We start from the raw sequence: 263,952 nt of genomic DNA, 5'->3' as shown, positions 1-263,952 counted from the left end.
CTTCGCTGCTGTACTGTATTTAATAAAATGCTTTAAACCTAAAATAGACACTAAATGTGCACTGAGTTCAGATTAAGAGAGTCCTGGGTCGGTGTGAGCATCAGGCCCGGGATCCGTGCCTGGCTTTGGTGTAATAACTGAAATTAGAGCTTCACTCTGAGATGCAGTGACCCCCCCACCCCCGAGACAGCCATATGTTTAAAATAGACACTAAATGTGCACTGAGTTCACATTAAGAGAGTCCTGGGTCGGTGTGAGCCACTGGCCCGGGATCCGTGCCCGGCTTTGGTATAGTAACTGAAATAAGAGCTTCACTCTTAGATGCAGTGCCCCCCCCCAGAGACAGCCATATGTTTAAAATAGACACTAAATGTGCAGTGAGTTCAGACTAAGAGAGTCACGGGTCGGTGTGAGCCACAGGCCCCTGGATCCGTGCCAGGCTTCGGTATAATAACAGAAATAAGAGCTTCACTCTGAGATGCAGTGACCCCCCCCAGAGACAGCCATATGTTTAAAATAGACACTAAATGTGCAGTGAGTTCAGATTAAGAGTCATGGGTCAGTATGAACCTTAGGCCCGTGATCCGTGCCCGGCTTCGGTATAATAACTGAAATAGGAGCTTCACTCTGAGATGCAGTGACCCCCTCCCCAGAGACAGCCATATTGTAGTGATGTTAAATGAGGATCAGGTCACGTAGGTTCTTGTAGAAAGATGTATTTAATAATTAAGTATGTCATATGTCAAACAACTAGAAAGCCAACACTACACATATGTTTAAAATAGACACTAAATGTGCAGTGAGTTCAGATTAAGAGAGTCCTGGGTCGGTGTGAGCCACAGGCCCGGGATCCGTGCCCGGCTTTGGTATAATAACTGAAATAAGAGCTTCACTCTGAGATGCAGTGCCCCCCCCCCCCAGAGACAGCCATATGTTTAAAATAGACACTAAATGTGCACTGAGTTCAGATTAAGAGAGTCACGGGTCGGTGTGAGCCACAGGCCCCAGGATCCATGCCCGGCTTTGGTATAATAACTGAAATAAGAGCTTCACTCTGAGATGCAGTGACCCCCCCCCCGAGACAGCCATATGTTTAAAATAGACACTAAATGTGCACTGAATTCAGATTAAGAGAGTCACGGGTCGGTGTGAGCCACAGGCCCGGGATCCGTGCCCTGCTTTGGTATAATAACTGAAATAAGAGCTTCACTCTGAGATGCAGTGACCCCCCCCCTCCACATAGACAGCCATATGTTTAAAATAGACACTAAATGTGCAGTGAGTTCAGATTAAGAGTCACGGGTCGGTGTGAGCCACAGGCCCGGGATCCGTACCCGGCTTCGGTATAATAACTGAAATAAGAGCTTCACTCTGAGATGCAGTGACACCCCCCCCTCCACATAGACAGCCATATGTTTAAAATAGACACTAAATGTGCAGTGAGTTCAGATTAAGAGTCACGGGTCGGTGTGAGCCACAGGCCCGGGATCCGTGCCTGGCTTCGGTATATTAACTGAAATAAGAGCTTCACTCTGAGATGCAGTGAACCCCCCCCCCCCCCAGAGACAGCCATATGTTTAAAATAGGCACTAAATGTGCAGTGAGTTCAGATTAAGAGTCATGGGTCAGTATGAACCTTAGGCCCGGGATCCGTACCCGGCTTCGGTATAATAACTGAAATAGGAGCTTCACTCTGAGATGCAGTGACCCCCCCCCCGAGACAGCCATATGTTTAAAATAGACACTAAATGTGCACTGAATTCAGATTAAGAGAGTCACGGGTCGGTGTGAGCCACAGGCCCGGGATCCGTGCCCTGCTTTGGTATAATAACTGAAATAAGAGCTTCACTCTGAGATGCAGTGACCCCCCCCCTCCACATAGACAGCCATATGTTTAAAATAGACACTAAATGTGCAGTGAGTTCAGATTAAGAGTCACGGGTCGGTGTGAGCCACAGGCCCGGGATCCGTACCCGGCTTCGGTATAATAACTGAAATAAGAGCTTCACTCTGAGATGCAGTGACACCCCCCCCTCCACATAGACAGCCATATGTTTAAAATAGACACTAAATGTGCAGTGAGTTCAGATTAAGAGTCACGGGTCGGTGTGAGCCACAGGCCCGGGATCCGTGCCTGGCTTCGGTATATTAACTGAAATAAGAGCTTCACTCTGAGATGCAGTGAACCCCCCCCCCCCCCAGAGACAGCCATATGTTTAAAATAGGCACTAAATGTGCAGTGAGTTCAGATTAAGAGAGTCACGGGTCGGTGTGAGCATCAGGCCCGGGATCCGTGCCCGGCCCGGCTTTGGTGTAGTAACTGAAATTAGAGCTTCACTCTGAGATGCAGTGACCCCCCCACCCCCGAGACAGCCATATGTTTAAAATAGGCACTAAATGTGCAGTGAGTTCAGATTAAGAGAGTCCTGGGTCGGTGTGAGCATCAGGCCCGGGATCCGTGCCCGGCTTTGGTGTAATAACTGAAATTAGAGCTTCACTCTGAGATGCAGTGACCCCCTCCCCAGAGACAGCCATATTGTAGTGATGTTAAATGAGGATCAGGTCACGTAGGTTCTTGTAGAAAGATGTATTTAATAATTAAGTATGTCATATGTCAAACAACTAGAAAGCCAACACTACACATATGTTTTAAATAGACGCTAAATGTGCACTGAGTTCAGATTAAGAGAGTCCTGGGTCGGTGTGAGCCACAGGCCTGGGATCCGTGCCCGGCTTTGGTATAATAACTGAAATAAGAGCTTCACTCTGAGATGCAGTGCCCCCCCCCCCAGAGACAGCCATATGTTTAAAATAGACACTAAATGTGCAGTGAGTTCAGATTAAGAGAGTCACGGGTCGGTGTGAGCCACAGGCCCGGGATCCGTGCCCGGCTTTTGTATAATAACTGAAATAAGAGCTTCACTCTGAGATGCAGTGACCCCCCCCGAGACAGCCATATGTTTAAAATAGACACTAAATGTGCAGTGAGTTCAGATTAAGAGAGTCCTGGGTCGGTGTGAGCCACAGGCCCGGGATCCGTGCCCGGCTTTTGTATAATAACTGAAATAAGAGCTTCACTCTGAGATGCAGTGACCCCCCCCCGAGACAGCCATATGTTTAAAATAGACACTAAATGTGCAGTGAGTTCAGATTAAGAGTCATGGGTCAGTATGAACCTTAGGCCCGGGATCCGTACCCGGCTTCGGTATAATAACTGAAATAAGAGCTTCACTCTGAGATGCAGTGACCCCCCCCGAGACAGCCATATGTTTAAAATAGACACTAAATGTGCACTGAGTTCAGATTAAGAGAGTCACGGGTCGGTGTGAGCCACAGGCCCCAGGATCCATGCCCGGCTTTGGTATAATAACTGAAATAAGAGCTTCACTCTGAGATGCAGTGACCCCCTCCCCAGAGACAGCCATATGTTTAAAATAGACACTAAATGTGCAGTGAGTTCAGATTAAGAGTCATGGGTCAGTATGAACCTTAGCCCGGGATCCGTACCCGGCTTCGGTATAATAACTGAAATAAGAGCTTCACTCTGAGATGCAGTGACCCCCCCGAGACAGCCATATGTTTAAAATAGACACTAAATGTGCACTGAGTTCAGATTAAGAGAGTCACGGGTCGGTGTGAGCCACAGGCCCGGGATCCGTGCCCTGCTTTGGTATAATACCTGAAAAAAGAGCTTCACTCTGAGATGCAGTGACCCCCCCCGAGACAGCCATATGTTTAAAATAGACACTAAATGTGCAGTGAGTTCAGATTAAGAGAGTCACAGGTCAGTGTGAGCCACAGGCCCGGGATCCGTGCCCGGCTTTGGTTTAATAACTGAAATAAGAGCTTCACTCTGAGATGCAGTGACACCCCCCCCCTCCACATAGACAGCCATATGTTTAAAATAGACACTAAATGTGCAGTGAGTTCAGATTAAGAGTCATGGGTCAGTATGAACCTTAGGCCCGGGATCCGTACCCTGCTTCGGTATAATAACTGAAATAAGAGCTTCACTCTGAGATGCAGTGACCCCCCCCCCGAGACAGCCATATGTTTAAAATAGACACTAAATGTGCACTGAGTTCAGATTAAGAGAGTCACGGGTCGGTGTGAGCCACAGGCCCGGGATCCGTGCCCTGCTTTGGTATAATAACTGAAAAAAGAGCTTCACTCTGAGATGCAGTGACACCCCCCCCTCCACATAGACAGCCATATGTTTAAAATAGACACTAAATGTGCAGTGAGTTCAGATTAAGAGTCACGGGTCGGTGTGAGCCACAGGCCCGGGATCCGTACCCGGCTTCGGTATAATAACTGAAATAAGAGCTTCACTCTGAGATGCAGTGACACCCCCCCCCCTCCACATAGACAGCCATATGTTTAAAATAGACACTAAATATGCAGTGTGTTCAGATTAAGAGTCATGGGTCAGTATGAACCTCAGGCCCGGGATCCGTGCCCGGCTTCGGTATAATAACTGAAGTAAGAGCTTCACTCTGAGATGCAGTGACCCCCCCAGAGACAGCCATATGTTTAAAATAGACACTAAATGTGCAGTGAGTTCAGATTAAGAGTCACGGGTCGGTGTGAGCCACAGGCCCGGGATCCGTGCCCGGCTTTGGTATAATAACTGAAATAAGAGCTTCACTCTGAGATGCAGTGAACCCCCCCCCCCTCAGAGACAGCCATATGTTTAAAATAGGCACTAAATGTGCAGTGAGTTCAGATTAAGAGAGTCACGGGTCGGTGTGAGCATCAGGCCCGGGATCCGTGCCCGGCTTTGGTGTAGTAACTGAAATTAGAGCTTCACTCCGAGATGCAGTGACCCCCCCCTCAGAGACAGCCATATGTTTAAAATAGGCACTAAATGTGCAGTGAGTTCAGATTAAGAGAGTCCTGGGTCGGTGTGAGCATCAGGCCCGGGATCCGTGCCCGGCTTTGGTTTAATAACTGAAATTAGAGCTTCACTCTGAGATGCAGTGACCCCCCCACCCCCGAGACAGCCATATGTTTAAAATAGACACTAAATGTGCACTGAGTTCAGATTAAGAGAGTCACGAGTCGGTGTGAGCCACAGGCCCGGGATCCGTGCCTGGCTTTGGTATAATAACTGAAAGAAGAGCTTCACTCTGAGATGCAGTGACCCCCTCCCTGAGACAGCCATAGGTTTAAAATAGACACTAAATGTGCACTGAGTTCAGATTAAGAGAGTCCTGGGTCGGTGTGAGCCACAGGCCCAGGATCCGTGCCCGGCTTTGGTATAATAACTGAAATAGGAGCTACACTCCGAGATGCAGTGACCCCCCTTAGAGACAGCCATATGTTTAAAATAGACACTAAATGTGCACTGAGTTCAGATTAAGAGAGTCCCTGGGTCGGTGTGAGCATCAGGCCCGGGATCCGTGCCCGGCTTTGGTGTAATAACTGAAATTAGAGCTTCACTCTGAGATGCAGTGACCCCCCCACCCCCGAGATAGCCATATGTTTAAAATAGACACTAAATGTGCACTGAGTTCAGATTAAGAGAGTCACGGGTCGTTGTGAGCCACAGGCCCGGGATCTGTGCCCGGCTTTTGTATAATAACTGAAATAAGAGCTTCACTCTGAGATGCAGTGACCCCCCCCGCCCCAGAGACAGCCATATGTTTAAAATAGACACTAAATGTGCAGTGAGTACAGATTAAGAGAGTCACGGGTCGGTGTGAGCCACAGGCCCGGGATCAGTGCCCTGCTTTGGTATAATAACTGAAATAAGAGCTTCACTCTGAGATGCAGTGATACCCCCCCCCTCCACAGAGACAGCCATATGTTTAAAATAGACACTAAATGTGCAGTGAGTTCAGATTAAGAGTCATGGGTCAGTATGAACCTCAGGCCCGGGATCCGTGCCCGGCTTCGGTATAATAACTGAAATAAGAGCTTCACTCTGAGATGCAGTGACCCCCCCTCCCCAGAGACAGCCATAAGTTTAAAATAGACGCTAAATGTGCAGTGAGTTCAGATTAAGAGAGTCCTGGGTCGGTATGAGCCACAGGGCCGGGATCCGTGCCCGGCTTTGGTAAAATAACTGAAATAAGAGCTTCACTCTGAGATACAGTGACCCCCTCCCCAGAGACAGCCATATTGTGAGTGTTTTCACTCAATCTGAGGTTGAACATGAGAAAGTAATTGAACAGGTTTTCACCATTTTAGAACAAAGAGGAGTAACTTTACAGAAGAGCAAGTGTGTTTTCAAAACTAGAGAGGTTGGGGGGGGCGTGGCTAGCAGCCGAGCATGGCGGCAGCTTAACAGAGGAGCTCCGCGAGTGAGGCGATATCCCCCTTATATCCGCCACATTGATCCGTCCAATTTTTCACTCCGGTGGGGCTGACCGGGTCTGGGACCGGGCGGAATCCCGCAGAGGCGTCTAGAAAGCCAACGAGCACCCGAGACAGACGAAGGAAGCTCCGGTGCGGTGAGGCCTGTGCGAGACAGAAAGCAGCGGCCTGCCCTGAGACTGCAGCCCGGGTGGAAGTGAGGTGGCGGCGGGACTCGGGCGCAGGAAGTGATCGGCGACCGGGACCGTGGAGCGCCATTGCAGGAGGAGGTAGCGGCGGCGCACTAGCTATCGGCGACAGGCACGAAGGGAGTATCGGCGCCACGCCAGGAGCCTGGGGAAGCCCCGGTCTACGGCTGAGACGCCCGGGAGGCCAGAGCACCCAGAGCCGGAGGAAGGCGAGCCGGGCGACCGGCAGACAAAGCGCAGACAACGGTGAGGGGCAGCACTGGGACCCCCCCCCCCCGTGGGACACGAGGAGGAAGGAGGCAGAGAAGCGGCGCGTCCAGAGGGGCCCCCTGGTGAGAGTCGAGAACCGGGGTCGGCCGGGGGCTGGGAGAGTCTGCTCGAATCGCACATGGCCGTCCCAAACCACAGGCATACGCCCAGTCGGAACCCCCAGTAGCGGCCCGCCCAACCGACGGCCGAAAGTGCGAGGAAGTGCATGGGGGCTGCCACGAGGAACGGGGGCAGTTGGGATTACACAGTGGCCATCCCAATAGCCGGTGCGCTGGGACAGAGCGGGAACTTGCTGAGGCGACACCACACACCCCGCAGACAGGACTGAGAGCCAGTGCAGCCTAAGGTGGCGAACGGGTCACAGCGACACCCAGGAGCGGGAGAAACACCGGGATCCTGACGACCCCTCCCACCCCCCCCCCCCCCCCCCCCGTGAAGTGATCCTGGCCTAAGGTGGCTGCGAGACAACTAAGGCCGAATAGACTCCCGGAGGCTGAGGAGGGATAAATCGCCCGCACCTGGCGAGCGGATCCTGAAGGCACGGCGACCCCACGCACCAGGAGTGGGGCGGACTCGGGAAGGATCATGACAGGGAGAGGCCCCAAAAACAACCCTGTACAGGCGAGACTGGACAAATTCGCCTACGATAAAAACACACTACCACAAGGGGACTCCCGTACTTCGACGGGCGGGTCCCGGGAGGGGGAAGGCACGAAGAAGCCGACGCTGGAAGATGTGATGCGGGCCCTGGCACAGGTACAAACCACAGTGGGCTCTACTGCAACAGAAGTCACCCTGATTAGGGCCGACCTCCACAAGATGACTGAGAGAGTAAAACAAGTGGAGGTGGTAACGAAATCCCTGGTGGAAGACGTCTCTGAATTACAAATCGCAATGGAGAAAATGGCGGCTGAAAACAAATTCCTCAGAGCCAAGATGGACGATCAGGAAGGGCGCTCGAGGAGGAACAACGTCCGCATTCTGGGAGTGCCGGAATCAGAAGGGAAGGGGGCGACGGACATTTATGTAGAAGATTTGATCAAGACGCACCTGCAGCCGAAGGGCCTCTCCCTCTTCTTTTCGGTGGAGAGGGCCCACAGAGTGCCTGGTGGAACACCCAAGCCGGGGGCGGCCCCTAGGCCTATCCTGGCAAGACTCTTCAACTTCCGAGACCGGGACGCCATCTTGCAGGCGGCGAGGGTTTCCCCACCCGTCCGTATTCAGAACTCGACTGTCGCCTTCTTCCCGGACTACACAGCTGAGGTGGCTCGCAGAAGGAAGACTTTCTTAGAGGTCAAGAAGGCGTTGAGGGCGAAGGAATTGCCCTACTCTATGATCTTCCCGGCGCGTCTCCGAGTGGAAGCGGAGGGCAAGGCCTGGTTCTTTGAGATGCCGGAGGCAGCACAAGACTGGTTGGAGGGCTGGAGAACCACGAACCAATCTCATCGCACGAAGAGACAGGACCGGACACACAGAAACGATAGGCCCCCTGAATCGCAGACATTCGGAAGGGACGGAGGGAATAATACACCGATGCTGGAAAGTCAGGGCGCTGAAGGAGGGGTGGAATGCTGACTTTACGAGAGACGCCGCTTAACTGTCCGTTAAGATGATATCTGGCGGGAGGACAAGCCTGGGCACTGGGCCTGGAGGACTCACAGGAGGGCAGGGATGTCGCCTGCTCCGGAAGATTCTCCACCCCAGCGCGCAAGTACACTGTTCAAGGGATGGGTTAAGCACTCTGCTAAGTTGGGGAGGCGGGCGGTTGCAAGTCCGTTATGCAGGGATGCAGGGAGGGGGGGGGGGGGTTGGGGCTGTTTACATGTTATAGTAGTTACACGAGCAAGGTCTAACGCTTCACCGGTACGGAGGCACAACCTGGGTATGACGCTATGCGGGCGTACCCCGAGACGGGGACCCGAATACCACAATTTACTTCACAAATCACATAATGCAGGACGCACAAGCACGAGCAGCTGAGGAGGGGTCGCTGCGAGCCCGGGTAACGCCGCGCAAGCTCATGTCATGGAATGTGCGAGGGTTGGGGGACAAGATCAAGAGGGGGTTGGTGCTGAATGCGGTCAAGAGGTTGGGGCCAGCCTTGGTGCTCCTCCAGGAGACGCACCTTACAGGGTCAGTGACGAAAGCGCTTGACAGAAAGGGATACAAGATGGCGGTGCATTCAGAGTTCTCCACAGGTTCGAGGGGTACGGGCATTCTCTTGAAAAAGTCGGCACAGTTTATTACACTTAGCACCAAGGTGGATGCGCTGGGGTGTTTCGCGGCGCTCCAGGGCCAATGGGAGGGGAGACTCCTGAATGTGGTATCCGTATATATCCCCCCAGCACTACACTCGACCATACTTCCAGAGCTGGGCAAATTCCTGCTAGCACTGATAAATAAACAAGAAGAATCCTACTACCAGTGTGTAAAAAAGAAGAAAGGGGGGAACACTCAGTGTTGTGTAAAATACCCCTCACACACCAACAGGCCCCTTGGTGTCATGCTTCATCATCGGGGTCTTCGCACCCCGCTAAGGGGATGCGGCACGCTGCGACCTGCGACTACGCGGGAGCGTTGACAAGTTGAACTATGTGTGGTGTGTGTTGAGTGTAGGTGAAGGGAAATAAATGTGAGTGGGAAGTGTAGACCTGCCTGAGGGAGACACGATAATAGGGGGAGACTTCAACGCAATACTTGATCCCACTGCAGATAGGGTGCCGGCATTGACACACACGGGCGGTCCCTCTCAGCTGCAGAGGTTCATGACAGCACTAGGACTGATCGACATATGGCGATACTTACACCCTGCTGCGAAGCAGTACACTTACCATTCCGCGGTGCACAATAGTCTGACACGAATTGACTACTTCATGGCGCTGGGTGGGGGTCTACAAAATATTGACACTGCTGAGATACACCCCAGAGGGATATCTGACCACTCACCAATCACTCTCGAGCTCTCCACGCAGGAACGGAAACGTAAAAGAATATACCCAATACACGCATCATACCTCCGCATTCCTAAGGTTAGTAAGATACTTAAAACGACGACGTCCCACTACTTTAGGGAGAACACTGAGTCAGTGGAGTCAGCGGCTACCCTATGGGAAGCTTACAAGACGGTGTTGCGGGGCCAGGCCATTGCCACTATAGCGGGGCACATACGGGAGAAACATCATGAACGGTCGGAATTGGAACTGGCACTGCATGCGGCGACGGCAACACACGAGGCAGATCCCACGCCAGAGGCCGCCCAGACAGTCCTACTAAGCCAACAAAAGCTTAGGGAACATATTAGGCTACAAACGTTGTCCCAGATCGCAGACACGGCCCATAGAATATACGACATAGGGGACAAGGCAGGAAGAATGTTGGCATGGCTAGACAAGAGGGGAGGCAGTGCCAGGGGAATACAGCGAATTCGCGATAAACAGGGGCGGCTTAGCACGTGCCCTGAAGAAATAGTGGAGACATTAGCTGACTATTTCGAAGGGGTATATACGCCAGAATGTGCGGTGACAACAGCAATGGCGAGAGCAGCGCTAGAGAATATCCCCATACCCACGCTCTCACCAGAGGAAGGGGCTGAACTAGAGGCGGATATCACGATGGAGGAGATCCAAAGGGCGATCCACGCAGTCAAGCCGGGAAAAGCGACCGGGCCAAATGGTGTCCCGATAGAATGGTTCCAGTCAGCAGCGGATGGGCTCAGTGGACCCCTGCTAGCTATGTATCAAGACAGCCTGGAAAAGGCCATACTTCCGGTGGATCAGAGGGTGGCGACTATAGTTGCAATCCCCAAGCCCGGTAAAGAGCCGGAGGAGTGCGGGTCATATCGCCCCATCTCCCTGCTCAACGCCGAGCTTAAGATCTTGGCTAAACTCCTCGCCACTTGGTTGATGGCCTTCCTGCCCCACCTAATACACCCAGACCAGTCAGGCTTTATGCCTCATAGGAATACTGCCCTCAACCTACGTAGGGTACATAATGTGCTGGCTAAGGCTGACACGCTGACCGAGAAGGCGGTGATCCTGGCGTTGGACGCTAAAATGGCGTTCGATATGGTGGAGTGGGAGTACTTGTTCGAAGTCCTAGAGCGTATGGGTTTCGGCCCGAAATTCGTGGCCTGGCCCGGTTCCTGTACATCCTGGAGAATACTCCATACCCGGTCCACAATAGATTTTTCGGGAAAGTGTCCGCTGTGGTTGCTGGTCTACTGTGGAACAACCGCCCGGCAAGGATAGCTCAGGCTAAACTACATAGGGGGTGGTATGATGGAGGGATAGCGCTACCAAACCTGCAACTCTATTATTGGGCCGCCCAATTGAAATCCATAAATCAGTGGCTGCATGTGCCTCAGGACGACCCGGCATACCGGGCGGACAGACAGCAGTTGGGTACCAGCACTATCCTAGCCCCACTCTATGACCTGAGGAAGGTGCGTACACTCGTCGGGCCCACGAAGCTCGTGGTGACGCTGTGGCATAAGACACAGGCGAAACTGGGATGAAAAGGAACAATCACGAGACTTACCCCTCTATGGGACGCAAGGGCCCTGGGTAACCTGAGGAGTAGTAAGGGATTTGCTTCATGGGACAACATAGGTCTGTCCACGGTGGGAGACTTGTGGGACAGGGGCACAGTAATCCCTTTCGACCAACTGCGACAGCAATATGAGATGGGGCCCACGGAACAGTATCGATATATACAAGTGAGACATGCTTTGCTAACTGCCATTCCCGGCGGTACGACACTCCCAGAAGCGTCACCCTTGGAGGACAGGCTGCTTACAGACTACATGCAAGAGCGAGCAACCTCCCTCACATACCGTAAACTAGTAAATAACCTGGCGGACCCGACCATAGCGCTTAAAGCCAAATGGGTGGAGGAGGGTGGGGACATGGACGAATCGGAATGGAATGAGGCGTTGGCGGCACCCAAAGAAGTGGGCATATCGGCGAGATTCCGCCTTGTGCAACTCAAGATCTTGCACAGGGTGTACTATACACGTACGTTGCTCTACGCAATCCACAGAACACAAAACCCATATTGCCTGCGTGCGAGGAGGAAGGGACACTGTTCCACACCTTATGGGATTGCTCCCGCATTCAAGAGTTCTGGAGGCAGGTCATGAGGACTATTTCACAAACCTTGGAGGTGTCCCTGACTCCCGAACCTCGGAAATGCCTCCTCAACATATGGGAACCCACTGACCTCACCAGACACGGGCGGCAATGGGCCACATTGGGTATGGTAATTGCCAAGAGGGACATAGCGCAGAAGTGGGGGGCGGAGTCCACCCCGACGCTACCACAATGGTGCGCGAGCATGGACAGGGTCATGCTAGTGGAAAGAACAGTGTACACAGTCAGGGCGTGCCCGCGTAAGTGGAACAAGATATGGCTCCCGTGGAACACATTTAGGGGGGACCTATGTGACCCACTGGAAGAGGAAGACTCACTGACATCAGACGAGGAAGGCGAAGAAGACTCGCCAGAGTAAAAGGAAGGGAGTCCAGACACCTACTGCAGGAGGGAAGTTACACGCAGAGAGGGGAGGAGTGGGGAGGGCCACATGGCAGCGGTGGCATAGGGGAGGACACCGACCACGGAGGGTGGGTTCAGAATGGACCACAGACACTGGGCATGCGTCCAATGACACGCGAGAGATCACTCAGGACCACACAGGGGTGCAGTACACAATGTTAGAAACACTAGGGACCGAAAGTGGTAACTACTAGTTGGTTTAACTGTTCAAAGTTTTAATAGAAAAATTAGACCTCTAAAATTCGCGTTGAGATATAGACGCACCCGCAGGGGTGACAGTGAACTGCCGCCGCGCCCCAGGGATGGCGGCTAAAAGGCTGTGTACCAAGACGAACAACAAGTATGACAATACAATGGCGGCCGGCCCCGGGGTTGTTGGCCAGAAGCTGTGTAATGTGATTGTTTGAACAATAAAGGTCTTTGAAAAACAAAAAACAAAAAAAAAACTAGAGAGGTTGAATATCTTGGTCATATCATTTCGGAGAATGGTATAAACCTAGACCAGATTTAGTAAAGAGTATTATTGAGGCTCCTGCACCCTCCAACAAAGAACAGCTTTTATCCTTCTTAGGTCTTTGTGAGTTTTACTCGAAATTCATGAAAGACTATGCTAAGACTACTGAATGTTTCAGACTTTTATTAAAAAGGGTGCCACTTTTAGCTGGTCTGATGAGTGTGAGAAGGGTTTTCAGCTTATAAAAGAGCATATCACTAAAGCACCTGCTCTACAACCTTTTATCGGTAGTATAGAAACTGTGATCACTGTTGATACATGCGAATATGGTTTAGGGGCGGTTCTTTCACAATTGTCCAATGGCAGGGAATTTACAGTAGGATTTGCTTCCAGGACTCTCCGTCCTGTCGAAAGAAAATATTCTGTTATAGAAAAAGAGCTTCTAGCTTGTGCTTGGAGTGTTGAAAAATTCAAATCTTACTTATGGGTAGACCTTTCAGGCCAGATGTAGGTAAAATAGATTTACCGTTTCTTAATTACCGAAAATTACTGAATTTTACTGATTTGGTAATTAAGAATCGGTAAATCTGAGGGGTGGATATGTAGGTATTCCAGATGTGCTGGAATAACGATTCGGAAAAATTTGGTATTTACCGATTCGGTAAATACCGAATCGGTAATTCTCATTCATTCCTATGGGCTTTGAAGCCCATAGGAATGAATGGGCATTACCGATTCGGTATTTACCGAATCGGTAAATACCGAATTTCACAAGGGTGCAGGGGGTGTCACTTTGACACCCTCTGGCACCCCCAAAACAGGCTTGGGTGCCATGTGGCAGGCATACATGCCCTAAGGGCAGGTCTGCCTGTCACATGGCATAGGTGTGCATGCACACATGTGCATGCACACCGGAATCGGTATTTTACCATCAAATTGGATTGGATGGTAAAATACCGATTCGGTAAGGCCTCTGGGACTCAGAAGAGTCCCACCTACATCTGGGTGCCTCAGATGCGGTAAATTTACCGAATCCGTATTTTACCGATTCGGTAAAATGACCGAATCGGTAATTTGACCGAATCGGTAAAAAAATGCCCCCTACATACCAGTCACCCATTTACCGATCGGTAACGGCCAAAATCGGCCGTTACCGGTCGGTAAATGGCCTGAAACGGCCACCTACATCTGGCCCTTGATCCTTCAAACTGACCATCGACCATTAGTCGATATTTTTTCAGGCAAAAATATTAAACGTACGACCGCCCGTTTGGCTAGGCTTTCTACTAAATTACTGGAATATAACTTCAAGGTCATTTACATCCCTGGAGGTAAAAATAAACGGGCATATTGTTTGTCCAGACTTCCCATACAAGATTCTGATGAACAAGAGTGGGAAACTGAAATTGAAGAGTGTTTTGTGGCCAATATTAGTCAGTACTTTATTTCATTCGCCGAAAACGATTGGATTAAAGCAGTTGAAAATGATGACATCCTTAAAGAAGTAATTTCTTTTATACAAAAAGGGTGGCCAAAGGAAAAATCTCTTTCTTCTGAACTTCAGATCTATTGGAAAATTAATTCTGAACTTTCTTTGGAAAATGGCAAAATTGTTAGGAGTGACAAATTCATTCCTCCCTCTGTTTATAGAGAAAGATTAGTTTCGGATGCTCATTCTGGACATCTTGGAGCTACTATTACCAAGAGGAATGTTAGAGCGAATTTTTGGTGGCCAAAAATGGATAATCAAATTGTAGAGGCAGTTAAGCATTGTACACGTTGTAACACTAGTGACAAAGTTCTTGTCTGAGAAGGTGTTACTGATTCCATTGTTTCTCCTCCAGTCAGGGCTTGGCAGAAAATTGGTTTGGATTTTCTTGGTCCATTTCATGTTCTTCCTAATACTTCTAAATACTTTCTTGTTCTTGTTGATCATCTCTCCAGATGGGTGAAGGTCGAACCCATCAATGTTCCCAACTCTAAAAGTGTCATTGATTGCTTAAGTAAAATTTTCATGAGGGAAAGTTGTCCGGAAGAAATTCTCACTGACAACGGGGTACAGTTTGTTTCTAAGGACATGAGTGTTTTTTTGAATAACTGTTGTATTAAACATACTAGAACCCCTTTATATCATCCCCAGAGCAATGGTAAAACCGAGAGGTTCAATAGGGTTGTTGTTGAATGTGTGCAAGCAGCTTTTAGGTCTAAAAGTTGTATTTTTCAAGCGGTTAAAGACCTAGTATGGTCTTATCGTATTTCTCCTCATGTTGCTACAGGTTTGACTCCCTTCGAACTTATGAGAGGAAGAAAAGCTTGTTCTCAACCTTATCCTTTTTGGATGGTCAAAAGTTTCCACCGAGGGTGTGATTTGGAGGAGGTATGGGAATGTGCAAATAAGAAATCTTCTGAATTACTGTCTAGTAATGTTGAACTAGGAAAGAGGGCTCCACTTAGTATTTGTGTGGGTGATTGGGTTAGAGTTAAAAATCCTGTCACAGTTAAGAAGGGTTTTTCTAAATTTCTTGAATCTCAGCAAGTTGTGGATGTTCGCAAAAATGCTGTTAAATTGTCAAATGGAAACTGGTGGAGCACATCTCGTGTTGCAAAAGATCCTTCTTTTCGTTCAACTGTACTTTCTCCTAAAATTGTTAAAGCTGAGAATGGTTTCAGGAGAAGCACCAGAGTGATTGTTAGCCTAACAGATTTCGTGATTATATTTAATTTGTTAATTCAAGTTGTTAAACTCTATGTTTTTCGTGTTTTTTTTTAATGTTCTTTTTTTCTTTTCATTGTTTTTTTTGTTTATTAAAAAGGGGGGAGGTGTGTGGTGATCTGTAATCTGTATTTATTGCTGCTTGATGTCATGCCATCTTGGAATACTGTGATGTCACCTGTGGGTCTTTGCTGGGGGTTCCACTAGAGTGTTCCTTGTGTGGCAGTTGCAGCTGCTGTGTCTTATCTACTGGCTGGACGGCTCTCTTCTCTTCAATAAATCTACAACATCCTTTCCTGCGTCCGCCTCATCTTTACAGAACCCCCCTGGCAAAGGCAGAGTATAATGTGGAGAAGAATTGGCCTCTCCATTTCTTACACATCTTGAGGACTTCGGAAATAGTGAGGTGGGATTCTTGAATAAAGCCTGTGTGACCTGCGTCTGTTTAGCTGTGCATATATTCTATGGCGTTTGTGTATTGACCCCAATCCCCGTACATTCCAGGTTATTATTGTGTAGGCGTCTGTCATTTGACTGTGTATCTTAGTGTATTATGTTTAAAACCCAACCAACACATGCACTAAGAATGAGAGCGCCAATCCAAACCCCGCAAACAAGGGAGCCGGGATCCGCGCTACCGGCAGGACCCCAGTCAAAATCTTAACGTATGCTACATAGGGTCTGAAAAGAACATACAATCACGTTTACTTCACTGCAGTCTCACAGCTACATGCCTCAATTGCCAGCCATCGGTGGGTCCGTTCCTCGGGCATCTAGCCACTGCCATGCTGCACCATTCTGTAGTGCTCAAATGTTATATATTGTGTGGGAAGCATGCACTTACCACCCAGGAGTCAGACAGTTCTCAACCAGCGTAGCATACTCAGGTTAATCATGTCAAGGACAGTTATCATGCACCCCCCCGGAGCGCCACCAATCTCAGTAGAGGGGTCTCCGTCGGTCGGTTCATCAATCGGAATCCTGCTGTTGATCGGCATGTTTCTGTTCCTTGCGCTTGCCAGCAATTTTTTTGAGGAAGTCCTGGGCCACCTTAGGAGTGGGAAGTATGGTGGTTTTACCTTCCCAGGTTACCTTCAGATGCGCAGGGTATAACATAGCGTATTCCACCTGCATGTTTCTCAGCTTCATCTTAACAGTGGCGAACTCCCTGCGGGCCTTTTGCACAGCTATAGTGTAATCCAGGTAGAATTCTAGTTGGTTACCTTGATAGTTCACTTGCCTTTTCTCCCGCGCCATCCGTAGTATGTTGTTGCGGTCCCGATAATTTAAAATTTGAGCCACTATAGGTCTAGGGGGAACGCCTGGTTGAGGACGGGACGCCAGCGATCTGTGTGCTCGCTCAACAATGAAGAGCGGAGATAGCTGTTCCACTCCGAAAATCGCTCGACACAGCTCCTCAACATATGTCTCCATGCGGCCCGTATTGGTTGTTTCAGGGACCCCCGCTATCTGGACGTTATTGCGGCACAATCTGGCCTCCAAATCTTCCGCCTTGGCCTTGATCACCTCCAACACCTTTTCCATTCCTCCACATTTGCTAGCAGTGGTATGTGCCTCATCCTCGACCGCCAATATACGGGTTACAGCCACATCTAGGCACTCCCCCTGTATGTCTAATTTGGCCGCCATGTTATCCACCCAGCTGGTAAGATGGTCGAGCTTCCCGTTAATGTCCTTGCAAGTTGGATTGTATTGCCTATTGCTTTCCGTGGCGTTGTCCACATCTGTTTCTGTATCAGAGTGCGCTGCAGGTCCACGCACCACCCTGCGTGATTCAAAGTTAAGCTTTGATTGCTGCTTGTCTGGTTTCCCCATCCTGATGGACGAGCCGGGACCTTAGAACACCTGTCTGCGAGCAGCAGACTGTAGGAAAGAAGGTGCCCTGCGGCACAGTTCTATGTCTGCGCTGTTGATCGCAGAAGGGCAACTTATGATCGTTGCTGTGTTGTCCAAGACCAAGCACCCACTGTAGCGTCACCTGCTAGATCCAAGGGCGAACACAGGGTGGAGACGCTGAGATATTCAGGTGAAAAAGGCAGCTATGGAGTTGGAAACAAACCGTGGCTGCATGAAACTGCTCGTGTCAGAAGGTGAGGCCAAGGCAGTGCTATCAGGTAAGGCTGTGCAACGTGAGCTCCCACCATCGTCTGCCAGATAACTACAGCCCGGGAAGGTCGTCGCAAGAAATCCACATGTATAATGCAATTAGTGGCTGCTAAGGCCCCGGCCTTCAGCTATCTGTGTGGCGCAGTAAGGGTCAAGAAAGGTTTTTGTCCTAGGACTGGGGTGCACTGCCCTACGCTAACGCTAAGACTCGAGAAGAGTGGCTAATCAGTGGAGTATGAGGTGCAAGAGGGCGAGGGGAAAAAACCTGTAACCCCCCCAGTGGAGTGTCAACCTAGACTGACACTGTATCAAGACAAAACAGAAACCCATGCACACTCTAGAGTAAGTAAGTTGAAAAGTCAAAATAGAATCAGATACAGTTATGGAGACAAAGGCATGGAAAACACAATAGCAATAGTAATATTCAAAACAAGAGCAAAATGTTTCGTCGCATGTGGCACAATATGCCTGCGACTATTCAGGGCTGTACAAAAATGAATAGAAGCCGAAGGTCGCTCAATCAGTGATAATTCCAACCCGACCGGGCTCAGGACCAGATAAAAGCATATGTTTCAAGTAGTTTTTCCCGCACGAATAATCCTTATTGGGTGAAGGAAAAGAATAGGATTGCGGAGTACATCTGACCATGGCGTTAGACAATGTTCGAGAGCATGTATTGAAGTGCTGTTCATAGAAAACCCATCGGTATTGGGTGAAGTAAGGATATAGGGCGAGGATACGTGCTAATGGACAGATGCGCCCGGCAGGCGTGTCATCTCGTGTGTCGGCTAGCGGGTATTATCATGATCCACAAAATGGCCGGCTCCCGGAATCTTCCAAACCATTCTCGCCAATCAAAATGGAAAGCGGCCCGCGCTCCAGTCACTCAGCTCACCGGGCAAGCTTATGGTCATAGTTCTGCCTGTGGCACCCCCGCTTCGCCATGTCAGGTGGATAGCAGTCACGCTGTTGGCAATGCAGGTCCAATGTGGCTACGGCAAGAGTGAAACACTGCACAGTGTATAGGGCGCGGGGTAGGCAGTGGCAAAAATCGGCAGTGTAATGTGAGCAATATCGGCCACTGCTCCAGATGATGCAGGCTTACCCGCCATCCGAGAGCCGTCACTTTCTCACGGTCCCCACTCTACTGCCGCTTGCAGCACACATTCGAGCGGCTCCGGCAGGTCCCCGCACCTGATGTCATCCATGGTGTGAGCGGAGTATGAGGAGAAGGGGCGGCAAAAGGTGGCAATGGGGAGCTCTCCTACCTGACCTGGAGGCTTTCCCCGCGTTGCTCCCTGGAGGCTGCCATTTTAGGTTGATGGTGGTGTTGCAGACAGAAGCGCCCAGATCAGTTCACAACAGGAGCAGTGAGCTTTAAACTACCGCATCTCAGGGTACAAACTCGGGCCGCCGCGGCCGTGATCACTGGGCTCCAGGCGCCCCGCTCCTCGTTGTAGCAGCGCTCAGTTCACCGCTCAGCTCTCCAGTCGGCCAACGGGCGCCATCTTGTAGGGTGGCAGCCGCCATGCACTGGAGATGGAAAGGCTCTCTATATCCTCATTCCGGGCGCCGAGTGCCGTCAAAATCGCTCTGCAGCTTCTAGACGCGTTCCGCTGCTGACCGCTTCCAGTGGCATATCGTCTGTTTTAAGGGCGAAAACACTCAGGGCCGAGGTCTGTCCGGCGGAGCTGTCACTTCAGGCAGCCATCCCGCAGTGTGCCCTCTAGCGCCCCCCCTTTGTGGGATTATTATGGCGTGATTTCAGAGAAGCCGTCATTTTCCGATTTCGGAGTTTACTTTGCGTGGAGGACCCTGATGCTGTCGAGGGGGACATAATCTCCAACCATTCATCTGCATCTTCCGGGGTGTCGAAGAAGTTTGCTTTTTGGTCATATATGACTTTCAGGCAAGCAGGGAAGAGTAGGGCATACTTCAGATTAAGAGTTCAAAGCTTCTTTTTTGTCGCCTGATATGAGGACCTTTCCACTGTACTTGCCTCGTGTAATCAGGGTTTTTATAAGATCCTCTGATTTTCATATTGTATTCGGGATCCCTCTCTGTCCTTTTAAAGCAGCGTGTCTCGATCCCTGAAGTTCAGGATCCAAGCAATTATGGGACAGGGCATTGGTCTGCCTGCTGTTGGTCTGCCTGACGGTATTCTGTGTGCCCTTTCCACACAGAAGAAGTCTCAGAGGCCCTCCGAGGCCACATGCTCCCTGAGCCATTGCTCCATAAACTTGGTAGCGTTGGTAGCGTTGGGCCCTTCACATCCTTCCGACAGACCTTTAACGTGAACATTATTCCTCTGAGCTCTTCCCTACGCATCATCAATCCGTTCCTGTTGTCCCAACACTTGGAGCTGTAGCTGTGTCCTTTGCATTGCTTGCTCTTTATGCTGTGGCACCAGTGAGTATATTATCTTTAACGCTGGTGGCAAGTTTAGCATGGTCTGCTTTCAGAAGTGTGAATCCTGTTGATAGGGAGCCGATTTGTTGCTCTATGCCTTTTCTGGAGTCCCGAACTTCCTGTAGGATTATTTGTTGCTCTATGCCTTTTCTGGAGTCCCGAACTTCCTGTAGGATTAAGTTTAGTTTGTCGGGTTCTGAAGTCATGTTTGTTGGTGGGACACAGCTCAAGGAAGGCTGATGAGAGGCGGTGGTCCGTATTCCCCATTTGTTGTTTGCCTGTAGGTGTGGTCGTCTCCGGGACTTTACTTTTGGGGCCTCCCATTTTTATTTGTTTCCCTGCACAGCACCCGGAGGCCACACAGCGTGCCTATGGATAGAAGTGTCTATTTGGGTGCAATGTCTCTGTTATTGCACGGGGTGATGCACTGACTTCAGCAGGCAGCTCAGTGTGGTCTGTCGTATGTATGGTTCTAGCCTGAACCAGTGGGCCCCAGTAGGCGATTCTGTGTAGTGTCTTCGGTAGTTTCCTCCAACTCACAGCCCCCCACCCCACTGTGTTGTTGCACAGGTAGCTGATAAATTATGTTACCCAAGTGAACACTTTGCTTTTAAGTTGGTGAATTCTCTTTCAAGCAGTTAGCTCGGTTCCATTCTCGAGTTGCCCCTTGTTGTATGCGGTGTCCACTCTGTCCCAAGCCTGAACTACCTCCTGGAGCTCCTTCGTTCACCCTCCAGTGTCTGCGTGCTGCAATGGGGAAGGAGCACGGTGACTTATGTTGGTAGGTGCAGCAGAGTGTCTTGCTTCCCTCAGTAGGCCATATGATGCGTAACACTTCACACAGTGGGGATTCCTCTGCCCATCATCAGGGAAGGCCCATGTTTATGGGCAGTATCCTGGGGCCTACTCAACCTCTTTGTGTATATAAAGTAGAAGGAGGGTGGATGGGGGAGCACCGAGAGTCTCTACTCACCATTTTTCTTTCGTGGTCGAGCACAGCCACTGCATGTGTGTTCGTCCCAGGCCAGTCACAATGTAGGACAGTGCCCAGGTGTTGCCCCGAAGTGCTGCCGGGCCACCGTTAGTCCTGTGCAGAAGGGGTGTTTGGGCATTTCACATACCCAGGGGGAGCTTGCAGGTCTTCGCTCACCCACTGGAGATCGCAGCCAAGTCTGGTGTTGCGCAGGGGCGAGGTTGTGAGCTGTACCGTGCACTGCACCAGTTTGCTGGCCTCTGTTGCCGGCCATCCATCCCCCGGGGCCCCACTTAGGCCTGCCTCCACTCTCCAGCCCCCTGCTCGTCGTCTGTCCAGTGGTCCCAGTAGTTCAGTACAATGCAGGTTTGGGGGGAGGGTGGACACAGCCTTCCGCCACCAAAGCTGGAGAGGCGCGGGTTCGCTCAGTGTGTCATGCCGGGGACGGGTCCGGAGGCGTCAGTGATGCAGCTCTCAGGGTCCTTGCCCGCATCCAGGGTTCTCTCTATAGCCCCGGAATGCAGGGGTCCCCAACTGGTTGGATTATCGTACCTCTCTGTGCCGTCCTCGTCCCTGTGATCTCTCAAACCGGTGTTGTTTAACCCGTATCGGGATCAGGTGAATTGGTTTGGCCTCAAATGGATTCAGCACAGTCGCTGTGTTTGGCTGCCCAGAGGTCCCATCAACTGTTTTGGAGTGGGTATATCATCCGCCTTCCGCTGTGCAGTCACACTTCTCTCGTCTGGGTGTAGGATGCATCCTAGCAAAACAGGATTTGGCAGCATTAGTTGGTCCGGGCGTGGAGCTGTCTCAGAGTGTGTCCACTATGCACAGAGGTTGGTCACGCTCTGTGGTTGTGAGTGACTGTATTGGAGAGGGAATGTCTGTGTGAGTGGCTGTAAGGATGTGTGAATGGTAGTATGGATGTGTGAATGGTTATGTTAGTGGTTATGTGGGTGTGTGAGTGATTGTATGGGGAGTGAGAGGCTGTCAGTGACTGTATGGGTCAGTGAGAGACTGTGTCAGTGGCTGTATGGGTAAGTGAGTGGGTGTTTGGGTGGCTGAATGGGTAAATACGTGGGTGTATGAGTAAGTGGCACTGTGAGTAGCTTTATAAGGGAGTATGTGGGTGTAGGAGTACCTGTATGGGTGAGCGGAAAAAAGCAAAGGTTACAGGGACGTTATAGGTAGGAAAAGGCTCTTTATTAATTTTTAGTAAAAAACATGAACAGCCGACACGTGTTTCGCCCCCTGTGGCGATTCGCGCCAGGGCTTTTTCAAGGCTGTAAAAGATCAAAGTTACATAAATGTGTTTAAAAAGTTATCTGAAAACTGGCCTTTGACCCCAATACCAGTTTGTGAAGTGTGAGAGGAAGAAATGAAAAGTTATTAGAGTGAATCAACAAGATTCCAGATTCATTAGTCTATTGCTTCCATGAAAAAAGTTATGTGTAAAGAGAGAGAGAAGAAAAGGGAAGTGCTGTTTTAGAGATTTGTGATAATGATTCTGAGTTGAGGTTTCTGATAGTTGATCTGTATCGGAAAGTGCTGAAGTGACGAGCTTAGAATATGAGAGAAGAAGTAAATACCAAACAGGAGGAAGCGTTCACCTTTGTGGTTTTTGGATATTACAGTGTTTTAAAGGCTGTTTATAAGGCGATAAGTGTAGTTGAATTGACTATTAGCCAAAAGAGAATCAGAGAATCAGATCAAGTCAGATAGAGCAGTCCATTATAATTCCCAGTGAACAGATAGGCATGCCAGGGGAAGGGAGAGCAAGACAGCTCACAGTTAATACTACATACCTATTTACATTTCAATTTGCTCATTGCAATTCTTCATCATTATTAGTATTGGTTTCCAACAAAAATCCGTTTTTTCAAAATATCAATCTGTTAATACAACATTCACATTTAAAAAGAGTTCTGTCCCCTATGTTCATAGGTTTGTGTTCAAACATTTTTTTCTTTTCTTTAACAAACAGTAATTCACTTTATACAATATGAGCTATTGCTGAGCGTATTAATGCCTTATCTCTGCGAAAATGATTGTAAAGAACATTGTCTACATTGTGGCATGCTTGGTATTGTTGAGACAAGCCTAATTGCGGAGCAGTGCACAACGATATTTGTAATTTAATCAGAGGAATTAGATTTCGATAGTTTATGTCATCTTAGTTTTTACAATTGGAAGTATGGCACTTCAAAGAAGAGCAGGCTCTGTTTTTATAGGACTGATTAAATTGAAACAGGTCAGTCGGTGAAATTATTCTTAGTAGCCTGGCATGTGGGTTCCGGTATATAGTCTCGGAGGAGTATCCCACCAGCAGGGTTGTTAACTATCGGCGTATTCCATAAGTGCGGAAAGCAAGAGAGTCCGGTGTTTAGGCAAAGGTGAGGTCACACGGACACAGAGTAAATATTACCAAACGGGAGCCTGTCCATAAACGCGGTGTGCGCACTTACTTGTAAGGGGAGTCCCTAGATTTTGTAGTCAGGAGCCTGCCGTACACTCCTTCCGCTTTCGCGTGTGTGTTCGTATATGGTTACGCGCTGCCTCTTTTGAACCGGAAGGGCAGGAAATAACCCGGAAGGCAAAGCCTGTCGGTTTTACGCGGAGGGGAAATATTTGCTTAAGTTCTGATATTTCAAATGAGCCGTGTGGAATATACGTACTGGGTTGGGAGGATCTATGGTGTCTGCTAACTAGTCGTATTGTTCTATAGATTGTTCATTGATGTATTCCGCCGGTTAATCCGGAGGATTTCACCAGTGTGACGTATTTAATAAAGGTCGACAAGGGACTTATTAAGAGCATCAGGTCGTATTTTTAGCCTCCGCCATTTAAGAATGGTGTTATTTAAGTTAGTTCAATAGTATTACAAATGCGCCGTGTGGAATATGTGTTCTGGATTGGGAGGCTCTATAATGTCTACTAACTAGTCGTATTATTCAATAGGTTGTACATTAGTGTATTCCGCCGGCTAATCTGGAGGATTTCAACAGTGTGACGTAAAAAAATCGACAAGGAATTTATTCAGAGCATCGGGTCGTATTTATAACCTCCGCCATTTATGAGTGGTGTTTTTTTGGGTTAGTTCAATGGTTGAGGGTTACACTGGACAGCACGGGTGTCCGTGGAGCACCGTTTTTTGACAGAGGTGAAAAAAGGATAGTCAACATTACTTCAGCGTCATTATTTTTCTTTTTCTTTTTCCGGGGGGATGCGCAAGATTTCACTAAGTGGATTAGAGCAAATACTAAGTGGGGCAAAGAAAACCCATACTCAAGTTTACATATGGGAACACCAGCATCAGTGTGTATCAGACTTTTGGAATGGGCAATTATATCACTTACTATTTTGTTAACCCTAGGGTCAGCATTTAGCAGGGACATTCACAGATTGTTTAGCTAACATATAGAGGAGAAATAATGTGATCAATTCAATGAGTCCAGTACTTCCAGTATCTTTCAGTAATTGTAAAGGGCATTTTACTCGTGATGCTCTAGTCCACTATGTGAAATCTTGCGCATCCCCCCGGAAAAAGAAAAAGAAAAATAATGACGCTGAAGTAATGTTGACTATCCTTTTTTTCACCTCTGTCAAAAAACGGTGCTCCACGGACACCCGTGCTGTCCAGTGTAACCCTCAACAATAAATACGACCCGATGCTCTGAATAAATTCCTTGTCGATTTTTTTACGTCACACTGTTGAAATCCTCCAGATTAGCCGGCGGAATACACTAATGTACAACCTATAGAATAATACGACTAGTTAGTAGACATTATAGAGCCTCCCAATCCAGAACGCATATTCCACACGGCGCATTTGTAATACTATTGAACTAACTTAAATAACACCATTCTTAAATGGCGGAGGCTAAAAATACGACCTGATGCTCTTAATAAGTCCCTTGTCGACCTTTATTAAATACGTCACACTGGTGAAATCCTCCGGATTAACCGGCGGAATACATCAATGAACAATCTATAGAACAATACGACTAGTTAGCAGACACCATAGAGCCTCCCAACCCAGTACGTATATTCCACACGGCTCATTTGAAATATCAGAACTTAAGCAAATATTTCCCCTCCGCGTAAAACCGACAGGCTTTGCCTTCCGGGTTATTTCCTGCCCTTCCGGTTCAAAAGAGGCAGCGCGTAACCATATACGAACACACACGCGAAAGCGGAAGGAGTGTACGGCAGGCTCCTGACTACAAAATCTAGGGACTCCCCTTACAAGTAAGTGCGCACACCGCGTTTATGGACAGGCTCCCGTTTGGTAATATTTCCTCTGTGTCCGTGTGACCTCACCTTTGCCTAAACACCGGACTCTCTTGCTTTCCGCACTTATGGAATACGCCGATAGTTAACAACCCTGCTGGTGGGATACTCCTCCGAGACTATATACCGGAACCCACATGCCAGGCTACTAAGAATAATTTCACCGACTGACCTGTTTCAATTTAATCAGTCCTATAAAAACAGTGCCTGCTCTTCTTTGAAGTGCCATACTTCCAATTGTAAAAACTAAGATGACATAAACTATCGAAATCTAATTCCTCTGATTAAATTACAAATATCGTTGTGCACTGCTCCGCAATTAGGCTTGTCTCAACAATACCAAGCATGCCACAATGTAGACAATGCAGAGATAAGGCATTAATACGCTCAGCAATAGCTCATATTGTATAAAGTGAATTACTGTTTGTTAAAGAAAAGAAAAAAATGTTTGAACACAAACCTATGAACATAGGGGACAGAACTCTTTTTAAATGTGAATGTTGTATTAACAGATTGATATTTTGAAAAACCGGATTTTTGTTGGAAACCAATACTAATAATGATGAAGAATTTCAATGAGCAAATTGAAATGTAAATAGGTATGTAGTATTAACTGTGAGCTGTCTTGCTCTCCCTTCCCCTGGCATGCCTATCTGTTCACTGGGAATTATAATGGACTGCTCTATCTGACTTGATCTGATTCTCTGATTCTCTTTTGGCTAATAGTCAATTCAACTACACTTATCGCCTTATAAACAGCCTTTAAAACACTGTAATATCCAAAAACCACAAAGGTGAACGCTTCCTCCTGTTTGGTATTTACTTCTTCTCTCATATTCTAAGCTCGTCACTTCAGCACTTTCCGATACAGATCAACTATCAGAAACCTCAACTCAGAATCATTATCACAAATCTCTAAAACAGCACTTCCCTTTTCTTCTCTCTCTCTTTACACATAACTTTTTTCATGGAAGCAATGGACTAATGAATCTGGAATCTTGTTGCTTCACTCTAATCACTTTTCCTTTCTTCCTCTCACACTTCACAAACTGGTATTGGGGTCAAAGGCCAGTTTTCAGATAACTTTTTAAACACATATATGTAACTTTGATCTTTTACAGTCTTGAAAAAGCCCTGGCGCGAATCGCCACAGGGGGCGAAACACATGTCGGCTGTTCATGTTTTTTACTAAAATTAATAAAGAGCCTTTTTCTACACAACAATGAATTTCTGACTCAACTTATATGAACAAGGATTCAGCCTAAAGATATAAAGAATCGTTGTTAACACACTCACTATCCCCTTAAAGACTTTATTGTTCAAAACTCAAGAGGTCCAGAGTTTTTTTGAGTGTGTTTCTCCTACAAAAACCACGTGAAATCTGATATAGCCTTGGATTCTCCTTTGGACCACCCCCTTTTTCCAGAAACGTTATAGGTAGAAAATAGCATCAAAAACTTTAGAAATTCACAGAAAAAAGGGTACAGGGACATTTACTTAGGATCAGATTTTACACACACAAAACCATATCAACTCAGCAGTTATCGTTACATGGGCTAACTATAACTTACGCCACCAACAATGCACTGCTTATGAAGCGGGCAGAGAAACACATGAAGAAATTGCTCCTGCCCGTAGAGCGTAGGATTTTAAGCTGCTTCCTACGGGTAGGAACAATGCTGGCTCCCTCTGGCATCACGGAGGCTTAGGGACCCCCTCTGACCCCCAACAATAATGATGTGGGTGCCCTGGGTGGGCTCAAGGGCACCCACCCTTTACTGGCAGGGCCATTTTTGTAAATCTTTCTTTATGCGTGGTCATAGCATATGCATGGTAAAGACTTGTGTGGTAAAGGTGTTACGTGGTCAAGGCATATGCATGGTAAAGACTTGTGTGGTAAAGGTGGTACGTGGTAAAGACTTGCGTGGGAAAGGTGTTACGTGGTCAAGGCATATGCATGGTAAAGACTTGCGTGGTAAAGGTGGTACGTGGTAAAGGTATTGCGTGGTAAAGGCATTTGTTGGAATGTATGACATTATAATTAGTCTAATCCTGCACAATCTCTTGACTTGAAACTAAACCCTGGGCCTTGATAAACTGGACACAGACAGCCCCAAAAAAGTGCAAAAGAACATGTAGTGGGAATGTCATGTCACATTGTCATCATATGCCATTTTCCCAGTGCATTGTACCATTTCCCCAGTATTGCCCGGATAAATGGTGCTATGAACCGTATAGCACTACTCGCCACCACGTTTAGGGGGTGATCCATTTCTTTTCCTACCCTGGAAGGAGAGTTACTCCTGCATTTTGTTGAAGTGAAACTCTGTTTCCAGTGTCAGAGTCAGATTGGGGTCTGTGAATTCTCACTTACTAACTCACAAGTTAGCGTTCATTCACAAACTGACAAGGCAAAGCTTGCGTGCGCTGCATTTACTAGTGTGTGATTCTACACACGCAAAACATGTACACCTGGCAGCGATCATCTGACTAGTTTAGTTTTCAAACATTGTTGAAAGAGCTGCTTAGTCCTAAAAACTCCAACTCTTTGAGCATAAATAGGATAAGCTGTAAACAACTATTCTGGGGACACAGACAAGCCCACTGACACTTAGGGCCAGATGTATCAAAGGGTTTTACCCATTCTGTGTCTATGGGGAAATGTGTTGATACATATGGCCCTAAGAGAGAAACAGTAATAACACTTATTCACAGGCCCTGGAAAGCCCCCTAGTCCTGCTCTTCATACAGACCCATCTCCCTCCTAAACATTCTTGCTAAACTATTCACAGGCATTCTGGCACACAACTTAGTCCGTTCATAATGGCCTTATGACTGCAAGTCACAGCAGTAGTGAGATAATACTGTGCCGTTAATAAAATGGATGCTTTCCAACACCGAGAGGACACTGGACACAATGTCTGCCAAGGGCCCGATTTATATTTAGGCAAATGGTTTATTTTGTCATAAATGTGGCAGGTGTCCCGTCCACCCTATTAAAAGTGTATTATATCCTGTGTCAGTTGTAATAAAGCGGACGGGATCTGTCATGTTTGAAGCAATAACCTGTCCGATAAACTCTAAATCAGGCCCTATGTCTGCAGCAAGTGTTGTAGAAGGAGCAGAGCCAGCATTATTGGAAGAGGGCCTAGAGGTAGATATAGTCCCAGAGGCACTGAAGCACCTACCTCTTCACTTCCTCTGTTTTAACCTCATTTGCACCTACCTGTGCGCCTGCTCTGTTTGTACCTCATAGGTACCTATATGTGCACCTCATCTGTTTATACCTCACAAGCACCCACCTGTGCACTCTCTCTGTTTATAGCTAATAGGCCCCTTCCTGTGCACCTCCTCCTTTAGTACCTCCCAGGTGAGCTTCTGAAATGAAGCTTGTGAGCTCTGTACTGCCAACCATGGCCTCTTGACTGTCAGGCCATTATCTGCATCTGCTGTGTGCATGCTTCAAGTGTGTCTCCCTGCCTCACCCAACAATGAACCCTGTAGAGTGAGTACACAGACCGAGGGGAGTAGGGCGCTGAAGGACATGGAATGAGGTAAACCTGGATAAAAGAAATATGGGATGGGAGAAATGACACTTCACCTGTGGACAACAGACACCTCCTCCCGCTCTACCAAAGCCCTGTTGAGTCACAAAGTAGCATCGTGGCCTTCAAACAGACAACAATAAGTCAAATATCTTGTAAATGTTGAAAAACAATTATTTATATGCACACATCTGTTGGATTGGGAGATATTTCAGTTAAATTATTGGTTGTGATGGATTCTCTATAAGGAATAAATGACTGATATCATTGAATAATAAATTACATGATTTAATGTTTGTTTGCCATATCTGTGTGCACAATATAAAGACAGGCCATTGGAAATAACCCCTCATTCTGTTTCACAAAAAACCCTGGAAGGAGCTGCTGATTGAAATACAACAGGATCTTAGCTTTACCTACTTTAGGAAGAACTAAAGACTCACTTTTAAAGTTGTCTTTCAGGGCAGAATCAGTCAATAGTTTAAGGGAGATGAATATATATTCCGCTGATAGAAAATCCACCTCAACTCAGGATAATGCTCCAGTCTTCTAGGTTAGAAGGATCCAGAAATGCTTGAAATAGGAGGGCTGTAAAATATGTTGAAGGTGACTTAGGGCCTTATTACAAGTGTGGCGGTCTTCCAATGGGACTACCACAGCGGAGGTACCAAGCAGACTGGCAAGCCCATTGAGAGCCCGCCGCCGGATTATGGCCTAAATCCAGGGTGGGTGGGCGGTGCAGCAGCGGTCTTGCAGCGGCTGTTGTAGGCTCATTTGAGAGTATAAACAGCATATCACCACCTTAAGAGTACCTGCAGCACGTTCCTGCTCCATGTCATGCATGCCACACTATGCAGGAACAAGGGTGCAATTCCATGAGGTTGCACAACATGTGCCCCCCGCATGCAACCCCAGGAGCAGAATCGGCCGGGGAACTGTTAGGGCCCCCTTACCTGCATGTCCTTTATCCTTTTCATGGTGGGTCCCCGCCATGAAAAGGGCGGTGGATATGCAGACGTAAAATGCTCGGCGACATCGGCACTGCCAACATATTCAGGGTTTTTGCAGACCGCCTCCACAGCGGGATCCTTCATCCTGGCGGGGTGGCGGTCTCGTGGCGGTCCTCCCACCACACTCATAATACGGCGGTCAGACCGCTAGGATGGTGGCAGTTGGACCACCACCGTGCGTACGATGTGGAGAAGTGTGGCTCACTGGTTAGAGGAGGCAGACCCTGAAGCAGAGGTCAGACCCGGGACCAGGGTTCGATTCCCGACGCGGCAGGGTCTTGAGCTCAAATGTCCACAGACTCGATAATTCTCGCTTCGGTGCCTACTCAAATCAGGGGTTCACACTCTGCAACTCTGGGCAATAGCTTGCTCAATCTCCACTACGGCCCCCCGCGGCGGGATGCCTGGCTTTCACCTTGGGGGTACCCAGTAGGGGACATCTCACAGGGAAAAACCAGGACGGGTTCCCAAAGCAAGCGCCTTGAGACCCTCTAGTGGTGATAAGTGTGCTATATAAGAAGCCATATTACATTATTTATTACATTATTATCATGAGGGCCGTCGCACTCGTAGTAAGGCCCTTAATGAGCTGCAAGGTAAAGGCGGGAGTTGGCATTTGAGCTGATCCAGTGTGAACATGAAAGCATTGTGGAAGAAGGTGTCTGGAGTTACCGTTGTCATATATACTTCCTAAAGAGTTACCTTTGTCATGTATACTTCCTGAAGAGTTACCTTTGTTATACTCTTCCTAAAGAGTTACCTTTGTTATACACTTCCTGAAGAGTTACCTTGGTTAAATACTTCCTGAAGCGTTACCTTTGTTATACACTTCCTGAAGAGCTACCTTTGGTAGATACTTTCTGAAACTGAATTAACGGCAGCGCTTCCTGATTCCTCTCTTTTTCAACAATCTGTTCTGTTTAAATGAAATCTTGTCCATGTATATCTACCTAAAACTGTCTATGTAGCATGAGTGCTCTGTGACTGCCCTTTCTTTAGTAAGTTACTCAGTGAATAATGGTAAATCACTGCCTTTTCAGAAGTAAATAAGATGTGACATGTTCAACCACAGTTTTAATGAAATATCCATGTATGGTGAAATGTTCCTTACTAAATTTCAAATATGGTAGCGAAGAGATGTCTTGTACAGCTGATTAAATATTGTGTATTCACATTATATTACATTTGCATTTAGTAATATTGCATTTCTTTACATCCAACAGAAAATAAGCCTTAAATGCACGGATTGATTATGAATAATGAAGAAAACACATCAAACCTGCAACAATTATCAAAAATAAGGAGCTCCAAAAACTTCAGTGCAATCAGAGGCAGAGGACAGATCCAGGAAGAAGCAGTCAAAGGCAATTCAGTGAGTGAACGAGTCTGAGCTCTGTACCTCGACACCCCAAGGCGAAGAAATGACCTCAACAAAATTAAGACCACCAAGACAACAAAACTGACAACCCACCTGCATAAACAAGCATCCAACACCAGCTTTGATCATGAGGCTGGCATGAGAGTTGGAGGAAGGTTTCGTGTCTATTTGGGATCCATAGCTTGGAACAAACTCCCTCTTCAGCTTTGAGCTGTTAGCAACATGATGTTTTAAAAAGGTTGAAAACTTTTTTTTTTGTCCATGTTTGAAACAACCGGATTTACTTTCTTTTCTGACCTCTGCTTGGCCCCAGGACACTCTTTGGAGTAGCTGTACACATTACAAGTCGCATCATCATGATATGGCTAGAGCAGTGCGTCGCTATCTAAACTGGCAACAGACCACCATTCAGTGCTCTAGGTGTATTGCAAACTCTTTCTAGCCAAACCACAGGCACCAGGGAAAAGCACAATGAACTGGAGCCTAACAACTGAAGGGAAAAGGAACGAGTGGTTCTGCTGCCTAAAGCACAGAGTATTGTCCCAATTTGCACCTACCGGAAGGAAGATTAAGCTTTACCCGAAGCATGCGTAGCCATTGTCCATTCTAAAAATGCAATCACCCACAAGGAAGCCTTACTTATGTTATGAATGTGGCAGGTATTTTGTGAGTCTTGTATTTTATTGTTAAATCGGAAATCAAGTGTCCAAAATATCACACACATACAGGGAATGTAAAAATAACGCAAGTGGTTTATTAACTATGCTGACCCTTCAGGAAACGCGGTCAGGAGACAAAACGTGCAATTGCATTGAATATGTCAAGAACTTTAGCCAATTAGAAACCCTAAAAGAGCATCAGCGAATACAAACAGGGGAAAAACCATACCATTGCACTGAATGTCTAGAGAGCTTCAGTCAAATTGCAAACCTCCACAGACATCAGAGAATACACACAGGGGAACAACCATACCAATGCAAGGAATGTGTAGAGAGCTTCAGTCAAATTGCAAACCTCCACAGACATCAGCGAATACACACAGGGGAAAAACCATACCTTTGCAAGGAATGTTTGCAGAGCTTCAGTCGGTTATCACCCCTCCAAACACATCTGCGAATACACACAGGGGAAAAACCATACCATTGCAATGAATGTGTAAAGAGCTTCAGTCGGTTATCACACCTCCAAATACATCTGCGAATACACACAGGGGAAAAACCATACCATTGCAATGAATGTGTAAAGAGCTTCCGTCAAATTTCAAACCTCCACACACATCAGAGAATACACACAGGGGAAAAACCATACCATTGCAAGGAATGTGTAAAGAGCTTCAATCAGATTTCACAGCTATACACACATCAGAGAATACACACAGGGGAAAAACCATACCATTGCAGTGAATGTGTGAAGAGCTTCAGTCAGTTACAAGAACTTCAAGCACATCAGCGAACACACACAGTGGAAAAACCATACCATTGCAAGGAATGTGTGCAGAGGTTCAGTCGGTTATCACACCTCCAAACACATCTGCGAATACACACAGGGGAAAAACCATACCATTGCAATGAATGTGCAAAGAGCTTCAGTCAAATTTCAAACCTCTACACACATCAGAGAATACACACAGGGGAAACACCATACCATTGCAAGGAATGTGTAAAGAGCTTCAATCAGATTTCACAGCTACACACACATCAGAGAATACACACAGGGGAAAAACCATACCATTGCAGTGAATGTGTGAAGAGCTACAGTCGGTTACAAGAACTTAAAGCACATCAGCGAACACACACAGGGGAAAACCTATACCATTGCAGTGAATGTGTGAAGAGCTTCAGTCGGTTACAAGAACTTCAAGCTCATCAGCGAACACACACAGGGGAAAAACCATACCATTGCAAGGAATGTGTAAAGAGCTTTAGTCAATTATCAACCCTCCGCAGACATCAGAAAATACACACAGGGGAAAAACCATACCATTGCAGTGAATGTGTGCAGAGCTTCAGTCGGTTAGCACATCTCCAAACACATCAGCGAACACACACAGGGGAAAAACCATACCAGTGCAGTGAATGTGTGAAGAGCTTCAGTCAGTTAACAGGCCTCCGGAGACATCAGCGAATACACACTGAGGAAAAACCATACAATTGCGGTGAATGTGGAAGTAGCTTTACTTACTCTTCAGCACTAAGAAATCATCAGCGAGCTCACAAAGGGGAAACAAATCTTTTAAATGCCATGAATGTTTGAAAAGCTGTAGTCCATTATCAATCCTAAACAGGCATCTGCGAACACACGCAGAAGAAAAGCCTTCAAGTGCAATGAATGTGTGAAGCAATGTAGTCAATTATCAAGCCTATGTAGACATCAGCTTACACACACTCTGTAAATACTGTACAACTGTAGTGAGTGTAGAAGTACCTTTGGGAAATCTTTTGCATTAAGGATTCATCCGTTAATGCTCACAGAGAAAAATCCTTTCAGGTGCAGTGAATGTGTGAATATCTTCTGTCCGTTATTAAACCTACGGATACATCAACTAACATACACAGAGTAAAAATGAGCATTGCAATGAATGTCAGAAGTGATTTTGTCAATTGCAGACACACCTGGGCTAAACCTTACAATTGCACTAAAAGTGTGACAAGCTTTTGTCAATTTCTTATCCTGCATAGCCTCAGCAAACACACACCTTCATTTAACTCACTTAGAAATAATCCTAGAGATGCAGTGAATTCAGAAAGAACTTACGAACATTAACAATAATATTGACTCATCTGAGGACATAGACAGGAGCAGAACAGTGCCGTTATTGTGAGATGAAGGAATTACAGGAGAAATATATAATTATGTGGGATATTCAAATACCAGATGAATGAAGACTCGACTAGAAGAAAAGAAGAAAAGAAGAAAACCAAAGATTTGTAGAATAATAAAAGTGTCTGTTCCCAGTGATTGTTCACTTCGGTACACATAGTAAAAACAACGTGACATAACAGGAAATCCACTGGGAGACTAGCACAATGTGGAATAAAAGAAAAGAAACACTGGTGGTTTTTATTTGGCGATGAAGAATTACAAAGAAAAACATCCAAGAGTTCCTGTTCATGCTACCTGTAAAAGTGTAGTGAGGATACGGTTCTGCCTGCACACATTGCTATATTAGCATAAGTGAGTTAGTTGCTCAAACGCCATTTTGCTGCTTTTGCACATGACACTACATGTTTCTGTTTTTATAAAGACAAACTGCTTGCTTTTCCTTCACATGAGAACGGTCTGGTTTTCACATCTCTAGACTCACAGTGCGACCTCAAGTCTGCACAAAGTGTTCAAGGTTAAAATAACAATGTATGCTGTTGATGCAGGTTGATCGACCCACGCTCTAGACACAACACGAACACAGCTGCCCATTTCTGAAACTCAGGTGCTTTTAATATTGCACTGCATGCATGAGACTAGCACTTGGAAAAAACCTTTCCATCGACAAAGAGCTGTGCTGATCTGGGATGTGATTCACTTTACCTGACTTTGGAGGTAGGCGGTCCCCGTTTTAACCTAGAGATCCTCTATTATTATAATACCTAGCAAGGGGAGGGTGGTACAAAAGGCGCTATAGACCTGGTTCCACTATCATTATAATATGATTTCTCCTTTTCTACTTTATGGAATTGTAACAATGCTGATTGTATTGATTTTATGCGTCTTTTTACTGATGTTACCAACGATATTGCATCTTAGAGCACGTAGTTGAAATAAACATTTTAAACGATACCTTGTCTCTGATTACTCACATTGTGGGCATTTATGAGAATAAAAATGAAATAGTGTTCTTGATTCCCACTATTCCTGAGAGGTCCCAAAGTCACTTGTTCTGGGTTGTCTAATCATTGGTAGCTTCGCTTTAGTACGGAGAACGAATGAGACACTGATGCTAGTTGGATAGGGGTTCTGGGCACTGAGGTGGGTTTTAGGTACACCACAATACACTGAGGCCCTGGTTTCCTGAGCATAGTTCTGTGCATAATCAAAATCCCTCCAACATGGCGCTCAACGTCTTGATTAGAGCTTTATATGTCCACAATACCCTTACCACTGTTTCCGGTAACAGGCGTGACGGATTAACCTACCTATACGAATGTGTTATAGGTTAATTCAAACTTGAGATTTATGAAAAGGTTCACGTTTTGAATTACTACCCTTTTTGTGTTGCAATTTATAGATTGTTTTTCTTCTCTATGTCCTTATGGGTGATATTGACATAGCTCAGCCCTTTGAGCTTTTCTACTCTTGGGTTATATTTCCTGCAATAAATGCGGATGAGGATACATTCCATACATACATTCACACTGCGATTCCTGTGAACTACACTCCATATAGGACACAAGAGATTCCAATTTCGGCATGGCAGCATCGTGTTTGGTTTAATGGCACCCTCCCCCACACGTAACTCTGTTTCGGTTAGGTCCCTTGTCAATTCCTGGGGCCACTTGGCCAGTCTTAGCCGGGTTCACACCATATCCACGTTATCTCAATGCCCCGATTAACAACTTGTGTCAACTGTATACCTCTTTTGTTGGGGTACATAGGGCTTTAGGTCATTGTTTCTTGCAGCGCAATAAGTTGGACCGGCCGGGATGTCGATTAGTTCCGTCATGGTTAATTCAGTTAATTCGGTAATGGGCAAGCACCCCCAAACTAAGTACGATATGCCTTATTGGAAGCAGTGTTTCCTAATACCACTCCTGTGGAAAAACACAGGATTCTCACAATTAGTTTGCAGAAAGACTTATTTCTAGAGGTAACAGATTGTGAGAATTGGGGTAAAGTATATGCAGCAGTGTATGCGAAGTGTTTCGGCACGCCGTCTATGACTGTCTTGCCCTCTGTGATCAAGCGTGTTCAGGATGAGCACAGTCCGGAAGCGGCTGTCGAGTTGGGAATCATAGTGTAGTTCCTATATTCCCAATAGGCTCTGCGCATTGGAATAACATATAATATAGATTAGACGTATTACTGAGGTCGACTAGGTCTCTATCGAATATATTAGACTTAATTGTGAGTGCCAGCTAGCTCAGAGGTCACTAGAAACTTTCTCGAATAAACGAGAAGGGATTAGTTTCTGACAACCGCATAAACATGACAACTTTGTTTCCCAAGAATAAGAAATGTATCTCTAGAGTCATGGAAACAATAGATAGTTATTTCACTCAGTCAATCGTGCATGCTACGTTTCACCAGAGGTGCAGTGAAATAGAGAGACAGGCATTTTCAATAAAAAGTATTTATTGAACAGTTTTCTGTCTCATGCAGGAGAAATTAACTGCTACAATCGTAATACTGGTTGCAAAATACAATGCGTACAGTACGAAGAGTATTATAAAATAATACTGTAAAAGCATGACATGGTTTCTAAGCCATAAAATACATAGAATACATACATTAATAAATAAGGACTAAAAGTACTCAACTGGTGCTTCTAAAATACGCCTACCCCGGTGTACTTAACCTAGGTCTAGTACAAGGGAAGAAGTAAGTGAGGTGTAGCTTAGTTTCAGTATTCTTTTGCCAAGAATCTCTCTAGGGTCTAATCAGCTCCGTACCTTGGTTTTAGAATAGAGGAGGTCTAGTATCTCTCAGGACTCGATTTCCCAACAACCCTCAAGGGTAGCTTGGAAACACTGGAGCTGGATTTCTCAGCCAGAGAAAAGACAGCGTCGCTCTCAGTGCGTCTGCTGGAGGTTCGGCTTCTTTCGGCACTTGCTTCGGCAAGCTGTGTCATGTAGGTAGATAGTCGAACTGCTCCAAACCACTGTGTGTTAGCCTGGGCATATTTATACCTTCAAGGTGCCTAGTTTGACGTAATGTTGGTCATAATAACGTCATCAAAGACGCAGTTCTTTGAAAACTCCATGAGTTCTCAGATAAATCAATATTCAAGCAAGGGGAAGTCCCTGACGGCTGAAGGCGGGTTTTTCCAAGAAATCTTTATGGATTTTCGGAACTCGTGGAAGTAGCCATGCCGTATTTGTACTGCATAGGCTAAGTCTAAATATGGTTATGATTTATATGCCTATATAAGGAGAGGGTGATTTATACCTATATATGGGCATGAATCGGGAAAATTACACGAGGGTCCTAAATTCATATACAACAGAATGAGGCTCGTTGGAGTGTTTGACGTAGTTACTGATCTCATCTTTTGTAATGTAAAGGGAGATGCGGGTATCTTTCAGGTGTCGAATGCTTTGCACCTTGTCCCAGACGTCGACAAACCCCGAGCGTTATCGAGAAATATTGCGGAGGTTTATAAGACCATTGGCCGCAATATTTGGGTGTTAAGCCTTTTGCTAAAACGGCGACTCAACCGCAGACTCAGATGGCAAAGTCTACTAAAGACGACCGTCCAAATTTTCCAAAACAGAATTGGAAGAATCAAAAACGGGAAGCAGCAATAGAAACAGGGGTCGCGTCCGGCGTCGCCGATACCAGTGTCTACAGAGCGCACTTATGATTTGCGCGACCACGCAAGAATTAGGTCTCCTGATAGATTTCAGGTTCCTGAGCAACGTTCTCCTAGTTCTTCACAGGAAATATTGGGCACGCAAGCTGGTGGCGGAGAACACGGCAGGGGTCGGGGTGCCCCACAAGGACATGAGCAGCCCCGCCCGTCTGATGGTAAAGGCAAGCAGGACGACTTGCCACGTTAACGCCCTCATTTTCAGAAAAAGAAAGTTGCTGCGTTAACCGTAAGTATGCCATGGATAGTGAGAACACAGCTTCGGAACCTGACATGGGCATTAACGCTGCTCGACAGCGCAGCGGAGGTTACAATAGTGCGGCAAGCGCTGCGTCCATATCTGAAGGCGACAGCAACTGACACTTATCACAGTGGAAACTACTGACACTATGGTGGCTCCCCCTGACAGACTATATGATATAGTTCTTTTAATTGAAGGTGACATCCAACGTGTAATAAAAGGGATTTTTTGGGAACATCTGACCTCTACATATGACATTCTGTTAGCTGAGGCAGACTGGCCCCCGCTTTTCGTTTTGGCCGCTCCGAAAAGGGAGGAGCTGACCCTCCCTACTTTTCTGCACACTGTGCCCAAGGAGCTATCCGCAGAACTTTGCAGAAGAGTGGGCTCTGGTGCTTGCACCTCCGTTGTACCGTACTTAAGTCGAGTGGGATAAACTTTCTCCCAGACACGAGATTCCATTGCGGTCTATTCCACAGCCACAACCCCAATATCCCATACGGCGAGAGGCTAAATCTCCGTTGCGGAAATCCTTGAACAATTAGAATATCAAGGTGTGATTGAGACTTGTGTTTCCCCCATGAATAATCCTTGTTTCACTGTTACCAAACCTGATGAGTCGTACTGCCTGGTTTCGGATTATCGACATTTAAATTCACATTGTCGTGGAGTGGTGTGGCTCACTGGTTAGAGTGTTATAGTTAACAGGAGTATGATCCATATACCTGATTAGGACTGGGTAAGGAAGGTACAATCAAAAACAATGTCCCAATAGGTGAAATTAAACAGTCAATTAAGCAAGCATGCACATCGCATTGCTAAAAGGAAAGAAGGAGAACACTCTGGAATTTTAAGACAAGATAGTCAAATCATCTTATTTATAATATACGTTCATGGTCGAGAGTATACAGTTATTCAGCAGCACTGTGTAAACTCAATTACGTGACAACCATAAAAACTTGGTGCTCTACAAAAGTGACTGTCGTGAAAGTGAAGGTGGCGACGCAAGTGAAGAAATAAACAGCGTGAACAGCGCACTGTGAACAAGGTGCAAGTTATCTACAGTGGGTGGCTCATATCATGTGACAAGGTGATATCACAGATTACAGATTTTTGCATTATTTGAACCACATTAGTAAAGTACGCCAATTAATAAGCTGTGAAGTCAACGGCGTTTCGATCCACGTTAGTGAGGATCATCAACAGGACTTGGTTGTCTAACTCGGGGAGTGCTGGGAAGGAACTTTGTTTAGAAGCGATCAAAGGCGATCGTCAATAATGGGTTGGGGGCCTGCCCGGGGGCATGGCTCATGAGGTCTAAGCGGTCGTCTGTGATCCGCCGAGTATCTGGACGTGTCCTTAAGTTTTTTCAACTGGAGCCGGAAGTAATCCGATGATTAAGTGCTCGCCGAGTAGCTGCACGTGTCCTTAGGATCTGTGTGCTGGAGCCGGAGTGAATCCTCGGGTCTAGTGAACGCGTTCAGATACTCGGCGGATCACAGATGACCGCTTAGACCTCATGAGCCATGCCCCCGGGCAGGCCCCCAACCCATTATTGATTGGCGTACTTTACTAATGTGGTTCAAATAATGCAAAAATCTGTAATCTGTGATATCACCTTGTCACATGATATGAGCCACCCACTGTAGATAACTTGCACCTTGTTCACAGTGCGCCGTTCACGCTGTTTATTTCTTCACTTGCTTCGCCACCTTCACTTTCACGACAGTCACTTTTGTAGAGCACCAAGTTTTTATGGTTGTCACGTAATTGAGTTTACACAGTGCTGCTGAATAACTGTATACTCTCGACCATGAACGTATATTATAAATAAGATGATTTGACTAGCTTGTCTTAAAATTCCAGAGTGTTCTCCTTCTTTCCTTTTAGCAATGCGATGTGCATGCTTGCTTAATTGACTGTTTAATTTCACCTATTGGGACATTGTTTTTGATTGTACCTCACTGGTTAGAGGCGGCAGACCCGGGAGCAGAAGTCGGCCGGGACCAGGGTTCAATTCCCGACGCGGCAGGGTCGTGGACTTCGGTCAGCGGACTCGATAATTCTCGCTTCCGGCCTACTCTAATCAGGGGTCCCACTCGGCAACTCTGGGCATTAGCTTGCCTAATCTCCACAACGGCCCCTCCAACGCCGGGGATGCTTGGCTCCACCTTGGGGACTCCCAGCAGGGACCATCCCACAGGGAAAGCCAGGACGGGTTCCCCAGCATTACAGCGCCAGGAAACCTCCGGGTTACAGTGCACTTTACAAGCTCAAACATAATAATACTTGTCGTACATGTGCGGTACAGAACACCCACAGTTCAGCTCTCGTTGACAGTCTGGTGCGAAAAAGATTTAAGACCACACTAGACATTTCCAATGGCTTTTTTTTATCATAACCTGTCCTCTGTTAGTAGCCAATGGACAGCGTGCACTTGTGGCGGCAAACAAAAACAATTTAAAAGATTGGCTATGGGCTATAAAAACAGCCCAGGCGTCTTTGCCGCAGGTGTTGTCTCTTTGCTAGATGGCATTGATCCTGATGCGTACTCGTACATTGATGATATTTATCTCATGGATGACGAATTATGGCCGCATCTGTGTTGCATTGACCGCATCATAGTTATGTTTTCGGACTTCGGTTATAAATTTAACTTTGCAAAGTCACACATTACGGAGTACACAGTGTTGTTCCTGGGCTATGAGCAAAAGAATGAAGGTAGAGGTCTTGCACCTCACTTCCTGGAGAAATGCGCACGTTTACGGTCTCCTACAACTCTGAATAAAACTACAATCCTTGCAGGGATTTTTGAATTTCGGGCGTACTTTTATTCCTGATTATGCCCAGCATATCAAACCTCTATATGCTTTGATACAACCAACTTTTACCAAGTCATGCTGGCTGCCTGAACATTCAGCTATTCTGCAATTTTTGCAGTCTGATCTTCTTGAATCTAAGTACTTATTGACTCAGGATAACCACACTAACCTGGTAATAAAAATTGTGCCTGGTGCCGTGGGTTTCACGTACTTGTTGTTTAATGAAGGAGACACAGTGCCTATCGCTTACAAGTCACACTTGTACACTTCGGCTGAAAAGCGATTTTCTTCTGTCGAGAAAGTCTTGACAGCTGTACAGATGGCGATTCTAAAAGAGAGAGCGTTGTCACAAGGAAAACACATGTTGGTTGTTACACCTTATCCTGCATTTGAAGCAGTGATGAAAGCCAGTGTACCAAATTCTAAAGTTATATATCCTAATTGTATACAATGGGCAACTTCGTTGACATCTCCGGATGTCACATTTATCTTTGACCCCTCATTACGAACTCAGGAGTTCTTACAGTATGAGTTTGTTCATCCTGCTCCTCTGTCCATGCGCACGCTTGAGGATTACCGTTGTATCATTTACACTGATGGTTCTGTACTGTAGTTCCTATAGTCCCAATAGGCATCTGCGCATTGGAATAATATAGACAACAGTATAGACCAGGGACTGAGGTCACCTAGATCTCTGCGGACTATATTAGACTTAAGTTTTTGCCAGCAAGCTCAGAGGTCACTAGAAACTTTCTCGAATGTAAGAGAAGGTGTTAGGCTTCCTACTTAGACAAGAAGGGATTTAGTTTCTGACAACCATACAACATGACAACTTTGCATCTCCATGAATGAGGAGGGAATCTCCAGAGTCGTGAAAAACAATAGAGGGTATTTTACTCAATCAGTAGTGCATGCTTAGTTTCACCAGAAGTGTAGAGAAAGAGAGACAGGCATTTTCAGTAAAAGATGTTATGTATTGAACAGTCTGTTTTCTCACACATGAGAAGTGAACTGCTACAATTGCAATACTTGTCATAAAATAAAGTGCGTACCGTAAAGAGTATTATGAAATAATAATGTAATAGCATATTATATTTTCTCAGCCATAAGATGCATCTAAAACATATAAAATCTATACAACAATAATAAAATGTCTAAACTGACTCAACTGGTGCTTCTAGCTTATGCCTACCCTGTGTACCTAACCTGAGTTTAGTACGGGAAGAGATAAGGGAGAAGTCGGTTAAGTTAAATAATTTCTCTGCCAATATTCTAACACCAAGAATTCTCTATGAGGCTAATCAGCTCCGTACCTTGATTTAGAATGTCGGAGGTCTTGTATGTCTCTCTCTCAGAACTCTATTTCCCGGCAGCCTGCAAGGATGGCAGGGAACACCGGAGCTGGATGTTCTCGGCTGAAGAGAAAGACAGCGTCTCTCTCAGTGCATCAAACGGGAGGGTCGCCTCCTTCAGCTCTCGCAAACAGCAGGGCGTAGGGCGAGTAGTCAGTCGATCTGCTCCAAACCACTGTGTGTTTAACAAGGCAAACCTGGGCATATTTATACTAAAAAGGTGCCGTGTTTGATGCACAAGGGTGGACATATTAACGTCACTAGGTGCATGAAGTGCGCAATACGTTCCAGGGGTCTGGGACAAATCAATACTGGAGGCTTAGAATATTCTCTCGGGGCTACAGTAAGTTTGTCATGTCCCAGAGCCAGTTGTACTCTCTAGGGGCTTAGAGGCAGAGGAAGCACCATGTTAGGACTGCGCTGACTCTGACTAAATATGGTCATGATTCTTATGCTCATAAAGGGTATTATAAGTTAAATCCATATTTGGGCATGAATCTGGAAATTCATATTAGGGTCCTAGATTACTTTACAACAGTTCGGCGCAACTGGCGATAGGATCTAAGCATTCTTATTCAGTGGCCTGCACAATCGTGGCTGGTACCATGGTGAAAGGAGAATTCAAGTCCGATGTCGTGCACACGCAGACATTAGGTGACTGTACCGCCCAGTTGGCAGAACTACGTGCTCTAGTGCTTCGGTTAGTGAGCATGAGGGGTAAAATGTCCCAATCCCTTACTGCCCGTTTATTGAGCAATGGTCCCTCTTTTTTGTCAAGCTTGCCCTCGGCATGGGGAAACCCCTATCCCCCTTATTATAGCAACGTTTGAGAAAGGTGTGTCAGGGCAAGCTTTGTTTTTTATAGTCTATTATGGAAAAATGCAAATCGCACGAGACGACTCGTACCGGCATTACACCAAAATCAGGGAATCCCTATTTATCCACAGAAAAAAATGACCAGATATACTTCTTCAACCTGATTCGTAACGCCCTGAGGAAGTCCCAGGCCGGATGGCCATGTAAGGGGTGAAACACGTGCTGGCTGTTCTCCTACGTACTATCACGAATATAGTAGCACCTTTATTAAAACAAAAAAATTAACCATTGTGTGATTGGAATTTTTCCATAACAGACTATAAAAAACAAAGCTTGCCCTGACACACCTTCCTCAAACTGTGCTCTAGTGCTTGCATTGGAGTTTGCTGACCCTCGTGTGACTACTTTAATTGTGAGTGACTCTTATTACTTTGTTCAGTCCTTCAATAAAAATGTATTCTTTTGGACTCAGAATAACTATTGTGATTTCAAAGGTGGCACAATTAAGCACAAGATCCTATGAGTTCGAGTCGCAGAACTTAAAGAACGTCTGCCTCTCATAAATGTAATTCATATTCTTGGTCACCAGCGTGTAGGAGCACACGCTGTTGGTAACAGTCTTGCTGATGAAGCAGCAAAGACCACAGTAGCAACATATGTAGTAGCCGCAGTTACACAGTCCAACAGTAACATTGATGATGACATCTTGGCAGCTGTAGCTGCTACAGAGATCGGTGATAATTACCCTCAGGGTTTCCCTTCTAAATACTCTTATCATTTAAGTCCTGATAAAGTTCCCTATGTGAAAATTAACAACGTTTGTGACAGGCTGATTCCCGACGCGGACCGCAGGCTACCCTTGATAACAGCCGCTCATGAAGGAATAGTCTCGGCTCATGCCGGCGTTTCAGCGTATGTCTCTATCTTACAGCAGTGTTACTGGTGGCGTGGATTGTGTAAATAAACTTGTGAATATGTCCTTTCTTGTTATGTATGTCAGCAGATTAAACCTTCAACTGCTGCACGGCCGCCACAAACTCAGCTGTACATATCTAATAGATCACTTGGTTGTGTTTATTTAGATCACTGCTGACCTTTTTCTTCTGATACTAAGTATATGTATGTTAGTTGCAGTGGATTCGTGCACACGTTTTCTATGGGTTTGGCCACAAAGGAGTGCTGATGCTCGAACTGTCATCAGGGATTTGCATGTCTTTGTGGGAATTTTTGCATGTGGCACCTTCCATTCTGATCAGGGTCCAGCGTTCACCTCAAGGCGTACAAGAAAGCCATGGGGTCTATGGGGGTCCAGGTGAAATTTTTGTCTCCATACTGGCCTGAGGGCAATTGTGTTGTGGAGCGAATGAACCGTGACTTAAAGCAATCTTTGCCAGCTAGGGTTTTAGGTACTAGGTGCACTAAATAATCTTCCTAGAAGATCTCTGGGTGGGCAGACCCCATACGAAATGCTCTTTGGCATAAAAATGTTTATCCCGGACCTTGATGGTCTAGACATCGCGGCGGTGGTTACACCTCTGCGTTCTCCATTTGCCGAGCTGTTCGGCATTCTAGTTCCATATTGACACTCCGCGCGTGTCCGTTTTTCATTTTTACAGCACAGCTCGGGCTTTCACTCGACTCTACAGTTTGTCCCGTTTTTATGTCTACACTCCCCTCTAAATGCGCACGCGCACACACAGTTCCACCTAACTTCCTGGTTTCTCATGGCGTCCTTGTGGATACACAACGGTTTCTCACACTTTGTATTCTGTTAGGCGTAAGCTTTTTTTACTTTGGTGCCTGCCGCACTTGTTTACCTGTATTTCCCTGTTTACCCATATTTTTCGGTTTCCGTCAACTTGTATTTCTCGCATGTTACCTCAGTGTCTCCAGCACTATTTCATCTGTATCTGGCTTTCTGTATTTCTACCGTAGTCTCACTCGCGTGCACCCGTTTTGCTTTTTTTCAATATTCACTTAGTCTAAGTTTCATCTTGTCACACCAGCCTGCCATTCACAATGGGTTTAATATCGCACGGTTACCGCTTGTGTAACGTTTTGGTTTCTCAGTTCACTGCTCAACTTGCATTGTCTGTTTCTTTTGAGCAGCATGTGATATTTTATCAGCTCTCGGGCCCTGTATCTCTCCTATGCATATTTCCTTTGTTTTACATTAACAGAATACGGACCCCCTGAAGAAGAGCCAGCGTGGCTCGAAATGCATCGGGGACACCATTAAAACCATTGATATTTCCTATTGTTACATAACTGATGCCATGGTTATGAAATCTAGAACATTTACTTTGAATCACTCTATTCTTTTCAACTAAATTTGTTGCAATTTACATTTGGAAAATCGAACTGAATTTCAAAGTGATTAAAACTTTGTTGTTTCACTTCTAAGACCATTATTTAAAGTGCAGTCGCACGTAGGTGAGCTCAAGGTCCCCACCTTACAACTGTAAGGCTTTCCTTTGCTAGACATGGCGGCGACAGCCGTACCTTTTGACGTAGATAATCATTCTGCTGTGTTACAGAACCTACAAGAGACTCGAGACAGTCTTGCAAAGGAACACTTGCCCTCCACATCTGGAGTTGAAGCTGATCTACAGATTCCGGTAGTTAGATGGCTACCCCGAGTCGGTGACCTGCTCCGTGAGAAGGTGGAGAACAAGAAGGAGTTCAGCCCCTCTTATCATGCACCCGTTCCTGGGAAACAGGTACGACTCCATTGACAATTTCAAACTACAACGAGTGGCCGATTCTTCTTAGTATGACTCCTGCTGTCTCTTGTCCAGCAATGCTGATAAATTCTGTTTTGGCCTTGGCTGACACCAACAGGCCTGACCTTGCTATAGAGATGTCCACAGTCACTAATCCATTATTAAATCCGCCAGCTGGCGATCCACATGAAGACACTGAGTATACATATCCCATGGATGTGTCTTTGCCTGGTGTGTAGACAATTCCAGGTGACCAGTCACGTTTTTCCTTTGACTCTGACTCGATAACATTGAGTGTACTATTGAGGTTTTCTATTTTTGTTACTTGTTTTAAAATACATTTTTTGGTTCCACCTTGGACTTCCATCTGGTTGGTGCTCAACTCCATTTTTTTGTTCATGTCGATTGGATTTGTGATGGTATTTTTTCATTTGGTAAATGGACACTATATAACTGAACAATCAAAAATTGTATTAATTGATGGGACTTTGGCCCCACACTCCTCATCACACATCATGAAAAGAGACCAGACTTTTGTCAACATCACAGCCTAGACTGTGATAGATGGGATTGTATGAGATACTGTAAAATTTCAAATTCACGGACCCACAGAGGTGGTTAATGTTCCTAATGTACTTCGTGTTTCAATGGGGGTTGTTGTGAAACAAAACATACGTTTTGATGATTGGAATGTCCTAGCCATTGAAGCTCTCTTTTCTGATTTGAACTATTATGCTGCCTTTGATGCTGAGGATTTATATTTAGACTCCACAAAATACGCCGACTTGTTCTGTTACCAACACTATGGCCATCTCTTTCTGCATAAGGCTAATAAGTTTAGAAATATGGTTAATTACACCCAATGGGAACATTGTCCTACTCCCACAGAAGGCAGCTCAATACCCTTTTGAATAAATTCACATATTTTACTGACTTTGATCGGTCTAACCCGAGCTCATTTTATTTTAAATTAAATTACAAATCAAATTCGAAAGTGAGACTTACTCACACAAAATTGTTGTATTCCAAATCCTTTATAGATCTGTTAGAAGTGGGTGGCTACGAGCTATGGAAAGATACCATAGATCCTAAATCTGTTTGGGGTTCTAGACCCTGGCAAGTGCAGGGCACTGAAGCTTTACACCAAGCATGTCTTATTCCGGGCCACATGTTGTTTTTAAATAGTATGATCTCACAAACAACTTGTCTTGGTTTGGCCACTTCAAAACACATGAACACCCCTAAAATTCCTAATCTCCATTCTTACCCTAATTGGAACAATCATACCGATAGGTCCCTTGAAGAATTACAATCTTTAATTTCTAACTCCTCCTTTAAAATTTCGTCACTGGATCCTGAGGGTTGGCTGTTGTGGCCAATACGTTCTGATTCTTGTCAACATGGCTTTCTGGGTTTAGCCCCTGGCCTTACACAGGACAGAATTGATCCCCGTTTTGAAACTTCCCATTCAGTTACCACCTAGTCAGTGGGAAAATTATGTCAAAATTGGCTGAAACATAACCCTGCCAACTTAGGGTGAACAAAGCGATACCAAAGGGGATGATGGACAGAGCATTTGAGCAAATCAAACACTCACCCCCAGTCAACTGATCTGGGTTTAATCCATCACCATTCTTTACCTCACTCCACCACCCCAGTTCAGACATGGCCATATGCAAATCAGTCTGACCCTGTGCCTCATTGGAACAGTCCAGCCCGAACTGCCAAGCCATGTCTTCCCTGGACCGGAAACAAGCTTCCTGGGACCGGTTTCGGATTCATAATCCTCATCAGCCAGGCTATCTTGAATCCAGTGGTAGAGTGAGCAAGGGACCCACGTCTGGGCATACCCTGCCAACTTAGGGAGAACAAAGCGATACCATGGGGTACCAGTGGGGATGATGGACAGAATGTTTGAGCAAATCAAACACTCGCCCCCAGTCAACTGATATGGTTTTAATCCATCAGCATTCTTTACCTCACTCCTCCACCCCAGTTCAGACATGGCCATATGCAAATCAGTCTGACCCTGTGCCTCATTGGAACAGTCCAGCCCGAACTGCCAAACCATGTCTTCCCTGGACCAGATCCATGCATCCTGGGACCAGTTTTGTATTCATATTCCTCATCAGCCAGGCTATCTTGAATCCTGTGGTAGAGTGAGCAAGGGAACCTCGTCTGGGCATACCCTTCCAACTTAGTGCAAACAAATCGATACCAAAGGGGATGATGGATGGAGCGTTTGAGCAAATCAAACACTCACCCCCAGTCAACTGACCTGGGTTTAATCCATCACCATTCTTTACCTCACTCCTCCACCCCAGTTCAGACATGGCCATATGCAAATCAGTCTGACCCTGTGCCTCATTAGAACAGTCTAGCCCGAACTGCCAAGCCATGTCTTCCCTGGACCGGAAACAAGCATCCTGGGACCGGTTTCGGATTCATAATCCTCATCAGTCGGCTACCTATGTCATCTACATGAACTGTCTGTACTGAAAATGGGAAGGACCTATGGAGACAAATGGAGAATGGTGACCCCCTGTGGACCACTGAGTAAATATTGCATGATGGACACAGGTGTCTGTGTACTACCCAGGAACATAACCTTTGTACCTAGTAAATGAGTCTCTTGAAGTAACAGGATATCAGGGGTGTGATAACTGCCCCCTCTTAATTTTAGTATTCAAACTATTATCAGTCCATGACTTTATACTATATCCCATCTCACAGTCTGACAACAATTTGTTAGTCATTAGAATCAAAGTGATCCTGTACAACTTGCGGGAGCATGTGCCTGGTAACATTAACACAATGAAACCCTGAAGAATCTAAACTAAAATCCATCTCCCTAACACCCCCACCCTATATTTCCATCATAGAAGTAGCAGTCTCCCCAACTCATATGTAATAAACAACTGTGAAACTCAATGGCAAAAAGTGAAAAAAGAAAAAAGCAAGCAAAATGAGTGATGCACTTTGAATGAAGAGCCTCCTTTTCTTAAAGAGTCCCTTTTCTTTTCTCTTTCAGGGGCTTTGTATTGTGTAGAAAAGCTGAACATGAAGTCAGTCCTTTCATAATGGTCTCTGTTGCCACATGCGTGTTGTTTCAACTGAACCCCTGGGTATGGTGAAGACTGTCTGCAGCAGGAGTAACCTCTACCCCCAATGACTTAACGTGTGGTAGATTCTTTGATCCCGCCTCGGTTTATGTTGTGTTCTTTGTGGGATGAAGATATTTCATCAGACGCCCTTTGAATCCCCTGTATGTGTCAGTGTGAACTGAAGGAGGTTCAAAGGCAATATCTTGTGTGCCAGACACAGCCCAGTGGGGCAGAGGTCCCATCCTCCAGATCTTAGCCAAGGCACTGAGAGTATCAATGTACATGTTGAAGGGCTTCTCTTAGTGAACCCACCCAGGCACAGAATTTGTAACTCACTTCAGTCAAATCCGGGAATCAGCAGAAACATAGACAGTGCCTTTAACCCCTTTCAATAGGAAACATAAGTTTGCCTTCCTATCAGAAAAGACAGCATTGTCTATCAAGGATAATTGAATTGGAAAAACAGCACAGTGTGAAAGTCAGGAGACAGAAGGTACTCGTAGGAAGGAACTCAAGCGGGGAACCACTTTGTGACCATTGTAGAGTTGAACAACACTGACATGAAGTGCAATTAAACTGAAACAAACATGTCATTTCTTTTTGCAGAGATCCGCACTGCTCTGGTCTGAATGCTGATAGTATACCTTGGCAGGAGCGTGTCAGTGTAGCGCCTGCACCGCTTCTAGACGCTTTTATCTCTGAGCTAAGAGCATGCTCCTCCCCCTTACTTCAGATGAGCGCACATGTATTTGCTTCAGAGAGCTCAAGGTTTTGAGATTCTTAGGAGCCAAAACAAACTATCCTATTGATGACCTCACAGGAAGTGATGTCACATAACATTTGCCTTTGATAATGTCAGAGGAAGAAAAATGTGTGAAATTATAGGCATGATGAGTGCACAGGTAACATCTAAATCATTAATGCAGACATCTAAATTAACATTAGACCGAATGTATAATCTGTGCATCCGCAAGGTGAAATATTGAAAATGTAGTGTTATCAAAATGTAGGACAGTGGGTTTGCTGAACTCTAAGAAGTGAATAGTGTCTCCCTCTTTAGTTGTAAGCGGCTACTCTGCACACAGTAGAAGTGCGAGCAAAGTCACATTTGAAGTACTTGGACCCCTCTCCTGTCTCCCAGTTATAAGATTCAGCTAGGTGTGAGTGAGACTTCAGCACGACCTCTAAATGTGTGAGTGTCACTCATGATGAGTGAGACTTGAAGGATCTGAGGTGTATGCATTTTCGGATCTGATGTCACTGCCGAGGCAACAAATGCAACTTGCCTGACAGTGCTACGAAGCCCTCCTGCACCCGCACATTGATAGTGCGTGGATGAGGAGTGACTTATGATAGGTGAGAGGGTTACCACCTGGCCGGTCTCTTAGCGGCATGGCCTGTATTTTCATGTCCCGGCCAGTACAAAAGTAGGAAGATTACTTAAAGCTGGCATTTTTCCTCTAATCAGTGCAAACTTAAAATATCGAATATATGCAGAAATCACTTTAAAATGTGTTCTAGAGCTGCCTTAACCCCTTGCATGCTGACTACAGTGCCCGAGTGCTGATGACGGCTGGGGGCCGTCATGATCGCACCTGCGCTGGAATGTCCAGCACAGGAGCAAAATCGTGGCAGCATGGAAGGGGTTAATGAATCCTGACTGAGAGTTAAAGTAAATAAAGACAGCAAAGCCATGTTAAAAATGAATACAAACACTTTTATTCAAAGTCTTATTGAAGAATAATATCCGGGCCTTTGCAAAATCTTAAAACATGACCAAAAGGCAGGTGGTAACTCTAATAAGAGCCTGTATGCAGAACTCTGACATTTGTTAGTGCTGGAATACCCTCTCATCCTCAGACCCGGCACCGTTCACTCACTGCCATGACACCATCCACTGAGGGAGAAATCTGTGAGAGTCAAACCCGATTGTTCTGTCTCATGAATGTATTGAGACTGCAATTTACTTTATTTTGTTTTATAAGTGAAACTTTGGAGGGAGTGAGTGGGTAAAAAATGCAGAGAAATGCAAAACTTAATTTGGGGCAAATCGTTGGAAAGTTGTTTGAATATACACAGCCCTATCTAATATAAAGAATTACCCACAGAAACAGGAAAAATAGAAAAACAGAAAAATGTTGACTAGTTTAATTCTAGCAGTTTTCTTAAATTGTTATGTATTTAATGAAATTCAGGCTGTCATTTCCAATTCATTTGTGAAAACTGGAGGCGGCGGTTCCGTCAGAGGCCACCAGAGGGCGCTCATCGCCTGCTGATGAAACCCACTGACCTCCACATGGGATGAAAGGGAGAAGGGTTTCCTCTTCCGGGTCAGCGGCGGCAGAGACAGCACCAGCAGCTACGGTGACATAACTTCCGGCCTCTCCTGGTGTTTGCAGCCTGCAGCAGAGGAGGAAGGAGCCCTGTCTGTCTGTGCAGTTACCTTCATCTGCAGACCCCCCTCAAACCCCAGATTAACCACTCCCAGACGCCAGACCTGCCTCCCCCCCTCCCCCCAGCCCAAGGAGGAGGAGAGAGCCTGGAAACGTCTGCACAGGTCTCCGCTCAGGTAGGAGATTGTCAGCACCTTCTGCTGTGTTTGTAGAAATAGACTGAATAATCTTGGAGGGAATCTCTGCAGGAGCCGGGCTTAGCTGGGCTCTTCTATCCGGGGCCCCTGGGGCTGAGCTATACTCTTCTATCTGGGGGCCCTTGGGGCTGAGCTGGGCTCTTCTATCCCTTGGCCCCTGGGGCTGAGCTGGGCTCTTCTATCTGGGGCCCCTGGGGCTGAGCTGGGCTCTTCTATCTGGGGGTCCTGGGGCTGAGCTGGGCTCTTCTATCCCGGGGCCCTGAGGCTGATGTAGGAAACTCTTACTGGGCTCTTCTATCCGGGGCCCCTGGGGCTGAGCTGGGCTCTTCTATCTAGGGGCCTCTGGGCTGAACTGGGCTCTTCTATCTGGGGGCCTCTGGGGCTGAGCTGGGCTCTTCTATCCGGGGGTCTCTGGGGCTGAGCTGGGCTCTTCTATCTGGAGCCCCTGGGGCTGAGTTGGGCTTTTCTATCCGGGGGCCCTGGAGCTGAGCTGGGTTCTTCTATCCGGAGGCCTGTGCGGCTGAGCTGGGCTCTTCTATCAGGGGCCCTGGGGCTGAGCTCGGCTCTTCTATCCGGGGGTCCCTGAGGCTGAGCTGGGCTCTTCTATCCCCGGTTTCTCTGGGGCTGAGCTGGGCTCTTCTATCCTGTGCCCCTGGGGCTGAGCTGGGCTCTTCTATCCGGGGGCCCCTGGGGCTGAGCTGGGCTCTTCTATCCAGGGGCCCCTGGGGCTGAGCTGGAATCTTCTATCTGGGGCCCCTGGGGCTGAGCTGGGCTCTTCTATCCGGGGGCCCTGGGGCTGAGCTGGGCTCTTCTATCATGGGGCCCCTGGGGCTGAGCTGGGCTCTTCTATCCGTGGGCCCTAGGGCTGAGCTGGGCTCCTTTATCCAGGGGCCCCTGGGGCTGAGCTGTGCTCTTCTATCCGTGGCCCCCGGGGGCTGAGCTGGGCTCCTCTATCCAGGAGCCCCTGGGGATGAACTGGGCTCTTCTATCCGGGGGCCCTTTGGGGCTGAGCTGGGCTCTTCTATCCGGGGGCCCTAGGGGCTGAGCTGGGCTCTTCTATCTGGTGGCCTCTGTGGCTGAGCTGGGCTCTTCTATCTAGGGGCCCCTGGGGTGGAGATGGGCTCCTCTATCCATGGGCCCCTGGGACTAAGCTGGGTTCTTCTATCCGGGGGCCCTTGGGGGCTGAGCTGGGCTCTTCTGTCTAGGGGCCTCTGGGCTGAACTGGGCTCTTCTATTTGGGGGCCTCTGGGGCTGAGCTGGGCTCTTCTATCCGGGGGCCCCTGGGGCTGAGCGGGGCTCTTCTATCTGGAGCCCCTGGGGCTGAGTTGGGCTTTTCTATCCGGGGGCCCTGGAGCTGAGCTGGGTTCTTCTATCTGGAGGCCTGTGCAGCTGAGCTGGGCTCTTCTATCCGGTGGTCCTGTGGCGGAGCTGGGCTCTTCTATCCGGGGCCCCTGGGGCTGAGCTGGGCTCTTCTATCCCGGGGTTCTCTGGGGCTCAGCTGGGCTCTTCTATCCTGTGCCCCTGGGGCTGAGCTGGGCTCTTCTGTCCGGGGGCCCCTGGGGCTGAGCTGGGCTCTTCTATCCAGGAGCCCCTGGGGCTGAGCTGGAATCTTCTATCTGGGGCCCCTGGGGCTGAGCTGGGCTCTTCTATCCGGGGGCCCTAGGGCTGAGCTGGGCTCTTCTCCAGGGCCCCTGGGGCTAAGCTGGACCCTGCTATGAGGGGCCCCTGGGGCTGAGCGGGGCTCTTCTATCCGGGGGCCCCTAGGGCTGAGCTGGGCTCTTCTATCCGGGGGCTCCTGGGGCTAAGCTGGGCTCCTCTATCCGGGGGCCTTGGGACTGAGCTGGGCTCTTCTGTCCGGGGCCCCTGGGGCTGAGCTGGGCTCTTCTATCCGGGGCCCCTGGGGCTGAGCTGGGCTCCTCTATCTGTGAGCCCTTGGGCTGAGCTGGGCTCTTCTATACAGCGGCCCCTGTGGCAGAGCTGGGCTCCTCTGTCCGGGGCCCCTGGGGCTGAGCTGGGCTCTCCTATCCGGGGGCCCCTTGGGGGCTGAGCTGGGCTCTTTTATCCTGGGGCTGAGCTGGGCTCTTCTATCCGGGGCCCCTTGTGCTGAGCTGGGCTCTTCTAACCAGGGGCCCGTGGGGCTGAGCTGGGCTCTTCTATCCGTGGGTCCCAGGGGGGCTGTGCTGGGATCTTCTATCCAGGGCCCCTGGGGCTGAGCTGGTCTATTCCCTCCGGAGGCCCCTGGGGAGGGCTGGACTCTTCTATCCAGTGCTGAGCTGGGCTCTTCTATCCCCGGGTTCTCTGGGGCTGAGCTGGGCTCTTCTATCCTGTGCCCCTGGGGCTGAGCTGGGCTCTTCTATCCGGGGGCCCCTGGGGCTGAGCTGGGCTCTTCTATCCAGGGGCCCCTGGGGCTGAGCTGGAATCTTCTATCTGGGGCCCCTGGGGGTGAGCTGGGCTCTTCTATCCGGGGGCCCTGGGGCTGAGCTGGGCTCTTCTATCATGGGGCCCCTGGGGCTGAGCTGGGCTCTTCTATCCGTGGGCCCTAGGGCTGAGCTGGGCTCCTTTATCCAGGGGCCCCTGGGGCTGAGCTGTGCTCTTCTATCCGTGGCCCCCGGGGGCTGAGCTGGGCTCCTCTATCCAGGAGCCCCTGGGGATGAACTGGGCTCTTCTATCCGGGGGCCCTTTGGGGCTGAGCTGGGCTCTTCTATCCGGGGGCCCTAGGGGCTGAGCTGGGCTCTTCTATCTGGTGGCCTCTGTGGCTGAGCTGGGCTCTTCTATCTAGGGGCCCCTGGGGTGGAGATGGGCTCCTCTATCCATGGGCCCCTGGGACTAAGCTGGGTTCTTCTATCTGGGGGCCCTTGGGGGCTGAGCTGGGCTCTTCTGTCTAGGGGCCTCTGGGCTGAACTGGGCTCTTCTATTTGGGGGCCTCTGGGGCTGAGCTGGGCTCTTCTATCCGGGGGCCCCTGGGGCTGAGCTGGGCTCTTCTATCTGGAGCCCCTGGGGCTGAGTTGGGCTTTTCTATCCGGGGGCCCTGGAGCTGAGCTGGGTTCTTCTATCTGGAGGCCTGTGCAGCTGAGCTGGGCTCTTCTATCCGGTGGTCCTGTGGCGGAGCTGGGCTCTTCTATCCGGGGCCCCTGGGTCTGAGCTGGGCTCTTCTATCCCGGGGTTCTCTGGGGCTGAGCTGGGCTCTTCTATCCTGTGCCCCTGGGGCTGAGCTGGGCTCTTCTGTCCGGGGGCCCCTGGGGCTGAGCTGGGCTCTTCTATCCAGGAGCCCCTGGGGCTGAGCTGGAATCTTCTATCTGGGGCCCCTGGGGCTGAGCTGGGCTCTTCTATCCGGGGGCCCTAGGGCTGAGCTGGGCTCTTCTCCAGGGCCCCTGGGGCTAAGCTGGACCCTGCTATGAGGGGCCCCTGGGGCTGAGCGGGGCTCTTCTATCCGGGGGCCCCTAGGGCTGAGCTGGGCTCTTCTATCCGGGGGCTCCTGGGGCTAAGCTGGGCTCCTCTATCCGGGGGCCTTGGGACTGAGCTGGGCTCTTCTGTCCGGGGCCCCTGGGGCTGAGCTGGGCTCTTCTATCCGGGGCCCCTGGGGCTGAGCTGGGCTCCTCTATCTGTGAGCCCTTGGGCTGAGCTGGGCTCTTCTATACAGCGGCCCCTGTGGCAGAGCTGGGCTCCTCTGTCCGGGGCCCCTGGGGCTGAGCTGGGCTCTGCTATCCGGGGGCCCCTTGGGGGCTGAGCTGGGCTCTTTTATCCTGGGGCTGAGCTGGGCTCTTCTATCCGGGGCCCCTTGTGCTGAGCTGGGCTCTTCTAACCAGGGGCCCGTGGGTCTGAGCTGGGCTCTTCTATCCGTGGGTCCCAGGGGGGCTGTGCTGGGATCTTCTATCCAGGGCCCCTGGGGCTGAGCTGGTCTATTCCCTCCGGAGGCCCCTGGGGAGGGCTGGACTCTTCTATCCAGTGCTGAGCTGGGCTCTTCTATCCAGGACCTCTGGGCTCTTCTATCCGGGGGCCCGTGGGGCTGAGCTATATTCTTCTATCCGGGGCCCTTGGGGCTGAACGGGGCTCTTCTACTCGGGGGCCCCTGGGGCTGAGCTATAATCAATCAATCATGCCATTTGTATAGCGCACTACTCACCCGGGAGGGTCTCAAGGCGCTTGGGGGGAGGAGGGTGCTGCTACTGCTCGAACAGCCAGGTCTTGAGTTGTTTCCTGAAGGCGAGATGGTCCTGGGTCAGCCGAAGGTGGATGGGGAGGGAGTTCCAAGTTTTGGCAGCCAGGTAAGAGAAGGATCTTCCTCTGGCGGTGGCTCTTCGGATGCGTGGTACGGCTGCGAGGGCGAGGCTGGTGGACCGTAGCTGGCGGGTGGGCGTGTAGAAGGTCAGGCGGTCGTTGAGGTACTTGGGGCCCAGGTCGTGGAGAGACTTGTGTGCGTGGGTGAGGAGCCGGAACGTGATCCTCTTGTCGACGGGGAGCCAGTGCAGGTTCCTCAGGTGGCTGGAGATGTGGCTGCGTCGGGGCACATCCAGGATGAGTCGGGTGGAGGCGTTCTGGATGCGCTGGAGTCTTTTCTGTAGCTTGGCTGTGGTTCCGGCGTAGAGGGCGTTTCCGTAGTCCAGTCGGCTGGTGACGAGTGCCTGGGTGACAGTCTTCCTGGTCTCGGTCGGGATCCAGCAGAAGATCTTGCAAAGCATACGCAGGGTGTTGAAGCACGATGAGGAGTCGGCGTTGACTTGTCTGGTCATCGATAGGGAGGGATCCAGGATGAAGCCCAGGTTGCGTGCGTGGTCGGTTGGCTTGGGTGCGGTGCCCAGGGCTGGGGGCCACCAGGAGTCGTCCCAGGCGGAGGGCGAAGATCCCAGGATGAGGACTTCCGTCTTGTCTGATTTCAGTTTCAGGCGGCTGTCCTTCATCCACTCGGCGACGTCTTTCATCCCTTCGTGTAGTCAGGTTCTGGCGGTGTCGGGGTCTCTGGTGAGGGAGAGGATCAGCTGGGTGTCGTCGGCGTAAGAGATGATGTTGAGGTTGTGCTGGCGTGCGATGGCTGCGAGAGTTTTCATGTAGATGTTGAAGAGGGTGGGGCTGAGTGAAGATCCTTGCGGGACGCCGCAGATGACTTCGGTGGCCTCGGAGCGAAACGGGGGAAGGCGGACTCTTTGTGTTCTTCCGGCGAGGAACGAGATGATCCACTCCAGTGCCTTCTCTTGGATACCGATGTTGTTGAGGCGCTGGACTAGGGTGCGGTGGCAGACCGTGTCGAACGCAGCGGAGAGGTCCAGGAGGATGAGGGCCACTGTTTCCCCCTTGTCGAGCAGGGTCCGGATGTCGTCGGTGGCTGCGATGAGGGCGGTCTCGGTGCTGTGGTTGGCTCTGAGGCCGGACTGCGAGGGGTCGAGGGATCCGTTCGTCTCGAGGAAGGCGGTCAGCTGTCTGTTGACGATCTTCTCGATGACTTTAGCAGGAAAAGGGAGGAGCGAGATGGGGCGGAAGTTTTTGAGATCGGTGGGGTCCGCTGTAGGTTTCTTCAGGAGGGCGCTGATCTCGGCGTGCTTCCAGCTCTCCGGGAAGGTGGCGGTGTTGAAGGAGGCGTTGATGATGTTCCGGAGTTGGGGTGCGATGGTGGAGTCGGCCTTGTTGAAGACGTGGTGTGGGCAGGGGTCGGTCGGTGATCCGGAGTGGATGGTGTTCATCGTGCGGGCTGTGTCTTCGGTGGTCACCGTGGTCCAGGTGCGAAGGGTGGCAGTGGGGGGCGTTGGTTCGACAGTTGGGTGCGTGGGTGGGGCGCCGAAGCTGTTGTGGATGTCGGCGATCTTGCGGTCGAAGAACGAGGCGAGGGAGTGGCAGAGGTCTTGTGACGGAGTGATGTCGTTGGTGCCGGGGTTGGAGAACTCCTTGATGATAGTGAAGAGCTCTTTGCTGTCGTGGGCGTTGTTGTCCAGTCGTTCCTTCAGGGATTTCTTCTTGGTGGTGCGGATGAGCTGGTGCTGCTTGCGGGTAGCGTGTTTGAGGGCGGTCATGTTGTCGGTGGTCCGGTCGAGGAGCCAGGCTTTCTCGAGGGTGCAGCAGGTCTTCTTGGAGTCCTTGAGGTCGTCGGTGAACCAGGGGGCCCCTGGGGCTGAGCTGGGCCCTTCTATCTGCATCCCCTGGGGCTGAGCTGGGCTCTTCTATCCTGAGGTCTCTGGGGCTGAGCTGGGCTCTTCTATACGGGGGCTTCTGGGACTGTGCTCTGCTCTTCTATCCGGGGGGCCCTGGGGCTGAGCTGGGCTCTTCTATCCGGGGCCCCTAGGGCTGAGCTGGGCTCTTCTATCCGGGGGCCCTTGGGACTGAGTTGGGCTCTACTATCTGCGGGCCCCTGGGGCTGAGCTGGGCCCTTCTATCTGCATCCCCTGGGGCTGAGCTGGGCTCTTCTATCCGGGGATCCTGGGGCTGAGCTGGGCCCTTCTATCCAGGGCCCCTGGGGCTGAGCTGGGCTCTTCTATCCGGGGGCTTCTGGGGGGCTGGGCTCTTATATCTGAGGCCCCTGGGGCTGTGCTATGCTCTTCTATCTGGGGGGCCCTGGGGCTGAGCTGGGTTCTTCTATCCGGGGCCCCTGGAGCTGAGCTGGGCTCCTCTATCCAGGGGCCCCTGGGGCTGAGCTGCGCTCTTCTATCCGGGGCCCCTGGGGCTAAGCGCGGCTCCTCTATCCAGGGTCCCCTGGGGCTGAGCTGGGCTCATCTATCTGGGGGACCCTGGGGCTGAGCTGGGCTCTTCTATCCGGGGGCCCTAGGGGCTGAGCTGGGCTCTTCTATCCGGGGGTCTCTGGGCCTGAGCTTGGCTATTCTATCTGGGGGCCCCTGGGGCGGAGCTGAGCTCCTCTATCCAGGGGCCCCTGGGGCTGAGCTGGGCTCTTCTATCCGGGGGCCCCTAGAGCTGAGATGGTCTCTTCTATCTTGGTGCCCCTGGGGCGGAGCTGTGCTCTTCTATCCACAGGCTCCAGGGGGGCTGAGATGGGCTCTTCTATCTGGGGCCCCTGGTGCTGAGCTGGGCTCTTCTATCTGGGGGCTCTGGGTCGGAGCTGGGCTCTTCTATCCAGGGCCCCTGGGGCTGAGCTGGGCTCTTCTTTCCAGGGGCCCTGGGGCTGAGCTGGGCTCTTCTATCCGGGGATCCTGGGGCTGAGCAGGGCTCTTCTATCCGGGGGTCCCTGGGGCTGAGCTGGGCACTTCTATCCACCGGCCCCAGGGGGGGGCTGAGCTGGGCTCTTCTATCCGGGGACCCCTTGGGCTGAGCTGGGTTCTTCTATCCGGGGGCTCCTGGGACTGAGCTGGGCCCTTCTATCCGGGGGCCCCTAGGGCTGAGCTGGACTCCTCTATCCGAGGCCCTGGGGCTGAGCTGGGCTCTTCTATCCGGGGCCCCTGGTGCTAAGTTGGCTCTTCTATCCGGGGGCCCCCGGGGCTGAGCTGGGCCTTTCTATCCAGGGGCCCCAGGGGCTGAGCTGGGCTCTTCTATCCGGGGCCCCTGGGGCTGAGCTGGGCTCTTCTATCTGGGGCCCCTGGGGCTGAGCTGAGCTCTTCTACCCGGGGGCTTCTGGAGGGCTGAGCTAGGCTCTTCTTACCGGGGTCCCTGGGGCTGAGCTTGGCTCTTCTATCTGTGGCCCCTAGGGCTGAGCTGGGCTCTTCTATCCGGGGCCCCTGGGGCTGAGCTGGGCTCTTATATCTGGGGCCCCTGGGGCTGATCTGGGCTCTTCTATCTGTGGCTCCTAGGGCTGAGCTGGGCTCTTCTATCCGGGGCCCCCTGGGGCTGAGCTGGGCTCTTCTATCTGGGGGCCCTGGGGGGCTTTCCTTCTGGCCCTGGGGGTGTTTGTGGGAATCATGTGTGTTAAAGAGGGGATCTGTGCACTGCATCTTAATGCACTGTTAGAAATATGTGCACTGCGGTGCATTCTTACTGCACTTTGAGGGATCTGTGCACTGTGGTGCATCTTGGTGCACTGTGGGAAATATGTGCACTGTGGTGCATCTTGCTGCACTGTGAGGGGTCTGTGTACTGTGTTGCATCTTGCTGCACTGTGGGAAATCTGTGCACTGCACTGCATCTTGCTGCACTGTGACGGATCTGTGCACTGTGGTGCATCTTGCTGCACTGCGAGGGATCTGTGCACTGTGGTGCATCTTGCTGCACTGTGAGGGATCTGTGCACTTTGGTGCATCTTGCTGCACTGTGAGGGATATGTGCACTGCGGTGCATTCTTACTGCACTGTGAGGGATCTGTGCACTGTGGCGCATCTTGCTGCACTGTGAGGGATCTGTGCACTGTGGTGCATCTTGCTGCACTGTGAGGGATCTGTGCACTGTGGTGCATCTTGGTGCACTGTGAGGGATCTGTGCACTGTGGTGCATCTTGCTGCACTGTGAAGGATCTGTGCACTGTGGTGCATCTTGCTGCACTGCGAGGCATCTGTGCACTGTGGTGCATCTTGCTGCACTGTGAGGGATCTGTGCACTGTGGTGCATCTTGCTGCACTGTGAGGGATCTGTGCACTGTGGTGCATCTTGCTGCACTGTGAGGGATATGTGCACTGCGGTACATTCTTAATGCACTGTGAGGGATCTGTGCACTGTGGCGCATCTTGCTGCACTGTGAGGGATCTGTGCACCGTGGTGCATCTTGCTTCACTGTGAGGGATCTGTGCACTTGAGTGCATCTTGCTACACTGTGAGGGATCTGTGCACTGTGGTGCATCTTGCTGCTCTGTGAGGGATCTGTGCACTGTGGTGCATCTTGCTGCACTGCGAGGGATCTGTGCACTGTGGCGCACCTTGCTGCACTGTGAGGCATCTGTGCACTGTGGTGATCTTGCTGCACTGCGAGGGATCTGTGCGCTGTGGTGCATCTTACTGCACTGTGAGGGATCTGTGCACTGTGGTGCATCTTGCTGCACTGTGAGGGATCTGTGCACTGTGGTACATCTTGCTACACTGCGAGGGATCTGTGCACTGTTGTGCATCTTACTGCACTGTGAGGGATCTGTGCACTGTGGTGCATCTTACTGCACTGTGAGGGATCTATGCACTGCAGTGCATTCTTATTGCACTGTGAGGGATCTGTGCACTGTGGTGCATCTTACTGCACTGTGAGGGATCTGTTCACTGTGGTGCATCTTGCTGCACTGTGAGGGATCTGTGCACTGTGGTGCATCTTGCTGCACTGTGAGGGATCTGTGCACTGTGGTGCATCTTGCTGCACTATGAGGGATCTGTGCACTGTGGTGCATCTTGCTGCACTCTGAGGGATCTGTGCACTGTGGTGCATTCTTACTGCACTGTGAGGGATCTGTGCACTGTGGTGCATCTTGCTGCACTGTGAGGGATCTGTGCACTGTGGAGCATCTTTCTGCTCTGTGAGGGATCTGTGCACTGTGGTGCATCTTACTGCATTGTGAGGGATCTGTGCACTGTGGTGCATCTTGCTGCACTATGAGGGATCTGTGCACTGTGGTGCATCTTGCTGCACTGTGAGGGATCTGTGCACTGTGGTGCATCTTGCTGCACTGTGAGGAATCTGTGCACTGTTGTGCATCTTGCTGCACTGTGAGGGCTCTTTGGACTGTGGTGCATCTTGCTGCACTGTGAGGGAACTGTGGACTGTGGTGCATCTTGCTGCACTGTGAGGAATCTGTGCACTGTAGTGCATCTTACTGCATTGTGAGGAATCTGTGCACTGTGGTGCATCTTGCTGCACTGTGAGGGATCTGTGCACTGCGGTGCATCTTGCTTCACTGTGAGGAATTCTGTGGACTGTTCACCCACTGTCATGACACCATCCACTAAGGGAGAAATCTGTGACCGTCAAATCTGATTGTTCTGTCTTATGAAGTTATTGAGACTGTAATCTACTTGTTTGTTTATTTTATAAGTGAACCTTTGAAGGGAGTGAGCGGGTAAACAAAGGAGACAAATGTAAAAACGTAATTTGGTGCAGTCGGAAAGTTGTTTGAATACACACAGTCCTACCAAATATAAAAAATTACCCACAGAAACAGGAAAAACAGAAAACATTGTCCAGTTTAATTCTAGCAGTTTCTTACATATAATTAATGAAATTCAGGCTATTTCCAATTCACTCCTAAAGACTGGAGGCGGCGGTTCCGTCAGCGGCCACCAGAGGGCGATCCTCGCCTGCTGATGAAACCCACTAAGCTGCACGTTGGACGAAAGGGATAAGGGTTTCCTCTTCCGGGTCAGCGGCGGCAGAGACAGCACCAGCAGCTGCGGTGACATCACTTCCGGCCTCTCCTAGTGTTTGCAGCCTGCAGCTGAGGAGGAAGGAACCATTGTCTGTCTGTTCAGTTACCTCCATCTGCAGACCCCCCTCAGACCCCAGATCTGCCCCTCCCACCCCCAGACCCCAGGGGGAGGAGAGAGCCTGGACATGTCAACACAGGTCTCTGCTCAGGTAGGAGATTGTCAGCACCATCTGCTGTGTTTGTAGAAATAGACTGAATAATCCTGAAGAGAATCTCTGCAAGAGCCATGCTGAGCTGGGCCCTTCTAGGGGAGCCCCTGTGGCTGAGCTGGGCTCTTCTATCCGGGGGCCTCTGGGGCTGAGCTGGGCTCTTCTATCCGGGGGCCCTGGGCTGAGCTGGGCTCTTCTATCTGGGGGTCCTGGGGCTGAGCAGGGCTCTTCTATCCAGGGCATCTGGGACTGAGCTGGGCTCTTCTATCCGGGGGCCCTGGGGCTGAGCTGGGCTCATTTATCCGGGATCCCTGGGGGTTGTGCTGGGTTCTTCTATCCGGGGGCCCTGTGGCTGAGCTGGGTGCTTCTATCCGGGGCCCCTTGGGCTGAGCTGGCCTCTTCTATCCGGCGGCCCCTGGGGCTGAGCTGGGCTCTTCTATCCCGGGCCCCTGGGGCTGAGCTGGGCTCTTCTATCCCGGGCCCCTGGGGCTGAGCTGGGCTCTTCTAGCGGGGGCCCCTTGGGGGCTGACCTGGGCTCTTCTATCCTCGGGCTGAGCTGGGCTCTTCTATCCGGGGCCCCTTGGGCTGAGCTCGGCTCTTCTATCCACGGGCCCCTGGGGCTGAGCTGGACTCTTCTATCCTCAGGCTCCAGGGGGGCTGAGCTGGGATCTTCTATCTGGGGGCCCCTGAGGGGCTGAGCTGGGCTCTTCTATCCAGGGCCCCCGGGGCTGAGCTGGTCTATTCTCTACGGGGGCCCCTGCGGAGGGCTCTTCTATCCAGGACTCCAGGGCTCTTCTATCCGGGGGGCCCTGGGGCTGAGCTATACTCTTCTATCCAGGGGGCCCTTGGGGCTGAGCTTGGCTCTTCTATCCGGGGGCCCCTGGGGCTGAGCTATACTCTCTATCCGGGGGCCCTTGGGGCTGAGCTGGGATCTTCTATCTGGGGGCCCCTGGGGTTGAGCTGGGCTCTTCTATCTGGGGGCCCCTGGGGATGAGCTGGGCTCTTTGATTGGGGGCCCCCGGGGCTGGGTTGGGCTCTTCTATCTGGGGGCCCTGGGGGCTGAGCTATACTCTTCTATGCGGGGGCCCTTGGGGCTGAGCTGGGCTCTTCTATCCGGGGGCCCCTGGGGCTGTGCTGGGCTCTTCTATCTTGGGCCCTGGTGCTGAGCTGGGCTCTTCTATCCAGGGGCCTCTGGGGCTGAGCTGAGCTCTTCTATCTGGGGGCCCCTGGGGCTGAGCTGGGCTCTTCTATCTGAGGGCCCTGGGGCTGAGCTGGGCTCTTCTATCTGGGGCCCCTGGGGTTGAGATGTGCTCTTCTATCCGGGGCCCCTGGGACTGAGTTGATCTATTCTATCCGGTGGCTCCTGGGGAGGGCTGGGCTCTTCTATCCGGAGCTGAGCTGGGCTCTTCTAACCAGGGCCCCTGGGCTCTACTATCCGGGGCCTCTTTGGCTGAGCTATACTCTTCTATCCGGGGCCCCTGGGGCTGAGCTGCGCTCTTCTATCCAGGGGCCCTAGGGGCTGAGCTGGGCTCCTCTATCCGCGGGCCTCTGGGGGGGCTGAGCTCTTCTATCTGGGGCCCCTGGGGCTGTGCTATACTCTTCTATCCGGGGCACTTGGGGCCGAGCTGGGTTCTTCTATCCAGGGGCCCCTGGGGCTGAGCTGGGCTCTTCTATCTGGGGGCCCTGGTGCTGAGCTGTGCTCTTCTATCTGGGGGCCTCTGGGGCTGAGCTGCGCTCTTCTATCCGGGGCCCCTGGGGCTGAGCTTGTCTATTCTATCCGGGGGCCCTGGGAAGAGCTGCGCTCTTCTATCCGGGGCCCCTTGTGCTGAGCTAGTCTATTCTATCTGGGGGCCCTGGAGCTGAGCTGGGCCCTTCTATCCGGGGGCCTCATGGGCTGAGCAGGGCTTTTCTATCTGGGGCCCCTGGGGCTGAGCGGGGCTCTTTTATCCGGGTGCCATTGGGGCTGAGCTGGGCTCTTCTATCCGCGGGCCCCTGGGGCTGAGCTGGGCTCTTATATCTGGGGGCCCTGGTGCTGAGCTGGGCTCTTCTATCCGGGGGCCTCTGGGGCTGAGCTGGGCTCTTCTATCCGGGGGCCCCTGGGGCTGAGCTTGTCGTGCAGGCCTCAGCCTGGCCCGCTAGTGCAAGGGGTTCGCCCTTCTGCGCACGAAGTCCTCAGACCCAAAGGAAAAAGTTGGCACGGAAACTGGAATTGCAAAACATAGAATTTATTACACTTCATGAAGTGGTGCTAAAGTTCAGACAGTACCCTTTGGCACTATCAGAAGTAGCACAAAGTGCTACTGGACACATGGTTTATTTATACCCACACAGGGGCTCAAAAGAAGGCGGTACAAGGCACAAGAGCACATTTTATGTCCATACAAGGAAATAATGAGAAGCAAAATCGATCAGTGGGAGGAGCCAACAGTCTTGGGGTCTCGGCTAACACATTCCAATCTAGGGCTAACCATTAACAGATGCGGACCCTAACGGTCTGCGGCAAAACACAAAGATGCTATTATTATTATATATATATACTATTATTCTCCACCGACTCGCGGCAGCAGGGATCACCGGGACGGCACTCAGCTGGATAGAATCCTTCCTCACCGGACGCACGTTCCAGGTATGGGACGGCAATTACCACTCATCCACCCTCCCCCTCACAAGCGGGGTCCCTCAGGGATCTTCCCTGAGCCCGACGCTTTTTAATGCATATATGGCCCCTCTTGAAGACGTGGTGACACCATTTGACATAAAAATGGTAAGCTACGCTGATGACACTCAACTGGTCGTCTCCTTATCCCAACTAGTCGACCACCCAGAGAACTTGGCCAACTGTCTCACACAAATCCACAGCTGGATGAGTGATTCATCATTAAAATTAAATGGGTCTAAGACGGAAGTGATGCTCCTGGGAAAACAATGGGCGACCATCCCCCCAACAGTCTGGCCTGACGTGTACGGAGAAATCCCTTCTCTGAAGCGTGAAATCAAAACCCTTGGAGTGTGGCTCGAACCTGAGCTCACCATGAAGACGCAAGCGGCCAAAACTGCGGGTACCTGTTTTGGGCTCATGCGTACTACCCGTAAGATTCTCCCCTTATTACCACCTGCTTCCAGGAAACTCCTTATCCAGGGACGAGTATTGTCCCGTCTGGATTATAGCAATATGGTTTACCTGGGAGCCCCAGAGGCCACATTGACGAGACTGCAGCGGACACAGAACGCTGCGGCACGTCTGCTCATGAACCTTCCCTCGAGAGTGTCAGCAAAACCAGCCCTCAAGGCCCTGCACTGGCTCCCTGTGCGCCAAAGGGTGGAATTCAAAGCCATGTGCACGACACACAAACTAATCAACGGATCTGGCCCTGAGATCCTCAGCAGCTTGGTCACCCCCTACAAAGCATCCAGATCCCTCCGTTCGGAGAATGAGCACTTAGCCAACATCCCCAAATTCAAAAGGACACGCACAGGAGGACGACGATTCTCGGTTCAAGCGGCCATGGGATGGAACTCCCTCCCACGCACCCTCAGACTGGAATCCAGTTACCTGGTTTTTCGCAAAAAAATGAAAACGCACCTATTCCCGAAATAAATGTCCCTCCTCCCTTCCCTTCCCTCAATGGATATCAACCTTTTTACAGCGCGGGGATGCCCTTGGGTCACCAGGCGCTATACAAATCGCTAAATAATAATAATAATAATAATTAGACGGTTGCCGGGCAGATTCAAAGGCCATGAGCAGAAAGATAGGACAACGCACATGGTCAACACGAGGCAGCGTGTGGCAGACAAAATGGCTGCCGTGAATTCAAAATGGATGCCACTAAATGTCAAGATAATGACCAAAACTCGATGTCTTTTGCTAACGCTCAACTCAATCGATGTTATAATACAACAGACGACCCTTTTAGCGTTAGCTAAAGACATAGGCTCTTCTAGGATAATCTGTACATTCATCTCGTATATCTATGCACATTATATTGGCTACTTCTTTGTACACTAATTGTTGCGCTTTTACGGCATTTCGTTTGGACGGGATGCAGGCAGTTATGCACATGGAACATAACATCGGACCACAGTGTATACATATGCAACAGGTGAAAATCAATGCAATTGCAACACACAGGATAGTCAATAGTTTCCAACCCCAAGCAGAAATCAGAGCCCAAAACCATCCAACAAATGTCCAGGTACCATTCTTCTCATGAATATCAGAAGCTATTTTATGCAGTTTAAGAATTGCTTCATAGACAGAAGGAGAATTATCAGGTATGTACACACAACAACTAATTCCGATGACTTTACATGCTCCTCCTCTATCGGCTAACATAACATCTAGAACCATGCGGTTCTGAAGAGTTACAATTCTAGCAATTTGCAATTCCTCGGTAATATTACTGAGTGCTACGGCAGTTTAATTGGTGACAGCTTCCACTACTCTAGTTAATCGTCGTATTTTCCTACTGTTTAAGGCAGCACCTACAAATGGAAACAGACCTAAATTAAAATCAACATATTGCTGCAGACTAGTATCTGTTTGATCAATGTCATCAATCCGAATCGTTCGTTTATACCGGTTCATGGAAATATTTTGAAACAGTTTAAAATCTCGGCAATAAGAAGCAGGTGCAAGGAAAACATTTGGCAATAGGAAAGATACATAACAAATGCCAGACCACCCTTTAGGTAATCTATGATATCCATGATTTCCACATACTAAATATGTGTTATGTGAAGCCAAAAATGTACTATTGTTTATTCCATCTAAATTTAACACAACAACGCATTCACTTATCCCTACTGGAATTCGCCCAGTACTTTGTACGCAAAGGTTTGCTTTTGTACGTGTTACAGTAATCACAGATTCATTGTTCGTAGTAGAGTCTCTCGTATGTGTACAAACATAAGGTGTAGAGGCATTTTCCGGTCGATATTCTTCCCACTCCCACATAGTTCCATTCGCCTGAGGATAACCATGTTCATCCTGATAACACTCTTTATTCAAGCGGAAAAGAAGTCCACCTACAGTAGGTTTTCTGTTCGAAAAGAGAAGAGTGTACCAAGCTCGACAAGAACCACTATGCGAAAAAGGAAGTGGAATAAATGGCATTCCACCTTTCTTCTGATGAGCTGGAAGCATACCACAAATCCAGCAATTTGTAGTATTTGTAGCATCATGAGTATGGTGGAGCATTTGAACAAAGGTATTATTCAAATAAGATTCTCGATGCTTATGCTCATGATAGGGAAGAGTAAAATGCTGATGCTCTTCCGGAATCGGAGTAGTAGGAACCATAAGAAATTTTCGAGCAGGGCTCGCTATCTCGATTGACCAGGTGATTACTGCAATAATTATTAAAACAACAAAAACACTCAATACTCCCAAAATCCTTTTCTTAGTAGTATTCATAGTCTCAAAAGTCTTCTTCAAACTAAAAAACAGAAAAAATAAAAATAGTCAATGAGTTCTTTACCCTGGGCAGATGTTGGTTTCTTCACCACAGACCAAGACAGGTGTCACTACACTACGCAGGGCTGTTCCCCTCCCTTGTCATATCGGCTATCCGTTTCCACTACCCAGAGCGGTTGCTCAACCAGTCTCGCAACAAAAAAAACCTTCAAATCTTTCTCTTCGATCTCAAGTTATAACGTGCTGCTCCAGAAGTCGTCTGGTCCGGGAAGAACTCCGCAGATCTGTCAGGTGATACAGCAGGGCCTTTCTCTGTAGCTAGAATATCTTGATGATCAGTCAAAACAGCAGGTTCCACCAAGGTCGATAATACCTTGCGGCAGTGGGTGCTATGGACCCAGTTGCGTTTGTTGGTTATTCGGACTGCCGTCCTCGTGGCAAGGAGAACTTGCACTGGTCCACGCCACCTTGGCTCCAAGCTGTTCGACCTCACGAATATCTTAATCATGATGAAATCGCTGGGTCGGAGTCCATGGCCCTCACCTTGGGATTTATCCGGGAGCGCTTCTCGAACCTGTTGGTGAATAGAAACCAAGCTGTCAGTTAATTGTGCCAAATAGTCATTCATTAAAACACAAGGTACATCATACACAGATCTTGGCTTCGGAACTCCCCAGATGTTCATCGGCCGTCCAAACACCACCTCGTACGGGGTAAGACCCATTCGAGAATGCGGCACTGATCTAATGGACAATAGTGCCAACGGCAACGCATCTGTCCATGTCAACTTCGTGGAGGCTTGAATCTTTGCAATTTTGAGCTTAAGAGTGCCATTATACCGTTCCACCAATCCTGCAGATTGTGGATGGAACACAGCATGGAACTTTTGCTTGATGCCTAATCCCTTCAGGACATACTTAATAACTTCCCCAACAAAATGAGGTCCGTTATCATTCCATAAAAGTCTGCAAACACCAAACCTCTGGAAGAACTCCTTCAGTAGCACCTTAGCAGTAGTAATAGCAGTATTATCTTTCGTGGGGTATGCCTCAATCCATTTACTGAAAGCACAAACCACCACTAGGACATACTTCAAATTATTACACCGCTCAAGTTGAATGTAGTCCATTTGCAAGACTTCAAAAGGTGCAGTTGGTGTAACAAACCCTCCAGATAGAACTCGCGTCCCCTTTCCAGGATTATATTGCAAGCAAATCAAGCAAGATTGTACTACTCTCTTAGCTGTGTTGGCAATCTCAGGATGCTCCCAAACTTGTGTAAGCATTTTCGTCATTGCAAGAGCTCCAACATGTGCCACGCCATGTGCCATCTGAACCATGGGTTGCACGAAAGCTATAGGCAGCTTCCATCGATCCATTTGCTTGTTTCTCCAGCAACCTTCGTCATCTAACTCTCCTTCTTTAGACCATTGTTCACGTTCTTTGTCAGAAGCTGTCTTTCTGTATCTCTCGCACTTCCTGCCTAGCATCATACCATCTTTCAGCTTGCGACTTCACCACATACATAGAAGTGGTATTTCTCTGCATGGCAGTCTCACGGGCTATACGATCTACAAAAGCATTTCCTTGACCAATCTTGTCCGTAACTTTCTTATGTGCACTGCACTTCACTATAGCAATTTTCTTCGGTAATGTCAATGCAGTCAGGAGATTGTGCACTAAATCTCCATGCATTATCTGCATTCCATGAGACGTAAGAAAGCCTCTTTCCTTCCAGAGTAGGCCAAAATAGTGCGCTACTCCAAAAGCATAGCAGCTATCTGTATAAATGTTCACACACAAACCAGCGCTGAGTTCACACGCTCGCGTCAGTGCTATCAACTCAGCTTCTTGAGCCGATTTCTGTGGGATACGAGCTGTCTCCACTACTGTCTCGAGTGTAGTGATTGCATATGCGGCTGAGGTCGTACCATCCGGTAATTTCAAACAAGACCCATCAACCCACAATTCACCATCTACATCTGGAAGGGGCGTATCCTGTAGATCAATATGACCCTTTGTCTGTTCTTCAGTCAGAAAAATACAATCATGCGTTTCTTGTGACTGAGGCTGAGTTACCGGGTATGGCAACAAAGTAGCTGGGTTCAAAGTTGCACATCTCTTCAATGTAATGTGGGGGGCTAACAGTGTTAATTCATATCCTGTAAGACGAGCGCTAGTCAAGTGCTGCGTCTTTGTCTGATTCAAAAGGGCATCAACAGCATGTGGTACTAACACTAACAATTTATGTGACAAAACTATTCCCTCACTCTGTCGAATAGATACCACTGTTGCTGCAACTAAACGAAAGTATCCAGGTAATGCTCTAGCAACAGGGTCAAGAACTGCAGAAAAGTACGCACACGGGCGTTGCTTATCGCCGTGTAACTGAACCAACACTGATAATGCACATCCATCTTTCTCGTGCACGTAAAGTGTGAAAATCTTTGTATAATCTGCTGTGCCTAACACTGGTGCTGATCAAAGAGCTTGTTGTAACTGTCGAAAAGCATTTTCACATTCATCTGTCCATGGAAGGGGTACAGGGGCATCTTTCGTCAAAAGTGCTAACAAGGGCTTAACAATGTGTGAAAATCCCAAAATCCACTGTCTACAAAAGGAAGTGAGACCCAGAAATGCACGTACTCCCTTCTGTGTGGTAGGAACTGGCGTGTCTAAAATTGCTTGTATGCGATCTGATGTCAATGCACGTCCCTCCTTAGACAAAAGGTGACCTAAGTAGGTTACCTTTGGTCTACAATATTGCAGCTTCTTTCGAGAGACTTTGTGATGGTGTGAAGCAAGAAAAGAAAGCAAAGATAAAGTACATGTTTCACACTGTTCTTGGGTGTCGGCCGCCAACAAGATGTCGTCGACATATTGTATGAGGGCCACACCGTCAGTCAATACAAAGCATCGAGTTCCCTTTTTAATGCATGGCTGTAGATACTCGGACTTTCAGTGTAACCTTGAGGAACTCTACAGAATCGATACGATCGATTATTCAAAGTGAAGCCGAACAAATATCGACTATCAGAATGAATAGGGATCGAGAAGAAAGCGTTCTTCAAATCGATTACAGTAAATGTGGTAGCAGTCGGAGGGACCAAATTAAGAAGTGTCGTAATGTCTGAAACCACAGGGTATTGTGGTATCACTATCTTATTCACTTCCCTCAAATCAATGATGAACCTGTAAATTCGTGTATCTGAATCTCTTTTCAAAATTGGAAGAATCGGGCTGTTGCAAACATTGTATGGGACTTCCTCAACAATCCCAGCTCGTATTAAATCATGTACAATTCGTATGAGTGCTTCCTCTCCCTCCTGTGAAATGCGATATTGTGGCAAACGAGGTAACACAGCTCCCTCCTTGACACTAATCTGGATCGGAGGAATAACCATCTGACCCACATCGGTATCTGAGGTAGCCCATAAAGATGCAGGAAGTTAAGCTAATGCAGCATCTTCTTTAATCAAGCAAATTCTATCAGATTCAATGTAATTATCATTTAAAATGACACGCACCCCTTCAGGAAAACATCGTATCGTAGCTCTAAAATGTTTTAACATATCAAGGCCAAAAATATTATTTGGAGTTTTCGGGGAAAGCAAAAATAGACATGGAGCATCAAATTTATCAACAGAAAATAAAAGTGGCTGGGACAATGGGCTAAGGGAAGGTGTTCCATCGAAACCTATCGAAGTAATAGTTGTGCCAGACAGGGGAGCCCTCGGAACCAATTGTTTAGACAAAGCGCTACGTGTAGCTCCTGTATCGACCAGAAACCGATCAGTAGAGCCCAAAACATGTGCTGTAACATAAAGACCCGTCTGATCTACTGGAACTTCAACTGATTCCTTACCCCATCCTAGGCAATCCTATGCATGAGCCGAATCGTACGAGGCAGAAGGGACATAATCAGATACTTGACATTGGTTTCGCTTATCAAATGTGTTCTGTCTTTGTTGTGGACGCATATTCGTATCAGATCTGGCACGATCATTCGTATTACCACGAGGCGCCGAGTAACCTGAGCCAGGTCTCCCTTGGCCCCGCTCCCTAGCTTCCCGTTGAGAATAAAGCACTGGGCAGTTTTGCGCCCAATGGCCGTACTGTTTACAATATACACATTGATTCGAAGCTAAATCTGAACGGCCAGAAGAAGTATTGGAAGACGTTCGGCTACCTCTATCATAATTTCTGTCAGGGCCCTTATCATAGCCTCTAGAAGGTGGACCATACACCTGGGCCATCAAAACTTTTGTTTTTAACTCTTTCGACTTCTTGTCCTCAGTCTCCTTCGCCTCCGCTTCCTGTCGCTCATAATACTGAGCCATCGTCAACACAGAGGCCTGAGAGGACGTAGTCCAAGAACTTTCACTAGATTTTAACCGACTCGCTATACTGGGTAATAAATTTGAAACATATTTATCGACAAACATATGTCTGCCGGTATCGTCAGTAAGAGACTGACCACTAAAATCATGAAAGGCTTCCTTAAGCGAGTAAAGAAATCAGAAACCGATTCGTCTGCTTTTTGTTTACAGGACGCTAAAACAGTCCAATCAATCTTTTTAGGGGGAATAACCGTTTTAAGTTTAGTTAAAATGGCTGCAGGAAGATCTAATATCAGCTTATGCGGTTTTTGGGCGGGCTCTCTATCCGCATCTATGCGCTCTAAATCCTTCTATTCGGCGCAAAGAACAGCGCGATCATCAATTTTACGAACGGTCCTCCACATATCTGGGGGTAAAATAAGACCAAAAAACAAATCTATATCACATAAGGTCATAACACAAGAATTTAAAGCACCCTCGACTTCCTCATAAAAGGCAGCTGGATTTTTACGCGGGTCAGGTAACGCATTTTTAAGTGCCATTACATCTGCTCTATTCCAAGGAGTGTAAACCCAATTATAAATAAAGTAGCCCTTCGCATCAACAGAATTGTTATCATCATTATCACCCGTTCCTTTAGGAGGAACATACAAAGGCGCGGCTTCCCGCATGGGTTTCATGACAATTGGTATCATCTTATCTGTCACGAAGATAGGGCGGTGCGTTTCTCCGGGCGGATTAGTCTGTGGAACGGCGCCCGCAGCCTTTTTCTGCTCCTTCAGATGTTGCGCCTCGTCTCGTATTTTAACCAGCCATCTAAAGAAATCGGGTGCCTGAGAAAAGACAAGAAGACCATCACGTATTTGTTTATGATCAGTTGCAATATCAGCAGGTTCTAAAACATCGGAATATTTCCGAAACATCTCAACAACTTCATTGGCAAATGATGCAGTGAAATACATCTGCTCTTTTTCTGTCCAATTCCGTACACTAGCCAAAAGATCGGCAGCAGGATGTGCGCTATGCAATGCTTTACGGGCAGCTTGTCTGATTTCAGCCGCTCGTTCTGCAGACAGCAAAGATCGGGAATCCCGCGTTTTCTGTTGTTCCGTATCGGAATCCTCATCATCCCCGAACGGAGCAGACGGAACGATATACGGAGGTGGAGGACGATCTAAAAACAAAAAAATCATCTTGTGGTTTATTAAGGACAGGATAGAGAGGCTGACGGACAGGATATTGGCCAGACATCTGTAACCTTCGTTCTTTTTCCTCTCGTTCCTGTATTTCTTTTGTTTCTTTCTTTCTCAACTCCAGCGGTTTCTCATACACAGTCTTTCGCTGTTCCTTCTCAATCAACGCTTGCTCACGCTTCTCCTGCTGTCGTACTTCTTTCTCCCACATTCGCAAACTCTCAAACATATCACGCCTAGATTTTCGCTCAAACAGACATCGCTCCACATATTCAACCTTTCGTGCATCAAACGACCCATGCAATGGCCAACGTAACTCAGGATCCTTTTTGGTGTATTTGTGCCACAATGTGCTGTACATTATGGCAGAAAGACCAAACTTCATATACATATCTCGATTAGGAGTCCCCTCGGGGGGAGCCGGCTGCGATTCCTCAAGTCGTAAACTGGTACCACCAAACAAGCAGCACATCTTTCGAAGTGCGCGACAAACAGGCATGCTCAAAAATAGTGCAAGATATACACTACTATAGGTAAAGAGCGCTTAAGGTACTTTCTTAGTACGTTGCGCTATACATATCAAAGGTGGAGAAAGCTCCGCGCATCGCCTGCCTATATGGGTTGCACGCACCCACGGACCCTTCGCCTGCAAAGCCTGCCGCTTCACCTGCTACCAGACCTGCACCGCTCCCGCCGAGTCCAACACAAACAGCAACCACCTGAAGTGCATCCTGCTGAACACCCGCTCCGTCCACAGGCACGCCGTGGAACTCTGGGACCTGCTCGACGCGACAACACCGGACGTCGCCTTCCTCACCGAGACCTGGGTGAACGCCTCCTCAGCACCCGACATCGCCACAGCCATCCCGGACGGATACAAGATCACCCGGAAGGACCGCGTCAACCAGACGGGAGGAGGCATCGCCATCGTACACAAGAACGCCATCCGCATCTCAACCAACTCTGACGAAACTTTCTCCGCCGCCGAGCACATGCACTTCCAGATACACACCGACCCCAAGACCACCCTCCGAGGCACCCTCGTCTACAGACCACCGGAACCATGCACACAGTTCAGCGAAGACATCGCAGACTTCATCAGCCCGCACGCCCTCCCCTCCGCCGACTACATCCTCCTGGGGGACCTCAACTTCCACCTGGAGAACAACAACGACAGAAACACCACCGCCCTGCTGGACAACCTCGCCAACCTCGGACTCAAGCAACTGGTGAACTCCCCACCCACTACGCCGGACACACGCTTGACCCCGTCTTCTCTTCCAGCAAGCACGTCTCCTTCAGCCATGCCACCGGACTCCACTGGACAGATCACAGCTGCGTCCACTTCAGCTTCAATAGGACTACGACCCACCACCAACCGCAACGGGTCCCCCGCCGCAGCTGGAGCAAGATCACCGCCGAGCAGCTCACCTCCTCCCTCAGCCAGAACACTCCCACCAGCACAACGGACCCCAACGAAGCAGCCAGCAACCTCACCAAGTGGCTGACTGCCTGCGCCGATGACCTCGCTCCACTAAAGAACCCTCCCAGCAGACCCGGCAGCAAGAAAACCCCCTGGTTCACCGACGAACTCAAAGAATCCAAGAAGAACTGCCGCACCCTCGAGAAAGCTCAACTCAATCGATGTTATAATACAACAAGCTGGGCTCTTCTTTCTGAGGCCCCTGGGGCTGAGCTGGGCTTTTCTATAGGGGGCCCTGGGGCTGAGCTGGGCTCTTTTATCCGGGGGCCCTTGGGGCTGAACTGGGCTCTTCTATCCTGTGGCCCCTGGGGCTGAGCTGGGCTCTTCTTTCCGGGGCCCTGGGGCTGAGCTGGGATTTTCTATCCGGGGCCCACTGGGGCTGAGCTGGGCTCTTCTATCCGGGGCCCCTGGGGCTGAGCTGGGCGCTTCTATCCGGGGCCCCTGGGGCTGAGCTGGGCTCTTCCATCCGAGGCCCTGGGGCTGAGCTGGGCTCTTCTATCCGGGGGCCCCTGGGGCTGAGCTGGGCTCTTATGTCTGGGGGCCCCTGGGGCTGAGCTGGGCTCTTCTATCCAGGGCTCCTGGGGCTGAACTGGGCTTTTCTATCCGGGGCCCCTGGGGCTGAGCTGGGCTCTTCTATTCGGGGGCCTCTGGGGCTGAGCTGGGCTCTTCCATCCTAGGCCCTGGGGCTGAGCTGGGCGCTTCTATCAAGGGTCCCTGGGACTGAGCTGGGCTCTTCCATCCATGGCCCTGGGGCTGAGCTGGGCTCTTCTATCCGGGGCCCCAGGGGCTGAGCTGGGCTCCTCTATCCGGGGTCCTCTGGGGCCGAGCTGGGCTCTTCTATCTGGGGGCCCTGGGGCTGAGCTGGGCTCTTCTATCCCGGGGCCTTGGGGCTGTGCTGGGCTCTTCTATCCAGGGGCCCAAGGCTGAGCTGGGCTCTTCTATATGGGGCCCCTGGGGCTGAGCTGGACTCTTCTATCCGTGGGCCCCAGGGGGGGCTGTGCTGGGCTCTTCTATCCAGGGCCCCTGGGGCTGAGCTGGTCTATTCTCTCCGGGGGCACCTGGGGAGGGCTGGACTCTTCTATCCGGTGCTGGGCTGGGCTCTTCTATCCAGGACCCTTGGGCTCTTCTAACCGGGGGGCCCTGGGGCTGAGCTATACTCTTCTATCCGGGGGCCCTTGGGGCTGAGCTGGGCTCTTCTATTCAGGGGCACCTGGGGCTGAGCTGGGCTCTTCTATCTGGGGGCCTCTTGGGCTGAGCTGGGCTCTTCTATTGGGGGCCCCTGGGTCTGAGCTGGGCTCTTCTATCCGGGGGCCCTAGGGCTGAGCTGGGCCCTTCTTTCCGTGGGCCTCTGGGGTTGAGCTGGGCCTTTCTATCTGGGGGGCCCTGGGGCTGATCTGGGCTCTTCTATCCGGGGCCCCTGGGGCTGAGCTGGGCTCCTCTATCCAGGGGCCCCTGGGGATGAGCTGGGCCCTTCTATCTGAGGCCCTGGGGATGAGCTGGGCTCTTCTATCCGGGGGCCCCTGGGGCTGAGCTGGGCTCTTTTCTCTGGGGGCACCTCGGGCTGAGCTGGGCCCTTCTTTCCGTGGGCCTCTGGGGTTGAGTTGGGCCTTTCTATCTGGGGGGCCCTGGGGCTGATCTGGGCTCTTCTATCCGGGGCCCCTGGGGCTGAGCTGGGCTCGTCTATCCAGGGGCCCCTGGGGATGAGCTGGGCCCTTCTATCTGAGGCCCTGGGGATGAGCTGGGCTCTTCTATCCGGGGGCCCCTGGGGCTGAGCTGGGCTCTTTTCTCTGGGGGCATCTCGGGCTGAGCTGGGCTCTTCTATCCGGGGGCCCCTGGGACTGAGCTGGGCTCGTCTATCCGGGGGCCCTGGGGGGATTTCCTTCGGGCCCTGGGGGTGTTTGTGGGCATCATGTATGTTAAAGAGGGGATCTGTGTGCTGCATCTTAATGCACTGTTAGGAATATGTGCACTGCGGTGCATTCTTGCTTCACTGTGAGGGATCTGTGCACTGTGATGCATTCTTACTGCACTGTGAGGGATCTGTGCACTGTGGTGCATTTTGCTGCACTGTGAGGGATCTGTGCACTGTTCACCCACTGTCATGACACCATCCACTGAGGGAGAAATCTGTGACAGTCAAATCTGATTGTTCTGTCTTATGCAGTTATTGAGACTGTAATCTACTTGTTTGTTTATTTTATAAGTGAACCTTTGAAGGGAGTGAGCGGGTAAACAAAGGAGACAAATGTAACACTTAATTTGGTGAGTCGGAAAGTTGTTTGAATACACACAGTCCTACCAAATATAAAAAATTGCCCACAGAAACAGGAAAAACAGAAAACATTGTCCAGTTTAATTCTAGCAGTTTCTTACATATAATTAATGAAATTCAGGCTATTTCCAATTCACTTCTAAAGACTGGAGGCGGCGGTTCCGTCAGCGGCCACCAGAGGGCGCTCCTCGCCTGCTGATGAAACCCACTGAGCTGCACATTGGATGAAAGGGATAAGGGTTTCCTCTTCCGGGTCAGCGGCGGCAGAGACAGCACCAGCAGCTGCGGTGACATCACTTCCGGCCTCTCCTGGTGTTTGCAGCCTGCAGCTGAGGAGGAAGGAGCCCTGTCTGTCTGTGCAGTTACCTCCATCTGCAGACCCCCCCTCAGACCCCAGATCTGCCCCTCCCACCCCCAGACCCCAGGGGGAGGAGAGAGCCTGGACATGTCTACACAGGTCTCTGCTCAGGTAGGAGATTGTCAGCACCATCTGCTGTGTTTGTAGAAATAGACTGAATAATCCTGAAGGGAATCTCTGCAAGAGCCGGGCTGAGCTGGGCCCTTCTAGGGGAGCCCCTGTGGCTGAGCTGGGCTCTTCTATCCGGGGGCCCCTGGGGCTGAGCTGGGCTCTTCTATCCGGGGGCCTCTGGGGCTGAGCTGGGCTCTTCTATCCGGGGCCCTGGGGCTGAGCTGGGCTCTTCTATCTTGGGGTCCTGGGACTGAGCAGGGCTCTTCTATCCAGGGCCCCTGGGGCTGAGCTGGGCTCTTCTATCCGGGGCCCCTGGGGCTGAGCAGGGCTCTTCTATCCGGGGGCCCTGGGGGTTGTGCTGGGCTCTTCTATCCGCGGGCCTCTGTGGGGGCTGAGCTCTTCTATCTGGGGCCCCTGGGGCTGTGCTATACTCTTCTATCCGGGGCACTTGAGGCTGAGCTGGGCTCTTCTATCTGGGGGCCCTGGTGCTGAGCTGGTCTCCTCTATCTGGGGGCCTCTGGGGCTGAGCTGCGCTCTTCTATCCGGGGGCCCCTGGGGCTGAGCTTGTCTATTCTATCCGGGGGCCCCTGGGGAGAGCGGCGCTCTTCTATCCGGGGCCCCTTGTGCTGAGCTAGTCTATTCTATCTGGGGGCCCTGGAGCTGAGCTGGGCCCATCTATCCGGGGGCCTCAGGGGCTGAGCAGGGCTTTTCTATCTGGGGCCCCTGGGGCTGAGCTGGGCTCTTTTATCCGGGGCCCCTGGGGCTGAGCTGGGCTTTTCAATCTGGGGGCCCTGGGCTGAGCTGGGCTCTTCTATCTGGGGGCCCTGTAGCTGAGCTGGGCTCTTCTATCCGGGGGCCCCTGGTGCTAAGCTGTGCTCTTCTATAAGGGGGTCCTGTGGCTGAGCTGGGTTCTTCTATCTGGGGGCCCCTGGGGCAGAGCTGGGCTCTTCTATCTGGGGGCCCCTGGGGATGAGCTGGTCTCTTCTATCCGGGGGGCCCTGGGGCTGAGATGGGCTCTTCTGTCCGGAGCCCCTGGGGCTGCTTCTATCCGGGGCCCCTGGGCCTGAGCTGGGCTCTTCTATCCGGGGCCCCTGGGGTTGAGCTGGGCTCTTCTATCAAGGGGCCCCTGGGGCTTAGCTGGGCTCTTCTATCCTTTGGCCTCTGGGGTTGATCGAGGCTCTTTTATCTGGGGCCCCTTGGGTTGAGCTGGGCTCTTCTATCCGTGGGCCCCTGGGGCTGAGCTGGGCTCTTCTATCCGGGGCCCCTGGGGCTGAGCTGGGCTCTTCTATCCGGGGGCCCTGAGGCTGAGCTGGGCTCTTCTATCTGGGGCCGCAGGGGCTGAGCTGGGCTCTTCTATCCGGGGGCCCTGGGGCTGAGCTGAGCTCTTCTATTCGGGGGCCCCTGGGGCTGAGCTGGGCTCTTCTATCGGGGGCTCCTGGGGTCGAACTGGGCTCTTCTATCCAGGGCCCCTGGGGCTGAGCTGGGCCCTTTTATCTGGGGCCCCTGGGGCTGAGCTGGGCTCTTATATCCGGGGGCCTCGGGGGCTCAGCTGGGCTCTTCTATCCGGGGGCCCTGGGGGGCTTTCATTCCTGCCCTGGGGGTGTTTGTGGGCATAATTTTTTGTTGAAGAGGGGATATGTGCACTGTATCATACTGCACTGTGAGGAATCTGTCACTGCACTGAATCTTACTGCACTATGAGAAATCTGTGCACACTGCCCTGCATCGTACTGCACTGTGAGGAATCTGTGCACGCTGCACTGCATCTGACGGCACTATGAGTAATCTCTGCACAACCTCCCTCTGCACAATGGAAATCACTGCATGCTGCACAGCATTTTACTGCATGAGGAATATGTGCTAATGCACTGCATCTTTACAACACTGTGAAGAATCTTTGCACTCTACACTGCATCTTACTGTAATGTGAGAAATCTGTCCACACAGCCCTGCATCATACAACACTGTAAGAAATCTCTGCACGCTGCACTGTATACACTGCACTATGAGAAGTCTGTACATGCTGCACTGCATCTTACTGCACTATGAATAATCTATGCACACTGCATTGTTTCTTACTGTACTGTGAGGATTATATGCACACTGCACCTTACTACAGTGAGAAATATGTGCACACTGCATCTTACTACTATATGAAATCTGTGCACACTTCACTGCATCTTACAGCACTATGAGGAAATTGTGCACACTGTACTGCATCTTACAGCACTACGAGAAGTCTGTGCCACTGCACTGTGAGACATCTGTGCACACTGCACTGCATTGTACTGCAATGAGTAATCTATGCACACTGCACTGCAGTTTAGTGTTCTATGGGAAATCTGTGCACACTGTGCTGCGTCTTATTCCACTGTGAGAAGTCTGTTCACACTGCACTGTAACGTAGTACACTCTGAGAAACCTGTGAACGCTTCACCGCCTCTTACTGCACTATGAGGAATCTGTGCACACCACAGTGCACCTTACAGCACTATGAGGAATTTGGAGTACTGCAATGCTATTTACTGCTCTGTGAGAAATCTGTGCAAACTGCACTGCATTTGATTGCATTATGAGGAGTCTGTGCAGTGCACTGCATCTTATTGCACTATGACAAGTCTATGTCAGTGCACTGTACTGTATCTAACTGCACTGTGTGAAATCTATGCACACTGCACTGCATCTGACTGCATTATGAGGAGTCTGTGCAGTGCACTGCATCTTATTGCACTATGACCATCTATGTCAGTGCACTGCACTGTATCTAACTCCACTGTGTGAAATCTGTGCACACTGCACTGCACCTTGCTGCATTATAAGGAATCGGTGTCACTGCACTTCGTCTTACCCCACTACGAGAAATCACTGAATGGGGTGGACTGAGCTGGGTTCTTCTACCTGGGGACCTCTGGGAGGGTGAAGGGGCTTTCCTTCCGGCCCTGGGGACTTTTGTGGTCATTATGTGTGTGTTTAAGGGTGAATTTATGCACACTGCACTGCATCTTACTGCACTATGAGAAACCTGTCACACTGCACTGCATCTTACTGCACTATGAGAAATCTGTGCACACTGCACTGCATCTTACTGCACTATAAGAAACCTGTCGCACTGCATCTTACTGCACTATGAGAAACCTGTCACACTTAACTGCATCTTACTGCACTATGAGAAATCTGTGCACACTGCACTGCATTTTACTGCACTATAAGAAACCTGTCACACTGCACTGCATCTTACTGCACTATGAGAAACCTGTCACAGTGAACTGCATCTTACTGCACTGAGAAATCTGTGCACACCACAGTGCACCTAACAGCACTATGAGGAATTTGGAGTACTGCAATGCTATTTACTGCTCTGTGAGAAATCTGTGCAAACTGCACTCCATCTGATTGCATTATGAGGAGTCTGTGCAGTGCACTTCATCTTATTGCACTATGACAAGTCTATGTCAGTGAACTTCACTGTATCTAACTGCACGGTGTGAAATCTATGCACACTGCACTGCATCTGACTGCATTATGAGGAGTCTGTGCAGTGCACTGCATCTTATTGCACTATGACCATCTATGTCAGTGCACTGCACTGTATCTAACTCCACTGTGTGAAATCTGTGCACACTGCACTGCACCTTGCTGCACTATAAGGAATCGGTGTCACTGCACTTCGTCTTACCCCACTACGAGAAATCACTGAATGGGTGGACTGAGCTGGGCTCTTCTACCTGGGGACCTCTGGGAGGGAGAAGGGGCTTTCCTTCAGGCACTTGGGACTGTTGTGGTCATTATGTGTGTGTTTAAGGGCGAATTTATGCACACTGCACTGCATCTTACTGCACTATGAGGAACCTGTCACACTGCACTGCATCTTACTGCACTATGAGAAATCTGTGCGCACTGCATCTTACTGCACTATAAGAAACCTGTCACACTGCACTGCATATTACTGCACTATGAGAAATCTGTGCACACTGCACTGCATCATACTGCACTATAAGAAACCTGTCACACTGCACTGCATCTTACTGCACTATGAGAAACCTGTCACACTGTACTACTTTTTACTGCACTATGAGAAATCTGTGCACACTGCACTGCATCATACTGCACTGTGTGGAATCAGTGCATGCTGCACGGCTATTTGCACTATGAGCGATCTGTGCACACTGCCCTGCATCGTACTGCACTGTGTGGAATCAGTGCATGCTGCACGGCTATTTGCACTATGAGCGATCTGTGCATGCTGCCATGCCTTGTACTGCACTATAAGAAACCTTTCACACTGCACTGCATCTTACTGCACTGTGTGGAATCAGTGCATGCTGCACGGCTATTTGCACTATGAGCGACCTGTGCATACTGCCCTGCATTGTACTGCACTATGAGTAGTCTGTGCCCCCTGCACTGTGAGAAATCGGTGCACATTGCTCTGCTTTTTACTGCACTTTGAAGATGTCTGTGAAAACGGCACTGCTTTTTGCTACTTTGTGAGAAATTTGTGCTCTAATTTGCTTACTAATAATCTCTGAGAACCGAGAAAATCTGTACATTGCATTGCTTTTCCTTGCTCTATGAGGGCTGTTGACAGGAAAGTTAATGTGCACACACTGCACTGCTTTTTATTACACTGTGAGGGGGGTTTAATATAAAAGAGGACATCTGTGCGGACTGCTCTGCCTTTGACTATTCTGTGCAGGGTGTTTAGAGCCCATCTGTGGTCTGCAAACGGAATTACTTTTTACTACAGTCCGAGGGGCGTTTAAAAAAGAGAAAATCTGGGCGCGCTGCACCGCTCTTTACTCTTCAGTGTGATAAATCTGTCCATACTGCGCTTCCTTAACTACACTTAGGGGCACACAGCGCAGCTCAACAAGTCACCTATCTGCGCTGCGTGATAGTGAAAGGGCAGGAATGTGTTGTATCTATCTGCGTGAGTGGATTTGTGAGTGGCTCTTTGGATGAGTCACTGGTTGTGTGAGTACTGGTATGGGTCTGTGAATGGATATGTGAGGGGTTATGTGGGGTTAGGATTGGGTGTATGAGAGGTTCTATGGGATAGGAGTGGGTGTGTAAGTATTTGTCTGTATGGTAATGTGAGTGGTTGTATTGGTGAGTGAGTGGGAGCATGAGTGGCTGTATGGATGACTTAGTGGGTGTGTAAGTGGCTGTGTGAGTGAGTGGATTTGTGAGTGGCTCTTTGGATGAGTCATTGGTTGTGTGAGTACTGGTATGGGTCTGTGAATGGGTATGTGAGGGGTTATGTGGGGTTGGGATTGGGTGTATGAGAGGTTCTATGGGATAGGAGTGGGTGTGTAAGTATCTGTCTGTAGGTATATGCTGGTGGTTGTATTGATGAGTGAGTGGGAGCATGAGTGGCTGTATGGATGACTTAGTGGGTATGTAAGTGGCTGTGTGAGTGAGTGGATTTGTGAGTGGCTCTTTGGATGAGTCATTGGTTGTGTGAGTACTGGTATGGGTCTGTGAATGGGTATGTGAGGGGTTATGTGGGGTTGGGATTGGGTGTATGAGAGGTTCCATGGGGTAGGAGTGGGTGTGTATCTGTCTGTTTGTATATGCGGGTGGTTGTATTGGTGAGTGAGTGGGTGCATGAGTGGCTGTATGGATGACTTAGTGGGTATGTAAGTGGCTGTGTGAGTGAGTGGATTTGTGAGTGGCTCTTTGGATGAGTAATTGGTTGTGTGAGTATTGGTATGGGTCTGTGAATGGGTATGTGAGGGGTTGTGTGGGGTTGGGATTGGGTCTATGATATGTTCTATGGGGTAGGAGAGGGTGTGTGAGTGGTTCTGTGGATGTTGTCATTAGCGATGTCACTGACCATGTCTTGAGTGATGCAATATGTGAGGTCATAAGCAGTGCATTGCAGAGGCATAAGTTATAGTTAGCTCAGGTAACTATGCCAGCTGAATTTCTATGTTTTGACCCAGTGAAATCTGAACCTAACTCTAACGTCCCTGTTACCTGTAGTTTTTTCAGTGAATATATATATGTATACTCCACATGTATTCTGCCTTGCCTGTCACTCCTGAGAAAACAGCCACACCAAAGCAGTAGTATTTTATCACTGGTATTTATTTGTTAAACGAAACTGGCGCGTTTCGATCTGACGTACTTTTTCACATAACCCGTTTTTCTCTATGTTCTTTGCATTTATACAACGTGCAAAAACGCGTTCAAGTAAACATAAACAAAATACTTCACATTCTGTCATTCCTCCTCAACTCTTTGTCAACAAAAAATGTATCAATGATGAACAAAAGCAGTTATTTAGTAAACTAAGTTGTACCAATAATATTGACTTTAGCCACCATATATTAGGTATAGTACAGTTTCTATGACAGTTGTTCAGCTATGTTTGGCTTATTTCTGAATTATATTTTTATTTTGATAAACAATTTCTTGTTAGAGTCTAGTGCACTAATTCAAAACTGACAAACAAATGCTGCTGTACTTAAGGGTATAGTACCCAAATGAAACTAAATCGTACTTCCACCTCAGTGAATAAAAAAAGGTGTTGCCACATGGGGGTCGCCTTCTATAGTCTCCTTAACGCTACCAGCAGATGTGCATGGAAGCTTCCAAATATCTATAAGGGAGAAAAAAAAGGATTTAGTATACCAGCGTAACATAAGTACAACCTTAGTACAGTCTTCTTTGTGTTGCATCTTGGAAAACCACTATAAGAGGAGAAAATAATATTGATGATGAATGGGATATGTCTACAGAAAGAAATATATACATTTCTGACAATTAGAAATATCATCAAAAGAAAAGAAAAATGAGTTAGACATAGGAGCTTTTAATTTACAAGCATGTGTAATGCTCTTCGTCCTGGTTCATACCATGTGGAGCAAGACTTCCTGCTTCTAGTATGTACCTAGATTTCATTCTGCGTAATGCAGTAGTTCTGTTGCCACCCCTAGGGTGTTTCACAACAGTATCAATGCCAAACAATCTGGCTTTGGTCCAATCTCCATCATGGTGTTCCCTGAAGTGTCGTTCTGTGCTGTAGCTCATGTCTGCATTTGTGATGGCATGCCAATGTTCGAGTATACGCTCTTGTATGGGAAAGGTAGTCGACCCTATATACCATCTGTCACATGGGCAGATGATTACATATACTATATAGTCTGTTTCGCATCTGATTGGTTAGTGATACAGTGTTTCTTTCTAATCCTGTCTAGGGTAATCTCATAGATGTTAGTGCTGAATTTGCACGCCTTGCAGTTACCACATTTTCTGAAACCTCAACTCTGTTGCAACCAAGTTTGTCTGCTACTTGTGAGATGGCTGTGTACTAACATGTCTTTTATGGAAAGATTTCTCTTAAAAGTGATGTTCGGTGTATTTGCCTATCTTCGGTCAAGGTGGTATCATGTGTTAGTATTTCCCTTCTACTCTTTAACATCTTGCGTAAGTTGTTTGTCTGACTTGTAAACTTGGTGATAAATCGTATCGGTTCTTTGTCAGGTTCCCTTGATATATGTGGTTTTCCTTGTAAAAGTTCATCTCTCGATTTTTCATCAGCCCTTATGCTAGCTTTTATAAAGGTTTTCTTAGAATACTTTCTGGCACTAAAGCGATCTAGCATCTCCTGTTTGGTTCTCCTATAGCCTTCTTTGGTGCTATTGTTTCTTTTGGCTCTGAGAAACTTGCTATAGGGGATACTCCAGCAGTAGCTTGGTGGATGATAGATCCACAAGGAGGATCGAGTTGCCTGCAGTGTTCTTCCTATAGAGATCAGTCTGGAGTGTGCCATTTTTGAGTGAAACTTTGATATCAAGGAAATACACTGTTTCCTGGCTGTAATTCGTGGTGAATCTTAGATTGATGTTGTTGTTATTGATGACAGATGAAGAGATTTTAAGGTCTTCCTCACTCTCCTCCCAAACGAGGAAGACATCATCAATATACCTGAACCCACACTGATTTGACCAATGAATCTATTTTGATCTTGATTCCATAGGACGAGCTACTCCCACCAGCCCACCAAAAGATTGGAATAGCTGGGGGCGAAGCAAGTCCCCATGGCTGTTCCTTTTATTTGCTCATACAATGTATTTTCAAAGAGGAAAATGTTCTCCTTTAGACAAGTTTCGATCATTTCCATGATCATCTGTTTGTGTTGTAGTACCTTAGCATCTCTCATTCTGAGAAAGTATTTACAGGCATTCATTCCATCTTGATGCCTAATACTAGTGTACAGACTTTCCACGTCTAAGCACTCTAGCCAACATTCCTTGTCCCAACAAAGATTACTGGATTTTTGGATGAAGTCTTGCGTATCTCTAATGTAGTAATCCATATTCTGTACATATGGCCCAGAAAGTGATCTACATAGATTGAGGTATTTTCAAAAATACTATTTTTTGAGGAAACAATGGGACGACCTGGTGGGTTTAGTGCATCCTTAAGTACCTTTGGTAACAGGTAGACTGTGGGGTTGGTAGGTGTTTCATTTTATAGGAACTGTAGTTCATCCCAACTGAGTAGTTGGTGTTCATGCCACTCCAGTAGTCTTTCTTTATAGTGTGTAATTACTTTTTGTAAATATTCCCTGTCAGTTCTAACGTAACAGGTGCTATTCCTCACCTGTCTGAGTCCCTCTTTTACATAGTTCTCTCTACACATTATCACTATGTTGCCCCCCCTTGTCGGAGGGTTTGATGACTATTGTCTGATCTTTCTTTTACTCAGTTAATGTGTTCCATTGTCTCTTGTTCAAGTTACTCTGTTTCAAGTGTTCTCTACTTAGTTTCAAAATGTCCTCTTCAACTGTGTCTGAGAATACGTCAATATTGTCTTTGGGTATTTGGGGTATGGATCTAGATGGCATTCTAAAATTCGTCGCCTCAGTACCCCCTGTGTCGATACCAAGGATGTTGTTAATATATTCAATATTAGTGGGATCTAGAGAGTCATTGGAATTACTAGATATGATTGTGGTCTCTTCCATTCCTTCTAAACTGTGTAGTGTTTGTAATATCTCAAGGTCTCTTATTGTAAGGGCAGTCTGAGGAGAATTTGTAGTTGTTGTCACATCAATTGTTTCCCTGTTTGGACGTAATGCATGTATTTTGTACAATTTCACCTTCCTAACAAACTTAAATAAATCAATACTTAATTGTACATAATTTACTTGTGATGTAGGACAAAAGGATAGTCCAAGTTTAAGAGTCTCAATGTCCTCATGTGAGGCTTGTGTTTTAGAGTGGTTTATTACTGTTACTTCCTTCGATTGTACTGCCATTACTTGTTCTTTCTTTGCTGGCCCCGTATTCCCGTTCCGCTGTTCGTTTTCCTTCGCTGCCTTCTTCTCTGGCTTTCATTTTTATTCCCCTTCCTCTGCCTCTTTGTTTTGACTGAAATGAGTGTTCGTTTTCTTTTTGGAGCATCCGAAGTTCCTCAGAAAAAAAACATCTTTGGTGCCATCTTGTTTCTCAGGTCTTCCAACGATCCGAGTTCATTGCTCTGGCCTGTGCCTCATTCTGATACCTTTGCAGCGTGAATCTTTCTGGATTCACTATGCTGTGCATTATTCCGCGGTCTAATGGTTGGGTCCGGAATCGTAGTCTTTTCTTTCTTTTTTTTTCATAGCCCAGGTGGGCGTCGACGTCCCACCTTTTGGTGTACTTCCTGTGACGTCGGCACGCTTCCTGCGGAAGCTCCCACCTTTGGGAGCCATCTTCAGATTCGTTTTTTCCGCCATTGGGTCTGGATTGTCACCGAGCGGCTCCAGAGTTTTTGGAGAAAAGAAGAGGAAAAAGACGAATTTTACACAGAAAAGATTGGAGAAGATACCGAGGAACGAGATCACCAACCCGGGACGACGAAGAAGGAGGAGAACTTTGAGATCTTCGACGTCCAACGGAGAATGGGCACACAGCGGGCCCCCTGAGCGCAGGAATGGACAAAACACCTTTTAAATTCTGCCGTAACTGCCACCACAAATACGCGCAGAAAGACCAGCACCTGGTATGCAACCTCTGCTTACCGGTCGACCACGAGAGCAAGGATTGCAATGTTTGCTCCGCCTTCACCCCGAAAACACTCAGGGTTAGAGAGAGACAGAGAAGAGGCAACTACACCAAACAAGGCAAAGGCCAACCTCTGTCGCTTCGGGACCTGGGCCTCTCCAGCGACGAAGAGGACAACATCACTGAGGGACCAGATGACTACACGGTCATAAGCTCCCACCTTTGGGCGCCATTTTCAGATTCTTTTTTCCGCCGTTGGGCCAGGATCGTCACCGAGAGGCTCCAGAGTTTTTGGAGAAAAGAAGAGGAAAAAGACGAATTTTACACAGAAAAGATTGGAGAAGATACAGAGGAACAATATCACCAAACCGGGACGACGAAGAAGGAGGAGAACTTTGAGATCTTCGACGTCCAACGGAGAATGGGCACACAGGGTGCCCCCTGAGCGCAGGAATGGACAAAACACCTTTTAAATTCTGCCATAACTGCCACCACAAATACGCGCAGAAGGACCAGCACCCGGTCTGCAACCTTTGCTTACCAGTTGACCACAAGAGCAAGGATTGCAATGCCTGCTCCGCCTTCACCCCGAAGACACTCAGGGTTAGAGAGAGACAGAGGAAGGCCAACTACACCATGCAAGGCAAAGGCCAACCTCTGTCGCTTCGGGACCTGGGCCTCTCCAGCGATGAAGAGGACAACATCGCCGAGGGACCAGATGACTATACAGTTGTAGAGACCATTAAGAAGGCATCTAAAGAGGTAGGAGAGACATCGACCCCTAAACCCCCGACAGGCTCTCGAAAGCCCGAGTCAGACTCTCGAAAAACAGAGTCTAAGTCCTCGAAGGGAGCACTGGCGCCGAAAATCTTGACGGCTGCAGCTGCATCCAAGGACAAACAGCCCAGTGGATCCTTCGAAAAGGACTCCCAGGCAGCGAAGACCGGCGAAAAGCCAAGGTCGTCTCACCAGACATTCCAGCAGGCACACCAGGGCGGCAATCAATCGCAGCAGGGACAGCAAAAGCAAGCCTGGCAGTACCAACCTCGGGGCCAGTCCTTTCGTGGGAGGGCGAATGGACGTGGGCAAACAAGAAGAGTGGGCCAACAACCCACCACAAAGTGACTCCGTCACGCAAGGCGTGCCCACCCACACGACTCCTCCGAGGGTGAGGTACAACAAGGTCAACAAGAGGGAGTTACACAGACCAAACATCGACGAACATGTAACACCAATAGGAGGCGGGCTAAGACACTTCTTCCAGGAGTGGAAGAAGATAACTACAGACAAATGGATACTCAACATCATACAGTTTGGATACTTCATAGAACTGGAAAAGAAACTACCAAACAGAAAACGAAAGAGGAAGGCACATTCAGGAAAAGAACTAGCGTTACTCCTAGAGGAATCACAAGAACTCCTCCGAAAGGAGGCTAACAAACCAGTTCCATTCAGAGAAAGGAACAAGGGAGTGTACTCAAACTATTTCCTAGTTCCAAAGATGGACGAAACGCTAAGACCCATCCTTCACCTAAACAAATACATAAAGACACAAAAATTCCAAATGACATCCCTACAAGAGGTCATTCCTCAGATAAGGGACGGAGAATTCATGTCCACCATAGACCTCAAAGATGCCTACCTGCACATTCCCATGAACAGGCAGCACAAACATCTACTAAGATTTACCATCAACAAAGAACACTACCAGTTCACAGCCCTAGCCTTCGGACTAAAGTCCACACCAAAGATGTTCAACAAATGTCTCACAGCCGTGCCAGCGTACCTGCGCAGGGCAGGGGTTCATGTATACCCTTACCTCGACGACTGGCTAATAAAAGCAAGTTCACACAGGACATGCAAGGAACACGCACAGCGGGTCACAGAAACACTGACAGACCTGGGTTTCTCCATACACTGGGGGAAATCCTCAATGGAACCAGAGCAAGTGAAGATCTTCCTGGGGGCACAGATCAACACCATACAGCGCAAGGTGTTCCCCAGCGACAAGAGAACACTGGCCCTGCTGAAGGACACACGCCTCTACCAGAAGGGGCGAGCTCTGACAGTGAGGACAGCGAGCAAGATCATGGGGATAATGGCGTCCTGCAAACACCTGGTCCCCAATATACGGCTCCACATGAGACCTTTCCAGGAATGGCTGCAACAACAATGGTCACAAGCTACAGGAAGTTGGGAAGATCTAGTGGTTGTAATGCATGCAGTGCAGGAGGAGATTATGTGGTGGAACAGGGAGACCATAACAAAAGGGAAGCCTTTAACACCACCAACCCCAATGGTGACCATCACCACAGACGCATCCCAGATGGGATGGGGAGCACACATGAACAAACTCAAAGTGAGGGGTCTGTGGACTCCACCAGATGCGGTCAAACACATTAACTACCTGGAACTGAAGACTGTGTTCCTCGCCCTGAAGGCATTCCAGAAACAACAGTACAAACAGAGAGTGTTGATACAAACAGACAACACAACAGCGATGTTCTACATCAACAAACAGGGAGGAACACAATCAGTTGCACTATCCAACCTAGGGCAGGAAATATGGAGATGGGCCATCCCACTCAAAATAGACCTGCTAGCCAGACACCTACCAGGGAGGAAAATGTGGAAGCAGACTGGCTCAGCAGACAGACTTTAGCATCCCACGAGTGGAAGCTCAATGCACAGGAAACGCAAAGGCTATTCAGGAGATGGGGACCACCGACAATAGACCTATTTGCAACACACCAGAATGCAAAATACCGACACTTCGCATCCAGGTAACCAGGGGAATGATCCCGGGGGACTGCCATATGGATAAGCTGGTCGAAAACATTTGCCTACGCTTTTCCCCCGATACCACTGATACACAGGGTACTCAACAAGTGCAGAACCAGCAAAATGACACTTATCCTGGTGGCACCACAGTGGCCAAGGCAGACCTGGTACTCAGAAATGAAAGAGAACGGACTTGCACAGCTCAGTGTGACCAAAATTGAACAGTGGTAATTTGTGGCGTGCTGCCTGGGAAGAACGCTGTCTGTGCCTAAACAGCGTGGGACAGTAACACTAATGCAAAGCTCCCTCCACTGGGAGGAAGACTCCCAGGTGCACAGCGCAAAGAGACACGGAGTGTCTTATAAACAGTTCATCTGATTAAATCCAAATGTTAAATCCAATGCTCAGAGAGGTTCCATGATAGTTTAATTCACATCAAATCAATAGTTCATCAATGTTTTGAAGGGACGTATACATCATCCAACTTAAAAGGTCATCCAACAATTAATCCTCCCAATGCATTTCGGGCAGATGACTAGCCCTTCCTCAGGGGACAGCTCTACAAACATAAAAGAAAATATTCAGATATCATGGGTGTTCAACTGACTTCACTTTAAAACACCAACTAGTTCTAAATGCGGTGTGGTGAACCTTAAGCGTGTAACATAAAAAATCCATGAAGAACCATAAACAACTAATCTGTATCAGCAGAAAAAAGACCAGCGTGAATGCCCGTGCGGGATTTATGGACAGTGAACAAGGCAAACATAGTCAAAGCTCAAGACATCACTGAATGCAAAGAGAACGGAAACGAAAATTCTCCTGTTGTGAACGTGAGGAAAGGATAGAGTGCCAGATAGTCTCAAGCCACCAAGGTTACCCAAAGATGCCGAATCACTGAGGGATTCATGAAAACACACAGTTCAGTACTCACGGATCGATTACATCCGTGGTTGATCGTAACGCCAAATCTGCAAATGAACGCATAACCATAAGTATCACATTGTTAACGTGAGCGGACTTGTATGCATGATAAGTCAGGTCCCCCGTAGGGAGTACTTACAGGCTAGCCGATGTGTGATCAGCCTCTATTCAGCGCGGTGACTAGGAACCCCGAGTGTACTGGGTCCCGGTGAGTTTAAAGTCGGCGTGTGACGCGCACATAAAGATAAAGATAGAAAGTGGACTAAGAGTGCGACGCCAAATGGGCGCCATCTTAAGGTAACGAAGAAGAATGAACACTGCTAATGAATAAGCTGAAAAGAAGTCCCAATGTCAAAAGGAAGCCAAAACGTAAATGCAACGTGTCAAAAAAACATCACAATGATAAAACAGAAGTGTGCAAACGTGTTATAGAAAGTAAACATAAACAATGAAACTGGAAAGGTGATATCACCATGAATGTAAGCACGCAAATATTCACATCATCAAATCAAAGAGTCACCATGATAAAACAAGCATATATAAATCACACAGAAATTCCGTCCGGTCATTTAAACCGTGTGGTTGCATCGTCGCCATATAGCGGATCCAGAAATTCTCTCTCTTCAGGAGGGTCTGTTTGTTGTTGTGTGTGGGGGTGACTTGTTCCAATACAAGATACTTAAGCTGAGCCACTGTGTGTTTTTGTTCAGCAAAGTGTACAGCTATTGTGGATTTAGTGTTTCCAGTCCTTATGTTACTCTTGTGCTCCAGTAAGCGGGTTCTGATTTTTCTTTCCGTATGGCCAACGTAACATTTCCCGCAGGGACATTTCAACATGTAGATCAAGTTATTAGAGTTGCAGGTGGCATTCACTCGCAGTTTAATCGGGTAACCCTTCATGGGATGGTTGGTGATATTACCCTGTATACAGTTATTACAATTGCTACAGTTGTAGCAGGGTCTGAGGCCTTTGAAGGTTTCGGGTTCGATCTGTACACTGGGCTTAGACAGGATCTCCTTGAGATTGCGTCCCCTTGTGTATGCAAGTCCTTGTACTCACAAATAATGGAAATGGCACAGGGACCACCCCACAAGTTCGGGAAAAGAAAAGACTTACTCTCCATGCAAAATGGAGAAGTACTACACCCAGAGCCAGAGAGCCTCAGCCTAGCGGCATGGCTCCTGAAGACTTAGAGTTTGCACACCTAAGGTTACCTGAGAGCACCCTGCGGGTGCTACGAGAGGCAAGGAGACCTACCACACGAAGGTGCTATGTGGCAAAATGGAAGAGTTTACACAATGGTGCATCAAGAAGAAACTACACAAAAAGATGAGGGAATCAACAGTGCTAAGATACCTCACGCACCTGCTGAAAGCAAAACTAAGTTCATCAGGAGCGATAGTAGCCTACACAAGAGGAGAGACAAGAAAGAGCTTCTTTACCTCACAAGTAGTAAAGAGATTCCTGGAAGGGGCAAAAAGGATTGCACCACCTAAGAGGATGCCGCCACCGGCATGGAACCTTAATTTAGTCCTAAAAGAGCTTATGAAAGTGCCCTTTGAACCCATCCATAAGGCCTCCCTACAAATGCTGGCAATGAAGACAGCCTTTCTGGTGGCTATCACCTCGCTGCGCAGGGTAAGCGAACTGCAAGCGTTGACACTGCAGGAATCCTACATTCAAATACACAATCATAGGGTGGTAATGAGAACTGACCCACACTTTATGCCAAAGGTGGTATCTAGGTTCCACATGAACCGGACAGTACAAATACCAAGCTTCTTTCAGAAACCGTCCACAAGCGCAGAGAGGGCACTGCACACTCTGGATGCTAGAAGAGCAGTAATGCATTACATGGAAAGAACTAAGGAGCACAGGAAAACAAATGAGTTATTTGTGTCCTTCGCAAGCAGTTTCCTAGGTAGACCAGTAACAAAGGGAACCATCGCACGATGGATCGCAGAAACTATACAATTCTGCCACAAACAGGCAGGCCAACAACTAGCAGAGGGGGCACAAGCCCACTCTACCAGGAAGAAGGGAGCAACAATAGCCTTCCTGGATAACACACCCATTCAAGAGATATGCCTTGCGGCAATATGAGCTTCAGTGCACAAGTTAACTAAGCACTACTGTGTGGATATACAGATGAACAAGGAAGCACAAGTAGGACAGAAGGTTCTTCAACATATATTCAACAACCAACGCTCATCTTCCACCCAGCCGCCACAAACATTGCAAACCGCTACAAAGTCTATGCACAGCATAGTGAATCCAGAAAGATTCACACTGCAAAATGAATAGTTTCTTACCTGTCGGTGTAGTTTTGCAGCTTGAAGATCTTTCTGGATTCACCACCCACCTCCGACAGAAAGAGGAGGCAGGAGAAGAAGGTGGAAATAAAAAGGACAATATACAAACAGACACCTAAATAGACAAAGCGGCAAAAATCCTTTACTTGGAGGAAAAACTAGAAAACATTGCCAAAGGATTCACAAGCAGAACACAAAAAGAAGAAATAAGAATCCGAAGATGGCGCTCAAAGGTGGGTGCTTCCGCTGGAGGCATGCCAACATCACTGGAAGTACACCAAAAGGTGGGACGTTGACTCCCACTTGGGCTACGAAAAAAAAAAAAAGAAAGAAAAGACTACGATGCCGGACCCAACCACTAGACCGCGGAATAATGCACAGCATAGTGAATCCAGAAAGATCTTCAAGCTGCAAAACTTCACCGACAGGTAAGAAACTATTTTTCTCTGCTCCATTGCTATCTTTAGCAATTTGTTGGTGGGCTTTATCGAAATTTTGGGCAAATATCACAATCCTTACTGCTGCGTAATCAGTTCATCTCAAAGGAATTTATGTTGTTTGCGCTCTATTACATCCTTTTCATGGGTCTTGAGGTGTTCTTCAATTGGCTTAAAGTATTTTCTTAACGCCTTCCTGAACTATTTCTTTCTCAAATTCATCCATTATGCCCTTGATTTTAGTTATTAAATCCGTATGCTCTATCCATGCACTCTTGATCAGGATTCTGAGTATTTTCTGTCCAATCCTTCAGTAGCTCAGGTCTAGGATTTGCCAATATGGGGATTATAAAGTTTCTCAGGCCTCTCGTTATTCTGTTTACATCCAGGTAATTTTGAAGTGATGTGGCTTCCCACCATTGACTGATTTCCGTTTTCCTAATTTTTTCCAGTGTAATTCCTCGTTGTTTCAAAGTGCTGGTTGGGCCATCGGCATCACTTACATCGGCGGCGCCGTCTCGTCTCACAGCTGACTTCGATTTAAAGATTCTATGAGCCGATCCTTCGCGTTTCTTTAACGCAGTATACGCTATGTGTATTGCATGTACTGCGTGGCGTAGGTGTAAATACCTAACGCACCATAGTCACTGCAGGTTAGATCCCTTCTATGTGTCGCCGGACCCCCGTGTGCGAGACAATGCGCTCAATGTATGTATATATAAAACACTAGCTGTCACCAGTGGGTAGTTATAGTTAGGACCTAGTTTCCGTAGAATAACTTTGGCTCCATTTGACGAGTCTACAAAAGTTTTAAAACTAGTTTACTATTCAATTCAGCTGCTGTCTGGAAAGCTTTGAGGGTCAAAAAGTCAAAGTCAAAGTCAAAGTCAAATTTTTTTTATTTGTATTGGTACTCGACAGAGGACCACAAATATACAATTTACAAAGGTAAAAAAAAGGTACGTTTCACATATAATCAGTACAATGGTAAAAAGGATTTTAAAAACTTAAAGAAATTGTAGCAAACAAATTCATTTGGTGGCTGTTTACACAACTGCAATAGTTCACTCACTTTGATGATTCTACAAATTTGGTAAATCGGGGCGAGATATCTTGTGCGTGCAATAGATACATTTGTATTAGGACACACAAACAGCAAATGCTCAATGTTTTGGTCTCCCCCTTCACACAGGGGGCATAGCAACGATCCTCCTGGCAACCATCTTACTGTATAGGTTAGTACTGGTAGAATGCCCAGTCTTAACATAGTAATTGACCTCCTTGCTCCGTGAGTCAAGGAGAACCCGATATATGGTTGAATATGCTTGTATTCCAAAGAGTCCACGAAGGATTTATATGTTTTCAGTTTTTTGCAATGATCATAGTCTAATTCATAGCTTAACTTCGGGGTGTAGCATTTTAGAAAGAGTTTCATTTGAGCTGCTGTCCAGCTACATAAAATATCCGGGGTAATTTCTGCCATTTGGAATATAATTTTCATATTGTTTGAGAAAGTCTGGTTTTTTGTTTCACCATCGAAGACTTCTTTTTTCAGTAAGTGTCTTAATGTGCCCTCCTTTGCATGGAGAAGATTGTAGCTCCACCTGATTACGTTGGCTACCGCTGTGGCGAAAGAACTTGTGATCGAGAATTCCAAACGTAAGGCTTGAACTGGTACGGAATCAGAGACCTTCATTATTCTTTTTAAGATTTTCCCCTCTTTACGGTCCATATAGGTCCACTGTTTTATCGGAATATACTCGGTTGCATATGATAGCACAGGTGGAATTTTTGCTTTATATATTTTTATCAGAGAGGAGAAGTGCCGATTCCCAGTAGAACGATAGAGTCTTAAGAGGGCCTCAGTGTGAACTTCAGATTTCTTCATTAAATTTTCTATATGTTTTACATTTGAGATGTTCTTTGATAGTATCCTGCCTAAATAAGGATATTCGTTCACTATTTCTATTTTTTCTCCCCCTAGGCTCCAACTGTATTTATCACTAAATTTATTTCTCGAGAAGACCACAATTTGTGTTTTCTTTAAGTTCGGGATTAAGAAGTTTGCTTTTGAGTAAGTGTAAAGGATGTCCAGAGAATTTTGCAAACCGAAAGGGGTAAGATCAAGCATCACTATATCATCAGCATACAGTAGTACTTGTATGCTTTGCTCAGCAATTTTAGGTGATAAACTTAAGCCCTGCTGTAGCTGTTTGGGCAGGTCACTGAGATATAAAGAAAATAGTAGTGGGGCCAAAAGGCACCCTTGCTTTAGACCATTAGCTGTTTTTATCCTTTTTGTTAGGCCCTTTTCTCCCCCCATTTGTACCTGACACCAGGTATTGGTATGAAGATTCACAATAGTTTGCAGTAATTGATCTGGAATTCCAAGTTCCCTGAGTTTACGCCATAGAGTAGGACGATCAACACGGTCGAACGCAGTCGAGTAATCTATAAACACTGCGTATACTGTCTGAGATTTTCCTGTTACATATTTATCTAATATTGTTTGGATGATAGCAATATTGTCTGTAACTGAATGTTTTGGCCTAAAACCAGCTTGGAACATTGGAATTTTATCCAGTGAAAAAGCCCAATCTTTTAGTCTTTGTAGAACTTCCGCTGCAAAGATTTTTCCCGCAGCATCCATTAGTGCAATTTGCCGATAATTTCCAGCAATTGTCTTACTCCCCTTTTTATGTATTGGGATGATAGTACTCCCCTGCCAAGATTTTGGTATTTGTCCAATTTTGAGGATGAAGTTAAATAGATCCGATAACAACTTACTCCATTCCCTTGGATTTGCTTGATAAATCTTTATAGGAATCTGATCTGGGCCAGAGGCACCTGTTTTTCTTGCTTTTCTGATTGTCCATTCCACTGAGATAGCTGTAACTCTGAAAGTTTGTAAGTCAATTTTACCTTTACTTTTACTTTTTTCTTGACTTTTCCCATCAGATATAATCGGGTTTGCTTTGTACAAATCAGAAAGATAAGTTTCCCACTCCTTTGGGGGAACAGGTATTGGTTGAAGTTTCTTTTTTGTCCCGGTTAATTTGGCTATGAGGGACCAATATTTGCGTTGATTAGAGTCTTTTGCAGCTACTTGAATGTCAATCCAGTTACGGTCTTGAATTTCTTTTTTATTTCTTTGCTTCTCTCTCCTGAGTTTATTTTTTAATTTATTGATTTCTTTCTCAGTAGATATAGACGCATTCATGTATTGTACACGTACAAGTTTGTTCAATTTTTTCTTCGTAATAGAATTTTGGATATTTTGTATATTATTTTTATTGAGATTTTGATTATTCCACCTGTTAACTCCTGAGAAAGCACGATGTAATGTATCCAATAGAAAATTCTTGAGCTCATTAATTATGTATTCAAAATTTTCTATTGGGTCTTCCGAAATTGTTTTTGCTAGGAGTTCAGTGTGCTCAATCAATGTCGATATTCTATCCAGAATTTTAGAGCTCCAGAAAATTCTTTGCTGTTCTCCATTTATCAAGACAGAACTTTTATGAAAAATTAGCTGCCTATCTGATGCTGTTCGAGGCTTCCATTCAGTAGTTAGATTCATCAGCGCATGGTCACTCTCTTGGCTTAGCTTTACTTGTAGGTGTGTAGCAGTTTCCGATAGATTCATACTGCAGATGATGTAGTCAATAATGGATAGTCTTCCGTTACCCCGTCTGGTGTATGATGCCGGGATATCACCTTCTATATTGCCGTTCAAAATTACTCCATTTAAAGTAGGTAATGTTGATAGTAATAGTTTTCCTCTTTTATCAGATTTTAGACCTTTAGGGAATTGTGGGGCTGAGAATTCGACAGATTCCTCTTTATATAGTTGAACCCATTTACTAATTTCTAAATTGGAAATTTTGCCATTTAAATCACCTGTTATTATGTATGGAATATGTAATTGATCTTCTACTATCTGCATAATGGTTTCCATTATCTCCACGAATGTGATATCTTGATTCTTGCCAGGAGGGGCATATACATTGAAAAGCAAGATTGCCTTTTCGGATGCTGTGTTATGTATTTTTAAAAAGACCTTTATACATTGCAGGTGGTATGATTTAGTTTGAATAACTTCCTGGCCCCACAAGTATTCCTCCGTCAGTAGAATGGCCAAACCACCTTTTGCATGGCCCCGATTGGTGGCTATGGCTGGGGTGTCATAAACATAATAGTTTTTCTGGGAAAATGAATCAGTTGCCCAGGTTTCTTGTAGCATCAAGATATCTGGATGGTTACTTATTGCCTCCTTCAATTTGGTCGTAGTTTCCCCCGCCATATTCCATGATGTTATTTTTAGGCCGTTGTTAAACAGATTGTCCTAGACATGTAGAAAATTTCTTACTATTCAGATTCTCAGATACCCATGACCAAGACTTTATGCTTTCACTGAAGTCTTTTCCTTTTAAATCTTGGTGCCATACTGCCCTTTCTTCATTTTCCACCTTTATTTTTAGAATGTCTTTCCCTGAAAGATTAGTTCCTGAATTCGACGCTCTAGTCATGTCAATGTGTCTAAGGCGATTTTTATATTGAGAATTAGAGATTGATCGTATTTGTTCATCGTATCCTGTGGGGATTCTATTTACCTTTGGATTCATTACTGCGATAACATCGTATCCATGTTTGTGTAATGTCTCTTTTTCATTTAGTATGATCTCAGGAATAACATATGACCAAAATGTTACTATTACTTTTTTATTGTTCTCTCGTTGCGGGAAAATTACTAAATCAATTTCATTGCTATTTAGGGTTTCCAGTGGGTTTATATGGTGAAGGAGATTGATGACCCTGCTTCTGTTAAGAGGTACCGTATCCATTGGGAAAAGTTCTTCAAGTTGTAATGTTTTTGGAATAACGCATTTCTGCTCCATAATGATTTTTTCCTTCGTTGTTTCTTTCACATGTGTCGTGGTGTACTGGTTTTTCAAAGAGCTTGTATGGATGGAATTCTTTTGCTGCCGGGTCTAGTAGTTGTAATTTCTCTTCCTTTTTTTTGTAGCTGGTTTCCATATTCTCAATCAATCCTGATTTTACGGATTCAGCTTCTTGTACTTCTTGTATTTTATTAACAATTATGGACTTTTGGAATTTCAACTTGCGGTTTTTCCTTTTATGGATGCGTCTTAGTGGCTTTTTCCTCTTTTTTTTACCTTCTACTTGCTCAGTTTCTATCTTAATATAAGGTTTTCCACCTTTTTCATTTTCTAGTGTATTATTGAGACTGACTTCTTGAGTATTTTCAATCAAATCATCGTTATTTAGTGTATTTGATTTGATTGCTTTTGTGAAAATTGGATATTGCCTTTCACTTGGAGGTTTTTCCGTAAAGAGTTTTTTTAGAGAGAGTATTGGTGTTTCATAATGACTTTCTTGTTTTCCCTTTTTTCGTTTTGGTACATTTGATGTCTGAGTACCACAGTCGTGTTTTAATGTCTCCTTTTCAATGTTGTAGTTACTTGTATTGTTCTTTTGTGAATCATTATTGTGGGGTTTCGAATGTTTATTTTCCATTTCAGGGGATTTTCTTCTCTTCTTTTCCTCCACTAGATGCCTAAGGATTCCAATTTGAACGTCCAAGGTTTGGTCCGAATTTTCTAATATATTTCCCAGAAAGGAAAGGACCGACTCTATATATCATGTAGCGAAAAAAGGGCTTTTGACATTGGTGTAACAATGTTAGCTGAATAGTTGGTTTTTATATTGAATGGGTCTACAGATGATTCAAGTGAGAAAGGTTGTGCTGGGTTTATTAACTGTGGGGAACTATTAGTTATTTTGGGCTCTGATAATTTTTCTGATATCTTTGATTTATTAGCCCAAAGTTCTTCTAGTTGACATATATTTCCAGAGCTTTTTTTGGGTGTAGAGGATACTAGATGAATCTCCTCTTGATCCTGGGATTGTAGTTTATTAGAGGAATTGATAGATTTTTGCTTATTGTCAGAAACCAAATTACTCAGATGTAAATTTAGATTTGATCCAGATGCAATTTCAAAACATGCTTTTAACCATGCGGGTACTACAGAGATGTTTGTCACTTCTGTGTCCATAATTTTTTTGTCAGTTTCATCCTTAGATGTAAGGCCAGAAAAATATTCACTGATTGCCGGGGTCCGCATTATGCGACCATGTTTTACTGATTTGTCTTTAGTTTTTCGTACAGCATCCTCTGTGCCCATACGTTTCATGAAGATAGTCCGTGATCGTAATTTTTTAAGCCCCATTTCCTTTAGCGCAAAATCTGGTGTTACTTTCGAACTTCAATTCCCTCGTACTTAGGGAACAGAGATGTGCTTTGTTTATATGTTCAAATACAATTTAGCCTTACTTTTTAGGAGCAGATGTTGGTAGGGTGGCCCGTCCCGTCCTAGTACGTCCTCGGACGGCCACAGACGGCCCGCCCTTTGCCCGGGCTTCGCTCCGCGCTTGGTCCCGCGCGCGTCCCGCGTCGTGGGTGATTAGTTGTAATTTTATACGTATCGCCGGTGGGCGTGTCCGTGGGCGTGTCACCTGGGGGAAGAGGAACCAGCTGCTCCAGGCAGGGGTTGCTGGTCCTCGCAGTCCCCCGGGCTAGATGTAGTTTTATGCCCTGGCCTCAACCCTATAGACTCGAGCTGGGAGCGTAGAACAGAGCGTGCCGACAGCAGCTCTCGCTCACACCAGCGAGTCTACGGGGAGACAGCAGCACGGAACACGGAGAGTAGATGGATCCTCTCTGACAGCGCAGAGAACAGGCAGCAATGAGCTGTTTAGCTCGCACAGCACAATCAGGGAACAGCAGTTCAGGTGAGTGGCGCCCGCGAAGCGGGTGTCACGAAGTTAAATTCTTGGTTCGCCGGTGGGCGTGTCCGTGGGCGTGTCGCCTGGGGGAAGAGGAACCAGCTGCTCCAGGCAGGGGTTGCTGGTCCTCGCAGTCCCCCGGGCTAGATGTAGTTTTATGCCCTGGCCTCAACCCTATAGACTCGAGCTGGGAGCGTAGAACAGAGCGTGCCGACAGCAGCTCTCGCTCACACCAGCGAGTCCACGGGGAGACAGCAGCACGGAACACGGAGAGTAGATGGATCCTCTCTGACAGCGCAGAGAACAGGCAGCAATGAGCTGTTTAGCTCGCAAAGCGCAATCAGGGAACAGCAGTTCAGGTGAGTGGCGCCCGCGAAGCGGGTGTCACGAAGTTAAATTCTTGGTTCGCCGGTGGGCGTGTCCGTGGGCGTGTCGCCTGGGGGAAGAGGAACCAGCTGCTCCAGGCAGGGGTTGCTGGTCCTCGCAGTCCCCCGGGCTAGATGTAGTTTTATGCCCTGGCCTCAACCCTATAGACTTGAGCTGGGAGCGTAGAACAGAGCGTGCCGACAGCAGCTCTCGCTCACACCAGCGAGTCCACGGGGAGACAGCAGCACGGAACACGGAGAGTAGATGGATCCTCTCTGACAGCGCAGAGAGCTGTTTAGCTCGCAAAGCACAATCAGGGAACAGCAGTTCAGGTGAGGGTCATCCGTCAGTAGAGGCCGAGAAAAAGGGTGGTCCCAAAATGCATTTTCCCCATGCAATTTCCCATAGGGATTTAGACATGCCTACAGCTCGGACCACTGAGCAATATTACACCAAACTTGGCAGCAAGCTAGAGCTTGTTCCAGAAAGTTCTCATTTTGTAATTTGGTGCAAATCCATTGATTAGTCTTTAAATAATTAAAAAGAAAAAGATTTAGCAGCATGACCATCTCACGGAAGCACCTTGCAGCTCTCTCCTCCATGGTCAGCGGACAGCCCCGCTTCAGCCATGCTTCAGCTCCAGGGCCCCCTCTACATGCTGAGCTGCATGGGAGCCCCCAGGTAATTGTTGCACTTTGCATCCAGGTCTGCATATGCTTTAGGCAGAGCATGGATAGGGCACTGGGGCTTGCAGTGACTTCTCTGCTCTGTTAGATCCGCTGTCTGAGTGTAAAGTAAATCCCTGCGTGGACAGGGTCAGCGAACTGACAGGAGCGCAGTGTACGCTTTCTAGCAACCGAACTGACAACGTGGGCCACATAGCGGTGCATGCACATCCCACAAACACAGAGGTTAGCATCCCACACCCAATATTTGTGCTGAGACACACAGGAACGAAATTAAGTACTGAGCAGTACATGTTTCCTAGGTACCTAGGATCTGGGTAGTCACACATGGTTGGCTGTGACACTTCTGCTATAACCAGCAGTAGCTACATAATCATGCATGCATTACTAAACCGTGTGTTCTCTCAATATTTGTTTTATTATTTGTTATAAAAGTCAATCTCATTTCATTTACTGTACCCTTGTGCACACTGCAGTACCTTGCATGCTCACTGTACTTTGCTGTAGTACACACTCCTGAGCAATACATGGTTCCTTGAGTGCAATTTAGCGCCGTGGCGAGCCATGCATCCCTATACACCACTATTGTAACCCCTCTGCTGAGCATTGCATGCTTCCAGTCAGACGCTCACGGCTGAACTTGCATACTTCTACGCACTGTAATGGTGCAATCACTGCTGAGCCAAACATGCTTCGTATATTGGGTAGTTGTGCACACTGCTGAACCACGCGTGCTTCATCTTCATTTCAGTTGTGCCCACACTGATGAGCCGTGAATAAATTCTATATGGCACAATTGTGCACGCCCTCTGCTGCGCCTTTCTTAACCAGGTATTCTTATGATACTGTGCAGTTGAGCACACTGCTGAACTGTGCCCTCAATGCATCCTATAGCCAACCTTGCAGCAATCTCTCTTGCCTTGCAAGCTTCTTTAAGGTGCAGTTGTGCATAGTGTTAGGTCTTAAATGCTTAGTGTGAAAATAATTTTTGTGTACTGCTGAGCCATGCTTTCTTTTTACACAGTACAATTGTACACACACTTTAGTACCATACATGCTTTATATAGTGTGCTGTGCTGCGGAGTATAAACAGTTACGCCTTGCATGCTTCCTATATGGTGCAGTTCTGCACACTATTAACTCCTACTTGGTTTGCTGTACAGTGCAGTTGTGCACTACAATACAGTACAATTGTGCACACTGTTGCGCCATCCTGCTTTCAACCCGTGTGCTAGTCACACACACACACACACACACACACCACACACCCACATACATCTTGTATGGATCCAGTACAGCGCAGTTGTGCACAAGACTGTTGAGCTATGCTTGCTATTTTGTATCCTCTACAGCGCAGTTGTGTGCACACAGACGAGCCGTGCACGTCCTTTGCCCAGCATAAGTGTGTGCATGCACGGACAGAAATCGCCTCTCATTCTTCCTACATAGAGTATATTTGTGATGCTAGAGTCCTCCTGCCTGCATGCGTCGCAGCAGTGTGATAGTGGACACTGCTGAGCCATGCATTCTTCAGATTTATTTCTGCTCTGATTGCTACGTCTTGCAAGCCTCTTAAGGGTTTTTTCAGACAGTCTGCTGAGCCATCCATCCTTCAGATATATTTGTGTTCTGATTGCTGAGTCATGCATGCCTCTTAAGGGTTTTTGCAGACAGACTGCTTAGCCATGCATCCTTCAGATATATTTGTGTTCTGATTGCTGAGTCATGCCTGCCTCTTAAGGGTTTTTGCAGACAGACTGCTTAGCCATGCATCCTTCAGATATATTTGTGCTCTGATTGCTGAGTCATGCATGCCTGTTTAGGGTTTTTGCAGACAGACTGCTGAGGCATGCATCCTTCAGATATATTTGTGCTCTGATTGCTGAATCATGCAAGCCTCTTCAGGATTTTTGGAGACAGGCTGCTGAGCCATGCATTCTTCAGATTTATTTGTGCTCTGATTGCTGTGTCATGCATGCCTCTTTAAGGGTTTCTGCAGACATACTGCTGAGCAATGCATTCTTCAGAACTATTTGTGCTCTGATTGCAGAGTCATGCATGCCTCTTAAGGGTTTTTGCAGACAGACTGCTGAGCCATGCATTGTTCAGATATATTTGTGCTCTGATTGCTGAATCATGCATGCCTCTTAAGGGTTTTTGCAGACAGACTGCTGAGCCATCCATCCTTCAGATATATGTGTGTTCTGATTGCTGAGTCATGCTTGCCTCTTAAGGGTTTTTGCAGACAGACTGCTGAGCCATGCATCCTTTAGATATATTTGTGCTCTGATTGCTGAGTCATGCTTGCCTCTTAAGGGTTTTTGCAGACAGACTGCTGAGCCGTGCATCCTTTAGATATATTTGTGCTCTGATTGCTGAGTCTTGCATGCCTCTTAAGGGTTTTTGCAGACAGACTTCTGAGCCATGCATCCTTCAGATATATTTGTGCTCTGATTGCTGAATCATGCATGCCTCTTAAGGGTTTTTGCAGACAGGCTGCTGAGCCATGCATTCGTCAGATCTATTTGTGCTCTGATAGCAGGGTCATGCATGCCTCTTTAGGGATTTTGCAGACATACTGCTGACCCATGCATTCTTCAGATCTATTTGTGCTCTGATTGCAGGGTCATGCATGCCTCTTAAGGGTTTTTGCAGACAGACTGCTGAGCCATCCATCCTTCAGATATATTTGTGTTCTGATTGCTGAGTCATGCTTGCCTCTTAAGGTGTTTTGCACACAGACTGCTGAGCCATGCATCCTTCAGATATATGTGTGCTCTGATTGCTGAGTCATGCATGCCTCTTTAGGGTTTTTGCAGACAGAATGTTGAGCCATGCATCCTTCAGATATATTTGTGCTCTGATTGCTGAGTTATGCATGCCTCTTAAGGGTTTTTGCAGACAGACTGCTGAGCCATGCATCCTTTAGATATATTTGTGCTCTGATTGCTGAGTCTTGCATGCCTCTTAAGGGTTTTTGCAGACAGACTGCTTAGCCATGCATCCTTCAGATATATTTGTGCTCTGATTGCTGAGTCATGCATGCCTCTTTAGGGATTTTGCAGACAGGCTGCTGAGCCATGCATCCTTCAGATATATTTGTGCTCTGATTTCTGAGTCATGCATGCCTCTTAAAGGTTTTTGCAGACAGACTGCTGAGCCATGCATCCTTCAGATATATTTGTGCTCTGATTGCAGAGTCATGCATGCATCTTCAGGGTTTTTGCAGACAGTCTGCTGAGCCATGCAGTCTTCAGATTTATTTGTTCTCTGATTGCAGTTATGCATGCCCCTTTATGGTTTTTGAAGCCATACTGCTGAGCCATGCATTCTTCATATCTGTTTGTGCTCTGATTGCAGGGCTATGCATGCCTCTTAAGGTTTTTTGCAGACTTACTGCTGAGCAATGCATTCTTCAGATCTATCTGTGCTCTGATTGCAGAGTCATGCATGCCTCTTAAGTGTTTTTGCAGACAGACTGCTGAGCAATGCATCCTTTAGATATATTTGTGCTCTGATTGCTGAGTCATGCATGCCTCTTAAGGGTTTTTGCCGACAGACTGCTGAGCCTTGCATCCTTCAGATATATTTGTGCTCTGATTTCTGGATCATGCATGCCTCTTAAGGATTTTTGCAGACAGACTGCTGGGCCATGCATTCTTCAGATATATTTGTGCTCTGATTGCTGAGTCATGCATGCCCCTTAAGGATTTTTGCAGACAGGCTGCTGAGCCATGCATTCTTCAGATATATTTGTGCTCTGATTGCTGAGTTATGCATGCCTCGTCAATGTTTTTGCAGCCAGACTGCTGAGCCATGCATCCTTTAGATATATTTGTGCTCTGATTGCTGAGTCTTGCATGCCTCTTTTGGGTTTTTGTAGACAGGCTGCTGAGCCATGCATTCTTCAGATATATTTGTGCTCTGATTGCTGAGTTATGCATGCCTCGTCAGGGTTTTTGCAGCCAGACTGCTGAGCCATGCATCCTTTAGATATATTTGTGCTCTGATTGGTGAGTCATGCATGCCTCTTAAGGGTTTTTGCCGACAGACTGCTGAGCCGTGCATCCTTCAGATATATTTGTGCTCTGATTGCTGAGTCATGCATGCCCCTTAAGGAGTTTTTGCAGACAGGCTGTTGAGCCATGCATTCTTCAGATATATTTGTGCTCTGATTGCTGAGTTATGCATGCCTCGTCAGGGTTTTTGCAGCCAGACTGCTGAGCCATGCATCCTTTAGATATATTTGTGCTCTGATTTCTGAATCATGCATGCCTCTTAAGGATTTTTGCAGACAGACTGCTGAGCCATGGATTCTTCAGATATATTTGTGCTCTGATTGCTGAGTCATGCATGCCTCTTAAGGGTTTTTGCAGACAGACTGCTGACCCATGCATTCTTCAGATCTATTTGCGCTCTGATTGCAGTCATGCATGCCCCTTTAGGGTTTTTGCAGCCATACTGCTGAGCCATGCATTCTTCATATCTATTTGTGCTCTGATTACAGGGTCATGCATGCCTCTTAAGGGCTTTTGCAGACTTACCGATGAGCAATGCATTCTTCAGATATATTTGTGCTCTGATTGCTGAGTCATGCATGCCTCTTAAGGGCTTTTGCAGACTTACCGATGAGCAATGCATCCTTCAGATATATTTGTGTTCTGATTGCTGAGTCATGAATGCCTCTTTAGGGTTGTTGCAGACAGACTGCTGAGCCATGCATCCTTCAGACATATTTGTGTTCTGATTGCTGCGTCATGCATGCATCTTCAGGGTTTTTGCAGACAGACTGCTGAGCCATGCATTCTTCAGTCCCTGCAAGGTACTGTATCGCGCAAGCATTATCCAGTGCTTTCACACAACGGGTGCAATCCGGGCCAAGGGTGGCGTCGGCGCGTGTACTGATTTGACAAAGACATTTATACACTCACAACGGTGCTACAATCGCCTCTTAGCTTGGATGGTGCTTGCATTGCTTTTGTTGCAGTTTATCCAGAGTGCTGCTCACAACGGGGCATGAGACTGAGCATGGTTGGTTGTGTGCTCCTGGAAGCCTTCAGTGGTTTCCAGGAGGAGAGAACAACTTAGCGCTTTGATTCTTCTTTCGAGACCTAGTGTACGCAATAATAATTATACATTAACAATAATAATAACAACTTCTGAAATTATTTTAATTACTTCAACAACAACACAAAGAGAGCTCAGTTTACATATCCTCCCATTCTGAACACACAATGCTTTTTAAGTTCTTTATTGCAGCTAATAAGACTGGCATTTTTGTCACTGCCCCCATTTCTGGTCCCATTATCTTTTCTTCTTGCCCTTCTATTGAAGGGCAGGAAGAAAAGATAATGGCACCAGAAAACAAGCTATTGTTTACGGCTGGCGTTCTCCTGGTGTTCCTCGTTCACCCCTTCACTTTACATTTTCATGTTCGTCTTGACGTCTCTCTAACGTTATAGGAAATGAAAAGGATTTATCGAGCGCAAAAAAATTCCCAAAGGTGTTAAGGCGCTGACAGCAATTATCCCTAAAGAAGAAAAAGAAGATGGAAATAGAAATTCCATGGTCTCAAGCCCCGAAAGCATCCATGACAGAATAAAAAGTCAGGTTTTTAACCCCCTTAGCGCACCGTAGAATCCGACCCGGTGCGGATGTTTCCATGCACGGGCGGGGCTGTGTCGGCCAACGGACGTGCGCCGCACTACGGAGGTAGTGCTTGCGATGGCCGTTGGCCGACTCACGCAACGAACGGGTTAAGGCCTTACGAAATGGGGTGTGAGCCTGAAGACAGGAGATGGAACGGAGAAGGGAGTTCCATAGCTTGAATACGGCCACGGAAAAGGCTCTTGACTCCCCAACTTGCTTTTGGTATTTAGGAACAATTACAAGATTTTGACTTGAGGATTGAAGCTGTCTGGAGGGAATATATCATTGAAACATGTCTTTAATATCTCCATGCCCCATGTTATGCAGTGCCTTGTGAACGATGCATAAAGTTTGAAGGTAATAGGTCTGTCACAGGTAGCCAATTGAGCTTCAGAATCTCTGCCAAAACTGATTGAGATTTAGGAATATCAAAAATCAATCTTACAGCCGCATTTTGGACCAGCTGCAGTTTGGCTATTACAGTCTTGTTGATAGCCAGGTGGAGCGCATTGCAGTAGTCTAACCGGGGTGAGATCAGTGCCCCGGCCACTTGCTTATGTGCCAGGAGGGAAATGTAAGGATCTCTCCTTCTCCAGGTACCCTTTCTCTTCCTTCCCTCGCACTTCTTCTTCCTTGGCTTTCCCTCTCTCTCGTATCTTTACTGCTGTTCCTCGTTTCCATCTTGTCACCCCCACTACGCTTCGCGCCCATTGAATACGGACGACGAGGGCTTCAGGAGGAACCATGGCTGGTGACGGCGACCTCTGTGCTCTGTCCTTGTGAATAGATGTATTTATTTAAGTGATCAGTCTTTTAAAAACAAAAACAATTAAACCAATAACATTCATAACAGTACTACTGCATACTTATATAAACACATAAAATCATTAGTAGAATTTTTACACGATTGGGCTACAACATACTTCTATACATCAATTATTTAAAATTTCGTTTAAAATGGAGATTTGGGAGTTCTTGTCTTTGTGAAAGATTATTGCGATCTCCACGGAGTTTCAGCCAATTTCCTTTAAATACACATTTAAAAGTTTCACCCCCCTGCACTGGTCAGTGATCTCTGAGGGGCTGTTGTGGACGGATGTGATCATGTCTGTGATCCTTGAATACTAATTTAGTGGGAAGTAGCTCCTTTTGGGACATGGTCATCTTGTTTGCCCAGTGGGCTAAAAATAGCTAGTATGAGAGCTTCCTGCCAGTTACCGACCCACTGTGTGTTGTAAGTTATCGCGCCCTATTCCCTGGCCAAGCAAGATCGGGCTGCAGATTTAGTGGGAACGGCACCCCTAGATCACCAGGCCAAGTTAGGCTTCCATCCTATGTGCTGCTGTAGAGACCCTAGTACTTGAAATTCTACTTCATTCCCTATTCGGTGTCATTCTCTGCCATGCCAGCAGCAAGTGTAAATGTATTTTCAGCTAAATAGTTGGGCATAGGTGCTTTTAGTCGGGTGAGATGAGATGTCTGTCATATTTCAACAGGAATTTTTATCGACACACACTTTTCCCTTTCTGTTTTGAAAGTCTTTACCAATGTTGGTTGTATTACAAAATAACGTGTTTTCTCTCACTCCGCATGTATCTCCTTTCCATTGCACCGTTAGGCCCTCTCACGCACCCTGCTTGTCATATAATGCATTTTAACATTATAACTCAGCTCCATTCATGGAAAATCTACAGCTCACCCCCTCCAAACTTACTGCCCAAGCCACGCTCCTGCCCGCCAGTGTCTCATTATTACCTATTTACTTCAGTGTCAATGAGGTGTGTGCTGTTTACGTGTGTGAGTGTCTTTTAGCCTGTGTGTTTGCTTATGTGTGCATGTTTGTGTGCGTCTATTTGAATATCTGTTTGTGGGTGATGTCAATGACCATGTCATGAATGATGTAATATGTGACATCATCAGCAGTGGATTGCGGGTGCGCGAAATATAGTTAGTCCAACTAACTATATAGGAGCAATTTCAATGGTTTTGTATGAGTGAAATATCCAGCTAACTATAACACCCCTAAAACTTATAGTTTATTGAGTGAATTTCAAAGGTTTTTTAAATGCTAATTCCTAACTATATAAGGCCTGAAACCTATGGTTTTTTCATTCAATTTCAAAGGTTTTTTAATGCTAATTCCTAACTATATAAGGCCTGAAACCTATGGTTTTTTCAGTGAATTTGCAAGGTTTTTTAAATGCTAATTCTATTAGCGGATAACGTTTAACGTTTAAATATATTAATATCCTAGTGGGACCACCTGAGCAGCCCTAGGGTGTTTCTGCCCTGCCCCCTTTTTGTTTTCTACACGTTTGTTTTTCTGCTTTCTTGTGCCTCAGTCTACTAAGACCCAAGATGGATGCCAACACTTCCTGGTTAGAAGTGTTGACAGCCAATGACCATGCAGCTTTCTCGGGAAGGCATGCTGATTGGCTGCCACTGTCTGTTAACACTCCAAACCAGGAAGTGTTGGCAGCCATCTTGTGCCTTGTTAGAACCAAGGCACAAGAAAGCAGTGAAACAAAGGTGTGAAACTCGCAAAGGGGCCAGAGTAAAAGCACCCTGACCACCTAGGCCTGCTCAGGGGGTCCCACAAGGACCCCCAAGGCAAAAATGTAAAAAAAAAAAAAAAAAGTCGCGGGTTACGCGTACCGTGCGTGTACGTACGCGTACCCCGCGACTTTTCAAAAAAAAATTCCTTGGGGGTCCTTGTGGGACCCCCTGAGCAGGCCTAGGGGTCAGGGTGCTTCTACCCTTCTCCCTTTTTGAGTTCTACACATTTGTTTTTCTGCTTTCCTGTACCTCACTCTACCGAGGCACAAGATGGCTGCTTACAATTTCTGTTTTAGAGTGTTGACAGACAGTAGCAGCCAATCAGCATGCAGCTCGTGCACGTAGGGGTATGCGCGTGTACGCGTACTGTACGTGTACATACGCGTACGGTACGCGTACCGGTAAGCTTAGGAGTAAGCTTAGGGTGAGCTGCTATAGATATATATGTGTTTTTGAAGTTACCAAACATAGCAAAGGCACATCTGCGTACCAGTCCCTACAATTTTGCCAAGTTTGGTGTGATTCCGTTCAGCGGTTCGGGCTGTAGACTCGTCAGACCGTCCTATGGAAATTAGCATGGGGAAAACACGTTTTGGGAACCCCTTTTTTCTCAGCCCCCACTTCACGAATCCCCCCGGAGCGCAGCGGAGCTGGCCAAAATTTTGGAAAATTACACGCAAATTCCTCAACCGGCGCCAAAGTTATTCCCAATAGAATGTTGCGGATTTCCTATGGTAGCCAATCCTAACTATATATACCTACTGGCTATCGCCAGTAGGTATATATAGTTAGGATTGTTTTCCATAGGGAAATCGCAACATTCTATTGGGAATAACTTTGGCGCCGATTGAGGAATCTTCCTGAAATGTTCCTTAACTTTGCCTCGCGGCGCTCCGGTCCTTCCCTGAAAGTTCGGGGGGGATTCGTCAAGCGGGGGCCGAGATAAAAGGGGGGTCCCAAAACGTGTTTTCCCCATGTTAATTTCCATAGGGCGGTTGGACTCACTTTTAGCTCGAACGACTGAATGGTTTTCCACCAAACTTGGCAAAATTGTAGGGACTGGTAGCCCGATGTGCCTTTGCTATGTCTCAAGATATGTGCTCCAGTGGATTTTGAGTAATTTAGGTTAAAAAAAATATATATATCTATAGCAGCTTACCCGTGAGCTTACCCGTGCGCTTACGGTACGTGCACGTACACGTACCGTACGCGTACCTCTAGTGCGCAAGCTGCATTCTGATTGGCTGCCAATGTCTGTCAACAGTCTAAAACAGAAATTGTGGGCAGCCATCTTGTGCCTCGGTAGAGTGAGGTACAGGAAAGCAGAAAAACAAATGTGTAGAACTCAAAAAGGGGGCAGGGTAGAAGCACCCTGACCCCCTAGACCTGCTCAGGGGGTCCCACAAGGACCCCCAAGACAAAATATATATTTTTTTTTTAAACGCGTACCCCGACTTAAAAAAATATATATATATATTTTTTTTTTACCTTTGGGGTCTTTCTGGGACCCCCTGAGCAGGCCTAGGGGGTCAGGGTGCTTCTACTCTGGCCCCTTTGCGAGTTTCATACCTTTGTTTCACTGCTTTCTTGTGCCTTGGTTCTAACAAGGCACAAGATGGCTGCCAACACTTCCTGGTTTTGAGTGTTGACAGACAGTGGAAGCCAATCAGCATGCCTTCCCGAGAAAGCTGCATGGTCATTGGCTGTCAACACTTCTAACCAGGAGGTGTTGGCATCCATCTTGTGCTAGTGTTGACAGACAGTGACAGCCAATCAGAATGCCTTCCCGAGAAAGCTGCATGCTCATTGGCTGTCAACACTTCTAACCAGGAAGTGTTGGCATCCATCTTGGGTCTTAGTAGACTGAGGAACAAGAAAGCAGAAAAACAAACGTGTAGAACACAAAAAGGGGGTAGGGTAGAAACACCCTGACCCCTTAGGGCTGCTCAGGTGGTCCCACTAGGATATTAATATATTTAAACATTATCCGCTAATAGAATTAGCATTTAAAAAACCTTTGAAATTCACTGAAAAAAACATAGGTTTCAGGCCTTATATAGTTAGGAATTAGCATTTAAAAAACCTTTGAAATTCACTGAAAAAACCATAGGTTTCAGGCCTTATATAGTTAGGAATTAGCATTTAAAAAACCTTGCGAATTCACTGAAAAAACCATAGGTTTCAGGCCTTATATAGTTAGGAATTAGCATTTAAAAAAACCTTTGAAATTCACTGAAAAAAACATAGGATTCAGGCCTTATATAGTTAGGAATTAGCATTTTAAAAAACCTTGCGAATTCAATGAAAAAACCATAGGTTTCAGGCCTTATATAGTTAGGAATTAGCATTTAAAAAACCTTTGAAATTCACTGAAAAAACCATAGGTTTCAGGCCTTATATAGATTAGGAATTAGCAATTTTAAAAAAACTTGCAAATTCACTGAAAAAAACATAGGTTTCAGGCCTTATATAGTTAGGAATTAGCATTTAAAAAACCTTGCAAATTCACTGAAAAAAACATAGGTTTTAAGGCCTGAAACCTATGGTTTTTTCAGTGAATATATATATATATATATATATTACCTACTGGCAGTCTCCAAATAGCCCAACAGGTATCTCCAGTATGCGCCAGGGAGCTGCGTTGCAGACAGGTGTTCAGTGGCCACGCCCCTTTTTACACCTCTCTGCAACGCATCTCTGTGGTGCTTACTGGAGGTACCTAGTGGGCTAGTTTGACCCTAGGGATCCTTAGGATTGAAGGGGACTTAATCTCTCAACTTAGAACAGTGACAGGGTGCGTTTACACAGTGGTGAAGGGAGGGGACATGGCCTGACGTGATGTGTGCCCTGAGGCGCGTTTTAAGTTGGGGAAAAAATTCAACTTCAAACCTGAGGGACCATGGTGGCCAAGTAGTCCACCAGATGCTTCCAGGAAGCGCTACTGCGCTGCGTTGCAGAGAGGTGGTGCATGCCGTGCCCTTTTTTACATCTCTCTGCTACGCAGCTCTGTGGCGCTGACTGGATGTACTACGAATTCCGATTTACTCACCTGTTATCAGGAGAGACCTCAGTGCTGCATCTTTGATCCCAGTACTGATCCTCAAAAGTAATTCTAACCATACTTGCCAGTAACTTGAATTTCCTTCCATAGGCTAACATTGACTGGTTTCACTTGGAAATTCTGGAGTGTGGAGTTTTGCTACTTTAAAATAGTCACCTAAAATCATCCGAACAACAAATTCCGATTTACTCACCTGTTATCAGGAGAGAACCCAGTGCTGCATCTTTTAGCCCAGCACTGACCCTGAAAATTAATTCTAACCATACTTACCAGTAACTTGTATTTCCTTCCATAAGAATCCATTGTCTGGTTTTCACCAAAAAAGTTTCTAGTGTCTATTTTCACAAACTAAAAATATTCCTTAAAAAACGCCTGCATGACTTAAACACATTCTTTCAACTGTTTACAAGAGATGCACCAGTGCAGGATCCAGGATCCACCACTAAGTAAGAAAAAGTGACTATAGCACTACTTATCTGCTAAAGGAATTTCCTGCTATAGGATAACATTGGTGATTCTATGTGAAAATATTTGTGTTAACTTTTAAAATACAATAATATTCCTTAAAAATCACTACTGTAACTAAAACACTTTTACTCAACCGTTTACAGGAGATGTCCATGGACTGAATCTAGGATCCAGTCCTGTGGTTAGAAAAGTAATCCATAAAGTAACTAATTGCATTTACCTAGAAATTCATATTGAGGTCAATGTTGCATTATGTTTTAAATTGTGTTGCCCATTGCAACAACTGTAACTACTGTAATTAAAAGTCTATTGCCTATTTGCAAAGTATTTAAACTACAGTAATTCATTCTAAGAAAGTATATTTTGTAATGTAATGTATAATGTAATTATAATGCTGTAAAAAAAATATCTAAAAATAAATTGTTTAAAAAATGTAGTAAATCAGTATCAAAAAAATAAATATAACAATACATTTAAAAATTATCATTTACAAAACCTTCGAAATTCACTGAAAAAGCCATAGGTTTCAGGTCTGATATAGTTAGGAATTAGCATTTAAAAAACCTGTAATATGTGACATCATCAGCAGTGGAAGGCGGGCGCACGAGATATAGTGAGTACAACTAACTATATCGGAGGAATTTCAATAGTTTTGTACGAGTGAAATGTCCAGCTAACTATAACACCCCTAAAACCTAACTATATCAGGCCTGAAACCTATGGTTTTTTCAGTGAATATATATATATGTATATATATATATATATATATATATATATATATATCAATGCTCCAATTTCCAGAAAAATGCCCAGCCGGGCTTCAAGAAAAACACAGCACTCACACGGGCAACAGCAGTTTAGTAGGACGGTTTATTCAGAAAAACAGACGCGTTTCGGGATTAGAATCCCTTCGTCAGTGTTGTCAACACAGCGCCCATAATTACGCCCTTATCTATGTTTGTACCAAGTAACGGCACAAACAAAGGACTAATGCATTTTCCGGAAAACGGTGCGCCATCTTTGGACGCCTAAAATATTTACATTTTTGTATTTATATCAGCATGGGAAATAAAATGCACAATTTTCGCATTATATTCAAAACGCCAATCAAGACATTGACGCATTAACAACTCCAAATCTCGCCGTGTATCGGCAACAGATATAATAAACAGTACATCTTCAGCGGTCACGTATCTGAGGTAAAATACAATATAAAGAATGTATTCTTAAAGCGACAAAACGCTATTCTTATTAATAAGTGGTATATTCAACCAAATCTTGCCGTGGATCGGCAATTGCAACCTCTTATTGGGTTGCTAAATACTCAGTAAAGTGACCCACAAAAAAGTACATAGAAAATAGATCCCATAAAGAACAAATACAAAACATTGTCTTCACTATATACATGTTCAGAATGATATCCAGTTCAATGATCACTGATATTGCGTACAGAGTTATGTAGTTAAGTATGTATTACAGGTTAAGTTCTTAGCCCAGGTGAGTAGCAAGTTCTTCCCCTATATTAAGTCCCTTGGGAGCCTTGGTCTCAAGATCTATGATGAATCTCGATTCTAATCTTCTCAAGACCTGTAATCGATTTCCTCCTCTTGGATTTTCAACCACTTGATCTAAGCAGAAATAGCGTAGCAGAGTTCTATCACTCTGATGTTTAATGGCAAAATGCCGTGCCACCGGATAACTAAAGTCTTTATTAGCAATTGCCCGCATATGCTCCAGTATTCGGAGTTTAACTGGGTTGATGGTACTACCCACATACCTTAACGAGCATGGACAGACTAAGCAATATACTGCATGATCAGTGTGACAGGACATGAATTTGTTAATTTTCTTGCCACCTGGATAACCTGGTACATCATATGTCAAGGTTCTCTTACTAGCAGAGCAGGCCTTGCATTTCCCGCATGGGAAGAAACCCTTTGCATCCTTTAAAGTTCCCATGCGTTTTTTCTCTGCTGGAAGATAGCTGTGAACCAAATCATCACGTAACGATCTTGCCCTTTTAAAGGTAATAGCAGGCACAGCTGGAATATCTGGACCTATGATTGGGTCCGCTCTCAAGATGTGCCAATGTTTGGACAAGATCGATCTTAGTCTAAATGAGTTCGCGGCAAACGGTGTGATCATTCTGAATTGGGCCACTTGGGATTCAATGATCACTTTCTTTTCAAACAGTTTGCCGCGAGGCATCTTTCTGACTCGTTTCAGTGTCTCTCGAAGTTGATTACTATTATAGCCTCTATTTTGGAACCTCTTTATGCTATCACTAGCTGCTAGTTCGAAATCCTCATTGTTGGTGCAATTACGTTTTAATCGTAATAATTCACCGTAAGGGATGTTAGCAATCAATTTCCGAGAGTGGCTTGAGGCGTGTAAAACGCTGTTCCCTGCCGTTGGTTTACGATAAAGTTTGGTGCTGATTTTACCACCCTGCACACTCACTTCTAAGTCAAGATAATTGACCTTCTCTTTGCTGATTTCCCCAGTGAATTTGAGGTTGCACTCATTGTTATTAAGCACAGTAATATACTCATTAGCCTCTTCTATAGACCCATTCCACACAAGGAACAGGTCGTCAATATACCTGCTCCAAGCCACTACTTTATTGCTCCAGACTGCGTTTCCAGGGGCCCAGGCTACCTGCTCCTCCCACCAGCCCACGAATAAATTCGCGTAGCTGGGGGCGAAGCAGGAACCCATCGCAGTCCCAGAACACTGTTGGTATGGGGTGTCCTGAAAGAGAAAAATGTTGTTGTACAGACAAAATCTGATAAGTTCCAACAGCATCTTGTTGTGCGATGCAAATCTTAGTTCTCTTTGATTTAGGAAAAATTCCACAGCAAAAAGTCCCTTTTCGTGGTCTATACAAGTATAGAGACTTGTAATGTCTAACGTAATGAGTATATATGAGGGTTGCCAATCAATAGACTCTATTTTTTCGATGAAATCCGTAGAATCTCTTATGTATGATTTCAAAGACAGTACAAAGCCAAAAAGGAAATGGTCTAAGAATTTGGATAGGTTCTCAGTAAGACCTCCTATGGAGGAGATAATTGGTCTTCCAGGAGGATTGCACATGCTCTTGTGAACCTTCGGCAGATGGTAAAAACAGGGTAAAATGGGGTTCACAGTTTTCAGAAAGAGATATTCCTCAAGTTCAATCATTTGTCGATCATGCCATCTTTTTAGCAATTGGTAAAGTTCTTCAATGCTGATCAAATAGTCCTTCTTGGTAATGATCTTATAGCATGTGTGATCGTCAAGTTGTCGTTTGGCCTCTGTTATATACTGTGATCTGGACATAATGACTATGTTGCCTCCCTTATCGGAGGGTTTGCAAACGATCTTTTCATCCTCCGTCAAACATTGCACAGCATATATATAGCAGAGAAGTCGACACTACCACATCGTAAGGACGACAGCAGACCCAAATCTTCAGTGCATTAATTTTTTATTGTGCAAATTCCCCGTACCGCCGCCATGACGCGTTCTGAGCCCTCTTGGCCCTTGATCACATGACACGCTATGGAGTGAAATTCAACTATTTAAAGTGACAGTGCACATTGACTCTGAACAGCGTCATTCTGTAATTCTGAAGCTTATAAAGCACATGGTTACACTTACCAGTGTGTCCCCGCGCTGAATAAACCGCTGAGGAACCCGTCCTGGCCAACTCCTGGGCACCCCCCTGGTGAAGCCAGGCATCCTTAGCGATTAGGGCCGGTGTGGAGACTAAGCAAGCTATTGCCCAGAGTTGCAGCGTGGGACCCCATGATTAGAGTAGGCACCGTGCCAAGAATTATCGGGTCCGCGGACATTTGAGCTCAAGACCCTGCCGCGACGGGAATTGAACCCTGGTCCCGGGCCAGACCTCTGCATCAGGGTCTGCTGCTCTAATCAGTGTCGCATATTTAAAAACTAAATATTTGTTTTTTAAAAAAAAGAGAGATTGATACCTATTTACAAGTGAAAAAACATATAAATATATATATATTCACGAGAAAGTACAAACATAGAGATAAAACCAATCATTGCTAAAATAGCAAGTTAAAAAAGCTATTTTTGTAACGTATAAAGATACACAATTATATTGGTACAATACTAGGCAATCGCTGTAAAATACAAAGCGAATAGCTAAGAGCTCTATTAACAGATCTCTGGTTACTGCTGCTAGTCAAGAACAAGCTTTAATGTCTTGTTACTAGATGCGGTTCCTAGACAAGTGCAAAGTGTGCATAACTGATAAGAAATAAATATAAAGTGTTAAAAACCAGTGCAAAATTCATGAATTAATTTGTGCAAAAATATGTATTAGTATATTGTTACTCAGTCAATATATACATATTAAAACGTAACCCTATTCAACAGGGATATGCCTTTCAAATATCTTGCAAGTCACATAAAATCAGTGTGTAAAGACCTTTGCTGTCCTGACATAACCAAGTACTATAGATACCCTTGGGCGCATCTCTGTATAGATTTACCAACGATTTCATAGCAATGTGTAGAAATCCTCACTAGCATTAAGACCTGCTGGATGTTTGCTGTCTAAGTTGAGGATATAATGCGTTTCTAGTTTTCTGAGGATCCCCTCTCAATTGCCACCTCTTCTTATTGGCATGACTGCATCAATTGCGTAAAACTTTAACAGTTTTAAGTCTCTATTGTGATAGTCATTGAAATGCCTTGCGACAGGATATGACTCATCATGGTTGGTAATTGCTCTCATGTGCTGTAGCACCCGTTTATGCACTGGGAGCTTGGTGCTCCCAACATAGCTCAGAGAACATGGGTATTCAAGCACATATACAGCGTACTCAGTCTTGCAGGTTAAATATTTGGAGATAGGGATTTGTTTGTCTAAAAAGGGTGTGGAATACGATGTCATGTTGACCCCATGTTTACAGGCCTTGCACGACATGCATTTAAAAAGCCCGTGCGAGAGCTGAGCCAGTTGGTCTTAGCCAAGGCCTCTGGACTGCTACTCACCAGGCTGTCTTGCATGCTGCCTGCTTTTTTAAAGGTAATGGTGGGTGAAGTACAGGAGCCCATTCGTAGGATGGGGTCATTCAGGATCAATGCCCAATGTTTACCCATAATACTGCGTATTGCTTGATGTTGTTTGTTGTAGGTAACAACAAGTCTGATTGTGTCAGATTCTACTGCAGGTTCAAGTGTTTGTCTCATGGCTTTAGTGGTCAGTGCTTCCTCTCTGGATAAGGCCTCCGTACGTTTGATAGCTGCTACAATTGTTTTGTTGGAGTAGCCTCTCGCTAAAAAACGCAAACGGCAAGCCGCCTGTGCTTCCACCACATCTTGTTGTCGACTACAAATCCTTTTGATGCGCAGCATCTCCCCGTAAGGAATGCTGTGAATCAAATGTTTGGGGTGGTGGCTGGCCGCGTGTAGTAATGTGTTGCCTGCAGTTGCCTTACGATGTAACTTTGTCTGAATTGTATTGTTGTCAATAAATACTTGTACATCCAGAAAATTCACTGAGGTAGCACTAACATCTGACGTAAACTGTAAATTCAAAGAGTTGATATTAAGTTCCTCAATAAATTTAAGTACCAGATTCTCCTCCCCCCTCCAGATCATGAATAGGTCATCAATGTATCTGTATATACACACTACATGATTTCGCATAGTTTCAGCATGTAGGGCTTCGAGAACCTGCTTCTCCCACAGTCCCATGTGCAAACAAGCAAAACTAGGGGAGAAGCAGGATCCCATCACCACTCCTCTAGTTTGCTGAAAGCACATCTGCTGAAATTATTTTGTAAACAGATCTCAATCATATTTATTAGCATCCTATTGTGTGTATAACAAAACAACGGCCGTTTGTCCCAAAAATATTGGACAGCTTTCAGACCATCTGAGTGATTTATACTTGTATATAGGGAGGTCTCGTCTAGCATGATTAATAAATAGTCGTCTTGCCTTGTGATACATTTTAATTTACGGAGAAAATCTCCTGTGTCCTGCACAAAGGTGGGTAAATTGTTTACGTGTTCTTGTAGGAAGAAGTCAATGTATGTGGACGTATTTTCCAGGAGGCTATTGCAGGCAGAAATAATGGGTCTCCCTGGTGGGTTGGATGAGTGCTTGTGTATCTTCGGTATAAAATAGATACAGGGAATGACAGGATTATCATTTTTTAAAAATGTCAACTCATCTGCACTTAGAAACCCTAAGCTCTTCCAGGCCACCAATCTTGAATAGAAGCTATTCCAAGAAGACTTAACAATAGACATGTCTACCCTTTTGTAGCATTCTTTTTCATTAAGGTGGCGCCAAGGTTCGTCCATATACATATCCCTCGGCCAGATTATTATGTTCTCACTCTTGTCAGACTGACGAATAATTACAGACTTATCTCCCTGCAGTTTTTTAATCAAATCATGATACATGGCATCCTGTATAAAATATTTGTTTTTGGCCCTTGCCACTTTCTGTTGCAACTTCTTAATATCCGCAGTTACTAAGTCATGATAATAGTCAATATTATCCTTTATCATTACAGGGCAAAACGTAGACTTAGCTTTGAATTTGGTAAGTGCCGCTCCTGTAGCTCCCTGGTTGACATCAACGGCTGTCATTTGTGTGCTTTCACTCTATATATATTCCTTTGATACCTATCGCCACCTTTCTTTTCCCAGCGGAAGTCACGGCACGACAGCAGGTAGGTTATCGAAATTATTTTATTTTTAAAACACCATGTGCAAAAACATGCAAGAATAGGATGGCCTACGCGTTTCGGCTACAATTAGCCTTCAACTGGACCATAGAGTCCCAGGAGTCTAGTAAATGTAGAAAAAGTGCTCAGTGGTAGTACCCTTCTTTGTGTTCATTAAACACTAGACTGTTAACCTCATTTACAAACTATGGCTCAATACAATCGCCATTTTGTTTTTCTTCCATTCCTGTGAAGTACTCTTAAAGTGCTGCGTGTGAGATGATGATCTCATTTCCTCATTCATGGCAGTAAGTTATTCTGTCACAACAATTATTTACAATCTATAAATAATTCATTCTACAAGGCCTTATAGAGTTGTCTCTCATAATAATAAGTCATAAATTATGTATACATTTCATTGTAAAGTACTTTTTCTTGAGATGGACATAACGTGACTTACTACTCATTTTCTACATATTTACAACCCTGTTATTTACAATTATTTATAATTTCTAGTCATTATGTTGTTGTAATACATCTCATTGCGGAAACCCATTCTTGCCAAGACCATTCGGTTGTATTGAATTCTATGGTAGATATATTCTGATATACATGTCCTTAATCCTCCAATGTTTGGTTTATCTGAGATGCTGTTATATTGTGGCCCTCATGGTAAAGTACCAGGTCCCACATTCCACTTCTTATGGTTAATTCTATCTACAGTTAATTCAGATTCTTTCCATAAGATTCTAATATACAAGTTATGTACCCAGAGTTTATAGCCACTTTTCGGGTTTCTCATGTCTGGTCTTTTCATGAGGATATCTCTTGCACATATGCACTTGTCTACAGATTTCCATGGAGGAAATGAATTCTATTTATACACTATATACAGCTATATACAAAAGGTCACTATTTCTGAGCGGAAACTGTTCAGGTTTATTTACACAGTCCTTGATATTCTGATCTTATTTACAAATGTACATACAGTTCAGCATCCAGGTTATGTCCATGTGGGTATTCTGTACCCATCCCCAAAATCTTCCTAGACTCCATTTTCCGAAGTTTCAATGTACGATTGCCTCCTCTTTCTAATGGTTTTATGATTCTAATCCCAGAATATTTCAACTTACTGCAATCGTTTTGATGGAATTCATGAAAATGTTTGGCCATTGGGTAGTTTGGGTCTTTGTTTTTTATTGCACGGAGATGTTGCAGAATCCGTAATTTTAATTTGTTAATGGTACTCCCTATGTAGTACTTTCCACAAGGACATGTCAACCTGTGGATCACAAATTTTGATTCACACGTGATGTGATCCTTAATTTTCTCAGTTCTCCCATTCTGTAATTTGTATTCTGTGATGTTAGAACCCTGTTCGCAAGATTTACACTTCGAGCATTTCCAAAAACCTGGTGTCGTCAGCCATGTTGTCTTTTTTGGTGGTTGGATTTTCAGGTGACTCTGAGTTAGGATATCGCCCAGAGATGCTGTTTTTCTATGTGTTATACTTGGAAAAGATGTTAGGTTTTCCTTCAGAGTTTCATCCAGTAACAGAATCTCCCAGTTTTTCCTTATCACCGTCTTCAGCTCCTTACTTTGGTTGTTGAAATCCATGTTCAAACGTGTTGTACCCTCTGTTTCTGTCGTGTTCTCATGTGTCGTCCTGGCTGAATCCACCGCAGGGATTAAGAGGTCCGATCGTTGTTTCAGGTTCATCCTAGATTTTGCCGTTAGGAGAACTTCCAAAGGATATCCTCTTTCCAGAAATCGACTACTCATCCCCTCGATTTCCAGTTTCAAGTCCTCCATCTCTGAACAATTTCTTTTAGCTCTAAGCATCTGACCGTAAGGTATACTCTATTTTAGTTTCACTAGATGGCCACTGTTAGCATGAAGGATGCTATTACAGGATGTCGGTTTCCGGTGCATTTTAGTGCACAGGTTCTTGTCTTTAATGAAGACCTCCACATCTAGAAAAATTATACTGGTCTCGCTTATAGATGATGTGAAATGGAGGTTGTAATCATTTTCTTCCAGAGAGTCGATGAAATTATGTAAGTCTTCGCGACTTCCGTCCCATATGACGAATAAATCGTCGATAAATCAACACCATGTTTTTATTTTCGAGTGCTTTTTTTTTCTTCCTCCACGACTTTGGTTTCCCAGAGCGCCATCATTAAGTTTGCATAAGTTGGGGCAAAAGATGTCCCCATTGCCGTGCCTTATTTTTGTAAATACAGGCTACCAAGGAAGAGGAACATATTATGTTCAAGACAGTAGGTCAACATGTCGATTAGCATGGCTGAGTGTTCAAGGTGAATGATCGATCTTTTTTCCAGAAATTTCTTGATGGCTATTATTCCGTCTTCATGACGTATCGAGGTGTAGAGTGATGGTACGTCTATTGTGGTCATCAAGTATCCCGGTTTCCACTCAATTGTAGATATTTTGTTTAGAAAGTCCATGGTATCTCTTAGATATGAAGGGAGCATTGTTACGTAATTCATAAGGAAGATGTCAATGAATCTTGAGGTTGTTTCCAAAAGCGATCCTATGGAACTCACTATCGGTCTACCAGGTGGTCTCTCAATTGATTTATGAACTTTTGGCAGAAAGTAGATAGTAGCTATGATCATATTGTCTGTTTTCAAGTAGCAATATTTATCAAAATCAATTAGGCCTCTTTCTTTCCAACCTAGCAAGAGTGTATGGTATTCATTCGTCCATTCCTCCATCGGGTTGTTGGCCAATAGCTCATGATATTGATTCTCCAACTGTCGCTTTGCCTCATTTTGGACCACAATGTATAGTGTAGTTCCTATAGTCCCAATAGGCTCTGCGCATTGGAATAATATCTTCAGTAGTGTAGACGTAGGACTGAGGTTAACTAGGTCTCTACTGACTATATTAGACTTAAGTGTTTGCCAGCTAGCTCAGAGTTCACTAGAAACGTTCTCGAATAAGCGAGGAGGAGTTTAACCTCCCTGGATAGACAAGAAGGGATTTAGTTTCTGACAACCATAAAACATGACAACTTTGCTCTCCCTGAATAAGAGTATATCTCTAGAGTCGTGTGAAAACAAAAGACAGCTATTTCACTCAGTCAATAAGTGCGTACTTAGTTTCACCAGATTCCAGAGAAAAAGAGAGACGGGCGTTTTCAATAAAAGGTGTTATTTATTGAGCAGTCTCTTTCCTCATACAAGAGAAATGAATTGCTACAATTGCAATACTTATAGTTAAGTAAAGTGCATACAGTAAAAGCAAGATTATAAAATAATACTGTAAAAGCATGGATATGGTTTCTTAGCCATATGATACTTTAAAATGGATAAAATAGATACATACATATATACATTGACTAATCGTACTCAACTGGTGCTTCTAACTATGCCTACCCCGGTGTACCTGACCTAAGCCTAATACGTGGGAGGAAGTAAGTAAGTAGCAGTTTAAGTTAAGTTTGTTTTGCCAAGAATCTGACTCAAGAATTCTCTGTAAGGGTTTAGTCAGTTCAGTACCTGGGTATTTAGAAGGCAGGAGGGCTGGTATCTCTCTCTCAGGACTCGGTATCCCAGTGAGCCGCAAGGGTAAGCTGGAAACGCCGGAGGCTGGATTTCTCGGCAAGAGAAAAGACAGCGTCTTTCTCAGCGCGTCAAAAGGGAGGGGCAGCGTCCGTGGGCTCTCGCATCAGCTCTTCGGAAGTAGATAGCTGCTCTGCTCCAGGATTACCACCGTGTGTTTGCTTAAGGCAACGTTGGTATATTTATACCTGAAAGGTGCCGGGTTTGACGTAAGGCTGGACATAAGACATCAATAAAGATGTCACTAAGAACTGGCCGTTCTCTTAGTGCTCGCAGGAGTTCTCGGACGAAATCAAAACAAAGCAGCGGGGATTTCCCAGGTTGCTGGAGGCTTGGATTTGTTTAAGAACTCGGTGTGCTTTCTAGGGGGCTGGAGGAATAGGCTTGCTTAATGTGACAGCATGCGCTATGACTGAATTATGAAAAGGGTTTCTATGCCGTTGTAGGGATATTATTGATTTATAACCGGACAAGGGCAAAGAATAGGAATATCGATTCAGGTACCTAGATAAACACACTACAAATGTTTCCTCCTTTATCCGAGGATTTGATTATTATTGTAGGATCGTTTTTGAGTTCTGTGATTGCCTGATATTCTTTTGGCGAGAGGTTCCACATTTTTTTATTGTTGTTATTATTCCAATCCATGTTCTTATTGGCGATAGATCTGCTTGACATCTTAGTAACTTCTTCTACCATTATTTCATGGAATAGGTCAATTTTATTCCAGGGTGGCATCTGTGGACAGAACCTGGACTGTTTTCTTAGTCCACTTTCACCTCCTATGTTTGTTGTCAGTCCAATAGTGTTACAGAAGTCAGTATCTGATGTGAACGAATCTTGACTTGTCTCTATGTTTGATGATTCATCCTCTCTCAATGATGCTAATGCTCTGAGTGCTGGTAGATATTTTTGGGCACTTAAGGATGGATTTGTTTATTCTGATTGACAGGCATTTGGTTGAGGTGTCTTCTCCGTAAAGTATTTTTTAAGTTTAATTTTCCTACAAAACTTGTAGAGATCAATTCATACATTGGGGATATCCATATCCTTGTTGGGGCAGTAGGATAGTCCTTGATTCAATAGTTTGATTTGAACGTCCGTTAGTTGTTTGTCAGATATGTTCAGGACCAAATTTGTATCTTGTTTATTATTTTTGCTTTCCTTTTCCTCTCTTTGGCTTTTCTCCTTCTTCTGCCCCTTCTACTTGTGGTTTTGGTTGTCCTCTCCCACACGTGTTGATTCTGCCTCTTCCTCTTTGTCGCGTTATCATTTGCCCCAATTGTATCTCCCCGCGAAAATCCAGTCTAGTTGTTACTGTGTCCTCATCAGCTGAGCTGATTTCTGAACTGTCTATTGTATCGGTATTTACTGTTCCAGCGCACTTGTCCATCACAACTCTACTTCTTAGAGTGTCGTACTTGCGGGCAAACGTGTATATGCGCCCTCGTGAATTTGTTTGCTTTTTGTTTCTCTACCTCCGTCTCATGTTTGTTTAATTTTTTCTCCATATTTTCAATTAATTCCTTGTTTTCTTCAGATACCGGGATTTTCGCTAACTCTTGTTCCAGTGATTGGATTATGCTCGTAATTTTCTCCAATTTCCTCTCAGCGTGTATGATTAATGATCTCATGAGTTTAAAGGAACACTCATTGGTGTCCTGTTGCCATAATTTTATCAAATCAAGGTCTAGATCGTTCAATGTGGGCTGATGAGTATCCGTAGCCCTCTAGGGACTCTTTTAAAATCTATATATTTTTCTAATGTCGTTTTTTCCCACCATTTGGTAATTTCTAAGATCCGGTTTTGTTGTAATTCTCTTAGGAAATTTACTATTGTTCTGTTATCTTTTTCTTTTCCCTTTCCTCCTTCTGTTCCTCTTGTATTTGTGCTAGTTGAGGGAGTTGTTTCATCATCATTGAGTAGTTCACTCGCCCTTAGTTGGCGATTCCTGGTTTTATCTGCCATCTATGTAAATGAGTTTATAATTTTCACAGTTTCTTGTCTGTAATTGCTTTCTTCCATTCCTGTGAAGTACTCTTAAAGTGCTGCGTGCGAGATGATGATATCATTTCCTCATTCATGGCAGTAAGTTATTCTGTCACAACAATTATTTACAATCTATAAATAATGCATTCTACAAGGCCTTATAGAGTTGTCTCTAATAATAATAAGTCATAAATTATGTATATATACACATATATATATATATATATCTGTCTCTCTCTCTCTCTATATATATATATATATATATATATATATAAAGAGAGAGAGAGACACAGAGAGAGAGAGAGAAAGAGAGAGATATTTTCACTGAAAAAAACCCATAGTTTACAGAGACGTTATAGGTAGGAAATAGCATCAAAAACCTTAGAAATACACCGAAAAAAACAAAGGTTACAGAGACGTTTACTTAGGTTCAGATTTTACATACTCAAAGCCGTAGAAACTGAGCAGTTATAGTTACCTGGGCTAACTATAACTTACACTCCCCACAATGCACAGCTTATAAAGCGGGCAGAGAAACACATGAAAAACTTGTTCCTGCCCGTAGAGCACAGGATTTAAAGCTGCTCCCTACGGGTAGGAACAATGCTGGCTCCCGCTGGCGTCCTGGGGACTTTGGGGGCCCTCAACATTGATCATGTGGGTGCCCTGGATGGGCTCAAGGGCACCCACCATTTACTGGCAGGGCCATTTTTGTAAATCCTTCATTATGCATGGTCAAGGCATATGCATGGTAAAGGTGTTACGTGGTAAAGGCATATGTGGTAAAGGCATTGCATGGTAAAGGCATACGTGTTAAAGGCATTTGTTGGTATCTATGACATTATAATTAGTCTAATCCTGTACTATCTCTTGACTTGAAACTAAACCCTGGGCCTTGATAAACTGAACACAGACAGCTCAAAAAAAGTGTAAAAGCAGGTTTAGCGGAAATGTCATGTCACATTGTCATCACATGCCATTTCCCCAGTGCCTTGTACCATTTCCCCAGTTTCCCCCAGATAAATGGTGCTATGAACCGTATAGCACTACTCGCCACCACGCTTAGAGGGTGATCCATTTCTCTTCCTACCCTGGAAAGAGAGTTACTCCAGCATTTTGTTGAAGTTGAAGTGAAACTCTTCTTCTGTTTCCAGTGTCAGAAAAAGTCAGATTGGGGTCTGTGAATGCTCACTTGCTCACAAACTGACAAGGTGAATCATGCATGCACTACAGTTACTAGTGTGTGATTCTGCACGTGCAAAACATGTACACCTGGCAGCTATCATCTGACTAGTTTTGTTTTCAAACATTGTTGAAAGAGCTGAGGACACAGACAAGCCCACTGACACCAAGAGAGAAACAGTAATAACAGTTATTCACAGGCCCTGGCAAACCCCCTAGGCCTGCTCATCATGAGACCAATCTCTCTCCCAAGCATTCTTGCTAAGCTATTCACAGGCATTCTGGCACACAACATAGTCCGTTCATAATAGCCTTATGACTGCAAGCCACAGCAGTGGTGAGTTAATATTGTACTGTTAATAAAATTGATAATTTCCAACACTGTGAAGACACTGTGTAGGAAGGTGGACATCTGATTATATGGTTACCCCAACTTTTTGCCTTCTCTTATGCTGGTTTTCGACTTAGTTGGTCTGGGATCCTGCTATTCGGGGCTCCAGGCTATCTGCTCTCCCTATAAAATGGACTCCATGTACTTTAGGTACATACCAGATTTGGTATTGGGTCACCTCTGTGAGCCCCTGTGTAGTGTACCATAGGTACCCAGGGCATAGGTGCATCCAAGGCCTACCAGGGGCTGAAGCATGTATTATGCCACCCCTGTCTGGCCATCCAAACTGACACCACAGGTTGATCACTCAGCTTAAGTAAGGTGGTGTAATCACCCCTTACTTAGATTTAGTATACCTATATCTACCTTTATATATAGACACATATGCACCTATAAGTCACTCCCATGGTAGGCCTCGACAATCCTGGAGGCAGAGTGCTTGGTTTTATGTGAGAGGGTGCCCTAGCATGAGCTGAGCCCCTCTGCAGCTTTCAGAACCATGTCCTTATAGCTGTTCTATGATTTAGCCATACCATATACTCTTAAGTGCATTATAATCCTCACGGTTAAATGCTAACTTTGGTGTGGCTTTATCAAAACATGTGGTGTAAGGTGTCAACCACTTTGGAATACTTCCCCCTCCCACCAATTCCGGCGGCGGGGGTAGCATTCCACCCTTCTAGAGGGAAAAGACATGTATGTTACTGCTTTACCCGGTTAGAGTTAAAGAGAGCTTCAGCATCACAAAATGGATGCTGCTGCCACAGACACGAGTCTGACCTCCTGCTGCTGCATGAAACTCCAGCAAAGGAGGCCTGGATAATGGGTTTCCTGTCGAGGGAGGTGCTAGGACCTCCCCAGACAGCCTGTAGTGTATTGGGGCAGTGTGGGTTGAATGGAACAATGCTTTTCCAGACACTGCCTGGGGCACACAAGATGCTCCATGCATAGCCCGGTGCAAACCAGTTGCTGGGGCACTGCAGCCCCACTCTGGCGCGATACTGGACAAAGGGTAAGGGGTGTAACCACCCCTTCCCAGGTGCACCCATAGGAGGGACCTAGTGGGTAATCCAGCCCATTTTCTTAGTATAAAGATAGGTGCTGTGTCCCCAGGACTTTAGATTATCCAGGAACGAAACTCTGAAATGAAACTCTTGGACCTTCGACATTCTATACCGACTAGAAGACTGAAGACATCTCCCTTGTGGTCAAGGAGTGACCACCCTGTGTAAACAGGGACCCCTGTCTTTAGTAACAAGCAAGGTAAAGGTGGCAGTTGGCATTTGAGCTGATCCAGTGCGAACAGGAAAGCATTGCGGAAAAAGATTTCCGGAGTTACCTTTGTCATATATACTTCCTGAAGAGTTACCTTTGTTATACAGTTCATAAAGAGTTACCTTTGTTATTCACTTCCTGAAGAGTTACCTTTGTTATACACTTCCTGAAGAGCTACCTAAGGTAGATACTTCCTGAAACTGAATTAACGGCAGCGCTTCCTGATTCCTCTCTTTTTCCACAATCTGTTCTGTTTAAATGAAATCTTATCCATGTGTATCTACCCAAAACTGTACCTCTAGCACGAGTGCTCTGTAGCTGCCCTTTCCTTAGTAATTTACTCTGAACAATGGTAAATCACTGCCTTCTCAGAAGTAAATAAGATGTGACATGTTCAACCACATTTTTATTAAATATCCATGTATGGTAAAATGTTCCTTACTATATTTCAAATTTGGTAGAGAAGAGATGTCTTATCCAGCTGGTTAAATATTGTGTATTCACATTCTATTACATTTGCATTTAGTAATATTACATTTCTTTCAATCCAACAGAAAATAGGCCTTAAATGCACGGATTGATTATGAATAATGAAGATAACACATCAAACCTGCAAAAATTACCAAAAATTAGGAGCTCCAAAAACATCAATGCATCAGAGGCAGAGTACAGATCCAGGAAGACGCAGTCAAAGGCAATTCAGTGAGTGTCCGAGTCTGAGCTCTGCACCTCAACACCCCAAGACGAAGAAATGACCTCAACAAAATTAAGACAACAAAACTGACAAACCACCTGCTGTATAAACAAGCGTCCAACACCAGCTTTGATCATGAGGCCGGTATGAGAGTTGGAGGAAGGTCTCGTGTCTATTTGGGATCCGTAGCTTGGAACAAACTCCCTCTTCAGCTTTGAGCTGTTAGCAACATGATAATGTTTAAAAAAGGTTGAAAACTTGGCTTTTTGTCCATGTTTGAAACAACCGGATTTGCTTTCTTTTCTGACCTGTGCTTTGCCCTGGGACACTCTTTGGAGTAGCTGTACACATTACGAGTCGCTTCACCATCATGATATGGCTAGAGCAGTGCTTCGCTATCTAAACTGGCAACAGACCAGCATTCAGTGCTCTCGGTGTATTGTTAAGTCTTTCTAGCCAAACCACAGGCACCAGGGAAAAGCACAACGAAGTGGAGCCTAACAACTGAAGGCTAAAGGAAACCGGAGATCTGCTCTCTGAAGTACAGAGTATTGTCCCAATTTGCACCTACCGGAAGTAAGATTAAGCTTTACCCGCAAGCATGCAAAGCCATTATCCAATCTAAAGATGCAATCACCCACACGGAAGCCTTACTGATATTATGAATGTGGCAGGTATTTAGTGAGTCTTGTATTTTATTGTTAAATCGGAAATCAAAATATAACACACATACAGGGAATGTGAAAATAACACAAGTAAGTAGTTTATTAACTATGCTGACCCTTCAGGAAACACGGTCAGGAAAAAAATCATGCAATTCCACTGAATATGTCAAAAACTTTAGCCAATTAGAAACCATAAAAGAGCATCAGCGAATACAAACAGGGGAAAAGCCATACCATTCCAATGAATGTGTAAAGAGCTTCAGTCAAATTGCAAACCTCCACACACATCAGAGAATACACACAGGGGAAAAAGCATACCATTGCAAGGAATGTGTAAAGAGCTTCAATCAAATTGCAAACCTCCACAGACATCAGAGAATACACACAGGGGAAAAACCATACCATTGCAGTGAATGTGCCAAGAGTTTCAGTACGTTAGCAGAACTCCAAACACATCAGCGAACACACACAGGGGAAAAACCATACCATTGCAAGGAATGTGGAAAGAACTTCAATCAGATTTCACAGCTACACGTACATCAGAAAATACACACAGGGGAAAAACCATACGATTGCAGTGAATGTGTGAAGAGCTTCAGTCGGTTACAAGAACTCCAAACACATCAGCGAACACACACAGGGGAAAAACCATACCATTGCAAAGAATGTGTAAAGAGCTTCAGTCAATTATCACACCTCCGCAGACATCAGAGAATACACACAGGGGAAAAAACATACAATTGCAGTGAATGTGTGAAGAGTTTCAGTACGTTAACAGAACTCCAAACACATCAGCGAACACACACAGGGGAAAAACCTTACCATTGCAGTGAATGTGTGAAGAGCTTCAGTCAAAATACTGGCCTCCACAGACATCAGAGAATACACACAGGGGAAAAACCATACCATTGCAGTGAATGTGTGCAGAGCTTCAGTCGGTTAGCACATCTCCAAACACATCAGCGAACACACACAGGGGAAAAACCATACCATTGCAATGAATGTTTGAAGAGCTTCAGTCAGTTATCACACCTCCAAAGACATCAGCGAACACACACAGGGGAAAAACCATACCATTGCAATGAATGTGTAAAGTGCTTCAGTCAGTTAACAGAACTCCGGAGACATCAGCGAATACACACAGGGGAAAAACCATACCATTGTAGTGAATGTGTAAAGAGCTTCAGAAACATTGCAGACCTCCACACACATCAGAGAATACACACAGGGGAAAAACCATACCATTGCAGTGAATGTGTGCAGAGCTTCAGTCGGTTATTATACCTCCAAAGACATCAGCGAATACACACAGGGGAAAAACCATACCATTGCAATGAATGTGTAAAGAACTTCAGACAGTTAGCACACCTCCAAAGACATCAGCGAATACACACAGGGGAAAAACCATACCATTGCAGTGAATGTGTAAAGAGTTTCAGTCGAAATACAGGCCTCCACAGACATCAGAGAATACACACAGGGGAAAAACCATACCATTGCAGTGAATGTGTGCAGAGCTTCAGTCGGTTAGCACATCTCCAAACACATCAGAGAACACACACAGGGGAAAAACCATACCATTGCAAGGAATGTGTGCAGAGCTTCAGTCGGTTAACAGACCTCCGGAGACATCAACGAATACACACTGAGGAAAAACCATACCATTGCGGTGAATGTGGAAGTAGCTTTAGGGATCTATCAAACCTCCACACACATCAGAGAGCACACACAGGGGAAAAACATACCATTGCAAGAATGTGGCAGTAGTTTTACTTACTCTTCAGCATTAAGAAATTATCAGCGAGCTCACAAAGGGGAAAATAATCTTTTAAATGCTATGAATGCTTGAAAAGCTGCAGTCCATTATCACTCCTAAGCAGGCATCAGCGAACACACACAGAAGAAAAGCCTTCAAATGTAATGAATGTGAGAAGAAATGTAGTCAATTATCAAGCCTATGTAGACATCAGCTTACACACACTCTGTAAATACCGTACAACTGTAGTGAGTGTAGAAGTACCTTTAGATCATCGTTCGCATTAAGGATTCATCAGTTAATGCACACAGAGAAAAATCCTTTCAGGTGCAGTGAATGTGTGAATGTCTTCTTTCAGTTATTAAACCTACGAATACATCAACTAACACACACAGAGGAAAAAAGAGCATTGCAATGAATGTCAGAAGTGATTTTGTCAATTGTGAACACACCTGGGGTAAACCTTACAATTGCACTAAAATTGTGATGAGCTTTTGTCAATTTCTGATCCTACATAGCCTCAGCGTACACACACCTTCATTTAACTCACTTAGAATAATTCCTAGAGATGCAGTGAATTCAGAAAAAAATTAAGAACATTAACAATAATATTGACTCATCTGAGGACATAGACAGGAGCAGAACAGTGCAGTTATTGTGAGATGAAAGAATTACAGGAACAAATATATTATTCTGTGGGATATTCAAATACCAGATGAATGAAGACTCGACTAGAAGAAAAGAAGAAAACCAACGATTTGTAGAATAATAAAAGTGTCTGTTCCCAGTGATTGTTCACTTCGCTACACATAGAAAAAACAATGTGATATAACAGGAAATCCACCAGGAGACTAGCACAATATGGAATAAAAGAAAATAAACACTGGTGGTTTTTATTTAGCGATGAAGAGTTACAAAGAAAAACATCCAAGTGTTACTGTTCATGCTACCTGTAAAAGTGTAGGGATGAATACGATTCTGCCTGCACACATTGCTATATTAGTATAAGTGAGTTAGTTGCTCAAACGCCATTTTGCTGCTTTTGCACATGACACTACATGTCTCTGTTTTTATAAAGACAAACTGCTTGCTTTTCCTTCACATGAGAATGATCTGTTTTTCACATCTCTGGACTCACACTGCGACTTCAAGTCTGCACAAAGTGTTCAAGGTTAAAATAACAATGAATGCTGTTGATGCAGGTTGATCGGCCCACGCTCTAAACACAACACAAACACAGCTGCTCATTTCTGAAACTCAGGTGCTTTTAATATTGCTCTGCATGCATGAGACTAACACTTGGAAAAAAACCTTTCCATCAACAAAGAGCTGTACTGATCTGGGAAGTGATTCACTTCACCTGACTTTGGAGGTATGCTGTCCCCGTTTTAACCTTGAGATCCTCCATTATTATAATACCTAGCAAGGGGAGGGTGGTACACAAGGCGCTATAGACCTGGTTCCACTATCATTATAATATGATTTCTCCCTTTGTATTTTATGGAACTGTAACAATGCTGATTGTGTTGATTTTTTGCATATTTTTACTTATGTTAGCAAATATACTGCATCTTAGAGCACGTAGTTGAAATAAACATTTTAAACTATACCTTGTCTCTGATTACTCACATTGCGGACATTTATGAGAATAAAAATGAAAGAGTGTTCTTGATGTCCACTATTCCTGAGAGGTCCCAAAGTCACTTGTTCTGGGTTGTCTAATCATTGGTAGCTTTGCTGTAGTACGGAGAACGAATGAGACACTGATGCTAGTTGGATAGGGGTTCTGGGCACTGATGTGGGTTTTTGGTACACCACAATACACTGAGGTCCTGGTTTCCAGTGCATAGTTCTGTGCATGAGCAGAATCCCCGCAACATGGCGCCCAACGTCTTGATTAGTGCTTGTATCTGTATCACAATACCCTCACCACTGTTTCCGGTTAACAGGCGTGACTGATTAACCTACCTATACGAATGTGTTATAGGTTAATTCAAGCTTGAGATTTATAAAAAGGTTCATGTTTTGAATAACTACCCTTTTTGTGCTGCAATTTCTATAAATAGTTTTTCTTCTCCATATCCTTATGTGTGATATTGATATAGCTCAGCATAGTCGGGCAGCGCTCCAGCGTCATCTGACGCAGTTTGGAGTACCAGACGATGGTATGTCTGTTATCTTTGTGGTGAGTGCTGATTCAGCGTTCCCCTTTGAGCTTTTCTACTCTTGGGTTACGTTTCCTGCAATAAATGCGGATGAGGATATGTTCCAAACATACACTCACACAGCGATTCCTATGAACTATACTCCATATAGTACACAAGAGATTCCAATTTCGGCATGGCAGCATTGTGTTTGGTTTATTGGCACCCTCCCCCACACCGTAACTCCGTTTCGGTTAGATCCCTTGTCAATTCCTGGGGCCACTTTGCCAGTCTTAGCCGGGTTCACACCATATCCACGTTATCTCAATGCCCCGATTGACGACTTGTGTCAACTTTATACCTCTTTTGTTGGGGTACATAGGGCTTTAGTTCATTATGTTTCTTGCAGCGCAACAAGTTGGACCGGCCGGGATGCCGATTAGTCCCGTCATGGTTAATTCGGTTAATTCGGTAATGGGAAAGCACCCCCAAACTAAGCACGAAATGCCTTATTGGCTTGCTTAGAAATTTGACCAACGGGAAGCAGTGTTTCCTAATACCACTCCTGTGGAAAAACACAGGATTCTCACAATTAGTTTGCAGAAAGACTTATTGCCAGAGGTAACAGATTGTGAGAATTGGGGTAAAGTATTTGCAGCAGTATATGCGAAGTGTTTTGGCACGCCGTCTATGACTGTCTTGCCCTCTGTGATCAAGCGTGTTCAGGATGAGCACAGTCCGGAGGCGGCTGTCGAGTTGGGAATGAGGCTCTTTGGAGTGTTTGACGTACTTGCTGATCTCATCTTTTGTAATGTAAAGGGAGATGCGGTTAACTTTCAGGTGTCGAATTCTTTGCCCCTTGTCCCGTGACGTCGACAAACCCCGAGCGCTACCGAGAATTATTGCGGAGGCTTATAAGACCCTTGGCCGCAATAGTTTGGGTGTTAAGCCTTTTTCTAAAACGGCAACTCAACCGCAGACTCGGATGGCAAAGTCTACTAAAGACGACCGTCCAAATTTTCCAAAACAGAATTTGAAGAATAAAAAACAGAGGAAGCAGCAATAGGAGCAAGGGTCGCGTCCGGCCGCGCTGATACCAGTGTCTACTGAGCGCACTTATGATTTGTGCGACCACGCAAGAATTAGGTCTTCGTATAGATTTCAGGTACCTGAGCAACGTTCTCGTCGTTCTTCAGAGAAAACATCGGGCACACAAGCCGGTGGCAGAGAACACGGCAGGGGTCGGAGTGCCCCAGAAGGACGTGAGCAGCCCCGCCCCTCTGATGGTAAAGGCAAGCAGGACGACTTGCTACGTTAACGCCTTCATTTTCAGAAAAAGAAAGTTGCTGCATTAACCGTAAGGTATGCCACGGCTAGTGAGAACACAGCTTCGGAACCTGACATGGATATTAACGCTGCTCGACAGCGCAGTGGAGGTTACAATAGTGCGGCAAGCACTGCAGCCATATCTGAAGGCGACAGCAACTGATACTTTTATCAATCAATCAATCAGAGTACTTGTAAAGCGCGCTACTTACCCGTGAGGGTGTCATGGGTTCTTTTGCCATTGCAAGTTAATCCCTTTAATTATGCATGTTCTCGTATTGTGTGACAAGTACTGTTTATTGTGTGGCAAGTACTGCTAGTGATTCATTTGTAGCTAGCAATGTTTGTTGGTACATTTTCTTGCAGCTAGCAATGATTGTTACTGTTCAAGTTTTATGCACGTGTAGAACTTAATACAAGAGCCTTTTCACTCTCACGTTTTGAACGGTTTCCTGAATACACGTGAGCAGGTGAAGGAACGCCCAAGCAAAGACTATAAATATCCTGCCCTCGCTCACAGTGACGCTTCGCGTCGTGCAACAGCATCACCGCGAGTGTTCCTGTTTGGCATCTGAGACCCGTCTGATTCAGTCCCTTTCTTTTGGTTCCGCTTCCCTCCCGTCTGGAATTCCTTCCGCTAGCTTCTGTTCCCGATTCCCTTAGAAAACCTCAGTTCCCGTTTTCCCTTTAAAAACTTACCTTCCAATTTGTGATTCCTTCGTCGTCCTCCGATCTCCGAAAGGCACCGGCGGCTTCAGTTCCCTTGATCTTCAGTTCCGGTTGAGCCTTCTCTCGTCGATCCGATTTCCTGTGTAAACAAGTAAGAGATCTGGTTACCAAGCAACTCGGGATCAAAAAACAAGCATTGGTAAAGACAAGCTTCTTATTTGTAAAAGACTCGAGAGCTAGAAAATCATTTTCTTGATTGTAAAACGGATTTTTGGAACTTGGCATATATTTAAAGCAAGTTTATTTTCAATTGTCATTTCTTATGAACATAGTTGATGGACAAATCAATATAGAAAATCGTTATTGACATTTCAGCAGAGACAATAACTGTTTTATTAAAAAATAAACCTAAACAGTGTTTTGAAGATTCTTTAAGTCATGTGTATTCAATGTATAATTTGACATAGGAGAATTCGTATACAGGACAGAATTCCAATACAGGACAGAGGTTAAACTTCCTAAAAGGAGGATATTGTTGTTGTTTATTTTTTTGTCTTTTATTCTCAGAATCCCTTTTAAGGACAGCAGCACACACTTGTCAGGTCGGCCACGTTTGGTGTCAAATTGAATACTAAATCAAACACAAACCATTAACCAATGATTGCTGATATCTTGGTGCATTGTTTTGATTATTCATTTTATTTGCGTATTGTTCTTAAAGGCATTAACCCAGAAATATTGAAACCTGACAATCATGGGAGTGTTAGAAAGGTCTTCACAGATATAGGTATGTAATAGTAATTTTAGCAATATTTCAAAGAAAAGCAAAGTGTTATTTTGAGACTTGAAGGATTGTTGTTATTTTGTGAAGGTACGAATGAACCTGAAGTCCTGAACACTTCAAACTAGAAACAGAGCTGCCATCTCAGGAAGAGATCCAGTGTTGTTTGTCTTGTTTCTCTATCCACTTCCCCTTTCCCTTGTGGATTACGCAGTTGTGCAAGTGCTTAACTCCTTGCTGACTGATTAGTTCATAGGGGGGTTGGGAGCGTGCATCTCCAAGAAGGAAACAACAGGAACCTCATGTGTGAACGCTTGACAGAGGGTCTCAAGGCGCTATGGGGATGGGGTTGCTGCTACTGCTCGAAGAGCCAGGTCTTGAGGAGTCTTCTGAAGGCGAGTAAGTCTTGGGTCTGCCCTATGTGGGTAGGGAGGGTGTTCCAGGTCTTGGCGGTGAGGTAGGAGAAGGAACTGCCGCCGGAGGTCCTTCGTTGGATGCGTGGGGCAGCGGCGAGGGCGAGGCTGGTGGAGTTGGGGTGTAGAAGCTGAGTCTGCTGTTCAGATAGGCTGGTCTGGCGTTGTGGAGTGCTTTGTGTGCGTCAGTGAGGAGCTTGAAGGTGATCCTCTTGTCGACGGGGAGCCAGTGTACGTCTCTCAGGTGGGGGGTGATGTGGCTGCTATGGGGACGTTGACGATCAGGCAGGCGGAGGCGTTTTTTCCGGATGCGTTTTAGTCGTCGTAGGATTTTGGCTGGGATTACTGCATAGAGTGCGTTGCCGTAGTCCAGTCTTGTGCTGATGAGGGTCTGTGTCACCGTTCTTCTTGTTTCGGTCAGGATCCACTTGTAGATTCTGCGGAGCATGCGGAGGGTGTTGTAGCAGGAGGAGACAGCGTTGACCTGCTTTGACAAGAATAGGTTGGAGTCGAGGATGAATCCTAGGTTGTGTGCATGGTCAGTGGGTGTTGGTGCTGTTCCTAGTGTGGTCGACCACCAGGAGTCATCCCAGGCTAAGGGGGTGGGTCCGAGGATGAGAACCTCCATCTTGTCTGAGATCAGCTTTAGACTGCTTCTCCTCATCCAGTCGGCGACGGCCTTCATTCCCTCGTGGAGGTTGGTTTTGGTGGGGTGTGCGTCCTTGGTGAGAGAGAGGATGAGCTGGGTGTCATTATGGCGTAGGAGATGATGTTGAGGTTGTGATGGCGGGCCACTTGTGTGAGGGGGGGCCATGTAGACATTGAACAGCATCGGGCTGAGAAATGAGCCCTGAGGGGACGCTACAGATGATGTCGGTGGCTTCAGATCGGAAGGGTGGGAGGCGGACGCTCTGGGTTCTGCCGGAGAGGAAGGACGTGGTCCAGTCAAGGGCCTTCTCTTGTATTCCGGCTTCTAGAAGGCGTGTCTTTAGAGTCCGATGGCAGACCGTGTCGAAGGCGGCTGACAGGTCCAGGAGGATAAGGGCTGATGTTTCGCCATTGTTTGCGCCTGATGTCGTCTGTGGCGGCGATGAGGGCTGTCTCGATGCTGTGGTTTCGTCTGAATCCGGACTGGGCCGGGTCCAAGATTTTGTTGTCTTCCAGGTGGCTGGCCAATTGCATGTTGACGATTTTCTCGATGACCTTTGCCAGGAACGGGAGCAGGGAGATGGGCTGCAAGTTCTTGAGGTCCTTGGGGTCCACCTTGGGCTTCGAGGAGGGTGTTGATTTTGGCGTGCTTCCAGCTTTCCGGGAATGTCGCTGTTTCGAAGGAGATGTTGATGACCTTCAGTAGTTGGGGTGTGACGACTGCGTCTGCTTTGTTGAATACGTGGTGTGGGCACGGGTCTGACGGAGATCCTGAGTGGATGGAGTTCATGGCCTTGCTTGTCTCGATGTCGTTGACGTTGGACCAGGAGGTCCGGCGGTTGGCGCTAGTAATGTTCACAGGGGAGGTGGAGTCTGACATAGTCGGGGTGGTTGTGGTGTTGAAGCTGTCGTGGATGTAAGCGATCTTGCGGTAGAAGAAGATGGCTAGTGAGTCGTACAGTTCTTCTGAGGGCGGGATGTCGTTGGCATTGGCGCTGGGGTTGGAGAGTTCTTTACGATTCTGAAGAGCTCCTTGCTGTTGTGTGCGTTGTTATCCAAGCGGTCTTTGAAGGAGGATCTCTTGGCTAATCTGATGAGGTGGTGATGTCTGCGGGTTGCGTCCTTGTGGGCTGCGTGGTTGTCCGGTGTGCGTTCATGGAGCCATATCTTCTCCAGTTTCCGGCATGCGCGTTTGGAGGTATGGAGCTTGTCGGTGAACCAGGTGGCTCTCTTGCTGATGTGGCTGGTGAAGGGTTTCTTGAGCGGGCGAGGGTGTTGGTGCAGTTGTCGATCCACCGTCTGAGGTTGCAGGCTGCGGCGTTGGTGGGGTCGGCGGGTGGGTTCTGGGCGAGGGTGCTGATCAGCTGGTCTTCGGTGACTTTGCTCCAGCAGCGGCGAGGCAGCTGTTGGGTGCGGTGGTGCGTGGTTGGTTTCTTGAAGGTGAAATGGATGCAGCGATGGTCGGTCCAGTGGAGTTCGGTGGTGTGGTCAAAGTCGACGTGGGTGCCTGTGGAGAAGACGGGGTCCAGCGTGTGGCCGGCTGCGTGGGTGAGTGCGGTGACAAGTTGTCTGAGGCCAAGGTTGTCGAGGTTGTCGATCAGGGTGGCAGAGTTGGCGTCGTTGTCACAGTGGAAACTACTGACACTAGGGTGGGTCCCCCTGACAGACTATATGATATAGTTCTTTTAATAGAAGGTGACATCCAACGTGTAATAAAAGGGATTTTTTGGAAACATCTGACCTCTACATATGACATTCTATTAACTGAGGCAGACTGGCCCCTGCTTTTCGTTTTGGCCGCTCCAAGAGGGGAGGAGGTGACCCTCCCTAGTTTTCTGCGCACCGTGCCCAAGGAGCAGTCCACAGAACTTTGCAGAAGAGTGGGCTCTGGTGCTTGCACCTGCGTTGTACCTTACTCAAGTTGGGTGGGATAAACTTTCTCCCAGACACGAGATTCCATTGCGGTCTATGCCACAGCCACAACCCCAATATCCCATGCGGCGAGAGGCTAAAGCTCCCGTTGTGGAAATCCTTGAACAATTAGAATATAAAGGCTTGATTGAGACATTTGTGTCACCCATGAATAATCCTCGTTTCACTGTTACCAAACCTGATGGGTTGTACTGCCTGGTTTTGGACTATTGACATTTAAATTCACATTTTCGTAAATGTGCGGTACAGAACACCCACAGTTCAGCTCTCGTTGACAGTCTGGTGCGAAAAAGATCTAAGACCACACTAGACATTTCCAATGGCTTTTTTAGTCATAACCTGTCCTCTGTTAGTAGTCAATGGACAGCGTTCACTTGTGGCGGCAAACAAAAACAATTTAAAAGATTGGCTATGGGCTATAAAAACAGCCCAGGCGTCTTTGCCTCAGGTGTCGTCCCTTTGTTAGATGGCATTGATCCTGATGCGTACTCGTACATTGATGATATTTATCTCATGGATGACAAATTATGGCCGCATCTGTGTTGCATTGACCGCATCATAGTTATGTTTGCGGACTTTGGTTATAAATGTAACTTTCAAAGTCACACATTGTGGAGTACACAGTGTTGCTCCTGGGCTATGAGCTCAACAATGAAGATAGCAGTCTCGCACCTCACTTCCTGGAGAAATGCGCATGTTTACGGTCTCCTACAACTCTGAAAAAACTACAATCCTTGCTGGGATTTTTTAATTTTGGGCGTACTTATATTCCTGATTATGCCCAGCATATCAAACCTCTATATGCTTTGATACAACCAACTTTTACCAAGTCATGCTGGCCGCCTGAACATTCAGCTATTCTGCCATTTTTGCAGTCTGATCTTCTTGAATCTAAGTACTTATTGACTCATGATAACCACACTAACCTACTAACCTGGTAATAAGAATTGTGCCTGGTGCCGTGGGTTTCACGTACTTGACGTTTAATGAAGGAGACACAATTCCTATTGCTTACAAGTCACACTTGTACACTTCGACTGAAAAGCGATTTTCTTCTGTCGAGAAAGTTTTGACAGCTGTACAGATGGCGATTCTAAAAGAGAGAGCGCTGTCACAAGGAAAACGCATGTTGGTTGTTACACCTTATCCTGCATCTGAAGCAGTGATGAAAGCCAGTGTACCAAATTCTAAAGTTATATATCCTAATTGGATACAATGGGCAACTTCTTTGACATCTCCGGATGTCACATTTATCTTTGACCCCTCATTGCAAACTCAGGAGTTCTTACAGTATGAGTTTGTTCATCCTGCTCCTCCTTCCATCTGCACGCTTGAGGATTACCATTGTATCATTTACTCTGACGGTTCAGCGCAACCGGCGATAGAATCTAAGTATTCTTATTCATTGGCCTGCGCAACCATGGCTGGTACCATGGTGAATACAGAATTGAAGTCCGATGTTGTGCACACGCAGACATTTGGTTGACTGTGCCGTCCAGTTGGCAGAACTACGTGCCCTAGTGCTTGGGTTAGTGAGCATGAGGGGTAAAATGTCCCAATCCTTACTGGCCGTTTATGAGCAATGGTCCCTCTTATTTGTCAAGCTTGCCCTTGGGATGGGGCCTAACCCCCTATTATAGCAACATTTGAGAAAGGTGTGTCATTGCAAGCTTTGTTTTTAATAGTCTATTATGGAAAAATTCCACTCGCACGAGACGACTCGTACCGGCATTACACCAAAATCAGGGAATCCCTATTTATCCACAGAAAAGAACGACCAGATATACTTCTTCAACCTGATTCGTAACGCCCTGAGGAAGCCCCAGGTCGGATGGCCATGTAAAGGGTGAAACAAGTGTTGGCTGTTCTCCTACATACTATCACGAATATATTAACACCTTTATTAAAACAAAAAAATGAACCATCGTGTGATTGGAATTTTTCCATAATAGACTATAAAAAACAAAGCTTGCCCTGACACACCTTTCTCAAACTGTGCTCTAGCGCTTGCATTGGAGTTTGCTGACCCTCGTGTGACTACTTTAATTGTGAGTGACTCTTATTACTGTGTTCAGTCCTTCAATAAAAATGTATTCTTTTGGACTCAGAATGACTATCGTGATTCCAAAGGTGGCACAATTAAGCACAAGATGCTATTGGTTTGAGTCGCTGAAATAAAGAACGTCTGCCTCTCGTGAATGTAATTCATACTCTTGGTCACCAGCATGTAGGAGTACACGCTGTTGGCAACAGTCTTGCTGATGAAGCAGCAAAGACCGCAGTAGCAACATATGTAGTAGCAGCAGTTACAAGGTCCAACAGTAAGATTGATGATTACATCTTGGCAGCTATAGTTGCTACAGAGATCGGTGATAATTACCCTAAGGGTTTCCCTTCTAAAAACTCATCATTTAAGTCCTGATAAAGTTCCCTATGTGAGAATTAACAACGTTGGTGACAGGCTTATTCCCGATGCGCACCACAGGCTACCCTTGATAACAGTCGCTCACGAAGGCATAGCCTCGGCTCATGCCCGCGTTTCAGCATATGTCTCTATCTTACAGCAGCGTTACTGGTGGCGTATAAATGAACTTGTGAATATGTAATTTCTTGTTATGTATGTCAGCAGATTAAACCTTCAACTGCTGCTCGGCTGCCAAAGACTCAGCTGTACATATCTAATAGACCACTTGGTTGTGTTTATTTACATCACTGCTGACCTTTTTCTGCTGATACTGCATATAAGTATATCTTAGCTGCAGTGAATACATGCACACGTTTTCTCTGGGTTTGGCCACAAAGGAGTGCTAATGCTTGAACTGTCATCAGAGATTTGCATGTCTTTGTAGGAATTTTTGCATGTGGGACCGTCCATTCTGATCAGGGTCCAGCGTTCACCTCTAAGGCATACAAGGAAGCCATGGGGTCTTTGGGGGTGCAGGTGAAATGTTTGTCTCCATGCCGGCCTGAGGGCAATTCTGTTGTGCAGCGAATGAACCGTGACTTAAAGCAATCTTTGACAGCTAGGGTTTTAGGTACTACATGAACTAAATAATCTTCCTAGAAGATCTCTGGGTGGGCAGACTCCATACGAAATGCTGTTTGGCATAAAAATGTTTGTCCCAGACCTTGATGGTCTACACATGGCGGCGACAGCCGTTCCCTTTGACGTAGATAATAATTCTGCTGTGTTACAGAACCTACAAGAGACTCGACATAGTCTTGAAAAGGAACACTTGCCCTCCACATATGGAGCTGAAGCTGCCCTACAGATTTAGGTAGATTCAGGTAGTTAGCTGGCTACCCTGAGTCGGTGACATGGTCCGTGAGAAGTTGGAGAACAAGAAGGAGTTCAGCTCCTCGTATCATGAACCCATTCCAGTGCTTGGCATGCAGGGTACAAGAACAGTCATTTTACCACCACTTCCTGGTCGCAAGAGAAACAAGTACGACTCCATTGACAATATCAAACTACAACGAGTGACCGATTCTTCTTAGTATGACTCCTGCTATCTCTTTTCCAGCACTGCTGAGAAATTCTGTTTTGGCCTCGGCTGACACCAACAGGCCTGACCTTGCTATAGAGATGTCCACAGTCACTAATCCATTATTAAATTCGCCAGCTGGCGTTCCACATGAAGATACTGAGTATACATATCCCACAGATTTGAAATTGCCTGGTGTGTAGACAAGTCCAGCTGACCAGTCACATTTTTCTTTTGACTCTGACTCTATAACATCGAGTGTACCATTGAGGTTTTCTATTTTCGTTACTTGGTTTAAAAGACTTTTTTGGTTCCACCTTGGACATACATCTGGTTGGTTCTCATCTCCATTTTTTGTTCTTGTCGTTTGGATTTGTGATGGTATTTTTTTGTCTGGTAAATGGACACTATATAACTGAACGATCAAAAATCAGATTAATTGATGGAACTTTGGCCCCACACTCCACATCATGAAAAGAGATCAGACTTTTGTAAACATCACAGCCTGGCCCATGCTAGATGTTATTGTATGAGATGCTGTAAAATTTCAAATTCATGGACCCACAGAGGTGGTTAATGTTCCTAATGTACTTCGTGTTTCAATGGGAGATGTTGTGAAACAAAACATACGTTCTGATGATTGGGATGTCCAAGCCATTGAAGCTCTCTTTTCTGATTTGAAATATTATGCTGCCTTTCACGTTGAGGATTTATATTTAGACTCCGCAAACTACGCCGACTTGTTCTGTTACCAACACTTGGCCATCACTTTCTGCATAAGGCTAATACATTTAGAAATGTGGTTAATTACACCCAATGGGAACATTGTTCTACTCCCATAGAAGGCAGCTCAAATACCCTTTTGAATAAATTCACATATTTTACTGACTTTATCGGTCTAACCCGAGCTCATTTTATTTTAAATTAAATTACAAATCAAATTCGAAAGTGAGGCTTACTCACACAAAATTGTTGTATTCCAAATCCTTTATGGATCAGTTAGCAGTGGGTGGCTACAAGCTATGGAAATATACCATAGATCCTAAATCTGTTTGGAGTTCTAGACCCTGGCAAGTGCAGGGCACTGAAGCTTTACACAAAGCATGTCTTATTCTCGGCCACATGTTGTTTTTAAATAGTACGATCTCACAAACAACTTGTCTTGGTTTGGCCACTTCAAAACACATGAATACCCCTAAAATTCCTAATCTGCATGCTTACCCTAATTGGAACAATCATACCGATAGGTGCCTTGATGAATTACAATCTTTAATTTCTAACTCCTCCTTTAGAATTTAGTCACTGGATCCTGAGGGTTGGCTGTTGTGGCCAACAAGTTCTGATTCTTGTCAACATGGCTTTCTGGGTTTAGCCCCTGGCCTTAGACATGACAGAACTGATCCCCGTTTTGAAACTTTCCATTCAGTTACCACCTAGTCAGCGGGGAAATGATGTCAAAATTGGCTGAAACATTCCACCCTTTCGTCTGTTAAACATCGTTAACCTTTGTTGACCGACAATGTTGATTTAACTGATTTTGTTAAGTGTCCTGTGAGTGGAAGATCTAAAAGATATATACATGTGCGATTTACAATGAAGTTTGGAAACTGTCGCAGGTTGAGGCTGCTTCCCGTTTTAGAGCAATAGACCAAGCTAATTTGGAAAAAGTGCTTGCTGTCATTGATAATAGCATTAACACACTCTCTTCCAGGATTTACACCTTGGATAATATTGTTTCATCTGTTGTGGATATTGTGCAAGATGATGTTTCTGTTTTGTTCCATGGTCAAAATCAATTGCGGTCCATCATGCAGTTTGCATGGACCTTACAAACTTTAAAATCTGGGAAAGTGCCTTGGGACTACATTAATATTTCGTCAGTGTTTTTACTGTTTAATTTAACAGAAAAATAACAGTTCATGTCTATGAAGGATGCGTCACATTCTCTATTGCATATAAAAAAATTAGAACCATTACCATTTTCTGTAGTTGAATCTAATTCAGCTGTGTGGCTCATCCATGGTTTAATAACATTGCCTTTTCCTCTGTTTAAGTTTAGTTCATCTATGAAACACTATGCCCTGGGTAGATATGAAAAACTTGGTACCGCTTTTCTCCATGACGTTTGATCTCTGCCCTTCTCATACAGATGACTGAGGGATGGCTAAGAGGTTTTCTTAAAAGGCCAGGAGTGCACTTCCACACCTGATCATTCACTCGTATGCAAGAATGTTCAATTGCACTACACGTGTAATGTGGAGACTCCGAATTTAGCTTGCATTTTGAAGGGAACTCCTGTGCCAGCTATCCTACCAACATTCACACTATTAGCTAATGGTAGCCATTTGTTTTTAAATAATGAAGCTTGCTGCCGGATGTTGGCTGGAATTCTGTACATTGTCACTGTTTCACAGCGAGTAGTTTGCTGTAAAAATTAGCTTTTCCCGCCCCCGCATTGGAGGCTTGATATCTCTATGTGGCCTTCCATTCCGACCCTGAAAGCAGAGTTCAACAAGTTGAACAGAGTAAGAGCTTCATTGTCTCAAAATGAAGATGCTCCCACTTCTTCTCATGAAACATTTGTCCTTCATGTTACTAACTCGCGTACAGAAGTACACGTGGTTTTAAATACGGATCTCCCACTTCATTTTGGCGCTTTAATCCACACTATCTTTAATGCCTCAACCACTACAGGCCTGGCCCACTTTTTTAAACTGTTAGCTCTGGCCTTGTGACCTCATTCCAAACTATATTTGGTGTGATACTGGCATTTTTTCAATCTATTTTTTTCCAGCATCTTTGGCGGCTTCCCTCTAATTCTCGCCTTGGCTGCCAGTGTGCCGCTGTTGATTTGCTTGCTCCAAAATGGCTGCACTGTCTGTATCAAGAGACAGCCGACCCAGGCTCACCCAGCTTCATGATAGAAATCTTGAACACTATGGAGTAGGAGTACTGCCATTGGGCACATTGGGCGTGGCATTTGGATTTTCATTTCGCTTTTCATACTTTACTTGCGCTCAGCCCGTGTTCCTTTGCCTGGATTGCCAATTCAAATGGGCATTAGAACTCTGTCTCTCAAATACGGTGTCTCCTGCTCCAGATTTTGACCATCTAATAAATTCCTTAGTGGCACATGAGTTTGCCTGTTCTGGAATCGGGATTATGATCTGTGCAGCAGCACACTGAGTTTTACCGAATTGGGACATATATATGGCTGCGCATGACTTCCTGGAACAAAGTTATCTTGATGTAAACGCAAGTTGTCCTCTGATCGTGCTAGAGGCTCCTGCAATTGAAGAACATGTATGTTCATTTCCGTTACTAAACTAAATGGCGGAACTCTTTACTGACAATAACAATGACTTCCTTTTGGAGGCTGTTGCGACATACTGTGCATACACGCTGATGGATTCAATTGGCAACGATCCAGCATGCGATGTATCACTTAAGTTTTTTTCTTCTCCCCGTGGTGTTATTTTTTTTTTCCCACTTGCATTTTTTTTCATTTTTAATAGACATTCTTTTCTTTTTGCCCCTTTGATTTCCTTGTGACCCATTTTTTGACAAGAATGAACTTATTTCTTTCTTGGATGAACTTGAACTCTGCATTCTTCTTATGTTTCTTTTCATGCATTGGCCCGATCAAGGGAGGGTGTATTCAGGATACTGCTCTGCCTGCACACAATGCTATGTTAGCATATGTGAGTTAGTTGCTCAAACGCCATTTTTCTGCTTTTGCACACAACACTACGTCTCTGTTTTTATAACTGCTTGCTTTTCCTTCACATGAGAACGGTCTGTTTTTCACATCTCTAGGCTCACACTGCGACCTCAAGTCTGCACAAAGTGTTCAAGGTTAAAATAACAATGTATGCTGTTGATGCAGGTTGATCGGCCCGCGCTCTAGACACAACACGAACACAGCTGCTCATTTCTGAAACTCAGCTGTTTTTAATATTGCACTGCATTCATGAGACTAGCACTTGGAAAAAACCTTTCAATCGACAAAGAGCTGTGCTGATCTGGGATGTGATTCACTTCACCTGACTTTGGAGGTATGGGGTTCCCCGTTTTAACCTAGAGGTCTTCTATTAGTATAATACCTAGCTCCTAGCAAGGGGAGGGTGGTACACAAGGCTCTCTAGACCTGGTTCCACTATCATTATAATAGGATTTTCCCTTTGTATTTTATGGAATTGTAAAAATGCTGATTGTATTGATTTTATGCATCTTTTTACTTATGGTAGCGAAGATACTCCATCTTAGAGCACGTAGTTGAAATAAACATTTTAAACTGTACCATGTCTCTGATTGCTCACGTTGTGGACACTTATGAGAATAAAAACGAAAGAGTGTTCTTGATTCCCACTATTCCTGAGAGGTCCCAAAGTCGCTTGTTCTGGGTTGTCTTATCATTGGTAGCTTCGCTGTAGTACGGAGAATGAATGAGACACTGTTGCAAGTCGGATAGGGGTTCCGGGCACTGAGGTGGATTTTTGGTACACCACAATACACTGAGGTCCTGGTTTCCTGAGCATAGTTCTGTGCATGAGCAGAATCCCCGCAACAAAAGCAGCTCTAGAAACAATGCTTGGACTAAGAAGGGTATTTTCAGCTAACTTTAGGGATTAGTGATAAAACCTATAAACTCAACACACTTGGACTGAGTCCCTGCAGGAAGAACTAATGTAACAAGCACACACTGGTGAATAGTCGCAGCTGATTTTGGTGTTTGGTTGTTTTCTACAACAGTAATGATTCAGTGACAGTGGTCAGAGAACAGTTTCCAAAAGAAAAGTGAAAGGAGACGAATGTGAACTGTCGCTCTCAGAGTTATTGCTTGCAGTACACAACATTTACCACCCAAGCCCTGATACAGAACAAGTAAAAGGATCAGATCGAGAGCTGCGACTCTCTGTGTTAATGCTTGCTGTGCACTGCATTTACCACCCAGGCCCTGACATGGAAGAATGAAAGGAGAAGAATGTGAGCTGTGACTCTCAGGGTTAATGCTTGCAATGCATGGCATTCACCGCCCAAGCCCTGATGTGGAAGAAGTGACGCCAATGTCCATTGCTGCATCTGTAAATGCACCCATCATCGTGGCCCTTTACCAGAGGTGTTTATCATCAAGCTGGATTTTAATGCACCGCTGACTCTGTAGCTGATTCACGATTAGATGGATTGTATACAACAGAGGTGTTTATCATGAAGCCGGATCTTGGCTCACCGCTGGCTATGTAAATGAGTCACGGTTAGATCAATGGTATATAGCAAAGGTGTTTATCATCGAGCTGGATCTCGGTCACCGCTGGCTATGTAAATGATTCACGGTTAGAGCAATTGTATATAGCAAAGGTGCTTATCATCGAGCTGGATCTTGGTCACTGCTGGCTGCGTAAATGATTCACGGTTAGATCAATTGTATATAGCAAAGGTGTTTATCATCAAGCTGGATCTTGGTCACCGCTGGCTGTGTAAATGAGTCACGGTCAGATTAATTGTATATAACAGAGGTGTTTATCTTCAAGCTGGATCTTGGCTCACCGCTGGGTATGTATATAAGTCACGGTTAGCTGAAATGTATACAACAGAAGAATTTATCATCGATCTGGATCTTGGTCACCGCTGGCTCTGTAAATGATTCACGGTTAGATGAAGTGTATGTAACAGAGGTGTTTATCATTGAGCTGGATCTTAACTCACCCAGCGCTGATTATGTAACTGATTCACGGTTAGATGGACTGTATACAACAGAGGTGTTTATAATTGAGCTTGATCTTGGCTCACCACTGGCTGTGTAAATGATTCGCGGTTAGATGAATTGTATATAATGGAGGTGTTTATCATCGAGCTGGATCTTGGCTCACCCCTGGCTATTTAAATGATTGATAGTTAGATGAATTATATATAGCAGAGGTGTTTATCATCGAGCTGGATATTGGTCACAACTGGCTGTGTAAATGAGTCCCAGTTAGATATGTTATGAGTTTCTTATTTACAGAGATTCATTCAACCAAGTTCTAACTGGGTATAGGACAGAATCAATGCATGACGGCAAAATTATTGATATTAATTATTGTGGAATGGAGGAGCTCAGTACAAAGAGATTCTCACAAACCTATGAGCACCAATTAAGTGTGAAGGGTCAGCAGTTATAAAGTAATAGTTATTTGATTTTATGTTTTTTGTTGAACCGCTCCTGCAAAGGTCATAATCCAGAATGTTGCTTCTCCTAGGTCTCGGACTAACTCATCATTTTATACTTTTTCTCATAGTATGAGAGGCTATTTTTCCAAGCCCCTGTGTGTTCTTACAGTGATAAAGTTTTAGCAAAGGCTATCTATGGAGCTACTTCACTGTGATTACTGCGTAAGATCTTCTTACACCTTTGCCAAGTTACCTGTAAAAGAGAATTTTATGAGTTTGTCTAGGGGATAGTCATTCCATAGTTCTATGGGTGATTAACTATAAATATTATATATATATTTATATATTTATCCACTAAAAAAAACAAAGTTTACAGGGACGTTCTAGTTAGGAAATAGAATTTAAAAAACCTGAGAAATTAGCTAAAAAAACAAAGGTTACAGGGACAGTATAGTTCAGTTAACAATTTATACACAAAACCATAGAAATTCAGCAGTAATGGTTAGAGTTATCTCAAGAAACTATAACATGTGCCCTCGGGTAACTATAACTTGCACGCCCACCATGCAGTTTTCTTATCAATAATTTTACTGCAAATTATATCATCAATGATGGCATAGAAGTTATCATGAGTGATGTAATATTTGGGGTAATTAGCAGTGCACGGCCAGGGTGCGAGTAGTAGTTACCTTAGGGCACTGTCCCAGATGCACCACACCTCCGGCATGAACCAGCATTGGGCCCGCTCACAGGTAGAAGCTAAAAATGCTGCTCCCTGCATGCGAGAGCAATTTTTTCATCTGTTTCTCTGCTCACTTCACAGCGGGCAGGGAAGCAATTGTAAAGTCTGCTCCCAGAAGCCAGGTGTATTTTTTAATGCTCCTGCCTGCTGAGCACAGACGTAGTGTTTCTTCTCGCTTTGCAGGAACTAAAAAATTGCTCCCACGAAGCGAGAGCAAACACAGGTTTCCGTGTCCGGACCAGTGCGGGCAAGGAAACTGCTATGCTCTGGGTGTGGGCCCCCCACTACATAGCCAAGCCGGCAATGGAGTATGGGGTCCCCAGGCTTATTTATAGTTCTGGGAGGGTTGCATGTTGCCCCATTCCCATTTGCTTTTACAGCCTGCCCCCAGGATGGGGTCCCTGGGGCTGAAATTGACCTTAGGGAGGGGGCTGCGTGTCCCCCTCCCTCATGATATTTGCTTCGTGCCTGTGGATGCCCCCCTTTAGATCCGAAATCGGCCCAGGGAGGTGGGCTGCATGGCTCCCCTTATTACAATTACGACTGGGCCCCAGGTAATGGGGTTCCCAGGTCCGAAATTGGCTCAAGATGAGGGCATTTGCCCCCTTCCCCTCTGGTTTGGATAGCTAGTCCCCGGGGGTGTTGTGGTCCCCGGGGCTGAAATCAGCCCGGTAGAGGGGCCACGTGCCCCCTCTCCTTAAGTTTGGATGACTGGGGAGTGATGGTCTCCAGGGCCATAACTGGTCTGGGGAAGTGGGGCCAATGCGCCCCCTCTCTCCTAATTCTGAAGTTAATTATCCCCCAGGATCTGGCCCACCCGGGGGCATTATAAAAAGCAGCTCCTTCCTGGAAAGTTTTGAGGTGATCTGTCAGGCGGGGGCTGAGAAAAACAGGGGTCCCCCCCCCTTGAATTTTCCATAGGCTTCTTTAAAGTGTGCTGTAGCCTGCAGATTTCGCTTTTTAGTTATTTGGTGTACATCCGATCAGTAGTTTTTGAGAAATGAAGTGTAAAAAATAATTGTATATTTAGGCAGTTGGTGTCCAGATGTGCTCCAATTGACCAAATTAAGAAGTAGTAGTCAATCCTGATTGGTTGGTTTCAACCTGAACAATATGTTTTGGCAGCCTTTACCAGACTCATGGACCTAATAAATTAATTAAACAAGCATTTTCAATGCAATAGGTTTCGCATCTGCAAGAGTTTAAGCTATAAGCATTGTAAATGACAATGCCTTTTATTTATGTTTTAAGAAACAAAACGTAACTAAAAGGGATTATCATGTGCAATGCTAATAACACAAACTTTTTTAAATAGGAGACCTAGTGCACTTGGAATCTGAACCAGCAGAGAGATATAGGGTAAGAGAAAGATGGATAGAGCGAAGGAACGACTACATATGTGGAGACAGAGAGGAAGAGTGAAAACACTGTGACCGTAGATAAATTTCATTCTACTGAAACTAAACGCAAATATAAAACTTCAAAACATGAAAAGCATATTTATTCCACTTACCTTGGAGAAGTTGATTGAAGGGGGTAATGAAGCCCATGGCTGACTTGGTGACCGGTTTCAAACGGAGTAGCAGTATCAAAAGTGCAGGACACTAAACAATTTAGAATAACACTGAAAGTGTGATTTGCGGGAGCTAAGGCAACCCAAGGCTGGGTAACCAAACCTCTTTTCATTGGCCCATATAAGTCCTGCAGTGGAGCAGCAAGCACTAGGATTGGCTGAAGGCTTTCAAGCCAATCATAGTAGCTCTCCACAAAAAGTCTGGGGCAACCATTAGAGGGTGAAACACAACCCTTCATTGGCTGTCACCCAAAATAATGAAAATTATGGACGTGGCTTCGTATAAAGTCATTCTTATGGAGAGTCCGTGAAAAGTAGGGACGGTTAGTCACCATGGGTGTTGATGGGATTTGTGTGGAGAACTGAGGGATGGAGGAGCACATACGAAGCACCACTGCCACTACTGTGGTGATGAGAAGCCAGTTGTTATTCAGGATGCGATTGCAGTCGCAACCACCTCCGCTGTTTCTCTCTCTTTTTTTTTTGTAAACAGATTTTATTCATTTTCATCTTGTCAATTAGTAGCAGTACATTTCAACAAGAGCGTCTCATCTTAACTTAAGCAGCGGGTGTCAACAAGCTCGGTTGCATCTATTCAGTCCTACTCCCCGCTTCTCGGCCCTTATAGCTGTCACCGCAAGGGCAACCACGCCCCAAATTCCAAACAACTCCTACAACTTTACATTCAATGTCTTTATATCGGAGATCAGATTCTCGGTTGTCTGTTCTCTTCTACACACATATCTATCTAAACAACTAATAAGTGAACAAACCCCTCTCCCTCCCCCATCCCCTTCCCCCCCACCCCCCAGGCATGTCGTTCTATCATGTGAAACCACCTCCGCTGTTTCTCTTGTGTTGTTTTGTGGCCACAACTTTAGCTGCTATGGTGATGGGAGTGTAAAAGGAAACACGTGACGATTTGTATGAGAGAGGCCTGGGTATGAATGACTGCATGGTTGTGTGTGGCACTAAATAGGCAACTGTGTGCAAGAAAGCGCGTGTTCAGATTACTAGTGTTTGCACAGTACATTGCGTGTGTGTTACTGTACCTGAAGTGCAAGGGCCATTGGATTTTGGTGCTCTGCACACATGCAAGAAAGGGGGTAGAGGGGGAGCTGAAAATGACGGAATGCTGGCTTTGCGCTGCCTTTGTCTCGGTCTGCTTCGTACAGGCCTGTGCGGTGAATGCTTCAGTGCCGCCTGTGCTTCTTGAGCTAGCACCACCGGAAGCAAGCTACTGCTCAACTCTCCCTTCCTACACCGGCACCACCAGCCTCTATGACCTCTGAAGAGGCGGTGATTAAGAATAGTGCAAAACAAATAAACACATTTTCAAAAATGCTTTATATCGCTAAAATCAAATTTCTTGTTGCCAGGCTGCACCCAAAATATCTATTTTCTCATGATAACTTGCCTTGTTTGGCTTATATCACACTGTTATTTATTGCTGAACCATCAAGTTACCATTTGATGAGATTAGCAACGGGAATAACTGCCTTGCACAAAGGCAATTTCTGAACCGTAACAATAAACAAAATAAGTAGAAACGGGGGCCCTGCTGAAACATGAAGTGCGGCGCTCGTGTGGAGAAAAGTTATGCACGCGTTCAAATGAAAGAAGTAGTACAAAAAGGAGCAAATATACAACTACAGCGTAACAAAACTGTAGTTGGCCGGTGCTCCTGAGAGAAAACCGCAAGTGATGTTACAGGAGTGCCAACCAATCAGAAGCCAACAAAGAAGAGTGATGGAGGAGTAAACCAATGGCAAGCAGCCAGGTGGGATCACACTCCTTGTAATGATTACAGCAGGTCTTGCAGACAGCGCATGCGCTGATGCTCAACCTTAAAAATATGTAAGGGGGCAGAGTGGGCACACCCAAAAGAAACCCCCCTTTTTACAGGCTGGCCAAAACATGGACAACATGCCGTGGCAGCCGTTACAGGACTCTTGGACATGGAGCCAATTGAAATGAAAAGATGGTAACAGTTACAATATAAATTATTTGTGGATGGTACCACACTAATTTTAGGAATGGTCTGGTTTTTTTTTTATAATCAACTTTATTGAATATTTGAAAAAACTAAAAGATGTCATTGGTTGCAGCTCATAAATCAGTGCATATAGATCAGGTCAGTCCACTCCAGGCCAGCAGCTCAGCTCGCGACACATTAACAGCAGAGCATAAAACAATCAGTACATCAAAGATCATGGAGGAATCATCTTGAACCATTTCTCCCATATTTTATTGAACACTTCTGGAGCGCCTCGGGCTTCAAACAGGGCCTCCTCCTGGGTGCCGCACCAATCAACCCCCCTCCTCCACTCCCCCACAGTGGGCGCTGCAGTACAAGACCAATACCTCGCTATGTCTCTTTTGGCCACTGCTACCGCCGACCCCAACAGGCGCTTGTCCATCCTGGAGCCATCTAGGCCATCAAAGACCCCCAGGAATGGTCTGTTTTAAGGTGATTTTACCCTGTGAAATTAAAGGATGCTAACTGTTACAATATAAATCATTTGTTGTCTGTTCTAAGCTGTTCTAAGCTGATTTTATTCATGTTTAAGAGAAAACAGTTCTCTCGTGATTTTCTCACAGGGGTTATAGAAGGTGCTCCAAAAGCTAAAATGAGAGCATGTTTCCTGTAAAAAGTCTGACATTTTCAGTAAATCGTGTACTTCCAGCATGAGCAGTGAATGTCAGCTGATACCCAGTGTTCTACTGCAGCCTCCCAGAGTGTTCTAAAGAACAACTAGAGCGCTAACAGTTTTACTTATGACAAAACTATGCGATACCAAAGGGGATGATGGACGAAGCGTTTGAGTAAATCAAACACCCACCCCCAGTCAAAAGATCTGGGTTTAATCCATCACCGTTCTTTAGCCCACTCTGCCACCCCAGTTCAGACATGGCCATATGCAAATCAGTCTGACCCTGTGCCTTATTGGAACAGTCCAGCCCGAACTTCCAAGCCATGCCCTCCCTGGACCAGAAACAAGCACCCTGGTGTGAGAAGTTGGCCTGGTATATGATGTTCACTATTCTAGTGAGCACCTTGCACCAGTCCAAACAACCCTTGTGGTGATGGTTGTAAAGTCAACCTTATAGACCAGCTATCCTAGAGGTAGCATGGACAGAACAGTCTTAGGCTAACAGACTCTTGAGGGCGTGTAAAGCCAGCTGTTTTACCATATACAACCCCTTGAATATCAAATGAAAGGACACCACACAGGATATATATAAAACATATATGTATTTATTCACTAACTCACTCCTCTGAACTCTTTATGAGATCAGAGGCAAAAGCACATAACAAGTTATATTCAGAAATACTTTAAATAGCACAATTTACAGTTAGGCCCTAGTGGCGGGTAAAACCATATACTAAGTAAGTGGTATTAGAATCACGACTTGGGAAAGGAGAAGGCCTAGGGAATCGCTGGGGCTACACTATCTGACCCTTAGGTTAGGAGTAGGAGGCCCACAGGCGGCGCGTACAGTGTCAGTACTCTCACGCGAGAGTCAATAGAAAGTCATTAGGAACCCAAAAAAAAAGTAAGTAATGAAGATTTAGGATACTTCCAGTCTAACTTGGCTTACACAACTAACAAAACTAGACACTAGGATAGTCAATCCCTACAGGAGCACCGAAGTACTCGTGTTACCTCACCCACGGGCTGCGGGTGCATAGGTGTCAAAGTGTGTCAGGTTTTCTCGTTGTTTCCTATGGAGCCTTGGAAGAAGATGCTGCAGGCGACCAGGAGGAAGATGTCCAGGTGGATCCAAGGGTGGATCGAGGATGAAGAAGACCTGAAAGCAGAGGGGACAGAGTCTAGTTCACTAGCCAGTGACCGGGTGGAACCAGGAAGGAACCAGACATCGTCGGGGAGCAATCAGGTGCTGTCGTGAAGCTTGTCGTTGCAGCCACGCGGACCAGGAGGCGTCGAGAATGACCAGGTGCTGGAGAGGAGCTGTCCCACGTAGGTTCTCGTAGATGGAGGGGTCGACTTCAAGATTGGAGCCAACAAGCCTAATCAAAAGCAACCCACGCAGGATACACAAAAGGCTTCTGGTGTAGACCAGGAGGGTCTGGGGTACTTCACCTTTTCAAGGAAGCGAGGGCCAGTCTGCAGCAACCAGACCAGCGATGGATTTTTCAAAGGATCGTCGTCACAGGGCTACTAGCAACTGTCCAGCAACCGGGACAACGCGTAGAGCAGAACACAAGCAGAAGGGCCCCACGCAGATCTCGTGGAGTGTGGAGGGCTGGTCTTCGGTGCAGGTGGAGCTCGGTGTCGGGGTGTCTCAGTCCCCAGTGCACAGCTTCGAGGAGGCCTTAGGAGCTGCGCTGTTAGCAAGTTGAAAACTTTCCAAGTTGCCTGGGTCCACGGGTTCCGACGCCTTCCACGGGGCTCAGCTGTGCTGGAGTCGTGCAGTGGGGGCAGAGAGGTCCGGGAGTTGTCAGGATCTGTGCTCGTGTTCCGGCGGGAACAGGGACAAAGCAAGCCGTCGAGTTGCTGGATGGTACTTGGTTGCCCAGGGGGGTCACTCCTTGGCCACAAGGGAGATTTCTTCAGTCTTCAGCTCAGGTGAATGTCGAAGGGTCCAGAGTTTCGTCTTCAGTTCGATTCCAGGATTAATCTAAAGTCTCCTGGGTCAGCTCCTACCTTTATACAACTAAAGAGGGCTGGTTTAGATTCTAGATCCCTCCTGTGGGTGGGACGAGGAAAGGGGGTGGTTACACCCCCTCTCCTTTGTTCAGTTTCGTGCCAGAGCTGGAGCTGGAGTGCCCCAGCAACTGGTTTGAACTGGGGTATGCATGAAGCACGTAGTGGGCCTCAGGCAGTGTCTCAATCTATTCAGCCCTCCCTGTCCCAATACACATCTTCCTGTCTGGGGTGGTGCTCGCACCTCCCCAAGCAGCAAACCTATTGTCCAAACCTCCGTGACTGGAAGGACTCCCAGCAGCAGGAGGTCAGACTTGTGTCTGTGGCAGCAGCGTCCATTTTGTGATTCTGGGGCTCTGGTTAACTTTAACCGGGACCGTTGGACTTAACATGTCTTCTACCTCTAGAAGGGTAGAATGATACCCCCATCGCCAGAATTGGTGAGGGGGTAGTATTCCAAAGCGTATGACACCTTACAGGACATGTTTGGATAAAGCCAAACTAAAAGTTAGCATTTAACTGCGACGTTCATAATGCACTTAAGAATATATGGTATGGCAATATCATAGAACAGCTATAAGGACTTGGTTCCGAAAGCTGCAGACAGGCTCAGCTCATGCTAGAGCACCATCTCACACATAACCAAGCACTCTCCCTCCAGGATTGTTAAGGCCTGCCATAGGAGTGACTTATAGGTTACTATGTGTCTATATGTAAGTAGGTATAGGAATACTACACCTAAGCAAGGGGTGGTTACACGACCTTGCCCCAGCTGAGTGATCAGCCAGTTGTGTCTATTTGAGTGGCCAGCCAGGGGTGGTATAATACATGTTGCATCCCCTGGTAGGCCTTGGTTACACCTATGCCCTGAGTACCTAGGGTACACTTTTACAGGGGCTCATAAGGTGACCCAATATCCAATTGGAGATGTACCTAGGGTACATGGAGTCCATTTTAAAGTGAGAGCAGATAGCCTGGGGCCCTGATTAGCAGGGGCCCAGGCCAACTAAGTTGAAAACCAGCTAAACACTAGGCAAAACAATCTGGGGTAACCATAGTCAGGTATCCACCTTCCTACACCTGGGAACGGTTATCGGATTCATAATCCTCATCAGCCAGGCTATCTTGAATCCAGTGGTAGTGTGAGCAAGGGAAACACGTCTGGGCATACCCTGCCAACTTAGGGCGAACAAAGCGAAACCAGAAGGGGATGATGGACGGAGCGTTTGAGCAAATCAAACACAGTCAACTGATCTGGATTTAATCCATCACCATTCCTTAGCTCACTCCACCACCCCAGTTCAGACATGGCCATATGCAAATCAGTCTGACCCTGTGCCTCATGGGAACAGTCCAGCCCGAACTGCCAAGCCATGTCTTCCCTGGACTGGAAACAAGCATCCTGGGACTGGTTTGGGATTCATAATCTTCATCAGCCAGGCTATCTTGAATCCAGTGGCAAAGTGAGCAAGGGAACCTTGTCTGGGCATACCCTGCCAACTTAGGGCGAACAAAGCGATACCAAAGGGGATGATGGACAGACCGTTTGAGCAAATCAGACATTCACCCCCAGTCAACTGACCTGGGTTTAATCCATCACCATTCTTTACCTCACTCCACCACCCCAGTTCAGACATGGCCATATGCAAATCAGTCTGACCCTGTGCCTCATTGGAACAGTCCAGCCCGAACTGCCAAGCCATGTCTTCCCTGGACCGGAAACAAGCTTCCGAGGACCGGTTTCTGGCATTCCCGCCGTCTTCAGCCCGGCTTGCTTGAATCCAGTGGCAAAGTGAGTAAGGGACTCACGTCTGAGCATACCCTGCCACACTTATGGCGGCCAAAAGCGGTACAAAAGGGGGTGGTGATGGACGGAGCATCTGAATCAATCAAACACTCATACCCAGTCAAAAGATCTGGGTTTAACCCATCACCGTTCTTTAGCCCACTCTGCCACCCCAGTTCAGACATGGCTATATGCAAATCAGTCTGATCCTGTGCCTTATGGGAACAGTCCAGCTCGAACTGCCAAGCCATGTCTTCCCTGGACCGGAAACAAGCATCCTGGGACCGGTTTCTGGCATTTCAGCCGTCTTAAGCCCGGCTTGCTTGAATCCAGTGGCAAAGTGAGCAAGGGACTCACGTCTGAGCATACCCTGCCAACTTATGGCGAACAAAAGCGGTACAAAATGGGGTGGTGATGGATGGAGCATCTGAACCAATCAAACACCCACACCCAGTCAACAGATCTGGGTTTAATCCATCACCGTTCTTTAGCCCACTCTGCCACCCCAGTTCAGACATAGCCATATGCAAATCAGTCTGACCCTGTGCCTCATGGGAACAGTCCAGCCCGAACTGCCAAGCTATGCCTTCCCTGGACCGGAAACACGCATCCTGGGATCGGTTTCGGATTCATAATCCTCATCAGCCAGGCTATCTTGAATCCAGTGGTAGAGTGAGCAAGGGACCCACTACCTTGAATACTTCCCAAACTGTAACTGCTGAGAAGATGTTTCACAAGAGTACAGAACACGCAATAATGTCAAAATAGTCTGTGATCTTATCCCGCAGATGTTTCACAAGAGTATCATCTAATAACCACCAGGCATTCTAACACCACATACCTTTCAACTCCCACTGTCGATGTCAGAGGGTTAGTTGGACGGGTGAATGATGGGAAAGCCTGCAGGAGAGAATGACATATTTACCTATGTCATCTACATGAACTGTCTGTACTGAAAATGGGAAGGACCTACAGAGGCAAATGGAGAATAGCGACCCCTGTCGACCACGGAGTAATTACTGCATGATAGACACAGGTGTCTGTCTACTGCCCAGGAACACACACTTTGTACCTAGTAAATGAGTCTCTTGAAGTAACAGGATATCAGGGGTGTGATGATCAACAAACAACATAACGGCCCCCTCTTAATTTTAGTTTTCAAACTATTATCATTCCATGACTTTATACTATATCCCATCTCACCGTCTGACAACAGTTCGTTAGTCATTCGAATCAAAGTGATCCTGTACAACTCGGGGGAGCATGTGCCTGGTAACCCGAACAAAATGAAACCTTAAAGAATCTAGACTAAAATCCATACCCCTAACATCCCCACCCTATATTTCCATCCTAGAAGCATCAGTCACCCAAAAGCATATGTAATATTCACATGTGAAACTCAATGGCAAAAAGTGAAAATAGAAACAAGCAAGCAAAAGGAGTGATGCACTTTGAATGAAGAGTCCCTTTTCTTTTCTCTTTCAGGAGCTCTGTATTGTGCAGAAAAGCTGAACATGAAGTCAGTCCTTTCATAATGGTCTCTGTTGCCACATGCGTGTTATTTCCCCAGAACCCCTGGGTATTGTGAAGATGGTCTGCAGCAGGAGTAACCTCTTCCCCCAATGACTTAAGGTGTGCTAGATTCTTTGATGACTCCTCAGTTTTCGTAGTGTACTTTCCGGGATGAAGATATTTCATCAGACGCCCTTTCAATCCCCCGAATGTGTCAGCTGAAAACATTTCAAAGGAAATATCTTGACCCAGCACAGTGGAGCAGAGGTCCTATCCTTCACGCCCATTAGTAACACTAACAGCATCTGTGAGAAAGAGCCTCGTTTGACATGGTTATCCCCTGTTTTTTGCTGCCTGGTTTTGATGTGGTTTCAATTGTAGTGCACAGGGTCTCCTGTGCCAGTGCTGTTTCCCAAAACATATCCACAATTGGTATGTCTGCCCCCTGTAAGTCCCAAGTAAATGGTACCCTGAGTACCCAGGGCCTGGGAGCTGAAGAGGGTCCCCTCGTACCCTCCTCAGTGGGACTATGCCACTGCCCTTGCAGCGTGCATGCCCCTGTGAGAGCGAAAACAACAAGTTTGACATGGCACTCTACCTGCGTGCCGTGCCAGGCAACACTGCCTGAAGGTATAGGTCAGTCACCGCTCTAGCAGATCTCACAGCCCTAAGGCAGGGTGACCTATACCACGGGTGAGGACATATCTGCATGAGCAGATACGCCCCTACAATATTAGGGTCCATTCTTTAATATTGTAAGTGCCAGTGAAGCCAAACAGAGTACATGGGCTGGAAACTCAACAGCTCAATTTCCACAGCACCATGATTGCTTCCCTGAACACAGGGGTGTTTGGTGCCAAATTACTCCTTTCAATATATCCACACTAATGCCACTGTGAGATTTATTATACCATGTACTCAGAGGGCAACTCAGAGGTGCCCCCTGAAAACCTACCAATCGTGGTGTGGTTTCTGACCGGCTGTAGGCATTTAGCCACCACCAGACATGTTTCTGGACGCCTGGGTGGAGAGCCCCTTCTCTCTTGGACCAGAAACAATGCACTTCCTTGGTGAAGGTGTCACCTCCTCCCCCAGGATGGGCCAATGCTCAAAGGGGGCCTGCCGCCTTTGTAATATGCAATCCTGTGACTCTGCTGCTAACAGAAGACCTTCACTTCATGTGGGAAAACCGGTGGGAAAACTTAGGAGAATAAGGGATGTGCCCACTGTTGGACCCGGCCTCATGGCGTGGTCCTACCCCTCCCGCATGGCGGGCCCAGGACGATATCCGCCCTCCACCAGACCTCGGGCGGCCCCTTCGGCCCGATCCTGCACGCCCCAACCCCACAGGGCCGGCTACCATCCCGGTCCACCAGCGCAAGCCTGACCCCAGCGTAGGCCCATCACGACCTCAGCACGAGGCCGTGCCCGACTCCATCCTGGACCCGCCACGTCACAAACCACGTGGCCTCGGCCCCAGCCCAGGCCCCAGCCCAGGCCCCAGCGCAGCCCAGACATCGAGACACCAAGATCCACCCAGGTGGTCGAGTAGCCACTCGACAGATCCCGGAGGAAGGGGAGTTTCGATGGGCCTCCAGCCGTCCCCGGACGCCTGGTATCGATCGCCCTCCGGCCTCGCTGGGCGCTGGCTCCACCCCCCTGCTGGGTGTCTGGACACCATCATCCCGGCCCCTCTGACCCCCAGGCGCGAGGGTCCGGACTTCAAAGACCTCCAGACCTATATCTGGGGCAGCCCTAGATTAAGACTTCAGTTGTATCCTGGACTGGAAGCCCTGCTGACGCTGTCACGGCCGACACCAGACGAATTCATCCGTAACCCGACGACCTACTGAGAGCCTGCTGGCGCTGCCGCGGCCTACCTTGCTGAACCTTCCGAGAGCCTGCTGGCGCTGCCGCGGCCTATCTTGCTGAACAAACTGAGAGCCTGCTGGCGCTGCTGCGGCCTACCTTGCTGAAACTTCCAAGAGCCTGCTGGCGCTGCCGCGGCCTACTTCGCTGAACCACCTTGCAAGCCTGCTGGCGCTGCCGCGGCTCGAACATCTCGGAACCCCCAGCTCGAGGATTGAGAGCTGTGCGTAGGGTATCCCTTCCTCCGCCCAGAGTAAGACTGTCCCGCTACCTTACCCCCCTTTAAGAGACTTTCCAGATCCCTCGATCTGCTTGTACATACTGCCAAGAACCAGCAACCGCTTATTCCCTATAAAAGCTTGAGAACTTAACTTCTTGTGTGGTGTCCATCTGTAGTGTTGTGATTACTCTGCTGTACGATCCTAGGAGAGGACCCTCATTCAGGAGGCCTCTCAGCAACCGCTTGGCTACTCCTCGACGGAGAGGTGGACCTAGGGGTGGTCAGTCAGACATCTTCTGCCTCCTCCGGGGACGCCTTTCTAACATTGGTGGCAAGCGCTGGGATCCGAGCCCACGCAGATCGTACAGAGAGTAATTCGCTCACTACCAAGAAAAAAACACTGCAACCATGAGCACAGAATTCCAGAAAGAGAAAATGGAAGACTACAGTCACAAGGAGCTAAAGCAATTCTGCAAGGACTTAGGCATCGCTACCACTGGCTTAAGTACTAAAGAAGACTTTAAATCGGCCCTGCAGGCCTGGGTGGACGCCGGCGAGGCGCCACCCCCGAGGGAAGATAACCCGGGCCCGAACGGAGGCACGGAGGCTGCGACGAACCCAGCGGGAGGGAGACCCGCGAACCCAGACACGGGCCTCTCCCACGAAGATGCCAGAGAACGAGAGAAGAACCGGCTCCACGAATTGGAGCTCGTTCGACTCCGGCAAGAAGGAGAGATCCAACTGGCAGAAAGGAAGTTAGCCCTCGAGCAGCTACGGCTAGAAGGAGACCTAGAAGAAAGGCGAAGACAAGGAGACCTCGAGGAGAAGAAACTCCTGCTCGAGCACGAGCGCGTCCTCAAAGAAATGGAATTTAAAGCCAAGGCAAACGAGACTGATCGCTCCGGGGGAAAGACCTCACCTCCCCCGGGGGACACAAAGGTGCACATACCTAAGGATGTCGTCAAAGAGTACTATAAGAACGACGACATCCAACAGTGGTTCAAAGCCTACGAGGTCGCCATGACCGCCCATCGAGTACCCCTCAAGGACTGGGGCGCCGGCCTGTGGGGGAAGTCTATCAACGAAGGGAGAGACGCCCTGCTAGAGCTCCCCGACGCCGAGATGACCTCGTACGAGCACATGAAGACCGCCCTCCTCACTCGCTACGGACTCACCCCCGAGATGTACCGGCAGCGATTCCGAGACTGCAAAAAAATCCCCGGTACCACGTGGGTGGAGTACGTGAACTATTACAGCAGAGCCTTCGAGGGGTGGACTCGGGGCTGTCAGGTCACCACCTACCAGCAGTTGGTCGACCTCATTCTGTGGGAACATCTATCCAATAACTGCTTCATCGAACTCCGGCAACACCTCCTCGACAGCAAACTGACTGAGCCACGAAAACTCGCTGTCGAGGCGGATAGATGGGCGAGCACCCGAGTCGGCCGGGGTCCGGCGGAAGACTCCGGCCGGGGATCTCCGGGAAACCACCGACCCCGAGGCGGCAGAGTAGGCCAGAGCCGGGGACGAGACGCCCCCCAGGGGTCATCCCCTGCCTCCACGTCGCCACCCTGGGGCCAGAGATGGGGCCCCCCAGCCAGACCAGGGCCCCGCCCGAATGTTACGTGCCACAGATGCCAGCGACAGGGTCATTACGCGAATGACCCCCTCTGCCCGATGAATCAGCGACCCGGCACCACCGGGCCCCCAGCCCGCCAGATAATGGCCGCGGCCCTGGGTGAAGAAGGTAGTGAGGAAGAGGACAACGGCCCGAGCAGGCTGAGTGGGAGCCCGCCGCCATGACCTTAGCCTGCCTGGGGACTCACGACCTAATCCCCCGAGGCCCGATCCCCGGCAACACCCAGAAGTACCGCCAGTGGGTCACCATCAATGGTCGCCGAACCGAAGCCCTCCGTGACACTGGAGCCAGCGTAACAGCAGTCCGCTGCCATTTGGTGACCTCCGAACAGATCCTTCCTAACGTCCTGTGCCCAGTCCGGTCCGCAGATAACTCTGAGACTTTGTGCCAGATGGCCCGCATCCCCTTCGAGTGGGGGGGAGTGTCGGGCATGCTAAAAGTGACTGTCCGCGACGATGCCCCCGTGGACTGCCTCCTTGGGAACGACCTGGAAAGTTCCCCCTGGGCAGGCGTCGAAAGAAGAGAGCACCTAGGGATGCTAGGCCTTCCCGAGTGGATCTGCGCGACCACCCGTTCCATGTCCGCCCGAGCCTCCATCCCAGCGGGGGAAGCTTCGACTGAAGAGCCGGAGTGGCCCGCACCGCCGTCACCCGTCATCCCCGAGGACCCTGGCCTGGAACACGGCTCCCAAGAGCCCGACCAAGAAAATATCCCCGAACTCCAACACCTCCCCGAACTCGCACAATGGCGCCAAGAAGGGGGTCCCACTCGCGAACAGTTCCGGCAGGAGCAGAAAACCTGCCCCTCCCTTGAGCAAGCCGCTACTCAAGCCGCGGGAGACCCCGCGGGGTCCCACTGGGTCTATTGGGACAACGACCTTCTCTACAGTGAACAGAAGATTGCCGAACTAGGGGCCAGCCGGGTGCTGATCGTGCTCCTCCGATTCAGAGACTTCCTCCTAAACTTAGCACATGATGTGCCCCTCGCCGGGCACCTGGGGCAGGACAAAACTTACAGCCGCCTGGTGACCCATTTCTACTGGCCGAAAATGCGGAACGATGTGCATAACCACTGCAGGACCTGCCCGACCTGTCAAGCCAGCGGAAAGAGCGGGGGGAAGGTGAAGGCCCCGCTCCAACCTTTTCCCGTGGTCACCACCCCCTTCGAGCGAGTGGGGATCGACATCGTAGGGCCCCTGGATCCTCGCACCTCGCAGGGGCACCGCTTCATCCTCGTCCTGGTGGATCATGCTACCCGCTATCCCGAGGCCATCCCCCTCCGAACCATCACGGCCCCCGTGGTGGGCCGAGCCCTCATGAGCATCTTCTCCCGAGTCGGCTTCCCTCGGGAAGTCGTGAGTGATCGGGGCTCCAACTTTATCTCGAAGCATATGCGGTCTCTCTGGCAGCAGTGCGGGGTCGCCTATAAGTTCACCACTCCGTATCATCCCCAAGGAAATGGGCTAGTCGAACGATTCAACAGGACACTGAAGGGGATGATCAAGGGCCTAGAGGAGCCCCTCCGGCGCAAATGGGATGTCCTACTGCCTTGCCTCCTGTTCGCCTACCGAGAGGTACCCCAGAAGTCCCTGGGGTTCAGCCCTTTCGAACTCTTGTACGGGCACCCGGTCCGAGGCCCCCTCAGCCTGGTCAAGGAAGGCTGGGAGCCGGCAGTCCGAGATGCCCCACCTGATGTCTACCGGTACCTCCTGACCCTACGCAATCAGACTCGGAAGTTTCGGGAACTTGCCGAGGCCAACCTGGAGGCTAGTCAGGAGGAGATGAAACGCTGGTATGACAAGAACGCCTCGTCCATCGAATTCGAGCCGGGCCAGCAGGTCTGGGTCATGTCCCCGGTCGAACCTTGTGCCCTCCAGGACAAGTGGACGGGGCCCTTCAAGGTGGTGGAGCGCAAGAGCCCCGTCACCTACTTAGTGGACATGGAATCCCCCAGGAACCCCCTTTGGGTTCTCCACGCTAACCGACTCAAGCCGCACTTTGCACGCACTGAACTAAGTCTGCTGCTGGCGACCGATGACGGAGCGGAAGACGACTCCGACCCACTACCAGACCTCCTCAGCACCTCCGAGAAAGACGGCTCCTTCGAAGGGGTCCGTCTCTCCTCTACCCTGACCCCAGAGCAGCAACAAGACTGCCGGAAGCTGCTGGGGCAGTTTGCGGATCTGTTTTCCCTCACTCCGGGGGTCACCCGGTGGTGTGTCCACGATGTGGACACCGGAGACAGCCCGCCTGTGAAACACCGAGCTTTTCGAGTACCCGACCGGGTTCGGGCCTGCATCCAAAAAGAAGTGGCCAAGATGTTAGCTCTGGGGGTAGTCGAACCCTCCAACAGTCCCTGGGCCAGTCCCGTTGTCCTGGTCCCTAAAGCCGCCGCCCCTGGGACAGCTCCGGAGCTCCGGTTTTGTCTTGATTACCGGGGACTGAATGCAGTCACCAAAACCGACGCCCATCCTATCCCCAGGGCAGATGAACTAATCGATCGCTTAGGAGCTGCCAAATTCCTCAGCACCTTCGATCTCACGGCGGGGTATTGGCAGATCGGCCTCATCCCGGGTGCACAAGAACGATCAGCCTTCTCGACCCCCGATGGCCACTATCACTTCAAGGTGATGCCCTTCGGCATGAAGAACGCATCAGCAACCTTCCAGAGACTCGTGAACCAGGTGCTGGCCGGACTAGAGGAGTGCAGCGCTGCCTATCTCGATGACATTGCTGTGTACAGCCTATACTGGGGTGAGCACCTGACCCACCTCTGGAGGGTCCTGACGGCCCTTCGGCGGGCCGGACTCACCATCAAAGCCAGTAAGTGCCAGATAGGCCAAGGGACTGTGACCTATCTGGGACACCAAGTGGGGAGCGGCCACGTGGCTCCCCTCCAACCAAAGATCGACGCCATCCGGGACTGGGAGCCCCCAGTCACCCAGACCGCCGTCCGAGCCTTCCTGGGGCTCACTGGATATTATCGGCGGTTTATAAAAGACTACGGGAGCATTGTGGTGCCCCTGACCGAACTGACCTCCAAGAAGCTACCAAAGAGGGTGCACTGGACCCCTGCGTGCCAAACGGCCTTTGAGACTCTAAAGACTGCCGTGTGCACCGCCCCTGTGCTCCAGGCCCCCGACTACAGCAGAGAGTTTGTAGTCCAGACCGACGCCTCGGAGCACGGCATCGGGCGGTCCTGTCCCAAGTCAACCCCGAAGGAATCGACCAACCTGTGGCCTTCATCAGCCGACGCCTGCTGGCGAGAGAGCAACGCTGGAGCACCATCGAAAGGGAAGCCTTCGCCGTGGTGTGGGCCCTCAAGAAGCTCCGGCCCTACCTCTTCGGCACCCACTTCCGGGTCCAGACCGACCACCAGCCCCTGCGTTGGTTGATGCAGATGCGGGGAGAAAACCCGAAGCTGCTGCGCTGGTCCATCTCGCTGCAGGGAATGGATTTCACCGTGGAGCATCGCCCCGGCAACGACCACGCCAATGCTGACGGCCTGTCCAGATTCTTCCGCCTTGGCGAGGAGAATCCCCAAGAAGATGGGTGACTCTCCCCTGCCTTCAGCTGGGGGGGACGCGTGTTGGACCCGGCCTCATGGCGGGGTCCTACCCCTCCCGCATGGCGGGCCCAGGACAATATCCGCCCTCCACCAGACCTCGGGCGGTCCCTTCGGCCCGATCCTGCACGCCCCAACCCCACAGGGCCGGCTACCATCCCGGTCCACCAGCGCAGGCCTGACCCCAGCGTAGGCCCATCACGACCTCAGCACGAGGCCGTGCCCGACTCCATCTTGGACCCGCCACAAACCACGTGGCCTCGGCCCCAGTCCAGGCCCCAGCGCAGCCCAGACATCGAGGCACCAAGATCAACCCAGGTGGTCGAGTAGCCACTCGACAGATCCCGGAGGAAGGGGAGTTTCGATGGGCCTCCAGCCGTCCCCGGACGCCTGGTATCGATCGCCCTCCGGCCTCCCTGGGCGCTGGCTCCACCCCCTGCTGGGTGTCTGGACACCATCATCCCGGCCCCTCTGACCCCCAGGCTCGAGGGTCCGGACTTCAAAGACCTCCAGACCTATATCTGGGGCAGCCCTGGATTAAGACTTCAGTTGTATCCTGGACTGGAAGCCCTGCTGACGCTGTCACGGCCGACACCAGACGAATTCATCCGTAACCCGACGACCTACTGAGAGCCTGCTGGCGCTGCCGCGGCCTACCTTGCTGAACCTTCTGAGAGCCTGCTGGCGCTGCCACGGCCTATCTTGCTGAACAAACTGAGAGCCTGCTGGCGCTGCCGCGGCCTACCTTGCTGAAACTTCAGAGAGCCTGCTGGCGCTGCCGCGGCCTACTTCGCTGAACCACCTTGCAAGCCTGCTGGCGCTGCCGCGGCTCGAACATCTCGGAACCCCCCAGCTCGAGGATTGAGAGCTGTGCGTAGGGTATCCCTTCCTCCGCCCAGAGTAAGACTGTCCCGCTACCTTACCCCCCTTTAAGAGACTTTCCAGATCCCTCGATCTGCTTGTACATACTGCCAAGAACCAGCAACCGTTTATTCCCTATAAAAGCTTGAGAACTTAACTTCTTGTGTGGTGTCCATCTGTAGTGTTGTGATTACTCTGCTGTACCATCCTAGGAGAGGACCCTCATTCAGGAGGCCTCTCAGCAACCGCTCGGCTACTCCTCGACGGAGAGGTGGACCTAGGGGTGGCCAGTCAGACATCTTCTGCCTCCCCCGGGGACGCCTTTCTAACACCCACCTCTGCCAATCCACCCCTCAGGTGGGGGAGGCGGGGTGAAGCACATCTTTCAGTCCTCACCATCTTGAAGATGGGTAGACCTCCAATCTGGGCTAGGTCTGTGCACACTCCCACAGGAGGGTGGCATAATTCATGTGTAGTCAACCCAGGTAAGGTGCCAATTGGCCCGACCTGCTACTCCCCTAAAATTCCCCTAAATTTGGTATTTAGGTGGCTCGACCAGTCCTGGAAATTGGATCTCCGATGACTTAAGAAGAAAGAAGAAGTCCCTGCAGAGAAGACTGAATACGACGACTGTCTTGGCCCCATCCCTACTAGCCTGTCTCCAGCTTTTGCGAACCTGCAACCTGCTTTGCAGCTGGTGACCTCTGAAAACCCTGGGAGGACTGCTGCCTTTGAAAAAGACTCCAATCGCCCATGGACCGCGGATCTGTCCAGAAGAAAACAACTCCAAGGGCTCCGGATCCAGCTGGAACCGCGATCCCTGCACCCGATGCCCACGGCCCGAGTCTGAGTGGCCCACCTGCCCAGTGAAGTCTCCCCAGTGATTCAGACCTCGAATCCAGTGTTTGCTGACCGCACCGCTCCCGCCTGACCTCCATGACGATGCCTCTAGACTGAATCCAGAGGCTCTGCCTGACCGTGACTGGCTCAGGTAAGAAGACTTGGAAGTTGAAAGGCATCCCTGCACCCGGAGCCCCTGCGCCTTGGTGAGCTGAACCAATTGTGCCCCTACCAGACCCTGCCTCTCTACTTACCTCTCTGTAGTTGGTCTCCCTCTTGCAACCTCCGGTGAGATGCCTGCAGCCTGTTTGTCAAAAGCTACAAACTCCATTCAAAATCATTGGGCACCCAACGCTGATTTAGCATCCAGCTGCCACTCTGCCCTGGTGGTGTATGCTTGGTGCTGCTTGCCCCCCCCTGTGCTTGTGCAAACCCCCAAAGCTTAGCCTCTGCAACTGATCCACTTACCTGCAAGCAGTGTGGCTCCAGGCACCCCCAGTCTCTATTGAAAGCATTGGGCCGAACTCTGACTCTGACCTCTGCACTCAGCCGCCCCTGTGCTGCTAGCGGTGCAGTTTTGGAACTCACCTAACCCGTGCTCCTTGCTGACCTCTGCTCTTGGCCGCCCCTGTGCTGCTAGCGATGCGGTTTTGGTACTCACCTAACCTGTGCTCCTTGCTGACCTCTGCACTCAGCCGCCCCTGTGCTGCTAGTGGTGCAGTTTTGGAACTCACCTAACCCGTGCTCCTTGCTGACCTTTGGGCCCAAATACTGGATTTGTAAGTGTGGAACTTACCTGTTAAACTGCATTATTGTTTTCACCGCAGGGAACATTGAACTGCTTCAAACATATTCTAAATGCCAACTTTTAAAAGCGAAAGTATTTTTATTTAAAAACGTACTTACCTTTTTGCGAAGATCTTGGTCTTAAAATGAAATACAAACAAAGTATGTTTTTCCAAAAGTGGTGTGGATCTCCTTATCGAGCCGTGTGTCCATTATTGGTCAATGTTGTGCAATAAATGTCTTCCACTCCTCTGTGTGAGGCCTGAGGCTGCTCGCCCGCACTAACACTAACAGAGCACTTTGGGTTTTACATTGAGCCCTGTACACGTTTGGGGAACCCCTGATCTCTGTGCATGGAATGACCACCTAGTAAGCATACCATATACAAAGCCAGATTCATACAGCGTCAATGTACATTTTGAAGGGCTTCTCTTAGTGAACCCACCTCGGCACAGAATTTGACTCACTTTAGTCAAATCCAGGAATCAGCAGAAACATAGACAGCGCCTTTAACCACTTTCTCCAGGAAACATAAGTTTGACTTCTCCCTCAGAAAAGACTGTATGCTCTTTTGAGGGCAATTTAATTGAAGAAACAGCACAGTGTGAAAGTTAAGAGACTGAAGTTACTCGTAGGGACTCAAGCGAGTAACCACTCTGTGACCATTGTAGAGTTGAACAACACTGACATGAAGTGCAATTAAAATGAAACACACATTTCATATCTTTTTGCAGAGATCAGAACTCTGCTGGTCTGAATGCCAGTAGCATAGCTTGGCAGGAACGTGTCACGTAGCGCCTGCACTGCTTCCAGATGTTTTCATCTGTCAGCCAAGACCAGGCTCCTCCCCCTTACTCAGAGGCGCAACTAGAGCCAAATTTAGAGGGGGTGGGGGGCTACAAAATTGTTCGGGGGGGCTAATTCTTCCAGCAATAGGCAGAGTGGAATTGCAGGAGCTCTAAGAAGGGGTGAAAAGCAACAAACCTCGCAGACAAGTAAATGGCCTTTTAAAGACCTGTGAAGTACTCATGTGCTGTGGCAATAAGATGGACGCTAGGCCAGCCGGGCTACAGGAGCTTAAAAACTGTCTGTTTGTGTCCCCGGGAAGCTGTCTCAGCCTGGGCTGACACCCATGACGGGGGGGGAGAGGGGGAGGCTGAAGCCCTTTTAGCCCTATGGGTGTTGTGTGCCTGCCCTTACTCCAAATCAGCGCTCATGTAGATTCTTAGGAGCCGAAATAAACTATCCTACTGATGACCTCACATGAAGTGATGTCACATAACATTTGACTTTGATAATGTCAGAGGAAGAGATATTAGTGTAATTATAGGAATGATGAGTACAAAGGTAAAATCCAAATCATTAATACAGACATCTAAATTAACTTTACACTGAATGTATAATCTGTGCAGCCGTCAAGGTGAAATATTGAAAATGTAGTGATATCAAAATGTAGGACAGTGGGTTTGCTGAACTCTATGAAGTGAATAGTGTCTCCCTCTTTAGTTGTAAGCGGCTACTCCGCACACAGTGGAAGTACAAGCATAGCATGAATTTGTGCCTATGGGCTTTTTGGTGTACTCTGTTGAGTCAACAGCTATCCTCTAGTCCTTCGATCTGCTTAAGACATTCCAGTTAATTATTCAAGACTGGTTGTCCGAGCCAGAGGAGGTCAGTTCCAAATGATGAAATCTCACAAAATGTGAATGATGGGTACTGACAAGAAACATTCTCCTCTCTAACTGAGGTGGCTGGTACCTTTACCTGTGGACATACTTTCATTCTATTCCACTACTCACCTTTACACTATTTGTCTAGACCCAAGGTGTTTTGTGTTATTTATATATATGTTAGGGGATACACATCTTGCTGGTCTTTAAATTACTCCCTGAGACCTTCCTTAATGTTTTGTTTTCAGTACGAGCAAAGTAACATATGGAGTACTAGGCCCGTCTCCCGGTGATAAGATTCAGCAAGGTGTGAGTGCGACTTCAGCACAATCTCTAAATGTGTGAGTGTCACTCATGATGAGTGAGACTTGAATGCTCTGATGTGTGCATGTCGGATCTGATGTCACTGCGGAGGCAACAAATGCAACTTGCCTGACAGTGCTACGAAGTCCTCCTGCACTCGCACATTGATGGTGTGTGGACGAGGAGTGACTTATGCTAGGAGAGAGGGTTACCACCTGGCTGGTATATTATAGGCGTGGCATGGCCAGTATTTTAATGTTCCGGCCAGTACAAAAAGTAGGAAAATAACCTAACGCTGGAATTGTTTTTTTCAATCAGTGCAAACTTAAAATATCAAATATACGTAAAAATCACTTGTTCAATGTGTTCTAGAACTGCCTTAATGAATCATAACTGATAGTTAAAGTAAATAAAGACAGCAAAGCCATGTTAATAAATAACACAAACAATTTTACACAAAGTCTTATTGAAGAATAATATCCGGGCCTTTGCAAAATCTTAAAACATGACCAAGAGGTGGTAACTCTAATAAGAGCCAGTATGAAGGAGTCTGACATTAGTTAGTGATGGAATACCCTCTCATCCTCGGACCCGGCACTGGTCACTCACTGCCATGACACCATCCACTGAGGGAGAAATCTGTGAGAGTAAGACCTGATGGTTCTGTCTTATGAAGTCATTGAGACTGTAATCTACTTAATCTTTCTTTATTTTATAAGTGAAACTTTGAAGGGAGTGAGGTGGTAAACAATGAAGACAAATGCAAAACTTAATTCAGGGCAAACCGTTGAAATGCTGTTGGAGTATACACAGCCCTAACAAATATAAAGAATTACCCACAGAAACAGGGAAATTAGAAAAACGCTGTATAGATTTATTTTAGCAGTGAGTTGCATACACATTTTCATCTATTTAATGAAATTCAGGCTGTCATTTCTAATTCAATCCTGCAGACTGGAGTCGGCGGTTCCATCAGTGGCCACCAGAGGGCGCTCCTCGCCTGCTGATGAAACCACTGAGCTGCACATTGGATGAAAGGGAGAAGAGTTTCCTCTTCCGGGTCAGCGGCGGCAGAGATAGCACAAGCAGCGGCGGTGACATCATTTCCTATCTCTCCTCGTGTGCTGCAGAGGAGGAAGGAGCCCTGTCTGGGGGCAGCTACCTCCATCTTCAGACCCCCTCAAACCCCAGATCTGCCCCTCCAAACACCACCAGGGGGAGGAGAGAGCCTGGACACGTCTGCACAGGTCTCTGCTCAGGTAGGAGATTGTCAGCACCTTCTGCTGTGTTTGTAGAAATAGACTGAATAATCCTGGAGGGAATCTCTGCAGGAGCCGGGCTGAGCTGGGCTCTTCTATCTGGGGCCCCTGGGGCTGAGCTGGACTCTTCTATTCGGGGGCCCCTGGGGCTGAGCTGGACTCTTCTATCCGGGGGCCCTGGGGCTGATCTGGGCTCTTCTATCCCGGGGCCCCTGGGGCTGAGCTGGGCTCTTCTATCCTGGGCCCCTGGGCTGAGCTGGGCTCTTCTATCCTGGGCCCCTGGGCTGAGCTGGGCTCTTCTATCCGGGGGACCTGGGGGGCTGAGCTGGGCTCTTCTATCCTGGGCCCCTGGGCAGAGCTGGGCTCTTCTATCTGGGGGCCCCTGGGCTGAGCTGGGCTCTTCTATCCGGGGGACCTGGGGGGCTGAGCTGGGCTCTTCTATCCTGGGCCCCTGGGCAGAGCTGGGCTCTTCTATCCGGGGGGCCCCTGGGGGGCTGAGCTGAGCTCTTCTATCCGGGGCCCCTGGGGGGCTGAGCTGGGCTCTTCTATCTGGGGCCCCTGGGGCTGAGCTGAGCTCTTCTATCCGGGGGACCCCTGGGGCTGAGCTGGGCTATTCTATCCGGGGTCCCTGGGCTGAGCTGGGCTCTTCTATCTGGGGGCCCCTGGGCTGAGCTGGGCTCTTCTATCTGGGGGCTCCTGGGCTGAGCTGGGCTCTTCTATCCTGGGCCCCTGGGCTGAGCTGAGCTCTTCTATCCGGGGCCCCTGGGGGGCTGAGCTGAGCTCTTCTATCCGGGGCCCCTGGGGGGCTGAGCTGGGCTCTTCTATCTGGGGCCCCTGGGGCTGAGCTGAGCTCTTCTATCCTGGGGACCCCTGGGGCTGAGCTGGGCTATTCTATCCGGGGCCCCTGGGGCTGAGCTGGGCTCTTCTATCCGGGGCCCCTGGGGCTGAGCTGGGCTCTTCTATCCGGGGCCCCTGGGGCTGAGCTGGGCTCTTCTATCCGGGGGCTCCTGGGGCTGAGCTGGGGTCTACTATCTGGGGGACCCTAGGGCTGAGCTGGGCTCTTCTATCTGGGGGCCCCTGGGGCTGAGCTGGGTTCTTCTATCCGGGGGCCCTGGGGGGCTGAGCTGGGCTCTTCTATCCTGGGCCCCTGGGCTGAGCTGGGCTCTTCTATCTGGGGGCCCCTGGGCTGAGCTGGGCTCTTCTATCTGGGGGCTTGGGGCTGAGCTGGGCTCTTCTATCCTGGGCCCCTGGGCTGAGCTGAGCTCTTCTATCCGGGGCCCCTGGGGGGCTGAGCTGAGCTCTTCTATCCGGGGCCCCTGGGGGCTGAGCTGGGCTCTTCTATCTGGGGCCCCTGGGGCTGAGCTGAGCTCTTCTATCCGGGGGACCCCTGGTGCTGAGCTGGGCTATTCTATCTGGGGCCCCTGGGGCTGAGCTGGGCTCTTCTATCCGGGGACCCTAGGGCTGAGCTGGGCTCTTCTATGCGGGGGCCTCTGGGGCTGAGCTGGGCCCTTCTATCCAGGGGCCCCTGGGGCTGAGCTGGGCTCTTCTATCCGGGGCTCCTGGGGCTGAGCTGGGCTCTTCTATCCAGAGGCCCCTGGGGCTGAGCTGGGCTCTTCTATCCGGGGGCCCTTGGGGCTGAGCTGGGCTCTTTTATCCGGGGGGCCTCTGGGGCTGAGCTGGGCCCTTCTATCCGGGGGCCTCTGGGGCTGAGCTGGGCTCTTCTATCTGGGGACCCCGGTCTGAGCTGGGCTCTTCTATCCGGGGCCCCTGGGGCTGAGCTGGGCTCTTCTATCCGGGGCTCCTGGGGCTGAGCTGGGCTCTTCTATCCGGGGCTCCTGGGGCTGAGCTGGGCTCTTCTATCCCGGGCCCCTGGGGCTGAGCTGGGCTCTTCTATCCGGGGCCCCTGAGGCTGAGCTGGGCTCTTCTATCTGGGGGCCCCTGGGGCTGAGCGGGGCTCTTCTATCCGGGGCCCTGGGGCTGAGCTGGGCTCTTCTATCTGGGGGCCCCTGGGGCTGAGCTGGGCTCTTCTATCCGGGGACCCTGTGGCTGAGCTGGGCTCTTCTATCCGGGGCCCCTGGGGCTGAGCTGGGCTCTTCTATCCGGGGGCCCCTGGGGAGGGCTGGGCTCTTCTATCCGGGGGCCCCTGGGGCTGAGCTGGGCCCTTCTATCCGGGACCCTGGGCTGAGCTGGGATTTTCTGTCCGGGGGGTCCCTGGGGCTGAGCTGGGCTCTTCTATCCGGGGGGCCCTGGGGCTGAGCTGGGCTCTTCTATCTGGGGGCCCCTGGGGCTGAGCTGGGCTCTTCTATCTGGGGGGTCCCTGTGGCTGAGCTGGACTCTTCTATCCAGGGGCCCCTGGGGCTGAGCTGGGCCCTTCTATCCGGGGCCCCTGGGGCTGAGCTGGGCTCTTCTATCCGGGGGGTCCCTGCGGCTAAGCTGGGCTCTTCTATCCGGGGGCCCCTGGGGCTGAGCTGGGCTCTTCTATCTGGGGGCCCCTGGGGCTGAGCTGGGCTCTTCTATCCGGGGCCCCTGGGGCTGAGCTGGGCTCTTCTATCCATGGCCCCTGGGGCTGAGCTGGGCTCTTCTATCCGGGGGCCCCTGGGGCTGAGCTGGGCTCTTCTATCTGAGGACCTCTCGGGCTGAGCTGGGCCCTTCTATCTGGGGGCCCCTGGGGCTGAGCTGGGCTCTTCTATCTGAGGACCTCTCGGGCTGAGCTGGGCCCTTCTATCTGGGGGCCTCTGGGGCTGAGCTGGGCTCCTCTATCCTGGGGGGCCCCTGGGGCTGAGCTGGGCTCTTCTATCTGGGGGTCCCTGGGGCTGAGGTGGGCTCTTCTATCTGAGGGCCCCTGGGGCTGAGCTGGGCTCTTCTATCCGGGGCCCCCCTGGGGCTGGGAAGGGCTCTTCTATCCGGGGGCCCTGGGGCTCAGCTGGGCTCATCTATCTGGGGACCTCTGGGAGAGGGGGGCTTTCCTTCTGGCCCTGGTGGTCTTTGTGGTTATCATTTGTGTTTAAGACTGTAAAAAATCTGCACACTGCACTTTATGTTACTGCTCTCTGTGGAATTTGTGCACACTGCACTGCATCGTACTGCACTATGAAGAATCTGTTCACGCTTCCCTGCATCGTACTGTATAATGAGTAATCTGTGATCCCTGCCAAGCATCGTACCTCACGATGAGGAATCTGCACACATTCACATCTTTGTACTACACTTTGTGGGAGATTGACAGAAGTGGATGTGAGTGAAAACGGCATTGCTTTGTGCTACCTTGTGAGAAATGTGTGCTCTGCTATATTACTAATCTCTGTGAACCGATAAAATCTGTACATTGCATTGCTTTTGCCTGCTCTATGAGAGCTGTTAACAGGAAAGCTGATGTGCACACACTGCACTGCTTTTTATTACACTGTGAGGGGGTTTAAAATAAAAGGGGAAATCTGTGCAGACTCCTCTGCCTTTGACTATTCTGTGCAGGGTGTTTAGAGCCCATCTGTGGTCTGCAAACGGAATAAGTTTTACAGCAGCTCGAGGGGCGTTTAAAAAAGAGAAACTCTGGGAGCGCTGCACCGCTCTTTACTCTTCACTGAGAAAAATCTGTCCATACTGCACTTCCTTCAACTACACTTAGGGGCATATTTATTAAAAAAATCATGCCGCACATTCCTGTTTTTCCCTGCGCTGGCGCACTATGTGCTCCTAGCGCCAAAGCAGGCACCCCTGCTCCATGGTGCATTCGTGCGTGCGTTGTAAACAGGACTGTTTTTGTTGAGAAAGGGGCACCTTCCTTCACAAAAGCAATCCCCTGAGGCTTCTTCCTCTTTCCATGTGTGCTGCAGAATCCAGCACACATAGAAAGCAAGGAACGAGGAGAAATAAAGATATTTATCCTCGTTACACCGTTCATGGGGATGCGTTCCATTTTGACGCACTCCCAGGTCTACCAATGTTGGTAAATGTGGGAATCGCCGCAAAATCTATGGGGCGATGCGTGGGAACGCCCTCGCTCCGCCCTTGGAACCCGTCACTGGGGTAGAGTAGCGCAAAACAGCGATTTGTGAAGCGTTGCGTTACTCTAGATTTATCAGGCCGCATATGGACGTGCAAGGCGGGCTTGCGTGTCTTGATAAATCTAACTTAAGAGCTGCGTCGCTCTTGTGCTTCATTGTGCGGCTCAAGGCCAACGCAACTCTTTGATATGCCCCTAAGTGCATAGGACGCCACATATGGCCATGCAGGGCGGGCTTGCTTGTTTGATAAATCTAACTTAAGAGTTGCGTCTCTCTTGCGCTTCATTTGTCGTACAGGCCTCAGCCTGGCCCGCTAGTGCTAGGGGTTCGCCCTTCTGCGCACAAAGTCCTTAGACCCAAAGGAAAAGTTGGCACGGAAACTGGAAATGCAAACACAGAGTTTATTACACCTCATGAGATGGTGCTAAAGTTCAGACAGTACCCTTCGGCACTATGAGAAGTAGCACAAAGGGCTACTGGCCACATGGCCTATTTATACCCGCACAGGGGCTCAAAAAGAGGCGGTACAACGCACAAGAGCACATTTTATGTCCATACAAGGCAATATCGAGAAGCAGAACCAATATGTGGGAGGAGTTATCAATCAGGGGTCTCGGCTAACACATTCCACTCTAGGGCTAACATTTAACAGATGTGGACCCTAACGGTCAGCGGCAAACACAGAGATGCTATTATTAGGCTGTTCCTGGGCAGAATCAAGAGGTCATGAGCAGAGAGGTAGGACAACGCACGTGGCCGCCACGAGGCAATATGTGGCAGACAAAATGGCCGCTATACATACAAAATGGATGCCACCTAAATGTCAAGATAACAGACAGAATTCGATGTCTTTCGCTAACGCTCAACTCAATGGCTGTTATAATACAACAGACGACCCTTTTAGCGTTAGCTAAAGACATAAGCTCTTTTAGGATAATCTATACATTCATCTCGTATATCTATACTCATTATATTGGCCACCTCTTTGTCCTGTAATTGCTGCGCTTGTACGGCTTTTCGTCTGGATGGTATGCAGGCAGTGATACACATAGTACACAACATCGGACCACAGTGTATACACAAGCAACAGGAAAAAATAAATCCAACAGCGATACATAAGATAGTCAATAATTTCCAACCCTAGGCAGAAATCATAGCCCAGAACCATCCCGCAAATGTCCAAGTACCATTTTTCTCGTGGATATCAGAAGCTATTTTATGAAGTTTAAGAATTGCTTCATAGACAGAAGGTGAATTGTCAGGTATGTACACACAGCAACTACTTCCGATTACTTTACAAGCTCCACCTCTATCTGCTAACATAACATCTAAAACCATACGATTTTGGAGAGTTACAATCCTAGTAATTTGCAGTTCTTCAGTAATATTGCCAAGTGCTATTGCAGTTTCATTGGTGACAGCTTCCACTACTCTAGTTAAATGTCGTATTTTCCTGCTATTCAGAGCAGCACCTACAAACGGAAACAACCCTAGATTAAAATTAACATATTGTTGCAGACTAGTGTCTGTCTGATCAATGTCTTCAACTCGAATTGTTCGTTTATATCGGTTCATAGAAATATTTTGAAACAATTTAAAATCTCGATGATAAGAAGCAGGTGCAAGGAAAACAGGTGGCAATAGGAAAGATACATAACAAACACCGGACCACCCTATAGGTAGTCTATGATAACCATGGCTTCCACATACTAGATATGTGTTATGTGAAGCCAAAAATGTACTATCATTTATTCCATCTAAGTTTAATACAACAACACAATCACTGGTCCCCACTGGAATTCTTCCAACACTTCGCACGCACAAGTTTGCTTTGGTTTATGTCACAGTAATCACAGATTCATTGTTCGTGGTAGGGTCTCTCGTATGGGTAAAAACACGGGGCGTAGAAGCATTGTCCGGTCGGTATTCTTCCCATTCCCATATAGTTCCATTCGCCTGAGGATAACCATGTTCGTCTTGATAACACTCTCGATTTAAACGGAAAAGAAGTCCACCTACAGTAGGTTTCCTGTTCGAAAAGAGAAGAGTATAACAAGCTCGACAAGAACCATTATGCGAAAACGGAAGTGGAATAAATGGTGTTCCACCTCTCTTTTGATGTGCTGGAAGCATGCCACAAATCCAGCAGTTCGTAGTGTTAGTAGCATCATGAGTATGGTGCAGCATCTGGACAAAGGTATTGTTCAAATAAGACTCTCGATGCTTATGTTCATGATAGGGAAGAGAAAAATGCTGATGCTCTTCCGGAACTGGAGTAGTAGGGACCATAAACACCTTTCGAGCAGGGCTCGTTACTTCTATTAACCATGCTACTACCGCAATAATTAACAATACAATGAAAACACTTGACATTCCTAAAATCTTTTTCTTTGTAATGTCCATAGTCTCAAAGTCCTCTTCAAACTAAAAAAAAACAAAAATAAAAATAGTCAATGAGCTCTTTACCCTGGGTAGCCGTTGATTGCTTCGCCACAGATCAAGACAGGTGTCACTACACTACGCCGGGCTGATCCCCCTCCCTTGTCATATCGGCACTCCGTTAACTACCCAGAGCGGTTGCTCAACCAGTTCGCAACAAAAACCTTCAAATCTTCTTCCTCGATCTCAGATTATAACCAGCTGCTCCAGAAGTTGTCTGGTCCGGGAAGAACTCCGCAGATTCACCAGGTGATACAGCAGGGCCTTTTTCCGTAGCTAAGATTTCTCGGTGATCAGTCAGGACAGCAGGATCCACCAAGGTCGAGGATACCTTGCGACAATGGGTACTATGGACCCAGTTACGTCTGTTGGTCGTCCTGACTGCTGTCCTTGTTGCCAGGAGAACTTGCTCTGGGCCACGCCACCTCGGTTCCAGGCTGTTCGACCTTTCAAAGGACTTCACCATCACTAGATCCCCAGGACGGAGACCATGGCCCTCACCTTGGGATTTATCCGGGAGCGCTTCTCGAACCTGTTGATGAATAGAAACCAAGCTGTCAGTTAATTGTGCCAAATAGTCACTCATTAAAACACAAGGAACATCATACACAGATCTTGGCTTCGGAACTCCCCAAATACTCATTGGTCGCCCAAACACTACCTCGTATGGGGTAAGACCTGTTCGAGAATGGGGTACCGATCTGATAGACAATAACGCCAAAGGCAGAGCATCTGGCCAAGTTAACTTCGTGGAGGCTTGTATCTTCGCAATTTTGAGTTTGAGAGTGCCATTATACCTTTCCACCAACCCTGCAGATTGTGGATGGAACACAGCATGAAACCTTTGCTGGATGCCTAATCCTTTCAGGACGTACTTAATAACTTCCCCAATAAAATGAGGTCCGTTATCACTCCATAAAAGTCTGCAAACATTGTACCTCGGGAAGAACTCCTTCAGTAGCACCTTGGCAGTAGTAATAGCTGTATTATCCTTTGTTGGGTATGCCTCAATCCACTTGCTGAAAGCACAAACCACCACTAGGACATACTTCAGGTTATTACATCGCTCAAGCTGAATGTAGTCCATTTGCAGGACTTCAAATGGTGCAGTCGGTGTAACAAACCCTCCAGATGGAGCTCGCGTCCCCTTTCCCGGATTGTATTGCAGGCAAATCAAGTAAGATTGCACTATTCTTTTGGCTGTGTTGGCAATCTCAGGATGGTCCCAAACTTGCATGAGCATTTTCGTCATTGCCAATGCTCCAACATGCGCCACACCATGTGCCATTTGAACCATGGGCTGCACAAAGGCTATGGGCAATTTCCATCGGTCCATCTGCTTGTTTCTCCAACAACCTTCATCATCTAACTCTCCTTCTTTGGACCATTGCTCACGTTCCTTATCAGAAGCTATCTTCTGTATCTCTCGCACTTCCTGCCTAACATCATACCATCTTTCAGCTTGCGACTTTACCACATACATAGAAGTGGTCTCTCTCTGCATGGCAGTTTCACGTGCTATACGATCTACAGAAGCATTTCCCGGACCAATCTTATCTGTAACTTTCTTGTGGGCACTGCACTTCACTATAGCAATCTTTTTCGGTAAAGTCAGTGCGGTCAAGAGATTGTGCACTAGATCTCCATGCATTATTTGCGTTCCATGAGACGTAAGAAAACCCCTTTCCTTCCAGAGTAGGCCAAAATCATGTGACTGGGATTGAGTCACCGGATATGGTAACAAGGTGGACTGGGATTGAGTCACCGGATATGGTAACAAGGTGGCTGGGTTTAAAGTTGCACACCTCTTCAATGTAATGTGAGGAGCTAACAGGGTCAGTTCGTATCCTGTAAGGCGAGCACTAGTCAAGTGCTGCGTCTTGGTCTGATTCAAAAGAGCATCGACAGCATGTGGTACTAGCACTAACAGCTTGTGTGACAAAACTATTCCCTCACTCTGTCGGATTAATACCGCTGTTGCTGCAACTGAACGAAAGCATCCAGGTAATGCTCTAGCAACAGGGTCAAGAACTGCAGAGAAGTATGCACACAGGCGCTGCTTATCGCCGTGTAACTGAACCAATACTGATAATGCACATCCATCTTTCTCATGCACATAAAGTGTAAAAGCCTTTCTGTAGTCTGGTGTACCTAACACTGGTGCTGAACAAAGGGCTTGTCGTAACTGCTGAAAAGCATTTGCACATTCATCTGTCCATGGGAGGGGCATGGGGGTATCTTTTGTCAAAAGTGCTAACAAAGGTTTAACAATGTGTGAAAATCCCAAAATCCACTGTCTACAAAAAGAGGTAAGACCCAGAAATGCACGTACTCCCTTTTGTGTGGTAGGAACTGGTGTATCTAAAATGGCTTGTATACGATCTGATGTCAGTGCACGGCCCTCCTTAGACAAAAGGTGACCTAAGTAGGTAACCTTTGGTCTACAATATTGCAGCTTCTTCCGAGAAACCTTATGATGATGCAAAGCAAGAAAAGAAAGCAGTGACAACGTACATTTTTCACATTGTTCCGGGGTGTCGGCCGCCAACAGGATGTCATCGATATATTGGATGAGAGCCACACCATCGACCAATTCAAAGGAGTCAAGTTCCCTTTTCAACGCCTGACTGTAAATGCTCGGACTTTCAGTGTAGCCTTGGGGAACTCTACAGAATCGATACAATCGATTATTCAAAGTGAAACCGAACAAATATCGGCTATCAGAGTGAATAGGGATCGAGAAGAAAGCGTTCTTCAAATCGATTACCGTAAAGGTGGTAGCAGTCGGAGGGACTAGGGTAAGCAGTGTTGTAATGTCTGAGACTACAGCGTACTGTGGTATCACGATCTTATTTACTTCCCTCAAATCAATAATGAACCTATAAATGCGTGTGTCAGAATCTTTCTTCAAAATCGGAAGGATAGGACTGTTACAAACATTGTGTGAAACCTCCTCAACAACCCCAACCCGTATCAGATCATGTACAATTCGTATGAGTGCCTCCTCCCCCTCCTGTGAGATTCGATACTGTGGCAAACGTGGCAACACGGCTCCCTCCTTAACACTAATCTGGATCGGAGGGATAACCATCTGACCCACATCAGTGTCCGAAGTAGCCCACAGGGATGCAGGAAGAGATGCTAGCGCAGTATCTTCGTGGAGTAAACACATTCGATCAGATGCAATGTAATTATCATTGAGAATAACCCGCACCCCTTCAGGAAAACATCGTATTGTGGCTCTGAAGTGCTTTAACATGTCAAGTCCAAAAATATTGTCCGGAGTTCTCGGAGAGAGCAAAAACGGACATGGAGCATCAAATTTATCAACAGAAAACAAAAGGGGTTGAGACAGTGGGCTAAGGGAAGGCGTTCCATCGAAACCTATTGAAGTAATAGTTGTGCCAGACAGGGGAGCCCTCGGAACCAATTGTTTAGACAAAGCGCTACGTGTAGCTCCTGTATCAACCAGAAACCGATCAGTAGAGCCCATAACATGTGCTGTAACATAAGGACCCGTCTGATCTACCGGAACTTCAACTGATTCCTTACCCCATCCTACGCAATCCTTTGCATGAGCAGAATCGTACAAATTAGAAGGGACATAATCAGACACCTGACACTGGCCTCGGCGATCAAAGGTATTCTGTCTTTGTTGTGTACGGGGATCTGCATTAGACCTGGGACGATCATTTGCAGTACCACGTGACGCTGAGTAACTCGAGCTAGGCCCTCCTTGGCCTCGTCCCCGAGCCTCCCGCTGGGCTCGGAGCGCCAAACAATCTCGTGCCCAGTGACCGATCTGTTTGCAATATGCACATTGATTCGGAGCTAGATCCATGTAACCTAAGGAAGCATTTGAAGTTGTTCGTCTATTGCTATCGTAACTCCTATCAGAGCCCCTACCGTGATTTCTAACAGGCGGGCCATATACCTGGGCTAACATGACCTTCGTCTTTAAGTCTTTCGACTTCTTGTCCTCCGTCCCCTTCGCCTCAGTCTCCTGGCGCTCATAATACTGAGCCATCGTCAACACAGAGGCCGGAGAGGACGTAGTCCAAGAACTCTCGCTAGCTTTTAATCGACTCGCTATACTAGGCAACAAGTTTGAAACATACTTATCTACGAACAAGTGTCTGCCAGTATCGTCAGTAAGAGACTGACCACTAAAATCATGGAAGCTTTCCTCGAAACGAGTAAAGAAATCGGAAACTGATTCGTCTAATTTTTGTTTACACAATGCTAAAACAGTCCAATCAATCTTTTTGGGGGGAATAATCGTTTTAAGTTTAGTCAAAATGGCTGCAGGAAGATCTAGTATCAGCCTATGTGGTTTTTGGGCGGGCTCTCTTTCCGTATCTATGCGCTCTATTTCTTTCCATTCAGCTCCAAAAACAGCGCGATCATCAATTTTACGGACGGTCCTCCACATATCTGGGGGTAAAATAAGACCAAAAAACAGATCTATATCACATAAAGTCATAACACAAGAATTTAAAGCACCCTCGACTTCTTCATAAAAGGCGGCTGGATTTTTAGGTGGGTCAGGTAACGCATTCTTAAGCGCCATCACATCCGCTCTATTCCAGGGAGTGTAAACCCAATTATAAATAAAATAACCCTTCGCATCAGTAGATGTTTTATCATCATTATCACCCGCCCCTTTAGGAGGAACATACAAAGGAGCGGCTTCCCGCATGGGTTTCATGACAACCGGTATCATCCTATCTGTCACGAAGATAGGGCTTTGTGCCACTCCGGACGAGCCAGTCTGTGGAGCGACATCCGCAGCCTTTCTCTGGTCCCTCAGTTGCTTCGCCTCATCCCGCAATTTAACCAGCCGTCTAATGAAATCGGGTGCCTGGGAAAAAACAAAAAGACCATCACTTGTTTGCTTATGATCAGTTGCAATATCAGTAGGTTCTAAAACATCGGAATATTTCCGATATAATTCAACAATTTCATCAGCAAGTGCTGCAGTGAAGTAGAGCTGCTCTTTCTCTGTCCAGCTCTGTATTTTAGCTAAAAGATCGGCAGCAGAATCTGTGCTACGCAATGCTTTACGAGCAGCTTGTCTGATTTCCGCCGCTCGGTCCGCAGGCAATCGGGATCGAGGGTCCCGCGCTTTCTGCCGTTCTGAGTCGGAGTCTTCATCACTCCTGGCCGGGGCAGTCGGAGCGGGGTACGGAGGCGGAGGTCGATCTAATAATAAAAAATCATCTTGTGGTTTATTAAGGACAGGATAGAGAGGCTGTCGGACTGGATATTGGCCAGATATCTGTAACCTACGCTCTTTGTCCTCTCATTCCTGGATTTCTTTCGCTTCCTTTTTACGTAATTCCAGCGCTTTCTCATACACAGTCTTTCGTTGCTCTTTCTCAATCAACGCTTGCTCACGCTTCTCCTGCTGTCGCACTTCTTTCTCCCACATTCGCAAACACTCAAACATATCACGTCTAGATTTTCGCTCAAACAAACATAGTTCCACATATTCAACCTTTCGTGCATCAAACGACCCATACAATGGCCAACGTAACTCAGGATCCTTTTTAGTGTACTTGTGCCACAATGCGCTGTACATTATGGCAGAAGGACCAAACTTCACATACATATCTCGATTAGGAGTCCCCTCGGGGGGAGCCGGCTGCGATTCCTCAAGTCGTAAACTGGCGCCACCAAACAAGCAGCACATCTTTCGAAGTGCGCGACAAACAGGCATTGCTTCAGAGATAGTGCAAAATATACACTATCATATATAAAAGAGCGCTTAAGGTACTTTCTTAGCACAACGCGCTATACAAAGAACAAAGGGCGGAGAAAACTCCGTGCATTCGCCTGCCTATATGAGTTGCAACACATATATACCAAATCACAATCAAAATCAAATCCAAAATCAAAGTAGACAAGTCTATCCAAAATCCAAACACAATGCTCGGGGCAAGCGTTCCTAAAACTGCCTTGCCAAACAGGAGCCTCTGATTGCCAGAACCTACTACAGGCGGCAAGTGCCGCAAGCGACTCTTACCAGTCGTAGGCTGTCCAGATTCCAACTGCCAAGTTCAAAATTCGACCAAACGGTCACTGCACGGCTGACCAGCAGAAGAGGTCTCAGTCGAGGACCGGCGCCACCCGGATGGTCGGATCAGAAAGCAGTAAGAACACTTCGGATACCAAGACAGGGTCTCATCTGGTAGCGATCGCGACCTCAGCGAAGTTCCGAACCTTCGTCACGACCAATCCTTCGGGCATCCGAGTCGCCGATGAGCCCCACGTTGGGCGCCAATTTGTCGTACAGGCCTCAGCCTGGCCCGCTAGTGCTAGGGGTTCGCCCTTCTGCGCACGAAGTCCTTAGACCCAAAGGAAAAGTTGGCACGGAAACTGGAATTGCAAACACAGAGTTTATTACACCTCATGAGATGGTGCTAAAGTTCAGACAGTACCCTTCGGCACTATGAGAAGTAGCACAAAGGGCTACTGGCCACATGGCCTATTTATACCCGCACAGGGGCTCAAAAAGAGGCGGTACAACGCACAAGAGCACATTTTATGTCCATACAAGGCAATATCGAGAAGCAGAACCAATATGTGGGAGGAGTTATCAATCAGGGGTCTCGGCTAACACATTCCACTCTAGGGCTAACATTTAACAGATGTGGACCCTAACGGTCAGCGGCAAACACAGAGATGCTATTATTAGGCTGTTGCTGGGCAGAATCAAGAGGTCATGAGCAGAGAGGTAGGACAACGCACGTGGCCACCACGAGGCAATATGTGGCAGACAAAATGGCCGCTATACATACAAAATGGATGCCACCTAAATGTCAAGATAACAGACAGAATTCGATGTCTTTCGCTAACGCTCAACTCAATCGCTGTTATAATACAACACATTGTACGGCTCAAGGCCGACGCAACTCTTTGATATGCCCCTAAGTGCATAGGACGCCACATATGGCCATGCAAGGCGGGCTTGCGTGTCTTGATAAATCTAACTTAAGAGTTGCGTCGCTCTTGCACTTCATTGTGCGGCTCAAGGCCGACGCAACTCTTTGATATGCCCCTAAGTGCATAGGACGCCACATATGGCCGTGCAAGGCGGGCTTGCGTGTCTTGATAAATCTAACTTAAGAGTTGCATTGCTCTTGCGCTTCATTGTGTGGCTCAAGCCCGACGCAACTCTTTGGTATGCTTCGAAGTGTGGTATTTTCAGAAGAGATGACCTGTGCACTTGCTTCGTTCTTTACTACATCACGAGGGGCGTTTACAGCAGAGGAAGTCTGGGCACTGCACTAGAAGCAGTGTTAGGACCACAGGAGGAAATCTATTTTACAGCAGAATGAGGGGTGGATACAAAAGAGTAGATCTGTAGACTCTGCACTGCAGTTTACTGACACTTTGAGGTGCCTTTACAGAGAGAATCTGTCAGTACTGCACTGCTTTTACCGATACTATGAGGGGCAGTGACAGGAGGAAAGCTGTGTGCAGTGCACCGCTGTGTATTACACTACCAGGAACATTTACAGAGGAAAACACAATGAGGGGTGTTTACAAAAGAAGACATCTGTGTACAAAGCACTGCTTTTCACTATATTATAAAGGGTACCTATCGATCTGTAAATCTGTAAAGTACATGGATGTTTACGCACACTTCGAGAAGTTTTTAAAGTACAGAATATATGTGTGCTGCTTTTTACTCACACTACGAGGGGCATTTAATGTGGGAACATTTATAAACTGCACCACTTATTACTGACACCCATGGGTTTTAATTATACAAGGGAATCTGTGGAGAACCGGGTTTTTATGGACCCAGTAGTGCCAGGGGAAAACACCTGAAATCTCCTAGATTCACCTGTCTCAGAGTTACAGAAACGCGGCAACTTCTTGGTGACGTCACGTCAAAATTCAAATTTATTGGCTGCAACCAGTAACAGAGGTCCACGAAGTACAGTGGCTGTATATTCGTAGGAGACTGCTCAAATTTACAAAGTCAGTCAACCCTTTTTATACGAAATATTATGCTTCAGGCAAACATTTCTTCTTTACAGTAAACCAATCCCATGTGTACAATAAACATTGCATGACAAGCCTGCATTCCATTGTCCAGCCCACCATCACGTATTGCATGACAAACCCACGTTTCATCGTCCAGCCCACCATCAATGACTTGGCAGAAACCCAACACTCTTCATTAGATAGATGGTCGGACCCCTAATAAAAATGGGCACCTCCTCATCGTAAAGCAGGTCATAAAGAACGGAGCAGAGACAGGTGTGTGTAAGATTAGACATAGTTGTGTGCAGTAAAGGGTTTATGGCAGGTTGTGCCTTGATCTTAATCTCGGTCGGCCACTGGGAAAGGAACTGGCCGGACAGGTTTGGCTTCGGGCAGTGGAGTCAGCTTGCCCAGGTCACACAGGAGTCAGTTAAAGGTGTACGTGTCCCAAAGACTCGTTCGGCCTTAGTCATCGGCCTATGTGAGGGCAACCACAAAATGGCTGCCGTACACAAAATGGAACCCGAGAGTTCAGAACGGAATCTCTGGTTTCGGGTTGATCACGTCACTCGAACATGACGAAAACCCTCGTGTATAGTATACTCGTCATTCTCGGTCTATTGATACCAAAATCGTCATGATTCGACGATGTTTATGACACGGGTCCAGAATTCACGGAACCACAGACCCTCCTTTTGCCCTTACATAGGCAATAACCTACACTCACGCTAATCTGAGTCCAGGTCTATATTCATAAAATCATTGAGATGTTGCTGTAGCATCATCCTATTACTTAGCTCGTCCCTCGATACAGGTTTCCTTACACATGATGTAGCACAGAGGCCACATATAGCAGGAGCACACTGTACACATAGACAGAACAGGAAAAGAATGGCTAAGATTATCCCAATGACCATCAGAATTTTCCATCCCCAGGCGGATAACAGTTCCCGGAACCATCCCATCAACGACTAATCTCCTTTATCCACATGTATAGAATCGGAGATCTTATGTAGTTTGGAAATGGCCTGGTACACTGTTGGAGCGTTATCTGGAATAAAAATGCAGCAACTTGATTGGATCACTTTACATACCCCACCTCGGTCTGCAAGTATGACATCTAACGCAACCCTGTTCTGAAGAGTCATAAGACGATACGACTGGAGCTCAGCAGTCAAGTTACTAAGGGCACCGGCAGTTTCAACTACGGTGGACTCAACCACTCTCGTTAATTGCCTTATGTTCCTGCTGTTAACCATAGGTCCCCAAAACGGCAGAAAACCCTTTAAAAAATCTCCCAATTCTTGTCCGGCAGTATCTTCCTGACTGAAGACACCTCTAACTACCCTTGTCTTGTGATAATCTGCCGCAGCTGTATACGTAGGAGGCAACAGGAACGATACAAAACATGTGCCTGAGAAATCAGGGGGCAACCATGTGTAGGCTCTATCATGACAGATGAAATAGGTACCCTTAGCTGCTAGGAACGAAGGGGAAGTCCGAGACGCTAAAACGTATGTCTCAGTGCAGATACTCTTCCCTAACTGAGCTCTCGGATTCTTGCCATTACCCTGCAGACATAGGTGACCCTGATGGGGTACAATCCAAATCGGGGAGGATCTCTGCTCGCTGGTTCTCATTCAGACTAGCTCCATATCCGGTTACGTTCCATCCAATATACGCTAGTGTCTCATCTCTCGGGATAGTTTCATAGGAAGTAGCTCCTCTAATCATGTCTACTATACCCTTAACTAGAGCACTATTCTTCGGATTATCTTTTACAGAACGTAGGGGATGGACTTCACGAGCATATATGAACATCGTTCGGTATGCCCACACGGAACCATTATGACTGAATGGCAGGACTAGATAAGGAATACCTTTGTCTGTTGTATGAGGCATAAGACCACACACCCAGCAGTTAGTCATGTTTACTACTAATTGGTGTTGGTGTAAAAGCTGAACGAAGGAGTTATTGGCAAACTCTAATCGTCTAATGGATTCATGTTCAGGTAGAGGGTGAAAAGAATGTGAGGAGGCAGTAGAAGAAGGTGTAGGCTGTACAGTGGGTAAAAACGTCACTTGAAAAGAGAATAAAACATATCCTATTAAAAACATCATTACACTGAACAACATAAAAAGGCATATTATCAAAAAACATTTTCTAGTCATTACTGTACACATTCTGGCTTTGAAATTCATTTCTTTGGCAGGTCTCTCCATCTCGAAAAACTCCATCCTCTAACCTTGCTGCTCGCGGAGGTAGGGCGTTCCGTGCTAAGGTATGCGCCTGTCAGTCCAAGGGAAACGCCCAAGAACCAACCAGAACCGTCGTGTCTTCTGCTTGCACTCCAAAGACTTGTCGCCCGCGACCCTACAGCTGAACCCGGATGGTGGTTCAAAAAACAAAAATAAAAAAGTTTCTCAGATGAGAGAGCTGCACTTTCAAAAATAGCAAAGAAAAGGAGTTTATTTGTCCATAGTTCTCGGCCTCATATTATAACGACTTTTCCCAGGTAACGTCTGGTCTTGAAATAAAAGTTCAGGCTCTGTAGTGTTCAATCGCATTGACGGTGGAACGGCTTCTTGCAAAAGATTGTCACTTTCACGTTCAGAATGTGTTCCTTTTACACGTGCATCGCTAAAAGGCAAAAAACGAGGCACAGTCTCAGTCTCAGAGTCAGCGATACCCTCCTGGACCCACCGGTCGTACGGCAGAGGCAAAGGGACCCTCTTACAATGTACGCCGTGGATCCAGTTCTTTTTTCCTTCCACTCGCACTGCGGATCTTGTTGATAGCAGGACTAGGTGGGGGCCTGTCCAACGCGGCTGATCGTTCTTTGTCCGCTGGAAATTTTTCACCAAGACCCATGAGCCAGGATCGATGATGTGACCTGGATCTTCAGAAGCCTGAGGCAGAGTATCATGAACCTGTTGGTGTAAAACACGCAATTTAGCCGTCAATTCATGCAAGTAATCAAGCAGTACAGGGTGTTCAATCTCACTGAATTTTGTCGGCCTTGGCACTCCCATATGTTGGCCGGGCGGGCGAACACAATTTCGTAAGGACTAAGTCCCACTCGCGAATGCACAGTCATTCTTGTCGATAAAAGTGCTAAAGGCAAAGCGTCAGGCCATTTAAGACCAGAGCTCGCTTGAATCTTGGCCAATTTCAGTTTTAGTGTGCCATTATAGCACTCTACTAGTCCAGCTGATTGGGGGTGATTTGCAGCGTGGAACTTCTGTCGGATACCTAGCCCTTCACATACTTTCTTCATCACTTGACCCACAAATTCACTCCCATTATCACTCCAGACCATTCTCGGCATTCCAAACCTAGGGAAAAACTCTTTGACAAGGGCTTTAGCTGTGGACAAGGCAGTGTTATCTTTCAAGGGATATGCTTCTACCATCTTGAAAAGGCACAAACAACCACGAGTACGTATTTCAAGTTGTTGCACCTCTCCATGTGGATGAAATCTAGCTGCAAAACCTCGAACGGGTACGTTGGAGGAGCAAAATGACCAGCTGGAGTTGGGGTTCCCTTACCAGGATTGTGTTTCAAACACACCATGCAATTCTTGACCACATTCTCTGCACACGTAGGAATTCCAGCATTTTGCCATACTGGAGCCAACAACTTACAAATCCCTTTCACACTGATATGAGCCATTCCATGTGCCATCGTAACCACTGCAAGCACGTACGCATCGGGTAACAACCATCGTTGATGCTCTGACAATTCAACCCAACAACCATTCGCATCCATTTTACCCGTACTCTCTCTCCACACACTCAACTCTTTCTCTGTAGCTTCAGCTTGGATTAACTTTACACTCTCTATCGTATCCTCACACATTCCTCTATCCGGATCCCATCTCGCCAGACCCGCAACATACATTCGACTCATCACATCCCTCGCCGTTTCTTTTGCAACTTCATCAGCGAACGCATTACCGCGACCAACGTCGTCAGTAACCTTCTTATGTGCACTGCATTTCACAATCGCAACTTGCAATGGCAAGGTAAGTGACTCCAGGAGCTCATTCACCAATTGACCATGCTGTATCTGCGTACCGTGTGACGTAAGGAACCCACGTTCTTTCCACAAACGCCCAAAACTATGGGCCACACCAAACGCATATTGGCTGTCGGTATATATGGTCACTTTCTTTCCTGTCGACAACACACATGCTCTCGTAAGTGCAATCAACTCTGCTGCTTGAGCTGAATTATGTGGGATACGTGCAGCTTCAACAATCGTATGCAAAGTCGTAACAGCATATGCCGCAGTCGTATCACCATTCGGAAGCTTGAAGCATGAACCATCCACCCATAAGGTACCATCACACTTCACAAGAGGAGTGTCCCTAAGGTCTATTCTCCCTTTCGTTTCTTCTTCTGTCCTGAGAAAACAATCATGCTGTTCTGAAACATCTGTCTCCGCTACAATCGGCAACAACGTAGCTGGATTCAACGTATTGCATCTCTTTATGTGCACATGACTCGCTAGGAGTGTCAACTCGTAACCTGACAATCGAGCACTAGTTAAGTGCTGTGTCTTGGTTCTGTTAAGTAAAGTATCAACTGCATGTGGAACCATTACGATCAATGTATTATTCATCACCAAACCAGCAGACTGTCGAATAGAAACAGCTGCTGCTGCTGTGGATCTCAAACAACTCGGCAACGCCCTAGCTACTGGATCCAAAGTCGCCGAAAAATACGCGCATGGACGTTGCTTGTCTCCAAAAGACTGTGTCAACACTGACAATGCACATCCTTCTTTCTCATGGACATACAACGTAAAGGGCTTACTGTAGTCGGGAGTACCCAACACAGGAGCCGAACACAATGCATCACGCAATTCGAAAAAACTTTTCTGACAATCTTCAGACCATGGGAGGGGATTTGGTGTATCTTTACAGGTCAATGCTACCAACGGTTTAGCCAACAAAGAAAAATTTGCTATCCATTGTCTGCAATATGATATAATACCCAAGAAAGCACGTACTTCTCTCTGTGTAATTGGCACACTCATTTTCGCAATCGCTTGAATTCTCTCTGGGGTCAATCTTCCTACCTCCTTCGATAAGAGATGACCTAAGTAGGTCACTTGTTGTCGACAATACTGTAACTTTGAAAGAGACACCTTGTGATGGAAGTCAGACAAATGACGTAACAATGATAAAGTAGCTTTCTTACAAATTTCCTCTGTATCGGCGGCGATTAGAAAATCGTCGACGTACTGAAGAAGAGCAACGCCATCAGGTAAAACAATCGCATCAAGTTGTGTTTTCAGAGCTTGACTATAGATTGACGGACTTTCACAATAGCCTTGAGGAGCGCGTTTGAACCGGAAGCTTCGGCCTCCTAAATTGAAGCCGAAAATATCCCTGCTCTCCTCTGCAATCGGAATACTGAAGAAAGCATTCTTCAAGTCGATCACCGAAAACAAAGTAGCGGAAGCTGGAATCATTGTCAATAAGGCAGTGATATCAGGAACAACTGGAAACTGCGGCACTACAATCTTATTCACTTCTCTAAGATCAATCACAAATCTGTAAACAGGTAGCTGAGAAGGATCAGTACGCTTCAAAACAGGCAGAACCGGACTATTGCACACGTTACCTCCCGTTTCCTCAATCACATCTTTCTCAATCAGGTCATAAATGATCGCTAACAACGCTCTTTCACCATCACTAGAGATCTTATATTGGGAAATGCGTGGCATTTTAACATTGGCTTTCAATGTCACAACATATGGCGGTATCTCCAGGAGACCCACATCGTTAGGACCAGTAGCCCAAATAGAATCAGGAAGAGAAGACAATTCCGTCGGGAGTTTATCCTTCGACAAATACATCGGAGAGATCACTTTCTTACCCAGTGTAAGTTGTACTCCCGAAGTAGTACAATATAGTGTCGCATACAATATTTTCAACAGATCCAATCCCAACAAGTTCTCACCACAACCTGTCGTTAGAATAAGGGGTGCTTCAAATTCACGAGGTCCAACAGAGAGGGACAGAGGGTTAGAAATTGGGTTCCTAACCGGGGCGCCAGAAAAACCTACTGAAACATTCGTTAAGCCAGACAAAGGTGCGCCAGGGAGTTTAGAGTGCATGATAGAACTCTTCGTAGCACCAGTATCCAACAGAAAAGGCTTTGACAAACCTGATGTAATCACCTCAACATAAGGTCCACTCTGATCTACTGGAACTGAAACAACTCCCTCTCTCTGTCCATGGCTGTCCTAGCAATCATCACCGTCTACATTTTCGCCTTCGACATAGTAGTCGTCAGCATAATACTGAGTTGTCCTACCAGACGCACCATTCTGCTGATCAAAACTATTCATTGAATTTTGTGCGGGAAGGGAATGCGCGTTCTGGGGAAAACCTCCACGTCCCCTACCTCTAGGAGCTTGCTGAATACCACGACCTCTAGCGCCAGAAACACCATTCATACGCTGTAACAAAATAGGACAACTATACTTGAAATGACCCTCTTCCTTACAATATGAACACTGATTTGGGCCTACCATAAAACAGTGCTGAGGGGACTCAAACCTTTGCGAGTTTCTTTGAAACTGTTGAGGCTGCTGATAGTCACGCTGACCACCACGAGGCGGGTACGCCTGCTGTAAAAGAACCTTCGTCTTTAACTCTTTAGTTTTCTTGTCTGCTCTATCCTTCTCATCTTTATCCCTATTTTCGTAGAACTGTGCAGTAGCCAATATCTGTGCTGAAGAGGAAACGGCCCATGAACTCTCTGAATCTTTCAATTTCTTACACAGCTCGGGAAGCAAATTGTGCACAAACTTGTCAACGAACAACCGTTGACCACCTTCCGTACTCATATCTTGACCACTGTGGTCGATAAAGGTCTCTTCAAATCTGGTAAAGAAATCAGACACTGTCTCATCTTTCTTCTGCTTACATGCAGACAATTTATCCCAATTTACACGCATCGCAGGCATTAAAGTCTTCATGTAAGTAACGATCTTACCAGGGAGTTCTGCTACTAAAGGCTCAGGTTTAGCACCACTAACTTGTCTGCCATCTGCAGCACTAATATTACCCCATGTGTCACCTAACTCTTGCGTATGATCCGTATGACGAATCAATTCCCATAAAGGCTGTGGAACAACATTCCCAAACAACATATCTATATCGGCTAGATTCATAATACATGAGTCTGCAGTCTGTGATAATTCCTTATAGTACCCTGCAGGGTTTTTACGGGGATCAGGCAAAGTCTGCTTAAGAGCCAAAACTTCAGCTCGCTTCCAAGGAACATGTACCCAAACACGCTGAAAATGAGCCGGTACGGCATCAATGTTAAGACCAGCGTCAGCCTGAACTGCTTCTTTCCACACCGGAGGGACTTCTCTCATGGGATACTGTCTCACCTTCTTTCTAACAGAGGAATCAGGCTCAAACAACGGCCGAGAAGTACCCTCACTCCTAAACGACAACAATGTCGCAACTGCTTTCTCAACATCGGAACCCACTATCGTACCTTTCGCAAACTCCAACTGTATCTCGAACAACTCAGAGGGAGCCTGTCCCACATCATCATCTTCCCATTCTTCAGGAAGAAGAATACACATCCTATCGAAAACGTATCTCTGCTTCGGTGCTTCCCATTGATGGAAGACATCCGTAACAGATTCCACATCATATCTTGAAGGACGAGTAACCCATTTACGCGCCAAGCGATCCAATAGTTCTTTCTCTCGTGAATCAGGCAGTTGGCTACGCAACTGTTTACGCTCTGATTCAGGGGTCGTACTATGCGAGCCAAAGAAAGGAGAGAAAAGACTGGTAACAGTGTTGGTCATTCTCTGTCGAACAGAAGGAGAAGTCAACAGATCGGGAGATAAAGCGGACTGAGAAAAGGTCAACGTAGGAGCAGTAGTAGGGGAGGTAGCAAGAACAGGTGAAAAAGTTGCAGGAATTAAAGGCGGAGCAGGAAACGGAGCAGGCAGCAAAGTCAATGGCCCTTGAGGAGGCAGGACCACAGGAGTAGGAACCAACTTAAGAGGAGCTGGCAGTTGTGGAGGAGCAGGGGCTGCACAACTGGAGGTTGCGCAACTAAAGGTTGCGGAGGTGCCGTAGCACTCTGCGCATAAGGGGGTGGCAAACTCAACAATAGCGACATTAAAGGATCTTTCTCAAGTTCTTTCGCTGCCTCTTGCTGAAGAAGCGGCAAAGCTGGATAGCATTTATCGATCACCATTTTACGTTGCCTGTGCAACTGTTCACCCATCTGTTCCTCTTCATTATCTTTAAACTGCATAGCAGCTTGCATTATCGAGATACCCCTTTCTCTCTTACTTCTCTTTGCTAATTTGATTTCCTTCTGTTTGGCTTCCTTTCGCCATAGGCAGGCTTTCTTCTTAAAAAGTCTAACCTCTAGGTTATCTAAAATCTCGGTGTCAAAACTACCATATTGGGGCCACTTTAGGACACCGTCTTCCTTTGTGTACCTAACCCATACTTAATTATACGTGATAGGGCCCACGCCATGCTTTACGTAAAGCTCATAGGTTGGAGTTCCAATTGGAGGAACCGGATACGAGTCCTCTAATCGGGAATCCCTACTACAACCAAGACAAAACATATTTCCAAGTCTGCTAAGACCAGGCATCTTCGCTCACTAGTCTAGCTTCAAACTTCAAAGGATTATCGAATATGATAGTCTCGTGAATACACGAATCCCTCGGCTTTGGTACTTGCAAGTTCCAAATCAAAGATCCCAAGGGGATACCCAAACTAAGAACCAAACTAAGGACTGGGAGACGCTCCACTCATACTTAACTGAGGTATCGATGACGTCACCAGAAGAACCCGTCTAACGTCTCGCTCTACAAATCGTCTAAGGCTCCAACACAGGGCGATAGTCAGGGCAGCAGTCCTTCGTAGCCGTCGGGAAGCGGGGAACCTCGCAGCAAAGACTTTCGGACCACTTCGACATACAGGGGTCGATGAAGTGGCGGCCTTCCTCCAGAATTTTCACATGAAGCTCCTCACGATCTTCAGGCTTGGACCGGTACCGCTGAAATCGCCACACATTGGGCGCCAAATGGAGAACCGGGTTTTTATGGACCCAGTGGTGCCAGGGGAAAACACCTGAAATCTCCTAGATTCACCTGTCTCAGAGTTACAGAAACGCGGCAACTTCTTGGTGACATCACGTTAAAATTCAAATTTATTGGCTGCAACCAGTAACAGAGGTCCACGAAGTGCAGTGGCTGTATATTCGTAGGAGACTGCTCAAATTTACAAAGTCAGTCAACCCTTTTTATATGAAATATTATGCTTCAGGCAAACATTTCTTCTTTACAGTAAACCAATCCCATGTGTACAATAAACATTGCATGACAAGCCCACATTCCATTGTCCAGCCCACCATCACGTATTGCATGACAAACCCACGTTTCATCGTCCAGCCCACCATCAATGACTTGGCAGAAACCCAACACTCTTCATCAGATAGATGGTCGGACCCCTAATAAAAACGGGCACCTCCTCATCGTAAAGCAGGTCATAAAGAACGGAGCAGAGACAGGTGTGTGTAAGATTAGACATAGTTGTGTGCAGTAAAGGGTTTATGGCAGGCTGTGCCTTGATCTTAAACTCGGTCGGCCACTGGGAAAGGAACTGGCCGGACAGGTTTGGCTTCGGGCAGTGGAGTCAGCTTGCCCAGGTCACACAGGAGTCAGTTAAAGGTGTACGTGTCCCAAAGACTCGTTCGGCCTTAGTCATCAGCCTATGTGAGGGCAACCACAAAATGGCTGCCGTACACAAAATGGAACCCGAGGGTTCAGAACGGAATCTCTGGTTTCCGGTTGATCACGTCACTCGAACATGACGAAAACACTCGTGTATAGTATACTCGTCATTCTCGGTCTATTGATACCAAAATCGTCATGATTCGACGATGTTTATGACACGGGTCCAGAATTCACGGAACCACATCTGTGCACATTGCACTGCATTTTACTGTCACTGTAAGGATTGCAGAGGTCAACATGGCTACTCTGCACTACTTTTTACTTTACTTCACTTTGAGGAGGCATTTGCAGAAGTAATATTTCCACCTGGCGCTGCTTTTTACTGACAGTGGAAGGGAAATAAGGACATGAATAATCTCGGTTAGATCTAGATTCATTCTGATATCCAGTCTTTCTGTTACTCAGACTATTACCAACTGATAGTTTCTGGAGATTCACTTTGCATATTCCCTTCTATAAACTAGGCTGATTCACTATAATTCCACCAAAGGTTTCCAAACTCACCAGTGCTGCATGCTTCAATCTGTGTGACCCAGAACCTTGTTTATCTTGTGAATGTCTAAGAGGGGAGGAAATTGGATTAGTCCCTACATGAGGGTCAGTCTCTGTTTACGTGGCCTGCTTCAGAAAGCAGCCCCTGATAGCTTCCCCAAGGAACCCCTTGTTGTTCACTGGATGTCTGGCATAGGGGTGGAATACACATCCGGCCTCCTGGAGCCTGTTCCATCCCATTTGTCTACACTTCAGAGCAGGAAGCCTGGCAGAGGTGAAACAAAAAGATCCTCTTTTCTTGACTGATTGGAGACTGGTTGAAAGGCATATTCAAGAAAGGTCCTCTGGTTTGGCTTATTGTAGAATCCAGCCTGTTGCACCTCGTGTGACGATGGAAGAGGGTGTGACGGACATCATTTCACAGAAGAGCTCAGATCGGCAAGTCCAGTGCTTGGTGTCTGAAGAACCCATTTGAGCCCTGAGCGGAGGCCTCCTTTTTCACCCAGTGAACTAGAGCCATGTCTCACCTAATGCCTGTCACAATAGAGTCCATAAGACCTAGAGTACGTAGACCTACAATCTAGTGGATCAGAAACCTTGTTGGCTTAAACTATGCAAAGATACCATGACTAGGTGTGAATCTGTACCTATAGTATACAGAACTAGCCTTTGCACCTGAAATTACATTGATTGCGTCAGATCCTCCTCATGCCTGGCCTGTGTTATTGCATTGTTTGCATCAGATTCTCCTCGTGCCTTGTCTGTGTTATTGCATTGTTTGCGTCACATTCTGTTACTGCCTGGCCTGTGGTATTGCATTGTTTGCATCAGATTCTCCTCGTTCCTGGCCTGTGTTATTGCATTGTTTGCATCAGATTTTTCTGGTGCCTGCCTGTGTTATTGCATTGTTTGCGTCACATTCTATTACTGTCTGCCTGTGTTATTGCATTGTTTGAGTCAGATTCTCCTAGAGCCTGGCCTGTGTTATTGCATTGTTTGAGTCAGATTCTCCTAGTGCCTGGCCTGTGTTATTGCATTGTTTGCATCAAATTCTCCTTGTGCCTTGTCTGTGTTATTGCATTGTTTGCATCAGATTCTCCTCGTGCCTTGTCTGTGTTATTGCATTGTTTGCACAACAAAGGGACTTAATGATGCCATAACGACCTATCAACTACAAAAACAATAAACTAAAGGAAAGTAAAATCTGACAGTCCTAAGCTACCCTCAACAAATGAGGATACCCATCAGATGCCACTCGGTACCGCCCTTCATCATTTGGGACTCCTCAGGGACCTGCTCACATAAGGACTCTAGGTGATATATGAGGATAAGTTAGAAAATCCTTCATAAACCAAATAGCCCGTAGTGCGGCCCTTATATAGTGATTTAGTAAAGTTCTTCTAGTGGGTGATGGGATTGCAGTGCTAGTGTGTAGTGAAAAAAGTGTAATAAAATTGGGTGATGGAGCAACTAATACTTTATTCTTGTTAATGCCCGATCCTCCAATATTAAAAACAAAATAGCATAGGGCAGTTTGAAGCAAATAACGACATGTTTCAGCAAAAATGGAACAGATAGTTCCTGTCTTCCTCAGGACCTTGTCTGTAATGCTACTACAATGTGTAATAGTGAAAAAGAAAGTACACAATGTGAAATAAGTAAATATAGAGGAACGTGATCACCTGTGATCCTAGGTGTCTGTATTCAACCTGCACATGGTTTATTTGTACCACTAGAGGGAAAAGAACATAGTATGATAAGTCAAAATATGCACCATATAGTCGCTCGTAAAAAGACACATGTAAGAAAGACAACAGTATCTAGGTCGCCATGTGGTTGAACCCCACTAGCACGAATTATGTGCGAAAATATTGAATACAGTAACATCTTAGAGTGATTACTACATAAAGATGTACTGCAGAACCTGCTTACCTTTGGTGCAGGAAAAATGCGCCTCACCCCACCTGGCAGTGACTCAGGAGGAAGAAGCACCGCTCAGAAAAAATAGGATAAGAGAAACACAGACACGGAGGTGAATGTCCCAAATCCTGAAATAAAAAGACCCTTAATGTTCTCTAAAATGCAGTACCATGTGGACACATTGGCCAAACTCAAATGGGTAGTGGTTTATGCTGCTGGCAACCAAAGCATAAAGCTAGCGAATGAGGAGGAGGAGCACTGGAAAAACTCCGGAACCTCCGTGCTTAAGGCGGACAGAAGCTAGGGCTCAGCTCATGAAAGACCCAGCCAGCCGCGTACCCCGGAGAAGGCTGACGTTAAACAAAGTGTCTATCAGGAAAAGAAATGATAGTTTGAGCCCAAAGTATAGAACAGATCTTCGAAGAAATCCATCAGGCGGTCACTTACCTCTCCGTCGGTACTTCGCGCCAGCATCCAAGCCGACTGGGGAGGTACCGAACGGGAGGAAGGTCGCCATATTTATTATGGTCATACGGTATTGGTTGGACCAGAGTCACGTGACCATGAACAGTGACGCCATGAGAACCGGGCGTAAGTAATAGCAATTTGTTTTAACATGAAGAATCGCTGTGCCCCGGTAAATGGTACTGATGATAAATTAGAACTAAGAAACAAAGAAAACAGCAATATGGGTGAAAAAGGGCCCATTTCACTCGGTAGTTATTAAAATCTCGCGAGACAGATGTAAGCCGCACAGGCGCTTGGGAATTGCAGTAAAGTACTAACGTGTTGCAAAACGTGGTCTCCAGAATCACAGTGACTCTTTAACCCTGTTCAAGTGATTTCAAACATCGCTCAATGTAAGGCGGATTATGATATCAAACCTGCCGTGTTGTAAACTGTGCAGCACTCCAAGTTGGCACGAGGGCTAGAAATAAGCTAACTAAAACCACACAGAATATAGAGAAAAAGCGCTCAAACCAACTCACCAAATCAGTTGATCAGTGTATAAAGCCATTAAGGATTAAAAAGGCTTGCGAGTATATAGTAATAGCCTTATTCTGCAGTTATGGATGCCCAATAGGATGGCCATATCTAAGATTGTGTGTGATAAGGCTGCAAACCAAAGGTCAATAAGCGGAAAAAGACCTTGTATTTAGCTGCCATACAACATTTATGTCAATGGTAAAAAACAGCATGTACCATGCGGAATTAAATGGGTACTTAGAGTCAGGTGTAGAGCTAACAAGAAAAAAGGGTGGCAAACCCTGGGCAAAACGTAGGACCTAATATAGGTGACCGGAATGTCTGTAGAACTCTCTAGCAATGCAACATACGTCCTGGTGCACTAAACTGTATGCTGGTATTGAGACAGTTTAAAGATGAAAGATGCAACTTTACAGGATGGGCCACGGAATCTCGTCCTTCACATCTAACATGAGCTTTGACTGGAATTCCATAGAGCATATTATCAAACCCATTATCGCCACTTTAGCGGCACTTTGCTGCCGATAAAGTGGCGATAATTTTGTTGCCAAGGCTTGATAATATGGCCCTCTCTCTTTTCACAAATAAAGGTTACACTACAGTTTTGCGAGTGCAGTGTACCTGGTACATTTCACTTGTTATAGTGCCGCGTTCAAGTGGTGTCTATATGGAAGTGCCTACTGCGTTACTGACACCCGTTATGCCGACTTATTTCTAATGCATTGCTATGAAGGATTTGTAGATCTAGGCCTCTGTGCTTACCGTTGTATAAACTTTGCGGCCAAACACATAAGAAAGTGGAGTTCACAGCTCGCGCGGCAGGACTGATGCTGTTCACGCGCCAGGAGGCGCCTTATCTGCAGGAGCGCCGAAGCGCTCGGGGGGCATCTAACCGGAGTATCAAGCCAGCCGTGAAGGAAACAGCGTTGAAAACCAGCTCCTCACCTTCCAATCCTGCCGTGAGGGGAGCGGCTCCTGCGCTTGCCGTCAGTCGCCCGGTGCCACACGCAGCTGGGGAACCACAACACCCAGCTGCCCCGGGGCTCGCACGGCAGGACTGACGCTGTTTACACGCCAGGAGGCGCCTTATCTGCCGGAGCGCCGGAGCGCTCGGGGGGCATCTGACCGGAATACCAAGCCAGCCGTGAAGGAAACGGCGTTGAAAACCAGCTCCTCACCTTCCAATCCCACCGTGAGGGGAACGGCTCCTGCGCTTGCCGTCAGTCGCCCGGTGCCACACGCAGCTGGGGAACCACAACACCCAGCTGCCCCGGGGCTCACGTGGAAGGACTGACGCTGTTCATGGGCCAGGAGGCGCCTTATCTGCCGGAGCGCCGGAGCGCTCGGGGGGCATCTGACCGGAGTACCAAGCCAGCCGTGAAGGAAACGGCATTGAAAACCAGCTCCTCACCTTCCAATCCCGCCGTGAGGGGAACGGCTCCTGCGCTTGCCGTCAGTCGCTCGGTGCCACACGCAGCTGGGGAACCACAACACCCAGCTGCCCCGGGGCTCGCGCGGCAGGACTGACACTGTTCACGCGCCAGGAGGCGCCTTATCTGCGGGAGCGACCGGGAGAAGCCCGGGACAAGGGCGGGCCATCTGGGGCCATCAGGGGCCAGAGGAGGCCGGGCTGGGCCACATCTCTGACATCTATAATATGGGTAAGAGGAAACAGCTGAGCACCTAGGGTCAAGGGGGAAAAAAGGCCAAAGTACCAAAGACAGCTGAATCCATTATCTTTTATCTGACCTCTGCGGTGGGCGTATTCACAAAAGAAATTGCTGATGCAGAGAAAGAGTTGGCTTTGCCTTCTATGTTGGCCACGAGGACAGACACGAGCACTTTGGATATTGTTGCAGACAGAGGGACTCAAGACACTGACCAATCGCAATCATTGCCCAGTATTGGATTGAGCAGACCCATGACTTCAGACATTGATATAATTCCTGATGTAGGGCTGGAAACTTTGCCAATACCTCCCTCACCACAAAAATCTAATCCTAAACTACCGCAGCAACAGGAGAAAGGGGGGCGAACAACCAAGAAATGTCAGAGAAAGACTAAAAATGTGTTGCCCCATTCTAATCACATTGAAGACACAATACTTAACAAACTTAGTTTGAAAATGGAGGAAATGTTTACTTCCATGTTAGAACCTGCCTTGGTGGCAACGGCAAAGGATATAATAGATACCTTAAATACTTGTGTTGCAGGGCTATTAAAAAGATGTGAGGCTATTGATGTCTTCATACAAGAGTATCGTGTGGCGCTTGGGACAGGGAAACCCTCTCTCTTAAATAATGTGGGGCAGAATCGTAGTAAGGGCCCTATAGCTACTACAAGTAATTCACATGTTAGTGCTGTTTTACAACCCACCACAGGTACTGCGGAGTTAAGATCTAAGTCTCCTGTTTACCTGGCCAACCCCGTAGTTAAAGCAAACTCGCAAATGGCGGGTTATACTGCCAAACTCAGTCATAATCAGGATTATGGTTCATGTTCTACTAAGTTAAACCTCCCTCCTAGCGCAGCTCCTCTTGTGGCGGTACTAACAGGGGTTCCGCCGCTGGGGGCTGAAACAAGGGAGACCACACAAGAGCTGATGGACAAATCTAAAAAATGGTGCAGAGAGTATTCTAGTGGGGGTACAGATATATCAAAAAAATATCATCATGGCTCGAAGAGTAGGATGGGTAGGCATGTCCCATAAGAACTTGGATGGGGACTGTATTGTCCTAAACTTTGATAAAAATAACCTGGCGGACTACCTTTTCTGGGATGGCTTGGATTTAAAAAATTCAGGCATCAGGCCTCTCCCTCTGGGATATTTCTACCCTCCCCAAACTGAAAAACAATGGCATATATCCGGCTTCAGAGCCAACCACAGCACCGAGACCGCCCTCATAGCAGCCACCGACGACATCCGGACCCTGCTCGACAAGGGGGAAACAGTGGCCCTCATCCTCCTGGACCTCTCCGCTGAGTTCGACACGGTCTGCCACCGCACCCTAGTCCAGCGCCACAGAAACATCGGTATCCAAGAGAAGGCACTGGAGTGGATCATCTCGTTCCTCGCCGCAAGAACACAAAGAGTCCGCCTCCCCCCGTTTCGCTCCGAGGCCACCGAAGTCATCTGCGGCGTCCCGCAAGGATCTTCACTCAGCCCCACCCTCTTCAACATCTACATGAAACCTCTCGCAGCCATCGCACGCCAGCACAACCTCAACATCATCTCTTACGCCGACGACACCCAGCTGATCCTCTCCCTCACCAGTGACCCCGACACCGCCAGAACCTGCCTACACGAAGGGATGAAAGACGTCGCCGATTGGATGAAGGACAGCCGCCTGAAACTGAACTCAGACAAGACGGAAGTCCTCATCCTGGGATCTTCGCCCTCCGCCTGGGACGACTCCTGGTGGCCCCCAGCCCTGGGCACCGCACCCAAGCCAACCGACCACGCACGCAACCTGGGCTTCATCCTGGACCTCTCCCTCTCGATGACCAGACAAGTCAACGCCGTCTCCTCATCGTGCTTCAACACCCTGCGTATGCTTCGCAAGATCTTCCGCTGGATCCCGACCGAGACCAGGAAGACTGTCACCCAGGCACTCGTCACCAGCCGACTGGACTACAGAAACGCCCTCTACGCCGGAACCACAGCCAAGCTACAGAAAAGACTCCAGCGCATCCAGAACGCCTCCGCCCGACTCATCCTGGATGTCCCCCAATGCAGCCACATCTCCAGCCACCTGAGGAACCTGCACTGGCTCCCCATCGACAAGAGGATCACGTTCCGGCTTCTCACCCACGCACACAAGTCTCTTCACGACCTGGGCCCCAAGTACCTCAACGACCGCCTGACCTTCTACACACCCACCCGCCAGCTACGGTCCACCAGCCTCGCCCTCGCAGCAGTACCACGCATCCGAAGAGCCACCGCCGGAGGAAGATCCTTCTCTTACCTGGCTACCAAGACTTGGAACTCCCTCCCCATCCACCTTTGGCTGACCCAGGACCATCTCGCCTTCAGGAAACAACTCAAGACCTGGCTGTTCGAGCAGTAGCATACCCCTCCCCCCAAGCGCCTTGAGACCCTCCCGGGTGAGTAGTGCGCTATACAAATGGCATGATTGATTGATTGATTGATTGATATTGTTGGGCGGCCAAAGAAACCGTACACGCAGGGAAGGAATGTTTCCCCGCACCAACAGAGTTCCTCCGGAGTGCAGTTTGCACCTCCGTTGCCTGACAGACAACTTGATCAAGCCCTGCCATTGGTCAATCGATATAGTCCTTTCACAACAATGGAGGAGAATGATTGATTAGTACATAACTCGGGGACTGATGTACAGCCTCCGCACCCTACTTGTAGGATCATGACCTGGAACATTGCTGGCATCAAGGCTAAAGCAGGAAATGAAACTTGGGTCAACTCATTAAAAACTTTTGATATCATAGCCCTCCAAGAGACTTGGGACCCAATAAACAGCTTCTCCCTGGATGGTTATAGACATTTTTGTATCCCAGCAACCACTAGTATGGCAGGTAGAGCCAAGGGAGGTTTACTTAGTTTATTTAAACTTGACTTGAAGGGTATGCTAACTCAGTGCAATTCAGGATGCCAAAACTGCCTAATAGTGGAACTATCCTCCCCCGATACTTCCAAAATCTTATTTATCAATTTCTATAATTCGTGTGCCAATTAGAGCACCAATTTTCATCTGGATTTATTGGAGAAATTGTTGTCAGTATATAGCACTACTGTAAATGCTTTTGAGATAATATTTATGGGGGACTTTAACATTCACCCTTGCAACCAACCGTGTGCCAATATAGAAGAGGAGGGCCCCCTATATTCTCTACCCATACATCTTGAACACTCAAAACGGGGGGAGGCCCTTGAAAACTTTTTGGCGACATGGAATCTCTATGAGTCAGGTTGCGGGGAATGTGGCTCTAGGACCCCCACATTTAAAGGAACAGCCGACGGTACAATTATTGATTATATTTTTTTGTCTTCTTTTATTTTATCCAAGGTTTTATGGTATAAGACTGAGGTCTCGGTTTTTAGCGACCACAATCCTGTTCTAATAGAGATGATGCTTGGGAACCTGTTGAGCTACAAAACTGTGATACATAAGGGCGGCTTGAATGTGACTGTTAAAGATCAAGGACGTAGGCTAAAATGGTCAAAAATAGTCCCTGAAACTTTCTTGCAGGAAGTACTAAACAGGGTTTAAGATCATGTGGCCATATGCCCAGAGAAGCAATCTCAAAGTACACATGTGGTTATTGCTTTTGATAACATTTGTAGACAAATAAACCATAGTCTACTTGCAGGAACCAGACAGACTAGATATAATGGTAAGAGATGGTTCAATAAAAGTTGTTCTAGGGCACACGCAGATTTACTCAAAGCCCTGAGGGCCACTCCAAAAGATCAAGCACTAATAGCTAGCACAAGAATTGCTTATAAAAAAGCTATTCAAGAAAGGAAAAAAGAGCTGAAAAAAGAGGCCTGGACACAATTACTTGCCCCTGAGGTTTTAAAAAACAGTGGACAGTTCTGGAAAATTATAAATCAACCACTGTTCTCGGCTGATGAGAATTCGTTCCTCGAGTCCAATATACCAGATGAGGGTTGGATAGCGCACATTGGGAAAATATATTGCACCCCAGGCTCTGAGAATCACACGACAATTGATCTTCCCAGAATTGAGGGTTCCCCTGTGACCTTTGAGGTCATAGAAGTGGAAAGAGCGATAGAACAGACTTTAAAAAATAAGGCACCAGGCCCCGACGGGGTCTGAGCCGATATATTTAAATGCACACCGAAATTCTGGTCCATGATCTTGTGTAGTGTTTTTAATGCTTTGAACCAAAATAACATACTGGTATCCTGGAAGAAATCCATTATTATCCCGGTCTTTAAAAAGGGAGATAGGCAGGACCCCTCCTTTTATAGGCCTATCTCCCTAATAGACTCATCGGTCAAAATCCTGGGACGGGATATATTGCATAAAATAAAGGATTGGCTTGACGATAGAGGGGTCCTGTCGAATGTACAATATGGCTTTAGATCCAAAAAGAGCACATTAGACCAATGCCTTAACCTACAATTACTATTAGACAAATAGACCAAGGCAAAGGAGCGGTCAATGTACCTGGGGTTCATGGACCTCTCCTCGGCATTTGATCTTGTAAATCGGTCAAAGTTATGGCAAATCCTGCTAAATATGGGATTTGACCAGGCTCTGGTTAACCTCTTGGCGGATTTACACTCTGGCCTACTGGTTTCCATACGGGTTACTGCTGAGGGGCGTTGTTCCAGCCATTTTAACTCAGAGAGGGGGGTCAGGCAAGGGTGCAATCTGGCCCCCCTCCTTTTTACGGTATATATCAATGCCCTGGAGCCGGCGCTGAAGGAGGAAACACACGTCACACCGCGTATAGGGGAACTTGGTATTCCAGTTCTCCTTTACGCGGATGATGCTGTTCTTCTTGCACGTACGGGGGTTGGATTACAACGGCTGCTAGATGCCTTTGGGAATTTTATGAGGTCCCTGGATCTTAAAATTAACGCAAAAAAGTCACAAGTTATGATCATGGGGAGGAGTTCCAGGAAGAAACAAGTTAAAACCTTTTTTTGTTGCAAGGAAGAACTTAGCAGAGTGCCCACATTCCCATACTTGGGGATCATCTTTGACGAGAGAGGGAATTGGGGCCCAACTTAAAAATAGAAATATTGCCTTTGCACGTACTACTTCTGCACTTCTGGGCTTCACAAAAAAACTGGGGGCAAGGTCAATAGGAGCCATAATATAATAAAGATGTACAAAGCCAAATGCCTTGCAGTCGCCACATATGGTAGTTCAATATGGGGCTATAGTGCCCTAAATCGTATGCAGGTGACTGAGAACAAATTTATGAGATCTGTCCTAACAGTGCCACAGTCCACTCCCTCATACACCATCCATTCTGAGCTGGGGGCAGACTTCATTTCTGACAGGATAAAAATAGCTCCTTTAATATGCTGGACGAAGACCTGGTTGAACCAGGAAATCTCCTTGAACCACATTATCATGAAAGATTGTCTCCTACTAGAAAACGTAAGTAAGATCCGGTGGCTGACATATATTAAAAATAGTTTTTATAAACTAGGGAGACCGGAGCTTTTCTCCTCACCAGAGTTAATAACATCTAAGGCTATTACACAAATTAAGGGTGCTATGTCACAGATGCTGGCACTGGAGAGAGAGGACTTAGAACTAAGAAAACCCACTGTAACGGCTAACCTCATCTTAGTTAATTCATCAGGATCCGAACCTTACCGTAACCTGGTGAACCGTCCCTATCACAGGCATCTTTTAACTCGCTTTCGTTTTAATTTGATCCATCTGCACCTAGGCTACTTCCCTAAAAGGAGTACCCCGGAAAATGCTATGCCATGTAACTGTGACAATTTTCCACTCAGAACACAATGCATTTCTTGATGTTCGGTGGACATTATACGGAATTAAGGATGACATTTTTGGTTCCTATACTCAAAGAGGCAGGGTTCTTGCAAGTTGAGCCTGCTCTCTTCTACTTACAATTACTAAATAGCCACCGTATTATTTTTCATGTTGCCAGTTTCTTAGTGGGTGCTGCCCGGATCAGGAAATGGATTAATTGTACCTAAATGAATTTGGCTGTTGTTAATTAGAATGATGTTATTTCATCCTGTAAAATTGATAGCGAAGGTAACTAAATTGGTTGATGGTTTTTTATATTCTGATTTTATGAAATCCCATGACATTTTTAGGAAATTTTTAGTGGTTACAAATTTTCTATTCTATTCGTGTAAATATTGTGTATTTTGTATTGTACAGTTGCCTTTTTATGATATTGATTTATCAAAATAAAGTATTCTGACAGACTGACTGAACTTGATTTGAACAAATCTTCTACACGTCCAAGCAGACAGCAGTGTCTATAAGTTTAAGAGAGAAAGAGAAATTATGTCACAGAGAGTGAGAGAGAGAAAGAGAGAGAAAACAAGATTAAAACTGTGTCACAGAGTCTGGAGTTGAGATTTTTTCTTGAATTGTCAGACGGAGATTTACTAGCTCCTTGCATCACTTTACCCATGTTAAAAGTGACTCAAAAGTGGCGTAATAAGGTTGTGGATCTGTTTGTCATACTGTTGTAACCTATCTGTTGTCACTGCTTGGAGGTAATTATAGATTTTACAGAGAAGCTGCTGTACACTACGCACTCTGGGCCATAATATCAAGCCTAGGCGACAAAATGATCGCCACTTGATCGGCAGGAAAGTGTCGCTAAAGTGGCGATAATGGGTTTGATAATATGCTCTATGAAATTCCAATCTAAGCTCATGTTAGATGTCCTTCACATCTAACATGAGCTTCGATTGGAATTGCATAGAGCATATTATCAAACCCATTATTGCCACTTTAGCGGTACTTTGCTGCCGATAAAGTGGCGATAATTTTGTCACCAAGGCCCTCTCTCGTTTCACAAATAAAGCTAACACTACAGTTTTACGAGTGCAGTATACCTGGTGCATTTCAGTTGTTATAGTGCCGCGTTCAAGTGGTGTCTATATGGAAGTGCCTACTGCATTACTGACGCCCGTTATGCCGACTTATTTCTAATGCATTGCTATGAGGGCTTTGTAGATCTAGGCTGCTGTGCCTACCTTGTATAAACAATGCGGCCACCGGAGTTCACCACTCGACTTGAACTCTGCTTCTATACGTCAAAGTATATTCAATACGTTGGAGACAATTCCATTGCTGTTGCTCGATAGGCCGTGGTTGCTTCTGAACAATGTTTGGTGAAGGAAACAAAAGGATATTTTGATTAGTCATCGTAAACTGAGTTGCGTAACTACTATCAAAAGTGAATTTTAATGTGGATTCTTAATATTCCGTAGTTAGACTGTTGCAGCTTCAGCAAACAAAGGAAGTTCAATAACTAAATACAGACCTGGGACGGCCTCGTGACACAGAAAAAAAATACTATCATGGACGCACAATTATTAATAATAGAGGCCTAAGCACGTGGCGTAGTACAGAAATACAACACAGAAATGTATGCATGAACAATTTTTAAAATTAGAGGTGTATAGGACCTTGTGACTTATAAAGAAATATTTCAATTATGTAAGCACAATTTAAAACCATTGAGGGGTAGGAAAGTCATATGAAGGAGAACAAAATAGCATTATGCATATACAATATACAGTGGAAGCTGATGTTGTGACGTCTTCTCTTACCTTTTCTTCTGTCGTCTTTTGTCGTGTCTTCAAAGGCTGCAGTTTCGCTGAGTCTCGGGTGTTTTCGACAGTCTGTCTGTCACCGCAGCACTGGCAGGCAAAAGAGAATGTGCTCACGTCAGTGCCCGCATTATAAGGAAACCGCGGGGGCTGACCAAATCAAGCCCAGGGCCGTCATTGGTAGCGTTTTCTCGGTCTGCAAGAATGACGGCCCTGGGGGACATCCCATTGGGTAATGTATTGGTTTCCAGGCTTAGTGATATCAAGCATGCTAGGTGGTCGCATGTGAGTGTGTGCACTAACAATTAACAACAGAGAGAGATGGGGGCGGTGTTATAATGTGCACAGAGGCAGGCCCAGAATTGGATCTGCAATGAGTGAACACTTCTAATCATTCTCCTTAGCGTGCCCTGAGCTCTGATTTGTCACTGAGAGGGTGATCGCACCATAGTTTGTACTGCTTATCATACTCAGTGTGTACCCATGCATACGGTACGAATATGCTTTGACGTTACGCGACGCATTAAAGCTTCCGTGTGACATCATGTTCGGAGTTCTGTATGCGAAAGGGGGCAATGTTTTTAATTGGTTTAAAACATTTATTTATGTATTTAATGTACATACTAAGGGCAGACATTTTTGATAACTATGATTTTTTTTAATACTTGTAATATTCATATATTACTTTTAAAAACAATTACACAAATCACGGTAGAACATCATGCGTTCTGCATCAAAATAGCTGCGTAAGCGCATCATAAGCGTACGCAAAGGCATGTGACTTTAAAAGTAGAGATTTGATTGGTTCATAACTTTTCCTAATGCGACTGTTGAAAGTTCCGTCCCATTATAATTATTCGACTTTGAGTTTCTAAGAAGAAGCATTTCTTCTGAGAATCTTCTCAAATAGAAGGAAGATCACCATAATAAGAGCAATGGAGTCATCTTCCAGCAGTTCTTCAGACGGAGATTTCATTCCTGAAGAACATCTAAAGAAGAGGAAAGAAGCTCTAATTTGGAATTTTTTTACTCTTCCAGAAGGACAAAAAATGGTTAATGCTCCAAAAGTAACCTGTAAAATTTGCCAAACAACTCTTTCAAGGGGTGAACCATCTAAAAAATACTCCTTTGGCACAGCAAATATGGTGCGACACGTGAAGAACTTGCACCCCAAGAACTTTGCTCGAGCTGCATGACGGAGGTTGCACGAGAATCCACCCGCTGCTACACCAAGCACATCAACTGCGGCAACAGCATTTTCAGCAAGCAGTCCACACCCACATATTGATTCTGACTTTGCTAAAGTTACAATTCTATGCATTTATTGCGATAAACTTTTGTGTTATGGGGAACAGTCTATAGACCTGATGAAACGCTGCCGATAAAGTGGCTATAATTTTGTCGCCAAGGATGCAGGATCATTGCTGTCCTCGACATTAGTTGTTTTTTTTTTTTCATTCTTTGGTACCTCTTCGAATTTGTTGAGAAAACACAAACAAAAAAACTACAAAACTAAAAAAAAAAAAAAAGTTCTTTTTAGAACTACCCTCACTGGTCAAAGAAAGAACTATATTTCTATGTTAGTGTGTAAAAGTTTGTCAGAATGAATGTGTAGTTCATAAATGAATGAATGAATATCTTACTAGCGTATGGAGAATGTGAAAGTGCAGAACTATAAGGAAGTGCTACAGCATAAATCTATAAGGTGTTTATCTATAGTATACTGTAGTATGTCCGAAGCACTTGAATGTAACTTATGTACATAAATATGGTACAAGTCTATGCTTCAAATTGCGCTGCTGGTGAAACTGCCTGGGTGAATTTGTATGTGTTAGGGGCGGATTTACAATCCCCTTGTGTCTCTTTTACACAGCCATTGCGTCACTTTTGTGACACAGCGGTGGTGCAAAAGATGTGCCATGGTGTGTGCTACTAACAATTTGACGCATCTGGAGGGTGTATTACATTGTAAAGCTCTGCGCCAGAAGAGGCTTTCTTGTGCAGAAGCGGGTGCAGCAACGCCTCCTAAAAGTGACTGAGTGAAATGTATAACATTTCATTCAGTCACTTTTGAGCTTATGCTTTTGAGCTTATGCTGCGCCAAAACCTTGCACATGCTTGAAGGAGGTGTTAGGATTGATACAGCATTGTGAGCATAGGGCCCCAAGAGCATTGGTGGAGCTGTGTTATACTTGCAACCGACGTCAAGCAATTATTAATCCAAAAATTCCTTTGCAATTTAGTTTTGTTATTCTTTTATAATAAGAATATGAAATATATTCTAAAAAATAAAATAAATATACATATTTATATTAAAAATATAAGAAATTAGTATAAAAAGAAAGACATAATAATTAATACATTTATAAATTAACCTTTTAAATTCACTGAAAAAAACATAGGTTTCACACACGTTATAGTTAGAAATTAGCATTGAAAAAACCTTGCAAATTCATTGAAAAAACCATAGGTTTCACACACGTTATAGTTAGGAATTAGCATTTAAAAAAGCTTAGAAATTCATTGAAAAAACCATAAGTTTCACACGTTATAGTTAGCTAAACATTTCTCTCATACAAAACCTTTGAAATAATTCCTCCGTTATAGTTAGCTCAGCTAACTATAACATGCGCGCCCGCAATGCACTGCTGATGACGTCACATATTACATCACTCATGACATGGTTAGTGACATCACTCATGACATCACTGATGATATCTCAAATGACATCCCTGATGACATCACTGATGTCATCATCCAGTAAATGTGTGTCTTTCTGAAAAATAAATATTTTTTATATATGTATATCTAAAGGTCGATGGAAGAATAAATGGGTATCTGAGTATCTAAATGGATGTTTTTTTGTAAAATTGATTGTATAACTGACTTATTAAGTATATTTAAGTGAATAGGTGTATTAGCGAGTAATCTTTAAATATTTAAATATCTGTATCAGTGTCTCACTTTGTATATAAGTGGCTGCATGGGTTGGTGAGTAGCTACATCAGTGTGTATATGGGTTATTAGTTGCTTATTTGAGTACCAAAATGAGTGTCTGTATGATTCGGTGGGGAGTATTACTTAGCGCACAGATGCATGAATGACTGACTCACTGTTTGTATGTGTTTTGAAGACAGCATGTGTGCAGGACTGTATGGCTGGATAAGTGTGTGTATGGGTGTGTTAGTGAGTGAATGACTGTCTCAATAGTATCTTTATGAGTAACTACATATGTTTTAATTTCAAATTTCAATTCCAGTGGTGTAGTGAGCACGGGACCCATGTCTGGGCATACCCTTCCCACTTAGTGTGAATTATTCCATCAATTGTTGTTGGTGACGGCGACCTCTGTGCTCTGTCCTTGTGTATAGTTAAAGCACTGTTCAGTGATCTCTGAGGGGCTGTTGTGGACGGATGTTTTCATGTCTGCTAATCTAGTGGGCAGTAGCCCCTTTTGGGACATGGTCACCTTTCTGCTCAGTGGGCTAAACAGTAGCAGGTATCAGGGCTTCCTGCCTGTTGCCGACCCACTGTGTGTCTTAAGTTATCACGTTGCCGTCCCTCATCCCTGGCCAAGCAAGATCGGGCTGCAGATTTTGTGGGAACGGCACCCCCTAGAGCACCAGGCCAAGTTAGGCCCCCAGCTTGTGTGCTGCTGTAGAGACCCTTGTACTTGAAATTCTACTTCATTCCATAACCGGTGTCATTCTCTGCCATGCCAGCAGGGGCACAGCTTCAGGGGGTGGTATTTGGGGTGTTACATCTCACTAGTAAGTGTATTTTCTGCTAAATAGTTGGGCACAGATGCTTTCATTCGGGTATGGTGAGATGTCTGTCGCATTTCAACAGGAATTTTTATCGACCCACAGACACAGACGCGCGCACACACTTTTCCCTTTCTGTTTTGAAAGTCTTCAACAATGTTGGTTGTATTACAAAATAACATGTTTTCTCTCACTCCGCATGTGTCTCCTTTCCATTACACCTTTCATGCGCCCTGCTTGTCATATAATGTGTTTTAACATTATATGCCAGCTCCATTCATGGAAAATCTACAGCTCACCCCTCCTATCTTACTACCCAACCTATGTTCCTGCCTGCCACTGTCTCATTATTACCTATTTACTCCAGTGTCAAAAAGATGTGTGCTGGTTTACGTGTGTGATTGTCTTTTAGCCTGTGTGTTTGCTTGTGTGTGAATGTTTATGTGCGACTATTTGAATATCTGTTGGTGGCTGTTAGTTTTTTTCTATTTGTATTTATGTGTTTGTGTGCACCATTGTGGGTAGTTAGCTGTCTGTGTGTTCATATTTGGTGTGTGTGTTTGTGGGTCTGTGCATCTCTTTGTATGTGTATTTCTTTTATGTCTTTACCAATGTACTTAACCTCTTCCTTAGAAGATAGATAGCCTCTTTTAATAAGGTATTCCCCATGCCTGCCCTATACATTAAAACACGTATTAAATTACATTAGCACACGCAATTTTCTATGTATTCACAATCAATTATTAGGATAAGAGTTTCAGTGTAAAAACAGTACTTCTAAATCATTATTTTTATCTCAACACAAATTGCCTATCTTCCACTCCTACTTTCAAATACAACGCCTAAACTAGAGGCATAGCTTCCATTAGTGCAGCAGGTGCAGTGGCACCAGGGCCCACTGAACTCTAATTATTGCTGTATTTCTCAGTTTAAACAGGGACCAAAGAGGGCATTTCTTTATTGGACTAGAGCCCCTGACACACTGGCTAATGCTGTCACCTAGCCTTTCTGCAGGAGAAATGTTTATTTGCGAGCGGTATGCTGTATGGAAGTGTAAAGCCTCGTTGGATATTGTTCTACTTGTGAAATACATCTGCTTAAGAGTTGGAAATGATTATCAGCCCCTCAGTGGTGGGAAGTTCCATCGGGGAGCATGGCAGTGCCTAACAGGACTGAATGTGAACACAGCTAAGTACAGGAGGTTGTCCGGTGCATTATAGGTGCCTGTGTTCAAGGCCTTGTCATAACTTTTGGTAAATTTAAGTAGATATGGTGATCTCCTCTATGTGCTGCAAGTACACCATATTAAGGTGTTAAGACAAGCCGCAGGGCAGTTCAGAGGTCAGCCCCCGTGTACCCTCATGCCCTCAGTGCAAGAAGCCTCTTTGGTTTTTATGGGAAATATGAAATTCAGAAACACAGAGAATCTATTTACTTTAACGCTGAAAACTGCCAAGATTTGTGTGTGAAAATGTGAGAGAAATGAGGAATTAGAGTAAGATATCACAAAATGTGTAATAGGCGAATATATATATAGAGAGAGAGAGAGAAAGAAAGAGAGAGGGAGAAAGAAAGAAAGAAAGAGAGAGAGAGAAAGAAAGAGAGAGAGAGAGAGGAGAAAGAGAAAGAGAAAGAGAGATATTTTCACTGAAAAAAGCAAAGGTTACAGGGACGTTATAGGTAGGAAATAGCATCAAAAACTTTAGAAATTCACAGAAAAAAAAGGGTACAGGGACATTTACTCAGGCTCAGATTTCACACACACAAAACCATATAAACTCAGCAGTTATAGTTACCTGGGCTAACTATAAATTATGCCACCCACAATGCACAGCTTATGAAGAGGGCAGAGAAACAACTGAAAAAATTGCTCCTGCCCCTAGAGTGCAGGATTTTAAGCTGCTCTCTATGGGTAGGAACAATACTGGCTCCCGCTGGCATCACGGGGGCTTTGGGACCCCCCCTGTCCCCCAACAATGATCATGTGGGTGCCTTGGGTGGGCTCAAGGGCCCCCACCCTTTATCGGCAGGGCCATTTTTGTAAATCTTTATTTATGCATGGTCAAGGCATATGCATGGTAAAGACTTGCGTGGTACGTGGTAAAGACTTGCGTGGTCAAGGCATTGCGTGGTAAAGGCATTTGTTGGAATGTATGACATTATAATTAGTCTAATCCTGCACTATCTCTTGACTTGAAACTAAACCCTGGGCCTTGATAAACTGGACACAGACAGCCCAAAAAAAGTGCAAAAGAACATGTAGTGGGACTGTCATGTCACATTGTCATCACATGCCATTTTCTCAGTGCATTGTACCATTTCCCCAGTTTTACTCGCATAAATGGTGCTATGAACCGTATAGCACTACTCGCCACCACGTTTAGAGGGTGATCCATTTCTCTTCCTACCCTGGAAAGAGAGTTACTCCCGCATTTTGTTGAAGTGAAACTCTAAGTGTCAGAAAGAGTCAGAAAGAGTCAGATTGGAGTCTGTGAATTTTCACTTACTCACAAGTAAGCGGTCATTCACAAACTGACAAGGCGAAGCATGCGTGCACTGCATTTACTAGTGTGTGATTCTACACATGCAAAACATGTACACCTGGCAGCAATCACCTGACTAGTTTTGTTTTCAAACATTGTTGAAAGAGTTGCTTAGCCCTAAAAACTCCAACTCTTTGTGCATAAATAAGATAAGCTGTAAACAACTCATCTGGGGACACAGACAAGCCCACTGACACCAAGAGAGAAACAGTAATAACAATTATTCACAGGCTCTGGAAAACCCCCTAGTCCTGCTCATCATAAAGGCCCATCTCCCTCCTAAACGCTCATGCTAAACTATTCACAGGCATTCTGGCACACATCTTAGACCATTCATAATGGCCTTAAGACTGCAAGCCACACCAGTGGTGAGATAATACTGTGCCATTAATAAAATGGATGCTTTCCAACAGTGAGAAGACACTGGACACAATGTCTGCCAATGGCCCGATTTATATTTAGGTGGATGGTTTATTCTGTCAAAAATGTGGCAGGGGTCCCGTCCACACTATTAAAGTGTATTATATCCTCTGGCATTTGTAATAAAACAGACGGGATCTGTTGTTATGTTTGACAAAATACCTGTCCGATAAACTCTAAATCAGGCCCTCTGTCTGCAGCAAGTGTTGTAGAAGGAGCAAGAGCTAGCATTATAGGAAGAGGGCCAAGAAGCAGACATAGTCCCCGTGTCACTGAAGCACCTACCTCTTTACTTCCTCTGTTTATACCTCATTTGTACCTACCTGTGCGCCTGGTCTGTTTGTACCTCATAGGTGCCTATATTTGCACCTGCTCTGTTTGTACCTCATAGGTACCTATATGTGCACCTCATCTGTTTATACATCACAAGCACTCGGATCACTGACATAATATCAACCTCAAAAATATCGAGATACCAAAATATCGAGGATAAAATATCGAGGGACAAAATATCGACTGCCTATCTTCAAACAGGTAAGTACTAAAATATCGACTCCAAAATATCGACTTACAAAAATATAGACTGTCAAAATATCGATTTTTTTAAATGTCTTAAAATTAAGTTAAAAATAATATATATAAATATATTTAATATAAACTTAGAAATAATTATTAAATAAATGTAATATTAATAAATAATTATTATAAATTAAAAAATTATATCACCAAAAATAATACATATATATATATATATATAAAAACATATTATTAAATAAACATATTAATATAATATAATTTAATTTAATTTAATTTCATTACATTAATTTAATTTAAATTTAATTTTACTTTATTTTTACACTGTACCCCTGTACCCCAAAAACCCAAAACTGACCCTGAACCCTAAAAATGCCCCTTTACCCAAAAACTAAAAACTGACCCTGAACCCTAAAAATACCCCTTTACCCAAAAACTAAAAACTGACCCTGAACCCTTAAAAATACCCCTTTACCCAAAAACTGAAAACTGACCCTGAACCCTAAAAATACCCCTTTACCCAAAAACTAAAAACTGACCCTGAACCCTAAAAATACCCCTTTACCCAAAAACTGAAAACTGACCCTGAACCCTAAAAATACCCCTTTACCCAAAAACTAAAAACTGACCCTGAACCCTAAAAATACCCCTTTACCCAAAAACTAAAAACTGACCCTGAACCCTAAAAGTACCCCTTTACCCAAAAACTAAAAACTGACCCTGAACCCTAAAAATACCCCTTTACCCAAAAACCCAAAACTGACCCTGAACCCTAAAAATACCCCTTTACCCAAAAACCCAAAACTGACCCTGAACCCTAAAAATACCCCTTTACCCAAAAACCCAAAACTTAAATTTAATTTCCAAAACCAATTACTTTTATTTACGAAGTAAATTTTATTTAATGGTCAATTATTAATTAATTAACAAATTTAATTAATTAACATATTTAATTAGTTATTATTAAATTACTCCCCACCCTATCCCCCTATAAACTCACAACCCACTACAGAAATTAATTTACTAATTATTATTTATTTATTCTTTAAATATTTATAATTACCAATTATATTTTAATTATTTACCAAATAATAATTAATTAACAATTATTATTAATTTACATATTTAATTAATTAAATTTAAATTACTTCCCACCCTATTCCCCTATAAACCCACCACCCGCTACAGAAAATAATTTAATAAAATTAACATATTTATAAATTAATCAATTATTATTAATTACCAATTATATTTTAATTAATTACCAATTATTAATTATTTAACAATTAATTCTAAAGAAATATCAATACATAAATTAACATATTTAATTAACTATAATTAAATTACTTCCCACCCTATTCCCCTATAAACCCACAACCCGCTACAGAATAATATTACACAAAAAATTAAAAATATTATTAACTTACCTTAAATTCGATATTTTTGTTGTCTATATTATGTCTAGTCGATATTATGTCCATTCTATATTTTTGATTCGATATTATGTCCATTATATTCGATGTAAAAAAATGTTGTCGATATTTTTGTTGTCTATATTATGTCTAGTCGATATTATGTCCATTCTGTATTTTTTACTCGATATTCTGTCCAGTCGAAATAAAAGACTCGATATTATGACTGCACACCCAAGCACTCACCTGTGCACTATCTCTGTTTATAGCTAATAGGCCCCTTCCTGTGCACCTCCTCAGTTAGTACCTCCCAGGTGAGCTTCTGAAATGAAGCGTGTGAGCTCCGTACTGCCAACCACGGCCTCTTGACTATCAGGACATTATCTGCATCTGCTGTGTGCACGCTTCAAGTGTGTCCCCTGCCTCAGCTAACAATGAACCCTGTAGAGTGAGTACACAGACCGAGGGGAGTCAGGAGCTGAAGGACATGGAATGAGGTATCCCTGGATAAAAGAAATATGGGAAGGGAGAAATGTGACTTCACCTGTGGACAACAGACACCTTCACCTGCTCTACCAAAGCCCTGTTGAGTCACAAAATAGCATCCTGGCCTTAGACAGACAACAATAAGTCAAATATCTTGTAAATGTTGAACAACAAAAACAATTATTAATATGCACACATCTGTTGGATGTAGGGATATTTCAGATAAATTATTGGTTGTGATGGATTCTCTATGAGGAATAAATGACTGATATTGTTGAATAATAAACAACAAGAATTAATGTTTTTTTGCCATATCTGTGTGCGGAATATAAAGACAGGCCATTGCAATCAGCCCCTCATTCTGTTTCACAGAAAACCCTGGAAGGAGCTGCTGATTGAAATACAACAGGATCTTAACTTTACCTACTTTAGGAAGAACTAAAGACTCACTTTTTAAGTTGTCTTTCAGGGCAGAATCAGTCCATAGTTCACCGGAGATGGATATATATTACGCTGATAGAAAATCCACCTCAACTCGGGATAATGCTCCAGTCTTCCAGGTTAGAAGGATCCAGAAATGCTTGAACCAGGAGGGCTGTAAAATGTGTTGAAGGTGACTTAGGGCCTTATTACGAGTGTGGCGGTCTTCCAATGGGACTACCACAGCAGAGGTACCAGGCAGACTGCCAAGCCCATTGAGAGCCCGCCGCCGGATTATGACCTAAATCCAGGGTGGCTGGGCGGTGCAGCAGCGGTCTCGCGGCGGCTGTATTAGGCTCATTAGAGAGCCTAAACAGCATATAACCACCTTAAGAATGCCTGCAGCACGTTCCTGCACCATGTCATGCATGCCACACTGTGCAGGAACAAGGGTGCAATTCCTTGGGGTGGCACAACATGTGCCCCCTGCATGCAACCCCAGGAGCAGAATCGGCTGGGGCCCTGTGAGGGCCCCCTTACCTGCATGTCCTTTATCCTTTTCATGGTGGGGTCCCCGCCAGGAAAAGGGCAGTGGATATGCAGACCGTAATATGCTTGGCGATGTCGGCATTGGCACTGCCAACATATTCAGGGTGTTTGCAGACCGCCTCCACAGCGGGATCCTTGATCCTGGCGGGGGGGGCGGTCCCACCACCACAATTATAATACGCCGATCAGTCTGCCAGGATGGTGGCATTTGGACCGCAACCCTGAGTACGGCGATCATTAGGGCCGTCGCACTCATAGAAAGACTCTTAATGGAAGAGGTGTGGCGCCGCGGCCAGGGTGACTGACGCTGGAATCTGGGGATCACGGTTCGATCCCCGGGGCCGGCGGCAGATTAGCCCAGCACCATGTGACTCTGGGCAATAGCCTGCTTAATCTTCCCGACGGCCCCCAGCGCCTAGAGACCCTTACGGGTGAGTGTGCGCTTTACAAATGTGGATTATTATATTATTATTATTAAATGTGGATTATTAATGAGCTGCAAGGTAAAGGCAGGAGTTGGCATTTGAGCTAATCCAGTGTGAACAGGAAAGCACTGTGGAAAAAGGTGTCTGGAGTTACCTCTGTCATATATACTTCCTAAAGAGTTACCTTTGTTATACACTTTCTGAAGAGCTACCTTTGGTATACACTTCCTGAAGAGCTACCTTTGGTAGATACTTCCTGAAACTGAATTAACGGCAGCGCTTCCTGATTCCTCTCTTTTTCCACAATCTGTTCTGGTTAATTCAAATCTTGTCCATGTGTATCTACCTAAAACTGTACCTGTAGCACATGAGTGCTCTGTAGCTGCCCTTTTGTTAGTAATTTACTCTGAACATTGGTAAATCACTGCCTTTTCAGAAGTAAATAAGATGTGACATGTTCAACCGCAGTTTTAATGAAATATCCATGTATGGTAAAATGTTCCTTACTAAATTTCAAATATGGTAGAGAAGAGAAGTCTTCCACAGCTGGTTAAATATTGTGTATTCACATTCTATTACATTTGCATTTAGTAATATTGCATTTCTTTACATCCAACAGAGAATAAGCCTTAAATGCACGGATTGATTATGAATAATGAAGATAACACATCAAACCTGCAAAAATTATCAAAAATAAGGAGCTCCAAAAACATCAGTGCAATCAGAGGCAGAGGACAGATCCAGGAAAACGCAGTCAAAGGCAATTCAGTGAGTGTCCGAGTCTGAGATCTGCACCTCGACACCCCAAGACAAAGAAATTACCTCAACAAAATTAAGGCAACAAAACTGACAAACCACCTGCTGTATAAACAAGCGTCCAACACCAGCTTTGATCATGAGGCCGGTATGAGAGTTGGAGGAAGGTCTCGTGTCTATTTGGGATCCATAGCTTGGAACAAACCGTTTTGAGCTGTTAGCAACATGATAATGTTTAAAAAAGGTTGAAAACTTGGCTTTTTGTCCATGTTTGAAACAACCGGATTTACATTCTTTCTGACCTGTGCTTTGCCCCGGGACACTCTTTGGAGTAGCTGTACACATTACGAGTCGCTTCACCATCATGATATGGCTAGAGCAGTGCTTCGCTATCTAAACTGGCAACAGACCAGCATTCAGTGCTCTAGGTGTATTGTTAACTCTTTCTAGCCAAACCACAGGCACCAGGGAAAAGCACAATGAAGTGGAGCCTAGCAACTAAGGCTAAAGGAAAGCAGAGTTCTGCTCTCTGAAGTACAGAGTATTGTCCCAATTTGCACCTACCGGAAGGAATATTAAGCTTTACCCTCAAGCATGCAAAGCCATTATCCAATCTAAAGATGCAATCACCCACAAGGAAGTCTTACTGATATTATGAATGTGGCAGGTATTTAGTGACTCTTGTATATTATTGTTAAATCGGAAATCAAGCGTCCAAAATAAATCAAGTGGTTTATTAACTATGCTGACCCTTCAGGAAACATGGTCAGGAGAAAAATCGTGCAATTACACTGAATATGTCAAGAACTTTAGCCAATTAGAAACCATAAAAGAGCATCAGCGAATACAAACATGGGAAAACCATACCATTGCACTGAATGTGTGAAGAGCTTCAGTCAGTTAACAGACCTCCGAAGACATCAGCGAACACACACAGGGGAAAAACCATACCATTGCAATAAATGTGTAAAGAGCTTCAGTCAGTTAACAAACCACCGAAGACATCAGCGAACACACACAGGGGAAAAACCATACCATTGCAATAAATGTGTAAAGCGCTTCAGTCAGTTATCACATCTCCAAAGACATCAGCGAATACACACAGGGGAAAAACCATACCATTGCAATGAATGTGTGCAGAGCTTTAGTCAGATATCAAACCTCCACACACATCAGAGAATCCACACAGGGGAAAAATCCTACCATTGCAAGGAATGTGTGCAGAGCTTCAGTCAGTTATCACATCTCCAAAGACATCAGCGAATACACACAGGGGAAAAACCATACCATTGCAATGAATGTGTGCAGAGCTTTAGTCAGATATCAAACCTCCACACACATCAGCGAATACACACAGGGGAAAAACCATACCAATGCAGTGAATGTACGAAGAGCTTCAATCAGATTTCACAGCTACACACACATCAGAAAATACACACAGGGGAAAAACCATACCATTGCAGTGAATGTGTGAAGAGCTTCCGTCGGTTACAAGAACTCCAAACACATCAGAGAACACACACAGGGGAAAAACCATACCATTGCAGTGAATGTGTGAAGAGCTTCAGTCACATTACATATCTCCGCACACATCAGAAAATACACACAGGGGCAAAACCATACCAGTGCAGTGAATGTGTGAAGAGCTTCAGTCAAATGACACACCTCCACACACATCAGAGAATACACACAGGGGAAAAACCATACCAGTGCAGTGAATGTGTAAAGAGCTTCAGTCAGTTAACAAGCCTCCGGAGACATCAGCGAATACACACTGGGGAAAAACCTTACCATTGCAGTGAATGTGGAAGTAGTTTTACTTACTCTTCAACATTAAGAAATCATCAGCGAGCTCACAAAGGGGAAAAAATCTTTTAAATCCTAAGCAAGCATCAGCGAACACACGCAGAAGAAAAGCCATTCAAGCGCAGTGAATGTGTGAAGAAATGTAGTTAATTATCAAGCCTATGTAGACATCCGCTTACACACACTCTGTAAATACCATACAACTGTAGTGAGTGTAGAAGTACCTTTAGGAAATCTTTCGCATTAAGGATTCATCCGTTAATGCTCACAGAGAAAAATCCTTTCAGGTGCAGTGAATGTGTGAATATCTTCTGTCAGTTACTTAACCCACGAATACATCAACTAACATACACAGAGTAAAAAAGAGCATTGCAATGAATGTCAGAAGTGATTTTGTTAATTGCAAACACACCTGGGGTAAACCTTACAAGTGTACTAAAAGTGTGACAAGCGTTAATCAATTTCTAATCCTACATAGACTCAGCGAACACACACCTTCATTTAACTCACTTAGAAATAATCCAAGAGATGCAGTGAATTCAAAAAGAACTTAAGAACATTAACAATAATATTGACTCATCTGAGGACATAGACAGGAGCAGAACAGTGCAGGTATTGTGAGATGAAGGAATTACAGGAACAAGTATATAATTATGTGGGTTATTCAAATACCAGATGAATGAAGACTCGACTAGAAGAAATGAAGAAAACCCAAGATTTGTAGAATATTAAAAGTGTCTGTTCCCAGTGATTGTTCACTTCGGTACACATAGAAAAAACAAAGTGATATAACAGGAAATCCACTGGGAGACTAGCTCAATGTAGTATAAAAGAAAAGAAACACTGGTGGTTTTTATTTGGCGATGAAGAGTTACAAAGAAAAACATCCAAGAGTTCCTGTTCATGCTACCTGTAAAAGTGTAGTGAGGATACGGTTCTGCCTGCACACATTGCTATATTAGCATAAGTGAGTTAGCTTCTCAACAGCATTTTTCTGCTTTTGCACATGACACTACATGTCTCTGTTTTTATAAAGACAAACTGCTTGCTTTTCCTTCACATGAGAATGATCTGTTTTTCACATCTCTAGACTCACACTGCGACCTCAAGTCTGCACAAAGTGTTCAAGGTTAAAATAACAATGTATGCTGTTGATGCAGGTTGATCGGCCCACGCTCTAGACACAACACGAACACAGCTGCTCATTTCTGAAACTCGGGTGCTTTTAATATAGCATTGCATGCATGAGACTGGCACTTGGAAAAAAACTTTCAATCAACAAAGAACTGTGCTGAGCTGGGATGTGATTCACTTCACCTGACTTTGGAGGTATGCGGTCCCTGTTTTAACCTAGAGATCCTCTTTTATTATAATACCTAGCAAGGGGAGGGTAGTACACACGGCGCTATCGACCTGGTTCCACTATCATTATAATATGATTTCTCCCTTTGTATTTTATGGAATTGTAACAATGCTGATTGTATTGATTTTTTGCATATTTTTACTTGCGTTAGCAAATATACTGCATCTTAGAGCACGTAGTTGAAATAAACATTTTAAACTATACCTTGTCTCTGATTACTCACATTGTGGACATTTATGAGAATGAAAATGAAAGAGTGTTCTTGATTCCCACTATTCCTGAGAGGTCCCAAAGTCACTTGTTCTGGGTTGTCTAATCATTGGTAGCTTTGCTGCAGTACGGAGAACGGATGAGACACTGATGCTAGTTGGATAGGGGTTCTGAGCACTGAGGTGGGTTTTTGGGGTCTCGCCTCTGTCGGTCTCCTTGGACAGCTTATCTAGTCAGACTCCCCCAGGAGGTCTCCCATGCGGTTCTCAGTCAGGAGCTCCGGTAGAACCTTCCAGTCGACCCCGGCCGACCTACTCGCCCCTCGGCTTGGGAGCTCCGGAAGAGTCCTCCAGTCGACCCCAGCTGTGTCGCTCTTCTCTTAGCCCGGGAGCTCCGGACGAATCTGCCAGTCGACCCCTGCCGAGTTGTCCCCCTCTCGGCGTGGGAGCTCCGGAAGAGTCTTCCAGTCGACCCCGGCAGAGTTGTTTGCCTCTCAGCTTGGGAGCTCCGGAGGAACCCTTTAGTTTGCCCCAGCTGAACTATTCTCTTCTCAGCTCGGCAGTCTCGGGAGTATTATCCAACTGTCTCCAGCTGAGCTGCCTTTCCTCTAGTCTGGAGGCTTTGGAGAAATCTCCCAGTCGTCCCCGGCAGAACTGCTCTCCCCTTAGTCTGGGAGCGTCGGGTGAACTCTCCAATCGACCTCAATAGAGCTGTTTCTCTTTTCCACCTTTTGAGGAGTTCTGTAAATTGGCACAGACTGTATCATCTGGCTCTCCACTGGATCCTCTTCCGCATAAATTCTGGAAACTATTCCAGCAAGAACTTTTCTACCCTGTGTACTCTATCTGCCACCAGTCGCTTGTTACTGCGACTGTTCCGGAGAGTTGGAAGCTGGCGGTAGTCTCCCCCCTCCTGAAAAAACCTACACTCGACCCCACCTGTCTGTCAAATTACAGGCCCATCTCCCTGCTCCCTTTTCCGGTTAAGATCTTGGAGAAGTTGGTTACCCGCTCTCTATCCAGTTTCCTAGAGGATAACACCAGGTTGGATGTGGCCCAGTTTGGGTTCCGGCCAGCGCATGGGACGGAATCTGCGTTGGTGGCCGTGTTGGACAATCTTCGTTCGCGGGTCGACACAGGTCGGGCAGCCTTTTTAGTGTTGCTCGACATGTCGGCCGCGTTCGACGCGGTCAGCCACTCCATCCTCATTGAGAGACTGGAGGAGATCGGGGTTATGGGGCTGGCCAGGGACTGGTTAGTCTCATACCTTAACAACAGACAGCAGGTGGTGGCTTTGCCGCCTTTTAAGTCGGATGTGCGGAAAGTTGGCCAGGGGGTACTGCAGGCCTCGGCCATCAGCCCCATATTATTCAATCTGTACCTCCGCCCTCTGATCCTATTGATAAAATCTTTCGGCATCTCGGTGTTTAATTACGCCAACGATACCCAATTGGTCTTTTCTTTGAAGGGCAAAGACGCTGTCTCTTTAGAGACATTCCACCGCTGTATGACTGCCACATCGAACTGGCTGCGCTCCAACTCCCTCCAGTTTAATGGATCTAAGACGGAGGTGCTGTACTGCTCCAATGACCGTGTCCCGCGTGCACTACCGGATGATTTCTGGCCCTCTTCCTTCTCCGGGGCGGTGACTGCAGCAGAGTCTGCTCGAAATCAGGGGGTCATGATTGGCCCCAACCTACAACTGGACCTCTTTGTCAACAAAACCGTAGCCACCTTCATGATGCTGCTTCGGATGTTGCAGAAAGTACTACCACTGCTCCCAGCGCAGGCTAGGCCAGAGGTAGTGCGGGGCCTGATCCTAAGCAGACTGGATTACTGCAACGCACTGCTCCTGGAGGCGCCTAGTACGCTGGTGGGCAAACTGCAGCGGGTCCAAGATATGGCAGCTAAGCTGGCACTTTCTCGACCGCGCGCTGCCTCTTTCACCACGGCACTTCAGGATTTACACTGGCTGCCTGTACATCAGCGTATCCTTTTTAAAGCATCCTGCCTGGTTTTTAGAGGTTTACATGGACAGGGCCCAGTTTTGCTGCAGAACTTATTCTCTTGGTATTCCACCTCTCGGAGCCTACGCTCCTCCTCTGCCTGTTTGGTGACGGTCCCGAGAGTTCAGAGGATAAGGATGGGTGGGCGGTCGTTTAGCTTTGCGGCCGCCAGACTTTGGAATTCTCTCCCGCTCTTGCTATGGAGTCTGGTTGAATTTCCAACTTTTAAAAAAGGGCTCAAAACCCATCTGTTCCCAAGAGCAGTCTGAGCTCTGCATCGGTGGTTCGGCTTGTGTCAAAGTGCCAGGATACCCTCCGGGTGACAGCATAGCGCTATATAAGTATGCAAATACATACATACATACATACATACAATACACTGAGGTCCTGGTTTCCTGCGCATAGTTCTGTGCATGAGCAAAATCCCTGCAACATGGCGCCCAACGTCTTGATTAGTGCTTGTATCTGTCCACAATACCCTCATCACTGTTTCCGGTTAACAGGCGTGACGGATTAACCTGCCTATACGAATGGGTTATAGGTTAATTCAAGCTTGAGATTTATAAAAAAGTTCACGTTTTGAATAACTACCCTTTTTGTGCTGCAATTTATATAAATAGTTTTTCTTCTCTATATCCTTATGTGTGATATTGATATATCTCAGCATAGTCAGGCAGCGCTCCGGCGTCATCTGACGCAGTTTGGAGTACCAGACGATGGTATGTCTGTTATCTTTGTTTTGAGTGCTGATTTGGCGTTCCCCTTTGAGCTTTTCTACTCTTAGGTCACGTTTCCTGCAATAAATGCGGATGAGGATATGTTCCAAACATACACCCACACTGCGATTCCTATGAACTATACTCCATATAGGACACAAGAGATTCCAATTTCGGCATGGCAGCATTGTGTTTGGTTTAATGGCACCCTCCCCCACTCCATAACTCCGGTTCGGTTAGGTCCCTTTTCAATTCCTGGGGCCACTTTGCCAGTCTTAGCCGGGTTCACACCATATCCACGTTATCTCAATGCCCCGATTGACGACTTGTGTAAACTTTATACCTCTTTTGTTGGGGTACATAGGGCTTTAGTTCATTATGTTTCTTGCAGCGCAACAAGTTGGACCGGCCGGGATGCCAATTAGTCCCGTCAAGGTTAATTCGGTTAATTCGGTAATGGGCAAGCACCCCCAAACTAAGTACGAAATGCCTTATTGGCTTGCTGAGAAATTTGACCAACTGGAAGCAGTGTTTCCTAATACCACTCCTGTGGAAAAACACAGGATTCTCACAATTAGCTTGCAGAAAGACTTATTGCCAGAGGTAACAGATTGTGAGAATTGGGGTAAAGTATTTGCAGCAGTATATGCAAAGTGTTTCGGCATGCCGTCTATGACTGTCTTGCCCTCTGTGATCAAGCGTGTTCAGGATGAGCACAGTCCGGAGGCGGCTGTCGAGTTGAGAATGAGGCTCTTTGGATTGTTTGATGTAGTTGCTGATCTCATCTTTTGTAATGTAAAGGGAGATGCGGTTAACTTTCAGGTGTTGAATTGCTTTGCGCCTTGTCCCAGACGTCGTCAAACCCCGAGCGTTACCGAGAATTATTGCGGAGGCTTATAAGACCATTGGTCGCAATAGTTTGGGTGTTAAGCCTTTTGCTAAAACGGAAACTCAACCGCAGGCTCAGATGGCAAAGTCTACTAAAGACGACCGTCCAAATTTTCCAAAACAGAATTGGAAGAATAAAAAACAGAGGAAGCAGCAATAGAAACTGGGGTCGCGTCCGGCGTCGCCGATACCAGTGTCTACTGAGCGCACTTCTGATTTGTGCGACCACGCAAGAATTAGGTCTCCTGATAGATTTCAGGTACCTGAGCAACATTCTCGTCGTTCTTCAGAGGAAACATCGGGCACACAAGCCGGTGGCGGAGAACACGGCAGGGGTCGGGGTGCCCCAGAAGGACGTGAGCGGCCCGCCCCTCTGATGGTAAAGGCAAGCAGGACGACTTGCCACGTTAACGCCTTCATTTTCAGAAAAAGAAAATTGCTGCGTTAACCGTAAGGTATGCCACGGCTAGTGAGAACATAGCTTCGTAACCTGACATGGACATTAACGCTGCTCGACAGCGCAGCGGAGGTTACAATAGTGCAGGAAGTACTGCGGCCATATCTGAAGGCGACAGCAACTGATACTTTTATCAATCAATCAATCAGAGTACTTGTAAAGCGTGCTACTTACCCGTGAGGGTGTCATGGGTTCTTATGCCATTGCTAGTTAATCCCTTTAATTATGCATGTTCTCGTATTGTGTGACAAGTACTGTTTATTGTGTGGCAAGTACTGCTAGTGATTCATTTGTAGCTAACAATGTTTGTTGGTACATTTTCTTGCAGCTAGCAATGATTGTTACTGTTCAAGTTTTATGCACGTGTAGAACTGAATACAAGAGCCTTTTCACTCTCACGTTTTGAACGGTTTCCTGAATACACGTGAGCAGGTGAAGGAACGCCCAAGCAAAGACTATAAATACCCTGCCCTTGCTCACAGTGTTGCTTCGCTTCGTGCATCTGAGCACCGTCTGATTCAGTCCCTTTCTTTTGGTTCCGCTTCCCTCCCGTCTGGAATTCCTCCTGCTAGCTTCTGTTCCCGATTCCCTTAGAAAACCTCAGTTCCCGTTTTCCCTTTAAAAACTTACCTTCCCCTTTTGTGATTCCTTCGTCGTTCTCCGATCCCCGAAAGGCACCGGAGGCTTCAGTTCCCTCGATCTTCAGTTCCGGTTGAGCCTTCTCTCGTCGATCTGATTTCCTGTGTAAACAAGTAAGAGATCTGGTTACCAAGCAACTCAGGATCAAAAGACAAGCATTGGTAAAGACAAGCTTCTTATTTGTAAAAGACTCGAGAGCTGGAAAATCATTTTTCTTGATTGTAAAACGGATTTTTGGAACATGGCATATATTTAAAGCAAGTTTATTTTCAATTGTCATCTCTTATGAACATAGTTGATGGACAAATCAATATAGAAAATCGTTATTGACATTTCAGCTGAGACAATAACTGTTTTATAAAAAAAAAAACTAAACAGTGTTTTGAAGATTCTTTAAGTCATTTGTATTCAATGTATAATTTGACATAGGAGAATTCGTATGCAGGACAGAATTCGTATACAGGACAGAGGTTAAACTTCCTAAAAGGAGGATATTGTTGTTGTTTCTTTTTTTGTCTTTTATTCTCAGAATCCCTTTTAAGGAAAGCAGCACACACATGTCAGGTAGGCCACGTTTGGGTGAAATTGAATACTAAATCAAACACTAACCATTAACCAATGATTGCTGATATCTTGGTGCATTGTTTTGATTATTCATTTTATTTGCGTATTGATCTTTAAGGCATTAACCCAGAAGTATTGAAACCTGACAATCATAGGAGTGTTAGAAAGGGCTTCACAGATATAGGTATGTAATAGTAATTTTAGCATTATTTCAAAAGAAAAGCAAAGTGTTATTTTGAGACTTGAAGGATCGTTGTTATTTTGTGAAGGTACGAATGAACCTGAAGTCTTGAACACTTCAAAGAGAAACCGAGCTGCCATCTCAGGAAGAGATCCAGTGTTGTTTGTCTTGTTTCTCTATCCACTTCCCCTTTCCCTTGTGGATTACGCAGTTGTGCAAGTGCTTAACTCCTTGCTGACTGATTAGTTCATAGGGGGGTTGGGAGCGTGCATCTCCAAGAAGGAAACAACAGGAACCTTGTGTGTGAACGCTTGACAGAGGGTCTCAAGGCGCTATGGTGAGGGGAGTGCTGCTACTGCTCGAAGAGCCAGGTCTTGAGGAGTCTTCTGAAGGCGAGTAGGTCTTGGGTCTGCCCTATGTGGGTAGTAGGGAGGGTGTTCCAGGTCTTGGCGGCGAGGTAGGAGATGGATCTGCTGCCGTAGGTCATACGTTGGATGCGGAGGACAGCGGCGAGAGCGAGGCTGGCGGAGCGGAGCTAGTGGGTGGGGGTGTGGAAGCTGAGTCTGCTGTTCAAGTAGGCTGGTCCGGCGTTGTGGAGTGCTTTGTGTGCGTGGGTGAGGAGCTTGAAGGTGATCCTCTTGTCGACGGGGAGCCAGTGTACGTCTCTCAGGTGGGGGGTGATGTGGCTGTGGCGGGGACATTGACGATCAGTCAGGCGGAGGCGTTTTGGATGCGTTGTAGTCGTCGTAGGTGTTTGGCTGGGATTCCTGCGCAGAGTGCGATGCCGTAGTCCAGTCTTGTGCTGATGAGGGTCTGTGTCACAGTTCTTCTTGTTTTGGTCGGGATCCACTTGTAGATCCTGCGGAGCATGCGGAGGGTGTTGTAGCAGGAGGAGGAGACAGCATTGACCTGCTTTGACATGGAGAGGTTGGAGTCGAGGATGAATCCTAGGTTGCGTGCATGGTCAGTGGGTGTTGGTGCTGTTCCCAGTGTGGTCGACCACCAGGAGTCATCCCAGGCTAAGGGGGTGGGTCCGAGGATGAGAACCTCTATCTTGTCCGAGTTCAGCTTCAGACGGCTGCTCCTCATCCAGTCGGCGACGGCCGTCATTCCCTCGTGGAGGTTGGTTTTGGCGGTTTATGCGTCCTTGGTGAGAGAGAGGATGAGCTGGGTGTCGTTGTGGCGTAGGTGATGATGTTGAGGTTGTGATGGTGGGCCACTTGTGTGAGGGGGGCCATGTAGACATTGAACAGCATCGGGCTGAGAGATGAGCCCTGGGGGACGCTACAGATGATGTCGGTGGCTTCAGATTGGAAGGGTGGGACTGGGACGCTCTGGGTTCTGCCAGAGAGGAAGGACGTGGTCCAGTCAAGGGCCTTTTCTTGGATTCCGGCTTCTAGGAGGCTTGTCTTTAGAGTTCGATGGCAGACCGTGTCGAAGGCAGCTGACAGGTCCAGGAGGATGAGGGCTGATGTTTCGCCATTGTCTAGTTGGTGCCTGATGTCGTCTGTGGCGGCGATGAGGGCTGTCTCGTGCTGTGGTTTCGTCTGAATCCGGACTGGGACGGGTCCAAGATGTTGTTGTCTTCCAGGTGGCGGGTCAGTTGCATGTTGACGATGTTCTCGATGACCTATGCCAGGAACGGGAGCAGGGAGATGGACTGGAAGTTCTTGAGGTCCTTGGGGTCCGCCTTGGGCTTCTTGAGGAGGGCGTTGATTTCGGCGTGCTTCCAACTTTCCGGGAATGTCGCTGTTTCAAAGGAGATGTTGAAGACCTTCAGTAGTTGGGGTGTGATGGCTGCGTCTGCTTTGTTGAATACGTGGCGTGGGCACGGGTCTGATGGAGATCCTGAGTGGATGGAGTTCATGGCCTTGCTTGTCTCGATGTCGTTGACGTTGGACCAGGAGGTCAGGCGGTTGGCACTAGTAGTGTTCACAGGGGAGGTGGAGTCTGGCGTAGTCGGGGTGGTTGTGGTGTTGAAGCTGTCGTGGATGTCAGCGATCTTGCGGTGGAAGAAGATGGCTAGTGAGTCGCACAGTTCTTGTGAGGGCGGGATGTCGTTGGCGTTGGCGCTGGGGTTGGAGAGTTCCTTTGCGATGCTGAAGAGCTCCTTGCTGTCGTGTGCGTTGTTATCCAAGCGGTCTTTGAAGGAGGATCTCTTGGCTAATCTGATGAGGTGGTGATGTCTGCGGATGGCGTCCTTGTGGCCTGCGTAGTTGTCCGTTGTGCGTTCATGGAGCCATAACTTCTCCAGTTTCCGGCATGTGCGTTTGGAGGTATGGAGCTTGTCGGTGAACCAGGTGGCTCTCTTGGTGGTGTGGCTGTTGGAGGGTTTCTTGAGCGGGGCGAGGGAGTTGGCGCAGTCGTCGATCCACTGTCAGAGGTTGCAGGCTTCGCTGTCTGGGTTGGTGGGGTCGGTGGGTGGGTTCTGGGCGAGGGTGGTGATCAGTTGGTCATAGGTGACTTTGCTCCAGCAGCGGCGAGGCAGCAGTTGGGTGCGGTGGTGCGTGATTGGTTTCTTGAAGGTGAAATGGATGCAGCGGTGGTCGGTCCAGTGGAGTTCGGTGGTGTGGTCGAAGTCGACGTGGGTGCCTGTGGAGAAGACAGGGTCCGGCGTGTGGCCGGCTGCGTGGGTGGGTGCGGTGACAAGTTGTCTGAGGCCAAGGTTGGCGAGGTTGTCGATCAGGGTTGCGGAGTTGGCGTCGTTGTCACAGTGGAAACTACTGACACTAGGTGGCTCCCTCTGACAGACTATATGATATAGTTCTTTTAATAGAAGGTGACACCCAACGTGTAATAAAAGGGATTTTTTTGGGAACATCTGACCTCTACATATAACATTCTATTAACTGAGGCAGACTGGCCCCTGCTTTTCGTTTTGGCCGCTCCAAGAGGGGATGAGATGACCCTCCCTAGTTTTCTGCACACTGTGCCCAAGGAGCAGTCCACAGAACTTTGCAGAAGAGTGGGCTCTGGTGCTTGCACCTGTGTTGTACCTTAGTCAAGTCGGGTGGGATAAACTTTCTCCCAGACACGAGATTCCATTGCGGTCTATGCCACAGCCACAACCCCAATATCCCATGCGGCGAGAGGCTAAAGCTCCCGTTGCGGAAATTCTTGAACAATTAGAATATGAAAGTTTGATTGAGACATGTGTGTCACCCTTGAATAATCCGCGTTTCACTGGTACCAAACTTGATGGGTCGTACTGCCTGGTTTTGGATTATTGACATTTAAATTCACATTATCGTACATGTGCGGTACAGAGCACCCACAGTTCAGCTCTCGTTGACAGTCTGGTGCGAAAAAGATTTAAGACCAAACTAGACATATCGAATGGCTTTTTTAGTCATAACCTGTCCTCTGTTAGTAGTCAATGGACAGCTTCACTTGTGGCGGCAAACAAAAACAATTTAAAAGATTGGCTATGGGCTATACAAACAGCCCAGGCGTCTTTGCCGCAGGTGTTGTCTCTTTGTTAGATGGCATTGATCCTGATGCGTACTCGTACATTGATGATATTTATCTCATGGATGACAAATTATGGTGTGTGTTGCATTGACCGCATCATAGTTATGTTTGCGGACTTTGGTTATAAATGTAACTTTGCAAAGTCAGACATTGCGGAGTTCACAGTGTTGTTCCTGGGCTATGAGCTCAACAATGAAGGTAGAAGTCTGGCACCTCACTTCCTGGAGAAATGCGCATGTTTATGGTCTCCTGCAACTCTGAAAAAACTACAATCCTTGCTGGGATTTTTTAATTTTGGGTGTACTTATATTCTTGATTATGCCCAGCATATAAAACCTATATATGCTTTGATACAACTTACTTTTACCAAGTCGTGTTGGCTGCCTGAACATTCAGCTATTCTGCCATTTTTGCAATCTGATCTTCTTGAATCTAAGTACTTATTGACTCATGATAACCACACTAACCTACAAACCTGGTAATAAGAATTGTGCCTGGTGCCGTGGGTTTCACGTACTTGACGTTTAATGAAGGAGACACAATTCCTATCGCTTACAAGTCACACTTGTACACTTCGCTGAAAAGCGATTTTCTTCTGTCGAGAAAGTTTTGACAGCTGTATAGATGGCGATTCTAAAAGAGAGAGCGCTGTCACAAGGAAAACGCATGTTGGTTGTTACACCTTGTCCTGCATCTGAAGCAGTGATGAAAGCCAGTGTACCAAATTCGAAAGTATCCTAATTGGATACAATGGGCAACTTCGTTGACATCTCCGGATGTCACATTTATCTTTGACCCCTCATTGCAAACTCAGGAGTTCTTACAGTATGAGTTTGTTCATCCTGCTCCTCTGTCCATGCGCACGCTTGAGGATTACCATTGTATCATTTAGTCTGACGGTTCAGCGCAACCGGCGATAGGATCTAAGTATTCTTATTCATTGGCCTGCGCAACCGTGGCTGGTACCATGGTGAATGGAGAATTCAAGTCTGATGTCGTGCACACGCAGACATTAGGTGACTGTACCGCCCAGTTGGCAGAACTACGTGCTCTAGTGCTTGGGTTAGTGAGCATGAGGGGTAAAAGGTCCCAATCCCTTACTGGCCGTTTATGAGCAATGGTCCCTCTTTTTTGTCAAGCTTGCCCTCGGGATGGGGCCTAACCCCCTATTATAGCAACATTTGAGAAAGGTGTGTCAGGGCAAGCTTTGTTTTTAATAGTCTATTATAGAAAAATTCCAATCGCACGAGACGACTCGTACCGGCATTACACCAAAATCAGGGAATCCCTATTCATCCACAGAAAAGTACGACCAGATATACTTCTTCAACCTGATTCGTAATGCCCTGAGGAAGCCCCAGGCCGGATGGCCATGTAAGGGGTGAAACAAGTGTTGGCTGTTCTCCCACGTACTATCACGACTATAGTAACACTTCTATTAAAACAAAGAAATGAACCATCGTGTGATTGGAATTTTTCCATAATAGACTATAAAAAACAAAGCTTGCCCTGACACACCTTTCTCAAACTGTGCTCTAGCGCTTGCATTGGAGTTTGCTGACCCTCGTGTGACTACTTTAATTGTGAGTAACTCTTATTCCTGTGTTCAGTCCTTCAATAAAAATGTATTCTTTTGGACTCAGAATGACTATCGTGATTCCAAAGGTGGCACAATTAAGCACAAGATGCTATTGGTTTGAGTCGCAGAAGTAAAGAACGTCTGCCTCTCGTAAATGTAATTCATACTCTTGGTCACCAGCATGTAGGAGTACACGCTGTTGGCAACAGTCTTGCTGATGAAGCAGCAAAGACCGCAGTAGCAACATATGTAGTAGCAGCAGTTACAAGGTCCAACAGTAAGATTGATGATGACATCTTGGCAGCTATAGTTGCTACAGAGATCGGTGATAATTACCCTAAGGGTTTCCCTTCTAAAAACTCATCATTTAAGTCCTGATAAAGTTCCCTATGTGAGAATTAACAACGTTGGTGACAGGCTTATTCCCGACGTGGACCGCAGGCTGCCCTTGATAACAGTCGCTCACGAAGGTATAGCCTCGGCTCATGCCCGCGTTTCAGCGTATGTCTCTATCTTACAGCAGCGTTACTGGTGGCGTGGGTTGTATAAATGAACTTGTGAATATGTCCTTTCTTGTTATGTATGTCAGCAGATTAAACCTTCAACTGCTGCTCGGCTGCCACAGACTCAGCTGTACATGTCTAATAGACCACTTGGTTGTGTTTATTTACATCACTGCTGACCTTTTTCTGCTGATACTGCATATAAGTATATCTTAGCTGCAGTGGATTCATGCACATGTTTTCTCTGGGTTTGGCCACAAAGGAGTGCTAATGCTTGAACTGTCATCAGAGATTTGCATGTCTTTGTGGGAATTTTTGCATGTGGGACCGTCCATTCTGATCAGGGTCCAGCGTTCACCTCTAAGGCATACAAGGAAGCCATGGGGTCTTTGGGGGTGCAGGTGAAATTGTTGTCTCCATACCGGCCTGAGGGCAATTCTGTTGTGCAGCGAATGAACCGTGACTTAAAGCAATCTTTGACAGCTAGGGTTTTAGGTACTACATGCACTAAATAATCTTCCTAGAAAATCTCTGGGTGGGCAGACCCCATACGAAATGCTGTTTGGCATAAAAATGTTTGTCCCAGACCTTGATGGTCTAGACATGGCGGCGACAGCCGTTCCCTTTGACGTAGATAATAATTCTCATGTGTTACAGAACCTACAAGAGACTCGACATAGTCTTGCAAAGGAACACTTGCCCTCCACATATGGAGCTGAAGCTGCTCTACAGATTCCGATAGATTCAGGTAGTTAGCTGGCTACCCCGAGTCGGTGACATGGTCCGTGAGAAGGTGGATAACAAGAAGGAGTTAAGCCCCTCATATGATGCACCCGTTCCAGTGCTTGACATGCAGGGTACAAGAACAGTCATTTTACCACCACTTCCGAGTCGCAAGGGAAACAGGTACGACTCCATTGACAATGTCAAACTACAACGAGTGACCAATTCCTCTTAGTATGACTCCTGCTGTCTCTTGTACAGCACTGCTGAGAAATTCTGTTTTGGCCTCGGCTGACACCAACAGGCCTGACTTTGCTATCGAGATGTCCACAGTCACTAATCCAATATTAAATTCGCCAGCTGGCGATCCACATGAAGATACTGAGTATACATATAACACGGATTTGTCATTGCCTGGTGTGTAAACAAGTCTAGCTGACCAGTCACATTTTTCCTTTGACTCTGACTCTATAACATCGAGTGTACCATTGAGGTTTTATATTTTTGTTACATGGTTTCCATTTTTTGGTTCCACCTTGGAATTACATCTGGTTGGTTCTCATCTCAATTATTTTGTACATGTCGATTGGATTTGTGATGATATTTTTCCAGACACTATATAACTGAACGATCAAAAATCTGATTCATTGATGGAACTTTGGCCCCACACTCCTCATCACACATCATGAAAAGAGACCAGACTTTTGTCAACATCACAGCCTAGCCCGTGCTAGATGTAATTGTATGAGATGCTGTAAAATTTTAAATTCATGGACCCACAGAGGTGGTTAATGTTCTTAATGTTCTTCGTTTTTCAATGGGGGATGTTGTGAAACAAAACATACGTTCTGATGATTGGGATGTCCAAGCCATTGAAGCTCTCTTTTCTGATTTGAAATATTATGCTGCCTTTGATGCTGAGGATTTATATTTGGACTCCACAAACTACGCCGACTTGTTCTGTTACCAACACTTTGGCCATCACTTTCTGCATAAGGCTAATACATTTAGAAATGTGGTTAATTACACCCAATGGGAACATTGTCCAACTCCCATAGAATGTTGTAGATGGGGTGGTCCATGACCAAATAGGAATTACTAGCAACAATTTAAATGAAAAAAGACAATAAATTACAGAATTACTGTTTAGCAAGACAACTATTGTTTATTCACATAGTGTCTGGGAGTTTATCCTTGCATTCTTACTTGTTTATTTTTGTTAAACACATGAATCACATTTATAGTGCCCACAGTACAGAGGGGGGAAGAAAGGGGTGGGTTTGTGCAGTGTTCAGGGAATTGGTGCCAAAAGGGGGGGAAAAAGTGTCATTTATTGTCTTTTTTTCATTTAAATTGTTGCTAGTAATTCCTATTTGGTCAGGGACCACACCATCTACAACATTCAATTACCCAGGTCCCTCAGACCCGCTGGGTTAACCCCTCTTTTTAAATTAAATTACAAATCTAATTCGAAAGTGAGACTTACTCACTCAAAATTGTTGTATTCCAAATCCTTTATGGATCAGTTAGCAGTGGATGGCTACAAGCTATGGAAAGATACCATAGATCTTAAATCTGTTTGGGGTTCTAGACCTTGGCAAGTGCAGGGCACTGAAGCTTTAAACCGAGCATGTCTTATTCTCGGCCACATGTTGTTTTTAAATAGTACGATCTCACAAACAACTTATCTTAGTTTCGCCACTTCAAAACACATGAATACCTCTAAAATTCCTAATCTGCATGCTTACCCTAATTGGAACAATCATACTGATAGGTCCCTTGATGAATTACAATCTTTCATTTAAAATTCCTCCTTTAACATTTCGTCCCTGGATCCTGAGGGTTGGCTGTTGTGGCCAACAAGTTCTGATCTTTGTCAACATGGCTTTCTGGATTTAGCCCCTGGCCTTACACAGGACAGAACTGATCCCTTTTTGAAACATCCCATTCAGTTACCACCTAGTCAGTGGGGAAATGATGTCAAAATTGGCTGAAACATTCCACTCTTTCGTCTGTTAAACATCACTTATCTTTGTTCACCGACAATGTTGATTTAACTGATTTTGTTAAGGGTCCTGTGAGTGGAAGATCTTAAAGATATATATATATGTGCGATTTACAATGAAGTTTGGAAACTGTCGCAGGTTGAGGCTGCTTCCCGTTTAAGAGCAATCGACCAAGCTAATTTGGAAAAAGTGCTTGCTGTCTTTGATAATAGCATTAACACACTCTCTTTCAGGCTTTACATCTTGGATAATATTGTTTCATCTGTTGTGGATATTGTGCACGATGATGTTTCTGTTTTGTTCCATGGTCAAAATCAATTGCGGTCCATCACGCAGTTTGCATGGACCTTACAAACTTTAAAATCTGGGAAAGTGCCTTGGGACTACATTAATATTTCGTCAGTGTTTTTACTGTTTAATTTAACAGAAAAACAACAGTTCATGTCCATGAAGGATGTGTCATATTCTCTATTGCATATAAAAAAATTAGAACCATTACCATTTTCTGTAGCCGAATCTAATTCAGCTGTGTGGCTCATCCATGGTTTAATAACATTGCCTTTTCCTCTGTTTAAGTTTAGTTCATGTATGAAACACCATGCCCTGGGTAGATATGAACCACTTGGTACCGCTTTTCTCCATGAAGCTTGGTCTCTGCCCTTCTCATGCAGATGTCTGAGGGATGGCTAAGAGGTTTACTTAAAAGGGGAGAAGTGCACTTCCACACCTGATCATTCACTCGTATGCAAGAATGTTCAATTGCACGGCACGTGTAATGTGGAGGTTCTGAATTTAGCTTGCATTTTGAAGGGAATTCCTGTGCCAGCTATCCTACCAACATTCACACTATTAGCTAATGGTAGCTATCTGCTTTTAAATAATGAAGCTTTCTGCGGGATGTTGGCTGGAATTCTGTACATTGTCACTGTTTCACAGCGAGTAGTTTGCTGTAAAAATTAGCTTTTCCTGCCCCCGCATTGGAGGCTTGATATCTCTATGTGGCCTTCCATTCCGACCCTGAAAGCAGAGTTCAACAAGTTGAACAGAATAAGAGCTTTATTGTCTCAAAAAGAAGTTGCTCTCACTTCTTCTCATGAAACATTTGTCCTTCATGTTACTAACACGCGTACAGAAGTACACGTGCTTTTAAATACGGATCTCCCACTTCATTTTGGCGCTTTAATCCACACTATCTTTAATGCCTCAACCACTACATGGCTTGGCCCACTTTTTTTAAACTGTTAGCTCTGGCCTTGAGACCTCATTCCAAGCTATATTTGGTGTGATACCGGCATTTTTTCATTCTATTTTTTTCCAGCATCTTTGGCGGCTTCACTGTCTGTGTCAAGAGATAACCGACCCAGGCTCACCCATCTTCAGGATCGAAAGCTTGAACACTATGGAGTAGGAGTACTGCCATTGGGCACATTGGGCGTGGCATATGGATTTTAATTTCGCTTTTCATACTTTACTTGCGCTCAGCCCGTGTTCCATTGCCTGGATTGCCAATTCAAATGGGCATTAGAACTCTATCTCTCAAATACGGTGTCTCCTGCTCCAGATTTTGACCATCTAATGAATTCCTTAGTGGCTCATGAGTTGGCCTGTTTTGGAATCGGGATTATGATCTGTGCAGCAGCACACTGAGTTTTACCGAATTGGGACATATATACGGCTGCGCATGACTTCCTGGAACGAAGTTATCTTGACGTAAACGCAAGTTGTCCTCTGATCGTGCTAGAGGCTCCTGCAATTGAAGAACACGTATGTTAATTTCCGTTACTAAACTAAATGGCGGAACTCTTTGCTGACAATAACATTGACTTCCTTTTGGAGACTGTTACAACATACTGTGCATACACGCGGATGGATTCGATTGGCAACGATCCAGCATGCGATGCATCACTCAAGCTTTTTGCTTCTCCCCGTGGTGTTATTTTTTTTTCTCACTTGCATTTTTTTCTTTTTTAATAGACATTCTTTTCTTTTTGCCCCTTTCATTTCCTCGTGACCCATTTTTTGACAAGAATGAACTTATTTCTTTCTTGGATGAACTTGAACTCTGCATTCTTCTTATGTTTCTTTTCCTGCATTGACCCGATCAAGGGAGGGTGTATTCAGGATACTGTTCGGCCTGCACACATTGCTATGTTAGAATAAGTGAGTTAGTTGCTCAAACGCCATTTTTCTGCTTTTGCACACAACACTACATCTCTGTTTTTATGAAGACAAACTGCTTGCTTTTCCTTCACATGAGAACAGTCTGTTTTTCACATCTCTAGACTCACACTGCGAACTCAAGTCTGCACAAAGTGTTCAAGGTTAAAATAACAATGTGTGCTGTTGATGCAGGTTGATCGGCCCACGCTCTAGACACAACACGAACACAGCTGCTCATTTCTGAAACTCAGCTGCTTTTAATATTGCGCAGCATTCATGAGACTAGCACTTGGAAAAAACCTTTCAATCGACAAAGAGCTGTGCTGATCTGGGATGTGATTCACTTCACCTGACTTTGGAGGTATGGGGTTCCCGTTTTAACCTAGAGATCTTCTATTATTATAATCCCTAGCTCCTAGCAAGGGGAGGGTGGTATACATGGCACTATAGACCTGGTTCCACTATCATTATAATATGATTTCTCCCTTTGTATTTTATGGAATTGTAACAATGCTGATTGTATTGATTTTATGCATCTTTTTACTTATGTTAGCAAAGATACTGCATCTTAGAGCACGTAGTTGAAATAAACGTTTTAAACTATACCGTGTCTCTGATTGCTCACGTTGTGGACATTTATGAGAATAAAAACGAAAGAGTGTTCTTGATTCCCAGTATTCCTGAGAGGTCCCAAAGTCGCTTGTTCTGGGTTGTCTACTCATTGGTAGCTTCGCTGTAGTACTGAGAATGAATGAGACACTGTTGCTAGTCGGATCGGGGTTCTGGGCACTGAGGTGGATTTTTGGTACACCACAATACACTGAGGTCCTGGTTTCCTGCACATAGTTCTGTGCATGAGCAGAATCCCTGCAACAAAAGCAGCTCTAGAAACAATGCTTGGACTAAGAAGAGTATTTTCAGCCAACTTTAGGGATTAGTGATAAAACCTATCAACTCAAAAAACCTGGACTGAGTCCCTGCAAGAAGAACTAATTTAACAAGCACACACTGGTGAATAGTCACAGATGATTGTGGTGTTTGGTTGTATTCTACAACAGTAATGATTCAGTGACAGCGGCCAGAGAACAGTGTCCAAAAGCAAAGTGAAAGGAGAAGAATGTGAACTGTTACACTCGGATATATTGCTTGCAGTACACAACATTTACCACCCAAGCCCTGACGCGGAACAAGTGAAAGGATCAGAATGAGAGCTGCGACTCTCTGTGTTAATGCTTGCAGTGCACTGCATTTACCACCCAGGCCCTGACATGAAAGAATGAAAGGAGAAGAATGAGAGCTGCGACTCTCTGTGTTAATGCTTGCAGTGCACTGCATTTACCACCCAAGCCCTGACATGGAAGAATGAAAGGAGAAGAATGTGAGCTGTGACTCTCTGTGTTAATGCTTGCAGTGCACTGCATTTACCACCCAAGCCCTGACGCGGAACAAGTGAAAGGATCAGAATGAGAGCTGCGACTCTCTGTATTAATGCTTGCAGTGCACTGCATTTACCACCCAGGCCCTGACATGGAAGAATGAAAGGAGAAGAATGTGAGCTGTGACTCTCAGGGTTAATGCTTGCAGTGCACTGCATTTACCACTCAGGCCCTGACATGGAAGAATGAAAGGAGAAGAATGAGAGCTGCGACTCTCTGTGTTAATGCTTGCAGTGCACTGCATTTACTCCCCTGGCCCCGACATGGAAGAATGAAAGGAGAAGAATGTGAGCTGTGACTCTCAGGGTTAATGCTTGCAGTGCACTGCATTTACCACCCAGGCCCTGACATGAAAGAATGAAAGGAGAAGAATGTGAGCTGTGACTCTCTGTGTTAATGCTTGCAGTGCACTGCATTTACTACCCAGGCCCTGACATGGAAGAATGAAAGGGGAAGAATGTTAGCTGTGACTCTCAGGGTTAATGCTTGAAGTGCAAGCCCTGATGTGGAAGAAGTGACGCCAATGTCCATCGTTGCATCTGTAAATGCACCCATCATAGTGGCCCTTTACCATAGGTGTTTTTCATCAAGCTGGATCTTAACGCACCGCTGACTATGTAGCCGATTCACGATTAGATGATTCACGCTTAGATCAATTGTATATAGCAAAGGTGTTCATCATCGAGCTGGATCTTGGTCACCGATGGCTGTGTAAATGATTCACGGTTAGATGAATTGTATATAGCAAAGGTGTTTATCATAGAGCTGGATCTTGGTCACCGCTGGCTTTGTAAATGATTCACGGTTAGATGAATTGTATATAGCAGAGGTGTTTATCATCAAGCTGGATCTTGGTCCCCGCTGGCTGTGTAAATGAGTCACGGTTAGATGAATTGTATGTAACAGAGGTGTTTATCTTCGAGCTGGATCTTGGCTGACCGCTGGGTATGTATATAAGTCACGGTTAGTTGAAATGTATATAACAGAGGTGTTTATCATCGAGCTGGATCTTGGTCACCGCTGGCTGTGTAAATGATTCATGGTTAGATGAATTCTATATAACAGAGGTGTTTATCATCGAGCTGGATCTTAACTCATCAACCGCTTATTATGTAACTGATTCACTATTAGATGGATTGTATACAACAAAGGTGTTTATAATTGAGCTTGATCTTGGCTCACCACTGGCTGTGTAAATGAGTCGGGGTTAGATGAATTATATATAACAGAGGTGTTTATCATCGAGCTGGATCTTGGTCACCACTGGCTGTGTAAATGAGTAAAAATTTCGAAATTTGTAAAGCGTACAGCTACCTCCACCGGAGGTGTCCCGGCGCTGTCCGTATACCGCTTAGGAACCCTTCCTGGCTTTCCTGGGAAATGTCCACTCCTGGGCACCCCCCAGGTGCAGCCAGGCATCCCAGTGCTTTTGGGGCCGTTGTGGAGACTAAGCAAGCTATTGCCCAGAGTTGCAGCGTGGGACCCATGATCAGGACAGGCACTGAGATGAGAATATCCAGTCAGGGGAATTAATGAGCTGGAGATCCGCCGAGGCGGGAATCAAACCCTGGTCCCTGGCCAGAGCTCTGCATCAAGGTCTGCCTGCTCTAACCATTGAGCCACACTTCTCCACCTAACGGTCAGATGAATTGTATATAACAGAGGTGTTCATCATCGAGCTGGATCTTGGTCACAGCTGGCTGTGTAAATGCGTCCTGGTTAGATGAATTGTATAAATATATGTTATGAGTTCCTTATTTACAGAGACTCATTCAACCAAATTCTAACTGGTTATTGGACAGAATCAATGCATGACGGCAAAATTATTGATAGGAATTATTGTGGAATGGAGGAGCTCAGTACAAAGAGCTTCTCATAAACCTATGAGCACCATGTAAGGGTGAAGGGCCAGCAGTTATAAAGTAATGATTATTTGAATTTTTTGTTTTTTGTTGAAATGCTCAGCAAAGGTCATAATCCAGAATGTTGCTCCTCCTAGGTCTCGGATTAACTCATCGTTTTATACTTTTTCTCATAGTAAGAGAGGCTCTTTTTCTGACCCCCTGTTTGTTCCTAAAGTGATAAAGTTCTAGCAAAGTGGAGCTACTTCACTGTGATTACTGAGTAAGATCTTCTTACACCTTTGCCAAGTTACCTGTAAAAGAGAATGTTATGAGTTTGTCTAGGGGATAGTAATTCCATAGTTCTATGGGTGCTTAACTATAAATATTACATATATATTTATCCACTGAAAAAAAAACAAAGTTTACAGGGACATTATAGTTAGGAAATAGAATTTTAAAAACCTGAGAAATTAGCTAAAAAAACAAAGGTTATAGGGACGGTATAGTTCAGTTCACAATTTATACACAAAACCATAGAAATGCAGCAGTAATGGTTAAAGTTATCTCAAGAAACTATAATTCGTACCCTCGGGTAACTTTAACTTGCGCGCCCACCATGCATAATTTCCCTGCAAATTATATCATCAATGATGGCATAGAAGTTATCATGAGTGATGTAATATGTGGGGTAATTAGCAGTGCATGGCCAGGGTGCGAGTAATAGTTACCTTAGGGTACTGCCCCAGATGCTCCATGCCTACGGCATGAACTAGCATTGCTCCCGCTCGCAGGGACAAGCTACAAATGCTGCTCCCTGCATGCGAGAGCAATTTTTTCATCTGTTTCTCTGCCCACTTCACAGCGGGCAGGGAATCAATTATAAAGTCTGCTCTCAGCAGCCAGGTGCATTTCTCAATGCTCCTGCCTGCTAGGAGCAGATATAGTGTTTGTTCTCTCTTTGCAGGAGCTTTAAAATTGCTCCCACGAATCGAGAGCAAACACAGGTTTCCGTGTTCGGACCAGTGCGGGCAGGGAAACTGCTATGCTCTGGGTGTGGGCACACCAGGGCATAGCCAAGCTGGCAATGGAGTATGGGGTCCCCAGGCTTATTATTGGCCCTGGGAGGGGTGCATTTTGCCCCATTCCCATTTGCTTTTACAGCCTGCCCCATGGATGGGGTCCCTGGGGCTGAAATTGACCTGGAGAGGGGGGCTGCGTGTTCCCCTCCCTCATGATTTTTGCTTCATGCCTGGGGATGCCCCCCTGTTGATCCGAAATCGGCCCGGGGAGGTGGGCTGAATGGCTCCCCTCATTACAATTACGGCTGGGCCCCAGGTAATGGGGTTCCCTGGTCCTAAATTGGCACAGGATGGAGGAATCTGCCCCCTCCTCTCTGGTTTGGATAGCTAGGCTCTGGGGGTGGTCTCCAGGGTCATAACTGGCCTGGGGAAGTGGGGCCACGTGTGCGCCATCTCTCCTAATTCTGAAGCTTATTATCCCCCAGGATCTGGCCCACCCGGGGGCATTTTAAAAAACAAGTAGGCCTCTCATTTCAGCTCCTTCTTGGAAAGTTTCGAGGTGATCCATCAGGAGGGGGCCGAGAAAAACAGGGGTCCCCCTTGTATTTTCTATATACTTCGTTAAACAGTGCTGTAACAAAAACTGCTGAACAGCATTACACTAAATATGGCATGAAGCTAGATCTTGGCCCACAGATTAAGCTTTTTGGTATTTGGTGTAAATCCAATCAGTAGTTTTTGAGAAATGAAGTGTCAAAGATAATTGTATATTTAGGCAGTTGGTGTCCAGATGTGCTCTGATTGACCAAATTAGGAGGCAGTAGTCAATCCTGATTGGTTGGTTTCAACCTGAACAATATGTTTTGGCAGCCTTTACCAGACTCAGTGACATAATAAATTAATTAAACAAGCTTTTTCAATTCAATAGGCTTGGCATCTGCAAGAGTTTAAGCTATAAGCATTTAAATGACAATGCCTTTTATTTATGTTTTAAGAAACAAAACTCAAATAAAAGGGATTATCATGTACAATGCCAATAACACAAACTCCAAGTGCACTGGGAATGGGAACCAGCAGAGAGATATAGGGAAAGAGAGAGATGTAAAGAGCGAAGGAACAAATACACACGTGGAGAGAGAGAAAAAGAGTGAAAACACTGTGACCATAGATACATTTCATTCTACTGAAACTTGATGTAAATGTAAAATTTCAAAACATGAAAAGCATAATTATTCCACTTACCTTGGAGAAATTGATTGAAGGGGGTAATGAAGCCCATGGCTGACTTGGTGACCGGTTTCAAATGGAGTTGCAGGACACTGTAAACAATTTAGAATAACACAGAAAACGTGATTTGCGGGAGCTAAAGCAACCCAAGGCTGGATAACCAAAGCTGTTTTCATTGGCCCATATAAATTCTGCAGTGGAGCAGTGAGCATTAGGATTGGCTGATGGCTTTCAAGCCAATCATAGTAGTAGTAAAAAGCTTTATTTCGATATATTAATATCTTAAAAGCACATAACAATAAAAATGCAGTTCATATTATTAAAAACACTCAATAAATAATTAAAAAGACAGTTTAAAACAGTATTAAACGATTTACAGCTTTGAGTTTTTTTAAAAAGTAACGAGGAACCAGGGATTGCCTAAGAGGGGGTTCGTCACATAGCTTTGCGTCTGATCACCCACGCCCAACCAAGAAATTTGGCTACCCCACACGCCAGTACTGTGTTAGGATCAGATTGCAAGATTCTTAGGGCTGGGGCGTGACGTCTGGTCTCAAGAAGGAGACAAACAGGTTTTAACCATTTGGATCTGGGCTTGTTATAAGCACTACAGACAAAGAAAACATGTGGGATAGTTTCCAGTTCGGTGCTGCAGTGCAGGCAGGTGGCAGGCGTCTGGTGCGGGGGTTTCCATTTAGAGGTGTGTTCACGGACTGGTAGGGTTCCTATTCTAAACTGCACATACAATGCCCTGTCTCTTGGTTTTCTAATGAAGTCCATGTAGGGTTCAAGAAAGGGAACAGTTTTATGCAGACGAAACTCATCGGTGAGCCTGCCCAAGTTATCCGCTCTAGATTCCTGGGCATCGACCCACCCCCAATAAGCCCGCTTGACCTCTAGTTTGGACAATGAGGCACCGGACTCCCATGTCACCCAAAGACCGATGGCCATCAGGAGTTCCTTAATTTTTGAGAGCCAAGCTATTTTATATGACCCCTGCAAGCTCATAATTTCTTTAAGGCCGTCTACGTAGCTCTCTAGCTCTGGTGTACGCCATAGACGAGCCCAATAAAGAAGCGGACGCAGAGTTATTAGGTCTTTGATAGATCTGCGTCCAAGATCGTATTGAATGGGCTTGCTTGGGGAACTCCTGGGGATGGACAGCAGGTCTTTATAAAATTGGTTTTCAGCCATTACTAGCTGGTCAACATTACAAAAGCCCCAGAGCTCTGCCCCGTGCAATGCACTGCCTACTGCTTTTGCTGCATAGATCTCAAGGGCAGGGGCTATAGGTCTGGAAACTGATGATCTATGCTCCCTGCTTCTGGCACCCACGACCCGTTTATGGTTTAAGGCCATCTTTTCAATGTGGGGCTTCCACTTAAGTTGATCGGATATCCTAATCCCAAGATAATCAAACGTTTTGACCCGCTCTAGCGGCTCTTCATTGAGGGTGAGCGTGCGATTAGCTTTTCTGCTGGGATTAAAATAAAGGAGCTTTGTTTTACAAGTATATATGACCAAGCCCCTTAATTTACAGAAGTCACAGAATCGATCTAACAATTTTTGGAGCCCCATGGGCGTTTTGGAAACTAATAATGTGTCGTCGGCAAAGAGCATGGCGGGGATCTTCACACCAGCCCGACTAGGGGCATCAGCATCGATGTCAGTTAAAAAAGAAACCACCCCGTTAACAAATAGGGAAAAGAGGGTCGGCGCGAGAACACATCCTTGGCGGACACCTCTGTTCACCGGAATTTTTTTTGTTAGCTGCTCCTTCGTGCCCCACCGAATGCGTGCGTAGGTTCCATCGTGCATGCGGGCTAGCAAGTGCAGGATGGGCGGAGGGAACCCCATCTCGTGAAGGACCGCCCACAACCGCCCTCGGGGGACCAGATCAAACGTGGTCTTCAAATCGATAAAGGCCAAGTACAGTCCACCCTTGCTAAAAGTAGCTCTCCACAAAAAGTCTGGGGCGACCATTAGAGGGTGAAACACACCGCTTCATTGGCTGTCACCCAAAATAATGAAAATTCGAGACGTGGCTTTGTATAAAGGCATTCTTATGGAGAGTCCGTGAAAAGTAGAGATGGTTAGTCACCATGGGTGTTGATGGGATTTGTGTGAAGAAGTGAGGGATGGAGAAGCACATACGTAGCACCACTGCCACTACGGTGGTGATGAGAATCCAGTTGTTATTCAGGATGCGATTGCAGTCGCAACAACCTCCACTGTTTCTCTTTTTTTTTTTTTTTTTGTAAACATATTTTATTCATTTTCATCTTGTCAATTAGTAGCAGTACATTTCAACAAGAGCGTCTCATCTTAACTTAAGCAGCGGGTGTCAACAAGTTCAGTTGCATCTATTCAGTCCTGCTCCCCGCTTCTCGCCCCTTATAGCTGTCACCGCAAGGGCAACCACGCCCCAAATTCCGAACAACTCCCGCAACTTTACATTCAATGTCTTTATATCGGGGATCAGCTTCTCGGTTGTCTGTTCTCATCTACACACATATCTATCTAAACAACTAATAACAACAACTAATAAGTGAACAAACCCCTCTCCCATCCCCTTCCCCCCCAGCCCCCAGGCATGTCGCTCTATCATGTGAAACCAACTCCACTGTTTCTCTTGTGTTGTTTTGTGGCCACAATTTTAGATGCTATGGTGATGGGAGTGTAAAAGGACACATGTGATGATTTGTATGGGTGAGGCCTGGGCATGAGTGACTGTGTGGTTGTGTGTGGCACTAAATAGGCAACTGTGTGCAAGAAAGCACGTGTACAGATTACTAACGTTTGCACGCCTGTGTGTTACTGTGCCTGAAGTGCAAGGGCCGTTGGATTTTGGTGTTCTGCACACATACAAGGAAGGGGGCAGAGGGGGTGCTGACAATGACTGAATGCTGGCTTTGCGCTGCCTTTGTCTCGGTCTGCTTCGTACAGCCCTGTGCTGTGAATGCTTCAGTACCGACAGCAGGCTCCTGCTCACCTCTCCCATCCTACACTGGCACCACCAGCCTCTATGACCTCTGAAGAGGCGGTGACTAAGAATAGTACAAAACAAATAAGCACATTTTCAAAAATGCTTTATTATCGCTAAAATCAAATTTCATGTTGCCAGGTAGCACCCAAACAAACTGTTTTATTGTGGAAAATGGCTTTGTTTGGCTTATATAACACTGTTATTTATTGCTGAAACATCAAGTTACCAGTTGATGAGATTAGGAAGGGGAATGACTGCTTGCACGGAGGCAACTTCTGAACCGTAACAATAAACTAAATAAGTAGAAACGGGCGCCCTGCTAAAACAGGAAGCGCTGGGCCCGTGTGGAGAAAAGTAATTACGGGTGTGGATATAAAAGCAGTAGTCCCCAAAGGAGCATATATACAACTACAGCGTAACCAAACTGTAGTTGGCCGGTGCTCCTGAGAGAAAACCGCATGTGATGTTACACGAGTCTCATCCAATTGAGTAGCCAACAAACAAGAGTGATGGAGGAGTAAACCAATGGCAAGCAGTCAGGTGGTGTGAGAAGTTGGCCTGGCATATGATGTCCACTATTCTAGCGGGAACCTTGCACCAGTCTAATCGACCCTTATTGATGGTGGTATAAGAACCAAGTGAGAGTTAGACAGCAGGCCTAGGGCCTGTAGAATCGCTGGGGCTACACTAAACAACCAAAGGTTAGGAAGTAGGAGGCCCACGGGAGATGCGTTCAGTGTCTAAACACAGTCGCGAGTTACCAGTGTCTTATAATGGGAAACGTAGAAGTTACAAAATTTACTGTTTAAGGACACTTCCGGATGGACTACGATAAAACCGCTTTAGACTAGGACACTTCGAGAGTCAAGACCCAAGGGAGCACTGGAGTACTCGTGTTACCTCACCCAGGGAAGCCGGATGCAAAGGTGCCTTTTGGTGTCGGGTTTCGGCGTCGTTTTCTATGGAGATCTGCAAAGAAGTGCTAAAGGCGACCAGAGGAAAAGTGTCCGGGTGGATCCAAGGGTGGATCAGTGATGTGAAGAACCTGAAAGCAGAGAGGACAGAGTCTGGGTCACTAGCCAGTGTCCAGGAAGGAACCAGACGATATTGCGTGCTTGAAGGTGAAGAAGGTGAGTTTTTCACTTCAGCCACGAGGTCCAGAAGGCTTCGACGATGACCAGGCATTGGATTCGAGCTGTGCCACAAATTATCTAGTTGACTGCAGTGTTGGTATCTGGATTAGACCCAACAAGCCTTGGCAACAGCAACCCACGCAGGATGTCAAGATTGGCTCTGTTGCAGACCAGCAAGGTCTGTGGTGCTTCTCCTTTGAAAGAACGCTGGAGCAAGCCTGGAGCAACTAGGAAAGTAGTTTAGTTCAAAAGGAAAGTCTTCAGGGGGCTAACTAGCCAATGGGCAAGGAACCCAGAAGATCATCAAGCTGAAATGCAAGAGCAGGCCCTACGTGGAACTCCTGGAGTGTTGAGGGCTGAACTTCAGTGTAAATAGCGCTCAGGTCTGGGGCTTCTCGTACCCCAATGCACAACTGCGAGGGTATCTTGGTAGTCGAGCTGTTAGCAAAATGCAGGAGGTCCAGGGTGTCTGGTCCCATGTCTCTCATGTCTGCCACGGGTTTCAGCTTAGCTGTGGATGTGGGTCGGAGTTAGAGAAGTCTGAGAGTCCAGTTCTTGTGTCGCTGAGTCTTCGGGTTCCAGCAGGAGCATCAACAAAGCAGACCAGCAAGTTACTGGTGGTGCCTGTTTGCACAGGGTCGTCACTCCTTGACCACAATGGAGATGCCTTCCGTCTTCTAGTCAGAATAGAATGTCGAAGGTCCAAGAGTTCTGTATCAAAGTTTCTTTCCAGGATAATCTAAAGAACTGGGGACACAGCTCCTAGGAAAACCAAAGGAAATGATGGACGGAGCGTTGACAATACAAGCACTCACCCCCAGTCAACTGATCTGGGTTTAATCCATCACCGTTCTTTAGCCCACTCTGCCACCCCAGTTCAGAGATGGCCATATGCAAATCAGTCTGACCCTGTGCCTCATGGGAACAGTCCAGCCCGAACTGCCAAGCCATGCCTTCCCTGGACCGGAAACAAGCTACAGAGGACCGGTTTCTGGCATTTCAGCCGTCTTCAGCCCGGCTTGCTTGAATCCAGTGGCAAAGTGAGCAAGGGACTCACGTCTGAGCATACCTTGCCAACTTATGGAGAACAAAGAAAAACCAAAGGAAATGATGGACGGAGCGTTGACAATACAAGCACTCACCCCCAGTCAACTGATCTGGGTTTAATCCATCACCGTTCTTTAGCCCACTCTGCTACCCCAGTTCAGACATGGCCATATGCAAATCAGTCTGACCCTGTGCCTCATGGGAACAGTCCAGCCCAAACTGCCAAGCCATGCCTTCCCTGGACCAGAAACAAGCTACCGAGGACCGGTTTCTGGCATTTCAGCCTTCTTCAGCCCAGCTTGCTTGAATCCAGTGGCAAAGTGAGCAAGGGACTCACGTCTGAGCATACCTTGCCAACTTATGGTGAACAAAGAAAAACCAAAGGAAATGATGGACGGAGCGTTGACAATACAAGCACTCACCCCCAGTCAACTGATCTAGGTTTAATCCATCACCGTTCTTTAGCCCACTCTGCCACCCCAGTTCAGACATGGCCATATGCAAATCAGTCTGACCCTGTGCTTCATGGGAACAGTCCAGCCCGAACTGCCAAGCCATGCCTTCCCTGGACCGGAAACAAGCTACCGAGGACCGGTTTCTGGCATTTCAGCCGTCTTCAGCCCGGCTTGCTTGAATCCAGTGGCAAAGTGAGCAAGGGACTCATGTCTGAGCATACCCTGCCAACTTATGGCGAACAAAGAAAAACCAAAGGAAATGATGGACGGAGCATTGACAATACAAGCACTCACCCCCAGTCAACTGATCTGGGTTTAATCCATCACCGTTCTTTAGCCCACTCTGCCACCCCAGTTCAGACACAGCTCCTATACTTATACTAAGCTAAGGGGCTGGATCACCTGCCTAGGTCCCTCCTATGGGTGGACCTGAGAAGGGGGTGGTTACACCCCTTTCCCTTTGTCCAGTTTCACGCCAGAGCAGGGCTGGAGTGCCCCAGCAACTGGTTTGAACCGGGCTATGCATGGAGCACCTTATGTGCCCCAGGAAGTGTCTCAAAAAAGCATCTGCTGATGCAACCCTCCCTGTCCCAATACACATCTGCCTGTCTGGGGAGGTGCTAGCACCTCCTTGGACAGGAAACCTATTGTCCAGGCCTCCCCTGCCAGAGTTTCCTCCAGCAGCAGGAGGTCAGACTTGTGTCTGTGGCAGCAGTAACCATTTTGTGATGCTGGGGTTCTGTTTAACTTTAATCGGGTAAAGCAGTAACATACATGTCTTTTCCCTCTAGAAGGGCAGAATGCTACCCCCGGCGCCAGAATTGATGGGGGGGGGGGGGGTAGTATTCCATAGTATTTGACACCTTAATCGACATGTTTTGATAAAGCCAAACTAAAGTTAACATTAACCGCGAGGATTATAATGCACTTAAGAGTATATGGTATGGCTATATCATAGAACAGTTATAAGGAGATGGTTCCGAAAGCTGCAGAGGGGCTCAGCTCATGCTAGGGCTCCCTCTCACATAAAACCAAGCACTCTGCCTCCAGGATTGTCGAGGCCTACCATGGGAGTAATTTATAGGTGCATATGTGTCTATATATAAAGGTAGATATAGGTATACTATATCTAAGTAAGGGGTGATTACACCACCTTACCCAAGCTGTGGTGTCAGTTTGGAGGCCCAGCCAGGGGTGGCATAATACATGCTGCTGCCCCTGGTAGGCCTTGGATGCACCTATGCCCTGGGTACCTATGGTACACTACACAGGGGGTCACAGAGGTGACCCAATACCCAATCTGGCATGTACCTAAAGTACATGGTATCAATTTAGAGAACAGCTGGGCTGTGGGTCTGATTAGCAGGCCCACAGCCACATTAAAGTCGAAAAAACTGAAAATCACAGCAAAAAGTGGGGGTGAACACAGGAAGCAGACCCTACTCTCCTACAGGTGGGATCACACTCCTTGTAATGATTACAGCAGGTCTTGCAGACCTCATGCGCTGATGTTCAACCTAAATAATATGTAAGGGGGCATAGTGGGCACAACCAAAAGGAACCCCCCCTTACAGGCTGGCCACAACATGGACAACATGCCGTGGCAGCCGTTACAGGACTCTTGGACATGGAGCCAATTGAAATGAAAAGATGGTAACAGTTACAATATAAATTATTTGTGGATGGTACCACACTCATTTTAGGAATTGTCTGTTTTAAGGTGATTTTACCCTGTGAAATTAAAGGATGGTAACAGTTACAATAGAAATAATTTGTTGTCTGTTCTAAGCTATTCTAAGCTGTTTTCTCATGATTTTCTCGCCGGGGTTATAGAAGGTGCTCCAAAAGCTAAAATGAGAGCATGTTTCCTGTAAATTCACACTGTCTTTCTCAGCCACGTCAGACTAAAGTCTGACATTCTCAGTAAATCATGTACATCCACCCGGAGCAGCAAATGTCAGCGGATATACAGTGTTCTACTGCAGCCTTCCAGAGTGTTCTAAAGAACAACTAGAGCGCTAACAGTGTTACTTATGACAAAACTGTGGCACACCTGAAGACATCTTGATTGAATCAAACTGATAAACTTAAAAACATTTCATTTAAAAAGGAACAAAAAGAGGCAGTTCATTTTGTCATAGAAATGATGGTTAGTGCTGCAGAAAGCAAAATTAGAAAACCTTTTAAATGAGTTCTCAAATATCTTCTTCTGTTTCATTAAAATGTTTTGGCATGCAGACTGAAACATGCACTTTCAACGCCAGCAGCAGATTGCCAGTTAACTCCCTGGTGATCAGCAGCTTTACCAGTGTTCTAATGAGCAACTAGAGTACTAACTTTCTGAAATTATTCCAAAAGTGTGGCACAGCTGAAATTCATGTTGATGGAATTGAAGTGGAAAACTGGAAGCAGTTTCTACTGAGGATACCTCAGTAAGTTAAACATTTGCTAGCTAACGAAAAGCAAAGTTTCGATTCTATTAAGGACAAAGAGGCAACAAATATTCATATTTTTAATCACTTTATTAATCCAGCAGCATTCAAAGAACATCTTAATGAAAAACAGCATTTACTACATTTTCCATTAACCATAAGCGAATCCAAGAAATGCATCGAGCTGCGCAGAGGAAGCAGGGAATCCTAGGAGCAGCATCGAGCAGCGCAGAGGGAGTGGGAAATCCAAGGACTGTAATCAAGCAGCGCAGAGGGGTGAAGGAATTTACCCGTTTAGCACCTCAAGCCTTGAACACAAAATGAAGAGTCGGTCAGACATTAGAGAATACAAACCAATAACTGTTTATTCAAAGTACACTCAGAGCGGAGCGCGGTCTGCCCAGTCGCTAGGAGTGCTGCAGAAGGACTGACATCATCCAGCATAAAGATACATTATGTACATTTCAGAACCAATGAAGGCACGCCCATCATGGAATTTTCCAAGCAGATGTAGCTAAACAGTGAAATACAAGAAGTAAGTTTCCATTCTGAGACCGGGCACACATTATCTGCTATTCAAGGTCGTTCTGCCCGTCCCTGCCACTAGAAAAGTGGGAGAAGGCCTCTATATGGTGGGAAAGGTATGCGCTAATAAGAGCAGCTCCTCATCCATGCACACAAAGCCCTCCACGACACCGGCCCTGCGCACCTCAACAGACGACTCAGCTTCTACACCCCCACCCGCAAGCACCGCTCTGCCGACCTCGCCCTCGCCACGGTCTCCCGCATCTGAAGAATGACAGCGGAGGCAGATCCTTCTCCCACCTCGCAGCCAAGACCTGGAACACCCTCCCCACCAACCTCCGGCAGACCCAAAACCTACTGGCCTTCAGAAGACTACTCAAGACGTGGTTATTTAATCAGTAGCAACTCCCCCCCCCCAGCGCCTTGAGACCCTCACGGGTATGAAGTGCGCTTCACAAGTGTCCTGATTGATTGATTGATTAGTGAAGCAAAACTCAACCCTGGAGCAATGCAACTCAGAAAAGGACATTTCTCAGAAATAGCAAAGAATTAGTTTCAATCATGATTCTTCAAAATGGTGCCCAAGTAGAAAATGGCCACAAATGCTAACTTACATATAACAATACATAAACAAAATCATTTCTATTGTAACAGGGGGTTGGGTATCCAAGGAGGGGCATCGAGTAGTGCAGAGGGAGTAGGGAATCCAAAGAGCTGCTCGAGTAGAAAATCCAAGGAGTGGCATCGAGCAGGGCAGAGGGTGTAGGGGATCCAAGGAGCTGCATCGAGCAGCGCAGAGGGAGTAGGAATTCCATTAGTTATTGTTGGGGTGCACCTCGCTTGCAGCACTCCACACTGTTCACACTTTACTATTGCACGTTGTACCAAATTCTGTCTCATGGCTGGTGGCTTTGACTGTGCCTTGCCATACAACAATAATAGTAATGAACAATAAGAAAATAAAATTCCCACTGCGCAACTTTAGTTAGATATTATAGCTCTCCTGCGTCTCAACGATATCTTCATGTATACTGCAACAAATAGACAAAAGATAGTGATTAAAATCAAATGTGTAGCTATATATTTCAAATAAAAAACATGTCCACCTAATAACTATTTCAATCCTTCTGTCAGTAATGATTAACCAAGATGTACCGCTAGTTCTTCATCAAGGTTAAGGCCTGTGGGATGAAGGGTGTTGTACCTGATAATCAATTTTGATTCTAATGTTTTTAGTTCTAATATTCTGTTACCGCCCGGTCCTCGAATTGGAACACTATCAAGCACACTGGATTTCAGCAGGTTACAAATCTGGTTAGGGAAGTTTTTCAAATGTCTGGCAATGGGGTATTGTTGATCTTCATTGTGAATAGCTCGCATATGTTCTAATACTCTTTTTTGGCCTCATGGACAGTACTCCTGATATAGAATTAATTGCACGGACATTTGAGAGCATATATTGCAAATTCTGTATTGCAAGTAAAATGTTTTAGGATTTTGTGTGCTGCTAGTTTTTCGGATAGTTTAATGGTCTTGCAATTATCACTAAACTTATATGCCTTGCATTTTCTACAACTGAAAAATCCTTTGATGTCAGTCTTATCCCTTTCCAGATTAAGTAAACAGTGACTCAACATGTCTTTTAGGAATCTCACTTTTTTGAAAGTGATGGCTGGCTTGTCTCCAACAGGTTTTACTAAATCTGGGTCTGTTTTTAAAACTTCCCAGTATTTTCTTAAACTATGTTTCACCTGCCAGGCGTGGTTGTTAAAAGATGGAATGAATCTATTTTGCTTGTCCTTATCCTCATCTGTCTTTTTCTTTGGTACTAGCAATTCATTATGTTTGAGTTTTTCAACCTTCTTACTGGCTTGTCTAATGGTTTTCTTAGCATACCCTCTCTCAGCAAATCTTTGCATCATATGCACCTTTTCTTTCTGAAATCCCTAGTCAGTGCTACAGTTTTTTTTCGAATGTAATAGCTCTCCGTAAGGGATGCTTTGGATTAGAAAGATAGGGCGGCAGCTGTCCGTGTGCAGTAGACTATTGCCTGCTGTTTCTTTTCCTACCTCCTCCAATTTCAGAACTGGAAACTCAATGGTAGTTTTGTTGATGTTGCTACTAAATGATAGGTTTAGGGACTTATCATTGAGTATGTTGACAAATTCGTAAGCTTGATTCTGGGTACCCTTCCAGATAAAAAAGATGTCATCTATGTATCTGACCCAGAGGACGACGTGGTCTTCAAAGTGTCTGATGTTACTGACAACTTGCTTCTCCCATCAGCCCAGGTACAACCCAGCAAAGCTGAGGGCAAAGCAAGTTCCCATCACCGTTCCCTGGGTTTGTCTGTACAGTATTTTATTGAAAATGAAGAAATTGTTTATTAGTCAAATGTGTATCATATCTAAAATCATCTCAGTATGCAGCAGATATGAGAACGATCTTCCCTCAAGGAAGTATCGACAAGGCTCGGGCTGAGCAAATTGGAAAAGATGGTATACAATATAGATGTATCTAAACCTTGGTCCTGAACAAGGTGGAGATGTAAATTGAAGATGTCTGTCAAAACGTGGATTGACGTTTTTTAAATTGTCCATTGTTGCCTGACTTCACAGGACAAATGTAAACAATGTATAATGTCTTGTACTCAAAGAAGAGTTTTTGTCTTTTTGTGTGAGATTTAATTTTGAAGCTCCTTTTTGAGTGCTGTGATAGATATTTATGTACACAGATGTACAACCTTAATTGAAAATGTGGATTGTTTTGAGATTGATTAAAGAAAAACCTTTTTGCAGTCTCAGAGGTGACAAGTGTGGTATTGATTATTTACACATCGTGCAATATGATTGTACTAATGTGGAACAGAAACAGCATTCATGTTCATTCTTACCTATATATAAGGTGTTGAGTTTTTGTGTATTTTTTGAGTATTCATTGGCACTCTGTTACCTAACCTTTCTCACTCCCTCTTTGGTTAACTTCAAGCAAACCCTTGGACTGTCCTCTGTCACACTTAGTAAAGAGTCTGTCCTCCTTGGGTCTCCGAAGTCATGCCCTGAGTGCAGTTTGTCTTGTCCCTGACATACTTCATGTAGAGCCCGGCCTCTTCTTTCTACACCGGTCTCATAGCCTGGCATCTCTCATGTGCCACTGGGCGTGTGCAGTCCGTCTTGTCCCTTACATACTTCATGTAGAGCCCGGCCTCTTCTTTCTACACCGGTCTCAGAGCCTGGCATCTCTCATGTGCAACTGGGCGTGTGCAGCCGCTGTCACATGTAGAGCCCGGCCTCTTCTTTCCACACAGGGCTCAGAGCCTGGCATCTCTCATGTGCCACTGGGCGTGTGCAGCCGCTGTCACATTTGGAGCCCGGCCTCTTCTTTCCACACAGGGCTCAGGGCCTGGCATCTCTCATGTGCCACTGGGCGTATGCAGCCGCTGTCACATTTGGAGCCCGGCCTCTTCTTTCCCCACAGGGCTCAGGGCCTGGCATCTCTCATGTGCCACTGGGTGTGTGCAGCCGCTGTCACATTTGGAGCCCGGCCTCTTCTTTCCACACAGGGCTCAGAGCCTGGCATCTCTCATGTGCCACTGGGCGTATGCAGCCGCTGTCACATTTGAAGCCCGGCCTCTTCTTTCCACACAGGGCTCAGGGCCTGGCATCTCTCATGTGCCACTGGGCGTATGCAGCCGCTGTCACATTTGGAGCCCGGCCTCTTCTTTCCACACAGGGCTCAGGGCCTGGCATCTCTCATGTGCCACTGGGCGTATGCAGCCGCTGTCACATTTGGAGCCCGGCCTCTTCTTTCCCCACAGGGCTCAGGGCCTGGCATCTCTCATGTGCCACTGGGTGTGTGCAGCCGCTGTCACATTTGGAGCCCGGCCTCTTCTTTCCACACAGGGCTCAGAGCCTGGCATCTCTCATGTGCCACTGGGCGTGTGCAGCCGCTGTCACATTTGGAGACCGGCCTCTTCTTTCTACACCGGTCTCAGAGCCTGGCATCTCTCATGTGCCACTGGGCGTGTGCAGCCGCTGTCACATTTGGAGCCCGGCCTCTTCTTTCCACACAGGGCTCAGAGCCTGGCATCTCTCATGTGCCACTGGGCGTATGCAGCCGCTGTCACATTTGAAGCCCGGCCTCTTCTTTCCACACAGGGCTCGGAGCCTGGCGTCTCTCATGTGCCACTGGGCATGTGCAGCAGCTGTCACATTTGGAGCCCGGCCTCTTCTTTCCACACAGGGCTCGGAGCCTGGCATCTCTCATGTGCCACTGGGCGTGTGCAGTCTGTCTCGTCCCTGACATACTTCATGTAGAGCCCGCCTCTTCTTTCCACACAGGGCTCAGAGCCTGGCATCTCTCATGTGCCACCGGGCGTGTGCAGTTTGTCTTGTCCCAGACATGCTTCATGTAGAGCCTGGCCTCTTCTTTCCACACAGGGCTCGGAGCCTGGCATCTCTCATGTGCCACTGGGTGTGTGCAGCAGCTGTCGCATTTGGTGCAGGGCCTGTTCTCTCTCACAGGGCTCAGAGCCTGGCATCTCTCATGTGCCACTGGGTGTGTGCAGCAGCTGTCGCATTTGGTGCAGGGCCTGTTCTCTCTCACAGGCTTGTTTATGAGAGCCCTGCGTCACTTTTGCACCACGTAACGGGGTACATGCATGACGCAGTGCTCTCAATCGACTTAAGAAGCCACACAAAGCCTCCCTGCGTAGTTTTAAGTGACCTCAGAAATCATGAGTAACGCAATGCAGTGCAGATCACTATGCCGCCTTAATCTGTGCCCGAGAGGCTTTTTTTGGTTGTTGCGGTGGGTTTTCCCACGTAACACGCACAGAATTTGACGCTGCCCCAGATTAACAAAATCATGTAAACCTGGGGAGCTGCCAAGTGTGTGCGCCTCCTAAGGTGAGGCGTACTGAAAAGACATTCTGCAGGAGACATACAAAGATAAAAACACCTCTTAGCATTGTTTGTGTTCAGGAAAGTGCCCCTGCACAAAAACAACCTTGCGTGCAGCGGAGGTACCCTTGCGTTGGGGCTGGGCTGCCAAAACGGCACCAGTGCAGGAAGAAAAGACATGAATGCACCGTATTGCCTTGCTGCACTGCCCTATGCCAAAATCCCATAAATGAGCCCCTGGTAGTCGGACCTGTCACACTGAGTTCAAATCCTCACTTCTCTGGGTTCCCTGTCACACTTAATGACGTCTCCTGGCTTCCACTTCTGTTTGCGTTGATCTGTTTCCATAACCATGCTTGTCCCTCATTAACAAGGACTGTATTCCACTCACAGCAGTAACCTCCCTGGAATTCTTACACGTGCAATCCTGAGTGGCTCCGTATCTTGAATTACTAGCCCCGCAAAATCTTGACCCACTAATTACGGGTCTGAAAACCCCAGACGTGAGTCCCGTGCTCTCCATGCCACTGGAATCAAGCTATCCTGGCTGAAGAGGGGTGAAACCCGAAACCGGTTCTAGGATGCCTGTTTCCAGTCTAGGGAGGATCTGGCTTGGCAGTTCGCGCTGGACTGTTCCCATTGGGTGAAGGGTCAAGACTGATTTGCATATGGCTGGGTCCAAACTGGAATGACATGGTGACCAAAAAAACAAAGGATTTAGGACCCAGATCTCTGTACTGGGGTGAATGTATGACATTGTTCTGCATTCTGCCCATCAATAGTTCTTTTTGCAGGTACAGCTGGAGCAGAGGAAGCGGAGCTGGAGTACACAGAGCAGGGACCCCCAATATTGGGTTTGAGCCCCACCACTATTCAGGAGGGTCGTGGCCTCCTCCCGCAGGTTAAACAAACATAGAAAAGAGTCAGCTAGGGTTGAGCTTAGGAGAAGCCACCTGAAAAAGTTTATGAGCAATGGGTGGAGGGTTCAAGGTGCAATAAAGAAGCAAATGAGGGGAAACATAGCGAAATATAAAGTATGTTCTTGTAAAGGACCGATCTGGGAGCATGAATAATTCTTAGCTATCCTGCGAGATCGACGAATGGAGACAACACTACTGCGGCATTTACGCCCGCCATTTAGAGCACCCGAAAGGACCCTAATGATCCAGACAATCTACTTTCCCAATACCCTATAATATGCCCTGATGAAGCCCCAGGCTGGATGGCCGTGTAAGGGGTGAACGACGTGTTGGCTGTCAGTTTTGCTCTCTAACTCACTCTCACGGATAGAGTGACAACACTCATGGCATCAGCCGAGAAGAATTTAAGAGAGCTTCTTCGAATGGTGCACTTGCCTTTGTTAAGTGTCCGCTTGGCACCTTGCAAAGCTTGGCAGACTTTAAGAAGGGGGCAGCATCAAGATCTTGAGAGGTGAAAAGAACTGCTACATAGTACCAGAACACAGCTTTTACCTGTCTGCAGCAAGGCACACATGTCTGCACTAAGCCCCTGCGTAGGTCCTCCTCCTGCAGGCAGTGATGGGAGTACAACTGAATACACCTGGTATGCTGATCTCCTGTCAAGTGCCATACTGGCTGCAGCACACTCCCTCTAACACCTCACAACATGCACATGCCACTTAACGCACCCTTACATCTCTAGACGCATGGGTGCGCAAAGCTCATGGCATGAGAAGGACATTCTTGCATCTCTGAATCAGATGACAAGAGGTAAAATTAATCACTCGCAGTAAAGGAAGCCAATGGCTGGAGTGGGCTGACCCACTGCCCGATGCTGAAGCAAAATGTGAATGACACAACAACAGACCAATGGATGAAACCCCTTGAATAGTATAAGGAAGGCAGCTTTTTGTATGGTCACCCCCAGGATTTTTTGACCGATGGTTTTTAGACTCTAAGAGAGAACTGAGGCCTGCTAGCCAGACCTCCGCGTCAGTGCCGTGACCTCAAAACTTGTACGTTACATTGGCTTTACCCACTTGGTATCGGCTACCTTACCCATCAGTCCCTTGTATGTGGTACACTGGTAACAGGGCATGTAAGTTAGAAGGTCACCCCAAGTACTGCAGCACTGGTTGCACCACCCTGGGTGTGATAAATGTCAAAGGAGTCTCCCAGCTACTCACTGCAGACTGGAAGAGCAGTTTCAAACTGCTTGCCCGATGTTCCCATTTAAAGCCATGGCAAAGTCAAGTGTGCCCTTGAAACATGCGTAAGTTACCCCTATAGCAGGTCTATCGAGCCCTAAGGCAGGGCGCAGCATATTTTACATGTTCTTCAAGGAAAAATCTGCAACTGTTGTTTTTATTGTGGAAAGACTTGGCCGCCCCATTGGCGAGTACAGGGTTACATGCTGACACCTCAGCTGTGCTAAATCCTGAATGGTGTAACCAAAGTTGATACAACAAAGTATCAAACAACTCTTGCATTAAGCCCCACTTGATTCTGAAGCTTAAATAAATGTAATAATTTACAGTGTACAACAAGTCTAAAGTTGCCACTTTGTAACCTTCTGTCTGCTATGCCTTTAGCAGTTAGCTTGCGTCAGAGACAGTTTTCTGCCCTCCCGGGGAGCCATGTTAACGACTTCCAAGAAAGGAGACAATAGGGTCCTGCACTGGAGAGAGGTGTTACCTCCCTCCTACAGGAAGCCATGCGGGATTTGACCCAAAATGTGACCTTCAAAGCTGAAGCTGCCTTTGAAGAGCAAAGGGGAACACTTGGCAGAGGGGCAGCTCGATTGTTTAGGCAGAATAGCTGACACCCGGAAGGAGAGGGGAAAACGGTTGTAATTTTTCAGGACATGTAGCCCCCTCATTAGCCACTCCTCTGGGTTTGGGGCTAGAGAGCTTTGGAGACTGAGAGAGGGGGTTCTGCTATCTTTGGAGCATGCGGAATCCTGGGATGCCCACATGCCACACTTCCCAATAAGTGGTTATCAGGAAAGAGGGTACCTGGTAGCCCAATGGCTACAAGCTGCACCATACCCTGAGGGCACTTTTCTGTACATAAATAGAGCCCACCTGGCACCCAGATCTCATCTGGACTGAAGGAAGGACCGAAGAAGGACTGCCGTGCTGCACCGTGGAAACGACAAAGAGAGACTGCACTAAAATGGGGTGCACATACTGAACCTGGTGGCAGGCGAAGGAAAGGGACTGTACCTGCTGTTTCCAGAGGCCAGCCAAAACCAAGAGACTCCAAGGGGCAGGTAGCTGTCCTCCTGTTCACAGAGCAGGGCTACAGCAACTGAGAAGCCTGCTAGGGGAATCCATATTTAAGGGTCTTTGGACCCGAAGTAAAAGGAGCAAGGAAAACAGCCTTAGATCTGTCCTCAAGATATGATTTAAGCCAGGACAGAGCTTTCCCTTGAGTTCTAATCTTCAACAGCTGTAGGCTAGAATACGAGACCGTGTCAAACGCTGATGACAAATCCAATTCTACAACCGTAGCCGATGCACCCTGAACCAGATTAGACTTGATAATTTCAGAGATCTCCAGTAAGGCCAACTCTGTACTGTACCCTGTACACTGCGTTTCATGGAAAAGGGAGTTTGATTCCATAAAAAGGGAAAGCTGTCTATTAGCCACCTTTTCCAGCATTTTGGCTACTGTGGGAAGAATTGAAATAGGTCTGAATTTGCTAAGAGTTTTGGGGTCAGCATTAGTTTTGTTAACAGTGGTACCTGGAGGGACTGTTTTCACCCCTTCAGAACAAACAGCAGACTTCTGTGAGGCGTTCAGCAGTTTGTTCAAAATGTGGTTAACAAACAGCAAAGCTGATTTCAGGATTTCAGGGAGGATTTCATGGAGGCAACTGTCTCGGGGCAAGCTAAACTTGCAGATGGAAGAACATATAGGTCTAGATTTTTCATATATTACTTAATCAGGTTGTCACCCTATTTAGGGACTCACATTTCTGACAGAAGAGTGACACAGGGCCCGATTCACAGAACGAACTGAATTCTGGGAGTTTTTAAGGACCAGTTAAAGGTGAATTGCTAAATTACCTTTCTTGCTGATTATGGACCACACACGTGTCCTAACCACATCTGTTAGATTGATCCAAATCTTTTAAGAGAGGAAAGCGCTTTAATCCTGTGGGCTCGATTCACAGAACTAACTTAAGACAAAATCCTAAACTTACTACTTTTGGTATTCACAGAACGTACTTACTACTTTTGGTGGGATAGAGCCAGGTCTTCAACTTCTTCCTGAGCTGCAGCAAGTTCTCCATCTGCCTGAGTTCAGTTGGGAGTTTATTCCAGGCCAGTGCCGCTGCAATACTAAAAGCCCTTCCTCCTGATTTAGCTCTTTTAAATCTAGACACTCTTACCAGCTTAGCTGATGAGGAGCGGAAGATGCGCTAGGCAGCGTACTTTAAAACGGCTGCTTAGAAACATGTTGTGTTTGGTGTCAAACACCTTGGAATCCTACCTCCCGCGGGAAGGCATGATTCCTCCCTTCTAGAGGGACTTATGTGAAACACCGGTACACCCGATACCCGCTTTTTCGACCTGGGCATCACAAAATAGATGATGCCAGGCACAGACACAAGTCTGCCCTCCTGCTGCTGAGCCAAGCCTGACAATAGGTTTCCTGTCACGGGCGGTGTGACCACCTCCCAGAGAGACCTTAGTGTATTGGGGCTGAGTGGATGCACTCTTAGAGTGCCAGAAAGTCTGCACTGGGGGCACATTTGGTGTCCCTGTGCATAGTCCAGCTCAAACCGGTTGCAGGAGCCATTTGCTCCTGCACACGTGTGAAACTGGACAAAGGACATGGGTGTAGCCACCCCTCTGTCCTTACCCTCCCCTAGGAGGGTCCCTAGAGTTAGTTCAATGCCTTCCCTGGGTATAAAGTGGGAAACCTGACTACAGGACTTTGGATTTTACCTGGACTAAACTCTGCAAGCAGAAACCAAGTACTTCAATGGTCTACACTTCGCTGGAAGATAGAAGAAACTCCCTTGGAGTAAAGGAGTTACCCCCCTGCATCAGCAGGCACCTAAAAGCATCTGACTGGTTTGCATCTCCCGAGCTCCTGAGCACTCCGCAGATTTCTGCAACACAGGAGGTGGGTTCCCGAGCATCTCTGAGGTCGATCTGCTCTCAAAAACAAATGAAACAAGGCCCAAAATCCATTATATAGTACAATTAGCATAAAAGCCAATGTACCATGTCAAAAGTCTTCTATACATATAGCAAAAGTAGGGCAGTTGGGCTGTGGAAATCGTGCATATGTGAGAGTATAATGTGGAGGTTCCGGAGACAATTATGAGCGCTCTTATTAGGCTTAAAGCCATTTTGATCATCATGCAGTAGT

At 46.6% G+C, this 263,952-nt stretch overlaps 2 protein-coding genes across 2 annotated transcripts; both read left to right on the top strand.

Annotated features, from left to right (window-relative positions):
- The first annotated feature begins 31,080 nt into the window (after positions 1–31,080).
- LOC144806562 (uncharacterized) lies at positions 31,081–34,123 on the top strand. The gene has a single exon (XM_078672899.1). It carries the CDS (start codon positions 31,987–31,989, stop codon positions 33,475–33,477), a length of 1,491 nt encoding a protein of 496 aa, XP_078529025.1. The 5' UTR covers positions 31,081–31,986; the 3' UTR covers positions 33,478–34,123.
- A 17,090-nt stretch (positions 34,124–51,213) lies between these two features.
- LOC144806561 (uncharacterized) lies at positions 51,214–222,329 on the top strand. Its single transcript, XM_078672898.1, is given in 3 exon segments — positions 51,214–51,371; positions 128,698–131,254; positions 221,151–222,329. Coding segments are annotated over 2 exon segments (2,931 nt in total). The 5' UTR covers positions 51,214–51,371; positions 128,698–129,502.
- The last annotated feature ends 41,623 nt before the right edge of the window (positions 222,330–263,952 follow it).

This window comes from Lissotriton helveticus (genome assembly GCF_964261635.1).
Source record: "Lissotriton helveticus chromosome 1_1 unlocalized genomic scaffold, aLisHel1.1 SUPER_1_unloc_86, whole genome shotgun sequence".
Lineage (NCBI taxonomy): Eukaryota > Metazoa > Chordata > Amphibia > Caudata > Salamandridae > Lissotriton > Lissotriton helveticus.
This window is presented reverse-complemented; position numbering and strand designations above follow the sequence as displayed.

Bases quoted from the DNA above. Each gene is read 5' to 3' on its own strand.
- LOC144806562 (XM_078672899.1), top strand. From the start codon at position 31,987: ATGCTGACCCTTCAGGAAACGCGGTCAGGAGACAAAACGTGCAATTGC.